Consider the following 288358-nt stretch of genomic DNA (forward strand, 5'->3'; position numbering starts at 1 on the left):
TAAGTCACGACACCATAAAAGTCCTAGAGGAGAAATAGGCAGGAAACTTGCAATATCCCACACAGCAATATTTTCACCGATATGTCACCTAGAGCAAGGGACATAAAGGAAAGAATAAACAAATGGGACTTCATCAAAATAAGAAGTTTCTGCATGGCTAAAGAAAACATCAGCAGAATGATAAGGGAACCAGCTGCATGGGACAATATATTTGCCAATGATACCTTGGACAGGAGTTTGACCTCCAAAATATATAAAGAACTCACCCAACTCCACTCCAGGAAGACAAACAACCCAATTAAAAAATGGGCAAAGGACCTGAACAGACACTTCTCCAAGGAGGACATACACAGGGCCCAGAGCCATATGAAAGGATGCTCAGCATCACCAGCCATCAGAGAAATGCAGATTAAAACCACAATGAGACACTACTTCACATTGATCAGAATGGTCATCATAAACAAATCAACAAACAACAAGTGCTGGCGAGGTTGTGGAGAAATGGGAACCCTAGTACATTGCTGATGGGAATGCAGACTGGTGCAGCCACTGTTGGAAAGTTTGGAATTTCCTCGAAAAGCTAAAAATGGAACTGCCTTTTGACCCAGCAATTTCAATGCTGGGATTATACCCTAAGAATCTCAAGACACCAATTCAAAAGAACCTATGCACCCCAATGTTCATAGCAACACAATTTACAATAGCCAAGTGCTGGAAGTAACCTAAGTGCCCATCAGTAAATGAGTGGATCAAAAAACTATGGTACATTTACGCAGTGGAATACAACACAGCAGAAAGAACTACCACCCTTCGCAACAGCATGGATGGAACTGGAGAACATTATGCTAAATGAAATAAACCGGGTGGTGAAAGACAAATACCATATGATCTCACCTATAAGTGGAACCTAATCAACAAAACAAACATGCAAGGAAAATATAACCAGCAACTACATTGAAAGAAAAAAGAACTGACAGTAATGAGAGGGAAGAGAGAGGGGCAAAGGGGAAAAGAAGGGGAAGGATTGAGGGTGGGAGGTGGGGGTGGGTGGAGCAGGGGAAAGTGGTGGCTAGAAAATGAAGACAAATGTATTTGAACAATAAAAAAAAATTTTTTTAATTAAAAAATAATAAATATGCTAATCAAACACAGACTAATGCTAAGAACAGTGGGGGAACAAGAGTGAATTTTAAAATCTTAGCAAAATTTGGTTTCTCAGAAGATACAATAAAAAATATATCACTTGAATACATTCAGAATGCCTTTGTTATAGAACAAATTATATAAAAAGTTACAAACATGTATTTAGGAATAATTCTTATGAGAAATAAACTATAGCTGCCTTGGAGACAGAGCCTCCTGCACAGAAGAGCCACCAACACTCCAGACCCAAAGGAGGTGTCCGCAACGTTTGCAGAAAGAATTCCAAGACTCCGTGAGGTCGCCATTAGTCATGAGTGATGAGGAAGCTTCAAGGTGACTATGTATGCTGCAAACTCAGTCTCGGCATCCCTGGGAAAAGAGCCCCAAAGAAATTCCTGCTGTAGAAAATCACACCACAGCAAAGTACTGAATTCATCAGTATGATAAAAACTTGAGGAACACACTCCTTCTCAGGACTGTTCATATATTCAGCACACTGTAGATAGCGGAGGAAATGGGTTTTGCTTGCTAACAACTAGCTTCTGATGCTGATGCGATATATAGCCTTTAATGTGACCCTGTGGGAGAAAAACAGAGGGTTGGCTTATGTTTGAGTCACATCACTGATGCTGAATGAGCTGAATACTTAGTCCTATGGCATAAGCATCCTGACACAATCATAGATTCAAGTCACTGGAAGGACAATGAATAAATATACATGGAAAATATAGAAATATACATTATATCTAGCCACCCTAACCCCCTATAAAGCCCCTTGATAATCATGGTATTTCCTGGGGTAAAATTAGTTCTATCAGAAAATTCCTTCACAAAAGCAAAGGGCCGGATAACAACTGTAACGACACTACACCCACGCTTCACATTCTAGACCAGGTCCTTGGCTGAACCACGGGGCTCACACACCATATATATCAGGTTGGCCAGAATACACTGGACTTCATCAATGTCCACGTCTTCCACCTGCATGAACTTCAAGGCAACTAGAAAAGCATCCAAAGATAACTGGTGTGTTTTGAGTAACAAGTACCTGCAAGAGGGAAACAAAGGTCCACAGTAGTTACCAACAGGGTGCAAATACTTCAAAGGTTGAGAAAAGGCACATTGACTGAGTCAGTGGAACACACACCTTTCAATAAACTACTGTTCAAAAGGAATGGGAAAAACTTCCACCTATTAAATACAAAAAAACTTCCACCTATTAAATCCACCTATTAAATAAGAGCTATTAAATATAGTTTTGACTTCTCAATTTTAAATAGCCACTGATACAAATACAATTTTTTATATTTACTGAATATTTCATTGCACCTAAGAATCAGGTATTTTCACATTTTAACATCTCTGAAATCTACCCAGAGCAATATAAAGCCTGCCTTTGTTTGAAGTTTAATTAACTGAGATCCTGTTGGGACTAGGCCTTGGAGAAGAGTCAACTTCCAGTGTTACATGCAAGAAAAACACAACTGCGGAAGAATTCAACTTTCCGACAGATAGGAATGGCAGAGGGAGGCTTGGTTAATTATGAATAAAGGAAATGAACAATTAGTCCTACACACTCTGATAAAATGTGAAATATCTTATTCTTAGGGCTGGCGTTTTAAAATACTTATTACAAAGTTCTCTCACCACTCATCACCTGAGTAATTCCTCCCACAGGTGAGCCTCTGCTCAGCACTCACCTGTGCAGCACCAAGGCCTGTGAGGCAATGGGTGGGCCAGGGAAGTCTGATTTTATTCCACACAATTAAAGGGACAGTGATGGGACCTGTCCACAGAGACTGACATCCCCATCTCAGAAAACACAGCACCTGTTACTGTAACAGTTTTCATAACCTGACAACTCTACTGCATGAGTCATACTAAGAGTTTAAACTTATTTTAAGAAATACTTCGCTTACACTTTCTTAAAAAGATTCCTGTAGGTGATGATCTTCAGCTTCTCCAGAATAAGGAAGATACCACAGCGAATAAAAAAGGTCTCGTGCTTCGTCAGAGCCTCGTTCAGGAGAAGGAGGTTGCCCTCACTGGGGTGGGGAGAGAAGCGCAGGCATGGTCACAGAGCGAACCCCAGGCCCAGGCCCCGGCCCCTCGAAGAGCAGTTGGTGCTCCCACCACATGTGTGAAATTTTTAGTGATTTTATATTGTAAAAGATCCCAATATGGAAAATGCTAAATACTCTACCTTACAGCTTTGGTTACTTCAGCAAACTGCATGAGATGATATTTTTTCAATAGCTCAATGGTTGGCATATGACCCTAAGAAAAAGAGTTAATTTTCCAGAATAAGGGCCCTTTCATTTTTAACAGAATTGGTTTTGATAACATTCTTATCAAGGAATTAAGTTTTAAAAACTTGCAACCCTGTGCTTCTTAGAATTTCTTCTTAAGTAGCTAAACAAGGATTAAAAACATCATAGTATGCTAGGAAAAAAAATAAAAGCTTGTCTAGATCAGAAAACCTGATTTCTGATAAAATACAGTTTTGTCATTCAGTTACATATGACCTCGTTCTTGACCTTCTTATGTTTCTTCTTCTTTATATCATAGTGATAACCGAAAAAATCCTACTATTTCTTCCTAAGATTTAGAAATACGGGAAAAACTTCTAGAAGAATCAGCTAAAAAAAAAATTACACTGGTTGTTTTTGGGAAGTAGAGTTAGAAGTAGGGAAGGGCATGCACGACACTGTTCCTTTTCCATTACAAGCTACCCTGAGCGGTAAGTTTTAATCAAATGTGTGTATTACTTTGATAATTTTTTAAAAAAATGTTTAAATGGAAGGAAAGAAAGCTCTACTGATCACTTTGAAAATATTTTAGTCATTAACATATTAGTTATTTGTCACTGCTTTTTAAGTAACAAAAATAACTTTTGGTGACCAAATAAGACAACCATAGAAAGGGTGGAATGACATTTTTCTTTCTTGGCTAATCCATTTCTATTCATGTAGATTTTGAGGGGGAAATAATATGAACTTATTTTCTTTGTCCTACATTATGATAAATTTTTGAAGGTACCTTAAAGACAAAGGAAACACAAACACAGCCTTTCTAGAAGGATCTGAAAGTGTCAATTATAAAGTGACATGGTTCAGGTTACACATAAAGCTATTCCTCTATGTTGGGGTATGCTCATATGCAGCTGAGATTGTATTCAACTATACACCATCTGTTGTATTTTAAAAAGTCCATAAACTTCTTCAAAGCAATAGGATCTATAAGAACTAAGTAACAATTACTCACCAATAGCATTTTTACTGGAAGTAAATATATCAGAATCATCCTTTTGTTCTTCTGACTTAAACGGTGACAGTGCTCAAAGGCAAAGGACAGGTATTCCTCAGCTACAGAGACAAGGGCGAGAGTCAGACCACAGCATCTCACAGGGCTTTGTGTGCTCACAACACAGTTACTGAAGTTCCCTCCTTGCTCTATAAGGGTAAATTCTACCATTTACCCTTATAGAAAGGCTCTAAAATTTTCAGAAACTATAAATACCTACCATTTATACTATAATCTATTTCTTGCTGTGTTAGGTATTCAAAAATACTAATCAAAGAACCTTCAGAGGAAAAACGTATCAATGCCTTAACAGATGTCAATAGAATAAAATTTAGAAGTTTCTATTCTTATGCTTCATATGTTAAGGGGAAAAAAAAACAATGATGAGGAATAACCAAAGAAAGCTCATCTTCAAAAGCCCTAGATTTATGAAAATTTTTGTGAAAGAGAATTTGAAGTTGGCCTGTATATGCTCATAGAATAAAAAACTAGAGTAATTACTAAGAAAGAGGTGTTATTTTTGTTATCAGAGAATCCATGACTATAAGACATGGAGAGAAAAGTAATTTTTGTATTTTGTATTGCTTCGTATGCAAATAGCTGTTGAAGAAGTGAGTTTAAAAAGCCTGATCTGCCCTGAGTGGTGTGGCTCAGGGGGTTGGACACTGTCTGGCAAACCAAAAGTTGCTGGTTCAATTCCCTGTCAGGGCACATGCCTGGGTTGCAGGCCAGGTCCCCAGTTGGGGGTGTGTGAGGGGCAGCCAATCGATGTTTCTCTCTCACACAGATGTTTTTCTCCCCCTCTCCTTCTCCCTCCTTTCCATTCTCTCTAAAAAATAAATAAAATCTTTTTTAAAAAAAGTCTGGTCCGAGTACAATAAAAGAGGTCATAAAGAACCACCTCATGCCTGCTAATCAAAAAGTTTAAAAAGAAAAAAACTGGCATCATGTTCTTGGGAAAGTTAATGATATAAACTACATAATAATGTAATTTCATGAAAGCGCCACTCTGATGTGCTAAAGACACCATCACCCCTGGACACAAACATCAAAAAGGACAAGAGTCCAAGGACACATTCCCACTGCTCACTTGGTGGTATTTCTGAACACCAGGCTGGCAGCCAAGCTAAGTGCCACCCCAATCTCCACGTCCTGTACCAACATGATCAGCACAAGTAAAAGGAGAAAACAATTACTTATATTAAAGGCCAAGATACTGCTGCTTAATTACCTCACCAAAAAAGATGTCCAGGATAACTGCAATTCTGCATGTATTTCAGGGACCCAGTATAAATTAAGAAACTTCAGTACAACTTTCCTTTTATTTAACCAACTTTAGTGTCAAAAATAAACAAAAAAAAAGTAACTTGAACTTGGTTCTCACCTATATTCTACCCTAAGTAATAATAAAATGCAATAATTGTGTTCTCTGAAACTATACCACAGAGTTGTTCAGAATGCAATGGCTTTAAAATACTGGCAAAAAAAGATTAACAACATACCTTGCTTAAAGTCGCTATCGAACATGGCCTTTCGCCCAACATAGTACCTGTATGTTACTCTCTGCGCTGTGCTATAATCATCTTTCAGGTTTGAGCTGTCAATGGCTCTGATGAGAGGTTTACACAAATGAAGTTTGTTGATCTACGACAAGTAACAACCCACTTAAAATATTATTTAAAAAAACAGGCAGGACAAACTTTTGCTTTACTAAGCACATCTCCCTTCAACTGGAAATGACAAAACCCATCATATCATCACAATTGTTTATTGAATACTAAAATTGAAAACACAATCTGTATGGCATAGATCACACCTGCTTTAGAAAAAACCCTATGAAGTGCTTCAGACGGAGTTCGTTCCAGGGCAGATGTTCCCCCTGAATGGAAGGCCCGCCCAGAAGGGCCAGGTCCCAGCCGCTGCTTTGTGACATAGCTGCTCTTCACCTGGCCAACTTCATGTGGCAAAGAATGATTTCCTCACCCATCCACACACCCATTCAACATTATTATTTGTCTCCTTTCCAGTAGAAAAAAACAGAGAATCAAAAAAAAAAAAAAAGAAAATTTTTATTGGTGCCCAGCCCATTTTTTTAAAAATATTCTTTTTTTGTTGTTTTTTTTTTTTTTTTTTTTTTTTTTTTTTTTTTTTTTTTTTTTTTAATATTATTAGCAGTTAACTATTACCAGAGCAGGCAGAAGGCTGTGGAGTGAAACGTCTCACTTAAAGCCCAGTTCAACACACCGGGCACATTGCTTAACATGCGGGCACCAGTTTTCCCTGGAGCTAACAGCATGAACCTCACAGGCTTCGGGTTTAAATAACACAATGCTATTTACAACAGTGTCCTGCACTGAGCAGACACTCAACAAACGTTAGCTCTTAGGATTATAAATATGCCTGGGCGATGACCAATTCCCAAGCAATGCCAGGAAGGGAAGGTGATAGTTAATAGAAATGGTATCTGGGAAGATAGAGAAAAAGAAAATTTATAAAGATACATTATAAAGTACTGAAACAGGAGCATACCTTAAAGTAAATCTTGAATAACTGATTCACCAGAAACAGCATCCCCCACTTCTTGGAATCCTCTATACCAGCACGACTGTGGGAAAATAATGTTTGTAAAGTTACATAGGAAATGAAAATTTTATTTATCAATCACAAAATAAGCTGCCTAAACAAATTAATATCTTGAGTTAAAACCTCAGTTTGTCATATTCATGAAATAAAATAACACTATGAAAGATGTTTTATCTAAAAGGTAAAATTGAAGAGTCCAAGCCAGGAATTCTAACCCCAGTTAATTATTTGGGCAATACACTCCCCCTATCGCAGCAGCTGAAAACTGCTTAGTTTGCAGCAATATTATGTAAAAGCTCACTGTTATCAAACATTTTTGAAAAATTACAAAGCACTTTCTCTTACCAAGAAAATGAACTACTAAAATACACAACAGTGTGGATGAATCTCAAAAAGAGTAGGACACAGAGCACATACTGAGTGGGTCAATTTATATGAAGTTACCAAATAGGGAGAACTAATCTACAGTGGAAAAAACTCAGAGCTGTGGGGAGGGACTGGCCTGAGCAAAGGGTGTGAGGGAACTTTCCGTGGCAGGAACAATGTCCTCTATCACAATAGGGGTTTGGGTTATATATATGGATGTACTTGTCAAAACTCAGTAAATATACAGTTAAGATTTGTGTGGTTCATTAGATGTAAATTCTGTCTCAAAACACAAAAGAGAAACAAGTATACAGGGGAAAGTTTACTGATGCACACTGCATTGTTTAGGGGAAATTGCACTGATGTATGCAATTAACTTTGAAATGCATCAGAAAAAAAGATAAACTGTTAAATGGATAGAGGGAAGACACATGAACAGATGATAAAGCAAGTGCAGTAAAATATTAATGATTAGCCCTGGCTGGTGTGGCTCAGTGGATTGAGCGCCGGACTGCAAAGCAAAACATTAATGATAGAAGTGGTGGGTATATGGATATTCACCATAAAACTCTTTCAACTTTGTTGAACATTTGAAATTTTTCATGATAAAACATTGAAAAACAATTCAGAACTGAGTCTGCAATGTGTTCGCACCATGAGTGGTTCTTCTTTGGCAGAGCGTGCAGACTCTCACAGGCAGGGCGCTAGAAAGACAGGGACAATGGCACGTTGCCTGGAAACACTGAATCCTGCAGCATGACGTCAAAGCACGTAAAATAAAAATTCCCAAAATATGGAAACAAGCAAGGCTGTTCACAAACCAAGGTAAAAGAAATTGCTCCTTAAGACAAAGATGTGCCCACATGAAAGTACTTAAAACAATATAAAAATATTATTCAGTATTAAAATGTCACTATCTGCTTTGGGATAATAGCCAGGCCTTAACATGATTCCTGTCACCACCCAGTGGTATGATCTCAAACAAGAAACCTTGTCTCTCTAGGTTTCATTCTCCTCAGCTGGAAAATGGAGACAAATAATAATGTTGTTCTAAATACCTCAAATGGTATGATTTAAAAAAAAATTACAAAATCCAAGTACTTTATAACTTACATAAAATACAGTCTTACGGACTGTCCTCACCAACCTGGCATCAGGGACAATGACCTCTTCTGGAGACATGTGACAAAGCAAACCCCAAGGGGAAGGTTTGTCAAGTGAGATTGGCTTTTGTTCCTTGGGTCTATGCCTAGGAGCAGAACTGCCGGGACAGAGAGTCACTCTGCGCTTTACTATTTGAAACACTGCAGGCTGTTCTGCAACGTGCCCGCACCGCTGACACCCTCGCCGGCTACGTACGAGGGCTCTCACCGCCTCACATCTTCGCCCGCACTGGCACTGTCTGTCTGTTTTGAGCCGAGCCATGCTGCAGAAGTAGCAACTCGCTCTGATTTTGATTTGTATTCCCTTGGTGACTAATGACGTTGAGCACCTTTCTGTGGACTTAATGGTCATTTGTATATCTTCTTTGCACAAATATCTATTCAAAACCTTTGCCCATTTTTAGCCGGATTATTTGTCTTTTTATTGTTGAGTTGTAACAGTCTTTATGTGTTCTGGATACTGACGCTTTACCAGCTAAATTATTTGTAAATATTTTTTCCCCATTCTATGGTTGTTTTTCATTTTTTGATAGCATCCTCTAAAGCACAAAGGTTTTTAATTTTGATTAAGTCCAATTTATCTATTTTTCCTTTGGCTGCTTACGCTTCCAGTTTCACAGTTAAGAAAACCATTGCCAAATCCAAGGTCATGAAGATCACTGCTGTGCAGGAATATATAATCAAACAGAATTCCAAGTACCCATATAATAAATATTTACTGAATGCTATTGAGTGTCAGAGACACTATGTAAAAGCAATATACATGCCCTCATGGATTTTGCAATCGAACAAGCATCATCCAAATAATTACTTTTGGTAAGTGCAGAGAACACAAAGTACGGTCTGCTATGAAAATTTATGACAGGACAATCTCATCGACTCTGAGGTTTGGTGGTGAGAAGGGTTGGAGAGGCTAAGAGCTGTGAAATGAGCAGAGACAACCAGGTGAAAAGTTGGGGAGACACGCATGCCAGGCAAAGGAAATGGCATGCGTGGAAAGCCTCAGTGGGGAAGTATCCTGAGGAACTGTTTTTAATTTTGCCCTCGGTGGAGTGTTTTGCGGTGTGGCTGGTGGGGACAGAGTGGTGAGAAATGAGAAGCTGCAACACTTTTCTGGGAACAAGAGGTTTTGCTTGTTTATTTACACATAGAAAGCTTTTTTTTTTTCCTTAGCTTTACAATATCCTAAAACTCTCACTCCAATGGACATGATTTTATAATGCATGAAGAGCTGGAGTTTCAGGAGAAAAACAGAAACTCTGAAGTTGAATCAAATGGAAAGTCTAGAATCAAAAAAATAAATAGTGGCCAATAAGAACAGTCAGCTTGCGACAAGGTCAACATCAATTACCCAAACTGAAATAGAAGCAGGGGCAAAGGCTGAAAAATAAATAAACAGAGCATCAGTGTCCTGTAAAATATTATGATGTAGTCTAACATACATGTAATTGGAGTCCCAGAAAGAAAAGGGAAATAAAGGGGCCAAAAAGTAGTTGAAGAATATAAAAAATTTAGATTAAAAAAAAATCTAATAAGAAACATCTATTTACAGAGCCAAGAAGCCCAATGAACAATGAACAGGAGAGATACAAAAACACATGAGTGCATTGGGGTCAAATTACTGAAAAGCAAAAGTGGAAAGAAAAAACAGAGGAAAAAGAATCAATACATACCAAGACACAATAATAAGAATGACAACTGACTTTTCATCAGAAACATAGGTAAGCTGATAGAAAGACATTTTAAAGTTTTAAAAGTTCAATCTAGAATTCACCTAGCAAAAAGATCTTCAAAAATGAAGACAAAATAAAAGAGTTTCAGAAAAATGAAAGTTTCGCATAATCATCGTCAGCAGACATACACTAAAAGCAAAATGCTAAACCAAGTTCTCAGAGTAAAGGGAAATGGTACCAGATAGAAACTCAGATCTATAGGAAGGATTGAAGAGCTCAAATGGTAAATATGTAAGTAAGCCTAAAAGACTATTTTTCTCTTTTCTTATTTCCTTACAAAACAATCGACTGTTTAAAGCAAAAAATAAACTGCCTGCATGATTGCAAAATACGTCCAAGTAAAACAAATGTTAACAACAGACAAAGGTCAGGGAAGGGACAATGTGTGATGATAGGAGACTGGTAACATCTCAAGTCTCCAAAACCTTACTCACGTGTCACTGGCACAGACGCGGAAACAGCTCATCAACAATTCAGCTGCTTTTTCCAACATGTCCCCAACTTTGCCTTTTCCTTTCTTAACCAATTGCTGATCTGCCTAATAGAATATAAAGACATTTATTTTCTTTTTCTGCTAGATTCCTTAATTAAAAAAGAAAATCACAGTGCAGCTAGAAGAAAATAAAATGGCTACAACTAAAAGTTGAAGTCCCAAAAGGTTCTGGTGAAGTCATCTGTTCTGTACTATTGTATTTTTAAAAATTTAGAAATTATAGCTTAGTCCAACTCTTCCACAAATCAAATCTCTCTTCAACCAATTCAAGTTGATAAGTCGATCACCAATGTTTAAAGCTTCCACTGCATGTCACTCTGCACTGCTTTTGTTTCCTCAGTCACCGATCTTCCCTTCTCCTATGCACTGCTAGTCCTTGAAACACACACTTTCGATAGATATCAAAGTCATTACGAAGTCTGGCTCTTCCTTTATTTTTCAGTTTTCTCCCACTCATATTCTCCCTATCACAGGTTCTCAGTGTAAAGTCTTATGAACTCTTGAGAGGATTCAAGATACCTGCAGAGAGCCCACATAGTAAAAACTATTTTCATGATAACACTAAACCATTATTTCTTTTTATTGTATTGCATTTGTTCTGCTTGCACTGTTGGTGCAAAAAAACAGTAGAAGGTGAAACTACTAGAGCCTTCCCAGAAGCACCAAACTGAACTAGTCATCGTTTGCTTAACATAGTGCATTTACAACCCATCAATTAATCAAACAACTAATAAAGTTAATTTCACTTTAAAAGTCCCTAATGATACAGTAAATATTAATTTTATTGTCTTGGTCCTTGAATACAGAAATTTTTAATGTTCTTTGTGATGAAACGGAAAGCACACACAAAGCACGTCTGTCACACGCTGAAGTATGATGGCTGTGTTAAGGAGAAGTACTAGGACACTGTTGGAGTTGCCAGCTGCACCATGGAACAAATGACAGACAAGCAAGGCAATTCAGGCATGCTTGAAAGAGAATGAAAGAAGCCTGTCCCTTCCAGGCAAACAACTGACAGTATTTGTTGCCAATGACAATATTTGTGCTTTCAGGAAAAAAACAAGAGTTTCGGAAAAACTTGTATGGACCACCATGAACTTGCCAGATTTCCATTACTTTCAGGCTTTTTTGATGAGGTCACTGTAGATATTAACAAATGCAGAATTTTTCTGGGGTTTTTTTTTTTTCACATAATGAAATATATCAACATTGGGAATATGTGCATAATTCAGTGAAATAAAAATTTCCAAATGTTCGATGTATGTTACAAAACCATACAAGGGTGAAAAACATCCATTCAGTGTGCATGACTCACCAGTGGATTTTGAGGTAACAGTAGAAAAAGTTCACTACTAAGCTTCAGAGGCCCCATTATAACTAACCTTTAAAAATTAGCTTTTAGAGTTTGGGTATAGCTTGAAGATTATCTAGAATTATCTGAAAAGGCTACTAAAATACTCCTCCCTTTTCTATTTACATCTGTGTGAGGCCAGGCTGTCTTCATATATTCAACCAAAACAACATACTGCAGCTTAGCAAACACAGAAGCAGAAATGAGAATCTGGGTGGCTTCTGTTAAGCCAGACATTAAAAAGTTTAAATTGTAAAAGAATGCCACCATTAGTACTTTTCGTTCATTTAAAAATAGTCATTTTTTATTTAAAAGTTAATTATGTTACCATGTAAAAGCTTCATTATTACTTTAAGTGAACAGATATTTTCCCTGTTAAAATTTCTAATACAGTAAACATAAATAACTTTAACACATATAAACAAAAGTTTTTTGGGGACCTCAATAATTTTAAGTGACTATAATTTCAGTTCTAGTGTTTCCATTTGACCTTCTTTATATCTTCTATTTCTCTACTGAGACTATCCACATTTCCACGTGTTTCAAGTATGTTCCTATTTGCTTCTTTAGGCTTTTTTAGGATGGCTGATGTAACATCCTCATCAGGGAATTCCAACACTGTGTCATCTCCATGTTGGTGTTTGTTGATCGTCTCTCGTCATTCAGCATCTCAAAAGGCTAAGATTTTCTTGATTCTTGGTATGTTAAGTAATTTTCAATTATATCCTGGATATTTGGGGTACTATAACCTTACGAGTCTGTGGACCTTATTTATCTTGTTTCAGCAGGCCTCTGCTGATACCATGAGAGTGGGTCAATGAGGGCTCTACCTCTTTGGCACTGGGTGAGATTGGGGTCTGGCTCCCCACAGGCCTTGCTGACAGGGACTGGAGACCTACAGACTTTGTGTGAAGTGCCACAGAGATTGTCAAAGAGGTCTGTCCTGACGGGCTGCCTCGCCCCTTCCTGCTCTCCTTGGGGCTTCCTCATTTCTGCCTGTTAGTGTCCCTGAGTTTTACACTTTTCTGAGACCCAGGCTAGGACAGACAGGAGGCAAAAAAGAAATGCAGGACACTCACTGCTCTTGCTGTTTTACAAGTCCCTGTCCCTCCTTCTCTCCACCTCTCAGAGACATATTGGCTTTAAAATTCCCAGCAGGAGGAACAGGAAAAATAGGTGAGGTGTGCCTACCTCCCCTTGTCCAGAGTCGTAAGTCATTAATAATTTTTAAAACTGCAATGGGGTCTTAGAACCAAAATGTTGAGAAATGCTTCTCCAAAACTGGCTTATGTAGACTCCCAAGGAGAAACCAACTTCATAAAATCCAGGATCTTTACCTCCTCATACCAGAGAAACCCTTAGCTATTGCCTCAATCTACACTAAGTTGGAATTCTTTAAGACAGGGGATAGGCCACATCTTAACAGTAGGAGAGACAGCAGAACTGCTCATCTATTATTGCTCCATCCCCTTTAAAAAATACCATAAATGATAAACCATATACAGAAACAACTCTATCTCTACAGTGTGAAAACTGATGTTTACTTGTGTTTACATCAATCCAAACAGAACAATTAGTTAAAACCTCCCCTGTTCTTTTGCCCTCTATACCAGATACACACCAACCCCCACTCATGCCTCAAAACTTATGTAAAGAATGACATGAAAATAAGCAACAGATACCAAATCTAGGTTATAAAACAACAGTGATACAAAATGAACTTACATTATTGGCAAATACTCGAAGGTCAAGTGCTACTGCATACATGACAGGCAGAGCCCTACAGGGGTAAAAAAGCAGGTATGTTTGAAGAGGCTATGAGGTCAAAGAGGCCACTACCAGAAGTGGGAATAACACAAACACACAGGGTTATTAGCCAGAATGGGAGTCAGCACCCCTCCAAGAATTCAATAGCTACTGTCACCTTCCTCATCTTTCATCAGGATAGCTTGCAGCTCTCGGGCTTCCTGATCAACAAAGAGACCAGACACTGAAGTGCTCCATACCTACTACCTGGGACCCTCCTCAGAGGCCTAGATCCTGGTCCACCTAGGGGTCCTCAGTCTGAGGCAGCACCTCCTTACACAGTTCCCAGGACATTCTCCTTCCCCACAATTACGCAAATAGCTCCATTAAAAAAAGATATGGTTTAGTAAGGTTTCCTAACAGCAACCAGAGTATGCAATAGACAAAATGTCATAAAACAATTTTTTAATAATCTAGTTAGCAGTATTGGGCTTCTTTCCATGGATAAGATAAGCCTTCACTTAAAAAGGGTGTTTTTTTCTGTGTTTTCCAATGTAAACGAAATTTCATTATTTACCTAGTTTATTAATAAATCATAAATCATAAAATTAAGAATTAGCTTGGTAAACAACTTAAAGTAACCCAACTATTATGTATTATATCACACCAAATGAACTGAAGTTGATCTATTCCTTTTATCTGAGTTTAAAACCAAAAGTAAATTCAAAATTGACAACTGGAAAGGAAAAAAGTGTTTAATAAGTATTTTAGAGCACTGAAGGGCTGAAAGAAAAATAAAACACTTCATGTTAATATAAACACACTGCAAATAACTTGGCTGATCTGTCATTTAAGTTTACACTGACTATTAAAATTCTGTTATTCATGTTGGTATTATTATATCAAACCATGATAAATGTCCACATAGAAAACATATTTTTACCTAGAAAAATTTTTAAAAAGCCTCTGCTAAAAAATACTGCTAATTCCTCTAGTTGTTCTGTCCGTACTTACCAGTTTTCTTCTTTGTGGGCCTGAAATGCCCGCAGGAATGACGTGCTATGTTAAGGAAGGTATATCATATAAAAGCCAAACAATGTTACAAATGATGAGAATAAAAAATAAGGACCCTAACCTTTAACGGGGATAGCTCACCATATAAAAAATTATGTGAAATCACAGCAATAAGTTCTTGAGGAAAAAAATGTATAAATCCACCTACAAATATCTGAGTATCATAAGGTACAAGAATACTAAATATATTTATTTCATACATACGTTCTCCAAAGTAAGAAAAAGACTACTGTTCCAAGATTTTTTAAAATTGGCAATCTCAAACACTTTATTTGGTTTCTCAAAGCCAAGATGGTCACAAGTTATACGTAATAGGCTGTGGAATCTGTAGCATGAAGTTTAATTCATCGATTATAGAGTTCCTAAATTCAAAAGAGACTTACTAGTTAGCAACCAACCCTCTTCTGTGTATATTTAAATAATATGGTTTAAAAAAATAAGCAAATAGACTCTAAAGATACATATAAATACTAGGACACTCACTGACAAGGGCCTTAGCTATCAGATACCACTTAAATGATTTAAATCAGATTTTAGGTTTGATTAAGGTCTTTATTGACCACAATTAAGTGACAGTGTGTGTTGAGTCCACTCTTGTCCATCTGTATCTGGGTTTTGGAGTTTGATATTCCACCAAGGGGACTTAACCAGTCCCTGTAACTACACCAAAATATTAATCTTTACAACAGATTTAAATAAAATCCTTAATTATAACCAAATCCTTACTATATAAAGTTAACTAAATGACTGGTTTAAGGTCTATGCTGAATTTAAGTACCCAAGAGAAATAGGGAAATGAATTTATCTTCCAACAGGTTTTAATTCCTTCCTAATTACAGGGATAAATAAAATTAGCTCAAGGTCTCAAAACCTTAAATTCCAAATAATCCACTGTACCTGTTATAAATTGAATAGTTAACACAAATGACAAAAGATATTGGACGATGACAGTCTGGCATTTGTATGCCTCTATGAAGTCATGGTTTCCCACTGCGTAAGTGCACCTGGAAAAGAAACACTGGAGACTCAGGGCAGAGGCAGCAGAAAGTGCATTTATAGGGTACAAACCTAGAAGTGAACTAGGCAGCTCACACATCTTTCACCAAAAACATCCTAATTCTCAACTGATCCTGGAGTGAAATGGACCTCCTGCTTGGCAGGCTACAAAACTTGAAGAAACACATAAATAGCTATTTGAAGTGAAATGAGTTGGTATATTATGAAATTCCACATTGTTTTGAGACTATTCTTTTAAGTCCCAGAAGGAGAACCTAGTTGCCAGTAGGTTCTATTAGAAACATGCACTGATAGTACAGTATGCCACTTAAATAAGTGATGACCGTCTAACTAGATGTCCAGCTGGGTAGAGTCAGTATTAGTTCATCAACAAATCTGGAATCCCATAGCATACTGCACAGAGCGAGGAAACTGAAGGGTATCTTACATTACAAGGAACACAGAAGCACCCCAACTTTACCAAAGACCTCACAGAGCTACCCCACCTTGCCCCCTCCACCCAGCCTGTTCTAAAACATTGGAAGCATTGCAGGCAGAAAGGCAATTAAACACCACATGCTTCAAGGACATAAAGCTTTGCTTGAATTGATGGTTTAGTGATAAACATGGAAGAAAAGAAATGTAAATAAAAAGCAATATTTCATTTGCTTTGCTTAGCTGCAGTTTCTTTCCCAATAAGGCAAAGAGGTCAAAAACCGGCCATGCAAGTATTTCCCTGAAAAACACAAGCCAACAGTGGGCTCTATAACCTACTAAATGAAAGACCAGGACACAGTCAGTATGATGAGTATCAACTGATTTTTTTAATAGTATCACACAATAAACATATAAAGATATATGATCACAATACAATTTTTTTTAAATCCCGAGGATGTAGTCAGAGCATGAAAGGGAAAGGGGGAGAGAGAGAGGGAAAGAGAGTTGGGGGGAGAAAGCGGGGAGAGAGAGAGAAGGAAACATTGATCAGTTGCATTCTGTATGCAACTAAAACAGGGATCGAACCCACAACCTAGCTATGTGCCCTGACAAGGGATCAAACCCACAGCCTTTTGGTGTGCTAGATGACACTCCAACCACCTGAGCCACCCAGCCAGGCCACAATATAATTTTAACTTTTAAAAACATACATGATCCTTGAAATGAGAAAAAAGTTTAAGTAAAATGACAAACATACTTTTCTACTTTTTCAAAGTAATTACTCACTGCTTCAAGCATTAGATGATGTTAAATAAAATCCCTAGTCAATTCAGCAATTTCAAGATTTGCTTGTTTTACTTCCTTACCTTAAATGAGCTGCAAACATTTCATCATAAGGGGGTTCCAAAACTTGTTGACACTTTTCCTCTGGAGAAGCCAACTAATACATTAAATGATAAGAAGAAAAATGGCAAAAATATAATTATCAGGCACAGAAAGAATGCAATATGTAGAGACTTAGACAAATCTGTTTCAAAAGAATTTACACTTTATAGTTAACAGTAACATCATACACTTTAGCACTTCTAAGTAAAGGGGTAACTACTTTAACAAGTATTTATCAAGCTTGAGCCACATAGAGCACAGATGAATACAATGTTTTGTCTACCACAGGCTTGGAAATAGTCTAGGCTGTTAAATACATATCTTAATTTTTCATACATATCTTAATATTTCTTGTCAGTTAGTCAAGAACTATTTAGAAAGCAGCTACTGTCTGCTTAATAAATAAGGCATAATAAGTAAGGCCTATCATACCTCACATAAATAAAGTTTAATGAGTTAAGAGAAGTTGCCATGTTAGGAATCACTCCTTCTCAGCTTTCTTGGTAATAGAACCACCCTCTCTCTGTCCTGGGCTAGATTAGATGATATTTATTTCTAACTCTTCCTTTCTTCTCAATGGCCAAATTTTAGATCACATGAACGATGGATTATATAGCATATGGAATTTAAAGAGGAATCAGTCTACTTTAATACTGATCCAATCTATATATAAATGTGGAAGGGGGAAATGACAACATCAGAAAAATCATCATTCTGCAGTCCCTGATGAAATAATTGATTTGGACAATGGCCACCAGGGAATGGAACCATCAGATGGAAGGTTAACGGGGAATTTTATAATGAAGAAATCAGCCTCAGATTACAAATGGGCAAACAGACGTGTGCCCCTGAAGTGCAATAGGAAGCACACAGCACCAACTGCGGAGGATCTACCCAGCAAGTTGAACCTGAATCTTACCGAGTCTGCCACTAATTTCTATTTACAGCAATAGTGTTCAATGTGTTCTGCACATTAGAACCACCTAGGGAACATTAAATTAAGTAAGTAAGTAAGTAAGTAAGTAAATAAATAAATAAATAAAGGCCTGTTTCTACTCCAGAAACTGGTTTGCATGGTCTAAGGTGTAGCCTATATGCTGCCAAATATAATCATTAAAAGATAAGCTTGACCTCTAAACTTGTCTTAGGAAGCCAGCTAGGCTGTAACCCTCTCTCTGTGCACAGCCCTTCCACCTACCTGAAGCCGTGGGTTGGCAACATGGGGATGCTTGAAAGACACCAGCTCTGCACAGGATTCCCCATCTCTGGTGTCGATTGCTTCATAGACCTGAAGCATTTGAGAAGAGAAAAGCTAAGTAGAAAATCAAACACTATTCAAAGGGAACCTAAACAACACATTGTATAGCACTAAAATTCACTTTCCCTACTTTGAAATCAATCAGAATAATCAAAATATAACAAGTCAGTATTCTGTTTAGCCAGCAAACAGTAACTACTTTTCACAATGAAATCTTCTGAGGGCAAATAACCAGGTGACTTACTGTTAAAAACTGTGAAAAAGCAGAATAAGTCAGTTTATTATTTCATTATTCGTGAAGCTGAATTATTCTAGTTTTACTCAGTCATATGAGCAGACATCTGAAAATTCACTTTCACAACTTATGGGGGAAAAAAAGAAGTTATAAACCACCTATTTCCAAAATTCAAAAGGCTTCCATTCAACCTCACTATAAAATAAAAATTGCAATGCAATGGCTAAATGAATGGTGTCAAGAGTCACACAACAGATACCTGTGTGCTGTAAGAAAGAATGAAATAAACCTACATATAATAACATGGGAAAGTGTCTGCAACATGCTTAATGTTATGCAAAAGAAAAAAGAAAAAAAATAGTCCCAGGAAAAGTGCATAACTTGATCTGGCAGAAAAAGGAAAAGTACGTATGACATGTAAGCACAGGGAGAAACGCAGGGCCTCATGCCATACCAGCTGACCCCTTAGACAGTGGACTGATGGCTGAGAAGGCTTTTATTTTGTGTACTTCCATGCTGGGAGACTGTTCCAGCAGACATTTGTAATTAGAAAAGCAAATGATATTTTTAAATTATATTCACAAAAAATGACATAAAAATAAGTGAGAAGAAAGTCAAGCATGGAGCTGCATATACTATATATCTATAATAAAATTAAATATATAAATTTTATGCCCACAAGACTTCAGCCAGAGACATCATAAAGAGAATATCCAAATAGTATTCACCCAAAAGAGCTCACATCCTACCCAGCAGTGAAATGCAACAAGATACCTCTATATGCCCACAGAAGAGTGGAAATTGAAAAGTCTGACCATACTAAGTGCTCCAAGAGTAAAAAAGCAACTGAAACTCTCACACTTTGCACGGGGAAAGTGAAGTGGCATCCACTTTAGGACATTGTTTGGTATGCAAGTTAGGAGAGCATACACTTAACTTGCATAGGCTCCCCCACCCAGTATTCCTATGCCCAGGCACCCACCGCCAGAAAAATATGGAGGCATAACCAGAACACCATGGTGATCCAAATCCTCATCTACTATACTGCTCAGAGCACTGACAGGGGATATTTACACCACCTCATCTAATAAAGAATTTGCTACTTGACTATTCAACAAAACTATACCAGCGTTTACATTTTGAGACAACAATTCCACTTCTAAGGATTTACTTTACAACAAAAAACAAAAGACTTTCACGTAGTTACTTGTTGATGTCCTCTGAGTAATGACAAAATACAAGTCCCATCAATATTTTGGAAGGAAGCTGATAAAGGTGGCCAAAGTTCCCGTCATGGGGGGTATGGGTAGGTGTGTACATGTGTGAAGGAAAGCAGAGGGATGGCAACAGGCTCTCTTAATGAACTAATCCATCCTTCAGTGGACACTAAGATCATGGGCAACCTGTTACCTGCTTTACTCACTGTTATTATGTCATGTCCCAGAAGCTTTGGCCTCCCACTTGACCATAGAGCTGGACTCCAGTTAAGCCCATTTTAGCAGGACCACCGTTGGGCCTGGTACATGAACTGCAGAGCTCACCAGGTAAAGTTCTGTGGCCCTGGACACTTGTAGGAATAAGTTCTCTTTCTTGGCTGCTGCTGGTCCCTTCAAAAACTCCAGGTTCCAAGCTGGTCTATGGAATCATCTTCTCTGGGAACACACGGTTCCCCAAGAATATACTTACTAGCTATGTTCCCTAGAAAGACCTAGAAGTAATGACTCCCAGTAGCAAAAGCACACTTAGCACTCAGGTTGGTTTTCTAAATTCCATTCCCCACTAAAAGGAATCAGAAATCCCTGGAGAAGTAGCTGATCCAGTGCCAGGACAAGGAAAGAACTAGGTGAGCATGGAATAAATGTTACTGTGCCAGAAAGCAAAGCAGGGATTGAAGAAGGATGAAGACATATCAAAAAACCATGGAAACCAGTTTCAAGGTGCTCCCAGAGGCCAGTATTAATAATAGGCTTAATGTTGGTACTGGATTATGACTTAGCATTAAAAATAATCCACAATGATACTTTTAAAAAGAAGGGCACAGGGGAAAGCATTTTTTAACTGATGAAATACTAATACATGTAGAAAGAATGACAGAACACCATCACTGGGCAAACATTAATTAATAACATGACTTAGAAAAGGGTTACAAATGAAAACTAAAACCATTTTGTCAAAGAGTCTTGAGGAATAGGATACTCTTAGGTTCTCCTAGTGCATCCAACAGATTACAAACAGACTAGTGACAAGGGAAAAGGTACCTTGACATTGGAGCAATCTGATGGACATCAGATGAATCAGTGTCACCAATTTGTGACATCTGAGGTGAGGCTATGGGAAATCCACACTACCAAATTCAACCGAATCTAATCACCAAGAAAACTCTCAAAGGCAGATTGTGAGGCCTCTACATGTCAACTGGCCAAGACATTTAAAAAAAGGTTAAATGTCGTAAATGACACCGCCCCCGCAAAAAAAAAACCCCAAAAAGTAAGAGACAATTAATTGAGATTAAAGAATTAAAGAGCAAACAAACCAAAATAAGTATATGATCTGCCTGGATCCTGGATTTTTTAAAAAAGAAGTTCTACAGGACACTTCAGAAGACATGGAAAATTAAAGTACAGGTTTTATATTAGGAAATATTGATGTTAAATTTCTTGGATGTAATAAAGAAAGACGCCACAGTTATACAGTGGATCAGCCGTGATCCTAGGTGAGTGCATGCGGAAGGGCCCTGGTGTCATCAACATCCTTTCAAATGGTTCTGAATACAGAAGTGCACATGCCCAGAGGGAAGGATGAAGCAAAAGTGGGCCAGGTGAAGGGTATACGTGTCTTCATTGTATTTCTTTTAGGTTTTCTGTAAGTTTGAAAATTTTCAGAATAAAAAGTTGGAGGAACAATAAAAATTTTATATGTAAACACTGTTTTTAAAAAGTAATTTGCCATTTGAAATAAGAGTTTGCACAATGTACAAAAGAAATGAAGGACACTAAAAAAATAATACCAGATCTCAAAGAGATACTAGAAATGTCAAGATCCACCTCTGGGGAAAGGTATGTGCAAACTGATCTTTTTCTAAATAGAACAATTTCAAAAAGTAGACTACATGGGAAAATATAAGATAAATTCATTCAACCTGTTCTCTCCAAACAGAAACTAAATTGAATGAATGCCTATTGAAACTCCCAGCACTAAAAAACCAGCCTCAATAGATGAGGGGACATCTTAGTCACAGATAACTGTCCTTGGGCCTCTTGAGATGGATGTGCTAGCACCCCAAGGCCTTGATTGCTGGCTCTTCTATTCAGGTCGCTACTTAGACCTATTTAAGTGGCTGGTGACCTTGAGAAATAAAGGGGTTTCCCTCCCATCCCCAATCCTGGACAAAAGCAAACTAGCTTTCTGCCTGCTATAAAATGGGTAGATTTCCCCAGTACAATGTTTTTCTCTTGACACATCTGCAGGTACCCTCCTGGGACCATCATATAATCTGGTGTCCAGGGGAACCAATACCAACATGCTGATGCCATGCTGCTTGCTATGCTGAGTAATAAGGTCCTTGTCTCTAACCCAGGAATCACATGTGTTCTGCCAGCATCCACAAAAATGACAGGGGAATTCATTAGCTTATGAAGAGGGTAACATCAAACCCCAGATCCAATAGCTATTAGGAAGTGATCGCAGAGAACATGGGAAACGAGACATACCACTTGTCCAAAGATACCTGCTGGCTGAGAATGTTGTGACAAGTGTCAAATAAGGAATGTCGATATATCCAGGTTGACAAGGTCTCTGAGATTCAAGAAATAATATACTTCAGAAACTAAGTAACAGCCAGGCTCAGACAAGGACAGGAAAAGTTGGCTGAAATCTCAACCAACAAAGGCAGTGAGCTTTGTGTTAACAGCAAGAACTTAACTCTGAACTGAACTCTGGAGCCAGAACTCCTGGTTTTAATGTGCCACTTACTTGCCAGTGACCTTGGAAAACCAGTTACCCTCCTCGGTAAAATGGGGTGTGCAATACCTCCTATAAAAATAGTGTTAACAACTGTGTCTGGTTCTTAGTAACCATTCAACAAGCACTCTTCTAATCATTCTTCTTATCACCCCAAACTATTTCATCAAATAAGATAGACAATTAAAGGAGATTCTCATAGTGCTCCTCTGAGAATGCAGAGAGCAAGACTGAGAGGTTGTTTGGTGAAACAGGGGAGTCTGAAGCTTAAAGTTAGACAGGCCAGCACAAATCCTAACTATACTCCTCACTACAATGAATAGGTCTGAGCACTGGCAAATCACTCAGCTCTACCATTCAACCTATGGGCAAGCTTCAACCCCTTCTATCTGCCTCCATTTATCCAGTCAACAAATTGTACTGTGCATCCCCATGAGTCAGACACCATTCAGTGCACCCAGAATGGAAAAAACTAAAAAAATGAAACAGCTATATGTGAGCAATAAAAATGTAAAAGGTTAAGAAAAACATAAAATTCTAAAGAGATTTTATATTCATTTTGGTTCTCCAATGTCTAAGTCCTTGCTCAACTTCAATACATTGATTTTGGAAAATGTTAACTCTGCAAAGACAAGACACAGCACACTTATTCTTAAGAAAAGGTCTTAGGTCTCAATTATGACTGGCGAATGAACGCATATTTGTATGTTTTAAATTAAAATAAAAGCATGTAACTGTTTCATGATTCCTGTTTTAACAAACCTTCTCAATTAAACAACTAATGATCCTAATCATCTCTGACTATATCCAACTAGAAATCTTCACCTGGTGTCAACAGACGCCTGCAATTCAACATGTCCAAAACTAAATTTATTTTTCCCTCCAAATCTGATCTGCTTATCTGTTGCCTAAACTGGGCTAGAAACTTGGGAATCTGTCTTGACTCCTCCCTATCCCTCACCAGGCATTATCCCCCAGGCTTGGTAACTGTTTCCTTCAGATACTTTTAAAATCCACTTCCTCTTTCCTTTACCGTTATTACCACAGTTCTAGTTATGCGAATTAGCAAAATCTAATGGGAAGAACAAAAGCTTTGAATACATAGACACCTATGTTTGAAATATGCTACTGCCGTTTACTGGCTTTAAAGAGAAAACCCCTGTGAGAGACATTTCCCACAGGTTGTAAAGCATGCAAATGCTAACACAGAGTGTGCACTGAGTGTCAGCTACGACTAGAAGTTCGCAGCCGGGAATACGTGCTATCTCCACCTCCTGCTTGCACCCCTGTCTGTCCGAGAAAAACTCGAAGTCAGGCCCTTCTGTCGGGCCTTCAATGACTACACAAGAGCCAACCTCCACTCCTTGGCACGGCTAACGGGCCTGCAGCATCCGCTAGGACTAGGGACGCGCCCCCTTTCTCTTTCTCCCTCACCCCCCCTAAACTGAGGGCAGCGACCATCTGCGCACCCCTGGGTCCCGAGGAAACACAGCGGTGCGCCTGATGCAATCATCCTTGCTTCCCGACTGGCAGCAAACGCCCAGGTGCAGTCAGGGAGCAGACTCAGCAGGACGGGCAGTGTCCCACCTGACCCCAGCCAGACACGACGCGGCTGCCCACCGCATCCCAAGGTCGGGCAGGCCAAAGCGAAAAGGAGAAGACTCAGCAGACCGCGCGCGAGGCGGCGGGACTTGCGTTACCTGCTGCAGATACTGGTTGATAGTGATGTGCGCCATGACAGCGCCCACGGCTGGGACCGGGCGGAGCATGCGCGAAGGGCCGCACGTCACTTCCGGCCCGCGGTCCGTTTCGGGCCTCACTCCCGGGGCCCAATTTGTCCCGCACGTTGGTTCCGCACGGTGTGTTCGTGAGAACTCGAGCCCGGGACCGGCATGGCGACGTGCCCGGGCTGAGAGAGGCTGAGGGTCTCTATACTGCGATTCCCCCAAATCCCCTCGGCTAGGACTCGTGGTCCGCGCTCCCTGGGTGCTTCTGCCAGACCGGGGAGCGCCGAGCCCCCTGAGCTGACAGGGCTTGTGCTCTGTCGCGCCCTCGACTTTTGCAAGTTCCACACGGACCACGGCTGACGCGGGCTGGCCGCGCTCGCGAGCATAGGGTCGGGGGCCAGGGCCGGGGCCAGATCGGGGTCAGAGCGGAGAGGGGGCTTGGCGGAGGCCGTGCGGCAGTTGGCGAGAGCCGGGGCGGCGCTGACGAGGCCAGGAGTTGCTGAAGGGAGTGGAGGGGAGAGGCCCCACCGCGCGGCTCGGGGAGGAGGCGGAGAAGGCAGCCGGACGGGGCGGGGCGCCCACTGCTTCCCGGCCGCAGCCATGGCCGACGAGACCCCCAGGAAGGGCAACTTCTCGGCGCTCGTCGGGCACACCAACGGCCTTACCAAGCCCGCGTCCCTCGCCGCGGCTGCCGTTAGCTCCAAGCCAGGGGGCAGCGGCGGCTCCAAAAAACTAGTGATCAAGAATTTCCGAGGTGGGTAGTCGGGGCGGCCTAAGGAGGGGGGAACCTTGTGAGCCGGGGGAGAGGGATGGGGGCGGCCACAGAGAGTAGTCTTAGGGGCTGGGGAGGCAGTCGGGGGCAGTCCGGGATGGAGTGGGTTTGGGGGACCCACGGGGCTGCAGGCGTTAGGCCGGGTGGCCGTAAGGCTTCAGTGGCGGCGAGGTGGGTGGGGGTGGGGGTGGGGGTGTCGTCCGCTGGAACCCCGGCTGTTCGGAAGTTGGCTCCCCAAACAGCGGTCATTGGGCCCTTCCCCGGGGCTCTTGGAGTAAGGTGGGGTCCCCCGGGTTAGGGTGCTGGTCTTTCCGACTGCCGATTTAAGCTGCGGTGAGGGCTGTGGGTTGAGCTTACTGGTAGCAGCTTTCCAATTGGAATAAATTAGGCCAAATAATTCGGATATCTTAATTCGCACAGACGAGCAAGAATAAGTAGCAGCTACTGAAGCTCTTCGTGATGTGATTTCTGTTACTTCCTTCACTTTTCACGAGTTCTATCACTGTTACTATCTCAAAGTAAGCATCTTTATGCAGATACAAAAATGATAAGCTATTCTTCACCTTCCGACGTTGAATAAGTCAATATTAAATGCTGTGTAGTTTTACATCTTACACGTTTATGAAGTCAACCGAAGTAAAAGGAAGATTTGTATACAGGGGTGGGCAAAAGTAGGTTTCCACTTGTGATACAAATAAATGATACAATAATTAATAAATAGTAATACAAGAATAAAGTGTTTCACATACCCACAACTTTAATCCTACTTTTGCCCACCTTGCGTTTTCTATGTATTTGTCCTAAGTATTAATACAAAATGTATTTAGCAAATACGTTATGGTTGCATAGTCTGTAATGTAGCAAATTTACAAATACAGTACTTTGTATGGGAATAATCTAATTTCTGTGTTCCTTATTTATGTGTCTATTGAAGTACTTTTTTGTAGGCCATTATTTGAAAGATGTAGGATTGTTAGAGTGGATTTCATTCACCACTGACTCTATCTGGATTTACAGACAGACCTAAATTGCCTGATAACTACACTCAGGACACCTGGCAGAAGCTTCATGAGGCAGTGAAAGCCATACAAAGTAGTACCTCCATCAGATACAACCTGGAAGAGCTCTACCAGGTAAGACGCCACATATAACAAAAAGTAGAGCTTGTTAAGAGTCCTCCTGGGGATAAAAATGCAGAATTTTCTCAGACTAGGTGAACTGTAAGATTAGGTCAGCATCCTGTCTTTCATTTAACATGTTTTGTTTTTGTTTTTTAGTTGCCTAAAAAACACAGTTATCCAACTTCAGTGGAATGTGATATAGACAGGGATTGTGTTGTCCCCGGTATTGTTTCCGAGTCAATAATAAAGGAAATAATAGAAACCCAGTATTTGTGCCCAACAAGAACAGTAGGAGGTGCTTGTGGGACTTTTATTTTATTTTCAGGCTTTACCTCCTAGAAAGATACTTAAAATTAATCTCATTACAAGAGAGAGATCTGTTTCTAAGGACCACATGACTTAACATTTTTCAAATAATGCAGTGAATTAATGTTATGATCCTGTAACGTTATATGGAAAACTTTTACCAGAGTTTCACTTGTTAATAGATTGTTTTTTACTGCTTCTTTGTGTTTTGTGATTACTTGTTGCAATTAAAACAAGCAAAGAAATTTTGTTACATTTATTTATTTAATTATAGAGGGAAGGGAAGGAGAAAGAGGAAGAGAAACAGCAATGTGTGGTTGCTTCTTGCAGGCCTCCTCCTGGGGACCTGGCCTGCAACCCAGGCATGTGCCCTGACTGGGAATCGAACTTGTGACCCTTTGGTTTACAGGCGGGCACTCAGTCCACTGAGCTATACCAGGAAGAGTGAAATTTCGTTACATTTAAAGTAATGATGTTTCATTTCTAACATAAGAAAAAAAGGTCAAAAGTACATTTTACTATTTGGATATTCTGTTTACAAGCAGGCTGGTTTTTCTAATATCTTGGTTTTTAAGAATAACATTTGTTACCTAGTCTAATATTCCCCACATTTTAAGTAGTTATACAATGTCCCAATTCCTATTAAGAGACAAGAATTTAAAATTTTTTTGTGTGTACATAAGTGATTACATTATAAAATTGTGGAAACTACAAAAAAATACAAAAAAAGAAAAGTAAAACTACCTACGTTCCCACCATCTATATAGAACACTACTTTTGACATTTTGCTGGACATGTCCCTTCTTTGTGTTACGTTTATATGAGTTTATTATGTTTTAGTCAACTTTATTAAGGTATAATTTTATATACTTTGTTTTTAAATAAGTTTCAACAAATGTATACAGTTGTGTAACCACCACCACAATCATGCTGTACATTATTTGCATCACTCCCAAAAAGTGTCCTGAGGCCCCTTTTCATTCAGTCCTCTTCCCTGACTCCCAGTCCTTGGGCAAGCACTGATTTGCTTTCTGTGGTATATTTTCCTATTTCTAGAATCTCATCTAAATGGAACCATGACTTTTGCAATCTTTTATACCTGGCTTCTTTCACTTAAGAATAGAGCGTGTGAGATTCACACATACTGTGTGGCAGTAATTTGTTTCCTTGATGCTGTGCAGTATGGGTACCACAATTGATTACCCTTTTACCAGCTAATGGTTATTTGGGTTTTCAGTTTTTGGTTATTATGACTAAAGCTGCTGTGAACATTAATAAGCTGTTATGTAGACATATATTTTCATTCCTTTTGGGTAAATATCTGGAAGTAGGTTCTCAGAGTTACATAGAAAGTGTATATTTAACTTTACGAGACATTTCCTGTTTTCCAAAATGGCTGCACCATTTTGCACATGTACCAGCAGTGTATGAGAGTTCAAGTTGTTCCACTTCCTTGCCAACATTTGGTATTGTCAGTTTTTTCAATTTTAGCCGTTCTAGTGGGTATGTAGTGGAATTTGTGGTTTAAATTTATATTTCCCTAATGATATTAAGCATCTTTTTAGGTGCCTGTTCCTATTACATCCAACTTCTTTAATGAAGTATGCGTTCACATCTTTTGCTCGTTATTTTTATGGGGTTTATTTTGTATGAGTTTATTATGTATTCTGTATGAGCTTATTATGTATTCTGGATGCAAGTCCTATAGCAGATATTTGCCTTGCAAATACTATTTTCTCCCAGTCTGCATCTTGTCTTTTTTTTGTACAGTTCTGTAATACGTCATCTATATATTGCATTGTGTGTTTACCACTCAAAGTCAAATCTTCTGTCACCATGTATTTGACCCCTTTTACCCTTTACTCTCTCCCCCACAGCTTGTCTTTTGATTTTCTTAATTTTGTCTTTTGGAGAGCAGAAGTTTTAAATTTTTATGAAGTCTGTGTATGGTTTGGTTTTTTATGGGTTGTACTTTTACCATCTGAGAAATCTTTGCCTAATCTAAGAGCATAAAGATTTACTCTTGCATTTCCTTCTAGACATTTGAGGGTTTTGGGTTTTACATTTAGGTCTGTACTCTTTTTCTGGGTGAATTTTTTGTATGTGTTGTGAGGTATAAATCTAAGTTCAGTGTCTTCCCTGTAGATGTTCAGTTGTTTCCATGCCATTCGTTCACAAGTCTGTCCTGTCCTCCATTGAACTGCCTTTGCTCCTTTGTCAAAAATCATTGTCCTTATATGTATGGGCGTAATGAGTCTTGAAATCCAGGAGCATTGGCTCTCCAACTTTATTTTTCTTCAGAGTTGTTTTAGCTGTTATAGGTCTTCCGTGTGAATTTTAGAATCTGTTTGTCAATTAAAGCCTACTAGAATTTTGATTGGAATTATGTCAGTTTATAGATAAGTGTGGGGAGAATTGTTTCTGATGTCTTGACAGAAGGAAGGCTGCCAGTTGATCACAAGGAACAGCTCTCTATTTATGTCTTAATTTTTCTCAGCAGTGTTTTTTAGTTCCAATGTACAGGTCTTGAACATCTTTTGTGAAATTTACCCCTAAGCATTTATATATTTGATGTATTATAAATGGTAGGTTGATTTCAATTTCTGATTGTTGCCAGTATGTAAAAATACAAATGATTTTTATATATTGATCTTGGGTATTGCCATCTTGCTAACCTCATTTATTTCTAGTAGCTTTTTGTAGATGCCGTCCAATTTTTTTAACAGACAATTGTGTCTTCTGTGAATAGAGATAGTTTTACTTCTTCTAAATCTGTACACCTTTTATTTCCTTTTTTTGCCTAACTTCACCATTTAGAACCTCCAGTATAGTTAAAAGAATTGCAAAAACCAGACATCCCTGTCTTGTTTCTGATCTTAGGGGGAAAGTATTCAGTTTTTCATCATTGAGTATGTTAGCTATGGGTTTTTCAAAAAATAGCCATTATCAGGTTGAAGTTCCTTTCTGTTCCTGTTTGCTGAGAGTTTTTATCAGAAATACATGTTGGATATTAACAAATACTGCAACTATTGAGGTGACCATATAATTTTTGTTTTTTAGTTCATTACATTGAATTTTCAAATGTTAAACCAGTCTTGTGTTCCTGGTCCCACTGGTCATGAGGTATTATCTTTTTCACATATTTTTTGATTCAATTTACTAACCTTTTGTTGATTTTTGCACCTGGGATAACAAAGGATATTGGTGTGTTTTCTATTCTTACAATGCCTTTGTCTGGTTTTTGTATCAGAGTAATGCTGGCCTCATAAATGAGTTGGAAATAGTTACCCCTTTTCATTTTCTGGAGGAATTTTATAGAATTGGTATTATTTCTTCCTTAAATGTTTGAGAGAATTCCCTTGTGAAGCCATCTTGGCTTTTTTTTTTTTATAGAAAGATCTTTAAACTACAAATTTCTTTAGTAGATATAGAACTATTTAGATTGTCCATTTCTTCAAGTTCACTAAGCTTCTGCAATATCTAATCTGCCATTAATACCATCTGATGTAATTTTTATCTCATGAGGTGTTTTCCTCTTTAGGTGTTCAACCTGAATCTTTATTGCATCTTTTTTGTTGCTTCTTTTGAACAAATGGAGTACAGTTATAATAGCTGTTGTGTAGTCCTTGCCTGCCAATCCTGTAATCTCTCTCACTTCTGGTTACTTTTGACAGACTAATTTTTCTCACCATTAAGGATTGTATTTTCCTTGTAAAGTCTTGCTGTTAAGATTTGTTAGGCAAAACTAGAGCAGTGTTTCTCAAGGGAGAATTACCCCTACTGCTGAGGCAAAATCTTCCTGAATGTACCCAGCATCCTGTGGTTTTCTAATCTGGCTGGTGGGAAGACACTATTTGAAACTCTGTGTGAACACCAGACACTGCTGTCTAAACTTTTTTGGTGGTTCTTTCCCTGACCTCAGTTGTTTTCTCACACATTTGTCCTGGTCAGTGCTCTGCTGAATACTGTAGGGAGACCCTTGAGGTCTCCTTGCACATTCCAGACTCCAGTCTGGCTGCATCTCTCCTCTCTGGGCCTTGGTCTAGCAGACTCCAGCCTCAGCTCAGAGCACCTGCTCCACAGCCTGGAAGCTCTGGATGCAGGAAGCCAGAGCAGTTGGGGCTTGTTTGTTTCCCATCTGCCAAAGACTACTGTCTTTCATCGCCCAGTGTGCACTGCTCTGAAAACTGTTGTTTCATATATTTTGCAAGGGTTTTTTTTTGTTAGTTATTTCATGCAGAAGAGTTAGTTCAGATTTTGTTTTGTTTTTTCTTTACTTCACCTTTACCAAAAGTCTAAGTTCTACCAGTGTGTAAATTTTCATAAGTTTTTAATTTAATAAATTATTGTATCTTAGAGCTAGGGCTTATTATTTCTCCTTTCCTGGAGATTTGATTATTTGGTATCTCTTGCACATCATCTTTCCTAGTAAATTGACTCTGCTATGCCTTTTACCCAGTGATATAGTTCATAATGGTCCCCATAGATACTGTCATAAATAGTGTCTTCCAGGTGCCCTGGATGTTTTTATGTGTGTGTCTGGAGACTCCAAGGGCTGGGGATGCTTACCCCAAGGGGGCCTCACACATTCCAGGGAGGATCACAGGAGGACCATGTGGGGATCAGTTGATCAGCTTGCAGAGGAGTATGTGCACAGGCTGGCTCCTGGTCATTCAGAGAGAAGTACCAGGGGGTCAGAGTCCATTTCTATAGAGTGAGCTGATTAGATCTTATGGAAGCAAATGGGATAGAAATAGTCAGTGATGTCGTTGTGAGATTATTGTACACTCACATTATCCTGGTCTCTGATAAAGTGGTCAGACAGTGCATTTGCCCTAGTGTTACAAAATAGAGTCTCAAGTTTTTACTGAGGTGGTGTGCTATATACTCTGTCAAAGACTCTTATGTGAAAGTAACAATTCTCACCGAAGTTTGAAATTTTTTAAAGGAAGTTTTGGGGATGATTTAATGGAGAACGTTTTATTCTTTTAAAGGAAGTTTTTGGGGATGATTTAATGGAGAACGTTTTATTTTTTTTAAAGGAAGTTTGGGGGATGATTTGCAACAAAGGAGAGGAGAATGAAACAGAGTTAGTTATTGAATGTATTGATAAAGATTGCTGAAACTGATTAGAAAAAGGGAAAAAGCCCAGAAAATGGTTGACAAATACATACTTTATTTGATGGACAAGTTGAGAAAGTAATAGGTTGAGAATGAATCCAATACATAAGTTACACAAAAATAGGAAAATATTCAGACTCAAAAATGTCAGGCCTAATAGAAAGAATTCATAATTCAACAACTTTCATCACTCAGTAAAATTAGTTATTTATATTAGGTAATTTACTTTTAACATTTGGAGCTGAGAATCTGTTGTGCAGTCAGTATTGGTAAATACAGCCAATAGACTGTCACTCGTTTCCCTCAAAGCTCTCATCCTAGAAAACTTCCCTCTCACAATTTATCCCCTTGCTCAGATTTGAGTCCTAATTTAGTTTTTACATTGTTTACTCATTTCCTAGCAGTAGGGACCTAATGGCGTAGAGCCCTCTAACAACCTTCTTGTGTGGTGATCTGGTCACTATTTAAAGAGGCCTGCTTTTGAGTAGGATCCATCTTCACAATTATTTTTGCTTAACAAGAACCATTGCTGTGGAGAGAAATCGTTCAGTTCTCAACTACTTGTGCCTCTAAGAACACTGTGCTGGCCTTTCAACTGTGAAATGAAGTGTGGGTTTTGCCTTGTGCCCCAGCCAGTATATCTTTCTTCATGATGGTCGACCAGGGGTGTGGTTTTCTCGCAAGTGCTTTTCATTTTTCCCCTTCCTCTACATAACTAACTCTTAGGACTTGCCTGCATTTTCTCTTGATGATTTGTTTCTCTTTATCTATATGTTTCACTCCTTTTTCTCTTGTCTCAACTTTATAATCCTAAAAATCTTTGCCTAAAACAATCTTTCAGAACTGATACACCCTATTTTATAAATGTTTTATATTTTTTCCCCCAGAGCTCACTTTGATTTTTTGTTTCGGCATTCCGTACTTGAGAGGCCGCATTTCGTTTTAGCAATGATGAGTACACTTGGGGGTCCGGGTTTGGCACTACCAATAGGCAAGCAGTCGATACTGATGTACTTGTCTCTTTGCTTTAATACATTTGTCTGTCCTAAAACATTCCACCCTCCGAAGAACTCGGGGGCAGTGGCACGACAGACCTACTGATTACAGAGCAGCCACGATGGGAAAATTCAGACCCAAGCACAGTTTTTCCTCTTGGCTAAGTTGATACAAGAAAAACATCTTTCTCTTAATACTACAAGTAGAACCCAAGTGCTGCTCCTTTCCTACCTCTAGTTATTGGATTGAATTTCTTTTCTGTTCTGTAACTCTTAAAAATGTGAACACCACCACCCTAATAACAAGCACACAGTCCAGGTCAGATTTCAGTACTCTATATACCTAGAGAAAGCAGTTCTAAATCTTAAAATATGACTAAATCTTCAAAACTTATTTTTGGAAGGGGGACTCCTATGTTTTGCTGCTCCTGTAACAGTACAGAAAAGTCTGCCAGGATCCCTGCCAGTGTGGGCAGAGAGCAGGGCCGCCCTCTGTCTTCTAAGGTAATGAGGTGCCTGTAACATGAAGATGCCAGCGGTGACTCAGCAAAAGACATGGAGAAATGACGGCACCCACAGCAAACCTGGGTCACCTCAGGGTTTGGCTAGTTGTTTTAAGAGGCCCTCAAAGTCTCAATTTTAAAAACAAAAATAAATGTCAGGGGCTTCACATTAAGTAGTCAGTATGTGCAAAGTAGGACAACATATGAAAAAGAGTTCATTGTAAAATTCAACAATGACAATGTGTCACAACTGGAAAGGACATTGATTCCTAATTCAGGAATTAGAGCGTTCAGAAACTGGTTCTAATAAGATGTTTTTCTCTGAAGACCAGGTACCACTAAGCTTATCCTAATTTTTACCAAGGCAAATACATTTTCGTCATGTATAATACTAAAAACTTACTTTGTAATAATTAAGTTTGTGGAATTCTCTAATGATTAACTACTGTAGTAACAGCATTTGTCATGAGGTTATCCTGTGTGTTTTTGTTTGTTTGTTTTTTGGTGTTACATCTAGTTATTGAGGATTAAATCCAAACAGGGAGAAATTAATATCTCTTAAGTCTATCATTTTTATTTCATAAGTATAATGTGTTAATAAGGTTTATAAAATTATGAAAGGCTTTCATTAGTGCTGACAAGTTAATATACTTGGAAAAAGACTTAGAATATATTTAATTAGAAACTTTTAACCAAAATTCACAATATTTATGTAGGATTCAAGTAAGATGCAAGCAGGTAGAAATTTATGTGTAAAGAATTTAAATGACTTTTCCAAGTTGATATAGTCTTTCCTTTGGCTTACACAGCTTCAAACGTATGCCTCCCCTCTACCCCACTCATATACATATTGTAGTGATTAAAGATACAGTTGTTTTCCCTTTTTTTAAAAATTTTTATTCTAGAATATCAAGCTCTTTTTAATTAAAGTATACCTGACATACAATATTATATTAGTTTCAGATGTACAATATAGTGATTTGACATCTGTTACCATACAAAGTTATTTTGGTATTATTGACTGTATTCCCTGAGCTGTACTGTACATTTCTGTGACTTGTAAGTTTGTACCTCTTAATCCCCTTCAGCCTTTTGCCCATTCTCCTGCCCCTCTAGCAACTGTCAGTTTGTTCTTCATATTTATATGTCTGTTTTGTTTCTTCATTTGTTTAGTTCTTTAGATTCCACATATTAGTGAAATGATACAATATTTTGCCTTTGACTTATTTCACTTAGTTTAATATTCTCTAAAGCCATCCATCTTGTTGCAAATGGCAAGATTTCATTATTTTTCATGGCTGAATATTCCTGTTTGTGAGTGTCTGTGTATCTCACTTCTTTATCAATAGACACCTAGGTTGCTTCCATATCATGGCTGTTATAAATAATGCTGCATTGAACATAGGGATACAAATATCTTTGCAAATTAGTGTTTCGTTTTCTTCAGATAAGTGCCCAGAAGTGGAATTGCTGGGTCCTACTTTGTCTCTTCTTATAGTCTTTGTTTTAAAATCTGTTTTGTCTGCCATAAAACAATTTTTTCAGTTTTGCTATTTCAGGGTGGGTTTTTTTTTTCCTGTTTCCATTTGTATTAAATATCGTTTCCATCCCTTTTCTTTAGCCTGTGTGTGTCTTTCAATCTGAAGTGAATCTCATGAAGGCAGCATAAGTAAGGGTCTTGTTTTTTAACCCATTTTTCTGCCCTGTGCCTTTTGAATGGAGCACTTAGTCCACTTACATTTAAAGTAATCATTGATACTCTACTATTATACTAGTACTAAGTCTGTACTATTGCTATTTTAATTGTTTTCATACTAGCTTTTAAGTGGTTCGTCTACTATCTTTACTATATATTTCCCTCTAGTAGTGAGATTTTTTTTTCTTTCTAGTTTTTACCTTTTCTTTTCCACTTAAAGATTTCCCTTTAACATTTCTTGTAATGCTGGTTTAGTGGTGAGGAACTCATGTAGCTTTTGCTTGTCTGGGAAATTCTACCTCCTTCAATTCTAAATGATCACCTTGGCAGGAAGAATATTCTTAGTTGTAGGTTTTTCCCTTTCGTCATGCTGAATATATTGTGTCACTCCCTTCTGGCCTGCAGAAGTTTCTCTTGAAAGGTTAGCTTTTGGTGTGTGGGCATTCCCTTGTATGTAACTAGTTGTTTTTCTCTTGCTACTTTTATGATTCTGTATGTTTAACTTTTAACATTTTAATTTTGATGTGTCTTGTTGTGGGTCTCTTTGGGTTCATTTTGCTTGGAATTCTCTGTGTTTGGATGGATTTGTAATTTTGTTTCCTTTGCCAAGTTAGGGAAGTGTGCAGCATTATTTCTTCAAATAGGTTTTCTGTCCCTCTCTCTCTCTCTTTTCTTTCTGATGCAAATATTAGCATGCTTGATGTTGTCCCAGGCTCCCTTATGCTATCCTCATTCTTTTTATTCTTTTTAACTCTTCTTTTTGATCTTTCCTTTGGATGGGTGATTTCCACTATCCTGTCTCCCTGACCACTGATCTGTTTTTATTTCCTCTAGTGTATTTTTCATTTCCATTGTTACATTCTTCAGTTTTGATAGGTTCTTTTTTACAATTTTTATCTCTTTGTTGAAGTTCTCACCAAGTTTATCTGCTTGTCTGCAGATGAGCATCTTTATGACTTTCACTTTGAACCCTTTAATCGAGTAGACAGCTTACCTGTTTTGTTTAGTTCTTTTTCTGGGACTTTGTCTTGTTTTCTTCTTTTTTTTTTGGTTTTTGGTGTTTTTCTTTTTTAACATAATCTTTTGTCTCCTCATTTTGACTGTTTCTATGTATTAGGTAAACCAGCTATGTCTCCTGATCTTGAAAATGGGGTCCTATTTAGAAGATGTCCTGTGTGGGGCTCAGTGGTAGAATCCCCCCTTGTCACCAGAGCCAGGTGTTCCAGAGGTGTTCTCTGTATGGGCTAGAGTGGCCTCCTGTCATGGGTGGGCCACAGCTGCTCTGGACACTGGCAGGTGAGGCTGGTCTCTGGCCCAGCTGGATGTGAAGCCTGCCTGCAAATGTTGTAGGAGCATTGGTGTGCAGGGCAAGCCTTCAGTGTGGCTGGCTGCAAGCTGCAGACTCAACTGCTGCAGGCACACTACTGTGTGCTGGAGCCACTGGAGGCTTCCCACAGGGTGTGCCAGGACAGGAGCCACTTTGGACGGATACCACCTTGGGTGGGTCCTTGGGGATATGCCAGGGTGGGTGAGCAGTGTTAGCAAGGTTGATTAATGGAGAGGATCAAAAACGGCACCTGCCAGTGTCAGACCAGCTAGGTGGAAGGTGAGTAAAGGAAGAGGGGGATGTGGGAGAAAAGATGACCACCTCTTTCTGCCATTTCTGACCCTGGCAAAAGTTCCAACAGATCTGTCCAGCACATGCCCTAAATTGAGGCAGTGTATCACCTTCATGTGTGACCCATGTGCTTTTCAAACTGCTGCCTCTGCACTGGGACTCGAGAAGAGCGCAGCCTCTGTTTCCTACAGCCCTTTGTGTAAGCCCCACTGGTTTTCAAAACCAGATGTAATGGGGGTTCTTTTTTTCTTGTAGTTCCCCCAGGCTGGTGCTTGAACCCCTTACTCTTTACGGGGGGACTGTACAGTTGTGATATCCCTTCCACTTGCAGGTCACTGCACGGGGACTGGGGGATAGGATAGGTACTGATTAGACAGAGTCCTGCCCTTCCTGCCTGTCTTAATGTGGCTTTTTCTTTTTATCTGTAGTTGTAGAAAAATCTGTTGTTTAGTCTTCAGGTCATTCTCAGATATAGCTGTTCTATATGTATTGCAGTTTTGGTGTCAATTAGAGGAGGTGAGCCCAGGATCTTCCTACTGCACCATCTTGAACCCAAAGTCAGGAGTCAGTCTTCCTCTAGAGCGCTAATTTAGCTTGTCCACAAAATGTCATTGTTTGTGGTTGGCTCGTTGGCTCTGCAACAAACATGCCTCTGGATCTCCGTCCCTTAAAACAGGTTAGATCTAGGCTAACCAGGCAAGGAAATTCATGGAAAAATTTGGGCTGGCTTGCTGCAAAGTGCTTCTGTAAGAATGCTTTACTAGTGGCAATATGCCATAAGCCAGCTTTAACCAGAGGATAGTTGTCCTAGAGTTTTTAAGAGACAAAATGATAGTAGACCTTTGACTAAAATATAAAGACAACTACAAAGTGATGGAATTGGAGACTTTGAGAAGAGATTTGAAGGATGTAAAAACAAAATGTAGATAGAAATCTCTTTTGCCTATGGTAAGAAAATGTAGGAGAAAGGTTGCGGTTTTTTGTTATTATACTTAAACTTGCTAGAATTTATAATCTTTAAATTATTGTCATCATTTCACATTCTCTTTTGACCCTTGTAAATATGCATGTGTTTTGTATGGTGGTAATTACTGTATTTACTTAAGTTAATATGTAGCTGTTGTAATATTAAGTATTGTGATTATTAATACTGTAAGTATCACTACAGTGACTATCTTTAAAATTTTAAGTTATCTTTTTTCCCCTTTGGGAATATATTATTGAATTAAATTCAGATTCTATTTCTTTTGTTTCTATGCTATATCCTCCATATTTTTTTAAATGCTTCAAAACTAGTTAGAAAAACTACATTTCTGTTGATAGTATTTCATATTTGGATTGACTGAGATGCTGGTTTTGTACATGAGAGTTGAAAGGAAACTATTAGAACTGATAATATACAAACATGTCTTTGATGTGGATGAAACTATTTCAAGAAAATGCTTCTGTTTTAAAAACTTGTTTCCTCATTAATTTAAGACAAACTTAGATAAATTGCATATGTCACCTGCAGAAAAATAAAGAGGAAACAATTCAACCTGGCCTTGTGTCACTCAGATATTTTGGACTTGTTTTCCTTCTGCTCATTATAAACAGAATCATTTCACTAGTAAAAGTGAAAGTAACTGAAATTCCTGTTGTTTTCCCACCTGTTTGGAAGATGGTCACTGGGAGTCTGGAGCAGTGATTTCTTACCCTAGTTTCACATTATAATCATCACAGTAAACTCACACACATTCCTGTGGCCCCCACGTCGGACTAATAAATTAGAACATCTAGAAACAGAGTTGTAGGGATCAAAGTTGTTTTAAAGTCCCTGGGTTACTGGTACGCAGCAAGGTTTAAAGACTATTGCAGTAGGGGAAAAAATGGAGTTTTGTAAGATGCTCAAATATAGTATAGGCATACCAGCTGGAATGCTAGGTATCACAGGACTGTCATAGATGTGCCATTGAATCTGTGTTTGATATTAACTATTGTGAAATACCATTTTTACTAAGCTTTTACTGGATTCCAGTGTTTCAACAGTAATTGCCCAAAACTTAAATTTCTATAATAGCTTATTTGTAGATTACGTAAGTATGGGCGGCTGCTTCATATAAATGATTATAAGTACATGTAATTACGTAAGTGCTCCTGTTATGATTTTAGCTGTATGTACAAATAGGTTTTTTTCATAACTAATTTGTTATTCATAGTGAATAATTCTTGTTTGTTTGTTTTTGTTTATAGGCTGTTGAAAATCTCTGTTCTCATAAAGTTTCCCCAACACTTTACAAGCAGCTCCGCCAGGTCTGTGAAGATCATGTCCAAGCGCAAATTCTTCAGTTTAGAGAATATCCTTTTGTTGTCTCATGAAGTTTCTATTCATTACCTAAATATTTTGAAACTGCACATTACTAGGATAAAGAACTAATCAGTATCCTTAATATTAAAACAACTGCTTTTAAAATTCCCTTTTATTTACAGAGCAAAAACCTTAAGTTTGCTTCATATGACCCAATATATAGATTTTCTTTAAGTAAAATTTGTGTCACTTTACTGATCTGATTAAGGCAAAACAGTGTCCTTTCAATGAGTCCAGTTACGTATTTAGGAAAAGTTCTGAGAAATGTCTTAACATTTGAGTTGTGCTATCCTTTATTCTTACAAAAACCCACTTGTATTAGTTTTCTGTGATGTGTAACAAATTACCACAAACTTGACTATGTAAACCAACACCCATTTGTCAGCCCACAGTTGTGTAGGTCAAGAGTAGTGGCTTAGCTCAGTGGGCTGTCTGCTCAGGGTCTCACAATCTGAAATCAAGGTGTTCGCAGATCCATTCAGGTGTTGGCAGAATTCACTTCCTCAGTGACAGGACTAAGCTTTCTCAGTGCCTAGGCTACCCTTGGTTTCTTGCCAATAGGTTCCTTCTCTGACAGCATGGTTATTTTCTTCTGAGTCAACAGGAAAATCTGCCTCTTTGGTCTGCTAAGACAGTGTCTTATATCATGTATCCTATTGTATTCACAGCCCCACTCACAATCAAGGGGAGGAAGTTATAGTCAGGGGCATCTTAGAATTTTGCCACTCATTTTGCCGTTTGCGATCAGATGACTGCCGGGGATGCTCAGAGCTTCTTAGCATCTTGTCAACAGTCCTTTACAATTTGGCCTCCATCTAGTTTCCCAGGCCCCTCCCATTACTGTAGCCACCCACATATCACAGAAAGTAGATTTGTAATGAAAAACAATCTGCTTGTGGCTGTACTTTTCTGGGCCTTTGTTTCTTCACTTGTGAAGTTAGGTAGTTGGAGTGTACTCGTTTCAAAGTTTTCTTCTTGCTGCAGGGATTTTTTTCCCTCCCATTGAGAAACTGAAGCTCTTAAAGGTCACTGAGATCTCCCTTGGCAGTTCCAGCAGCTTTCTTGCCTGACAGTGAGGCTCTTAATTATTCATGATGATGAATTCCAAGTCCAGAATGAGATGTTACAATTTAGGATAATATTTATAGTTCTCCCCATAAATAGGTCAGTGACGTCAAGTCCGGTTCTGTTGTATTGACATCTGTAAATACACCTCCACAGTATTATCTGGCAAAGCTCTATACTAATGATGACCACACTGTTGGCCTTTTGGCACCTGGCCAGTGTGTACCACATCTCAGAGGCATCCTGTGAAGACTCAGTGTCTAAGGAATCCCAGGGGGTGGGTCCAGGATACCTACATTCAGGATGTTGGAATCTGAAAAGTAGCCTGAGTCCCAGGCTTGCCTGAAGTCATCAGAAGATTCCCAAGCCTTCTGTCCAAGACACGAACTTCTAAGACTGAGCTGGTGTGATAATCCAGTTGTCCTTGCTTACTTGAAGACTGCTTTTTGATTATCTAATCAAATTATCCTCCTGCCAGTTAATCCTATCCTGTGGATTACAGGAATATGTTCTTTAACTCCGTTCAGCAAGTACTGACGGCCTGTCTACTAGAAAATAGAAAAAGTATTACCATATCTGATTTCTACCCTCCAAGAAGTAACAATGCTAGAGTAGATGCAAGGAAATTACCATATTCCCTTGTTGCTGTGACAAAGCCATGATGATAAAAACCACCATTTATTTCATAAAAGGAAAAAAAAAAGACACTCTACCAGATTAAATGTGTGCCTTACTAGTGTGAGGCATCTGTAATTCAGAATGTTAAATTGTTAGAGTCAAGGACAAGAACTTCAATACATGACGCATTTGGGGCAGATCTTCCCAGAGGCAGTAACACTTGAATTGCATCGTAAAGGATGAGTAGATTCTAGCCAGCTACAGAGTAAGGAGACATCAGAAAGCAGAATGTGAAAGGTTTTTAATGAAAACATGGAGCATTGTGCTGTGCCTGGGAGAATTGGTGAAATTTGAGGCTGTAATACTAAATTGCAACTTGATTTGAATCTATGTACACAGTAAGTATTTGGACTTAAATCTGTGTGCATCTGAGTGTCCTTACAGGTTATTAAAGGAGAATCCATTGTATTTAGACTCAGTTTTGGGAAAGTCATTATGATGCAATAGATTAGTAAATGGAGCAGGGACAGTACACATTTACTAAGGAATTACCTTGTGTTAGGTCCTGGAAAAAGTAATCATGAATGAAAGGGATTCTGGCCCTTTAGAGCTTAAAATTCCAATGGGACAGAAACATAAAGATACACATTTATGAAATGATGTGGTAAGAGTTTTAAAAGCTCCTGGGATGTAAGGAAAGAAGAGCCAGCCTGCGTAGGCAGGAGTTGGGCAGTGCAGGGGTAGTGTGGTGCACTAGGAGTAGAGGTGGGTGATGAGTGATGCAGTCCTGCCGTCAGAGCTCAGTCCTGCTAGGAGAGGTGTGTGGCCTGTCTTAGCCTCGCAGTGGCCGAGTGGTAGTGCTATTGCAGGTGCCCAAATTCCCACTGAGCTAGCAATATTCTGAGTTAAGCACGTTCATGTTTCTCTTGCTCTGGGATATTCCCGCATTTCATGTAACTCTGCTTTCTAAAATTCAAGGACCGCTACCTACTATATATTGGTTGCATGCTGCTGTTGAAGACAAATTAAGAATTCAGGGCGACTTCAGGAAAGCCCTTCATAAGTTAAACAGATCAGATATACAGGACTCCTGTGGAATGCATCATCTGCTGTTATTTTCTTAGGTTACCGTATCCATTCCTTTGTTCATATGTTTGATATGCCCCTTTAAAAATAAGTTAACTTCTATTGGTGATATGCCTTTCCCGAAAACAAAGGAGAATCTAAACCCATAAATAATTATGGACAGAGGTCACATTTTCCTTCCCTTGATTCAACTTAATAGCTATACAGATTCATTTATCACAAAAATGCAGATGAGCATAGGGTACCAATGATCGATCATACACAAAAATTGTAGTTCTCAAAACAGAAGAATGCATAAAGAAACAAAGTTTTTGCTATTAAGAAACTCATGAAGCTGCACTGTTTCCTCTAAGCATGTCTTAATAATCTGTGCTGATGATAGCAGGCTTTGGGCTTCTTTATAAAGACTCTGCCTGTGCTCACCTGACTGGTGTGCAGTTAGCGCGCATGGAGCACTTGGTGGCAGTAGGCTAAGCTTTGCACATTTGTACAGCACTCCAAATTACAGGTACTCTCTTTAGCCAGAAGGCCCAAGACTACTTAGCAAGAGAGTGGCCCTGCGTTAGTGCTAGGGTTCAGAAGGGACCATGACAGTTGCTGCTGCCATGGGCTTTGTAGACTGAGGGAGGCAGTAATTAAATACTGTAAACTGTGGACTTTGACAAGTATTCTGAAAGATAATGTTCTTAGCAGTTATAACAAGGGGACCTAATTTAGACTAGGGGTGTCAGATGGTAAGTAATCATTACTAGTGTGTGATCCAGGACGATTGTTACCTCCTGCTGTCCATTACTGCAAGGAAAGCTCGGTGTCAGTCTTTTTGCTGGGATTAGAAAAGCAGGAAAGCCTGGGTTAGAAAATGTGGGCAAAGATAGGACCTGTTTTCCACTCCAGTGTAAGTACTATTTTGTTTTTGTTTTGTTTAAATCACCATTAATCACAGATACATGTAGTTTTTCCATGGTATATTATGAGCATTTTGCCACTGGATTTTGTTATTTGAAGACTTGGCTAACTCACCATAATCGACTGTATAAGTTCTTTAACGAGGATGGGCTCTTCTTTGAAAAGATAAAAAGGATGGTTGTTGGAAAGCCTATCTAAAGACTAAGCTGTTGACAAGCTCTCAGCATGCCCATACGTCTTACATCCTGAAAGTACTCATATGCGACTTTGTGGCTACTATTACAGCTTTGGATCTGGAATTGGTTTACTTAGAAGGCTGGAGCTCAATAGATGCCTCACTGTGTGGTATTAGCCTACCATTTCACACTTTTTTCCCCCACAGGAAATGCAAAAAATTATTAAAGATGTATATTGGTTTTATCTAGCTCTTTAAAGAAAAGTATCTTTTGTTTACTGAACGCTTCACGTTGGACTTGTCTGTCCTAACGAAACCCTGTACTGGGTAGAGCTCTGCCTTGCTTAGTTGCCTCACCCAAGCCAACCAGTGGTGTCAGTTTGGCTGGTGTGGGTTTAACCCTGTGCAGCCTTGTAAACTGCAGCTGCCCATGGAGACCGGCTAGGGTGTCCACCACAGGCAAGTGCCTCGTGTTCAGCACTGACTGGATGCCAGAGCTGCTGGGTCGCTGCCATGGTGGCACCTGTCTAACTGTGCTTGTGACTGGTTCTTTGTTTTTTCAGACTGTCCATATCAGGTTCTAATACAGTGGGCTATTATAATTTTGAGCAATTATAACAGAGTTCTTCCAGAATAATCTGTTAAGCATTGAACTATTAGGTCTTTGCTGTGACTGGCTACTTTTAATACATTGGCAAAGCCTCAAGAAAATAAAACGTTTGGCTAGGACTGCTGTGGTTGTGGTCAGCTACCCTTACTGGTGTGACTAGGATACAGATGTGCCCGTCAGTCCATCCACTGCTCTCTTGAATTTCTGTCCCCTTCCTAAAGTCCTGGCTGCTGTCCTCTGCTGGCTGCCCCTCCTTCTGTCAGACCTCTCACTGACTAAAGACTCCCCACGACTGTATGATTTTACACGTCACACCCTGGCACTGTAGTGAGGAGAAAAAACACACCCTTTTTTTCTGCTCACTACATGCTAAAAATTTTATATATAACTTCACAACAGCTCTGAGGAGTGTGTTCTGCTACACATGGAGAGACTGAGGCCCAGGAAAGGTCATCATTTTTCCAGTGTCATACAGCTAAGAAGTGGTAGAACAGGACTGAAGCCTAAGGACACCCGTGTCTTTTCACTTCAACAAGCTGTTTTGTCCATAGATGAGCACAGTCATGAAAACTGCTTTGTAAACCATCAAGCAGTATACAGACATTTGTGACTGTTCAACTTTGTAAAACCCTGTGAAGGCAGTGCTTAAGGCACTTAGCCGAGGTTTGCTCTAGGAGGTTGCATTCAGGTGCTTTGTTTTGTTTTGTTTCCTATAAACAGCATTTTGAGTGTTTCTTTAAAAACATATTCCAAGAGTCAAGCCGAGAGTGTTCCTAATTTGGTGCGTGAATGAGACTACTTATAGTTTTCATTGAGGCTAGAAGTTAAAGTTAAACCTCAGCCATTTTTCAATGGCTGCCAGTCCCTCAGTGCTATTAATAATCAACCTGCTTCATCACCCCTGGGACAGTGTCATTAGGAGCTCAGGTACAGGACTGAATCAGGATCTGCCCTTGGCGGGATAGGGCCTTTCGTTCAGTCACCCAGGTCCATGAAGCCTGTGCCCTGGTTGTTAGGTTTCAGCTGGCAGGGTTCTGAAAGTAATCCATCAGTGAAGTGCTACCAGGAGGAAAGGAAACTGGAAAGGGGATAGTGAGAGATGAAAAACATGAGTGCAGGCAGGGATAATTATAAATAAGTTATGAGATGTGGAATAAGAAAAACTACGTATATGGTTTTTGAACTTCTGGTCTTGTAGTAGTCTGTGGTGAAGAGAGCTGAAATTAAGAAGTTAAAATTGCAATAAATTGCCCAACATTTCTAAAGTTTTCCTTAGCAGGTCTGCACAGACTCACTAGATAGTGTTTTATTTTTAAAGAAGATTAACAAATGCTGGCAAGATCATTGCAGACAAATGGTAAGCATATTGACTTTTAATACTGATTTTATATATGGTACACCCTCCTTAAATCTTCTCAGTACTGCTTTTTTATGTCTGATCTCACTTCCTCTTTGGTGTTATTCAGCCTCTTGTTTAGTTAGAAAGAGATTTGAGTAGCTGGGAGTATGTGCCCTCTTTTAATCCAGCTATCTTTTTTTGTTTCTTTTTTACCAAAGCATGGCCTCATCCATCTCCCCTCACCCACCTAAGGTAGGTGTGGGCCAGGTTGTGAGCTCAGATAGGGAAGTTCTGCTTGGGGGAGTCTCTTTGCCTTCAAATGCTGTTATCCAACTCCAGTGTTATTTGGACAGCAGAGTAGAGAAAATTGGGGAAGGGGAACTGTGCTCTTCCAGAATGGGGCTGGCTGCCAACTTGGCCTTCAAACTGACCAGACAGATAATAGAAAGCTCACAGTACTCATAATTCCTGAATTGAGTCTCTCTTAAATTTTTCCTTAATCCCAGTTTATGACTGGTAATCAATCCTAAATCCCAGAACTTTACTATAACTAGACAACCAAAGTTTTAGGCTTTTGTAAATGTATTGATTCTTTTTGATTTTATGTATTCTGAGTTTTTAGAGTGACCTGGCTGTTCATTATGTAAGTCAGAGGAAATAGTATCAATAGCTTTCCTAAGTAGGTTGAATACTTTTGTTTCCTAAATGAAGTAGGTAGGGGACAATGAATGTGTCTCTGTTCTGGGCCAGGCACCTGGTAGATGGTAGAAGTAGATAAATGTCTGTTGGTAAGGTTTTGCTTACAGGTGTAAGCAAACCTCTACAACAGAGTCTGTTAAATTCCATGATAGGAGGATTACAGAGTTACAGTGTGCATGTTAGCACGGCTGAGGGAGCAGCTGATTAACCTGTGTCTTCGCTCTGCTTTCGGAGTTCAAGTAGAGCCTCATGCTAATGTAACAAGAATTGTTTCAAAAGCTTAGAGCATCTCCCCAGTCTAATGAGATTTACCACATCAGTCAGGAAATGACCAAATTTCAAAGGTATCTTTTAAGCTAAGTGTTTTAAAATCCCTACAGTTAGATTTCTGGATAAAAGAGATGAAAAATAAACATCAAGGGTGAACAATTAAATTTAGAGAGGAAAAATAAATCCTGGGGGTCTTAGTGGGAAACATCTTTCATCAAGAAACAGCTGTTGTTAGATTTGAGACATCTAGCACAATGATAGTTCAAATGGCCTAATCTTGAATATTTTGTTAGTAAGATACATAAATAAATTCTTTTCTGATTTCCAGATCATGATCAGAAGTATTTTCCTATTTTTGGATCGCACTTATGTACTTCAGAATTCCATGCTTCCTTCTATCTGGTGAGTGTCCTAGTAGAGCTGCATCTACTGCTGTGACTAAAATCACACGTTTGACTTGTGTCTTCTCCTGGTTTATTTGGTAGCATATGTGGCCATTTGTCTGTGGTTCTTTATGTCAGCTAAAATCACTAGCCCAGGTAGATCTTAGCTTTGGTGTGTCTCCATTACCAGTGAGGGTGACAGGGTGGAGCTGGGGCAGACTGACTTAGGGGGAGCAAGTTCTAGCTTGTTCTCTGCTTACAGTGAGTATTCCAGCGGAGGCAGCGGGCAAGCACAAAAGTACTATGTGAAGCCACGTTTCTGGAATTGGGCTCTGGGCTTCAAGATCATCTGGAATCATGATGGCAAACTGCTCACCTCTGCTCTAAGGGAAAGATCAGGGGACTCAGTTTCTTCAGTGGCAGGAGTTTGACCTGAAATGGTTTGATCCAGTGGTCTGATGAAACTCTAAGACTCCGACTGCTGGTGAGGTTATGACCCCCGAGGCCCTAACTCCCCCCAGCCACCCCTCATGCCTTTGTCCTGCTGGCTGTCCGAGGGCACCGGGACCTCGTTTTATTCAGGATATGGAGACCTGTCATTTCAGTCTGTTCATCACACATTATTCTCTAGGGACAGTATAAAGTAGGAACTCCTCCGCCAGTATTGCCCCTAGACACCGACTTCCACAGGCTTTGCTAATACTCTTTACCGCTTTGCCCACCTGCCCCAAGTCTCCTCACGGCTGCCTCCTAGAAGCCCTAGCTGACAGGAACAAAAGGTTGTCCTTAATCTCATCCTTGGAGTTTTTCCTTTATTGATGTAGAAGTTCATTCTCCTATTCAGAAGTGATGTTGTATGCTCTCATTACCTTGAAACCTGAAATCTTTAAAAAGTTGTTTTCCAACTTCCTCACCAACTTTTCACCCTACCCCTAAGCAGTGTGATTTCTTCTTTGAATACATGGAAACTGTCCATGCCTTAGACATCAGTGATCTCCTGGTTACCAGACCCAATAATCACTTTTATTTTTTGTCTTTATGTAACCTAACATCTTTGCAGTTTTGGACACTCTCTTTATTGAAATTCTCCCCTTCCTTAATACCACTTGGACCTCGTAACCTCTCTGACCTCCTCTGACTCCTACACATCTCATGCCAGACACCCATGCATGTCTGCAATAAGGCAGGCACTGCACAGAAAAGATAGCCTTTCTTCAGAGAAATGATAAGGGTGGTAAAACTGGGTACAGAATTATCACATAGCTTCTACTCTGTGCAAAACCCTTTTCAAAGTGCTTCAACACCTACTTTACTTAATTCTGAGAATGGCTCTATAAGGGGTGACTGTTACTGTCTCTATTTTATAGATGGAGAAACTGAGGTATAGAGTTCAAGTAAGTTGCTGTACCTGGGTTGTTGGGGTATCTAACTTGAACTCTTAATTTATAAACATTGTTTATAACATAACTATGATGTAAACCGTAAATGTTTCTTAGAGCATAAACTATACCACACTCAGTCCAGTGAAACTGGCAGAAAAACTGAGCGTGATAGTACAGTACAGAATCACAGTGAAGGGGTGTGAGAAACACATAGGGAAGGATGGGGAAGGATGAGGAAGGATGAGCAAGTCTTGGCCCAGTAGCTAAGATAGAAAGGAAGTCCACTCTGGAAACAAGACAGCAGCATGCCCCGAATGTGCCGATTGTGGGAGAATTGGAGAGATGAAGCTGATGAAATACCCTGATGGCTGTTGGTGGGCTGCTTCTGAAGCCTTAAACTGAAATTTACATTTTAGTAAGAAGATTCTAGCAGACAGAACCTCTTACGCATTGGGTACCTGCCTGGCCCAGCGTGCACTGTTTTACAGATATAAAATAATACATGTGAATTAGTGTTATGGAAGGACAGGCACACAGAGGTTAAGTTACTTGCCTCGGAGTCACAGCAAGCATGTGAGTGGTGGGGGTGCCAGGATCCAAACCCAGGTGACTGACTTGAACCCACACACTGCCCCCAGGCTTTACTGCTCTGTCTTTGAAATTCACGGAAGGCTGTGATGGACAGCTCCTCCAGGGAACAGGAAAGGGCCTTTGCGGTTGTCGGCACAGTGTAGGAGGACAAGGTGCTCCAACACAGATAGTGTTCCCCAGAACCTCTGCTCACTAGTGTGGGTAGTGTTTGCCGCTACTGCCACCCACTGTTAGTACCACTTACCATTAGTACTCCTATTGCCGCCGCCGCCGCTGCTCACTACCCACCATCGCTACCACTGTCACCCACCACCACCATCACCAGTTCTACTCACCGTTACTACTACCCACCACCACCACTGGCCCTGAGCTGCCCATTCAGGAGATCTGGCTAGGCCCAGGGATCTGAATTTTGGCCCCCTCAGTGTTTGGCACCTACGGGATCTGAGGAGGTATTTTGGCAAAGGATAGTCTGTTATCACGTGGTTTTTGTGAATAGTATTTGACAGCTTTATTTCCTCCTAAATTCTTCAGGCAATGTGCTGAGGAATTGAGAAGGACTCAAAGTCACATTTTAATATCAGTTCTCTGATTGAAAGGGCCAGATAGAGGAGAGAACCAAGTGCCGGGGGAACAGTTGGATGACAAACTCTGTAGAAGGACCAGAGATGGAAAAGGGAAGGACACAGAGGGGCTGCTGAGGGCAGTGGAGCAGGGTGGGTTCCTCAGGCCTTGAGCATCTCTGATCATGCCCCCAGGAAGAATGGTGTGAACTGTGGGCTGGAGATAGCAGGTTTTTGCAAGATTCATATATTTTTCAGTGACATACCAGACCTAGTAATGCCTCAACGCTCCTCATGTAACGGTTGCCTACCCACTCCAAGAAAACATAACAGCCTTGATAAGGAAGGAAATACAAGGCACACTAGACTGGCCAAAAATGGAAATTAAAAATTCCTGACACCTGGATTTAGAGAATTAGCAAATCAACAGATTTGGGATGATATTCATAATGTAGCTAGAGCTTCACCTAAAACTTCTAAAAAGTGAAACTAAAATATAGTTTTGTTTTTTATTGTTTGTACAGGGATATGGGATTAGAACTATTTAGAAACCATATTATTAGTGATAAAATGGTTCAGAGTAAAACTATCGATGGAATTCTGCTATTGATTGAAAAAGAAAGAAATGGTGAAGCTGTTGACCGAAGCTTATTGCGAAGTCTCCTGAGTATGCTCTCTGATCTTCAGGTAAGTATCTCCAATACTTACTAAATGTACTAAATGTACTGCCAGTAGCTTTTAATAGTGTATAAGGAAAAAAAATTGGGCCCCTGCCTAACTCCTTACACCGAAATAAATGAATGTATCAAAGATATAAGTGCAAAAAAAAAATGAAATCATAAAAGCATTTGTTGAAAATATGGGAGATTTTTTTTTAAACCCCTAGAAAGCAAGTGACCCTTAGACTAACACCACACCTGGAGCCACAAGAGAAAGACCGTTTACAGCATGGGCCCAGTGCTGTGTGGCAAAAGGACAAGGGGGTGGCAGCACTCTCAGAAGAGAGCAGTGAAGTGGGCTGAGCTGCCCCAGTCAGCTGAGTAGAAGTCAGCCAGCCAGGAATCAGCTGACCCAAGGTCAGCTACACAGGAGGCAGCTGAGCTGGCCTGCAAGGCCTCAGCAAACGAATGACAGGTACAGACGGCTTATTAGGACAGGTCACTGCAGCTGTGCTCCCTTGAAATTTGGGGTACACCAACACTTCAAAGAGTAGTTTATTGTAATTGGTTAATAACTCTGCTCATTTCTTAGGTATATAAAGATTCATTTGAACTCAAATTTTTGGAAGAAACTAATTGTTTATATGCTGCAGAAGGCCAAAGGTTAATGCAAGAAAGAGAGGTGAGATGAAATGTTTGTTTCTGAATTGCCTTATTTCATTTTTATAGATGGGCATCTAAGTGTAATTTCTAAATGTTTGTCTTTTTTTTCCTTTTTTAAAATGTATGTCTTTTCACACATGCAGACATTTTATTGAAAATCTTTTGAAAGGTACAATCTAGCTGACTTATTGTAAGGATTTAATTTCTTTCCCTTAGAAACTTTTTTTTTTTCTCTCCCTCCAAATAAAAAAAGGCCAGTAAGGTAGCTTCTGAAAAAAGGGATATAAAGAAACTTAACTTGAAGCAAGAGGTAAATCTTAAATATGAAAGACGACTCTTAACACATTAAAAAATTGTTACATATGCGACTCATTAAAAAAATTACCCAAAAAGCCATGTGAAAGACATAGTGATACAAATCCAAAAAATGTGACAGCCAGTTTTGCAGGTGTTAGAGCACAGTCCAAAAGGAAGCCTCTGGGGACCGTCACTCACATGTTAACTTGTTACTGTGCAGGATGAGCCCGACCATTGTTTCCTTTATCCGGTTGGGTTGGCCAAAAAGTCTGTTTGTTTATTCCATAAAATAAAGACACATTTTTCATTTTCACCAATAAATTTATTCATTTGGATATTTTGAGTATGTTGGCTGTCTCCTATGTGGTATAACATTGATTGTTCCCAATTAATGTCTCAGTTTGATTGCTATCAATGTCAACTGTTCTACCCGGCCGTGGAGCATTGTGCAGCAAGAAATCTCCAACACAAAACTTCACACACCACTTCTGACATGTTCAATCAGTCACAGCACCTTCTCCATACATTGCACAAATTTTTTTTTGCATTTCAGTTGTGTTTTTACCCGTCTTGAAATAATAAAGCATAATATACTGAAAATGTTGAATATTTTCTTCCATCTTCAATGTTAAAATGGCTGCACAAAAATTCACCAATTTTGGTGAGTTTTTTAATGCACACTGATACAACAGCTGTCACAAGACAGTCTCAACAAAATTGTTCTGAATGAAGTTAAAGACAACTAAGTGCTAGTAGAGCCATCTTATGGAAAAGAGCAACTTTTTGGCCAACACAGTACATTTGAAGAGGGAGTTCTATGCCACGTACCAGGCCTGGCTGCTGCCACTAGATCAGAACCTCAAAGACCTGTGTTATGGGGCTTTTCCTGTGTTACCAGGTGACAACAGGGATATCCTTTGCCCCTCGAAACATGAAGCACATTTTGAGAACTTCTGCAACTACACTGTTTGGCATCCCTAAATGAACAGCCAATCTGTTGAGTTTTTGCTGGCCCCTTTGTGTGTGGGCCCATGGGGTGCCATTAGGCTCTGTAACCTCTGACCCAGTTGTTGCCGTTTACCTGTTCTTGGGGCCTCAGTGATGGGCGGTATGCATGATAACAGTCCCTGGGTGCTCCTGTTCACCTGTCCATGGTACCTCAGTGATGGAGGGCCCTGTAGCATCGTCCCTGGGACTTCATTGTTAACAGGGCATGACAGTGCAGTGCTGCCTTGGCCCTAGTTCTAGAGGTTAATTTTAATCTCCAGAATTGAGTTTAAGGAAGTGTCTCTATATTTCACCCTACCCTGAATACACTTTCCACTTTACCACCCCTCTTCCCCATTAATCTGTGTTAATATTTGGCCTGAACACATGTTATGCTTTTTAAAAAAGATGTATAAGGAAAACAGTATTTCAGCTTCTTGGGTAGACTCAAGAATCTTTTTGTTACTGACATGTTCAAATGTTTTGTTTGGAAGGTTCCAGAATATCTTAACCATGTAAGTAAACGTTTAGAGGAAGAAGGAGACCGAGTAATCACATATTTAGACCACAGCACACAGTAAGTACTGTTCATTTATTTAGTTTTTGCAATTCAATCATAGGTGAAACCTTTTCCTGGATGGTGTTTAAATTACTGGTAAACGGTATCTTTGTAGGCTCATTCAGTACTATCTGAGAGTATTTTTGCTCTTAGCACATTTTACTTATATCATTTGTGATTTATTCAGCACCTGTAAGATAAACAGTGCTTTTTCATGAATTATCATCCAAAGGGAGTAATTCAGGCTGAGTTACTGGTTTTGAGACAAGGTGTTCTATTTATGTTAATGGGGTGTAATTGAATGTTAGGCAATTTTGATAGTAATTTCTTTTTTTAAGTATATTTTCTTGACTATGCTATTACAGTTTTCCCACTCTTTTTTTTTTTTTCCTTTATCCCCCTGGAACCCCCCCTCTCCCTCCAGGACTGACCTTGCCCCCCGCCTTAGTTCGTGTCCCTGGGTCATACATATAAGTTCTTTGGCTCTTCCATTTCCTGCATTATTCTTAACCTCCCTCTGTCTATTTTGTGCCTACTGTTTATGATTCTTATTCCCTGTACCTTCCTCACCCCCCTTCTCTTCCTTCCCCTTCCCCTCTGATAACCCGCCATGTGATCTCCTTTTCTGCGATTCTGTTCCTGGTCTAGCTGTTTGTTCAGTTTATTTTTGTTTTTTAGGTTCAGTTGTTGATAGCTGAGTTTGTTGTCATTTTACTGTTCATAGTTTTGATCTCCTTTTTCTTAGTAAGTCCTTTTAATATTTCATATAATAAGGGTTTAATGATAATGAATTCCTTTAACTTTACCTTTTCTGGAAAGCACTTTATCTGCCCTTCTATTCTACATGATAGCTTTGGTGAGTAGAGTAATCTTGGATGTAGGTCCTAGATTTTCATGATTTTGAATACTTCTTCCCAGCCCCTCCTTGCCTGCAAGGTTTCTTTTGAGATATCAGCTGATAGTCTTATGGGAACTCCTTTGTAGGTAAGTGTCTCCTTTTCTCTTGCTGCTTTTAAAATTCTCTCTTTATCTTTAATCTTGGATAATTTAATTATGATGTGTCTTGGTGTGTTCCTCTTTGGATCCAACTTATTTGGTATTCTCTGAGCTTCCTGGACTTGATTGTCTATTTCCGTCGACAGACTGGAGAAGTTTTCTTTCATTCTTTTTTTCCAGTAAGTTTTCAATTTCTTGCTCTTCCTCTTCTCCTTCTGGCACCCTAGACTCTGATGTTGGAACATTTAAGTTGTCCCAGAGGTTCCTAAACCTTTCCTCGTTTTTTTTAATTAATGTTTCTTCATCCAGTGCTGGTTGAATGTTTATTCCTTCCTTCTGTTCAAAGTTGTTAAGTCTCAATTTCCTTCCCTTCACTATTGTCTCCCTGTATATTTTCCTTTATTTCACTTTGTATAGCCTTCACTTCTTCCTTTATTTTGCAGCTGTACACAATCATTTCTGTGAGCATCCTGATTAGCAGTGTTTTGAACTCTGCATCTGATAGATTAGCTATCTCCTCGTTGCTTAGTTCTTTTTCTGGAGTTTTGATCTGTTCTTTCATTGGGCCATATTTCTTTGTCTTGGCACACCTGTTACATTTTAAGGAACAGAGCCTTAGGTATTTGCCAGGGCAGGGCAACCCACGTCACTGTATGTTGGGGAGGGGTCAGAGAAGGAACAATTCCAGTTGCTCAGCTCTAGCCCAGCTTTCAAGAGACTGGCAGTTTCTCCCACCACCACAACCCCCACAGGTTTTTACAGCCAAAGGTTCTGAGGCTTTATTTTTGCCTGTGCCGGAACTCTAGGCTGTGTGATCTGTCTCATTCCCAGTTATTCCTCCCAGTTTATCCACATACAAATATGTAACCACCTGGTCTGCCAGCCACTGCCTCGCCCACCGGTCCACCAGCTACCACCTTGGCATGCTCTGACTGCCCATCTCCGCCCCTCCAACCAGTCTGGATGAATGTTCTTCTTTAACTCCTTCGTTGTCAGACTTCCATACACTTCAATGTTCTGGCAGTTGTGGTCGTTTTTTTGGTTTTTAATGGGTTGTTTCCTTGTTTTGGTTGTGGGACGAGGGGAAGCATACTTACCTACTCCTCCATCTTGTCAGGAACTCTGATTGTAATCTTTTTGTTAGACATCTAATATAGCTGTAATTTTTATTTATGGTACTCTCATTATTTTCTCCATTCATCTAATTCCTTTTTCTCTAAACCTGAGGCCCAATTGGTAGCTAGGAAAAGATAAATGGGAAAATTTTTGTAAATGTCTACATCAGCAGTGTTTATTCAAGTGAGTACAAATAAGAATAGAAATCTGTTTCTATAGATGGAAGATAGAGAAGAACTGGGAGCTAGATAAGAAATAGAAAAGAAATGGATGTTTTTAAGAGAGACTAAAGGGATAAAATGTGCAAAACTAATTGACTCATTGATGGGGAAGAGGCACGCAGGATGAAAAAAGGGACAGGATGATCACAATTTGAGAATACAGAAAATACGAAGGGTCATGAGAGAAAAGGTGAAGTCACCCTTAGACACATTGCATTTGAGATGCCTTTAGGAAATCCTAGATCTGCAGAGAAGTGACAGGTGAGCTGAAGCCAGGACCGGGTTGATCAGGGGGTGCTCACCCTCAACTCAGGAGTGGGAGAAACGCCACGGGCTGGAAGCAGGCAGCATCAGAAAAGCCAAGCGGGAAGTGATGAGTGGTATCAGGTCTTGCCCATTACATCAAGTCTAGGAAAAATAAAAGTTTCTGTTGAGTGTCTTGCAGCATTTTTTCTATTAATGACACTTTCCATATACCGTCATTCTATTTAGATGTATAAAGTTCAAGAACAGGCCAAGCTAGACAGTGTACTGATCGTGTGTGTCTGTGTGTATGTAGATCATGTAGGAAAGCCAGGGAGCTGCAAACATAGGCAATTGGAGGTGGGTCCAGGTTTGTGGGAGCTGCTAGAACAGTGAACCCAGTGGTCCTTTCTTTACTCTCATATATGCTTTTACACTATTTAGTATGTATGCTATATTTTAAACCCCTTCCTCCAACATTTAAAAATACATTTCTTAGAAGTGTATGGAGATTATTTAAGCAAAGGAATCATAGAGAAGGGTGGTTCGCATCTGTGCTCAGGTAGAGAGGTGGGAGGACTGTGAGAAGCTCTGACTGAGGTGGCTTCTACAGGACTGGATGATTCAGAATTCACAGAATAAAAAATAATTTTTTTATTTAAAAAATCTATATAGTTTTATTAAGACAAAAACTGACAGTGTGGTATTAAGTTGACATTTAAACAGAGTTTTCTTAGAAACCTAACACATGCTTAAAAAATTTTTACAGTGAAGTTCTAGATGCAGGTCTGGATGATGTCAAGAACTGATGGATCTCATGAGTCAAGACAGCATTTTGGGTATTAGTTAATTCTTATGATTAAAAGAGAATTTTGAATGTTTTAAAGTGAACCACTGCCCTAGTATTAAAGTTTAGTCTTCTCCTGAAACCAGGGCTGTTGAAATTATCCAACTCTTGAAGTGATTTGATGAACTTGTGCTGTCAGTGACTGAACCCTGCCACCAAATATTTCAGAATCTAAAGTTCAAAAAACAGAGAGGCTCCCATGGTTTTCCACCCTAAGAGCATGGGCCCTTCTCTTTACTCTCACACCTTGATACCACCCTCTTCCCCTCCCCCAAATACCTCAGCCAGTAGCTTGGACAAGCTAATGTTTATAGCATTGTAATTGGAAAAGAAAGGGTCTTCTTGTCAGTTTCAAGAATTAGCACCTCTAAGACAGAATGGTCTGCCTGTGTATATACTCCAGTAAACGACTTTCCCTTCTCAACCAGTTTCCATCCCCAAAATGGCAGCTTTGGTAACTTACCAACTGGCTTAGTCCTTTGTCAGGAACAGCATTAAGCTCAGGCAGGGAACACCTTGGCTCCTAAGTTTCAGATATTCACAGCTTTTAAACAGTCTCTCACAGTCCTCAATTAGGTTAGCAATGACATTTTTTAAAAAATAAAATACTCTGGACACAGAACTGAATCATTAGTTGTTTGTTCTATCCATTATTTCACCATTTCCCCAATAAGGCCCCCAATTTTAACAAAAACTATTCTACTCAACTCCCTTCCTTCCTACCCTACCCCACCCTTTCTACCCCCAAATAGCATACCAGTAATAGTCAAAAGATACACATATGCTGTAAAAATAAAATGCAGTTAACACTATTGGGAAGAAGAAGACTGGGTTGTGGAGATGCTCTTTGAAGATCTGCAGTAACTTTTTGCTCTCCCACACACCCATTCTGCAAGTTTTGTCCTTCATAGACGGCCCTTTGCTTTTCTCAGCAGAATGGAGAATAAGTTACCTTGAAATAGTTATGTTTCTTCCCCTCCACTTGGATGGGTGTGCGAACTATACAGCTTGGAAAGGCTTTAAAGTACTTGAGCTGCTTTGGGCACAGAGACTATACTGGCTCTTCAAAGGACATCTTCTCAAGCCATCACTATGGTGTCAAGAGGAATAGAACTCCTTCCCCTCCCGACTTGAAACCCACAGTCAGATGTGACAGAGGCTGGTACTTAGGAGAGTTAATTCTTGTCATCTTTTTTGTCATCATCCTCTGAGGAGTAGGAATGCCCTGTCAGCCTATCCTCATAGAAGGATATGACAACACGGGGGCACTTGATGTTGGCGTCGTTGGCTGGGACCAGGTCAACCTCATCCGATTTTTTCCGTTTCATCAGGAACATGAGTTCTGCCCTGAAGTCTGTAGCTCCAATAATCTGCCCCGGCTCCAGACCTCTGGCAAAGCCTTGTGGCTTTTCTGACTCATCTTTCTTCTTTGGTTTGCTCTCCTCTCCTTTGCCTTCAGAATCAGAGACAGCTTTGCACTTGCCTCCTTCTGATTTATCTGTCTCATGCTGTTTTCTGTGACTGTAGAAACTGGCCAACGAGGTTGGGACAATCCAGGTTCTCTTCTGGTGCCCACATGTCCTCATCTGAGAACCCCTTTCATTTGAGGACATACTTCACCTTGCCATTTACTACTCAGTGGTCAAAAACTTTTTCCACCACATATTCCTTTTCCTCCTCTTCTGGCACCTCTTCCACTTTCTTCTTGTTTTGTTTATTCCCCACTTTGCCTACCAGCTTTCTGGTATAAAGGGTGACGCTGCTCAAAGCAGCGCCCAAGAGCACAAAAGGAACCATGCTGTGCTACTGGCCCATCGCGTCAGGCGGGCCGGAGGAGTGCTGCCCAGGGAAGCAGCAGGCCAGGTGTCCACAACTAAGTTCCTCACTGAAGTGGCATCCCACCGGCCCCAGCCAACGGCCTTCCCTTGTGCCAAACCAAAAAATAATTTTCAAAGAACAGAGAGGGAGACCAAGGAGAAACAGGATACACCAGTCTTAGAGACTGGCCTCTGAGCACCCCTTCCAGACTCAAAACCCATACGTCCCACCTGCCTTCATTCAGAGCACAGCAGGTAGCAGTACAGATGAAAAGTATGCTTGAGAGCTGCAATGTATCTGTGCTATACTCACCTACCTCCTTATTGATCCACATGGAACCTCATGCTAAAGAACACAGCCATGTCACTGTGCAGGCTCTGCCCTAGGGACCTTTGCCTTTCAGCACGAGTCTCCTGAAAGGACCCATAGACGTTGTGGCAAGAGTTCTCTTACTGCAAATCAGTGAACTGTCACTGTAGTTTATGAAATCAGTCTTTAAAAGGAACTCAGATGCTACAGTTAATTCCCCACAACTGCTCCTGAGCTCTGTTCACCTCTAAGTATTTATTTTCTTTCCCTTGGCTCACAACCTATCCTGCATTCTAGTCTATGGTAGGCACTCCATGAACTGTTGAAATGAAAATCATGGGTTAAGTTTCTTTACCCTGCTGAACTGAAGCCTAGGCCATACACTGTCAAGAAGACATGATTCGCTCTGGCTTGTGTGGCTCGGTTTCTGGTCAGGGCACATGCCTGGGTTGTGGGCCATATCCCCAACTTGGGACGTGCAAGAAGCAACCCATCGATCTTTCTCTTGCATGTTGATGTTTCTCTCTGTCCCTCGCTCTCTTTCTCCCTCCCTTCCCCTTTCTCTAAAAATAAATAAATAAAATCTTTTTTAAAAAAGAAGTGATCTGTAATCACATGAAAAGGTGTTTGATATTGTTAGTCATCCTAGAAATTCAAATCAAAACCACAATGCAATACCACTTAGCACCCACCGGGATGTCTATAATAAAAAAGGCAAGCAACAGTCAGAAGCATTATTGAGGATGTGGAGAGATTAGATCCCTCCTGCATTGTTGGTGGGAATGTAAAATAGGTCTGCTATTGTGGAAAACAATTTGGTATTTTCTGAAAATGTAAAACAGTTACCATTTGATTCTCTAGTATACCAGTTCTGCTCCCATATACATAGAGAAATGAAAGCATACATTCATACAGAACTTGTACACAGATGTCCATACAGCATTATTTGTAATAATCAAAAAGTAGAAGCAACCCATTGTCTGCTGGTGATGGATAAACATAAAATGGAATATTATTCAGCAATACAAAAGATGGAGTGCTGGCACATGCTACAACTTTAGAACTTTAGATGAACTTTAAAAACACTATGCTAAGTGAAAGAAGCCAAACACAGACGTCATGTTAATGATGTGATTTATAGACAAGGTTTAGAATAGGAAAATCTGTAGAAATTACTGTCTGTCTCTGACTAGGAGGCAGGACGGGTGGATGGAGAGAATGGAAGTGTTGATGGGTATGAAGTTTCTGTTAGGATGGTGAAAATGTTCTAAATTAGATCATGGTGGTGGTTATACATCTTTGTAAATATGCTAAAAACCTTGGAATTGTACATTTTATATGGGTGAATTTTATGCCATAATAATTTTAACTCAGTAAAGCTGTTTAGACAGAAAGCAGCAGCAGTGACTGGCCCTTTTTACTGTTCTCTGTGACACTTTCCCCTCTGCCCTCCCCTGCCCCTCACCTGGGTCACTGCTGCTTCTGGAGGCAGACTGGAAAAGGTGCCGATGACTCACTGAACTCCACTGTCAGCTCACCACTCACTAGCCATACGACCTGGGGAGGTCACACCATCTCCAAACTCTTGTTTTCTCATCTGTGGGATGGAGACCAGAATGTCTGTTGTGCCTTTCTCTAGGGTTGCTCTGAGGTTTAACTATGATGATACATTGAAAATTTCCTTATAAAATGAAGGCTTGAGAAGATGGTCAGAATTAATAATCCTCGGCATGAAGGAGATACTCTGATCTTTAAAAAGAAAAAAGAATTGTGGATAATGAACCCAGGAAGAATAATTGTTTGTGTCCCGATGATTATGGCAGTCACACTTGCTGAATTTCCCAGTTTTCAAATATTGTGTGTGTGACATGCAACTTGGATTTCATGAAGGCACTTTGATGAGATGGATTTTGATAAATGACAAATGCTAGAAAGCAGACGGAAGTGAGGACAGAAAAGCTTAGCTGTAATAGTAAAAGACAGTTTTATGAGACCTGGAGAAGTGATTGGGTGGAAGAGAAGAGGGCAGAAATGCAGTAGCAGCAACCCAAGAAGTAAAGTACATAGATTGTCCTTGTGTGAGGGAAATGCTTGTTCTGTAACCCTTTGGTTTCTGATTGACTCCGTGAAGTATCTGTGTAAACAGTAAACTCCCCACCTTTTACAGTTAACCAAAGTCTCCCTTTTAACCTTATTTCTGACATGTTCTCTTTTAACCTTCTCTAGGAAACCACTGATTGCTTGTGTGGAAAAACAGCTATTAGGAGAACATTTAACAGCAATTCTGCAGAAAGGTAGATTTTTCTAACTCTTGTGGCAATTAAACTGAATGGTAGTCCTTAATTCATTAAGTAAGTGAAACATTACAAATAACAATGTAAGGGCATTTATTATTTGTTGGAGGCAATCTCTAAAAATCATTACAAATAATGAACATAGTAATTAGCCTTTGAGAAATCAGTTTAAAAAAATGTTGAAAGGCATGTGGTAAAACTACAATTTATGCTGAAGTCAAATACTGTCCAGACTAAAAGATTCTAAGTGACCCTCTAGACAACAAATAGCTTGCAGCTGGGTACTTACACAGTACTGTCTTCCTTCATTGTGTCATTGTTCATGTGCACTGACACGGGCGATGCTCATAATGCGTCTGCAGATGTAGGTGTGTTTCATTGGACAGGCTTCCTCCCCGTGCCCTTTGGGCAGCTAAATGTCAAATGAATGGCCAGATACATGGTCTGCTTAAGCCAGAGTACTGCACACTTTCCTACCCTGACTACCCTGGAAAACAGGCAGACACAAAACAGAACATGTTACATTGCTAATTTTATATTCCCCTTGTGATCCTAAAGCTTTAATGAGTAATTCAAATGTTGATGCTTTGCAGCAACAGTGAGACTATTTATAACACTCTAGTACTTAATGTTACCTTTTATAACTCTTAAATATTTAATGTTAACATTTGAAAGTCATTTTGGAACTACAGAATCTGTTTCAAGGTATTGGAAACCTTAAAGTTTAACTTTGGTAAGGCCCTGAATAGTACCCAAATATATTCCAGTTTATATTCTACTTCCCCAGATAGTCAAAGTGGAACTTCCAGGTGAAACCACAATAATGCCAAAAGGGGGAAGAATTACATTATTGAGCATCTACTGTATTTCATGTAAATATCTTCTACTCCTTGAACAACCCATTGAAATCCTTACCCCCGTTTTACAAGTAAGAAAACTGAGGCTCACAACAGCTTAACATGGGTGCCTCAAGTCACATCTCCTAAGCTGAGAGCCAGGGTGCAAGTCTGGTTGTCTTTCTACTTGCATCTCACTGAAACCTATACAGCTATACAGCTGTGTATTCGCACATGAATGAGGTCCTAACTCATGGACCACCTAAAACAAATGCACTCAGAATTCATAGTAGGTGTTTTTGTTTTTTTTTCTAATGAGTCATTCTATAGGAAAAGAAGGACTTCAAGTATATTGAACTTTGTGTAAATTGTTTCAAGAAAATGGTGACATATATATAGGAGCTTAATCTAAATTTTATTAGAGGCATTTAAAAATAGCTGTAATTTTTGAATTCTTAAAACATTTAGAGATTCAGTAATGTGAATTATAAAATAATTTGCATCAGTAGATGAAAATATAATTTAGAGAAATAGCATACATTGGAGTCCTTATTAAGGATCTGTAAATACAACCCATAGTGCATTGTGTACCACCTTCAGTGTGTAGATATTATGCCCATTTACAGAAGAATCTGAGACTTCATGAAGTAACATGACTAGCTCACAGCTTCTCTAACTTAGCTGCCTCTCCATTCTTATCATAAAGCAACATTTGGAAAATCTCCAAAAGTTCTTCTGATGGTGGTATGGTTTTAGAAGATCTTCGTAAATTTTAAATACGTAAAAATGGGAAAGACTTTCAAAATGCTATGTTAAATACTTCAGAATATATGATACACAATAAATGTTTTTCTCTCACAGTTTATTATGTATGTGGATAAAATTAATCATCTAAAAGATTAGATTTGATAGCTTATCCTTTGACAGGTACACTTTTGGACTGATGGACTAAATCAGAAGGAACTTGGAATCATGAACCTCCAGGGTCAAAGAGTTAGTGTGAGCATTTTTCAGATCATTGCTACTTTAGCAAATTAAAAAGGCTGTAGTGACATGAAGAAATAAAGTATACATCTCCCAGCATGGTCAAAAAGATGAGATTCCCCTAATAAGATGTATCTCAGATACTGCACAGGACCAACTGCCCTGTGTAGATAAGCAACATTCCCTAAATTTCTACATTAAGTATTAACTTCTGCAGGGCATGCTATATTCTAGTTTAGTTGTTATTCGTGTTGACTTACTGATGTGGTATGCTAACGTTTACTGTGTGATCTCAGGACTTGATCACTTACTTGATGAGAACAGAGTGCCTGACCTCACTCAGATGTACCAGCTGTTTAGCCGAGTGAAGGGCGGGCAGCAGATCCTGCTGCAGCACTGGAGCGAGTACATCAAGGTGTGTGGGGTTTGTCTTGACAGTGATACCATCTGTGTTTTGTGCAAGGGGTGGGTGGCCCATCTTGAGGATGCTGCAGTCCTGGCAGAGTGAACTGGACTGTTTGGAGGTACCTTTGTTTTTTCATTGCAGGTGATCAGGTAGGTGGTAGTCTTCCATTTTCTTCCGGATCACTTAATCAAATTTTTTAATACAAAGACTACTTTCAGGGATCATTTCTGTAATTTGTTAAGATAACACCAACAGTGATGAACACCATCCAAGTATAAACATGACTTAAAAGGCTGTTTGGCTATTTATCATCAGCATAAGCATATAAGTTTAATTCTACAGTCATGTTTTCAAAAAGTAGTCATTTTTGTGAATCTGCTTTTTATGCATGATCTCATGCCTTTGCACAGTGAGAACTACTAACACACTTTGGTATGTCAAGCTAGTGTGTGTGCTACTTTATTTCCTAGCAATCTAGGATTTATTAACTTAAACATATACTTTCATGTTTCTGTAGCATGCGTGTGTGTACTGTATGATTATTAAAAAGGCAACAGGGGGATCCTTGCAGTGTCTTGACTATGGTGTAGGTACACAAACCTGCACAGGTGATTAAGTTTAAAGAACTTAATCCATACACAAATGAGCTACTGTTAAAACAAAGTTGGGTAGATTTTATCAATACCAATAATCCTGGTGGTAATGCTGCTCTATAGTTTTGCCAGATGTTACCAACAGGAGAAAAGAGGCAGTTTATAAGGGATCACTTTCCTATTTCTACTACATGTGAATCTCTTTAATTATCACCAAAAAAAAAAATGTTAATTAAATAAAAAAGATAAAGTTGCCCTGGCTGGTGTGGCTCAATGGGTTGAGCACTGGCTTGTGAACCAAAAGGTTGCCAGTTTGATTCCCAGTCAGGGGTGACTGGGTTGTGGGCCAGGTACCCAGTTGAGGGCGTGCAGGAGGCAACTAATTGATGTTTCTCTCGCACATCAATGTTTCTCTTCTTCTCCTTCTCCCTCCTTTCCCCTCTCTCTAAAAAATAAATAAAATCTTTTTTAAAAATTTGTTTAAAAAGATAAAGCTTTCATGCCACTTTCTAGAATGTCAGGCCTGAGGTTGCGTATCATTCTTCATGTTGAAAGCTTATACATACACGCACACCATCACCCCAAGATTCCATACATCACTAGTGAGCTGGAAGTCATGACTGAAGAGCTAGGTCCTCAGTAGAGCTTTCCATTAAGGAAGGGCTAATGGGAATTGAGAGCTGTGCCAACGAGCAGTCCTGAGGGAACAGCAACAGGTGCTGAACACAAAAAGTTCTCCTTTGCAATTTTTGATTTGGGTAGTAAAAGTCAGTGATGTAATTGTAGTTCTTGAGTGTTCATTAATGATAAGGAGTTACACTGTGACAAAATGAGAGCTTACATTCAGCAGCGTATCATTATCAAAATAAAGTTGATCCTTGCGGTGAGTGTACATTATTTTTAAATGCAGTCAGTACAAACAGTAGAGTGAAAAGTAAATCCCTCCTACCCCTGGCAGTCAATAGTGTCCCTCTCCAGAAGGTATTTATGTTAATTTATTTGTACTTTTTCACCAGTCGTCTGCCTCCATGTACATAAATGATGTGTAAGTATAACTGTATACTTAAGACCAGTTTTTCAAAAAAAAATGTTGATTAATTTCAACACCTCTTCAGCTGGTAGTTTCTATCTTCAAACAGCTAACTCTGGTTGTCACACAGACTTCAAGTAATGTTTAATGTAGCATTTTTTAATTAGAAATACAGGCTAAACCCTCTAGCCAATGTGGCTCAGCTGATTGGAGTGTCTTCCCATACACCAAAAGGTTGAAAGTTTGATTCCCGATCAGGGCATATACTTATGTTGTGGATTCATTCTCCAGTCAGAGTACATATCGGGGGTAGTCAATCAATGTTTCTCTCTCCCTCACTTCCTCCCTCCCTTCCCCTCTCTCTAAAATCAATAAACATGAAAAAAAAAATTATAGGCTAAAAGCCATGCTGTTCATAGCTAGAAATGAGGGAGGGGGGAAAAAACTATAGTCAATAAGTCCAAATAGATGTATTGAGTTAATGAAAATTAATACCTGTTTGAGGAATTTACAAGTAAAAGTTCTTCAAAAAGCAACAGAAAATTGCCAGTAATGTATAAATTCTTCCAGAGGTAGAATCGTAACAGTAAAGCATTATTTACAGAGGTTCCCCTCTTAGCTTCATTTTCACTTGCTGCTGTCTCAGTTTCTTGCAGTCAACTGCATTCTAAAAGCATTAAGTGGAAAATTTCAGAAATAAGCAATTCATAAGTTTCAAATTGGGAGCTATTCTGAGTAGCGTGGTGAAATCTCAAGCAGTCCCTCTTGGGATATGAATCATCCCTTTGTCCAGCATATCCGCTACCTGCCCATTGGTCACTTAATGTCATGGTATCATAGTGCTTGTGTGTAGATAACCCTTTTTTACTTAATAATCGCCCAAAGTGCAAAAGTAATGATGTTGACAATCAGATAATGGCAAAGAGAAGCCTTAGGTTGTATGTATGTATGTATAGGAAAAAATATAGTGTGTATATATACATAGTTCAGTACTCTCCACAGTTTCAAGCATCCACTTGGGATCTTGGAATGTATTCCCTGGGGATAAAGAGGAAATATAGTATTCACTTAATTTTTAGAATACAGACTGAATTTATGAAACCTCTACACTATCATGATTGTTTGATAGCAGGAGAAAATAAATGTGTGGTATCATAGGCCTATTGATGACTTGGTATGTGTTTGTTTTTGTAGACTTTTGGAACAACAATTGTTATCAATCCTGAAAAAGATAAAGATATGGTGCAGGACCTGCTGGATTTTAAGGACAGAGTGGACCATGTGATAGAAGTGTGCTTTCAGAGGAATGAGAAGTTCATCAACTTGATGAAGGAGTCCTTTGAAACGTTTATTAACAAGAGGCCAAATAAACCCGCAGAACTGATCGGTAGAAAAACATATTTCTATACTTTTTTTTTAAATATGGGAAAGTAAGGCATAACTCAAGCACTTTTTTTTTTTTTCAAAATATTCTGGCTCCTCACATGGAGGGAGGGAAGGATTTGTATCACACCTTATTAGGGGACACATTTTTCAAAAAATCATATACATACATACGTGTGTGCTTGTATATATACTTTTTTCCCTCTTTTCGAATTTATTGGGGTGACCCTGGTTAACAAAATTATACAGGTTTCAGGTGCAAATTCCACAACACATCATCTGTACACTGTCTTACATGTTCACTCCCCCAAGTCAAGTCTCCGTCCATCACCATTTATCCCTGCTATACATTCCTTCGCTCCTCCCTCCAGTTCCCAGCATTCACCACACTGTTGCCCATATTCTTTAAGTTTTTTTTTTCTTTTTTGTTCAATCACTCCACCCATATGTACTTCGTATATACATACGTGTATGTGTGGGGAGGGGGGGTGGTATTTCCATAAGGGAGAGAATGTAATAGTAATTCTGTAAAAAATGAGGTTTTTAAAAAACTTCACAAAAGATAAAGGAGACAATAAAGATTTAGTCTAGTTTTCATTTCCTGTTCTAACAGCCCCAGAGCTATGTTTTTTTGTAAAGATGGACCTTGATTACTTATAATTTCTGCTCAGAAATTGGATTGAAAAGGTTTATTGTATATGATGCCTCTATGAGTTAAGATGATTACTTCATTAGTCTCCAGATGTTTAACATGAGATACTATTTAGTCACTATCTTTGCATTCTCTAATCAGTATTAAAATAGGATAAAATTGTGTGGGATCACAAAAGAGCATATTTTAAGATGAAACTTTGTATTTTTTTGTTTTTTAATATAAATGCACACTCTATATGAGTCCTCCCTTATCAGACATAATATTGGCAAACATTTTCCCCAGTTTGTAGCTTGTGCTTTAATTCCTTAAAAGTGTATTTAAAAGTAAATTTTTTTATTTAGTCAATTTTATGTATTTTTTAATACTTCGTACTCTTTCCTGTTCTGTTTAAGAAATCTTTACCTAACTTTTTTTAGTTTTAGGTCTTAAAACGATAAAAGTTAAGTTTGTGATCCATTTGGAGTTAATTTTAGAATATAGTATGAGGTAGCAAGCAGTTCAGCTTCAGTCTTTGCCATGTGGATATCCAGTTGACCCAGCACCATTTGCTGAAAATTATTCTTTCCTAATTAGATTGTTTTGACACTTCTGTTGAAAATCAGCAAGGCTCATTTGTGAACTTTCTATTCTGTTCTAATGATCTATATCTGTTTTTATGCCAATACCACGATGTCTTGATTGCTATACTTTATAATAAATTTTTTGTGTAAGTTTCAGGTATACAACTCTACAAAGTGATTATCCCCTAAAGTCTAATAACCAGAAATCACCATGCAACTGACCCCCTTCATCAGTTAACGTTAATGTGCTCAAGGTCCATCCATGTTGTCATAAATGGAGAGGTTTCATTCTTTTTTATGTCTGAGTTGTAATCTATTGTACATATTGGGTTGACCAAAAAGTGTGTTTAGTTTTTTCCATATGATGGCTGTAGTAGGGCTAAGTCCGTTTTTTTGTTTTTTTGGCAGAGCCGGCTGAGGCTTTATTTTAGGAGAAAAAAAAACACTTGATTTGGCTTTTAATCAGGGGAATGGGTAAGAGGTGGTCGCCCAGGCAGTGAACTCCCCCACCCCAAGGGTGAGCTGAGGACGGGGGCTGAGCCTCAGATGGGTCTCCTGTGCTCTCCACTCCCCTACACAGCTCCTTTCCCGCAGGCTCAGAGGACAGGAGGGACCGCAGTAGTCATTCACTTGGGCAGGGCATCAGATGACTCAGATACCAGCTTCCCATCATGGATCTCAGTGTTCACAACCACTGTGTTGGAGGAGCTGATGCTGGTGCGGCTGAAGGAGCCAGAGCTCCCGCCTGGAAGCCCAGGCCGTAGTTGAGGTTCCTGTAAACTGGGCTCAGCGCACCTGAGTAGCCGCTGGTAACCTTGGTATGGACACTTATGTTCTGCATCCCAGACTCCAGCTGGCTCTCTTCATGCACTAGTAGCTTGGGGTAGGTGGTGATTTCCATGTCCAGGGTCACCTTGATGTTCATAAGCTCCTGGTAGTCACGTAGCTGCTGGGCCATGTCCTGCTTGGCGGTTATCAGAGTGGCTTCCAGCTCAGCCACCTTGGCCTGAGCATCCTTGATGGCCAGCTCGCCACGCTGCTTGGCATCCTTGATGGTGGCCTCCAGGGAAGCCCTCTGGCCTTTGAGGCCATCAGTCTCAGCCTGGATTCTGATGATGCTCTGGTTCATCTCAGAAATCTCCATCTTCATGCAACGCAGGTCATCCCCGTACTTCCCAGCCAATACCTGCAGCTCTGCATACCTGATCTTGTAGATGTCCTCAGCCTGAGCCCGGCTGCAGTTAGCAATCTCATACTGGGCCCTGACCGCAGCGATCATGCCGTCCAGGTCCAGGGAGCGGCTTTGTCCATGGACAGCACTACGGACGTTTTGGAGATCTGGGCCTGCAGCTCATGAATCTCTTAATACAGCTGCCTGTAGAAGTTGATCTCATTGGTCAGGCCTTCCAGGTGGGACTCCAGGTCTACCTTGTTCATGTAAGCTTCATCCACATCCTTCTTGATGAGGACAAATTCATTCTCCGTCTCTATGCGCTTGTTGATCTTGTCCTCGTACTTCAAGTCTTCCACCAACCCCTGCCTGTTGCCAAACTTCTCCGGTCTCACTTTCTCCTGGGCCCGTGTTTCCAGCTGCCACCGAAGGTGGTTGATGTAGTTCTCGAACATACTGTCTATGTTACTGCAAGTCATCTTCTGCTGTTGCAGGAGGGTCCACTTGGTCTCTAGAATCTTATTCTGCTGCTCCAGGCTCCTCACCTTATTGATGAAGGAAGCAAACTTGTTGTTGAGGCTCTTGATCTGCTCCTTCTCCTGGGTGCACATGGCCTTGATGGTGGGGTCCACCTCCCTTTTCACAGGGCTCAGCAGGCTCTGGTTCACTTGGACAGCTTTAATGGTCCCCATACTCCCAACTCCAACGAAACCCCTGACCAGATTAATGCTGCCCAGGCCAAGCCGGGAGCTGCTGCCCACCTGGGAAAAGGTTGAGGAGCTGATGCTGGGCCCACTCGAGTACAAGCGGCTACTGAAGGTCTCAGGGCCAGAGGTAACACCTTGAAGGACTTCTGGGCCACCCTTATGAACGTGATGGAGGCAAGGAGGCCAAACCAGACAAAGGTTCAAGGAGCCAAATAGCTGCTGCTAGGGCTTAGTTGTCTTTACCTTCATTTGAAACAGTTCCATTGGATTGTATTATGACAGCTGTCATATCAGTGTGCATTAAAACAAAATCAAAACTAGTGAATTTTTGTGCAGCCATTTTAATATTGAAGATGAAGATATGCAACATTTTGGTGTATTTTGCTTTTTTAATTCAAGAAAGGTAAAAACGTAACTCAAATGCAAAAAAGGATTTGTGCAGTGTATGGAGAAGGTGTTGTGACTGATCGAACTGTCAAAAATGTTTTGCGAAGTCTTTTGGTACTATTGACAGTTTGGCCAAATAATTCTTTGCTGTGGGACTGTCTTATGCATTGGAAGATGTGTAGCAGCACCCTTAGCCTCTACCCATTAGGAGCCAACAGTGGGAGATAATCGACACACTCAAAATATTCAAATCAATAAAGTTATTGGTGAAAATTAAAAGTGTGTCTTTTACAGAAAAAACTAAACAGACATTTTGACCAACCCAATATATACCACACCTTCTTTATCTGCTTATCGACTCATCTATCATTGAACACTTAAGTTGTTTCCATATCTTGACTATTGTAAATAATACTGCAGTAAACATAGGGATGCTTCTGTCTTTTCAAATTAGTGTTTTTTAATTCTTTGGGCAAACACCCAAAAGTGGAATAGCTGGGTAGAAGTGGAATACCCAGAAGTAGAAGTGGTAGTTCTATTCTTGATTTTTTTGAGGAATCTCCATACTGTTTTCCATAGTGCTGCACCGATGTACAGTTCCACCAACAGTGTATGTTGGTTCCCTTTTCTTCATATATTCTCCTGCACTTGTTATTTCTTGTCTTTCTGATAATAGCCATTCTAACAGGTGTGAGGTGATATCTCATTGTGTTTTTGATTTGTGTTTCCCTAATTAATGATTTTAAACATCTTTTTATGTGTGTTGATCATCTTTATGTCTTTTTTGGAAAAATGTCTGTTCATATCCTCTGCCCATTGTTGTTGTTTAGTTGTATGAGTTCTTTGTATATGTTGATATTAACACCTTTTCAGATGAATGATTTGTAAATATTTTCTCCCCCTCAGTAGATTGCCTCGTCATTTTGATGATAGTTTGCTGTGCAGAAGTTTTTGTTTGATGCTGTCCTATTTATGTATCTTTGCTTTTGTTTGCCTTACCTTTAGAACCAGATTCAGAAAAACATCACTAGGCTTTCCTCTTACTTTTTTTCTAGGAATTTTATGGTTTGGGTCGTACATTCAAGTCTTTAATCCAGTTTGAGTTAATTTTTGTGTATGTTGTAATCTTCTAATTTTATTCTTCCATGTGTGGCTGTCCAGTTTTCCCAGCACCATTTATTGAAAATTCTATCCTTTCTCCGGTATTGCATGTTCATGGCTCCTTTGTCATAAATCATCTGTATATGTGTGGGTTTATTTCTAGGCTTTTAGTTCTGTTCCATTGATTGTCCTGTGTGTGTGTGTGTGTGTGTGTGTGTGTGTGTGTGTGTGTGTGTGTTCCAATACCACTGGTTTGGGTTTTTTTTTTAGATTTTATTTATATATTTTTAGAGGAAAAGGGATGGAGAAAGAGAGGTAGAGAGACATCAGTTGGTTGCCTCTTGCACGCCACCAACTGGGGACCTCGCCTGCAACCCAGGCATGTTCCCTGACTGGGAGTTGAACCAGTGACCTTTCAGGTCACAGGTTGGCGCTCAGTCCACTGGGCCAAACCAGCCAGGGCACCATATTGTTTCGATTAGCATAACTTTGTAGTGTAGTTTGAAATCAGGGACCATGATACCCCCTGCTTTGTTGTTCTTTCTCCACATTGCCTTGGCTATTTGGGGTCTTTTGTGGTTCCATACAAATTTTAGGATTATTCTAGGTCTGTGAATATGCCATTAGAATTTTGATAGGGATTCCAGTGAACCTGTAGATTGCTTTAAGTAGTATTGATGTTTTAAAAGTATTAATTCTTCCAGTCCATAAGCATGGAATATCTTTGCATTATTTGTGTCTTCCTTCATTTCTTTCATCAATGTCTGATAGTTTTCTGTGTACAGATCTTTCACTGCCTTGTTAAATTTATTCCTACCTTTTCTTTTTTTTTTAAAGATTTTGTTTATCTGTATTTAGAGAGAGAGGAAAAGAGAGAGAAAAGGGGAGAAACATCCATTGGTTGCCTAATTGCATGTGCCCCAACCAGGAGTCAGGCCCACAACCTAGGCATGTACTTTGACCCGGAACCGAACCAGCGGCCTTTCACTTTGCAGGACAGTGCTCAACCAACTGAACCACGCTGGTCAGGGCTCATATTCTTTTTGATTTAATTGTAAAAGGGGTTGTTTTCTTAATTTCTCTTTCTGATAGTTTGTTACTAGGATATAGGCACAGATTTCTATGTATTAATTTTGTGTTCTGTGACTTTATTGAATTCAATTTATTCTAATAAGTTTTTGGTGAAATGTTTAGAGTTTTTATAGGGTATCATATCTGCAAATAGTGACAGTTTTACTTCTTCCTTTTCTATTGGAATGCCTTTTTTTCTTGCTTAATTGCTGTGGCCGAGACTTCAATACTATGTTATACAAAAGTGGCTAGAGTGGGCATCCTTGTCTGTTCCTGAGCTTTGAGGGAAAGCTTATAGCTTTCCATCATTGAGCATAGTTTTAGACGGGTTTATGTTGAGATAGGTCCCTCTGTGCCCACTTTGTTGAGAGTTTTTATCATAAATGGAAGTAAATTTTACCAAATTCTTTTTCTGCATCTACTGAAATGACCATATAATTTTTGTCCTTGTTATGTTAATGTGCTGTATCATGTTGATTGATGTACAGAACCATCCTTTCATACCCAGAGTAATCCCACTTGGTCATGGTCTGTGATCCTTTTAATGTGTTGTTGAATTCAGTTTGGTAATATTTTGTTGAGGATTTTTACATCTGTGTTCATCAGTGATAGTGACCTGTTAATATCTTTATTTGTGGTATCCTTATCTGATTTTGGTATCATTCCCTCCTCTTCAATTTTTTGGAAGAGTTTAAGAAAGGCAAGGTTGTTTGTTTGTTTGTTTGTTTTTAATGTTTGGAAGAATTCACCACTGAAGGCATCTGATCCTGGACTTTTGTTTGTTGGGAGGTTTTTGATTACTGGTTCAGTCTCCGGCCTAGTAATCAGTCTATTTAGGTTTTGTGTTCCCAAGATGAAGCAATTTTTAAATTACCATATTATACAATTATTTCATGATAACATCAAAATATATTTCAGGATTCATAGAATTTCACTAGTCATTAAAAGTGTCTTAAAATTTACAGGTGGCAAAGGGCAAAGAAAGGTGTATAGAGTGATACAAAATTGGGGTTGTATTGATTATTGTTGAAGGTGTATGATGGGAAGATGGAGTTCATGATACAATTTACTTTTGTGTATGTTTAGGATATTTTATAATAAAAATTATTTTAAAAATACTAATAAAAGAGACAGCAGAGGAAATTCACAAGGCAATTTAACTTGGCCTTTGTACTACTTAATGGATTATCATTTTTCTAAAGATGAATGTTTAACTCTTAGGACCTAAGTTTAGGCTTCTTAGAAGTTTTGGGTTCTCCCTTCCTTAAGCCACGTCGTGGTTGATTTGTATTAAACAGGAAGCCAGTAGAATTGCTCTAATCCCTGAAAGGATTTCTTATACCACATCTTGAAAATGGGACTCTCCAGTTGCTGAAACTAAAGCATGCAATTAAAGTATTTATTCTCACATGACTTGAAAGGACATATCTTAGACAATTAGATATTTGCCTTTTTATCATATAATGATGTCATTTTGGAAAGACTCCAGAATGTTATTGTCCAATTTTTGCATGTAGAAATTAAAGATGTTCCTTTTTTCTACTTGGAAAATATATAACAAATACTTATTTTTCAAATAATTTAAACTCTTGATTTCACAGCAAAGCATGTTGATTCAAAATTGAGAGCGGGTAATAAAGAAGCAACAGATGAAGAGCTGGAGAGGATCCTTGACAAAATCATGATAATATTCAGGTTTATTCATGGTGAGAAATACTCTGTTATTTTTATTAACATTGGGCAGATAGAAAATGCTACATAATCAAAATATAGATATATTTGGGCCCTATCTTTTCTTGAGAAAAATTGACTGAAACATTTCTATTTTAATACTAATACAGGAACCAGAGGGATGGCCACCCCCTGATTAAATTGAAAGTCTGTCTTTGTGGAAAGTTAACACAAAGATTCGGTGAAATTAGAGCTGGCTTGCGTCAGAATGAGTACTTTTTAGGGTCTTTCAGCAGTTAAAGTGAACATTTGTATATTAACTGTCTAATGTCTTGTTATTTTCATTTGGTTATAAATAGGTAAAGATGTCTTTGAAGCATTTTACAAAAAAGATTTGGCAAAAAGACTCCTTGTTGGAAAAAGTGCCTCAGTTGATGCAGAAAAATCTATGTTGTCAAAACTAAAGCATGGTAAGCATGTGGAACCTGGAGTTCTGTCCTACCTCTGTGCGGGGAATTTATTGCACTAACGGCATGTTGCTCCTGGTGTTTTTCACTGACACTTTGCTTGTATCCCAGAGTGTGGCGCTGCTTTCACCAGCAAACTGGAAGGCATGTTCAAGGACATGGAGCTCTCCAAGGACATCATGGTTCATTTCAAGCAGGCAAGTTCTGTTTTTTTTTTTTCAAGTAAAACAGCTTTTTAAAAACTATCCCACCTTAATATGAAATTATTGTGTAAAGTATGTAAATAATTATATAAATTATGTAAAATCCTCACCCTCAAAAATTGCACTGTAGATGTCTCATATTCAAATAACCTAAATTAAAAATGAAAAAGAAAAATAATCCCTAAAAATGTATAGTAAAAGTTTGAATTAAATGAGTTTAATGGTATCTTGTGTTGGTGACATAACCAAAGAAGAAAAAATACTTCCAGTGACCCCAGAGCAAATTATGTGGCTTCAGTGGAATATGTTCTAAGGACTAAAATAAATGCAAACAATGTTAAAATGTGTTTAGAAAATTATACCACTTACCTCTTTATAATTATTTTTATGATATCCTAAAATAATTATTTTATCTTGATTTTCTGTGCTTTTAGTATATGCAGAATCAAAGCGACCCGGGCTCTATAGATCTAACAGTAAATATACTTACAATGGGATACTGGCCAACATACACACCTATGGAAGTACATTTAACTCCAGAAGTAAGTGCTTTAAAGACTATTTGTCCTTTATCCGTAGTATATTAGTGCTGCCAAAACATTAAAGACTTCTTCCTTTGTTCTACCCATACCATGCACAGGCATGTTATCTTTCAAAAATCATTTAATGAGAGATTTTTTTTGAAATCGCACGCTCAATCAAAAATCATAGTGATTGCTTGTGTCCGTCCCACTGCTCCTTGCTCACCTGAGTCCACTGACCGACCATCAAAAAGGCATCAATACAGGCACTAGTTTTAATAGATACTGCTTGTCGAGTTGTGGGTGCCGCTTGTCTAGTTGTTATCTCCTTCCATTATAGACAATACCAAAGTCTTGTGAATGGTACTCTGGGGATTTGCAGATATAAGGGAGGAGTCAGGGCTCAGGAACTTAAAATCCAGTGGGTGAAACCGCACAAGCACTATTAATTACAGTATCAGGTGACATGGAAAAGGGCTGCTTGCAGCGGAGCATGGGAATTAAAGATGAGCAGGGTTGAGGACCTTCTAGCTGAGGGATCTTCCAGAAAGGTCTGGGAGCCTGGGTCAGAAATTATCCCTTTTGAAGCAGTTTTTTCCATTTCCAAGACAGTATCTTTTCTTAATTTTTTGTTTGTTTCTGAACTCACTGGTCAGTTGCCTTTTTGTTTTCTTTTGGCTTTTCTCCCCCCTCCACCAAATCCTAAGTGCTAACGTTCTCTAGAATCACCCCTCAGCTCCCTTCTCATTCTACACCCTCTCTGTGAACTTGGCCCACACTGGCTCTCAGACTCAACATCCCGGATTTCTCTCATCACCCTTCTCCCTGCCTCCTTCCCTGAATCTCTCCAGCCTGTGGGGAATGGTGATAGCACCTTAATCAGTTTTTCTGTAAGATGTGAAGCCTCTATGGCCCAGCTCAGCCACATGGATGGCATGTTCCCTCTATTCTAAACTAGTTGTAGGCCCCAAACCCACTCAGTTCTCTCATCTTCTCAGGCCTCAGTATATAACCCTGTACATGGAACCTCCTTCTCCAGAAAAACTCCACACCCTATCTCTCCCAACCCTTGAAGCTTGTTAAGACTTATCTCCCCAGTCACCTTTACCAGAAAACCCTGCCTCACCTCCTCACCCCGCTTTCCCTCTGCTGGATGCAGGCTCCACCCTGGGCATGCCTCTCATGGCATTGCAAGTTTACGTGCTTCTTATTTTATTTTAAAATAGTTCAGACTTAGAGGAAATTAACAAGAATAGTTCAAAGAATTTCCAGCATGCGTCACCCATTTTTTTTTTTCTTTTAGCATTGCCACATATGCTTCATTATTCTGTTTCTCCCCCTATATGTGCCATTTTTTCCCCTGGTCCATTTGAGAGTAGATTGCATTTTACCCTTAATACTTTAGGGGAAATTTCCCGAAAACTTAACCAGAACATGTTGTCAAATTCAAATAGTTAACATTAATATAATATGTTCATCCAATATACAGCCATCATGTTTTTGTCAATTGTCCAAACTATGTCTTTTAGCATTTTTTTTTCTTGGTACTAGATCTAGTCCAGGACCCCACGTCTCATTTAGTCCTGTCCTTTCATCTGTAACAACTACACTTTCCTTTCATGACACTGAAATGTTCTTAAAGTACCAGTTTTCATAGATTGTCTCTCATTTTGGGTTGGTTTGATTAGATTCAGGTCATGTGTATCTAACCAGAATTCCACTTGGGGGGTGTCATTTCCTCTTAGTATCATGCCCAGCATACCCTATATTCATTTGCCCCCGCTGGTGATGTTACATGGTTTCTCCACTCTACTTTTGGTATTTTTTCTTTAGCAATTATTAAGGAATTTGTGGGGAGGTAATTTAAGATTATATAAGCCTCGTTTCCCCAGTCAGATTCTCACCTGCTTGATTCCTGCCTGGGTCCATTTTTACCTTAATGAACACTGATTCTTTTTTTTTCCCTAGCTTCATCATTTCTCTGTATTTAGGAAATTGGCATTTTACTCTTAAGAGCCTTCCCTAATACCCCACTAATTTATTTATTTCTCTGTCTTTATGAGTATGAATTCATGGAATCTTAGTTACTTATTTGATGCTCAAAACGTTTTCATCATCCCAAACAGAAACTCTGGACCCATTAAGCAATCACTCCCATTCCACCCCCACCGCACACACATTGCCCCAGCCCGCTGATCCACTCTGTCTGATCCACTCTCTGTCTGTGGATTCGCCTATGCTAACCATTACATATAAATGAAATCATATAATATGTAGCCTTTTATATCTGACTTCTTTAATTTAGTGTGTCTTCAGAGTTCATCCGCATTCTAGTACGTGTCAGTGCTCCCTTTTTAAGGCTTCATTTTTAAGGCTGAATAATTTTCCATTGTTTGGATATACCACACTTTGTTTATCCATTTATCCATTGATGGACACTCAGGTTATTTCCACTTTTGGCTGTTGTGAATAATGCAATGTGCAGTTTTTGTTTGAATAGCTATTGTCAGCTCTTCAGGTATCTCCCTAGAAGTGGAATTTCTGGGTCATGTGATAATTCTGTTTAACTTCTGGAGCAACTACAGCAGTAGCTGCACCATTATACATTACCATCAGCAACACAAGGGTTCCATTTTCTCTATATCTTCACCAATATTTGTTATTTTTATTCATCAACTATAGCCATCTTAGTGAGTGTGAGCCCATTTTGATTTGATATGCTTTTCCTTAGTAACTACTGATGTTGAGCATCTTTTCATATGCTTGCTGGCCATTTTGCAGATCTTTAAAGAAGTCTATATAAACCTTTTGCCTGTTTGTTAATTTTGTTGTCTTTCTGTTGAAATGTAAGAGTTCTTTATATATTCTGTATACTAGGTCCTTATCAGTTATGTGATATGCAGATAATCTCCCATTCTGAGAGTTGTCTTGTTACTTGCTTGATAGTGTCCTTTGCATAAAAGTTTTTAATTTTGCTAAAGTCCAACTAATCTGTTGTTTCTGTTGTTACTTATACTTTTGGCATCATATTTTTAAAAACTATTGCCAAATCCAAAGTCATGAAAATTTACTCCTATGTTTTCTTCTCAGAGTTTTATAGTTTTAGCTCTTACATTGAGGTATTTGATCCATTTTGAGCCTGGAATGGTAACTAGCACATAGTAAGTACCCACTGTTAGTTGCTACTACCTTATAATAATAATTACTATTATTAATATTGCCACATTAGGAATTAATGTCAAAGAAATAATTTTCAGAGAATGTGTTCATTAAGAGTTTTATTTACATTTTTGACTTAATTTTTAGGTGTGATATGGTACAGTAGATAATGTTTTCTAAAAACAGTTCTTACCTTTTAGATATATACTAAAATACTTAGAAAATAAATGATTCCATGCCTGGGACTTGACGTTGTACTATCCAATATACCTGGATAATGGTCCATTGTGAGTTTTGAAGCATGAAGAGGAGTTTGCTACGTAGATGTGAGGCTGACAGGCATTTCTGACAGAGGGCACCACTCTGAGAGAAGCACAGAGGCACTGCACTCACCAGAAGGGCACATCAGCCCAGGAACAGCAGGAATTACTTACTCACGCAGCACCTGCTAGTGCTGTGCAGAGAACAAAAATGAAAATCCCAGACCTGGTCCTGCCCTCTCTCAGCTCTCTGCCCAGAGAGGATATTCACAAATTGCTACTAATGCTATCAGAGCTGAGAGTGGTTGGAGAAGGCTTCTCTGAGGAAACAGTTCTGAAAAATGAGGAGATATTTTTAGGGAAGTGAGTTCCCAGATCTGGTAGAGGAAAAGTGTGTGAAAGCCTGGGGGAGGATGAGACGGTTGTGCTCACTGAAGTGGAGAAAGGAACTACGGAGAGTCAGGAGAGGGAGGCACAGGACGGGCCGGTGAGGTCATAAGTTTCAAAGGAAAGCATTGGAAAAATTTCACTCTTAGGAAGAACCTGGAAGTGGCCAAGGACACTGATGAGGGAATGACCAGAGTTGTAAAACGGGAGGGGTACAGGATCCTAGAAACGCTGGCATGTGTGGAGTGGGTGGGAAGACAAACCACTGAAGACTCAGAAGACATGAACTCAAAACATAGAGACAGGAAGTCCAGGCGATGAGGGCAGAAGGGTAGGAGGCTGCTGGATGGGAAACTGTTGAGAGGGATCAGTCATCTCACAAGATGAAGCCCAAGGAGAACCATTAGATTTGGCAGCACAGACCACTGGTGATCCTGGGTGCAGAGTGAAGCAGATATGAAAGGCGCTAAAGAAAATAATTAGCAAAGGAAGTTAGAGGAACAGATGTGGTGCATATGAACATGTATACAGAAATCAGTCAGAGAAGCAAGAGAGTCCGTCCATAAATAAGATACAGGAGTGGGAAAAGAGGGGGACCCCTGGATAAGAAGAGCTCGGGAACATAAAAATGAGATGACAACAGTAAATTGGCAGAGCCCTGACCGGTGTGGCTCAGTGGGTTGGGCATCATCCCATGAACCAAAAGATCACTGATTCCTGGTCAGGGCACATGCCTAGCCTAGGTTGTGGGTTCAGTCTCCGGTTGGGGGTGTGCAAGAAGCAACTGATCAGTGTTTCTCTTGCACATCGATGTTTCCCTCTCTTTCTCCCTCCCTTCCCCTGTCTCAAAATAAATAAATAAAATCTTAAAAATGGCAGAAAGTTTGGAAGGTATAAGAAATCTTAAGAAAGTAACAATGAAAATAATGGCTATCTTATGTCATGCTTCCTATGCATGACAAGAGTCAGTGAGAGCTTGAGCTAAGACCGGACAAGGTACACCTGTGCCTTCAGACAGCATCTGTAACAAGATGGCTGCTCTGGTCTTAATTACATATGCCACAGGCCAGGGAAGCCTAGGTGCGGGGTGTGGGGTGTTTGTACATTAAACACCAGTGAAAGTATTTATTGCATTGTGTGAGGGGAAACCCCAGTGTCCTATAGCAGTGGACATCTTCACAAGTAATAGAATCCAGAAAAATAAGTGTCAAAACAATACGGACCTTTTGTTCAGGTGTGAAAAATTATAAAAATACTATAAATTGAATGACTAATGGTGTTTAACATAATTAAACCGTTGTCCTATGCTTTACAGATGATTAAACTTCAGGAAGTATTTAAAACATTTTATCTCGGAAAGCACAGTGGTCGAAAACTTCAATGGCAAACTACATTGGGACATGCTGTTTTAAAAGCAGAGTTTAAGGAAGTAAGTGCATTATCTATTAAGTTTATTTTTTATTTTTGTAAGTATGTTAATAGAATTTTTTAAATCATGATTGAACGTGGTAGCAAAGAAAGGAAAAGATTATTCAGTATAACTCAACACTGGCTTTTCTAGGTCAGTAAAATTAAACAGTTGAAGGATTAATATCCCAATCAATGAGAAATCACCATGAATAGAAAAGCATTTACCTAACTGAAAAAAGAGCAAAGGGTGTGGAGAGGCAACTCATAAAAGCAAGATTAAGAAATCAATAACCATGAAAATGTGTTCCACTTCTTTGTCAATCAAAGGTTTACAACTTACAATACAGTAAAATGCCACTTGTTGACTATGAAATTGATAAAAATTAAAACTAAAGAGCAACTCTTACCTACTGCTGGAGGGAGAGCAGGAGTTTTATGAAGGGCAGCTTGGCAGTGCATATCTCAAAACTTCTCAAATCACGTGCTTTGTTGCAGCAGTTCCAGTTCTGGGAATTCATATTAATAAGACCTTTTCTCAGGTTAATGAATGAAAATATCTGTTGCAGTGCTATTAAAAGTGATCATTTAAGAGGGGAAATGCATATAATGTATTATTGAATGAAATAAGCATGTCATAAAACAGTCCCTTCGTATTCGAATCTAACTTTAATTCTATAAATAAAATTATGTACACTAAGAAAAAAATTACAAAATTCCTATTTTGGTAGCTATTATAATACATATTCTATACACTCTAATTTATAGAGTTGACCCTTGAAAAACTTGGATTTTAACCGTGCAAGTCCACTTATATGTGGATATTATTTTTTAAAAAGTATTGCCCTGCCCTGGCTGGTGTGGCTCAGTGGACTGAGTGCTGGCCTGCAACCCACAGTGTTGCTCATTTGGTTCCCAGTCAGGGCACATGCCTGGGTTGCAGGCCAGGTCCCCGGTAGGGGGCATGCAAGAGGCAACCGATTGATGTTTCTCTCCCTTTCTTTCTCCCTTTCTTCTCCTCTCTCTAAAAATAAACTTTTTTTTTTTTTTTTTTTTTTTTTAAGTATTGCCCTGAGTGCAATACTTAAGTTGGCTCAGTGGGTTGAGCATCGTCCCACAAATCGAAAGGCTGCCGTTTGATTCCCTGTCAGGGCACGTGCCTGAGTTACACACCAGGCACTGGGGGTGTGCAAGAAGCAACCAACCAATGTTTCTCTCACACATCGCTGTTCCTCCCTCTCTTTCTCTCTCCCTTCCTCTCTAAAAAATAAGTAAATAAAATCTTTTTTTACAAAAGTATAATGGCAGATGACTTGATATTATATAGGGAGATTCCAAAAGATTCTACAAAAAAACCTACTAAGAACTGATAAATGAATTCAATAAAGTAATAGGATATAAAATAAGTATCCAGAAATCAGTTGCATTTATATACATCGAAAATGAACTATCAGAAAAAGAAACTAAGAAAACAATCCCATTTAAAAGTGCATCAAAAAGATAAAATAAAATACCTAGGAATAAATTTAACCAAGGAGTAAAAGACCTGTACTCAGAAAATTATAAGGCACTGAAGAAAGAAACTGAAGAAGATAGAAATAAGTGGAAGCATATACTGTGTTTGTGGACAGGAAGAATTAACATCATTAAAATGTCCATAGATTCAACACAATTCCTATCAAGATATCAATGATATATTTCAAAAAACTAGAATCAGTATTCCATAGATTTTATGGAACCACAAAAGAAAGACCCAGAATTGCCACAGAAATTTTTAGAAAGAACAGAGAGGAATCACGCTACCTGATATAAAACTATACTAGAAGGCCATAGTAATCAAAACAGCATGGTACTGGCATAAAAGCGGACACAAAGGTCAGTGGAACAGAATAGAGAGCCCAAAAATGAACTCATGCCTTTATGGTCAATTAATATTTGACAAAGACAGGCAAGAACATACAATGGGGTAAAGATAGTCATTGAACAAATGATAGTGGGAAAATTGGACAGATTTGTACAAAAAAAAAAAATGAAACTAGGCCATTTTCGTATACCATATACAAGAGTAAACTCAAAATGGATTAAAGACTTAAATGTAAGACTCGAAACCATAAAAATCCTAGAAGAAAACATAGGCAGTAAAATCTCAGACATTTCTCATAGCAACTCTTTTTTCTGACATATATGTTCAGACAAGGAAGACAAAAGAAAAAATTAAACAAGTGGGACTGCGTCAAACTAAAAAGCTTTTGCACAGCAAAGGAAACCATCAACAAAAATAAAGACAACCCACTGAATGGAGGAATGCATTAGCCAATAGTACATCTGATAAGGAGTTAATATCCAAAATTTATAAAGAACTTATAAAACCTAACACCAAAAAAGCAGTCCAATTAAAAAATGTCCACTTCTCCAAAGAGGACATACTGATGGCCGACAGATGAAAAGATGCTCAATGTCACTCATTATTGGAAAAATGAAAATTATTGATAAAACCATAAGGAGATACACTTCACACCGGTCTGAATGGCTGTCATCAATAAATCAACAAACAGCAAGTGTTGGCGAGGCTGTGGAGAAAAGGGAACCCTCATGCACTGTTGGTGGGAGTGCAGGTTGGTGCAGCCACTGTGGAAAGCAGTGTGGAAGTACCTCAGAAGCTTAAAAATGGAGCTGCCTGCCGTAGGAGCCAGTGATCCCACTGCTGGGGAATATATCCGAAGAAACCCAAAACACTAATTCAAAAGAATATATGCACCCCTATGTTCATTCCAGTGTTATTTACAATAGTCAAGATTTGGAAGCAGCCCAGGTATCCATCAGAAGATTAGTAGATTAAAAAAAGCTGTGGTACATTTACACCATGGACTACCGCTTGGCCATAAAAAAGAAGGAAATCTTACCTTTTGAGTCAACATGGATGGACCTGGAGAGCATTACGCTAAGCAAAGTAAGCCAGGCAGAGAAAGACAAACACCATTATGATTTCATGCATATGTGGAATCTAATAGACAAAATAAACACGCAAAATAGAAACAGATTCATAGATACAGAGAACAGACTGACAACTCTCAGAGGGGAGGGAGTTTGGGAGGCTGGGTGAAAAAGGTGAAAGGATTAAGCAAACAGAAAACTCAAACACAGCAGTATGGTGATTACTGGAGGGAAAAGCGGGTGTGGGGAGAGGTAAAAAAAGGCTAAACAGGGATAAATAGGGATAGAAGATTAGACTTGGGGCAGTAAACATGCAATACAGTATACAGATGATGTGATACAGAATTGTACACCTGAAACCGATAGAATTTTATTAACCAATGTCACCCCAGTAAATTCAGTCAAGTGTAAGTGGACGTACACAGTTCAAACCTATGTTGATCAAGGGTCATTATATATACATATATGTGTAATTCTATATAGATTATGCATACATATTGCATTGTGTGTTATTGTGCAGGGTTATATACATAAAATCACACCTATTAGTCTTTATAGTTAAGATATGTTCCCCTTACTGGCAGCTTTGGAACTGCGCCTCTGCAGCGTGATCACATGATTGCAGTCCTCGCCTTCCATGGCGAGGCCTGAGGATGAAGCACCTCAAACAGGATGCTCTGTCATCTACACAGAACTAATTGCGTGTTGAAAATCTCTGAAGTGGGGACTTTGTGAATAGAGGTGGGGAATTGTGTGAGGTGCAAAGCTGGATTACATTAATCACATACATCACAGGCACATATAAAGGGAAGCTGGGCCAACAGCTCATGCTCATTTATGTGCTTATTCCATTACTCATCCTTTAATGACGACATTGGCTAGATCTTTTGCTAGCTTCTCTGTCCATACAGGTTTTGTCACTGGGCCTTCTCATGCTCTGGCCACTCACTCCAGTGGCATCCCCCCACCATTAGAGGACCTCAGCAGGCTAAAAGTGGGACACAGGGGTGTTGTTAGATTTGTGTCAGCACCGTCTGACTTCAAGTACTCATTATCCCCTTCCTGTTCAACACAATTTACTAGAGAACTTTTTTACTACTTTAAAAAATAATTTCAAGAGAAGAATTTTTAACTGCAATAACAAAGTCATTTTATTATTGTATAGTCAGTAACATAATTTCTTCTTATTTGGTGGCTAATTAATAATTTCTTAGACCCCCTTCCCCAAAGTTTGAGAGCAAAAAGAAGCCTCTTAAAAATTTTTAAGATTTTGCAAAAATAGCCTCACACATGATGTCTGTTTTCTTTAAGGGAAAGAAAGAGTTCCAGGTGTCCCTCTTCCAGACTCTGGTGCTTCTCATGTTCAACGAAGGGGACGAATTCAGCTTTGAAGAAATAAAAATGGCCACTGGGATAGGTATGAAAACCCTCTTGAAGAATGTGTGGTTTCTGTGTGTCCTTGTCTTTCAAACATTTATTCATTTAAGAGAAGAGGTAGACTCTGTCTCTGTTCCTGGCACTTGACAGTGTGGTTTCTTTGGTTTTTGTTGAGTGTCTTTATTCATTTCAATGCTAATCTGTGCCTGCATTTTCTCCCCATTCAGAGGACAGTGAATTGCGAAGAACATTACAGTCTCTGGCCTGTGGCAAAGCACGAGTTTTGATTAAAAGTCCCAAAGGAAAGGAGGTAGAAGATGGAGATAAATTCATTTTTAACGGAGAGTTCAAGCACAAGTTGTTTCGAATAAAGATCAATCAAATTCAGATGAAGGAAACTGTATGTATAAACTTTCTCTTTTTACTTATAGGGAGGTCATTCATCAAGGAATCATTAGTTTTTATAATGCCTTGACTGTAAGAGTTCTGAAGCATAGTTTTGAAGTATCTAATTTGGATACGATATTTATAAGAGTACTCATTTTAATGTAGCTTTCATTAACTTTATATTCAAAATTGGAACAAAAATCAGAAAGAAATGTATATAACAGAATTATTCATATTCACAAAAATGGTGTGATAAATCAGAGATTCCTATATCAAATTCTGTTAGTGGAGAGAACATGTCATTTCCAAAAACCAATGATTTGTCTTTTTATTTTTGCACAGCACATTTCAGCCATTCTCTCAGCCTCGGCCTTAGTCAGGGTCCTGGGGTGGAAGGGGTAAGAGTTGCGGGTGTCATGGACCTACTGACATGTATCTGTGATCTGTAGCTTTTACCAGCTTCTTAAGGATTGTGTCCAGAGCAGGCTCTAGCCTACTGCCTTCCGGCCCTTCCTAATGCCAAAGCCTTGCACTCCTGGGCTGTTGTCAGATATATAGGCCAGGTGGGCAGGTGCACGCCTGGCACCCACTTACATAATAGGGTGTCCAGTTGGCCCCCTTGTACATGAAGATGAGTGAGGAGAGGCAGTTTGAAGGGGGTCAGTTCAGACAACACAAGGACAGCTTTAATTGAGCTAATCACAAATACTTTCTTCAGTTCCAGCAGTAGACAGTGATTGCTTCACTTACATAGAGGTGTTCAAAGTAGCTCAGTCAGAATATATAGTCAAATTACACAAAAAGAAATACAGAAGACCAATAAATATATTAAAGATGTTCACTCTGGTCAGTATTTCTCATACAATTCAAATTAAAATAACATTCCATTTTTCATCTATCAATTTGGGAAATGTTTAAAAGTTTGTCATATTCAGGGTTAGTAATATATGGGAAAATAGGTGTTTTTTAAGTTTTTTGAGACGTTTGGATTGGTACACCTTTTTTAGTGGGTAATTTGACGTATTGTTAAAGATTTAAATGGATGTATCCTTTGACCCATGTTTTCTACTATTAGGAATTTATAATTGATTAAAGAGTGTAAAATTTGGGAGTTATGATTCCAAAGTGGGATTGTCATCTCTTTCTCCCAAATAAAACCACTTTCATTTACACTCATGCAGGGTTTTTTGTTTTTGTTTGTTTTCTCTCCAGTACAGGGGGCAATAACTTTTTGGGGGTTATGATCCCTTTGCAAATATGTTGAAAGCTTTGATTCTCCCTTCCTGAAACATCCCTGACACACACACAGACTTGCCTCTCCCCCACCCACTTTGATCTGCAGATCCCCATTAGGTGGCTATTTAACGTAAATTTGTTAATCAGTGTTTGCTCTTTGCTTCTGATAACAGCTCTTTATCTGTTCAGGTTCTTCTTTTCTTTTTTTAAAATTATTCCTTATATGCTCAAGTTTGTTTTAAATCAAAAATAGATTTTCAATTTTGTCATGCCCTATCAAGATGATTATACTCTAACCTTGGGATTATTTTAATGATCTCAGTTACATTAGTAGGACCCCAGTGTTGAGCAAAGCTTACATTTCTGGAATAAATTCTGGTGGCTAGTATGCTTTGTTTCTGTTACTGTGCTGTTGGATTTAACCCAGGATTACATAGGATTTACAGTCTCTTTATAACTTCTTAAATTATTTTTCAAGATTTGGTACTGAAGTTGCACTGTTTTTGGGAAACTAGGTTTTATTAGAACAGATAAAAATGCATAGCAGGACAGGATTCATCCGAAGTGTGACCATTCTTTGCATCAAAAGTTTCTAGTAAAACTCAACAGTATGAAATAGTTAATACTAAAATATATCTTTATATTTGACTTTTTGTCTCTTTTGTGCAGGTTGAAGAACAAGTCAGCACCACTGAGAGAGTGTTTCAGGACAGACAGTATCAAATTGATGCTGCTATCGTCAGAATAATGAAAATGAGAAAGACTCTCGGTCATAATCTTCTAGTTTCTGAATTGTATAATCAGCTGAAATTTCCAGTAAAGGTAAATGTATATTAGTTTAATTAAACCTGTAGTATTGTGCTAACCATTGACAAAGCATTTGAGAATGTTCTTCACCATTGTAGGAATGATAAATACCTAAATTCCTACTTACAGGGAAGTACTCATATTTTCAAGAAGGGAAAGGAGGGTACTACATAGAAATAGGCACTTTCTTTCTCAGTAGTTGTAACAGTTCAGGTTATATCACAGGATTTTAAAATCATACTAACAACTAATTTACCCAGCATTTTACAAGCTACAAAGCATTCTCTACCTCTGTAATATGCCCCCTTGCTGTTGAGTGAAAAGCCTACCTTAAAAACCTCTCTGTGAGTATCTCCAGAACTGACATTTGTCCTGGCTGTATGTGGAGTACAGGATAAGGGGAGCATTATGAAGAGCTCTTCAAAATGTATATATCCACCTACAAAGTATGGGACTCTCATGACACCTGGCCTTTCAGTGTCTAAACCTGCCACATAGGCTTTTGAAGTAGACATACCCTGATTGTGTGTGATAAAAGAGCAGCTGACCTGACCCTCCTTTCTCACCAAGGGAGTCGAGCAGAGGTGGTCCAAGGAGGCCCAGCACTGAAATGATGGGTGGTACTGCCATCCTACCTCAGCAGATTGGGTCCTTGTTCTCTCTGGAGTCATCGTGTGCTCGCAGTGCTCTGCAGTCACGGACACTGCCTCATACACCAGTTGTCCCGGCATGAGCCAGGGAGAGTGTTGATTTCCCCCTTTGCAAATGGGAGACCCAGTGATTAAAAGACTAAATAGCAAGGAAGGTGTGCATACAGCCATAGCACCTAGTTCTCCTCGATAGATAATTAATTGGGTTTCAGCCACATATTGTCAAATGTATGATTATCACTGAATAGAAAGTTACGCTGTTTGGAAGATAGAACATACTGGGAAAAGCTTGCTCGTAATTGTGATCATAGTCATGCTTCCTAACAGCACAGGCAGAGGGCGCCCTTCCCGGGCAGACATGTCATGGTGTGGACATGTCCTTTCAGTTGTCTATTTTCAGCAGAGGAATACTCAGAATTTATTATATTATATAAATATAGCATCTACAGTAAATATGATAAAATGTCGTACTTAGAAATGCCCTTAACAGGTGAGAATGCCCTATTATCGGATTTCCCTTTCAAACAAACAAAAATGTGTTAATAGGATCTGCCATGCATATGTACTTACTAGTGATCATAAATAATGTATTTATATTTCACAAGTTTCACACTTCCCACAGGAAGCCCTGCTCTGACAATAAATTCCTATGGAAGCAGCTTGATCAAAAGATAATGTTAACATTTACAGTGTCTTTGAAGTAGGGAGTTTTAGTCGATTCATTGTATAAATTAGTTTATAATTACAAATATGTATATTTATATAATTATATGTGTAATACATGTACATCATTATAATCACATACTTTGTGCATGATGTTATATTCCCCCGTTTATAAATTTAATGCCACTGTAACTGCAGGTTTTGTTTTTCTTTTTTAGCCTGGAGATTTGAAAAAGAGAATTGAATCTCTTATAGACAGAGACTATATGGAGAGAGACAAAGACAATCCAAATCAGTACCACTATGTGGCCTGATGTGTCGACCAGCTGTTGTCTTTCGGTGAGACACTGGAATGTATCTTCAGAGCAGTGAAACACTTCTGTGCTGTTTTCAGGGCTTTCTGGGATTAAGCCAGCACGGATACTTTGGATTAGAAGGAAAGGATGGATAACCCTTCACAAGGCTTAAGAATTTGCAAATAGCATATGTACCTTTTCACCCTCTGGTTCTTCCTCTTGTTCTTTTAGGCGTTAAAATTGTTTCCATTGCTCTGTGCAGAATGACATTGGGATCGGACAAGAAGATTTTAGTTAAATGAGGTTCCTTTGTAAGATGCTATTCTTGTGGCAAAAAACCTGAAAGTTTGGTTTGTTTTTGTGTGTGAGATCATGAATGCACAATTAAAAAGACCCTCTATGCTGCATTCTTTAGCTACAGAGATTACTTAGATATTCCTAAAGATAAGCTATCTTAGTTGATGAACATTTAGATTAAAAACAAGAACCCTTAATTGGTGAACATTAGGAAGAAAGTCAGTGTTAAAAACTGGCTTATTGATTATGCAAACTAAAAACTGGGATCTGTTTGTTCCATTTATTTTCAAAAAGTTTTAAACTTTGATGACTGATTTTTCTATAATGAGGTTTCTCGGTGAGATCTCTGATGTGCCAAGAGGACATCGGGTCTGATGTGTTTGATGCAGTGAACCCATCAGCGTCTTTATTTCCACTGAATTATTTGTGAATTTCTGTTTAAGGGTTTTGGGGGGATAGTTTGTGTTTACTATTCTAAGATTGAGTCTAGCAGTCCCTCTTTTTTTATGTGGGTAACTGCTGTTTGATTTTTTTTTTAATTGCAGTATTTGTATGATTGCTATAATAAAGTTTGGTTTTGTTTTTACAGTCAAAAGCAGGGACGGTCATTGTTCTCTCTGCTATAACCACTGTAAAAAGTTTTATAGGAGACTCAAAGTCTTTATTGTGAAGCAGAGGTTATTTTGTCAAAAGATTAAAAGGATTTCTTTGGCACCTGGTTTCATGTTGTGTATGTGTAGGTGAGGTTGAACTGCAGATGATGTTAGTATGGTAACTATAACAAAGATACTTTTCTGATAACATTTAAAATACTTTATATTTTACATAACAGCATGTTTCATTTTGATTAAAAACTACCAAAGGAATTTTGATCATGGTATAAGTGTTTAAAGCAATATTTTCTGGAATATACCAAGTTTATATAATTTGATTTTGTGCTAAATTATTCAAAGATTCTGCCTTTTTGAAACATGCGTGTTTAAAATATGACATCTTATGGGTTTCCATATGAAAATCCTCTTTAAGTATCATTTCTATATTTGTACATTTTTCTTTGCGTTCTATAATATGTGGTCTATAAGAGACCAAATAGATTTCTACTTCTTATATTTTAAGTTCATTGTCTCTAGAGATTAATATTGTAATTTAATGTAGACTTACTCTGAATAAAATTAGTTTAATTGGCCTTAAAATTACATTAATAAAATTTTGTGGTATGCAAACAACATTCCTCTCGGTAGCAACTTAAAATTCATTACTGGCGCAACAGACAGAACCAGAAGCAGGGCAAACACCCATCACCTTCAGGTAAGAATCCTTTCCTGTCCTCTTTCACAAACCGCTACTCAGTGGAACATCAGCAAGACCGGTCTGACTTCAGGGTGATTGAGAGCAACATACTGCACCTCCTAGTCTGTGCGTTTCCATCCATTCTGTTATCAGTTATCACTTAAAGTTTTTTCATAGTTAAAAGTTAATGTGGCAAAACAAATAGTGTAGATGAAATGACTGGAAAGGAAAGGCACTTCAAGTTGGTGGAGTCTCAGACATGGCACCAGCCTGCCAGCTCCGTGGCTCTGCAGGGAGAGGGCTCAGAAAACAGACAATGTCCGCGGCTTGCCCTGATGCCAGCCTCTTCGGCCTCCCTGTATGCCACCGGTGCCCTTCAAGCTGCCTCCCCGGCGCTGGAGCTCAGAGGGAGAGTCTGAGTGGGAGGACAGCTCAGGTGATATCCCACAGGCTCCAGCTCCACTCAAATCCAAGCGTCTCCCCTGGCGTGAGCAGTCCTTTCTCAGGTCAAGCAGAGGCTCTAAAGAAGCCGACAGACCGAGAAATGCCTCTTATTGCTTACATCCTAGGCTTAACTTTGGGAGCCCACCTGCATCACCGCTGCCCAAAATGAGAGACAGCTTTTACCTGAACTGAACTTTTCTCAAGTCTGAAACTGGTTTAATGACATATAGCACAATCTATCACCCCAACTTCTCTGACTCTCTTATGTATGTAGGATTCCCATATATATGCATGTATCAAATTTGATTATTTTCTCTTGCTTAAAAAAAAAAGCACTTAAATGAGAAAAAGGCTATAAAATTGGAAAGGAGGTAAAATTTATTTACATATAAATGATTCCCAGAAAAATCTTAAGAGAAAAGCAACAGAAAAGCTATGACTGAAAAAAATTCACTAAGTTTTTATTGAATACAAAACTAACAGAAAACTCAAAATATAATGGAAGGGCATTTTTTCAGTAGCAACAAAAAATGATAAAATACAAAGTAACAAAAATATGAAAAGCATATTTTTAGGAATATTCCTAAACCGTTTCAAAATGCTTTTGCATACACTTATATGTGGTACATTTATAAAATGTATACATTTATCTATGCAGTATATCTTAAGATGTCAAATGTCCCTTACTTTAAAATGCAAATAGACAAGATGATCCTAAAGTTAAAACAAAAAAACAAATGGGCAAGAATAGTCAGATATCGTTTAAAAACGTTTTAACATGATGTACCTGAAACACTGCTGCTGGCACATAAATGGATCTCTGGAACCAAATAGGATCTATAAACAAACTGAATACAAAGGAATGTATGTAGCACAAAGGAGCATGTTGTCAGGGAAAGGGAGACTTTTCAACAAGTAATGCTGGGGAAATCTGGGTGGAAAAAAGCAACATTAGATTACAGTCATTTTTTATACTAAAATAAGTTGCAAGTGGTAAAAGATTTAAACATTTAAAAAAGTGAAACTAAATTTAAGAGAAGATACATTTTTATCCTCAGTTTAAGAATGAAAGTTTAGTCACAAAATAAGATCCAGTTTAAAAATAATAACATTCTTAAAAGTCTACATGTGGAAAAGCTGAAAAGCCTGGGAAACATTTGGATACAAAGACAAATTAGTGTACACAGACCTACGAGTTAGGAGGAGTGAGACATGAGGTGAGTATGGATGTATTCTGGATGAGTTTTTCAGAGAATGGGAGCCAAAGAGTTAACAGTGAGTACAGGCTGTGATTTCAAGAAAGAAGAAATGTAGCCGCTGGAGGAAGAATGGAGTCCAAGGGGTCTTTTTGAGACAAACTTTTTCAGCAACTTTGCCAGTATTGGAGTGTTATCCTGAAGAGAGGCATGGTGACCCAGGAGGAAGGACTGGACAGGAGAGCCACCCCACCCCACCCCCAGGTCTGGCATTTGGATGTAGCAGGGGGTTAGGCAAGGGGCAGGCAAAGGTCAAAGCCAGGTCTGTCTGGTGGTGAGGTAGGGGTGAGGCAGCTGAGTGCAATGGTGGGGATGGGGGAGTTTTATGACAGCGAGCTCTGGAGTCAGACCCTGTGAGGGGAACCGGCAGGTAAACAGGTCTATGCTCACTGAAGGGCTGAAGAACTGGGCTTGCAGGGAGCTCGAATAGCAATTACAGGATCTAGGGAAATAAGAGAAGGGCTGCAGTGAGATCAAAGCTGGGAGGTCAGGGGCAAGGTGGATCAAGAGTGATGACAAGCAGCACAGAGAACTGCCAGTGAGTGATGGGCACTGACCAAGGGCCTGGAGGTGACTGCAAATGGGAGGGAACCTCGGTCCTGGCCCCTTGGTACATGCTTCAGAGAAGCAGGGAAGAAGGGATCAAGGAGTAGGCAAACAATGGCCTGCAGGCAGCAAGGAACGGAAGACAAGCCCCCTGCCCTACCCCCAGGCCCACGGTTGGTGGGACAGAAGATGAGGCAGTTATGTGCTGAGCTGCAAGGAAAGCAGGTTCCTCAGGACAGGCTTCTGCAGGAGCTGCTAGGACAGGGACGTTGCTTCACTCTCAGTCCTGTGGCAGGAACTCTGCTGGCCAACACCCTGGTCTCTGCCCCTTTCCGTTCACTGCCTCCAGAGGAGAAGAAAGAACTGATTAGTCTGAAATGAGAAGCAAGACACGCACAGCTGCACCCCCAACTGCTTCCTGCACAGGCTCTTCTCCCTGTGAGAACTGAAGAGGCCCTGGGCCCCAGGCAGGAAACCGGGGCTCTCCTTCATGGAATTAGAACTCTCCAGGGAAGAGGAGTGCTGTTCATCAAACGCCTGGGGCAAACGTTTAGGAGATGGGGGTTTTATTGACAAGAGATTGATTTTGGAGAGGTCAGTAGAAAGGGCTGGGGGTGGGAGAGGTGGGAAATGATGTCTGGCGGGAGACATGGCGAGCTGGACTCCTGACGTAGATAGCCGAGTGCCTAGTGAGGTCAGCCCCAGCAGGCTCTCCGGGGAAGCTGACCCTCAGCTGTGCTGTGGGATGATGGTCTCTTAGGTAAACTTACAAGTATATTTTAAATTAGAAAATGCCTATCCCTTTGGCCCAACAAATTCCATGACTCGGCAATTATCCTCTGGTATACTGCCACTCATGGGGTCTAGACACTGATAGATGTCTAGACGTCGTGTGATGTCAGAAAAGTACCGTTAAAAAGGAGACAACAAGCACAAAATGGAATCACTCACGCTAAGCCCCACATCACCAAGATGAGAATACCTAATTTACAGTTTCACCTCTCCCAGGAATGGAATCTTCAGCCGGTCATCAGGAATGACCTGGCTAGTAGCGTGAGGCAATCTGCTTGACAGGCCCCTGCGACCTTGCCACAAACAATGTGCTTTTTGCTAGTTTAACTTCCTTGACCCACTGCCTTCTACTTATAAGTCTTGGATTTTGTACAGCTCCTCAAAGCTGCTTTCTATCTGTGAGAGATGGGATGCTGCCCAGTTAGTGAGTCATTGAATAAAGCAATCTTTAAAATTCACTCAAATTTTGTTTTTAACAGTGTAGAATAAGAGTATAATAATAGTGCTACGGTATGTATATATGTGAATGTGGATATACATACCTATGCTTATGCACATATGAATAATGACAGGAAAGAATAGAATAATTATAGCTGCCCCTGCAAAATGTGTTCTGGAAGGCTAGGAACAGGGAAGAGGGAAACTTTTCATTGCAGACCCTTCCGTACTTTTTGAATTTTGGTCAAAACAATGCAAGATTAATCAAACACAAATTGTTAAGAAAAATAAAATCGCTCCATCTACCCTACCGTTCGGCATCCTATGCCTACCATATAAGAAGGAATCGGCCAACCCAAAGGAACTGCACTTCCTCCTCCCCTTCTCCCAGTCTAGTCAATTGCATTACTTAGTTCTTTTTTTTTTTTACCTTTATTGTAAATATATTGAAACCTCTATTTTCTTGATCCATAAATTTACTGTTTTTCAGGAATATCTAGTCCTGCCTAGTGTGGCTCAGCGGATTGAGTCCCGACCTGTGAACCAAAGGGTCACTGGTTAGATTCCCAGTCAGGGCACATGCCTGGGCTATGGGCCAGGTCCCTGGTGGGAAGCATATGAGAGGCAACCACACATTGATGTTTCCCTCTCTCCTTCCCTCCCCCTCTGTCTAAAAATAAATAAAATCTTTTAAAAACCTATTGTGAAAATAAGGAAATGAGGGCCCGTATTTTCCCCCACTTCTTTCCCCAACTCAGACAACCCATCAGATTATTTTTGCGTTTATATATTTAATAATTAAACGGTATGTTTTAGCTACAAGTTGAAAACTCGTAAGTGGCATTTATGACATGATACTCCACCCCATAGGCAAGGAGTGTGCCTAGCCCAGCAGAGAATGGAATGGAATGCCACACCAGTGCAATTCTGTCTTATCACTACAATAAACTTTATTATATGATTTGCACGAATCCAGTTTCCTAAAGACATTTTCCATAGAATTCCGATACTGTTTTCAATTTGGACCATATGCACAGCTGTGGTCTGGAATTTCCTTTGTTTCCATCCCTGTTTAGGTCCACTGCTCTGATCCCCCGTCTCTCTTTTACTTATTTCCCTGACTTGTTCTTCTCAGGGAGAACGCTTCGAGACAAACTGTTTACCTGCTTCTCTGATTTACTTTGCATTTATGTTTAATAGTTTGGCTATTTATAAAACTGTAAGTTCAAAATCATTTTACTCAGAACTTTGAAGGCATTGTTCCACAGTCTTCTAATTTAAAGCCCTAACGTCTGATCCCATTTTGTAACTAGCCTGTTTTTTTCTCCCACAAAGCTTTTGAAATCTATTCCCATGCTTTTCTATTTCACAAGAACGTATCGAGATGGGAGCCCATTTTTGGTTTTCCTGCCAGGGCTCAGCAAACCTTCTTCCTCAGAAGACTTGTGATGTCCTTCTGTTCTGGGAACTGTTCCTCACTTACTTCCTACACCGTATTTTCCCCAGAACTTTTTTGCTCTCACTTTCTCTAAGAGGAATTTTTGTTAAGGAAATAAGCCAGATGATCTTATAATGAAACCCAACAGTCCCTGCCCACAGTGCACTGTTCCATTTTTGTTTCTGGTTAGTGTTTCTGGCAGTGGCCTGTGTATCAGAGTATCATTTGTTTTCTGATTACTCAATTTTAATAGCAGAGTTTTTAAATGACTACATCTTGAAACTCTGAGGACACTGATTCAAATTTTTAAAGTTCTTTGTTCTTCATGTCTAGGGTATAGGTGGTAAACTTTTTTTGTAAAGGGTCATTTATATATTCCTAATGGGTGAAACAAATCAAGGAAGAAGTGAGTTTTTAAAAAGAAGTAAGTGTAATGAGAGTTGAAATATGTCCAGTCTGTGTGGCAACTAGAGGCATTAGAGTTTAAGTGTGGGACAGAAGCAGGTTCAATGGGGTGTGGCTTGTGGTAGCTTGAATCAGAGGCAGAGACGGAGACGTTCTTTTGGATGATGAAACAAGCGAGTTCACAGAGAAAGGAAGAATTTGAATATAGGGAAAAGGAGGAATAACATGGGTTAAGTTTCTACAAAGATAGGATAGTGTGGATTCAAAGCACAGGGTGTGTGTGTGCATGTGCTTGTATATGTGAATATGTGTGTGTGCATGTGTATACTTGTGTGTATATATGTATTTGTGCATTTGTATGTGTGCATTTGAGTGTTCTTGCTAAAACAAGAGTTCATTACATAAAGGTAGGCTCAGATGTAGATAAATGTGAAGTAACAGGACAAAAAGCTGAGGATATTTTTAAGTTTCCATTATCAGTGATCTGGGAATCAAGGTCAACTGCTAAGTAAATGGACACACTGTTCTTAGTTGGCTTCTCAGTGACAGAACTAGCAAGTTTTGAGGCACTGAGTCAGCAAAGAGAAAAGGTTATAGGCCAGAGCTCTGGAGTCAGATGACCCAGGGGTCAAAGACTGGATCTGTCACTATCTTGATGCCCTTAAGAAAATTACTTAAATTCTCTAAACTTGGTTTCCTTATCGTTTATAGGAGACAATAATGCTAGTTAGCTCATGAGGTTGTTCTGAATTAATACATACTAAGGTACTTTTAACATGTGCCACATGACACTAAAGATGAACAGCTGTTAATGCATATTATCACTATATAGTGCAAATCTTGGTTAGGAAAAACAATTTTGGTATAAATCTGAAATCTGCCCAAAGAACAACAGGAAAGTATGGGAAAAGGGAATACAAAAATAGAAATAAAATGATCTAAGACTCCAACTAAAAGGCAAAGATTTTCAGACTGGATGAAAAATTAAGACCAAAGTATACATCATCTATAATAACGGCATTTAAATATAAAAATGCAGATGGGTTAAAGTAAAAGATGAAAAAAGATCTACCATGAAACCTAATCATAAAAAAGCTGGAGTGACCATATCACTATCAAGTAGATTTCAGGACACGGAGTATTTCCAGAGATAAAGAGGATATTTCATAAAGATAAAAGAGGCATTCATCAGACTTAACCGTAAATGTAGAGCCTCCAGTTACAAAGCTTGAAATACATGAACCTAAAAATGACAGAACTAAAAAGAACAATAGGAGAAGCAGGAAAATCTGTAACTGCGTTTGGATATTTCAACACTCTTCTTTCAGTATTTTATAGACAGGAAATCGGGAAGGGCATGAACATTATCAACCAAACTGACCTCCTCGATAATTAAAGTATTCTAAACCCAACAACAGCATCACATTCTTTCTCAGTGCATGGGAACACTGACTAATGTAGACAGATGGTGGCATAAAAGAAGTCTCAATATATTTAAAAGGACTGAAATTATAAAGAAGAGTACTGTGACTACAATGACAGTAAGTTAGAAATCTAAGAGAAATTTTTCTGTTAACTGGTAAATAACTAAATGCTTGAAAATTAAGCAATTCACTCCTAAATAAATAATCTAATAATTCTAATATAGGTAATATAACACATTTTTTAAAAAATATTTTATTTATATATATTTAGACACAGGAAGGGAGGGACAAAGAGATGGCAAGAAACACTGATCAGTTGCCTCTTGCACATCCCAAATGGGGACCTGGCCTGCAACCCAGGTATGCGCCCTGACTGGGAATCGAACCTTTTGGTTCACAGGCTGACAATCAACTGAGCCATACCAGCCAGAGCATAAATAACACATTTTTAAGTAAATAACCCATGAGTAAAAGAAAAATCACAAGGAAAGTTAGAAAATATTTTGAATTCAATGAATAGGAGAATGCAACATACTAAAAATTTGTGAGATAAAGCTCAAGTGCTTAGAAGAAAATTTACAGCTTCAGATGCTTACATTAAAAAAGATGAAGGTTTAAGTACAATGACCTAAGTATCCACCTTAAAAAGCTAGAAAAATAAGAACATTTTAAATCCAAAGTAAATAGATGGAAGAAATAATGAAGATAAAAGTAGAAATAAAAGAAATAGAACATGGACAAATAGATAGAGACATCAATGAAACCAAAGCTGTAGTGACAGAAAGCAGAAAAGTGGCTCCCTGGTGTAGGGACGGGGTTAACTACAGAGACTCCAGGGGACGCTGCGGAATGAAGCAAATGTTCTCTGTCTTGATGGATAAAATTGATTTGACAAGGTTACAAGAAGAAAGAAACAGGAACAGGGCACTTCTATCTGGCTCCACCTGGAGAAACAAAAGACAAGATAACATTGGCTCCTTAAAGGAGGCTTTTGATGTAGGTTGGAATCATGGTGACTGTGATCTTTTTTAACCTTTCTTGGTCCTAAACTTTTCTTTTCTTTTTTTAATAACAGACAACAGCCAAAGTAAATGATGTTAATGCCACCATGTAACCATCATCACAAATATTAATACCATCTATGTCTGAATTTAAGCCCTTGTCTGAAGATGTTTTGTCCCACCCTAAATTTGTTACAGTCTGCTCAGCCATAAGAACAAGGTTTTGATACACCTGCCTATTGCTAACTTCTGTGTTGACAGCATAGAAACATTGTGAAATCCACCCTGAGTTCTATTCATAGGTTACAAATGTTGAAGTGGCTTCATGTTGATTTCACTTCCCACTCTGTGCTTTCTTCCACTGGTTAACCACTTTTCATTTTCAAACAGACAGAGACCCTAGTTAACACCACCTCAGACCCCAGGCATCACAGACAGCAATCAGGTGTGTTAATCGGAAACATGAACATAATTAAAATTACCAAACCTCTTGCTCTGTAAAAGACTCAGAATTATTTATTTAATCTGCTCTCTAAGAAAGTAAGTTTTGGTTCTTTTTTCGTAACATCCTAAAAGGAAGATGACTTTGGTTCATTTCCAAATGAATTGAGTAGTTCAAAGAATTATCAGAGATGTGCACAAGATGTGTATAAAAGATGTTCTCAATGGCATAAAATAGGAAAAGTGTAAGAAATCGAAATATCCTAAAGAAGAGGGCTGATTTTTTTTTTTAATTTTTGTATGATGGGAGTCCTTTTTATTTTTTTACTTCATTTTTCAATTACTGTTGGCATACAATATTATCAGTTTCAGGTGTCCAACACAGTAATTAGTCATTCAGATACCCTATGACATGATCATCCTGATTAAGTCTAATACCCATCTGACACCATACAGTTATTACAATATTATTGACTGTATTTCCTATGCTGTACTTTACATCCCCATGATTTTTATTACTGGCAATTTGTACTTCTCGATTGTATGATGGGAGTCTTGCTTCTTTTTCCCACTTGTTAGCATATATTTCACTTGAAAGCTGTTTTCTATTTTTCTGATGTTATTAACACTTTTCTTACACCAATCAGCCATGATTTACTTGCCTTTTGTATCATTAATGGGCCAGTTTGGCCATTGGGAACATTCTCAGGTTAGCTCCTGTGTCCCTATGACAACCTCATCCTTGTTTTCTAGGCCTGACCTTGCTTTCTGCTCCAGGCTCATCTTGTATTTTCCCTGCCCAGCCTGGGAATCAAGTTATCTGAGAAGACTGGTTCCTCTTATAGGAGAGCGGTATTTAGAATCCATGATCTGGATCATTGCCGCTTCTTGACCTTCCCACTGGACAGTTAGGAGACAAGTGTGTGTCTAACCCAGATACACAGGTACATACACACACACTCACACACAGAGCTCCATTTATTTCTATCTATGTATCTATAAACATACACACACACAGTCTCCCAGGATTCATTCACACCTTCCCTTTTTCTTTACTTGTAACTTCTTCTGCAGTGAGAAATCTGCAAAATATCTACTTATTGGTAGAACACTGGTAGGCATAATTCCAGAATGGCTATCCATACCACCATGAAAACAAATTTACTAACTAGAGTACAGTGTCCATACAGCTTCTCTTTATTTTGGCCTCAGAGTACCCAGTCAAAACACAAAGTGACTATGGGCTGCTCCCTTCTTTCCATATCTTTCAATATGTTCATGTGGCCCATTCCTTATCTTTGTCACAAACTACATTCTATCTGGTGTTGGAGGAGGGCTCTATGGATACCCTGGACTGCCAGAAAAGCAAACAAGTGAGTCCTAGAGCAAACTAAGCCTCAGACAAAGCCGACGGCAAAAATGACAGAACTAAAGCTGTCCTACTTTGGACACATCATGAGAAAGTAGGGTTCTTTAGAAAAGACAATAGTCCTGGCTGGTGTGGCTCAGTAGAGTAAGCATTGACCTGTGGACTGAAAGGTTGCTGGTTCGATTCCCAGTCAGGGCACATGCCTGGGTTGCAGGTCAGACCCCCAGTTTGGGGTGTGTGAGAGGCAATTGATTGATGTTTCTCTCCCTCTTTTTCTCCCTCCTTTCCTCTCTCTCTAAATAAATAAAATATTTTTTTAAAGAAAGAAAAGGAAATAATGCTGGGAAAACCAGCAGGAAAAGAGTAAGACCAAATATGAAATGGATCAACTCCATAAAAAGAAGCCATAGGCATGAGTCTCCAGGAGCTAAGCAGGGCAGCTGAGGACAGGACATTGTGGACATCACTCGTTCACAGAGTCGCCAGAACTCAGAGCCGATTCAACAGCATGTAAGAACAACATCCTATCTTAGGTCCACCCCGAACCCCTACATCCTGGCTGAATGTTTTTCTAAGAATTAACATACAATAAAATTTAGTCTTTGCAGTATACGTTTCTCTAAGTTTGACAAATATTCAGAATCCCATATCCAACACCATAAGTCCTTACATCTCATTCACCCCAAAAACTTTCTTGTTGACCCTTGTAGCTAGGAATCTTGCTGACTCCTCACCCCAGCAAGCCCTGTAGTTTTGCCTTTTTTCAAAATGCCATATGCATGAAATTACACATGTACCTTTTGGGAGCTGGTTTTCCTTCACAAAATGCATTTAGGATTCATCCATATTGTTGCATAAATTAGTGCATTCTATTTTATTGTTGAGTATATTTCATTGTTTGGATATAACAGTTTATTTAGCCATTCACTAATCTACAGGTTTTTATATGAACATAAATTTTCATTTCTCTTGATTGAACATCAATTTTATTTTTAAAGTTGATTACAAAGATCATGTAAAAATATAAGCAAGAATAGTTAGAAAAACACTTAAAGAGAAAAGTGAGGGAGTTAGCCCTGCAGATAAAACATCTACAACTTTAAAAATGTAGTACTGGAACTCAATAGAAAGTCATACAATAAAGTCGAGTATGTCTCAAATTCAGTACAGGGTAAGGATAGAATCTCAAATCAGTGGGCAAAAGGTGAGCTTTCTAGCAAATAGTATTACGATAACCGGAGTACTATGTGGGAAACTACAATCCATTCTTTGGATTACTCAGAATAATGAATCACAGATACTATAAATGTAAAGAATAAAATTATAAATGTACTAGCAGAAAAAAACAGATGTACTTTTTATAATCTTAAACTAGGAAGAACTGTCCTACCTATGACTCAAAATCCAGAAGCCATCAGGGCAGAGTGATAAATTCAATCATGTTTAAAAAAAAATAAACTTTTGCGAAACAGTAACATACCATAAGCAAGTAAAATGACAAAATGATTTTAAAAATGATACTTACTTTAAAAATATTACAAGTATCTCTATAATCCAATAGAAAATTGAGCACAAAATGCAGGTTATTTGTTGAAAAAGTAATGCAAATAGCCCTCAAACACATGAAAAGAAGTTCACCCTCACTCATAAGGAAAATGAAAATGAAAACTACAGAGGTCTAATTTCTTACCTATCAGATTGGCGACAATCTGAAAATGTGACAACACTCAGGCCAAGGGAAAACACTGCACTCTGGTACGTGCATTGTTGGTGGAAGTGCAAGGGGGGACAACTCACATAGACAGAAATATCATGAGGTTCCATATACGTAAAAGGTCTGCACTGCCAAAGACAATACAATTTTCACTTCAAAATTATAATAACCACAAAGAATTTCACACATATAAACTACATAAAAATCCATAATACGTTTAAAAATACATTTTAAAAATGTTATGGTTCATTTTTTAAAAATATACTTCCTTTTTTTAGAGCAGTTTTAGGTTCACAGCAAAATTGAGATGGAAGTACAGAGTTCCCTATGCCCCCTGCCCCCACACACGCACAGCCAAGTTCACTATCAGCTTCTCCCACCAGAGTGGGACATTTGATGAACCTACATTGACACATCATCATCACTCAGAGTCCATAGTTTACATTAGGGTTCACTCTAGATGTTGTGGTTCACTTTTAGAAGTTGCTTGAGCACCATCAAATCATTCTCCTGAAAACATAAATAAAAGAATCATAATCAGATACTTAACCTGCCTTTCTAATGGATGGGGCCAGCGACATCATCTCTAAAGCGAGCCAACCAGATAATAAATACCCCCTGATGCAATGCAGTCAGAAATACACAGCACAGCCTTGAAGGCACCTATACATAACCCAAAAATCTTGCTGAAATACGGGTTCTGATTCAGTAGGGCCCGAGACTGAATTTCTAACAAGCCCCCAGGCAAAGCCATGCCCATGCTGCTGTCCCACACCTCACACTGAGCGGTGACAGGCTAGCACTACTAATGAAGTGAGCTACCTGAGGGAAGTGAGACTGATCTAATCCAGCCTCTTGATCAAACTACCAGTGTACCGGAGCCAAGAAAATGATAACCATTCAAGGGATCAATCAGGTTAGCCCAAAATGTAGGGTATCCTTTTGCACATGACTCAGTTTCCCCCCAAAATAAGTGGTATACAAAAGGTAGGAGGCGACTTGAGATGTATTATAAAAGGCAACGTACCAAACTTGCTGGATCTGACTTGAGTCAACTAACTATAAAAAGATGTTTTTGAGACAAGTGGGGAAATGTGAACATAGAGTAGAAACTAGTTACTAAAGAATTACTAAGTTTTGTTTTTATATTACATGAGATAATGGCATTGTTGTTATGTACAAAGAGTACATGAGCCCTGGCTGGTGTGGCTCGGTGGATTGTGTGTGACCTGGGAACTGAAAGGTCACCGGCTCGGTTCCCAGTCAGGGCACATGCCTGGGTTGCAGGCCAGGTCCCTAGAAAGGGGCCTGCGAGAGGTGACAAATTAATGTTTCCTCCCTCTCTTAAACAAAAAAGAAAGGAAGAGAGAAAAAAAGAGTACATGAAAAAACATGATGTCTGAGGTTTGTTTTATAGTATTCGAGCAAAACTATAAAACAAGTGAGGGAGAATAAATCATAATAAACAATGGGATTAATTTTATTATTCTACTTTATTTGCAATTTCCTTTAAAATATTTTTTTTACAAAAAAATACAGCTCTATTCAAAATCACTATTTTTGCCCAATTCTCAAGAAAAATTGTAACTCAGAGCAAAAAGGATGAAAAAAGGCACAAACTGCTTACTACCCTGCTCATCTCAATTTTACCTTGTATCAACCATTACTTTATTCAATTCAAATACTGGTCTTACACATAAGTTACCACACCGTTGTAGCGGTACAAGCCTTCAGCTTTGGAGCTTAACAGTTATTTCAGACACAAAAAGGCCCTTGCTTTTAAATTGTAAACTTGTTACTGTTCGTATTACCAAAGCAATGTCTAAGTTTTAGTACTCAACTCTGAGTAACTCCAAAACAAATCTCTCCATTGCATGCTGCCCTCATTGATTAACAGGCAAAAAAATAAAAATTTAAAAGAAAGGTCTTTGCTCTCCAAAAGAAGTCAGAAGATATGGAGTCATTCCTTTTGTTTGGTTTTCCATGTCTTCTGTTCATTCAATGAGCAATAGATCAGACTTGGCCCCTAACAAGGATTCAAGAACAAAAAAACCACAAACAAACAATAAAAATCCACCATATTACTTTATCACACTCTATAAAAACGTTGTATCACTGAATGTGTGCTTTTATTTTCAGTCTTTCATTTTCCATTTTTATACCCTGTTCTACTGCTGACACAAACTACTTTTAGTCTTTAATGAGGTTATATTAAAAGAAGATGATTACAAAGCATGTCCTGGGCAAGGAGTCTAGGTTGTACGAAATAGATGTGGACATTGACTGATCTAAGCAGAATAAAGTGCTGAAAAGATTTTAAGTAGCTCACAGAACTTCCAAAAAGGATGTAGAACAATGTCAGGGGAACAGCAAGTAAAAGTGAGCAGCAAGCACCACAGACAGACACGCACTGCAAACCCAAACCGCTGCTGACCCAGGGAGCTCCAGCACTTTCCCACGGCTTCCCGAGGGTCCACTTCGCCAAGGCTGCAGCTGCTCTCACCACCAGCAGATTCTCGAGGGCACACCAGTAGCCTCTTGGCAATCACTGGCTCCTGATTCTGTCTCACAGGCTGAACTCTGGCCAAGTTGAGATCTTAGCTGCTAGGAAGACTGGGAAAGTGATCATCTGGGTTGGGCTTGGGTTTTTTTTCAGTTTCTACCAGGGGCTCTGCCTACCACCCATATTCACAAAGGGAGGAATTCTCCCAACAAAGGAAGAACTTCAGGCAGAAACACAATTAAGAGATCTTTTTGTTCCTATACTCAAGATTACTTGGTAGTTTGTCCTAAGACTACTTAGGATTTCTTCAATTACGCCTGAACTTAAAACTCTACTTCATAGGAACTACCCAGGCTCAAATAACATTTTCACGTATTGGACCAATACCATATGCTAACAAATTATTGTCTGTAAATTATTTAACAGTGAAAGTATAAACAGACCCCACATTCAATTATTTTCTCTTTTCCACAGTGTTCCTCTATTGGTTAGCACTTCACCTAAGCGAAAGTCTTGCTGTTTAAACTCTTGCCCCATCTGGAACAAACAAAAAAATCCAAAAAGTCCTTGAAAAGCCTAAATCAGATCACCAAATCGACTCCTCTAAGAGTAGATTTCTGCCCAACAACAGAACAAAACCCAACAAGTCTTGGGTCTCTCTCAGAACCCATTTGCTCCCATTTTCCTTGCAGTACTATTCAACTTCATGACCTTTTCCAGCTGATTATATGTTAGAAGCTGGAGGGGAAAAGAAGGGAAACTGGATAGAAGAAATGACAACAGGAAGAAGACAAAGTCTACAAAAGGCAAATAAATGTAAGGACTAAGAAAAAAGCGATAACATTCAGTAGAGTATAGTAGAGACAGATAGTAATCAACAAGTCTGAATGAAGTGGCTCAAGGCACACTTCCCAGAAAGAGGGATTTGAAGTCTCAGTGAAGCAGAAAAACAGCAGGGCAGGATCAGGAAGGAGGAGGCGAGAGGTAGGCATCTCTCTAAAGGATGGCAGCGAACAAGGTAAAGGGCGACTGGGACCAGAGCGCCAGCCAGCAGTGGGAGAAGAGAGAAAAAAACAAAGCGCCTCAAGGCAAACCAAAGAAAGTGACCTTGCTCTCGGGAAACGGGGAGTAAGAGGGGTACTTTAGGAAGGTTCTAGAAACAGAGAGAGCGATTTCCGTTTCTGTGGATCGTATGGATTATATGAAACGGACGAGTGTTTCTTAACTTTCTTGATAAATGCCACCCCCATCCCTACGGAACCTTTAGAATGGTGCGACAGCTGGGAATCACTGTAACCTCTCAGTGTCGTCCAACTAGGATTTGTTTAGCTTTAAATTCTGTACTTAGTGTTGTTTTTAAAAATATTTGTTTTGAAACACGAATTGTAATATTCAATAGCGTGTTCAAACATCTCACCTCCTAATTAAGCTTCACTTCCATCCTCCTTTAGAATAGTGGCGTAGAGGCGCCCCAAAATTAAAAAGGCCAGGATTTCAATTACTATCTAATCCCACAAAAAAAGGTTCCCGTGGAAATACTCCTCTCGGGTGGGACTAGTCATCTCCCGACCGTCAAGGATGCCCCATGACATTCACGTATTACTAAGAGTGAGTTATCTCCACCGCGCCGCCGCCTCAGTCCGCGGTCCTCCGACGACAAGCCGCACTTCTGTGGGTTCAAACTCTTCTTAACCTTTGGAGGCAGCCCAACTGGCTGCTAAGAGACCCCATCGCTCATGTACCCGGAAGGACGAATCCCATTCGCCTGAGCACCGGCCGCACGGCCCCGCCTCCTGATTCCTCAGCGGTAGGCTTCTCCGGTTCCACCTCCCCTACCCCGAGCCACCGCCCACTTTCCGCCTCTGGCCGCGATTTACAAGGTCAGGCTTGTTGGAGCCGGGTCGGAGTCACGTGGCACCACGGTCACATGCCTGGTGAGGTCACGCGCCCGATCCTAGATCCAGCACGAAGCGAGCGCTGGGCGCGGGGAGGACACCGCATTTGAGAGAGGAAGGCCGACTGCAACGCGCACTCTCGCGAGATCTGTGAGATCACGTGACGGCGTGGGTGCGGCGCGGCTTCACGTGACGGGCGCAGCGGGCCGCTGGGGTCTCTTTCCTGCAGCGGGCGCCACAGTGACTGGGCCTCTTGACCGCGGGACCTGCTGCCCTCCCACCGGCCCCCAGCCCGGCCCCCAGTCCGTCCCCCAGCGCACGCCGTCCGGCAGGCCAACCACCCGATCTCGCCCGGTCCCCGCTCCGGTGGCCCTGGTGCCCATGGCGGCCCTCGGTGGCGCCTGGCGGCAGCCGCTGCTCCTACTGTTATTCGGTGAGCGTCAGGCTTGGAGCAGGGGTCTGCAGGGAGGGGAGGGGCTTCAAGTGGTCTAGGGGCTGCGCTGCGGGCCTCGGTAGTTTGGGAGATCTGCGGGGCGGTTGTTTTCGGGGAGTGGAGAGGACTGCTTGAGGTCCGGGGGATACAGGGTCCGAGAGGTGCGGGCTGGGCTTGGGGACGGCAGGTCTGCGAGTTGTCCCCGCACACGCCAAGGTCCGCGTGGGGTATGATTGGAGCCCGCTGGCCGCTGATTGGGGTATCGAACCCAGTTGCCCAGAAAGGGGGGAGAGAGGATTGAGATTCCCAGCCGAGGGTCCCGTTCTGTCCTCGGGCCACTAAAAGGGCCAGTAAACACGTTTTCTGGTGTGTTAAGTTGAAAATGACTTGGGTGACTTGGTGGTTTCTGGAAGATGTGCTTTGTTTCTTTAACTTACGGGCAAGTTTAGCCACGGACGTCCAGGTGAGGCTGTGCAGCCTGAGACGCCAGGGCCTTCGCGGTCCTGCGGTGCTCCCAGCGGACGACCCACCTGGTGCTTCTTTCTGCGTGGATCTTTACCAGGAGGGAATAGGCCGGCGTGGTGATCCTAGCCTTTTAGAGTTCGTCCTTGGTACTTTAACCTTCGTCTGTTTCTCAGTTTGACCTACAGTGTTTGTTTGTGTGTGTCTGTCACTGTCAATTTAAATTTGTGTTGGAATGACCTAAAGTTATCTTTAGGAGTTTAGGAGGGCCTACAATGGACAAAATGAGAGGTGGGAGTGCCCTAGTGGACAAAATGAGATGTAAGACCAGGCCTGGTCTCTCAATGGCAGTGTGCGTTCCTAGTGAATCCTTGGGAAGAGCTGCTGCCACTGTTCTGTTTGTACTGGTTCCTGTGAGTCAAAATGAGGGACTCCATTAACACGTTGGGAAGCGTCTGGCACTCCACCAGTCCGTCGAATTCATAGAAGCTGTCAGTGAGTGTTCAGTATTTTATTGAATGAGGGATTTTGTTTCACTTGACTCTCTTAATAAGAAAGCGGAATATGGGCTGTCTCTTAAACGGGAATCACTACATAGTTTGACTGTAAGTCTATTTGGAGGCATTCTGTAAGTCTCATCCTACTCCAGAGTTCTTTTTTTGTGACTGAATGGGTTTTGGTTTCACAGTTTTGTTTTGCCTGTTGTGTAAATTAGTTCTTTGAGTTGCAAGAGTAGCCACAAGGGATGACCTTATTCTCGCAGTAAACCTGAAGCCTTGCCCTTTACTGGCTGGTGTAATTAGTTGCAAGAGGAGTTGCTGGAACAAGTTTTGTCCTGTCGGATCGGCTGCATGTTCTTCATTAAAACAGCTCACAAGCATTAGGACTTGAATATTTTGTTTCATGTTCTAAAAACTCACCTTAAAAATGATGAGAAAACTTCCTAACTTCCCTACATTATAATAGTTTGCAGTATTGGACATGTAATTATCTGTTTAGTGCCCATTGCATCATATCTTTTAAGTTTTATAGTCAATTAAAATACAACTTTTAGAAAAGATCTGTTACCTTGAATTTGGGTCCATTTAAAATGTTTATTTTAGTCCACAATTTCACAAAAAACAGCTTTTCTAAAAAATACAACAAACTTATAAATTACTAATTTCTCCTACATTAATGATTAGAAACTACTTACACCTTCTTATGTGTTTGAATACTTGGTAGAAAGCATAGATAAGCATGATCTGAAACTTTTTGATCTTGGTATATAAGATCAAATGTGATAACAGAATGGTGACTCTTTAAAACCAACGAAGTCAACTAGATAGCTTCCTGTTTCCAAAGGAAGAACTCTCACTTAGGAAGTTTTATGCTAATACTAATCTTAGGATTGCTTGTGGGAGTTTGTCAGTTACCCCAGGTTTGCAACCAAATTCTTCTGTAGATTTGAGGTCAAAATGTTTTGGGTCCATAATTTTGAATTTATATTGTTATTTTTATCTCAGACATTATTTCTCCCTCTGGGTCCACAGAACTTGATTACATACTATAGTAGCATATGCTTATACTAGAGCATCAATTCAGCTGAGTTGGGATAATTTTTGCACATTTATTTCCTTTCCCCATATTACAGCCTATGTCGTGCCTCATGCCTAGTAAGTGCCCGATACATGCATGCAGAGATGTCCAGCTTTACAGTAGTGATCCCTGACTAAACGTGCATTAGGTCAGCATTTTGGGAATGTACCTACTTATATCCTGCCTCTAGAGGTTGTGGTTCATTTCAGAAGCGAATGTTTCAAAATTTGAAGCATATCTGCTCGCTCACCAAGTGCTGGAGAGAAGGCAGGGTTTTGCCGTGCCACTCACCCTGCTGCCAGCCCATGCGAGCATGGGAGGGACACGCTCTGAGTCAGCAAACCCGGCTCTATACCGCTCACTAGCTGTGTGACCTTGCGCGAGTAAGTTAACATCTCTTGGCCTTAGTGTGTCTCTGTATCTGTAAAGGAGAATCATAATAGTGTCTACCAGTTAAGATTGTCAGGATAATTTAATTAACTGCAGAGTGCTTGGAGCTGTACCTGGCACATAGCAAGATCATTACAGGTGCTTGCTAAATAAAATACTTACTTGACATTTTGTGTTAGATACTGAGGATTCAGTGATGAACTTGATAGGTGAGGTCAGTGTGGCACTGAATGTTTAAATAATAACAGTTAAAATTATAATCAACACTAATGCCCTGTACTGAATTTCCCACACACAATTGGCTTGTCTGATGCTCTAATGACACTGAAGTGTCAGCGCTCTTTCTTCCATTTCACAGGTGCCTAAACTGAGGGTTTGGTAGTTGCTACTGGCCCAAACTCATGCACCTAGTAAGTAGTAGGGGAGTATGTCATAGAACCAAGATCTCTCATTTTTATGGCAGTCATGTTTCCCATAGCTGCACTTATTTTAGAGAATGGAATTTCTGCAAGTAGGAGTATTTTAAAGGAATAAGTCAAAGTTACTCCTTTTTATGACTGCTGGAGAAGTAGGGGTCGCATCTGAGTGAAGAGCTGCTAGAGATTAGCAGTTGCCAGCAGGTCAGGAAGCCAGCTTTGAGAGGGACACCCTGCAAACAACTGCAGACATTTAAACTAACTTGAGATTGGTCTCCCCCCCCCCCCCGACACACACACCAACTGCCACTATTACAGATTTTTAAAAAAAAATAAATTTCTGATCATTAACATATAGAATCTCTCAGAATTTTATGTTTTAATGCTCTTATAGACATTTTTCTCTTGACCAAAATTGGCTTGTGGGGTAAGTTTCTTGTTTTAATAACTGAACATTTCTTGGTCTGTCTAGAATAAATGTGGGCATCTAATGCTGCTAAAGCTTATTTTGTTTTAGTAATACTTTTGTTTTTCTTTGAAAGCTCAGACCCTCAACATATGTTACTAAATGAAAAAAATTATATGAAAGTTACTTAATGTGGAATGTTTCCTAATGAAGGGCTTTCAGTCAGTAGAAAGTTTTTTAATGATTCAAAGAACTGTTTCGTCAAAGGGAAGCTTGGTAAGAACTGACCCATGTGTGCTCCCGTGGGAGGCAGTGACCTGCTGTACCCGTGTGACTGACCCTCCAGCTGAGGTGCCATGGCCAGGTGAGGGCATCTCAGGCCTGAGGGAGCCTGTTCCCAGGGCAGGCAGTGGCCCACGTACCCAGAGAGTTGGGTCAGTGTCCAGTGTCTCTGGCCTCGGGGCCTGTGCTTTGACACATGCTTTTGCCTTCTGCCTGCCTGCCCCGCTTTTCCCTCTGGTACACTGAGCCATCCTTTCAGACAGCATGCATTTTAAAAACCTTTACTGTGTCAGAAACAAGTTACAGAATAATTTTCTCTAGGTGTTTTTAGTGAAATATTTAGTTTATAGAAAATGCTTTTAGTGTAATCTTGCCCAAGTATTCCAAGAGTGGGTTAAATTTTTTACAAATCAAAACAGACAAAAAATAGCTTAGATTCTCTTGTTTGCCGTAATTGGCTTCATTTTAGTGTAGCAACTTTTCCTTATACACATAAATTTTGATACTACCTTTACCAGAGGCTTATGGGACGGTATGTGAGGTTTCTGGCTGTACTCTTTGCTTTAGGCTTGAGTTGTTGGCTGTAAAGATTTTCTTCTGTGAAAGTCCCAAGGAGACTAAATGTCTCCTTAGTAGACATTTATTAAAATGTCTCTTAGTAGTTTTGACATAATAGTGGTAGACACTGTTATGATTCTCCTTTACAGATACAGAGACAGACTAAGGCAGAGCGATGTTAACTTACTCGCGCAAGGTCACACAGCTAAAAATGAATTGGTTTCATTGGAGACATTTACTTTGCCAGGGACAAGGGTTTTAGAATGAAAAGTTAATTGAGTCTTCTCTGAGTATGCTGTCTTCAGAGTGTGCCCGGGTCTTATTTACACTTAGAGTGATCAGAGCCAGATGTGGAAATGCTTGCTTGGTCAAGGGCGTGCAGGAGCTTGTAGCAGCAGGGAAGCTGGGGAAGGACACATCACTTCTGAACATATGCTGTACACTTCTCTACCGTAGAGATCAGCTTACATTGGCTCCCAAACTGCTTCATATCAGGGTGGTGGGATATGAAGAAGCCAGAGATGGCACGGGCCCTGAGACCTTAAAGAGGAAATACTTAGCAGTGGCAACTCTCAAACTAAAAGGACCTGTGAGGGTTTCACTCTGTCCTGTGCCCCTGGCCTATGGAGGCCCTACCTGGACAGATTGACTGACGTGCTGAGGTCACACAGCCAAATCCAGGTTTAACTGAATTACTGTTTTTTGAGGACCTTTTTGAAGTTGGACAAAAAATCTTAGGTCTTTGAACCCATGACTTCTTGCCACACCAGCAGTCCATGAGTGGTAGAAACAAATCTAACTTGAAATTGCAGTTTAGGTCTACAGTGAAAGATACGATGAATTTCTGGAGGTCAATGTTGAGGTTGAGTTGTGCCTCTAGGACCCCATGGAATCCCCTGAGGAAGGAGTGTGGAGCACCTATGCCCTAGGGTGACCCAGAAATTAATATGTGACTTCCTGATAAGTATTCTGAAGTAAAATCCATTATTGCTATAGTTGAAGACAACAGAAATACCCAAAGTATTTTCAAAAAGCTATTTGGTAATTTTTGTCTTTTCTGGAGTTAGCAGGCCTCGCGCATGGTGCATCAGCAGTGTTTGTGGTGAGAGATGACAGCGGGACAGCTTGTATAATGGCCAACTTCTCTGCTGACTTCTTGACTAATTATGACACCAAGAGTGGTCCTAAGGTAGGAAACCTTCCAGTGAGCATGTGTGTGCAGATGTCTGTGTTCACACACATGAGAGAGAGGATTGTTTAAAATTTTCAAGTAAATGTTTGAAAAATTATCCGACCTTAACGCAATTCTCTTTATATGCATAGCACCTTCTCGGTTCATTAGTATTCTGTGCTGTTTTATATACTGAAGTTGCAGTCATAATTTACAAACCATTTTGTGCTCTGCCTTCACTTTTACTATGATCATTTTTTTCAGTTTTCTTTATGATTATTTTTTGTAATACTTCATTATGTTAATCTTCCTAATTTGTTAAACCATCCCTCTATTAGTAAAGTGTTTTTATATTCTTTTTCATGCTCAGTGTATAGCTCTGTGAATACAGTTTTGTTGATCTGTTAAATTTGCTTTACACAAACTGTTACGCTCCAAGAATTGTGTATAAATAGTTGGTGTGCAATGCTGTAAGCACTGTACTAGTTTGATTAAAATGTCTCTTAGTGGTTTTGTTAAAACAGCTCTGTACTTTTATGGGATGAATAAGGCTTTTGCAGTTCCTAGATTTTTTTTTTTTTTTTAAGATTGTATTTATATTTAGAGAGTGGGGAAGGAAAAGAAAGGAAGATTGATGTGAGGGAAACATCGATCAGTTGCCTCTTACACATTCCCAACCGTGGACCTGGCACGCAACTCAAGCATGCGCCCTGACTAGGAATCGAACTGGCAGCCTTTCAGTTCGCAGGCCAGCATTCAGCCCACTGAGCCACACCCACCAGGGCATGTTTCCTAGATTTTTAACAAATAAGCAGCATTTGTTTGTATTTGGCTTTTTTTTCCATCAGTTAGCTATTTTATTTAACATGTATTCTTTTAACTGTATCTCTAATTCAAGTTTTATTTTCATTTTCTTTTGGAAACCAGCATTTTTCTTTATCTGTATTTCGATAGCACCATATCTTTTTACTCCCACTCAGAGGGCAATAGTGGGGCCCAGGATTGCTGGGAAGATCAGCAGTTTTTTAGAGCACTCTGGACTTTGTGCCAGCTGCTTGGCCTCGTTAATTCATTTGTACTGGTTTGGGTACAAATGTGGTCTCTGTCAAAATAGAAGAAAACTGGGAAGGTTTTGTTTTCTAGAAATGTCTCAAATTCTAAAGGCTTGTTCAGACACCTTTTATTTTCATTTCTATTCACTTTTTTTGTGCTTGGATTTTTAAAATATTGATTTGTTATATCTTGTTACACAAATGGGATCATCCGTGTGCCGTTATGTGTCTTAATATTTCACAGAGCATGTCTTTCTCACCTCACGTAGTGTTGTCTTTTTCTTAGGACAACATTAGTACACTGCTTAACCATCGTTCTTTAGTCAGTCCTGTTAATTTTGATGGACATTAGGTTGTTTTCTAGTTGTTTCTTTTGCATGTAATAGTAAATTTAAACAGTTTTGTGTAAACACCTTTTCTTTGTTTGATGAGACATTCTTTAGCCCTGGCTGGTGTGGCTCAGTTGATTGAGTGCCAAGCTGTGGACCAAACGATAGCTGGCTGATTCCCAGCCAGGGCCCCTGCCTGGGTTGCGGGCCAGGTCCCTATTTGGGGGCGTGCGAGAGACAGCCAATCGATGTTTCAAACGCTCCCTCTCTTTTCTCCCTCCTTTCCCCTCTCTCTAAAAATAAATAAATGAAATCTTAGAGACGTAAGTCTTTGAACAAATAGTTCTATAGCAAACAAGTTGTAATAGCCTTTTCAAATAAAAATACGCACATTATCCTAATTCCAGTATGAATTATTTGAGTTTACCAAGATAACTGCAGTTTTAATTGTTCTGTTGCAAATTAAAATTATATTAATGAAGAAGAATTTGTAATTATATGAAAAATTCAGTTAATTTTGTTTTACACTTGAATTACTCTTCTATTACTGACATGTAATGCTCACTTTCTTTGTGTTTTTTGTTTGTATTAAAAGTACCTTAACAGTGACATCTGAGATGGAACTGAGGAACTAAGTTTATGTCAGGCTTACAAAAGATCTTTAGTGTTTCTGAATTCCTTTACAACCTACATTCTAATTGGGTTCTATTGCCATTGTGTTTGTTCTAGAATGCGACCTTCAGCCTGCCACTTAATGCAAAAGTATTAAATAGCAGCTCCTGTGGTAAAGAGAATGCTTCTAACCCCAGTCTCATGATTGCTTTTGGAAAAGGACATAAACTGACCCTCAGTTTCACAAGAAATGCAACACGTTACAGTGTCCAAATGATGAGTTTTGTTTATAACTTGTCAGACACAGAAATTTTCCCCAATGCAAGCTCTAAGGGTAAGAACAAAAATTGACCAGTTATGAAGAAAATTGGGTTGGGGTTGTCTGGAATTACTTTTAACTAAGTACTTCTGGGTATTTAAATTTCAATTCTTTTTAAATATAGACATCAAGACGGCAGACTCCATGACTGACATCATGGCAGACATAAATAAAAAATACATATGTGTGAGCAGCAACCAGATCCACATGAATAATGTTACTGTCACGTTCAGTAACACCATTATCCAGGCATACCTTTCAAACGACAGCTTCAGCAAAGAAGGTAAGACACTGCCCTTGGTCCTGATGCCGTTAGTCTGACTCTGCTGAATGCAGAAGCAGCTTTGTGCCCTCGTGCCTGAGGGAGTTGTGTATGGACGAGCATCTGTATAGCCGGGGACAGAGCAGGCGAGCATCTGTGTTAGGAAAGCTGTCCACCAAATCATTTCTTTTCTCTTTAAAGATGACCTCTTTAAATTAGGATGGGAAAATAATTGATCAAAAAAAGGTAAAAAAGGAAAGCAATTGAAACTTTCTCTGGGTCTTCCTTTGTTAGAGCTAACAGTGTCCAGGTTCACAGGATCTCTTCCGATTCAAGCCAGTGTCTTTCCAAAGAGACCGAGTCTTACTTCGGTCCAGCTCAGGTAGACCCAGGGGCAGGTGGTGGAAGGACCAGGAGTGCCTTTCTGGCGATCATGGCACCACCCTCCCACCCCGCAGGCGCACTTGCCTGTGCAGGTCCATGGTTTTGACTAAGGCAGTCAACCTCCCATTTCCTTCATTTGTAAAATAAGGATAATAACCTGTCTTAGAAGGGTGTTAGGATTAAAAAGGAAATTTATGCAAAGTGCTTATTTCAGTGCCTGGTACAGAGTAACTGATAAATAGGGCTGTCATTTTACTATGACATTAGCAAATTCTGTTCCCCAAATTCCCTCAGTCAACTCACACTATTTGTCATTTTCCTGAGGGTTAAGGAGTTGATTGCCTTGGGGAAGTTGTCTCCACCTGCTGGAGGGTATATTAAGGACAGCATCTTCTAGTCTTTCTATTGAATTTATTGGGGTGACACTGGGTAATAAAATTACATAGGTTTCAGGTGTAAATTCTACAGTACATCGTGTGTATTGTATCGTGTGTTCACCACCCGAGTCAAGTCTCCTGCCATCACCATTTATTCCCCTGTACCCTCTTCTCCCTCCCCACCACCTCCCCTTTCCTGCTGGTAATAATCATACTGTTGTCTGTGAGGTTTGTTTTGTTTTTTGCTTAGTCCCTTACCTTTTTTACCCCACCCCCCCCAACCTCCTAGTCTTTACACTTGCCGCTACCAATGGGCTTTTGATGAGCATTGTTCCCGGGCGGTCTTGCCTGAAGGCTCAGAGTGACTGCTGGAAAGTCGCTCATGCGGCCATCCCCAGAGCCAGTCCCAGAGCCAGTCGGCAGGACGAACCTGTCAGCCCTCTGTGCCGCCTGTGACAGCCCTCAGAGATGTGGGTGCTCCAGCAGGGCTGGCAGAGTGGCCTGGTCCATCCTGCCTCTGGTTTCTGTGCAGCCAGTAGACTAAGAATGGCTTTTTATGCTTATAAATTGAAGGTTTAAAAAAACGCAGGGAGCATTTCATGACATGTGCAAATTCTCTGGAATTCAGGTTTCAGTGCCCATAACTAAAGTGTTATTGGAACACAGCCATCCGTGGTCATTCACTCACCTATTTCTGTGGCTGCTTTCATATTCTGGTGGCAGATCTGAGTTGGGAGAGACACCCAACAGCCACAGAGTCTAAAATGTTTAGTTTCTGGCCCTTTATAAAGAAAATTAGATGACTCCTGATGTAATGGGAAGAGTGTGTGACAGAGCTAGGACTAAAAGTAACCACGTGTAACTGGGAGAAATACAACTAGTAGCAAATGTGTGGAGCTTAAAGGTGGAGGTCAGCTTGAGCCAGAGGAGCAGGGGATTCTGGAGGAAAAGGGCTCAAGTTTTCCACGGTGCAGCCTCTTCTCAAACTGACTCTGGAGGGCTGGGGAGTGTGCATCTTCCCCGGGAAGGGTTGGTGGAACGGAAAGACTTTCTCTCTCAGGCTGGTGGGACCAGTATTTGAGGGCAGCAGGTCCAGGTATGCACATACTCTAACATACACCTGCACCAGCATATAAAAGGTGACTTGTTTAATTGGCTAACCTAGAGGGGGTTGTTTAGATCAACGGGCTAAATACTTCAAGTTGTTTGTATTCACAATTACAAATCTCCTGACTACCTGGGTTTCATGACTTAGCCGAATGCATCTGGGATTGCATCAATCTTCTGGCTCAGGTCTTAAAAGCAGAGGGATAAAGCAAAAACTGTCAAAAGGTCTTAGGAAATGATAGCATCTCTGGGTTGCCGGCTCAGTGCACTGACCTCACCGTAACTGGGCCTGAATGTGGTCGTTTGTAAGTACAGCTCCTCACCTTTACAACTTGTTCTCTTTTGTTTTGAAGGCATCTGAACACAGATAACCAGGCATCCCCTGTCTGGCTCCCCAGTGCGGTGCTTTGGAAGTGAGGTGCCATGCCGTTGGCTTCATGAGGGCGCTGGAGCCCTGTAACAGGGCTCCCACCTCTAGTCTAAAAACAGGTGTGACAGTAGGGAGACTAATTTTGTTTTTAGGTTAATTAGTTTTTTTAAAAAGCCTTTATTTTTAAATAGGCAGTTTCAGGCTCAGAGTGACTGTTGGAGAATCACTAATGTGCGCCATCCCCAGAGCCAGTCGGCAGGATGAACCTGTCAGCCCTCTGTGCCGCCCTCAGAGAGTTAGATTCCCCACGGATCCCCTGTCCCCGCACATGCACATTCTCCCTGCTGGCAACATCCTGCATTTTAATGACTTTTCTAATGGAGGACACATGCACGTGATTCCAAGTAGAGAAGGTAGAGATGTGAAGCTGTCCAGAGACCTGAACCCCAGCCAATGGCCCCTTCCCCAGAGGCATGCTTATGTCCTGCATAGGGTTAACCTCGGGCTTTGACCTTCCAGCCTGGGAGTCCTTGGAGGTTTGGAGCTCATGGGCACCGGCGACTGTTCCATCAAGTTGCTGGTCAGAAGTTTGGTCGCTGAGCTCACCCCAACTTGTGGGATGGCTCTAAGACACCGTACCGAACTCCGCATGTTTCGTGGTTGTCCCACGTCATCAAGGTGTAGTTCAGTTTGTTAAGTCCACCTGTGCCAATATGGAGATACTTTAGAAAGGTTATCTTGATTCTGTTTCAAAGACACTGGAGCATTCCCTTAGTAAATTCTGGGAAGAGGAGGGTTAAGAAGCATCCTAACGTTACACGGAATAGCCTGTAGAAGTTGACGTTTCCTTCTCTCGTAGACTGGGAATGCTGGGTGAAGTCACAAGCATATCCATACTCTTCACTGAAAAGGAAGGTGTCCGTGTGGGGCTTGTGGAAGTCATCTCACCATCAAGTCACATTAATCTAGTGCTAAGAAACAAAGTCAGAAAGAAAGAAAGAAAGCGAAACACCCCTACCTGGCAGGGGCCTTTTTAAGACTGTTGCACACACTTACGCCTCTTTCGTTGAGAACTCCTCACGCAGCTGTGGTTTCGTGATTGACACGCTGTTTTGTGGGGTTTGGTCCACCAGTGGCTTGGGTCCTAGGGCCTGGCAGGCGGCTGCTCGGGGGGAGGTGCTGCGGAGAGGTAGAGGCCTCTGGATCTCAAATACGGGTTAACTCTCCATAAGGAAGGACTTTGACTATATAACAATATAGTGATTGATGACATGATGAGTCCTTTTTTAAAAAGTTTTCCAGTTGATGTACAATACTGTATTTTAGGTGCGCACCATAGTGATTAGACATTTAATATCCTTATGAAGTTGATCTGAATTGTTTTTAAAGATCAACTGCTAGCATGTTCCATAGTTACTCATCTTGTCCTGAATCTGCCCCAGAGTCTGTCCCTTGGGGAGCCTAGCCAGGTGGCACGTCACCACATCGCTTTTTGTCTGTTCTTGGTGTCTTATTGGGTATTTTTTGTTTGTTTGCAGTGATTAGTATTTCACAATGAAAAGAACCAGTATTTTCCCTAGAAGTGGGAGATTTCACATAACTGATCCTATATACTATCATGACAGCATAAATCACTTAAAAATACTTGATTTCTATTAAAATTGAACCATTTCTTTTTTTTTTTTAATCTCCTTATGTGCCAGTTTCATTTCTTTGATTCTTAAGTACTTTATAAATATTTTTCTTATCAACTAAATTGAAAGCTGCTTCAGGGAAAAGATCCCATATCGAATATATGAAGTATATTTTTATATCCCTCTACCCTGTTCTACTCATGAATCCTTAATAAGTTGTTGAATTGATATATTTGCAATAAGTCAGTAAATTTTTGGCCATAAAAACCTGTTCAAAGTGTTTGATGAACTGCAGGTCCAGGATATTAGAGTAGGCGTCTGTGGTCTTACCTCACAGAAGTATAATTGCCTCCACCAGAAAGCCCTTCTTCATTTTGCCTTTTACGTGTGTATCGTCTTACCTAAGAAAACTCAGGGATTTACAGATTGTATTTTAAAAGGAAATCAATAACCAAGGCTGCGCTGACTGACTTAATCAATTTTGTCGATGAGGGTAAGTTCTGAAAAAAACAGATATCTTCTTTCCTGAAGGTCTGTGAAAGTAGGGTAGATGATTATCATTCTGGAATGGTCTGAGTGTAGCTCTGCCTGGAGGAACCAGGCGAGCGAGCCTCACCGTTCATTAGAATTGGATTTCAGGACCCAGGCCCATGCTGGGTTAGTAGGTTTGGGGTGAGGCCCCTCCAGGCATCTGATTTTAATGGCTCACTAGAGGATTTGGATTTATTCATCTTTTTATCTTTTAGATTTGATATATGGGTACTTGTCAACTCTTTTGTGACCCATTAGAAGTTATATATAGAAATAACTTTTAAACAGTTCATAAATTTCACTTCCTACCCAATTTGTCAGTATTTCTTTTTCATTCCTTAGGAACCAGGGTTTTGCTCCTAGTCTAAATTGAAGAAATTGATGCCAAAGCATCTCTTTCTATTTGAGACTCCTTAATTGCAACATTTCAGGTTTATTTGAATATCTGCTGCTGCCTAGAGATCATTTGGGGCCTTCAGGGAATATAAGCTTTAGAAAATTTTAAGAAGAGCAACTGGGAGGACACAGAGCCCTGCACCCTCCTCTCCCATTATTTCCTTTGTGGGAAAACCGAGGGTGGCCCTGGAGAACCTTTGGGTCTCCTTCTGGTCTTTCCACAGGCCTTCCCACAGGCGGCACTGAATATACTTCAGGGCATTTTATTCATGATTGCCTCCTTGTGGATTATGAGCGTTCTACAGGAGGAACTGTGGTATTTGATTTAGAGAGTTGACTTTGCATTCATAAATCAGATAGAAAGAAGAGGACATTTTATTCAAACAGATTTCTAAAGTCCTGAATTTCTCTGACTAGATAGTAGACCTAACCTTATTCATGTTTCCAAGTTGATATTTTGTAGCCCACTCTATGGAAACAATGACTGTCAAATTAGTATAGGTAACCGCCCTCCCCCACCCCCCGCCGTGTGTGTTGTATGGCCACCTAGTTCAGAATTTGGAGACTGGCCTGCCCTCTTTTGTTTTGATGTGGTTTTAATTATATTGTGTTCTGCAGCAGTTTTTAAAGTAATGATGAAGCTGTTTTTAAAAGTGCAACCAAAAATGTTAGCCTGTAGCTTAGCTCAGGGTAAGAGGCTGGCAGTGCTGGCCAGCACACCCCACGTTGGAACATCTCCCTGCCATGACTAGCCCTGGTTTAAATCTATTTCTGAGGGTGTTTTACCCTGTATTTATCCTCCATCTAGAAAAGCATTTTTCTCTACAAGATAAAATCATGAGAAGGCATCCTGGGTGAATCAAACTTTCCAGAGAGATTGTTTAATTTTCCCTGTGTTAGTTTTGTGAGTTGAAGTTTCTCATCTCTTCTCCTCTTAAGTTGTGGGACGTGGAGGTAGAATGGGCAACTGAAAAAATTACATGGAGGTTTCGTTTTAGCTTAGAGTAAATGGAAATAGGTGGGGGGTAAAGTTACACAAACCTCTGCCCGGCTCCCCACACTGAATATTTGAGCCAGCTTCTCTTGGCTCAGCCTAGCAAAATTGTGGAAAGGGTTGGAATTGGATGGAGATTATATGAATAGTATTTTAAACTTCTTGATAGTCCACAGAAACAAGGTGGTCAAAAGAACCTAATTTTGGAGTTGGTGGTATTTTAGAAGCACTTCATATCTCGGTTTTTTAAAATGTTAAGTAATCTGTAACCTCCATAGAAGGCACTTACTCCTGTAGAAAAATTTTTTTCTACTTCAGGTTCCATCTGCCTTGATTTTGGATATAAGTTTTTGTTATAAACAGTCATTGTGGGTCACATTCTGAGGGATGGAATCACATTCAAAATCCTCAGCGAGGCCTCTCCCCACAGACACCACCCCCCAAAATCTGACCTCTCCTGGTCAGCCCTGAGTCCGCCTGCTGTGGCCTGTCTGCACTCCAGCCTCCCTCACATCCTGGATTGTTGTCTCCTGTTTTGGGGGTTTTGCTCTCACACTTAATGGGCCTTCTGCCTACCTGTAAATGCCTGCTGGTCCCCTCACCAGCCAGCCCCAAATAAAAACGTACAGCAGCTGACCAGCCCTGCGCACCCGAGTCCCAGCTCTGATCTCAGGTCTTGGCCTGCAGGGGCCGCCCAACACCCACCCTTCCAAGGGCCCCCTCTGACACTCTCCCACGGGCCCTGTGCTGATGGCACTAGGTTTGTGGCGGGGCGTGTGTCTGGTGTCAGTCTATCCCTGAGCCTGTGAGCGCCGGTCCTCTCTGCTGTTGTTACTGTGACCATATCTAGCACCACGCAATTAATTGCTCAGAGAGCATTTATGTGAATTGTCGACATTTCAGTAGTGTGTGGCTGACTGTCCCAGTAGCATGTGACAGTTACGGTTTTCTTCTTGACCTCACAGTAGAAAGGGAAGGTTTGTCGTGCAGGAGAGGGTAGATCTGGGAACATGGGGTTGCCCCGAGGTGAAATGGAAGTGTTCAGTGAGAATGGTCATGCAACAGCAGGTGTGAAGACAGGTGGACTGGACACTGCCATCCTCCTCAGCCAGCTCTTGGGACATTAGTGTCTGCCTGCCTGTACTAATTTACTACTATTCTGCAGGGTGGGCCTGTTTGAGAACGTGTGCTGGGGTCTTCCGTGAGCTCAGGGAGACAGCTGGAGCTCAGGGTTGCTGTGGCTCCTGTTGGCTCTACGGAACCAGAACTTTGCCTTTCTTTTTGTGAACAGTATAATCAGTTCTTCCTTGTCCTTCTAGAGACACGCTGTAAGCAAGATGAAACTCCCAAGACAACTCCTCACCCCTCACCACCCCCTACCCACACGTCACCACCTCACCCCTCGCCACCCCCTACCCACCCATCACCTCCTCACCCTTCGCCTTCCCCCGTGCCTGAGAGCCCTTCTGTACACAACTACAACGTGAGCGGCACCAACGGAACCTGTCTGCTGGCCAGGATGGGGCTGCAGCTGAACGTCACCTATGAGAAGGACAACATGGTAGGCTTAGTTCTGAGGAGCCCCCTTTCTCTTTGTGCACTGGTGTGTTGGTGCACTTGGACTATTGGTGCATGAGTGTCAGAATTCAGTGTTTGAACGGCTTTTAGAATATAAATCCGAGAGAGCAAGTCAGTGTGCCTGTGTCTCTAGTCAGCTTATTGACACACGGCCGTACACACCTTTACACACTGGCTGCTTTCTTCTGTAACAGCAGAATTGAGTCTTCATGGCGGAGACTGCTGTGTGGTCCACAAAAGCCTGAAATGTGTGGTGTTTGGCTCTGCAGAACAAGTTTGTTGTCCCCTGAGAGAATGTTAAATTTTGCTTAAACTCTTAACTACTCAAAAATTTAAATTTTTTTTTATCCTTTACCTTTGAAATATTATTTCTCCCTAATGATGGCAAAGTCTGTGGGGCTGTGACAAGTAACTTGCTTGTGATGAAGGTAAAGTGTGTCACCTTTAGGAGACATGGCGAGAGAGAGAAGGGTGCTGAGATCTACTGCACCTTTCCCTCGGATACATGCCATTCTGAAAACAATCAGAAGTAGCACTGAAATCTCCACTAGTGTAAACTTCCGGTGTTTAGGTTTTGGTTAAAATGACTATAGTCTTGAGGTTAGTGTTTTGAAGATCACTTGTATTTTTTTCAGGAACAGAGGACCCAGGGCATGAGATGGAATGGTAACTTGTTTGTTTTTCTTACATAGACTGTGACAGGACTATTCAATGTCAACCCAAACAAGACCCATGTCAGTGGGAGCTGCACACCCCAGCTGGTGACCCTGGAGCTCCACAGTGAGGGCATTAAGTCCCTGCTCTTCCACTTTGGAATGGTGAGGGTCCATGTTCCTTTGTCACTGGGGGGGCTTTGTTGTTAGACTTGCCTGGCACCTTAGCATGCAGTTTGCTGTGGTTTTCTTTATCCTGTGTTTTCTCACACACTTGGTGCCTCATACCTACGCTGAGCACACCACGTCCAAGCCAGAATGAAAATCGAACATAGGCCCTGGAGCCCAGAGCTCTGCCTTTGGAAGGAGGAGCCTTTTCTCTGCCTTCCCTTCTTTGTCAGTCTTTTTGGATCCTCAGATCCCCCTTCCCTTTTTTTGTTTACAAAGGGGCCTTCAGTTACTTGTTCATCAGATTGTAGGGAGTGCCTGCTGTGTGCCCAAGAGCTACTGTTAATACCAGTGCAGAGAGTCTCTTTGGCTGCAGAGAGGGATGGAGCAGCTTGAGGGTACTCAGTTCGGCCTCCCCTGCTCCTTTTCTGAGAAGCAGCATTGCAACGTTCTGTACCTTTTTTTCTTTATACCTGCCTGGGAAGAGCTGTACATAAATTAAAATAATAAGGGAAAAATAAAAATGAACCTCATAAGTATTTGTAATACACTATGCTGGTGAACTATTTAACAGTTGGGTTTCTCATAATAAAGCTTAATTTTCCTGAAGTTTAATATTTTAAAAAAGTTCAGTAAACTTTTGGGGAAAGTTTACCTTTTTGGAATAAGGCTCCTTCAAATTTTTAGAGAAAAAACTGATTCTGTAAAAAGACCTGGAAGGAACTAATCGAAAATAGTGTTCTTGAGATTCATACGATGGCTTTTACAGACAAGATACATTCAAAAGCTAGAAATAATGGGAAATAGAATTTATTACCCAAGTTTGCAGTGAACATGTCAATCTACTGACTGGTTAAGGATTATCATCTTCTCTTTAAGAATGCAAGTTCTAGCCGGTATTTCCTGCAAGGAATTGAGTTGGACATGAACCTTCCCGATACCAAAGGTAAGATCCACACAATTCACCTGCCCGTCCAGGTGTCTCGGAGCGCTAATTCTCACATGCCTTTTCAGGCCTCACCTTTAAGGCCAGCAACAACTCACTGAGAGAGCTTCAGGCCACGATGGGGAATTCCTACAAGTGTAACGCGGAGGAGCACATTTGGGTCACAAAGGCCTTTTCTGTCAACGTCTTTGAAGTGTGGGTCCAGGCTTTCCAGGTAGAAGGCAATAAGTTTGGATCTGGTGAGTACCATTGAAGGCAGCATTTCAGAGCCTGAGTGGGCTTCAACAGGCCTTGATTCTGTTTAGATAATTAAGAGCTTCGTTAACAGCTTGTGTTGCAGGGGGAGGTTGGGGACGAGGGTTCCCTTTTCCTGTCTAAGAGTTTTAGAGCAAATTCCTCTTCCTGTATTACCTTGCTTTCAAAATGCCCAGCACGTCTTAGGTGTAAGCACATCACCATTTGAGCAAACAAAGGATGTTGTTTTAAGAAATAGTGTGGCTCTTCCCCTGGTGAAATTGGGATATAAAAATGCTATCTGTCTGGTGACTTCAGTGTCCATCAGAGCCCAGGCGCCTTGGACTGCACACTGACCATGATCTCCATGGTCACGCAGAATGTCCCGCCCTTGTAGAAGCTTCCCCAAGTGATAGTTGATTGGAAGTGGAGCCACCCTCCCTGGTACAATCTTCCCCCACTGGGCAGTGGGGTGGGCAGAGGTGGCAAGGAGGGAGAGGCCTCTTTGTAAGGTACGCATGCCCACTCGTGCATGGTCTGTACCTGTTTGTCTCCTCAGTGGAAGAGTGTCAGCTGGATGAGAATAACATGCTGATCCCCATCGCCGTGGGTGGTGCCCTGGCAGGACTGGTCCTCGTCGTCCTCATCGCCTACCTCATCGGCAGGAAGAGGAGCCATGCCGGCTACCAGACGATTTAGCACAGCCACAGACCAGCGGGAGCTGCAGGGCCGCGGTTCATTTCCCTGAGCTTAGATTGATGTTGAGAGAGGCACACTTTATTGCAAACTGATTTTCAGATCTGCTTTATCCAATGTGAAGTTCATCTTGCAACATTTACTATGCACAAAAGAGTAACTATTGCAATGACGGTGTTAATTTTGCTAATGGGGTTAAATATTTTGCTAACTGGTTAAATGTTAATATTTACCAAAGTAGAACTTGGAGGCGGGGGGGAGGGTAAGAGTGCTTTTCTGAACGGGCACTGGCTCCACTATCATTTGGCTTTTTAAGGTTCTGGTGTTTGGTCTCTTTATTCTTGACTCAGATGTAAGTCTTACAAAGGGAGGTTCTCTGGTCTTAACACTTAAAACTGATGAAGGCTGGCTAACTGTTAGACTGACAGCATTAATGCATTAGTAGAGAAACTTTTAAAACAGGAGTACTTCTAAAGATGAAACTCTGGCAGGCTTAAATTAAGCTTTAGAAGCTGGGACAGGCCTGGCCGCACAGGCCGCAGAGCTGCACACACGTGAGCAAGTGTTGAAGCGGTTGGTCTTTCCATGCTCTGCCACTCAAGAGCTGGCACTTTTTTAAATAGAAAAAGGGGTGTTGTTTTTATTTACTTTTTTTTTTTTTTTTTTTTGTAAAGTGATTTTCAGTCTTCTGTTTGAGGTTCAGGGTGATCCTGTGTCTGGACTTGTGTACAATAATCAGTTTCACTCTCTGATTTATCCGCTTGCAGCTCAGGTGGGCTGTGCACTGAGGATCCCTTCATGTAACGCATTGCTGTAACAATGCTAATAAAATGTCTCTTTCTTTCTCTGTCTGGACCCTGTGCTTTTGTCAGCTCTTGGAACAAACAGTGGACAGTAGTGTGTAAGCTGGGGTGGTGTGGGTGCTGATAACAACTGCAAGCGGGGAAGCCCCCCAAGACACCCTGCTTCTAGGAGAGCAGATGTGTAGCCAGTCTGCTGGGTGGCGGAGTGAGAACAGGTTGTACCTTAAGGTCAGTCTTCAGTTGTGACAACACAGCCATGAGAATGAGGAGGGGTGGCCGGGCAGTCCGTGGGCTCCCTCGCCGCACTGTTCGGAGCCCTGTGGCCCTGGAGACAAGATTGCCCCTTTGAAGATGGACCCTTGTCTGGTCTTCCAGGACGGTGGCAGCAGGAGACGCTGCCGGCTGTGCTAGGAGCTTCCAGAGCAGGAGCTCGAGCCTGCAGTTGATTTGGTCTTGACTTTTTAAGCAAAGACATGCACCTTGATGGCTAAGGCTGAGGGCAGCTTCCCTGCCGGGTGACAGACTGGGGTATCCCTGGCGGCCACCTGCAGGCCTGCACCTCAGAATCAGCTGTCCACGTGGATAGGGGATTGGCTTCTGTAGAGCTTGAATCCCTGTGTGGTTCCTGACTCTGAAGCAGCCCGTTTTGAACCAAGCAGAGCAGAGTGGTGCTCAGGGTTCTCAGGCGGCAGCATGACTGTGAGCGCTAGTGCATGACAAGGTTCTTGGATTCTAGGTCACCCAGTCTGGACAGAGCAGACACTGGATGCCTGATAGAGCACTGAAAGAAACCAACGGTTGGCGGGGGTCAGGTCATCGTGGGTGTTTCAGGATTTAGAGAGCATTAAAAATAGCCAATGTAGGAGTGGCATGTGTCTGGAGGGGCAAAGGTTTCTGAGGACCCAGACAGCCCCATGGCTCCCTGAGGCTCCAGTGCCTGGGCAGGTGACGGGGTCGTGCTTCTATTTCAAGAAGGGGAGCCCGCGTCTCTGGGCGCTTTCCAGGGAGAGCCCCGCTGCTACGGCCCCAGCCATCCTGCCCAGGCTGGGCGTCTCGCAGTTCCAGGAGTGAAGGGCTTGGGACCGCACAGCTGGTGGTGAAGTGTCAGGCAGAACTAGGGACCCCGAGGCCCCTCTGGGCAGCTGTGCCGGCCCCAGGCTGGTGACCCACATGCTCGGTTCTTGGGGTGGCTCCCCAAGCTTTGGCAACTCACCCAAGCCATCGTTTCCTTCCAGTGACAAGGTCTAAAGTGTGTGTGGGTCCTGGTCCAGTTTTCATCAGTGGCCATGGGGGACGGGAGGGGCTCCGTGCTGGCCGCAGCTGGAGACAAGGACGGCCCAGGCTGCTGCGCTCGGACAAGGCTGCTGCCACCCAGGCCCCTTAACGGTGCCTCCCCATGGGGGTGAACCCCCGCACTGACAGGTGAGTGCAGTGTAAACATGGGGTGAGAATGGAGATGTAAGAAATCCAGGGGTGTTTTCAGGTCACACTGCTCAGACAAGCTGGGGGCCACCGGAGGACTGGGGCAGCAGGCCGGCCGTCCTGAACTGTCCCCGAGTGCCTCCCGTCTGCCCTGCTCCCGTAGGACTCCTGCCTGTTTCCGCCCTCTCCCATTGCCCCGCCCTGTCTCGCCCGTGTCCATGGCGGCCCCCTGCCTGTCAGTAAAGCTCCGCCTGCCCAGGCAGCGGGGCTTCTCAGAGGACTTGGGGGGTGGGGGTGGAGGTTCGCATCTGTCCTCAAGCCCGGAGAGGAACAGGCCCTCACTGGGGGCATCTTCTCCCTCCGGGGGTCCAGGAAGGGGCGGCTGCATCAAGTACTCATGGGCCCAAATCAGACTCCTCCATCTAACAACGTCAATTTTTTAAACATTTTAAAAAACTACTAAAGATTAGTCACCTGGTACATAGACAAACCACACGTGAACAGTAAATGCTCTACCACAGAAAGGAATAGACTAATAGTTGTTATTACTAACACTAACGAGTTTTCTGGTTCTAATTTCCAATCAGCTGGCAAGCTAAGCACAAACTTGTGTCGACATAGTTTATTAAATACAAACACATTTCACATTTTATATATTATTGTCTCAGGTAAAAATATCTTCAGAAATTCGACTTCATCAGTTGGAGAAAATGTGATTTTAAATTGCTCTTTTAAAAAATTCACGACTAAAGTGTAGAGACATCAAGTATTTACAGCACTAAAAAGGACAGTAGTAAAAATTGGTCAACTCCAGGAATGCGGCGTCGTGGTCAGCGCGGAGGGGAGGAGGTCCGCGTCAGCCCTGCGCCAGCAGCTTGGCCCTGCAGCTCTCGCGAAGCCTGGCGATGGTGGTCATGGACAAGCTGCCGGGCTCGGAGAATATTTTCTGGAAGAGAAATGGAATTGGTTTAAAAACCAAAACGTAAGTTTTTTACCATAACTGCCCCCTGTTAAAGGCGAGGCTGTGGCAGGTGGATATACGAAAAACCACAGGCCTGCTGCAGGTGGAAGGAGGAGAGCCCCCAGTCCAGAGGGGTACTTGATAAATTTCAGATATTAATCCTTACCAGAGGCATCGTTTGCAAATATATTTTCTGGCCATTCTGTTCACTTCCTTAGCTGCTCAGAACTTTTTGGAAGTTTGATGTAAACCCGTTTGTGTAGTTTTGCTTCTGTTGGGCCTGTGTTGTTTTTGTTTAGACCCGTTGTTGTATCCTGTGGCAGCTCAGGCTATTCATGAGCAGACGAGGTAAAGCATAAGAAGTCAGATTTGAGATGTGGAAGCAGGAAGAGACTCAGATTCACGTCTAGTAAGAGAGAAAACTACTCCCCAGTGAAGAGAAAAGACGGTGTCTCGGAGACAGAGGGAGAGGACAGAGCCCACAGGCAGGCAGACACAGCTCTGGGGCCCATGACGTGAGAACAAACATTTCAGGCTGGCAGATGCGGTATCACATCTTTTATGCGTAATGTAATAATCAGTTGTGCAGCTACTGCTGAGAAATTCGTGGTTATAAAATAGGCCAAGTGTAAAGGCTAGTCATTAAAAACTTTTTTAAAGAAACTGCATTTCAGAAATTTTTCCATAGTTTTGCAATACACAGCACTTAAGGTCAGGGTAGTGTTTACATAATAACTGTCCACATTCTTGGAAAGTGGAAAGTAGATCAAATCCACTGAAATGTGCCAGGATGTTAGAGTTAACTGTCCTCTTCGCACTAATGGTGCCCTGAGTTCCAATATGAGGTCACTGTTTGTATTCTCCAGGAACTTCTAGAGGTTCTTGCATAGGATTTCAGACGTAGGGATGCCAATTGCTGTGCTGATGTGCTCTTACCACAGAAATATACAACTTTGTAGAGATCACTGAGAAAAGACTCACTGTACGAGGGCTGTTTCCTTGCCCACTTCCCTTGAATGGCTACAGCTATCTGTGCAGACACACAGCATTTTTATTTTGATGTGAGTAGATTGGCGAATCCTGCCCAGTATCCTCATGATCCTCTGTGCTTCTCTCAAGCCCACCAAGCTCACGGGGCCTGGAGCCCCATTGGGCCATAACAGGCAAAGTCCCACCATGGACAGCCTGCCCACCGGCTATAGGCTCCTGGGAAGACAGTCACCTCGCTGCCTCTTGCACTGTGTAAATACTAGCACTTACTGAGCACTTCACCATACACAAGGTGCTCTGCTATGCACTGACATAAATTATATCAGAGCTAAACAACCTGGAAAGCATGTTGCTGAGTCAAAGAAGTCAACAGAAAGGTACACACGCATTCTTTGATTCCACTTACCATGAAATGTCCAGAAGAGGTAACTCCTTAGAGACAGAAAGTATATGATGGTTGCCTGGGGATGGGAAGGAGGTGGGTAAGGGCTTCCCCTTTCGGGGTGACAAAAATGTTCTGAAGCTAGATCATGGAACTAGACCTCTGATCTGTACATGTTAAAAGGGCAAATTTTGCCCTGACTGGTGTGGCTCAGTGGATTGGGCATTGTCCTACAAACTGAAAGGTCACCAGTTCAATTCCCAGTCAGGGCACATGCCTGGGTTGTGGGCCGGGTCTCCGGTCGGGGGCCTGAGAGAGGGAACTGATCGATGTCTCTCTCATACTCATATTTCTTTCTCCTTCCCTCCCCCCCTCTCTAAAAGCAAATCTTTTTTAAAAATGGGTGAATTTTATGGTCCGGGAATTCTATCTCATTAAAACAAACAAACAAAATGCCCTAAACAACCCTAGCATGGAGGACCTATTGTCATCTTCCTTTATAAATGAGGAACCTGAGTCTGAAAGGAATCAAAACCTAACAGCAGTCGTACCCGTAAGGGCGAGCTTTGATTCTGTCTGAGTTTAGTGTCTGGCTCCTACAGACTCCTCCACATACAATCGCAGACTCTGCTATATGGGGCCTGGAAGAAGCACAACCCTGCCATCTGCTGCTTGAATCCCCCTACAAAGTTCTCCCCGAGAGGCCACCAGCCAGCTTGCAGACTCCCCGGGCAGAGCAGTGGCCCCTCGGGAGGAGGCACTCTGTCATCATGGTGACCAGCTCCAGCTCTACCTGACAAGCCCCAAAAGAAGCAGTTACAGGTTTCTGACGTTTCTCATCCGTCACCACTTTCTCTTTATTGAGGCTGCTGGCAGGTGACCAGGGCTTGATACAAGCTGAAATGTCAGCGCCCACACCTTCCCACATGCCTGCCATTTAAAAGATGCATGTGGCCCTCGTGACCACTAGTCCCCACCATAGCGCCTAAACTGGAGGCTGTTTTCTGAGGCCAGGTGGAAGCAGAAGCCCCTTCCAGCTGGGGCCCCAGGAGGGAGGCCCCAGTTTTCTCTCCTCCCAGGAGCTGTCCAGCACCCAGCATCCACACGTCACCTCCAGAGCGGTGTAGGGAAAGCCCAAGGCAGGCATTCACTGGCTCAGAGCCCTGGATGTCTTCTAAGTCAGTCCCAGCCACTGGAAGGCTGTCCCTTAGTTGCTCTCAGGCACAGCAGCCCAGCAAGGTGCTTGCTATCACCCAGGAAGGTTCAGAGAAGCACCCAGCCTTCCAGGCATCTAAACGCTGTGCCACGTGGATGGAGCCAGCAAGCCCTCTGCCACCTCCTTTGAATTTGTAATCGTATAAAACGGAAAAGTGAAGAGCCAGTGGGCTAGGCTCTCTAGATGAAGGCTGTGTGGACGCTAGCACCCAACATCTCCCACAAGGGCCATTCAAGCTTTGGGCCCTGCTCCTCGCTGTCCCCTCTTCCCACTAGCCCACCTAAAGCCTGCCTGGCCAGCCTAAGCCTGTCCCAGCTCTGGGGCCGCCTCAGAAGGCCTGTCGAATGCAGCTCCCACTTCATTCCTTCAGCTGGTCTGAGTCACCTTCATAGCCTGCAGCCCTACTAGAACCAGGAGAAACAGGAGACCTGCTGTAGATGGGGTCATCAGGAAAGCCCTCTGAGATCAGGTACACAGGCAGCCGGCTTGGGAAGGGCTTCAGACCTTGCAGAACTCTGCCACCTCCCAGGCTCCCAGACCCAGAGAAACTGAAGTTCGAATTAGAGAAGTTGTGTACTTATACCCTTGATGAGTACACCTTCCATCCCAGTGAACTTGGACTGGCCCTATGGGGCGTCCCATTGGCACTGGACCCTGCCCCCCTTGGGGCAAGCCACTCCAAGGTCGGTGGCACAGGAGGAGGGGCGGCAGCCACTGGATTCCAGGTAGGTGGCCCCCACGCGTCTGCCTGCAGGCCCTAGGCTCCAGGAGAAGGTGGGCCCAGAAGGGGCTTGGAGTCCCTCTTCAGGGCTGCTTGAGATGGGAGGGGTGAAAGGACCCAGCTGAGGCAGAGGGCCAACGGGAGCACAGGGACAGACGCTTTGCCGGAGAGACTACTGTGCAAAGCCAGGACACCCACTTCACAGGCCAGGCAAGTGGACCAGCAGAGCAAAACACAGGCTGAGCACATCCAGACTCTCACCTGCATGAAGGTGTGGCATTCAGTCACAAAACTCCCTTTGGTGATCTCCTTGAACTTTTCACAAATGTCTGCAAAACTGGTGGCTTCCAAAATAAAAGCCTGATGTTGTTTAATCAGGGTCAGAGCCACCCGGAAGATAATCTTCGAGCCTTCATTGAACAAACAATCCCAGATTCGCAGTACTGTCTGCAGAAAAACAGAGAAATGGCGCATCACTGCATGGTCACCTGAGCCAACCCTGATCCCGACGAGGAGCACAACACGCTCACCTCCACGGGCAGGATGTCCACAAACAGGCAGATAAACCAGCGTGACACAACCAGAGTCCACAGGACGCCGTGCCCGTCCATCAGGGCCGCCACTGCGGGCAGCTTGGTCCTCACCAGCTCCCCCAGGACCTCCTGGTCTGTCTTCAGGCCCAGCATCTCGGGGCTGTAGTAATCTGCCACACGGATAAGGAAAAACACCCAAAAACATGCGTCATGTGTTCTACCAAACACAGCCCCTGGCAGCCTCGTCCCTCCTCCCCGAGCCAGGGAAAGAAAACAGGTCTGTCCATGTAGGAGCCTTTCTAGAAGAGAGGAGGGCTGAGTTAGAGGGAGGACCCACGGTGAGATGCCACACCATGTAGTTGAAGGGACTCCCGGGAGTGAGCCCCAAAGCAAGGGCCCCCGAGGTCCTTGGGGGCCCTGCTGGGCCTCAGTTCAAATTTGCTGGCAGAAAGGAGGGACAGTTGCGCTCCCCTGTTCGTAGCCATATTATTCACAACAGCCAAAAGGTGGACATAACCAAGTGTCCACCTATGGATGATTAGATGGATAAACAAAATGTGATATATATACGCACAATGGAATATTATTCAGCCTTAAAGAAGGGGGAAGCTGACATGTGCTACAATATGGATGAACCGTGAGGACATTCATGCTAAGTGAAGTTAGCCACAAAAGAACAAACGGTGTACGGAGCGCCTCAAGCAGTCTAAACCAGAGGCAGAAAGGAGAATGGTGGGTGTCAGGGGCTGGAGGAGAGGAATGGGGAGCAGTTACTTAATGGGAACAGTTTCAGTTTGGGAAGATGAGAAAATTCTGGAGGCAGACGGTGGGGATGGTTACACAACACTGTGAATGTGCTTCCTGTCACTGAGCTGTACACTTAAAAATAATAAAGACTCTAAATTTGATGTGTTGTGTATTTTTTCACAGTAAAAACAAAACTTTAAAATCTGCAGGTGGCAGCTGCCTTGCCCTGTGACCCAGACTGAGGGAGGGCCCAGCAGCCACAGACCTGCTGCCCTGTCTCGGTGGCTCCGCCCAACCTGGCTAAGGGAGGCTTTGGGAGCTGGAGGAGCAGGCGCAGGACCACCTGAGCTGCAGGGACAGCACCGTCTGACAGCGAGCTCCTTCCCAGAAGCAAGGGAAGCTGCTGCAGGATGCAGGTGGCCCGTGGCCTGGCCGTGGAGGATGAGGGAGCAGGTGCAGACAAACCTGGCCCCGGTGCCCACAAGGTGCGATTGTGCCACCCACCACATACAGAGTCAGGAAGCGGTGGGGCTCGAGGCAGGTGGTCCCTCTATGTCCTCCCCTTGCACCCACTACCTCCGCAGAGCAGACGGTGCAGGTATGCAAATCAGTGTCATAAAACACAGCTGGGTGGTGAAATGTGTGCCCTTGATGGGATGGACTTGGGGTCAAGGACGGTGGCTGCCTCAGCCACAGTGGCTTCTCCAGCAAAGTGCCAATGCCCCCTGAGCATCCCAGGTTCCTCTGCGCAGAGGACACACTCTCCCTTCTTTACTGGTGTTGTGTTTATTTATTTCTCTTTTATTTTTTTGTTATGAAGATGGTACATGCATCCAATAAATTTGAACATTACAGGAGAGTATCAGGTGAAAAGTCAAAGTCGTCCCCTAGGTAACCAATCATCACTAAGCAGTTTGATGGGCCTCCTCAGTACTTGTAATACCACGTAACACACTGACATCTTGTAAATAGAACCCTGTCAGGCATCCATTTGCAAACTTCCCCAATACTTTTGCACATCCTCACACACATGGCCTGCCCTCTTAAGTGAGGCGCCTTCTCAAAGATAGACCACAACCCACTTCATTGGCTCCTGGTTGACAGTCTCAGATGTTGTCCACCACATGTGTGCTCATATGTGCAGGTAAATGTCTACACATAAAGCTGCTCAGCAAAAGTTCTCTTTACTGAAGTCTCAAGGAATCCTGCATGCTTTCTCCAACTTGAGGGTGGAGGCCACTTCGTTATATTTACCAGAAATTTTAGAAGGAGCCAAACGTCTGCATCTCTCCGAATACAGAAAGACAGAAGTAACATTAAGTCTAAAATTTTTCCCAAAAAGGGCTGATGACTTAATTTGGAGAAATTTCTTTTATTCCAGTTTAGTGGCTTGCGAGCCCCCGGATGTTGAAACATGGAAACATGGGAAACAGGTCGCTCTGCTCGTCCCAGCAGAGGGCCTGGGCACCAGCTGGGAGCCAGCAGTCCCTACAGCTCTGTGACCACACGCTCGACAGCCGGGCAGACCAACGCTTCCAACAGTGTGTCCAACTTTTGAACAGACATCTGCCTTGCCAAAAAACTTCCTAGCTTGTTAATGCAACATATTATAATACATTTTAATGCTTAATTTCTGGCATAAAAATTGAGTTAAGTAATCTATGTAATGAAATAGGAAAATGAGCACCCATTCTGCGTACTGTCAAACACAGCATCTTGTCCTGCTACCCATCTGATGTTTTATTATGGAGCAAAATGGGGCTTGGCCACCTGGCGCCTTTGCACATGACCCAACAATTAGTGTTGAAGGAAACAGGCTTTTGTTAACAGGGTTCCAAAACCCTGGAAGTGCTAAGAGCACTCCTGCTCAGAACCCTCCTCTTTCATGAGACCCAGAACGCCCCTTGCTCCCCAAAAGGCTACAAACCAAAACCATGCCCAGAAGTTCCCCATACTCTTATTTGTCCATTAGCTGGTCAAGCAAACAGATTTCCATCCTTTTTGGAATGTGTACTTTTGAGTTTCAGAGTTGCCATTTTTTCGTGGCAGCTTTTTCTTTAGGGTTTGGGGTACACTGTTTTTAGCCTTCATGGAGTGGTTCAGGAAAGTATGCGCTGTGTTGCTCTGGATCATGGTGGAGTCCAGGGAGGCACACGTCCCAAGAGGGAGACTTCTGTACATCTTTCAGAGAAGCTGAAGTCTGTAACTCAGCACTCCTGGTCACAGTTCAGCTCCAAGCACCTCTCAGGGGTCTAGGAAGCCAGGCAGGTTCCCACTGCTCCACCAGCTCTGCCGCCCTCTTCTCCAGGCAGCCCTCCTCTCCCACTGCAGACCTCACGGCTCTCTCCCCCAGCTCTCTCCCCCACTAACCTTCAGCTCACCCTAATTTAAATACTCGGCCCATAACTTTCCATATAATCTTACATCTGGCCCCTCCTATGATGCGTTAGTGTTCGCCATTTTTGTCAGTCTCCCTGTGTCTTTCACCCTTTTTTGGCTGCCATCTTTAGTCAGGGCAGGAGTTCCCAGTGACACAGTGGCACCTGGAGTGGGCACCTGCACCCCGGCCTCTCACGCAGGCAGGCGCTGTATGAGCTTCACCATTCACTGCATGTTCTCAGAGTCACTACACAATTTTCCCTGGGGGGCAGCCCTCTGCCCTTCAGGAAGGCATGGCTATTAACTTGCCTTTTGTTATGCAATGTATCTTAAAGGTCATACCGTTGCTCTTGTGCCTTTAAACCTGCCTCACGTCCCGCCCAAAGGCAGGATTGTGTGGGGCTGTTCCCCTATTTTCAGAAGACCCATGCTTTGTACGCATTACAGCTTGGTCACTCCCTATGGCAAAGGAACAAGATGGTCTTGTCAATTAAATAGTCATTATGAATATTGACACAATATCACAGTCATGTGGCTAATTTTCAAAGAGTAAGTTACAATAAACTATGTTTAATACTAAAGTACACTGAAAATAATTTAATAGAAGCCAATTCAGTTATAAAACACTAGGGATTAAAACGAATTCTTTCCTTTCACAAATTTATTTTGCATCTGTATCTTGAAACAGCCATTTGCTCTCTTCCTTTTTAAGTCAGCAATATTCTGGTCCACATGGGGAGAAAGAAGCAAAGATTCTCTCCTCTCCTTCCAGGACTGGCTTGAGTGCCAACCCAGTTAGACGAGTGGCATCTCAGGGGGACCAGGTTTAAGTGCAGGAGAGATAAGAGGATTTGCCAAGAAGGATATTTAAGCTGTGAGCACAGAGCGACCTTGTCCTTGACTCTGGAGAGGGCTTACGGCAGCTTCCAAAAATAGATGTCAAAGTCACACCCCAGACTGCCACAGGCCCGAGCCAGTCGCCAGGGGAAGATCACTGAACCCTCCGTGTCTATTTTCCCTCCTCAATGCGTTCTGCCCTTGAATGCTGAAGGCAAGGCGACCACGATTCCTTGCAGGCCCCGCCTGCAGTACTCCCCTAACTACCGTCTGAGCAGAAGAGCCCCATCAGGCTGACACTCCTCTGTGCACAGATCAGAGAAATCCTCGGGAGCCGAGCCAGCCTCGCCTCTCTGGGGCCCCTTGTTATGCTTCTCCTGGGGACATTCACCTCTGCGGACAACCTAATTAATGGCTGTGTCAGAACACTGAAAGGCTAAATGGTCCCGCAGCGGGCAGGGCAGGCGCAGAGGAGCTGTCTCAGGGTGGGTGCTGCTGCTGCTGCTGCTGCTGCTGCTGCTGCTGGGATAGGGTACACAGATTTAAAACGTGATTTCTGCTCCATGAGTAGTAAGCGGTGGAGCTGGGATTCAAGCCTGTGTAGTCCAATTCCAAAACTGATGCTCTTCAGCCCACAGATGAAGTGTCTGCCTTGTGAGAAAGCAAACGCATGTCTCGTAGGCTATGGAATACTATGGGGGAGACCCTACAGGTCAGTTAATCAAGAGAACACTTGAAACATACTCAGGTGCAGCCGAGGTGAATAGAGCCCAGTGGTCACCCTGCCCCAGCCCCGCTCCTCAGGGGCTCTGAATCTTACTACACGGAATGTGCCTTATCAGTCTCCATCTCAGCCACACCTTCTAGCTTGAGCTGGGTCATTTCTATGATGAGCAACAAGCAACCTGTTTCCCTGTGTCTCAGAGGAAAACAAGTCTGACCAGCTTTTCAGGATGCCAGTATATATTAGTTCATTACTGCACTGACTCATTATTTGATGTAATCACCCAAGGGGGCTCTCCCCTCTCCAGATGGGCACCATTAACACCAGGGACTCAGAGCCCGGTCCTTGCCCAGCTTCTCTGCAAGGCTCAGGAATCCTCTTTCATCCAAGAAGTGAATCTGCTTTTCTCTTGCACCCTTTCACTGAATGCCTTGGTCTCAGTGGTGACTCATCAGGAGAGTCACCAGGTTCTCAAGAAGCCACCTGGTGTCGCAGGAGGTCTGAGTGAGACAGACTTCTGGGTGTGGATGTGTGGAGGGTAAGTTTAGCATGCATGGACACTGTTTGCTAGAGTTTTGTTGACTTAGGACTGTGAGAGGTATTTACGTATAAAAGTGAAATCCTTTGAGTAAACCTTATCTGAGTAACTAATAACAACAGAGTGACGCTCCTGGAGCTGGCAGCGCCTGCGGAGAACTCAGGCAGCAAGACAAAACAGGGGCTGGCCAGGCATCCACAAGACCATGCGTTCCGTGACTTCGTACAAGAGACTCACTCTCTGCTTCCGGGACCTCCTTTGCGAAAGGCCTGTCACGATGTTGTCTTCAGTTCTAACGCTGACATTTATCCCATTTCAACTACTCTGAAAGTGGGGAGTCACTTGCCTAGAATGGTGGCCATCAGGCAGCTATGCTGGCTTTGACATCCTACTTCACTGTTGTTTAAATCTGCATTTCCTTGCTCACAGCAGAACTTGGTCATCTCTTCAAACTTTGTTGCCATTCAGGTTTTCTATTTTGTAAAATGCCTATTTGCTTTTTCACAAAAGTCTGACTCCATCTGGAATAGAAATAAGGATCTAATTTCGTCTTCTTTCATATAAACAGTCAATTGTCACCAAACAGTATTTCAAATTATCTTTCTTTCCCCCATTAATCTCACAGAGATCCTAATAGATTAATAGATCAGTAGACCAAATGATGTCTGGCCCCTTTTCTATTTATACATCAGTAAGCTAATACCGCTTACTGATTATAACAATTTTAATTATTATAGCATTGTAATAAATCTCCAGTATTCTCCTTTCAAGCCTTCTTGGCTTACCTTTGCTCTTGAGTCTTCCATATAATTACAGGACGTACAGCTGCCTCTCTGCATTTGGAGAGCTCTGCAGTGACAAGGATAATCCCTTTTTTGCTCACTGTCCTAACATTTTTATGTTGATTTTTTTTTTTGTTTTTGAATGAAGGCTGATGGCACTGCACTTTACTCTGACTGAACCTAATAATGATAGGAAAGACATTTCAGAAGCAGTCGGGAGGCTTGCATTTTTGTTTTTCTAAGTGAGCATTTATCACCTGCTAATAATCTGCTGTGAATATTAAAGGAGTTGAGAAGGCCCGAAGAAAGAGCTATCACACCCCACCCCCTGAGGTCAACTACCCCAAACTCGAAGACCTCAACTGCAGACCTCAACACTTCACTGCTTTAATACCCCAGCAGGAGGAAGGAAGGTTTTCCTCCAGCCCAGCAACAAGTCCAGCCAATGGAAATGTCACAGCTCAGCCAAAGAAAAGCCACAATCACCTGAATGCTTACTTTCCTTTAATGAACTTTCATTTTCCTCTTGCTGATGATTTCTTTGTCCTGCCCTCCTTTCTATAAAAAGCTTCCATCTTGTATGACCCCTCACAGAATCTCTCTGCTTACTGGATGAGACGCTGCTTGATTCATGAATCATTTAATAAAGCTAATTGGAGCTTCAAATTTACTCAGTTAAGTTTTGTTTATTAACGGTGGAGGAGAGACTGTTCCATAACAGGACCGTTCTCTGTCCCTCAAGCGGGACCTGGCCAAAATGGAGGCTGCTTTATGAAAACTTCCTTTAGAGGCCATCTGATTGTAATTGATATAAACTCATTCTGATGTAAATCGGCACCCCTCCCATGCCTCCTACTAAGTGCTGGTCCCTGGAACAGGCTGTTGTCCTTGACTTGTGGTCAAGCCTGTAATTTCCTGTACCTGGTAGCATTCCCGTACTAGGACCTGACACCATTCCCCCTTTTACCCTAGAGAATTCTTTGGCACCTGCCAGGTGGCACAGGGATCCATTCTGTCTTGCAGCTGCCCAAGACATGTCTCAAATGTAAGTTTCCCTTAATAAATTGTATCAACTGCCAGCCTCTTTCTTAGGTCTTTCCTGGCCCTCCGCTTAGGGAGGTAAGTTTTCAGTCATGGGTCTTCTTCCTGGGACTGTGTATATGAACATTAACACTATATATTTCACATATTCATTATGGGTTGTGTTGGGGTTGCTGTTGCTCATTGTTTGACCTCTTGCCGACAATGGGAGTTCCACAAGGGCAGGGCCTTTTATGTTTTGTTCACTGATATTTTCCCACACCCCCAGAACTGAATTGATCATGAATATTAAATACTCATTGTAATCCAACCTGAGGACATCACTGAAGCAAACGGTGAGCATGTTACAAAGCTCTGTCAGTATTTTATGTGGAAAGTCCTGACTCCCTCTTCCTCGTACTTTCCCCATCCCTGCAGTTCGGGCCTTCACGCTGAGGCTGGGACTACTCGAGTCCTCCTCCCCTTTGGGCTCTTCTCAACCTCGGGACCTCTACACCTTCCCTTTCGCCATGGGCAGCTTCGTCCAGCCTGGCCTTTGGCACGCCCACTCTGGAGCCCTTGCTAATTAATGGCCGCACCGGCGCATGAGAAGCACCCCCATTTCCCTCTGTCTTCCCAGGTTCTCCCTTTCTTTAATGGTACCACTCAGGTTCACTCTTTCATGCCAAGGTCTTGAACCTGGGCTCTGCCACAGACAGCTTTGGGATTCAGGCCTTAGGTGTCCTCCTCTGTAAAACTGGTATAGTAGCTGGGTCTACGCGGTAGAGTAGTTCTGAGGCTTAAATGGGAATGCAGGCGCAGTTTAGCTTGGAACCTGAAACGCGCTATGTGCACACCACACTCATGTCTTCAGCATGGAGTTTCTAGAGATGGGAGCCAGCTCTCCAGAGAAGTCCCTGCGTGCTGTCCTGTGGTGGGTCTAGCCTAACCCAAGCATGTGTGAGAGGGCGGAGGAGCACAAAAGCAGCTCAGAGTCAGACACAAAAAACAAGAGCAACCCAGGGCTCACTGCCATGGGAAGCCTGTAACCTCCCCGTCCACCAGTCACGAGGATTTTGCAACTGTGCTTGTTTTTCAGGACAAGCCTTGAGGCTCACTGTGACAGGTCACCGCCATCAGGTCCTCTCCCCCTGATATGGCTCTGGCCACTTCTCTTCCTGAAGTGATCCTACTTTGCAGCTCACAGTCTACGCTGCGCATTACCAAAACCAGTGGATGTTTATTAACAAATTATTTATTAATTAAAACTAATAATCACTAATAGGTAGAAATGCATGAAGAGAATGATCCTCATCTTAATAGCAGTAATAATAGCAGCTGACAATTATTTCACTCTTACAAACCATTCACAAACTCAGTGACAAATGTATGCATGTAACCAAGGGAAGCTCTCACAGATTTCACAATCATAAGACATACTAAGGCCCAACAAGTCTCAACACAAATGGTACAGACTGAGGAACAGATGAGCTAAGCACATGGTCTCAGCTGAATTCAAGCTCTAAGACACAAAAATAACCAGCTGCTCTAGCTGCAGCTGCTCATCTTAAGGATTCTTCTCTTTAACTTCACTGCAGAAAGGTTTTAACTTCAAATCCCAAACAACTGAGTTATATTCTCATTAAATCTTGACTGGTCAGCTGAATCATTTAGATAACACCAGAAACAAGATAGCAAAGGGCATACAACATGGATTTTCAACATACCAGGTAGTATTCTTCCAACAAGAGCATCTAGCAGCCAAAAGGATTCTTCTTCATTCTTTGTAATAAGAATCAGATATCCCGCTATAAAATTCATTCCCTAAAATTAGAAAAATGAGAAACAGAAATTTATGTTGAGTTTTAACACCGTAAGTTTCTGCAATTATTGGGCTGCTAACTACTAACTTTCCGTTTCCCTAAAACTGGCATAATTCTAGAATGACTTTTCAGTACCACTTTGGAGACACTAAGGATTTGACATCTAGTAATGTGTTTAGTCAAGCCTACAAGAGAAGCAAGGAAAATAGTTAAAAGAAACTGTTCTGAATACTGCCTTAGAGTACTAAAATCAAAGACTCTTCAACTAATGGTAACCTTATGATAAAAATATAACTTCCAATGGGTTTTTGATAAATTAATCTAATAGCATGAAACTATCATAAGGGAAGCTACACCAGTAACCATATTTCATAAAATCCATAAAGGAACATGGCCTGACACCCGGGGATGTTGGAAGAGGTTCTTGTGACCGAGACCGTCTTGAGAAATTCACAGCACACACTTGCCAAAGGGCAGATGTTGCTAACATACCTGAGGTACGTGACTGTCTCATCTGAAAAAACAGCCGGACCCAGGGGAAGAGCACGGAAGTGGGCACTTAGCAGCAGTGGGCGAGGGTCATCTCTGAGTGACTAGGCGTCAAACAATTCCTATTTTCTTTTTGGCCTGCCTGTATTTCCTAAAGTATGTATGTATTTCTCTGATAATCAGGGGAAAATCCAAGTCTTGTCAACCAACAAGATAAATTTGGACACAGAAACACCACAAGAGAACACCATGTGGGGAGGAAGGCAGGAGCTGGGTGATGCATCTAAAAGCCAAGGAACGCCAAGGACGGCCACAGACCGCCAGGCGCTGGGGAGGGACCTGGCACAGAGTCGCCCTCACAGCCGAGGAGGAGCCTGCCATGACGACACCTCGATCTCAGGCTTCTGAACGCCAGAGCTGAGAGACTGTTTCTGTTGTCCACGCCTCTCAGCTTATGGTACTTAGTCATGGCAGCCCAGGGGTGCTAATACAACACATATGTGTACATGTGTATAGTCCAAAAGCCAATCGAGTTTTCTTTTTAAGAGACAGAGAGAAACACTGATTTGTTGTTCCATTTGTTTATGCATTCATTGGTTGCCTCTTGTATGCGACCTGACTGGGGACTGAACACGCGACCTTGGTGCATCGGGACGATGTGCTAACCAACTGAGCCACCCGACTAGGCCCCTAAAGCCAGTAGTTTTTGACATCATGCTAATATTGAAAATTGTGGTTTATTTTTTTTAAAGCTATTTTTTAAAATCCACAAGATCAGTAACTAGAATGATCTTAGGACAATTTCTCATCCATTCTGCTTCCCCAAAAGGCGGAGTCCTTGTTTCAGAACACGTAAACCAGAGTCATAAAAGCGAAGAATGACAGGAATTCACAGGAATTCCGTACGGGAAAAATGGGCCCCTCCCAGCTTCAGCTTTCTGAAGGCACCACCTCCTGGTAACAGCAATGTAAAAACACAACTTGATGAATTATTCAGGAGAATATGAGTAGTAACTATGATGTTTCTTCGCTGCTGGTCTTTTGTAAAAGATCTGCCTCACTCCTTCTCCCATTTCTCCCCGGTTCCTCTGTGCCTAGAGCCATGCCACATGCTGACCACACAGGAATGCGAATTCCCAAAGCAATCCCCGCTGCGCAACTGTTTGTCCAAACCTTCTCCAGGACCCAATTGTTCGTGGCTCCCTGGCTTTTAAGACCAACTTCTGGAAGCCGTGACTGTTAGATGTATCCTTCCCACCACTACAGGGTTCGCTCACCTTCTTCTCAGGAAACCTTTAGACAAGCCTTAGGCTTCGGCAGCATGAGAAGCATGCAGCCTCAGGGACAGGACACTTTCTTCGTGACAGCCATGGGTTCCCGCTCGCAGCTATGGCAACAAGCAGCATTCCCAGTAATAGGAAACGGGGCAGCTCCTGCCAACCCCACCTGGCACACCCGGCAGCTTGGGCCTCACCGGCCTCCAGGGATCTCAGAGCCTGAACCAGCCCACCTCAAAGGCGGTGCGGCCGTATCCCACGCTGCACCCACAGAGGGCACGGCCGCGGCTGCTCCGAACTCAGGTTCTTCTTGCGATCCCCGTTATGAATGAGTGTACCTCTGATACACCCCAGGCTGGGGCCGTTTCACGGAGAAACGAGAAATGATTCTTCCCCACATCACGTGTTTTATACAGCGAATCCAAAACAAGGTGACAAGGTGGCAGGTCATGAGGCACACCGTTACCTCTAATTACAGGGAAGACCTGACCTCCAAAAATTACCTCGAAGGAACACCCCCATCCCCACCCTCCTGCACACATGCGCAGGGACAGCGTGCACTGGGGCAATAAGGTGCTCTTTGTTTACTTTGTGTCCGAGAAGGTACAGCCCTGTGTTCATGTAAGTCATTCCTACCTGCTTCCCAACTTTCCACCTTCGCCCCCTCTCACTGCAGTCTGATACCAAAAGAAATCATTAAATAGAGGTTTCACTGCTTTTGTAATTGGGAAATATTTAAAGTTACAGTCCATACAGGTGTTATGACTTAGGGAGTTTATGACCTAGATTGATAAAGAATACTTAATGTACACCTGGAGACTGCCCCTGTTGTAAGTTTGTGGGGTGCCAATGCCTTTCACCTTCCTGGCGGCTTACCTGGCAGTACCCCACACCCCGGTTGTGGTGCCCGTAGGCCAAGAGCACATTGTACAGGGTCTTCTGTAAACAGGGATCTGCATTCTTGCGGAATTTTACATTGTCTGGGAAGGTCCTGTTCATATCTGCAGAGAAATTAATAACACAGAATTATTCCAAAGGTGAGAACAAAAGGCGGTTCGTGATGTATCAAACCTCACCTGGTGAGGCGCTGGGCTCCGTCCCGGGTCTCAGGAATGGTTTCGAGCCTGGTTATGTGTTGGGATCACCCCAGAGAGCCTGGCTGCTCTTCATGGGCAAGGAGCCCCTGCTGCCTTCACCGGCAGGGTCCTGGGTAACTGGAGTCAGGAGGGAAGAAGAGGGTACTTCGAGGACCCCTGTCCTGCTCCAGCCACACCAAAGGGGACACCAGTGGGCCCCAGTAGCAGTTCTCCCAAAATCAGTGACAGAAAAGTGAGCTTCTCCAGCCGAGGCCTGGGCCACTGTGGGACCCCGATTTTTTCCTCACTTTTCTCCACCCCACAAACCTGCCCTCGCACTGCACCCTCTTAGCTAGGAGGAGGCTTCACTCTAGGGCAACAGGTAAGAGATGACCATTTTATACAAAATTCTGGAAATTTTCTCAATTCCGAAGACTGAAAACATAAAGAAGCAGAACGTATAGAGATCTCCTTTCAGAGATAAACAGACAAAACTGAAAACTAGCCCTGGCTGGAGAGGCTCAGTGAATTGAGTGCCAGATGGCGAACCGAAAGGTCTCAGGTTCAATTCCCAGTCAGGGCACGTGCCTGGATTGTGGGCCAGGTCCCCAGGTGGGGGCGTGTGAGAGGAAACTGACTGATGTTTCTCTCCCTCCCTTCCTCCCTCCCTTCCCCTCTGTCTAAAAGTAAATAAACTCTTTAAGAACTAAATAAATTCAGCATTGTCGACCTTTGTCTACAGCAGAGTTCCCCAGCCAGGCTCTTCCTGTGCAACAGGCACCCACTTCCTCAGGCTGGCCCTCTGCGCCTGGGCCAGCCAGCCCACACCAGGGCCTGGTGCAGGGGCACAAGTGCTGGTTGAGGTCACCAAGACAACACCTTTTTTTTTTTTTTTTAATCCTCACCGAAGGATATGCCTATTGATCTTAGAGGGAGGGGAAAGGAGGGAGACAGAGAGGGAGAGAAATGCTGATGTGAGAGAGAAACACAAACTGGTTGCCTCTTGCACACACCCCGACTGGGGACTGAACCCTCAACCTAGGCATGTGCCCAGACCAGGAATGGATCCTGCGACCTTTCAGTCTATGGGATGATGCTCCAACCAACTGAGCCACACTAGCCAGGGCTGACATCTGACTTTTTAAAGCTGAGTTGTATATGTTAACTCTGTAGACAGATGCAAGACCATAGAGGATATATGTCAACTTAAATCTTTACATCTTTTCTAACTCTACTGACCCCACTTAGATTAATGGTGTGTTTGCTACTGTGCTATGTATGATAACCAAAATGAATTGGGACACACACAGCCCATAGCTCTCAATAGGGGACCTGCAATACCGTTAGCTTTCTCCGCCATGGTATAAGGTAAGCAGGCACGGCAGCTCCCCAACATGCCTACAGAAATCTAACCTCCAGCGTAATGTTGTGTCCACTGACCTGACGTGAGAGGCTGCAACAGTCATTCTGTTCCCAACCCCTGGCCCCAGGCCTTGTCTTTGCTCACAAAATACTAGATATGAGCAGAACAGCAAAGTTAGCGTCTCGAAGCACATTATTTTTTATTGTATGTTTTCTACAAAAATAAATTGTTTTGTTTTTCAAATGCCTCCTATAATCTGTCTCGTTCTCTATCCCTTCCCCCTCAGCCTCTGCCTTTTGGAGTTCTGACAGCCGGCAGGTCTGACAGTATCACAGGGGACAGTGAGAAGGAGCTTTGGCGACTGAGTGGTCTCGTCCCCAGGAAGGTGCCGGAGGTGGGCGACACAGGGTTCCTCTGTTGTACTGACCATGATTACATTTCTTTTTTCTTTTTTAAAACATTGCACTTCAATACATTTTATTTTTTTTATGAGTATGGTACATTTGTTACAATTAATGAACTAATTGATATAACACTGTTATTAATGGAAGTCCGTAATTCATTCAAATTTTTTAAAAATTCCTACAACAAATACTTTTTCTGAGATTCTCAGCATTCCAAAAAGTACAACTGATCAGGAAAAAATGAGTGTCTCTTACTAATTCAGACTAGAATGACCAGCTGTGCTCATTCCTATGTAATATTTTTTTTTTATTATTAAAAGTTTTTCCATATGTTTTAAAATCTTTCTACAGGAAATGCTGCCTTTCATTGTGGAAGTAGAGGTGAACAGGGATATTCAGACTATGCTTACATGGCATGAAACATCCAACTCTACCAACTCTGTAAAATGGCTTGTCCAGATTCCTCAGAAAAATACACACAGAATTACCATGTGATCCAGCAATTCCACTTCTGGGAACATACCCAACAGAACTGAAAGTCTCGAAGAGATATTTGTTCACCCATGTTCATAGCAGCATCATTCACAATAGCCAAAAGGTGGAAGCAACCCAAGTGTCTATCAATGGATGAACAGTTAAACAAGACAGTGTACGTATACAATGAAATATCACTTGACCTTAAAAAGGAAATTCAGATACATGCTACAACATGAATGGCCCTTGAGGACATCATGCCCAGTGAACTAAACCAGTTACAAAAAGACAAATACTGTATGATTCCCCTTATATGAGCCACTTCGAGACACCAAATCCCTAGAGATAGAGAGTAGCATGGTGGGTGCCAGGGGCCAGGGGCCAGGGGCCAGGAAGTTAGTGTTTAATGGGGACAGAGTTTCAGTTGGGGAAGAAAAAATGGTAAATTCTTTATTATGTATATTTTACCACAATAAAGAGAATATTTATCTAAAAACACTGGCACTAAACAGAGCCTCTAATTTTATTTTTCAAACAAATACCAACATTCTATTTTATTTAACATGCTCAGCCTCCCTTGGACCTAAAGTCTCCTTCCAACTGGAACAAGCCTGTCCAGCCCTGCCGAGGGACGGCCCCGGGCTGGGCCTGCAAACCCAGCCACGGTTTCTGTTCTGAGGCCTCTGACTCTGCTGTGCTGCAAAGTCAGGACGCAGCCAAAGGGTTCAGCGCCCCAAGCTCTCCCCACGGGTTCCCTGGGCAACCCTAGGCATGTGGGACCCCAAACACTAAAGGATCCCCATTTATTATGTTGGGGACACACCACTCTCTTACTGTTACAAGTCTGTCCAACCTCTCAGCACTTTAAAGTAACTGATTTTTTAAAAATGTTTTAAATATTTCATTTATTTATTTTTTAGAGAGAGAGGAAGGGACGGAGAGGAACATTTACTGGTTGCCTTGCATATGCCTGCAATTGAGGGCCTGGCCCACAATCCAGGCATGTGCATGACCAGGAATCGAACTGGTGACCTTTCTGTCCACAGGATGACACCCAATCCACTAAGCCACACCAGCTGGGGCAAGTTAATTGAATTTTTTAATTAGCTATTTTGCTTAAATTTGTATTCCTCAAAAATGGTTAAAATCAGAAAGGCAGGTATATTTCCTTAAAATCTAATTATTCACTTTAGGTTAAACATTTTTTTTTCTTGAGTAAGTTCTCAAGTTTACTCAAAAAGTTCTTGAGTAAACTTTTAAGAGGCAGGGAGCCTATGTAACACTGGAGAAAAAGGAGATTAGAGGCCAAAAATATCCAAATCCATAGACAATTATCAGAGCTTGACACAAAGAAAGAAAACTCTGGTGTGTGGCTTAAAGATGCACGCGTAGCTGTAGCTGTAAGTCCCCTGCGTTCCTGTCAGGCACATACCCCTCAGGGCAAATAGCCTACAGTATTAGGACTGACCGCTCAACAGCCTTCTCACTTTCCCTGGGGACTTCTTCTTGAAAGAAACCTGGTCTTTCTGATATCATTTTCCTTACTAGCTAGCTAGGTGCTCAAAAATTTGCTGAATAAATTAAAGACATTGTTCTCCCCTCATGAACGCTTAAGTTTTGATTTTCCTTTAAGAAAAATAAAATTTCAAATTGAAATCAGTTGCTGTATCTTTAACAATGTTTATTTCTTGAGCCACATCGTGACTTCCAGAGACTGGATGCCAACCCAGTTTGGAGGATAATTCCCGTTCTTCCCTCTCCTCCCGCCTGAGCCACCCAGCACCCCAGGGGTGGATACCATGTGTCACCTGTCCTGATGGCCTCCTCCAGGCTGTCATTCCTCTCCCCCTGGAGGAGTCGGTGGTAATAGCCAGGGTTCCTCTCCATCTGGGCCTGGGCTCCGCTCACCCCCATCCAGACGCGAGCCCTGTGCTCGAGTGGGACGCCTTTCCGGATGTAGCGTTTCACTGCAACGGAGAGAAGGGGCAGCTTCAGAGGGAAAAAGCAAATGGCACTAATTTCAATGCCTTTACCTCACTAGTTCTCTTCCTAAATCAAATATTAAAAAGATGCAAAGCTTGCCTTGGTGGGGTGGCTGAATTGGTTGGAGCATCATCCTGCACAACAAAAGGTTTTGGGTTTGATCCCGGGCCTGGGAGTGGAAGGGAGACAACCGACTGATGTTTCTCTCTCATCTCTCTCACCTCTGTGTGCACGCGCGCGCATGTGTGTGTGTGTGTGTGTGTGTGTGTCTGTGTGTCTGTGTGTTTCTCTCTCTCCCTCCTCTCTCTCTACCCCTTCCTCTCTCTCTCAAATCAATAAACATATCCACAGATGAGAATTAAAAAAAAAATGCAAAACTCCATACATCTCCACCAAAACTGGTATATATATATATATATATTCATCACAGAATCCTGCTCTTCCAAACTGGGCACAATGAGGCAGGAGGCTAAAATAACCCAACGCCAGGGGCTTCGAGGTCCATCCCCTGGTCCTCCTCTGCCACCCACCACTCAAACTGTGCCAGGCGCTGCGGCTGTGAAGACAGGTTAGCCGCAGGCCCAGCCTCAAGTCCCTGCTCAGGGGCGACTTGGACCAGGAATAGTCACTGTGACCCAGGCACTGAACACAGTTGGAAATGCCAGGAAAACAGCAGGGACAGAAGCCTCATCAAGTGAAGAGACATAAAGCTGGAAGAGACCCTCAGCTGGTCCTGGGAGGTATAAGCAGAGTCGAGAGGGCTGGAGGGACAGCTGAGGGCGGGGACAGACCCAGAGGCCCTAGTGTGTCAGGATCAGATGCGTGGTCCTTCTCCGGAGGTGACCGTGAAACAGCGGGGACTGGCATCACGTGAGTGTTCTGGGAAGCCCGCTGTGGGGCAGAGACCAGTGAGAGGACAAACTGAAAATAGAAGACAGCAAGTGTCCAAGCTGTGAACTTGTGTGCAGCACCTGGCTGGGGCGGTGGCCTACAGCTGCAGATGTCCTTGTTCTGTTTTGCAACTAATCTCTATAAATTTAGACGTACTGCATTTTGGAGGAATATTTTCATTGAATAGAAGTATGTGAAAAGGTAATCAGTAATTTTCTAATGACCATAACAACATATAGGAAAATAAGCCAAAAACCATGTGTGACCTCAATTAATCAATATTCAGTTAATTTTCCAGGCGAATGGAAAATTTTGTAAGATTAACATTCACATTAATTATACTAAGCCCAGGGGTGCTCTGTTATGCTTTTAATAACCTTAATTTAACCCCTCAGACAGTTCATTTCCAAAGCAAATATTCACAACTTTGTTTTCCTTTGATATTATATTATAAATATCATTATTTTAAAAAGAAGCCACACTTTAGGGAAAAAAAAAAGCTAATGTAATTAGTGAAATTCCACAAGCAGCCATGAAAAGAAAAAAATCTGAGGTACCAACTGCATTTAACGGGAAAAAATTATGGGAATAACATCCTTGGTTACAGTCAGGAAAAGCACTGTTGATACAAACTTATTAACTCAAACTCCAGGGCCACCCACAACTGATGAGCACCCACATGAGCACCTTAAATTGGAAGCCTCAGGAGCCCGAGCCTCCTGCGCCTGCCCAGGAGGGCACGCGGGGCAGGGGACGCACACTAAAACCTTGCAGAATGATGCAGGGATGACCAGGGAAGATCCAGAAGAGGGAAAGAACATCCTCTAAAATAATCCACCTAAAGCCACAGAAAATGTAAGAAACCCTCTTTGCCAATTTAAATGCATGTTAGAGGATCATGTCTCGACAAGAATATCTCCATACTTAGTCTATTTATACTGCTACGGAAACATGAAAAGCAGAAGCTTTGTTTTATTTTTAAGTCTATCAAAGACACTAAGAATTCGGTCTGACTTTCCCTCCAACTTAGTGTGATTTATACTGAAGGTTGGCAGTAGGTCTCACGACTCCTTGGAGGGCAATATGACCAGAAGTGCCTGAAAGAGTTGTTAATCATTCTCTGCTGACCAGCAAGGGGAAAGGTCAGTCCCAAAGCAGGTGGGGACTGTTCTAACTTAGACGGTAGCAAAAAGAAAGGACATGCACAAGTCAATGGTAGTTCTATACACTAACAACAAACAACTGAAATAAAAATACTGAAACAGTATCATTTACAATAGCACCAAAAATAAAAAAAGAAATACTTAGGTATAAATCTAACAAAATACCTGTAGGATCTGAGTGCTGAATGCTGCAAAAGAAGTCAGAGAAGACATAAATAAGTGGAGAGATATACCATATATACCACGTTCATAGAATGGAAGACTCAATATTAATAAGATGTCAATTCTCCCCTAATTGATCTATAAATTCAATAAAATCCTTATTAGTGTTCAGGAGAAGTATTTAGTTGATAATAACAAGCTGATTCTAAAATTTATGCGGAGCCCTTGCCAGCATGGCTCAGTGGGTTGAGCGCTGTCCTGCAAAGTCAAAGGTCCCTGGTTTGACCCCCAGTCAGGGCACATGCCTGGGTTATGGGCCAGATCCCCCGTTGGGCACATGAGAGAGGCAACTGATTGATGTTTCTCTCCCTATCCTTCTCCCTCCCTCACCTTCTCTCTAAAAATAAATAAATAAAATCTTTGAAATTTATGTGGAAAGGCAAAAGAACTAGAAAAAACAAAACAATTTTGAAATGAAATTGAAGGAGTCCCACTATTTTAAGGCTTACTATGGCCTTACAATAATCAAGACTGCGGCACTGGTGAAAGGATATACACATCAATGAACAGATTATTAAAAAAAATCAGACACAGACCCACACAAATAGAATCAATTGCTTTTTAACAAAGTTGCAATGAAACGCCAATGCAGATAGAACAATCTTTCCAACAAAGAATGGCCAAAATAAAAAATGCCAACGACATTAAGTGCTGTCAAGGACGTGACCCAGCACAAACTCATGCATCGATGGTAGGATGCAAAACTGTGTAGCTACTTTGGAGAGACAGTTTGCAATTTCTTAAAAGTGAAACATACAGTTACCACATGACCCAGTTTTCTGACTCCTAGGTATTTCCTTAGGAGAATTGAAAGCCTAAGTTCAAGCAAAAACCCATAGGTGAATATCTATACTGTTGGCTTTACACATCCCAAATGTCCTTTGACCGAAAAACAGATAAAAAAAAATAAATTAGAGTACACCATAAATGAAATATTCCTCAGCAATAAAGAATGAACTGATACACCCAAGATCATGAATACATCTCAAATGCATTACATTAATTGAAAAAAGCTAGACTTGGGAGCGAGCTTTAGGGGAGATTAGTGGTAAAGGAGAAAAAATACAATAAAAAATAAATTTTAAAAAAAGAAAGCAGCTATATGCAAAAGGCTCCAAGGCGTACGATCCCATTCATAGGACGTCTTCTGGTGGCCGAACTACAGGAGTGAAGCGATCGGAGGTGGCCTGGGGTGGGGGCAGGGACGGTCCACAAAGGGGCCGTGAAGGAAGTTCTGAAGGCGACGGCCTGCTTGGCATCTTGCTTGTGGTGCGGTTATGTGACTCTGTGGGTTTGTCTACACTCACAGAACTATATACCAATAAAAGTGAACTTCACTATGAATTCCAAAAAAATTAATTTTAACATATAAGGTAAAAGGAGGGAAAATGCGAGGTGGTTAAATCCCTCACTATGGATTTAGACATCAGCTCTACTGTGACTTTCTAGCCCCAAACCTTGAACAGGTCTCAGTCTTCCCATGTATAAAATAGAAATAAAGCACTCAGCCTAGTGGCTGAAACACAGTCAGAGCTCAATAAGTCTTAGCTGTTGTATCCAGAAGTCAAAGAACAAACGCTTCTGCTACTTCTTGATGTTTGTTATCTGAATTTACACTGTTTCTTCAGAAAAGAACAAGAACGGTTTATTTGGCCCCAGAGACTGGCACTCCCAAGGGCGGGGCTCACCCACAGGTCATCCCTGACATTTGCAGAAGAATAAAATGTAAAGGAAAAAGAGTGGGGACATTTTAAAAAAAAAAGAAGCTGGACCCCAGTAAATTAACCTCCAACTGTCTGCCCGAACAAAATTAAGCAAATCTTTGGGGGGTTTTTTGGTATTTGTCTTTGAAAATATGTTTTCATAATTTATTTAGAATTTAGAAGGTGCAGACTTTTTAAGACACGAGGGAGGAAATCTAGAAGAAGCAAATGGCTATGAGGCTTTTTCCCCTGGGAGTCCCTTCGCACTAAGATGGGAAATGAACAGGAACAAGGATAGGAGCTAGGCCAAGATAGGACAGTTTGTTGAACTTGGTCTTCAAGGTTGAGGGAGGAAGAGCAAGCTGCCTTAAGGGCTCCTGTTGGATATTTGCTATGGTCAAAGAAAAATGAAAATATTCATCGTATCCACAAATAGCATAATCAAGCAACGTAAGTTATCTGAACACAAGCCAAATGTCAAGATTTGCAGATACTTGTGTTACTGGAGACATTGAGATGGGCAATACAGATGAAAATCATCCCAAAAGAGAAAAGAACACAGTAGGACCATAAAAAGCAAGATAAGGTGGAAACAACAGGACCAAAAGGAGACTTCAAGAGGTGCTTGCGGATATTCAAGGGCAGGCCTCCGAGACCGAGCTCCCTGGGTTACACATGTCCACACTGCAGGACCAAGGCCCCTCACTGTGTCGTTTCTTCTCGGGATGTCACATACCTGACCCACTACAGTCAGCCCAGAAGACATGGCAGGAAACAACTGGATCCCCATTTCTGGAATAACTTGTCCAGTCGCGTTCACGCCTGACAGCCTGCTCTCTAACTGGTGCCCTGACCGTCACACCCGGAAACTACACCAAGCTCCGGTGGTGACACCCTGGGTCACAGAACCGTGTAAAACAGCAGTACACGCTGTCGCTGAGCCGTTTCCTCATTTCCTGAAACAACATCAGGCTGCTAGGCTCTCCGGTTCACCTGGACACTGAATCTATCCTCCCGCTAAAGGCTCACTAGAAATCAAATATATTTATTTGCTCCTAAACCTGTTATTCAATGATACCTGTTACCATAATCACACAGTTTAACTAACATTCTGTAAATCAAAGAAATATTAAAGGAAAAAAGATAGAATTGTTATTTCAATAAAAACCAAGCTATATTTTTTGAAAGAGTTGAAAGAGACAGGTACTCAAAGCAAAAGCAAAACCAAAACAGAATCTTTGAATCGGGTGTAAGATAACTGCAAGATGAGGGAAAGAATAAACTTAGGGAAGAGTCTGTATTCAGACTGCTTTTATTCCTGCTCTCTACTTGGGGAAAAACTCAATGCTGGAAAACAGAGACAATGAATTGAGAGTGTGGTTTCTGCAGGAAAGATACAAAATTTGGACTAGTCCTCCCACCTATTCAAAGGAAAGGAGATGATAAGATAGAATCGAATGACAAAATCAAAGATGGCAGAATGAGCATGTGTTTGTGCTTTATATAAAAACAAAAAGTTTATGCACGTACGTACATCTTGTAGTGATTCTCTGCTTTTACGGACCTCTGGGCAGTAATGCAGAGTTAACCATTTGGACAGGAGGCCTTCTCCTGCACTAAAAGCTAGCTGAAGCCTTGTGGGTGTAGCTGCTGCACTGGTACATGTGTGTGCATGTATATGCTCATGTGTGTGCACACCCTGTTCCTGTGGGGAAGCGTAAAGACAATCACCAGCGGTCACCTCTATAGGAGACTGGGGGCTGGGGCAGGAGAGAAGCTTAATGTCACTTTACATCTTTTAGTATGATTAAGGCATTTCACCATGCACATAAATTGTTTATTCTGATATACTTGTATATAACTTTTTAAAACAAAAAGATCAGTCAAATTTTAAGAATAAATCAAAAGGAAAAATTAAAGGCAGATATGTTACTGGAAGCACACTAACACTCAGGGGCTATGCGGGGACAGACCTCAGTGTATGATTCATGCAGGATGGCACCTAGGATGTTAGCCTCAAGGGTCTGTAAAGCAACAAAGAACCAACCTTTAAGGTCCCTTCCAGATGACTTTATGAAATGCTAGTTTACCTGGGTTTTCACTAGGCAGCCCCATCAGTAATGCCTTGGAAAGGGAGGGTTGTCCAGCGTCTTAGGGCAGCCTCCGGGCCCCAGCCCTAGCAGACAGCAAGCTCCCAGGTCCGCATGCCTAGGCCCAGCCCTCTCGGTCATCCCCACCAATATTTCTCAAGCACCTCCTGTGTGCTGGGACCACTCTGGGCCCCATTCACTAACAGCTTTAAAAGCAAAAACTGATCTCCTCACCCCCTTGCTCATAAAACTTTGTCCATGGGATGCATGCCTTCACGTGGTCCCAGGCAGGGTCCCCCGGCTCCATCTCCGGCCACTTCTAAGCACAACTCTAATACTCTAGTCACACAGCTCTGTCCCTTGCAGCTGACCCCATCCTCACCCCTTAACTGTCATTAATGTCCTATCTCAGGAAACCCCTCTGTGCCATTTATCTGAGTTCCTTTAACTCCCACCAAGGGGCACACTCAGTGCCCTTCCACCTGCCCAGCAGTTAAGGACTAAACACTTCATTCACTCATTTAACAAACACTGCAACAATTATCATGGCCAGTCCCTGGCAGCAGAGAGGGATCTTTGATTCCAGCAAAGATCTTAAATGATAAAATAAGTAAGATCTGTACTGTTAGGCAGAGAGGAGAAAACAAGCAGGGGAGAGGGAAAAAATGTGTGGAGGTGTAGTGTGACAGGGGAGAGCCATTCCAGACAAGAGCTCAGGAAGGCCTCATGGAAGTGGCAGTCTAGTCAACACCTGGAAGAGATGAGGCACTGGTGGGGATGTTGGGGGGCCGGGGACCGGGAGTCAGGTGCAAGCCAGGGGTGCAGGGGTGTGCTGGAGGAACAGAGGGGAGGCCTGAGGCAGGAGGGGCCAGGCCTGGAGGGAGAGAGGGAAGGGGCTGGGGCAGGAGAACAGGTGAGGAGGGGTCCAGTAAGGGAAGCAGGGAGGGCTTTGCCACAGGCATGAGCAAATGGAGAGCCCTGGGCAATCTCATTTTGAGAAGCAGGAAATCAATTTTCTTCTGGAAAGCAAGCAAGCCCATCTCAAAGAAAAGAAAGGATGTCCCTGTACCTTAAAAGTGCAAATTCTAGCTGAATTCGACGTTTTGAGCTTCAACTTTGAGTCTACGTAGACACGCACCTGCCTTGTAACTTCCCCATCGCCAGATCCCTATGAAGGATGCCATACTCAAGGAAGTCTCCGTGGGTTAGGGGCCTAAGGAATCCTAAACCTTTCTCCTTTCAGGAGCATTTGTTAGCCAGTGACCTGTTTGTTAAGTGTATGATGGACCAAGCTCCAAACTCACCTGTCATGCTTTTCTGGACACTATTACTTCCCTTTAGAAGTTTAGACCATTTTATTGCTCTTCTAGTGAGTATCACCAGATAGGTGGAAAAAAATTCTTCATAAGCTGCATAATCAAAATCTTCAGGCCTTTCAAACCCATACGGATCAATCCTACAATACAAAAAGAAAACCCCTGTAGCCCCAGAATAAAGTTCCACACGCAGGTGCGACCTGTGGCACAGAGTGGCCAGGGGTCTGTCCCTGGGGTCCTGTGGGTACCCGCCTGGAGGGCGGGGGCCCTTAGGGAGCCGCGACTGACCCGAGGGGCGCGCGCCCGGTACCCTCCCCGGACGCAGAAAGGGACTGCGGGCCAAGAGCGGTGGGGCGCGGGCGGGGGGACGCACCCCTGCCCAGGGACGCGCAAGCGCCCACACCCCCACCACCGCACCGTCCTACTTTCCGCACCCCCAAATCTCTTACCGCCCCATCCCTGCATCTCCGAATTCCACACCACCACCCCGCACGCCCAGGCTGGGCGAGGGGCGTCCCTGCCCCTGCGCGCCCACCTGGGGACCCGGTCCCGCGCCGCCTGCGCGCGCTCCGCGGGCTCCATGCGGAGAAGGGGGGTGACCGCCCGAGCTGCCCAGACCTCAGCGGGGTGGCGGTGCCAAGTCTGCCTCCCGGGACTCCGGGCAGCTAAAGCCCTTCCACTGCCGCGGGCTCCAGGAGGCGGTGCTGAGACGTGGGGGTGGAGGAAGGGGGGAGGTGCTGGTGGGGGAGGGGCGGAGCTGGGGGCGGGGCCTTGGCAGAGGGTGGGGGGAGGGGAGGGAGGCAGGGCTTGGGAAGGGGGGGAGGGGAGAGTGTGCGACGTTGGAATCCGGCAGGGGCCGGGGCGGAGGCAGCGAGGGGTGGTTGGGGCCTGCACCTGCTCCCGCGGCTCCAAGCCGAGGGCGTAGTCGGAGACTGCTGGAGCCTGGGAGGGGTGCTAGCCCTGCCCACCACTCCCTCCCCAGGCCTGGAGGGAGGAGGCGCTGGGAGCCGGGGAATGAGGGCGCCTGATGCTGGGTGGGAGGTTGTGGGGTGGGAACGGGGAATGGTTGGGGACGAGGGGGACAGCATTGGGCCGCGGGGGCGGGATGGGATACCCAAGGAATAGGATGAGGGGACCGGGATGCGGGGCCACCTGGGGGACGTGATGGGAGGGAGCGCGGGGTCGGATGGCGGGACCCAGGGGCGGGATGATGGGCGCGGCGGGGAGAGGGCGGACGCCTCCGGGGTACGGGATGAAGGATATGGGGGGATGGGGACCTCGGGGCCCGGGGCGCAGAAGAGCTGCCTGGACGGACAGGCGGCGTGTCCTCTCAGCCTCCAGGCCTCTAGGGCCTCCAGTAAAGGGTATAAGATATAAATCTACTTTGGATTCTTCTGAGATTCCTTCAAACCTCAGTGCCCAGCAGGTCCAAAGGCCAGAGTTCTGACTTGTGACCCTTTTTTTATTTGCTTTATGCAGAAAAAGCAAGACTTACTTTTTATTTGCTCTCCTTCAGCCTATACAGATTAGACCTAAGAGCCTGCCCTGTCCCTTCCTGCCTCCCCAAACCGGGCTCGTGAAGGGGGTGGGGGGTGGGGGCAGTTCCAGACCCTCCTGCCTCGCCTCCCCTTTCAACCCCAACTGCAGGGAGCCGGGCCTAGGAAAATTGCCGCTGCCAAGAGCCAGGGCGTCAGGACAACTGGGTGACTGGGTGGCTGTTACAGCGCAACGGACGGGTGGACGTGCCGCGCCCTGCAGGATTGCCATCTGGGGCGACGGGGATGACAGCTCAGGCATCTGCACCAATCCCCTAACGGCAGAAGTAAGGGCTCCCTGCTCTGACTGCGGCTTCCCTAATGCTTGTGCCCAGAATCGGGAGCGTGAGTCAACTCCCAGGACTGGTCGCAAAAGAACAGCAACGTGACTGCGCAGCTTCATCTGCCCTCACTGCTGAGGGAAGCACCACCGAACAAAAGCAGCGGAGCAGCCATTCTTGCCTTGATCCTTCAGGGCTGCCCTGCTTTTGAATTGTACCTCCTTCGTCCCTGCTCACCAGCACACTGAGATTTCACTATTGTGGCGTGCAAACTGCCTGAACTGCTGCTCCTATCTGAGAGGCCATCAAAGATTTACCTAAACTGCGTGCTTCGAATCTTGCATTGGAAACGTGGTGAGACAAAAAGGGATTTAAGATAGTTTAATGTTTGAGGTACTTTTGTAGCCTCAGTCCTCCCCATCCAAAGGGTCCTTTGAAAATAAAGGTCTCAGAACAGTAAGCAATCAGGCACATCAGAAAGACGCCTCTGCAAACCTCACGTGACCACCTTCCTGTGCCCGGGAACCCAGGCCACCCTGGCCAGCCCACCTTTGAGGAAAATCCTTCTGGAACTCCGAATGCTGTTTCTCTAGAAGAGTACCCATAAGCCACTGCTGTGTGTGGTAGAAATAATGTTTCCAGCATTCCATGACAAATCTTCCAGGGCTTTTGTGAACCCAGCTGGGAGCTTAACGTTGGTTTTTCAGGAATGTTCCATCAGAGAGCTAAACAAGGAACCTGGAAAGTAATTTGTGGAACACACCTGCCCCCTTCACTGGGGATATTGGTCTGTCTATTTTCATGCCTCTCCAAACTCTGAAAGAGTATAGGACATTTAGTGCTTGAGTAAGCACAACCCCTCATGCCACTTCTGCCAGCCTTCCTCGTGTGCTCGTTCTGGGAAAATTCTTCAAGCTTTCAGCTCAGTTCACAACATTTTGCTTTTGAAAGGCAGTGTTGCTTCTTTCAAGGACCCCGAAACCATGCTCTGACCTTCCTGACACATTTCCAACAATGGTCCTTCCTTGTACAGGCCCAAATCCACAGGCAGGGCACCATATTCTTACTCACTGCTTTACCTCTGCTGGGCCTTACCGGACAGAATGAGCACAGAGCGACCTCCCCCGCCCGCCGTCAGACGCCCATCCCCTTGTTTTTGCCCTGTTCCCTCCTTTAGAATGACTCTCTGAATAGCCCTCCCACTCTGACCTCTGTATGGGGCCGGAACCCCATTTCCTACTTCCTGTCGCTATTTCTGCGAGTATGTCCAACGCTTCTCTTGCACTCAGCATCTTATGCCCCCAAACCGCCCAGTGTCCAGCCCTGTTGGCACAGCTCTGCTGCTTCCCTCGTGCCTGGCAGTTCTGGCCAACGCTTCTTGCTTCCTCAAGGCCCCTGTTTTCCATAAAAAGGCCTCCCCTTCTCCTGAAGCGTAGTAGGAATCGGGGTTTCAGCCTCACTCTCCTCCTACCCACTTCTTCACAACGGCCTTGAAGAACAGCCCTGTCCTGTCGCTGCGATGCCCTGTGCCCCAGCAGGAAACACAGACCGTGGGGATACATGCCTTAAATTTGAGCATGATGGCAGTACCGAGACCTAGTGTATTTTGGAGCCAGATAAAACTAGAGTGTGAGCATTTTGTGTCAGAAATAAGTTAGATAACAGCGGGGCTTCCCTCCAGGAAGAGTGGAAGGAAAGATAGAGAGAGAGAAAGGACTAGTGCCCAGGGCAGGCAAGGATGGGCAGTGAAGCTAGAGAGGCCTCCGGGAGGGCGCAGGGCTCCTGGAACCCCACCAGCGTGCCCTCATCCCCTTCCCAACACCTGTCCCAGCTCCCCACTTAGGAGCAGAGACCCCCGTGTCCTTAGTGTGCCTCCACTGCCCCCACATGCCCAGTGCCCTGAGTGTCCCGGGTACCTTCCTGGCCAGGTTCCCTTTCCTCAACGCTGGCAGCTGTGATGATCCGCGATGGCCAGATCACGCTGGAGCGAGGAAACCAAACTGCACACACACCCCAGAAGGGAGTGTGCAGCCTGTGCGGAGGGCAGCAGCTCCTGGTCTCCCCAGCACATCCCTTCCTGGTGTTCGGGTAAAGGTGTGTGGTGAACCCACTTTGCAGCACTGAGTCCTCTAGGCACCGGCTTTGTGTGTTGGGCGAGGAGGGTGCCAGTCAGTCCACAGTATGAGAATTCCTGCACAGGGGACCCGGCTCCTTTGGGGAGGCTGCACTGAGCAGGGCTGGGGGCCTCGGTGGCCACCTGCAGCCCAGTCTGGGGTCACCACTCAACAGACATCCCTCTTTCTGCAGGAATTCCGGTTCTCATGGCTTGATTATGAGAGCTACTGGGGTGCCCTTCCCCCCAAGACTAACAGAATATCTAAGTGACAGTCATGAGACCTTTAGGTGATGGAGGGACAAAGGTAACATCTGAACCTGCTGACCCATTGCAGATCACTGCAGGGGCCCTCCCGACACTGAATGCTTCCCAATGCGAGGCAAAGGGTACCCGGTGCTGCTGCGGGTCTCCTTGTGATATCATTCTACCTGGAGCCCATATAGCTTCTGCACATGCTGCCGGGTTATAGGAGTCACAGGCAACAGGGAAGGGTGTCTCTCCCAAATTAGAGCAGTGCTGCTCAGACACTGACTGAGGGCCCAGCTCACCTGGGGACTCAGGGCGATGTGAAACCCGATGTGGCAGGGCGGGGTGCAGGGGTCAGGGGGCAGTCTGAGAGTGCCTCTCCCACAAGCTCCCAGTGCTGGTCCATGAGCCATAGTCTATACAACAGCGTAACCCGGGCTGGGTGGGGAGACTGTTAGAGGTGAAAAGAGGTTTCAGAGAGGTGACAACGAGATGCAACATGTGCCCAGAAAAACAAGAATGAAGGTACAGACGGCAACTGGGAGGGAATCTAATATGGACTGGATAGCAGGTGAGATTAAGGAACTATATATTAATGACATTGAGTGTGGTGATGATATTAAGATGATATTGGTAAACCCCAATTTGATACACAAGTATATGTTTGAGTGTGTGTATGTATTTTTTAATGGAAACTGTTGAACTTTCCAAACTCCGTGACCTTGGAAAACAGTAAAAGTTAAAAAATAACTCCCCCCACTTCATGTTCTGGAAAATGGCTCACCTCAGAGAACCCTGTCCCACGTGACTTAGATAAGACTTTGGGTGTTCCCTGTTCATCTAGGACAAGCCAGACAAGCCAGACAGCCCCTCTGCGGTCCCTTCTTTACCCCATTGGTGCTGAGCTAGACTGTCGTCCCCACTGATCTGTTGGAACAGCCTCTGTCTGTCCCTGCCACCCTCACCTGAGCCAGCAGAGGTGCCTCCCAAGAACAGGTGGCTTGTGGGGACCCGCTCCATCTGCTGTCTCAGTTCAGTCTCCTCACTGACTCTTTCTCACCTGGTTTATTCCTTTCTAACACACGCACACACGCACACACTCACACAAGACACCTCTTTAGGCACAGCTCTTCAGAAGGTTCCAGACCTAATGGTCAGAGTTCTCACTTTGGCAATAGTGCCCCAGACATTTGCAATCATCCTTTTGTTAAGGTACTAAGTCCAGATTTTGTTTTTGTTTGACAAATAAGAGTATCTATGGGTTAAATGATATGACATCGAGAGATGAATTTAAATATACTCTAGCAAGGGGGAAAAAGGAGAGGGTAGATGGGGAAAAAGAGGCAAAATAATTGAAGATGGGTATTAAGTACATGAAGGGATCTTTGTGTCTATTTGAAAATTCCATAATAATTTATTGAAACAGCAAAGGAGGGATGCCCCCTCCTGGGAGCAGAAGGGGACAGCAGGCAGCTGGAGGTCCTTGGCAGTCACCCTTTTGCCTTGAGTCTGAGCCTTGACTTTGACCCCCAGCCAAAGGAATTGGGGTGGGGGACATAAAATAACCAATGTGGGGAATGAGGTTTCCAATGACCCCACAAAATGCCCACACCTTCAAATGGGAGCTGGACACTTGCCTTGAGCAAGTGCAGGAGACTTTGTTCTGAGGGTGAATTTCCCTTCCATTCTTTCCTGCCCTTTTAACTCTACCCTATAGTAAGGTCCAGGCCGGGTCAACTGAGTGAAATAATGGGCTAGGACCCTAGGCAACAACCAGAACTGTCCGAGGAACACCAGGCCACAGGACCTCTTCAAGGCGGCAGTGAGTAAGAACTTGGGTCCTGGAGACTGTGTAGGTTCAAGTCTCAACTCATCGCTTCTGGGTGTGTGAGCCTGGTTGAGTCATGTTACCTTGTGCATGTAAGGGATTTAGCAGGGTCTGGCGTGTGGAATGTGCTCAGGAAGTGCTTGGTATTTTGTTGTTCCTGTTCCAGATCCTCTAAACTCAGGTGCTTCACATACATATTTATCTGAGAGAAGATTCCTGGCTCAGAAGCCAACATGTGCCCCACGTGGCCTGCAGGAAACTACCTGAGAGTCTTCCATAACGATCTTTAAAGAAGAAAAACAGGTTTAGGGAGATGGCTGGTCCAAAGTCTTCTTCCTCTCTGCTATGCCCAGGTAATTTACCTCTTGTAAACGAGAGGCTTGATTATAAAGCAAGGAGGTGGGTTTTGAGTATAAGTTATAAGCCAGGCTGTTACAGTTTTGCCTCCCTTGCTCTTTCAACACAGGTTCTAATGTGAGGTATTTTGTAGGCTCTAAGCATTACAGGAATCTTATAATTTGGTTCCTGAGACAATTTTATAAGAGTATCACGCAGAAGCAAGATATATTTTTATATAATAATATGATGAAATAAACATTTTAAACATTTCTTTTATTGATTTTTAGAGAGAGGGGAAGAGAGAGAGAGGGAAACATCAATGTGAGAGAAACATTAATCTGCTGTCGCTTGCAGGCGCCCTCACCTGGGACCAAACCCACAGCCCAGACGTGTGCCCTCATTGGGAATTGAACCTGTGACCTTCATTTTGCGGGATGACGCCCAACCAACTGAGCCACGATGGTCAGGGCAATAAAATGAACACTTTAAAGAAAAATACTATGATGCATGATGTTATGCAACAACCCTAATAAAGTTTTGTACAAGATACTACAGTTCTGGAAAGGGAGCAGGTACTTCTCTCAGAGCCGGTGAAGGAAGCCCCACCCAGAAAGTATTGCTTGTCAAGTCTTGATGGACCAAGGGAGTCTGCACTGCAGAGACCTGTGAAGCAGGCCTCTACCGCCACCTGTGCCCCTGACAGACAAGTCCTGGGGAAAGGCAGAGGGACACCAGGCGAGGACAGGGATCGCACTCTGCAGACACCGTGGTGACCCCCACCATCCTTTCATAATGGAACCCCCAGGTTTTAGTGTTGTATTATTCAGCTCAGGCCACTCTAACAAAGTACCACAGCCTGGGGGGCTTGGACAACAGGCATTTATTTTCTCACAATCCTGGGGACTGGAGGTCCGAAATCAAGGTGTTGACAGGGCTGGTGTCTCCTGGGGCCCCTGTCCTCGGCTTACGGATGGCCATCTTCTCGTGTCCTCTCATGGTCTTTCTTCTGTGCATGGCTGTGTCCTAATCACGTTTTCTTAGAAGGACACCAGTCACATGGGATTAAGACCTATCCTAATGGCCTCATTTTAACTTAATCACCCCTTGAAAGACCCTATCTCTAAATGCAGTCGCATTAAAAAATATTTCTACCATGGAGAAATAACAATGCTCTCCTGGCTGGTGTGTCTCAGTGGACTGAGCACCGGCCGGTGAACCAAAAGGTCGTTGGTTTGATTCCCAGGCAAGGCACATGCCTGGGTTGCAGACCAGGTCCCCAGTTGTGGGTGTGAGAGGGACAACTGGTTGATGTATCTCTTGCACATCAACGTTTCTCTCCCTCTCTTTTTCCCTCCCTTTCCATCTCTCTATAAATAAATAAAATCTTTTTAAAAAAGAAAAACAACACTTCTCTTAACTTTGGAACACAAATAATATAAAGGAAAAAATGTCTCAGATTCATGACATGAAAGTTACATACCCACAGAAACCCACTTTATTTATATCTAAGGCTGACAGATTTAACAAATAAAAAATACACATACAGGGCACCCAGTATGGGGCATACTCATACCAGTATTCGTGTACATCTGCACTTCAGATTAGACTGACATTCCATGTGTTAGCTGGTTTTCCTTTCTTAAAGGCATATAAAGCACGATGACCTAGATTTCTTTAAATAAGAATAAGGAGATCTTTTTTCCTTAGAGAATTTTTCTTTAAGAGGCTATTTATCAGAAAACACAATAATGTCCTCTGTTTCTTGGCTTTTTTCTTTCGATGCTTTCTTACAGTCTGAGCACTGACCTGTCTCTGTCACCCTAGAAAAGTTGACAGCACCTTTTTCCCTGGATACAAAGGAAGTCTCACTCTGCTACTTAAGCCTGGATTTCAGGTTAAGAGGCTACGGGACTTACTAGGTTAGGAAACAGTGAGATACAGGGCTCTTTGAGGCCAGTGTGGGGATATTTTGAATACACAAAGATAGTATCAACAATCCAAACTAGGAATCTAATCTTTAGAATATTAATTTTAAAATAAATATTTGAAGCTGGAATTAGGGTCATGCCAAAACTGTATTCAAACTTTGATACAAGAGCACAAACTTCTAAGGGATTTCTGAGTTCAATCAGTCGGTCAAACCGACTGAGTCAAGGCCACTGTGATCACTGTCAGAGTAAATTTAAATCTAAACAATAAATTTTAATTAAAAAATTTCCCCAGCGCCAAGAGGGAGTGATAATGGCCACCTCCTCCTCAACAGTTTCTAGAGAAAACTCAATGCCGCACGTGCTCTCTCTGTCTTTGAGAGGCACACAAAACTGTCTAAAAGCCGAGGCAGCCTTTCGTCAGGTTGGCGTCTCTGGTTGGCTCTCTTGGGCGCACAGCCAGCCCTGTCTTTGAAATGTGAACATGGAAGAGGGTCCCCCTGTCTGCGGAACCTTCACCCAGGAGCTTGTCTGCACGATGAACTTCCTCTTGTTGAAAATACAGGCGTTTCATTTCTCCTTTGAAAGAAGTCAACCGACATGGGTGTTGAAGGTGATATCGGCCTGACTACACAAAAGGGTGGGATTCTCTCTCTCCTCGCCACCTGTTACCACGTCGCCTGGGATGAGCACAGCGTTCCAGCTTCGTGCTCATCCCTTAATACCCTTGTTTCTTTTTCTCCAACATTTGTGGACAGGTTTCCTGGGCCAGAAGGACATTTGGTTGTTTCTTTTGTTGTTAGCTGAGGTGCAGGCTTGGGATTTTTTAGACTTCCCTGAAGTGATTCCCGTGGCCAGCCACACTGGGAAGCACAGACTCGCACCATCCTGGGAGAGCGATGCTTCTGCTTAGATCTTCTGAAAGTGCTGAGTCTACTTTCCTTCCTGAAGAAAGTGCTGACTCCCAGACCTTTACCTCCTGCTCCTACCCCTTTTCTGAGCTCTAGTCCTGTGTTTTCAACAACCAAATGGACATATCCACCAAGAGGGTGCCTCCAACTCAACAGAAAAACTGAGCTCATCTCCCTGCAAACACTGCGTGCCTCTCATGGCTCTTATCTGACTTTTTGGGCAACACCAATGACTCTATCTGCCCAAGCCATAACCCTGGGGGTCACTCCTCAAACATGCATCATTATGAAGTTATAAGTGCTTACTAAAAGGCACTGAAATCACACAGAATTGAGGCAAAAAGAAAAGGTAAACCTCACCACAATCTCTTATTCCCATTTTCCAGAGGCCTCTGGTAGGTAGACTTTTCTGTATGTTTTCTTCCAGACTCTCTATTCTTGCAGGGACTAGAACAGCGCACACATGTAAACACACGCATAAAGGCAGACACACACATGCACGTGCACACGGACATGCACTCTCATTAATGGACTCTCATTCTACATAATGTGGGAGGCTTTCTTGACTCCTCAACCCACATTCACTGAGTAACCAAATCCTATCCTTTCTACCACCTTGAAGACCAAGAACTGATGTTGGATGAGTTCCATTCAATGTACCCAAATTAAAAGTAAAAACTAATTATATCATGCTAAGTAAAAGAGCCCAGCCCAAAAGAGTATACAGGGTATAGTTCATTTGTATGACGTTCAGGAATAAGGAATCTGAACTATAGTGATTGAAATAGGAGCATTGGCTGCCGAGAGGGCTGGAGACTGATGTGAAAGGGAATGGGGGAACATTCTGGTGTTAGGGAAATGTGCTGACTTCGATGCATTATATGTGTCAAAACCCATTAAGTCGTACACTGGAGGTTTGTGCATTTCATTGCATATAAATTTTACCTCAGTTTTTAGAAATGTGAAAATATAAACTGCAGTGCTTTATTAGTAGACCTGCATCGATGTAGAAGAATAACAGGCCAAGCCCTGGCTGGTGTGGCTCAATGGATTGAGCGCCAGCCTGTGAACCAAAAGGTTGCCAGTTCCTTTTCTGGTCAGAGTACATGCCTGGGCTGTGATCCAGGTCCCTGGCTGACTGTGTGCAAGAGGCAACCAATGCATGTTTCCCTCACATATCAATGTTTTTCTCCCTCTCTTTCTCCTGCCCTTTCCATATCTCGAAAGCTAAATAAATAAAAACTTAAAAAAATTAACAGGCCAAGCAGAACTAGCATAATACTGAAGAAGAACCATATAAAAGAGAGCATCCCTGTCAGATATGAAAATCTGTAACAATTAAGTTATAACAATTGAGGCAGTGTGGTATTTCCATTTGGTGGACAGACTGACCAATTGAATTTGTTTCCTGCGGCTGCCCTAACCAAGCATCACACACTCGGTGGCTTAAAAACCAGAAATCCATTTCCTGGAAACTAGAAGTCCAAAATCAAGGTGCTGGCAGTGTAGTGCTCCTTCTGAAACCTGTAGGGGAAGGTTCTCCCTGCCTCTTCCTGCCCCTGATGTCTGTTGGCAGTCCTGGGGATTCCTTGGCTTGTGGATGAGTCACTCCAATCTCTTTGTGGCCACATAGACTTCTTCCCTTTGCATGTCTCTTCTTATAAAGACCCCAGTCCTTGGATTTAGGGCCTACCCTAATCCAGTATGACTTCATCTTAACTAATTAAATCTGCCAAGATTTTATTTCCAAATACTGTCACAGTATGAGGCCCTAGGTGGACATGAATTCCTGGGACTCTATTCAATTCAGTGTTCCAATGGAAGCAAATAGTGATCACAGAAACAGACTCAAGAATATTTGAAAACTTCATTGATGACAAAAAGTGCAGATTGGTGGGGAAAGAAAGAATGTGCTGGGACATCTGGTTATGAGAGAGAGAGAGAGACAGAGGTAGAGAGAGAAATAGAGAGAGAGAGAGAGGGAGAGAGAAGCTGTATTCTGAGTGCTCAGCACCGAGTTGGCCAGTTGATTTCTCTTGATCAAGTTGGTTACACAGGTGTGTATATTTCCAGGCATGGCAGCTTTCTCCGGAGCCTCAAGACAAGAGCTTCTTTGTGAAGAAGAGAAAACAGCACCATCTATCAGGGAAGTAGATCTACCTCAGCCAAGGTTCTTTGGCTGCCGTGAATGGGTCATCAACAAATATTTATGATCAGAAAACCACTGATATAAGTTAGAATCTAGCTTCCATACCAAAGGACCTTCTATGTGATTTCACACAGCAATGGCTGTGTCTTGCTCACATAATAATCCAATGTGAGTGTCTGGTGGGCAGTCTTCCGCTGTGGCTTTGCTGTCCCCTGAGGCTTTTGGGTGGCATATGGAGAAAGCACACACATCTGCCTCCTAACCATGTCATCCCAGCTGTGACATGTGTGACTTCTGCTCATGTCCTGCTTGAGAGCATGTGTTACAAGGCCTGGAAGCAAAGGGGACTAGGAAAGGTGGCCCTGGCCGAGCAGCTGCTTCCAGCAACAAGGTCACACTGTGGGAAGGAGTAGGGCTCCTCGGTGCAGAGTCGCCGTCTTCCCCATAGCATTCAAAACAGCTCAGAGCACAGCCAGGCTCCGAGGACGGCCTGCAGCCAGGAGCGAGCGCCTCACTGCCGTCCTGGCAGGACCCACCTGCTCCACTCTGTAAGAGAGGATTTGTCTTATTGTATGACGTTTTGCTTCCACGTGAGCATCTCTGAGCGTGTCCTATAATGTCAGTGCCAAATGATCGATGTTAAAAACAGGGTCAGCACAGGCTCAACTGTATTGGTACCATATGTGTAATTACTGTAGTTTCCATCTTCCACTATGGTTTTTATAGCAAGAGCATTTGGTGGCAATTTCTTCCTAAAGACCCCATCTCTGCCAATTCCATGGTAACCCGTAGACACATGTATGTCTCATGGGAAGTGGCATCACTCAGAGTCGGAGTATTTTTAGCTTAGGATTTACCAGATTTTTTGCAGCTGATGTTTGGTCTTCATGAACTTCAGCTTCATTACCAATTGGGCATTTCTTTTTTCTTCTCCATTGAGTTTTTTCCTTAGGAAATGAAATAAAATCATCTGCATAATATTTGGAACAAAGAGATCATAAAAAGTTCAGCCAGACAAGATGAGAAACTTGCTTTTTGTTTGTTTGTTTGTTTGTTTTTAAAGACTTTGTACAAAACATTCTAAAGATTCTCTCAGATTCCGTGGAGGGTTTTGCATAGGTTGAAACTGTGGCAAAGGGCCTCAGGAACAAATAAGTATAAAGCTAATTTTGTACACTTCCCATTTCTTCAAGTAAAGAGTCAAGCAAATTGTTCACAATTACCCACCCCCCCAAACAAATCAATAAAAAATAACTGTGCTTATTCTCCCAGGATTTGTTCCCCAGGTACTCCCCAGGAGGCATTGCTTGGAGAAAAAATAATCAAAAGAGCGGTCTAGAGTGGCAGAAATTCTGGAAGATGTTTATTTTTAGAGGCTTGTTGACATTTCCCAACAACCACCTCCAGGCTGGGCAGCGCAACCCCTCATCGTACACATGGGGGCTGCAGGCTCCCAGCTACTCCCACGCATAAGCATAGGAAAGGGACCCAGTGGTGGCCTGCTCTCCTCTCCGCCTGTCAGGTGCTATCCCTTCAGACTTCCAGCCTGGACTCATCCCGTCCTATCCATCCAGGTCCCGCAACATAACATTTACCACTGTGACCGCATTTAAGTGTACAGTTTAACGCCATTAAGCTTATTCACTTTGTTGTGCCACCAGCACCATGATACACTTCCAAAACTCTCTCATCTTCCCGAAAGGAAACTCCACACCCATTTAACATTAACTCCCCCTTTCCCCCTCCCCCAGCCCGTTGCAGCCACCATTCTACTTTCTTTCTCTCCAAATGTGACCACTCCAGAGGCTTCACTTGAGTGGAATCACACAGTATGTACCCTTTGGTGTCTGGCTTATTTCTATCAACAAAACCTTCTCGGAGGGTCATCCTCAATGCAGTGCAGGGAAGTTTCAAAAGGTTTGTAGCCCGCATAACTTTTCTACTACTGGGAGGTACTCAAGGCATCATTTCCGTCGATCCTATTTTCCTCTTTGAGCATACTGGACAGATTTCTGGCTGGGTGGGTCAGTGTAGTTAGAAGAAATCTCTGCGTGGCAAAGGATATAGCGAGGGTCACATCACTCCAAGAGGCCAGTCTTCAATCTCGGTGAAAGTCAGAAAAGAAAGAGCTCTGTCAGAGCATATGCCCAAATGGGACCCTTTTAACCTCCATTTGCCAAAAACCATTGAAAACAAAAGCACATCTTAAAAAAAAGATAACAGCATAAAACCTGTTGAATTTTCCCATAGGAACAAGCCTGAGACTTACAGTGGGTTACCCTCCTACGGGGCCTATTTTTCTCAGAAAAGGTGTGGAAAAGAAATATTAATTGGGTCATAAGCTAGAGAGGGTTAACAGGATTCAGGAAAAGTAACAGCCCCGTGAGGCTAAGGTTTCCATGAGAGCCATCGGAAGAACCCAAGAGCTGCCTTCGCAGGCGGTATACACAACGATTAGGGTTTGTGAGTTTGTCCTCAGCAAAGAGTATTGATGGCAAACTCCTGCAGTCACTCACCTGAAGGACTACTGGTGGAAGGGCACTGTGTGGCTGGCCTGTGTGTCCCTGACCCAGCTATGCCTCCTGCCATGTGACCTCAGTTATGTGAGGCTCAGGGATGCCGACCGAGTAATGTGGTGCCTATGACTGGCTCACAGATAGGAGCACAGGACAAGGGAGGTGGGTATATGTCCTGGTTGGCCTCTCCCTGTAACTGACACCTGTGAAGGGCAGGAGGGAACATGGAGGGTCCAACAGGTCAGTGCAGGTGTGCCAAGCCAGTGCCAGAAGCTTCCATCCCTCTCAGAGACAAAGTGCTGAGCCTGGACTGGCACCTCCCAAATGACAACGACTGGTCAGAGAGTGGGAGGCCCCCCCATACCGGGCTGTAATAATAATAATAATGCAGCCCCACAGTGCCAGGCAATGCTGAGTGCTGAATGCACCCAGCCTAACTTAGTGTTCATATCGTGCCCATGAAGTAGGTGCTGCGATTCTCATCTCAAGAGTACGCGGAACTGAGGAGCACGCATCCACGCATGCACACGAGGCTCTCCATCTCCACCCCCAGATATCCCCCACACACGGAGGCACATAAGCAGGCACAGGGAATTTTCCCGAGGCCTGTAGCCAGCCAGTCTGTGGCAAGGCAGGACTCAAAGCCAGCAGCTCGCTACGCTCCATCCCGGTCCGAAGGCCACAGACGCTCCCCGGAGCCCCAGGGGAAGGAAAGAGTCCCCCGACGCTGGGCTGCTAGGCTGTAGTGCAGGGTCCAGCTGTAGGAAGGCTTGGAGGAGCCTGTGTGCCCGGGACGAGCCACACGTAAGGGCCCTCTCTGTGGTGCACAGTTGAAAGCGGTGATCACCACTGTGGCGTAGGTCCCCAGTGCTCTGACGCCCGCACGCTCACTCGTTTCTGGTCTGGGTCTAGCAAAACCGGCTGGGTCGCAGACCTCAAGGCAGGTCTTACCCGGAGCCCACAGCGCCCTCTGGTGGCTTGGTGATGGTTGTGGCTCTGTCACTTCCAGAACTAGGATTTCTGGGGAGGCCCTGGCTGAGGGGTCTGTGGGCGATGACATCTTTGTGAGTCCTGCCCCTGAGTGGCCCCCACGACTCTCCTGGGAGAGTGGGCACAGAGGCTGGGTGAGGACACAAGACACCCCTCCTCAGTAGCATGGGCCAGGATAGGGCTGGAATGTCAAGCTGGACCTGCCCTTTGTCTAAAGGTCTAAGGTGCCTTCAGGAAATTGTCCTCTGTGACCACAAGTTGACTCCATCACAGACCCCTCCACCACCAGCCCTGGACCCAGTGATGACATGACCATCAGAAACCTGACAGACCGACTGGTTACTGTCCCAGCTATGCCATAGGAAACTGAGACCTGGAAGCTTGCTGAGTTGGGCAAAGTCGCACAGCTGTAACAGAGGGGTTGGATGGGGGTCCTGTGACACATGAAAACATGGGTACTTAATTTCTGGTCATAAAATGTCTTTAAAAAAAGATTTTATTTATTCATTTTTAGAGAGGGAAGGGAAAGAGAAAGAGAAGGAGAGAAACTTCAATGTGTGGTTGCATCTCACGTGCCCCCCAAGTGGGGACCCGGCCTGCAACCCAGGCATGGGCCCTACTCCAGGAATGGAACCGGCAACCCCTTGGTTCACAGGCCGGTGGTCAATCCACTGAACCACACCAGCCAGGGCATGGTCATAAAATCTCTTAATTAATTTAAATTAACTTATTTTTGTTCTTTCTTTCTTAAATGCAGATTGATTTTATTTGTTTTTTAAATGTCAAAGTTAATTATAAAATACTAAAAAAATTTAAAACGATTATAAAGTCTCAGCAATTAAACCAGCATGACACCAGCACAGAAATAATCAAGTAGATCAATGAACTATAATGAGTATTCTAGAGATAAACATGTATATCTGTCTAACAATATATGATTAAGTTGATATTTCAGATCAATGGGTAAAATAAGGCTTATTCAACAAATAAGGTGCATGGACCACTATTACTTGAAATAAAAGAAATATAGAGCCCTGCTTCACACATGATATAAGAAATATTCAGATGAGTTAAAAATCAATATGTAGAATCTAAGGAGTTTTAGAAGAAAATAGGACTAATATTTTTCATGACCTGAAGTAAAATATTCAAACCCAGAAGCTATAAAGTGAATATTGACAATATGACTATATTAAACACTTAACTATATAATAATATACATATTAAAAAAGTTAAAGGACAAGGGATAGAATAGAAAAGCATTTGCAACACATCTAAAACATAGTTAATAGATTTTTTGTTTTGTTTTGTTTTGTTTTTTTAAGGAAAAAAGTTTTACAAAACTTTAATCAATAAATGGATAAAGAATACTAAAAAGTCATTTAAAGCTTTTTTTTAAACAATAATAGAAATAGGCAAGAAATATACTAAAACAGGTTTAGTTTCAACAAATAATAAAGGAACAATTAAAATAACATCGTTGTCACAATCAGATTAAAGAGTATTAAAAATATTGGTAATATCAAGTATTAGCAACTTTGAAAGGAACTGGGTATTCATAGACTCTTTTTCTTCATCTTAAAGCTGTCCCTTTAGCATACTTTGCAGTGCTGGTTTGGTGGAGATGTATTCTTTCAGTCTTCTTTTGTTTGGGCAACTCCTTATATCACCTTCCATTTTAATTGAGAGTCTTGCTGCATAGAGCAGTCTTGGGTGCAGGCCTTTGCTTTTCATAACTTGGAATATTTCTTGCCATTCCCTTCTGGCTTGCAGGGTTTCTGCTGAGAAGTCAGATGCTAGCTGTATTGGGGCTCCTTTATATGTTACTACCTCTTTCTCTCTTGCTTGCTTTAGGATTCTCTTTTTGTCTTTGCTATTTGCCATTTTAATGATGATGTGTCTGTGTGTCTTGGAGTGGGCCTCATGGGTTCCTGTTGAATGGGACCCTCTGTGCTTCCTGGAGCTGTGTGGCTTTTTCTCTCCTCCAGTAAGGGAAGTTTTCCATCATTACTTTTTCAAACACGTTCTCTATCCCTTGTTCCTCTTTTTCTTCTGGCATCCCTATTATATGGATGTTATTACTTGCCAGGTTGCCCTGCATTTCCCTCAATGCCTCTTCATTCTTTTTGAGTCTTTTTTTCATTTTCTTGTTCTTTCTGGGAGATTTTTTCCTACATTTTTTCTCCGGCTTGCTGATTTGATCCTCTGCTTCATCGAGCCTGCTTTGGATTCCTTCTACTGTGTTCTTCAATTCAGAAATTGTCTTCCTCATTTCCTCTTGTCTCTTATTGATAGTTTCTATGTCCTTTTTCATGCTGATATAGTTTGCAGTAAGTTCCTCAGAGTTTCCCTGTAGTTTTTGGTAATTCTCTCTGAGCTCACAGAGCTCATTGAGCTTCCTTAGAACCATTGTTTTGAACTCAGTATCTGATAGTTTACTTGCCTCTATTTCATTTAGTTCTCTTTTTAGGGATTCCTCCTTTCCCTTCTATTGGGGGATGTTTCTTTTTCTTTCTGTTATTTGTGAGGCTCGTCTTTTTTGCTTCTTACTAAACTGATCTGTCTTGATTTCCTGACTATGTGGTGTGAACTTCTCTGGTTGGAGACCACTGTTTTTACTTTTGGATCTGCCTCTGATGATGTCAGATGTTGTCCTTGTCTGACCTTAGGCAGTCTGTTTGAGACTTCCAGGAATCTACTGTTTGTGGCTGTCTCCTTCAGCTGTTAATCTAGTCACTCTGCACTCAACAGTCCACTTTAGACAGCTCAGGGCTGGGCATAATCCCTCCTGGGGGCGGGGTTATTGGGTCCTCTCACACTGCTGCCCTATGGGGGAGGAGTCAGCACTGGGATCCCGCTGGCTACTCTCTCCATTCTCTCCCCAAAACCTCCGTCCCTAGTCTCTCTTCAAGTGTCGCCAGACTTCTCTGTGCCCCCTTTAGCCAGGGATCTACTGTCTGTGGCTGCCACTCTGCACTGAGCTTAGACAGCACAGGGCGGGGTGGAATCCCACCTGGGGGTGGGGCTATTGGGTCCTTTGATGCTGGTGCCGCTCAGGGGGAGTGGTCTCTGCCTGAGCAAGATGGCTGTTGCCACATGGAGGATGAGTCAGCACCAAGACCCCGCCGGCCACTCCCCCAGCTCTCCCCCGAAAGCCTCCCTCCCCAGTCTCTTCTCAGGTGTCTCCAGCCCACTCTGCCCCTGCCTCCGCCAGAGACCAGGATAAGTGGCTGCAAATAAAAATTTATACGTTGGCCCTTTAAACAGTTCTTTGTGTCTCTAGCCGCTTGTCTCTGGCAGAGAGCAACCCTGCCGCTTTCCGCAGCTGGATGTTTTCTGTGTACTTTTTGGGCTCTGGTGCTGTGGGCTAGAGATCCCCGCTTTTGATTTAGACCCCGCTATTCTCAGGGGGATCCCACTGGCCTTTTCAGTATCCTTCTGGTGCTGCCGCCCATGGGCGCCCCGCCCGCCTTCTCAGGTCTGTACCCCACTCCTTACCAGTTAGATTGCGCTAAAGCCGATTCTTCTCTCTCCGAGGTTACAAGACTCCTCTCTCGCTATTGTTCAGTTGTTTGTTCCAGGGGATTTCTCCACAATTTAGTTGTAATTCCAGGTTGGTCCTGGGAGGAGGCCAGTGTGACTTCTACTCACTCTTCTGCCATCTTCCTTCTTCCTAAATTAACTTACAAAACAGCAACAAATATAAAGACAAGAAAAAGAAATTACCTGTAGATTCACCATCCACAGAAAACCACCTGCTTTTCTGTTTTGTTTGTTTTCTTCCCTTTACATGTATTTTACATGTTTTGATTTACTGTTTTTGTATTGCATTTTAAACATTAAATGGTAAACTATTTTCCATTTCACAAAATTTTTAAGCATGATTTTAGAGATGTAATTGTCAATGTTAAGAAACATTCAAACCGGTAGGGAATTTTTGATGAGTTTATAGTTTATCTGAGCCCAAATGATGATAATTGCCAGGAAGCAGTGATCTCAATGGATTGAGAAATGTTCTAGAAAATGGCAGTTTAGTAATTTACTTTATACATTACAATCAAAGGAGGAGACATAAGGGGGTTACGTGAAATCCACTGGTGATTAAGGAGGTGGGAGAAAGCGGAGCAGGGAAACCTCTGGGACTGGATAAAAGGTTAAATGATAGACACATACTTCTTTTACATATGTAAAAAGAGATAGTTAACAGTCAACAATTAACATGATAATATTAAGTAGGATAGATAGTAAACCAAGGCTGGGAGAAGGAGGTGTTAGGGTGTGAAACAAAATAGAAGGAGCAAAGTGTCTATTTTCCCCGAAGAGGGGAAAGGGCTAGGCTCAGAGATATGCACCAGCCCTGAGGGGTAGGAGCTTTGAGTGTTTATTGGATTATAATCGGATTATAAAAGGGTGGGGGGGGTTGCTGTTGTGTGGCCCCTGGGCTGTTGGGGGCATTGTAACACCAGAGGTGGTTTTGCACGAGCTACAGTTTGCTCCTATGTCATCTTTTGCCTGCAGCTGTTGGGGGCAGTATGTCATGTTCTGTTCTTGCTTTTCACTATTTTCCAGTCCTGGGGACATAAGTTCAGAAGAGTAAAATGACAGTCATGTTTAACAAGGTCAAAAGCCTGCTCAGCAAATGGTGCCACGATGGCAAATGGAGCTGGCTTTATCCTTTCAACTACCTTGTTGTTTTGCAAAGGAGGCACCAATTTTGGTCCCGTTAGAAATGCCCATCTCAGCACATTCTCAAAAGCAATGACTCCGCAACCTCAACATCTTTTGTCTTTAGCTGAAGGTGGTATTTAAGGTGATTGCTAATGCCAATTTTGACAAGTTACTGTTTTCCTGAGCCTCTCCCATGGATACAGGACATATGCATGTTTTTCTGCTGATTTGCCTCATGTTAATTTGAGTATTGGTCCAGCCAGAAGAACCTTGAAAGGCAGAGGATCTTTCATCCCCCACATGATTAATGAGATATACGCATTTGGTCTTTACCCCCCCAGTTCCTGGCACAGAGTTCCTAAAACCCTGGGAATTTCCTGAGTGATGGGGTGAGGGGAGCATCTTCTGTTATTCATAAGCCCTTTCTACTGTACCGGAGTTTCTGCTAACCAGGTTACCCTAGGAGGACGGAGGCTGGTTGCCAGGGAGACCGGCCATGTGATTAGAGGGTTGGAATTTATAACCCCACACCAGATCTGGTCAAAGGTAGGGGAGTGGGGGGCCAGAGATTGAATTCATTACCAATGACCACTGACTTAACCAATCAGGCCTATGTAATGGGACCTTCATTAAACCCCTAAACTACATGTATTGGCGAGCCTCTGGAGTGAACACATTCACATGTGGAGGGCGGTGCACCCCAGCTCCATGGAGACAGAAGCCCCAGGACTCATCCCCACTGGCCCTATGGACCTCTTCACTTGTATGTTTGTTTGTAACTTTATTGTATCCTTTATAATAAACTGGTGATAGTAAGTAGAGTGTTCCTTTGAGTTCTGTGAGCTGTTAGAGCAAATTATCAAACCTGAGGAGGGGCTCATGGGAACCCCTGATCTGTAGCCAAGTGGGACAGAAGCGTGGGCACCTGGGGACGCGGCACTGCACTTGGCTTCTCAAGTGGGGGCCGTCCCGGGGAGCTGAGCACTTTGCCTGTGGGGTGTGCACTCACCCCAGGTAGATGGTGTCAGAATCTAATTGACTAGGGGGACACCCGCTGGAGTCTCAGAGAACTGGGGAATCCGCTGGTGTGGAAAAACCAAACGTTTGGTGTCAGAAATGTCTTGAGTATCAAATCAGTTTTCTTTTAGGCCCCTTTGTTCTTTTAGGGGAAATCTCCCAACACTTTCACAGGGTTAGGGTAGATTCACAAAGTGAGCATCTGGTAGCTTCCTAACCTTGGAGTGAATCCTGCAGCACCACCCAGGGGCTGGGGACCCCAGCCTCGCTAGGCCTCCTCCTCTGAGGAATGAATTAGCTGTGGGCTTTCGGAGAGTCCTGCAGATCCTTAAGAGAAATGCCTGCTAGGCAGGAGGAAAGGAGACTCGCCTCTCACAGCCCCCAAAGGAAAGACTCAGGACGAGAGGTGCCTGGGTCTCATCAATCCCTCTTCCAGCAGCAGCGCTCAGCACCCCTTCCTCCTGGGGAGCCACCCCGGGGAGGGCAGGGCCGCAGGCTCACCCCCTTTGACAACCTTTGTGCTGTTCACTGCACACTAAGCAGCTCTCCCTCTCCCACGGTGCTAAGAACTCGCCGGCTTCACTCAGGCACAGCAGCTTTTCCGAATGTCCTGGAGGGAAATGGACATTGAATTGCTGTACGCTGACCCCTGGCCTCTCATGCTCCTGTTCTGTGCAGCCTGTTTTGGGCATCTCCCAGGGGTGCCCTCGCTGGCCAGTACTCGGCCTGCACTTGGCGTGGCCTGGGGAAGAGGCTTATTTATCCTCTCCCCAGGCCTTGGTAGTGTCCTGGAAAGTCCTGCTTGCTTTCCCTAAGCGCACCCTGCGGGATCCTCCTCCCCTGTGCAGGGCCTTCCAGGCTGGAGGATGGAGGAGCGCCCCTCCCCCCACTTTGCTGACAGAGGCTCCCCACCCTGTGGCCTGGGGCTCAGCCACTCGCTGTGCTTGCTCCTGGCCCCACGGCTAATTTCTGACAGGAAATTCCTACCTCCTCCATGCAGCCCCACCTCAAAAAGGCAAGGAAGAGATTTGGAATGGGTGATATATTTTATTTTCTTTCATTGAAATTATTTCTGGCTGGATAAAGTTAGTACAAATTCAAAAGAGAATACAACTAAGCAGTAATTTTTCTTCTAATGAATCATTTTAGAGTTTGTATACAAAGGAGAATAAAACAAGGAGCTTTGAGCTGTAGATCAATACATAATTCAATTATTAAAAAAATCATAAACAGCAAAGATGCCCTCCTTAAAAAAACAAAAGAAGTGGTACTGAATTTGTAAAATTCTAAATACTGACATTCCTGATGGAGCATCTGAAATACAAGTGTGCTCGCTTCTGATTCTTTTTTGTTTTTTAAAAGATTTTATTCATTTATTTCTAGAGAGGGGGGCAGGGAAAGAGAAAGAATAACATTGGAGTACACGCCCTGACCGAGGATCAAATCCACAACCCAGGCATGCGCCCTGACTGGGAATTGAACCAGTGACACTTGGCTTTGCCTATGATGCCCAACCAACTGAGCCACACGGGTCAGGGTGGATTCTTCATTGTAGGTGTTTCCTCCTTGAGCCACCCCTCCCCCTGCAGAGCACCTACCAGACAGTTGACTCAACAGAGAGTCTGTAAACAGTAGAAGGAGCTGTAAAAACCTGAAGAGAAGTGTAGTGGATAAGCTACTCAGATATGCAAAATCAAGTATGTCAACTAAAAAGCTCACAAATGTTTACTGTGGGTTTTATTTAAAATGCCCACAACCTTTCTGCAATAATTATGTCAACACAGAAAGCCTCATGGGTCTTTCTGTTATAGAAATAGCTGCTATTTCTGCAGCGTAAACTCTCACTTCAAGTGTATTGTGAAGGCACAGGCCACTGTTAAGCCCTCATGAAAAATCACTCTCGATTCTTCTCTATGGAGTCGCTCTGGATTCGGCAAGGAGGGCGGTGAAGCCTGCAACCATATTTAGTAAAACCAGAGCAAGGCCCCTCTGGCTGAGCAGGTGGCCCGCTGGCCGGGTGGCCGACTGGCCCTGCCCTGCCAGGTGTCGACGGGAACTCTGTGTACGACTTTTCTGAAGCCGCAATCTGGAGGAGATTCTGATCATTTTTTCCATCACTTAAAATAATACCACTCAGTGAATTCTCCAATGGACTTTCTGGTCTATTTAAAAATAGCAACAAAACCCTACTGCTTCTTATTTTAAAAAGGGAACACCCAGTAAATATAATATTTTTATCTCCCCTGTTGGCCATCAAGTTCTTTGCCAAACCTTGCTTCAAATTGTTTGCGAGACAAAGTATAAATATAAATAAATAAATAAATAAATAAATACATAGATGGATAGATAGATAGATAGATAGATAGATAGATAGGATGGTGCCCCGCCAGGTGTGGTAGTGGGTAGTCACCTTCCCAGCCGTGGCGAAGACACTCCTGGGTGTGAGCAGGTGTGGGCAATGGGACCGGAAGCAGCCCTGCCGTCTGTGGGCCTTTGCTGGGTCCCTGAGCATTTGTTTCCTGAGAGTCCTGGAGTTTGCAGCTCTGAGAAGCCGATCCCAAGTCTAGATGTGGCCTTTGCCTTGGGACAGGGACACCTTGGAGCTCCACGGCCTGTGCTCTCTGAGAGTGGGCACACCAGCCTCCCGGGGGAGGTGAAGTGGAATTGGAGCCAGCAGTGGGCTCGGTCCTGCCCACAACCAGCCCTCAACTCCAACTAAGAGCAAAGGCAGTGAAGGAGGAGCCTCCCCAGCGCTCTGCCAACCCCCCCCAAAAGTTGGGCTCCTCATCCAGATGTCCGGACACTAGACAAGGGGCAGCACCATCCATGCAGGTAACTGCCCCTCACATCGACCTCTCCCAACAACTAGCAAATCAGGCAGACACCCCCATTGGAAAACTGCCTCTACTTTATACAGGAGCACCCCAAGGTGCTTTCTGAGGGGTGACTGAGGGAGGCCCAGCACCTCAGTCCAGGATCAGCACCTTCTGGGACCGCTCTTCAGACTCTCAGACTCACCTGACATTGCAGTTGAGGAGTTCCCAATCTGTCAGAGTTTAAGTTAATTGCCTGGTTGGAGAGTGGAGGATGCCAGGCAATGAACTCTGCCCCTGAGCACAGTGTGGCTGGTGCGCATGGACCTCGTGTTGCCTGCTTCGCTTCGCTCGAAGCTCAGTGCTGCGTTGGTTACCATGTGTGTGTCCCATCTGGCCAACCTGTCCTGAGAAGAGACACCGCAGCAGCCTGGGTCTCACCATGGGTGGGGTGAAAGCTGACAAACACAGCTCTTACTAAGCACCCAATCAAAGCTTAAATTTTAAAAAAACAAACTCTCCTGTAAATGAAAATTCAAATCAGAAAATAAAGGAAATTACAGCATCAAAGAAGCTATTTCAAGATGAATAGAGATTGTCCAGGAAATTGCTCAGCTGAGAAGTTAGCAAACATCAAGAAGTCTTCAAAAACCAGAAACCCGTCTTCTGCAAGAGAATGTCATCGAGAACACAGTGTGCTGGGCAGTGGGGAGTCACATCCGCTTCTTCTGAAAACTCGAAGCCCAGGTGCGTCCACAGGCCGATTGAGACACACACACACACACAATAGGTTTTCAAAGACCATTTCATGGCCCCTGAAAATGCATGCACTGTAACATTAAGATCTTAAAACTGTACACAAGATGTGACTCCAAGTGTGTCTGTGCTGTAGAAAAAATAGCTGAGCAGAAAGTTCGAGAGAAAACAGTCCCAGGTAGTAACAAAATTATCTTGAGGTAATGTGATTATTGGTGATTTTTATTCCCTTATACTGTTTTACAATATTCAAATCTTCTAGACTGAAAAGGCATTACCTTAGTGACTAAAAAAATAAGTTTGAGTAATATAATGTCCCAGGCAGTGGTAGAAAACGCTCCTGTGCTTTTCAGGAACAATAAGAAAGCATCACAGTCATGTCATTAACCCGCAATGCCGTCCAGCGTCTCAACAGGACTCAGAGGCCCCGTGGAGGCTGCCGCGATGACTGTGAAAGACACAGACTGAGTGACACTTTATTAGCCAGAATGTGTCAGGCTGCTGGGGTCCGGTGTCTGCATTCGCACCACGGGCCCTGGCTCAGGCACTCTGTGGGTAACTCACCTGCCCGAGTCACCACAAGGGCGCCGCACTGGCGGTGCCCACAGGGCCCGCAGCCGGGGGCCAGCCACCCTCATGCCTGCCGATGACCCACAAGGAGAGCAGTGCCCACAGAGACGGAAGCCGGCTGAGTCCCCCAAGGGGAGACAGGACAGACGCATGCAAAATTCAGCACCAAACCTTAAAGTGCTCAACGCAACACTGCTCTGTGAAAAGGTAGAAGTTGTGCTTGAATGAACTCCAAGTACTGATGCCTCAAATAGAATAAAGAACCGATCCACGGGAGTCAACGCCTGGTGTGCCCGGCACATCCCTCATCCTCACTGTTCAAATCCCCCAAGGAGAAGCCCATGTGCACTAAGAAAACAACGCAGAGCTCCACAACACGTGTAGGCAAGAGCATGCTTAGTTATGGGACTTCGATCCTCCTGGGTCAGTTACTGCAAGAGTGAAAGGAAAGGACTAGGGGCCGTTCAAAGCTGTGCTCCTTGGGAGGTGGGGAAACAATCTACAACCTGAGTGAGGAGCAGAAATTGAGGCACTGGACATGCCGGTGGTTCGGACGCTGAAGGACTTCCCTTTGGAAGTTTGACCGTGTCATTGATTGGTCCTGATAATTTTCCTTCTAAAGGACAAATCAAAGGACTTCTGGTCTTTGAAGCTTTGGGCTTTGTACTTTGCAAATTGTGCTGATCTTCTTTGACATTCGAGATCCAGTGTGCTCCTCCCTTCCCCAGAGCTGTCTGGGGGTGCCACCTGGGCTGGGGCACCGGGGGTCTGGCAGATCCCAGGCTCGGCTGTGAGCACTTCAGGACCCTGTGCTTGGTCAGGGCGGGAGGATGTCTGGCTCTTGGCCACCTCACGATGGTGTTCTTCCTCCCTCTGTGGCACTCCGGGTGTCCCCTGGGCACCCCTGGGGGCTGGGCTCTGGGACTTCCCACTTGCCACTGCTGTAGAGTTGCCTGTGGGCTGCACCAAGTTGTGAGGTGCCATCCTTCCGGCTTGGGCCTGTGCCAGGTGCTCCAGCCTCTCTGGGAAGGGAGGTGCTTGGTTCTCTTCAGTGTGGACATCGTGTTGCTCTGAGGGGTCCTCTGCAGTCCACACCCACTCCCCTGGGGGATGTTTGGTGCCTTTCTCAGCATGTTGGGAGGGAGTTTCCACTTCAGTGGTCACCGCGTCACTCCCGTGGAGTGTCTGAGCCTCTTCAGAGACACATAGCGAGGTCTTCTGGCTTGAAGAAGGTGCTTCTTTCTGTCCAGGACCCTTTGGCCCCACGGTGCCTGACACCCCCTCCTCTCCACCCCCTAGAACTGCCTGCAGCCGTGACCTCTCCCCAGGCTTGATTTCCTCTGGGTCTGAAGGAGCTACTCCCTTCTGTCCAGGACCTTTTAGCCCCACAGTGCCTGACACCCCCTGCTCTCGACCCCCCAGAACTGCCTGCAGCCGTGACCTCTCCCCAGGCTTGATTTCCTCTGGGTCTGAAGGAGCTACTCCCTTCTGTCCAGGACCTTTTAGCCCCACAGTGCCTGACACCCCCTCCTCTCCACCCCCCAGAACTGCCTGCAGCCGTGACCTCTCCCCAGGCTTGATTTCCTCTGGGTCTGAAGGAGCTACTCCCTTCTGTCCAGGACCTTTTAGCCCCACAGTGCCTGACACCCCCTGCTCTCGACCCCCCAGAACTGCCTGCAGCCGCGACCTCTCCCCAGGCTTGATTTCCTCTGGGTCTGAAGGAGCTACTCCCTTCTGTCCAGGACCTTTTAGCCCCACAGTGCCTGACACCCCCTCCTCTCCACCCCCAGAACTGCCTGCAGCCGTGACCTCTCCCCAGGCTTGATTTCCTCTGGGTCTGAAGGAGCTACTCCCTTCTGTCCAGGACCTTTTAGCCCCACAGTGCCTGACACCCCCTGCTCTCGACCCCCCAGAACTGCCTGCAGCCGTGACCTCTCCCCAGGCTTGATTTCCTCTGGGTCTGAAGGAGCTACTCCCTTCTGTCCAGGACCCTTTGGCCCCACAGTGCCCGACACCCCCTCCTCTCCACGCCCCAGGCCTGCCTGCGGCCACGGCCTCTCCCTGCCCTCTGTTTCCTCCAGGATGCCTGCCTGTGTGCAGGAGGATGCAGGTGGCAGGGGTGCCTGCAGATCAGGACACTTCTGAGGTGCCCTGACTACCTGCTGCTCTTCTTCTACTGTCAATGGCACCGAGGGAAACTGATGGGCAACTCCGGCACCGGCAGGAAGCAGCTTTTCAGACGTGACAAGCTTCTCATCCTCGGCCTGTTTCTTCTCAGAGGATGATGGTGGCTTATCCACGTTGCGGCATGGAAGCTCCTCTCCACCGCTTCCCTGCAGCGTGGGGTGACTTGAGGCTGGAACTGGGGACTTTGTGTTATTCCCCTGAGGACCTGCTTGTGCAGCCACAGTATTTCTGCTTCCTACCACGGCATTCCCTTTGCTTGCTGCCACTTTATTTGAAAGCCCCACTCCAGGTTCACCAGGCATGTGTGGGGGACCAGCGGCTTCCTGTGGGACAGTGGTCAGTGACTCCAAGGTCACAGGCAGGTTCTGTTCCAAGCCTTTGCAGACGTGGTTCTCTGTAGCTCTGCTGCTGGGATGCTTCAAGAACCCATCTGGTGACAAAAAGAGGTAGCCAGTGGGTTCATGACCAAGATCCTCTGCTATAAGACTGCGACCTGTTGGTGAGGAGCTGCATCCTCCCTCGTGCAAAATGTCCCACTTTTCATGAGTATTGTTTTCAGGGTTCAGGGCATTACCTGGGGCTGGTGCTGGGTGACTCTTGGTGACCTCTGTAGCTGTTTCCCGTCTGGGGGCTTTGATTCTTGGTTCTGTGCTTTCATTTAAGGAGACTGGTCTATTCTCGCCAAGACCATGGCTGGCCCTCCCTTCAGCCACAGGTAGGGGCTGGGCGGACTCAGGTAGTGGTGGCCCCCTGCATTCCGCTTGCTCACTCAGGATGTTCTTCTCGATGGTAGTCACATGCTCAGGCCTTGTCCAATCCTGGCTCGGTGCCACCAGCAGTGTTGGGATGCCCGCTGAGTTTCCCCCATTGGGAGGTGGCACTTGCCGACTGCCAGGGGCAGAGTGGCCATCCCCTCTCAGACGATTTTCCGAAGCCATGGAGTGACGGGAGGAGGTGCCTTTGTCGCAGATGGGCATTTCCTCTGCTTCTGGCAGGTTATACTTCTTATAACTGAGCTCAGGAACACCCTCTCCTGAAATGTTCTCATGATTCTTAAGTTCCTTTGAATTCCCAAAGCTGCCTCGGTCTTCCTTTCCTCCAGTGGGACTTGCCTGTGGTTTCAGCGCCGGGGCTGCCTCTGGGATGTCACGATCGATGCTGACGGCACCCCTGGGAGGTGTGAGACTTAGGTCTGCCTGCGAGTCCGGCTGAGGAGGGGTGCTGAGTCCCCTGGGCGCCCCCGCAGACTCGTTCACTCCTATTGTGGACACGCTGGTGCTTTTACTCTCTGTTGTAGTGGGAAATAGTGCTCGTGCGTTTGCAACCACACTCTCTCCTCCCAGCACGCGAGACTGTGGGCCTTCACTATCTGACGTCTTTTGTAGCATGACAGGAAGGAGTGGCAGTTCGTGGACAACCGGAAGCCTGACAGTTACCTGCGGAGGCTCGAAGGCCAACTGTGTGCTCCGGGCAGCCTGGGCAGTGGGCGTGTTGAGCGGTGGGATGTGTTCTGCCACTGTCGGTTCTGGGAAATTCTTCTGGACAGCAAAGAGAAGGTCTTGCTCTGAGTCTGAAATCACCCTTTCCATTTCATCCTCTGAACTGCAAACCATCAGGTCTACTTGAGGGGCCTCCTCTGCTCCCTCACCTGCAGGTCCAGAATGGGGGCCTGCCATTGCCTCCTTCACCCCCTGGTTATCATCTGTGGTGTTCCCTGCCTGGGGGCCCCCCATCCTGTCACCTCCCGAGACCCCGGGGTGCCCTGGGCTGGCTGATCCAAGTGAGGATAACTTGGGTTCCAGGCCAGGAAGGGCTTCACCTCTTTGGGAGGCAGGAGAGGCGGCTGGCTCAGGGGTACACTGAGGCCCTGCACTCAGGGATGCTGTTTTCAGGCTGGGAGGCATGGCCTGCAGTATCAAGGGCTGTGCGGGCTCCTCATGAGGCAGCTCCTTTCCTGGTGTTTTGTTCCCACCGGGTACCATCTCCTCCGCATTGAGGGACCTGCCTGTTTCTTTTGGGGGCATGCGCCTCAGGTCCGAGTGTCTGATTTTGGCGCAGTGGGACAGCCAGCTCCTGGGGCCACAGACGATGGTGGCGATGCTGAAGGCCAGCATGGGCTCCGCGGAGCAGGCCAGAAAGTGGGCCAGGGGCATCCTGATGCAGCTGCTGGCCATGGTGGCCGTGCAGAGCACACGGGCTTCAGGCCGGTGCATCTTCTTCCTCTGCAGGTTCTTTTTCTTTCGCTCTTCCATGTGGATCAGCAGCACGCTGGCCTCTGAGCAAAGACAGCTGCTCTGTTCAAACTTCTCCCGCAGTTTGGATAGGACCGAGCCCTTCTTGCCCACAATCTTTGGCAGTAGGCCCCTGGGGGCTTTGGACCGCTCGGCAGGAGGCATCTCACGAAGCCTCTTCTCCTCAGCCTCCTTCTCCTCTGCAGCCAAGAACTTCTTCAGAATGTTTTTCACGGTGTTTTTCCCAGTGGGGAGGCCCCACCGGGGTTTGTCACCACAGAGGGGCTCCTGGCCCCGTGCCGAGGTGCCGGTCCCTTCCTGGGTCTTCTCCAGGAGCTTGTTGATGGTGGCAGTCACCACACTCTTGCCTGGGCCTTGCTTGTCCTTGAAGATCAGCCTTCCCACCTCCCGAGTCTTCTTGAGGTAGGGCTCCCGGCCAGTACCCATGAACTTGGCCTGCAGGAGCTGAAAACGTGTGGGCCGCCGGCTGGCATCTTGGGGCTCTGGCTTTCGGCTCGCCTGGCTGTCCCCACACTCTTCCCTTTTAGTGGGTGGCGGCCGCTGGGGCCCGTCTTTGTGGCTGGTGATGTAGAGCAGCAGACTGCCGAGGATGGCGCGGACGGCTGGGTCGCAGGTCACCTTGCTGACCTTCTTTTTCAGGGCTTGGGCATCCACGGGTGTCTTTTTGCTGCACACCTTGACTCTCTTGGGGCTGTAAGGAAAAGAAACAACTGTCACAGATAGTTATCATTTTTTCCAAGGTGACTCCATAGAACCTTTCTTATGAAACAATCTCATTTTAAATACCCAAGAAGCCCAGGAGGAAGAACGGAAGCGTGGGAGCCCAGAGGCTTGTACTCTAGAGCATCCCACTGGTAACTTGGAGATGCCAGGGACTCCCCACACCTCTCTGGGTCACTGTTCCTTTTTCTGCTAAGTAGCAATGATTTCTGACCTAATATCCTGCTAATGGCTTTGGATGGTTGACATTAAAATAGCTTTCTGAAAGCAGTTTGGAAAATCACTTTGTGTGTGAAAGGTATTTAATGTTTTTATAATAGACAATATTATACTTGTATAAATAGGGGAAAAACAGACATAAAAAATTTATATTGTCTGTGTGGGCCTGTGCATGTCTCTAAGTTTGAGAAGAGAAGTTAACGTTGCGGTTATATCCTGATTCAATCCTGAATGGGGCCTCTGAGAGTAATCCGTCAGACCGCTGGCCCTGGGCCGGTATGAGGGCGCTCAGCTTTGGGGTGGGGGGTCACCGGGGTAGAACACTTGGGCAGTGAGTGGGTGGTGAACCCCGTAGCAGGAAGGAGTAGCCTTTGCCACGGAATGGATGGGAAGAGACCTGGGCCACCGCTGGGACTTGCCTGCCTAAATCCCTTTGAAAACTCTCCCAGGAACTCCCTGAGCCCGAGGAAGCCTCAAGCCACTCTGTCGCGGTGAGAACCTCATCAGCAAGGCTGCAACAATTCCTTCATCCCAGCCTGGCTACTGACAGGTCATGACCTCGCAGCTGCCTTGGGGGTGGACTTTCTGATATGTGATGGGGACTCTCTGCCCAGCAGCCAAGCTGAGAAGCCCTCTACTGAGGGGCCCGGCACTGCCTCTGTCAACTTCACTGTCAAGGCCAGAATGTCCTTCCTGGTGGGGCAGAACCATCTCCGGCCTCTCCGGGTAGTAGTTTTGTCAAGGTGCACCCAGAATTATAGCCTAGCCGTTGCACGCTCTAATCATTCTTTCCAAGAAGGGGGTCAGGATGTAGAGCAAAGACTATGTACTGAATGGAATGTCTTCACAACATTATTATGATAGTATAACTTTGGAAATATCCTAAATGTCTAAAACCTGCTTAAATAACAGCACATCCATATTTGTGGGAAAATAATCTGGTCCAGGAAAGTATTCGTGAAATAAAGTTAGAAGTGCAAGAAGCTGCAAAACTGTAAGTCGACTTCAGCCCAACTGTGTTTTTAAGAAATTGTGCAGGCTGAATACAGACTGAAAATAGACTGGAAGGAAGTAGAAAAACACATTTTTCTTTTTGTACTTGTATGTACTTAAAAAAAAAAAAAAACCCAACAAAACTTCTACTTTTAAAAGCCACGTACAAATATCCTTCCAAAAAGCTGTTCTGATCACCCGTGCATTAGTGTGATGGGGGGGCTCCAGCAGCCTCCCCGCGATGGCCCGCGCCCCGGACACAGGCCATTCACCCCCTGGCAGTCTGACCTCGCCTGCTGGGTGCGCCCGTACCATCACCCAATGCCTGGGAACAGATCTCAATACAGAGAATTTTGAGAGGATGGCAAAAGTAACCTTGGAGTTCCACCTACGGCTCCCTGAGAACTTCAAATTCACCTCCATGCACTGAATTCACACAGAAAGCGGCTGCTTTCGTTACTCTCATACACTAGGGGACACCAGAACATTGAGGGGACCCACTGAAACCCAGAGTGATGGGCTACGGTTTCTGATGCAGTCTGTCTTCGAGGGGCCAAGAACTTGCATTTCAAACAAGTTCCCTGAGTGGCCAATGCTGCTGCCCAGCCTCAGACAACTGTGGACTTGGAGAATCAAAGCAGTGGATTAGTCTCCTAACCCCAAACCAATTATCTGAGCCCACAGTAAGCTACAGCATGGTACGAGCCAGCACGGCCTGGAAATAACAACTGCAAAGAAATCCCAGAGGGCACGGGCCCCATCCAGCCCCAACAAGGCTGAGAGGCTTGCTGTTCACTGAGAACTGGCAGCAGGGGCAAGCCCACCTGGGAAGGTGCCAGCCTGCGTCCTCAAAACCGGTAAGCCCGCCCAGGACACACACAGGTTCTGGACAGCATCAGGGATTAGGGGCGACAGAGGAGCAGGCGGATTTCCATGTCGTTGTATCAGCCTTTGGTGCTCTGCGATCTATTTGGGAAGGTTGGCATCACACCTCACCCACCTGTGGAACTGGCATCATCGCCAAACTGCCCACTTTCCCTGAACCCCCAGGTGTCCTACAGGGACAGCCTCTCTCCCTTTGGAGTAGGTCCCTCACCAAGGCTGCGTCAGGTTACCAGAGACCTCCTTTTACCAGAGAAGGCAGGTTGTCAGGAGCCAACGCCAGGGACTCAGTAGTCCAGGCCAAAGTCTTTCATGGGGCTTCCTCCAGAGCCCTCAACATATAACTCTCCCAAACTTTCAAAGGCAGCCTGAAAGGGACCTGGCCGCGGACCCCATCGGGACAGTGAGGAGGTGGGGGCTGGTCCCTGTGGTGGGTGCTGGGTTGTCGGGAGAAAGTGCTGCTCAACGCACGTGCTCCACGATTTGAGAGCTGCCGTGTCTGCAGTCGGAAGTAAAATGAGAATTGTGATTGGTGACATCATGGCCTCGTGGATGGCTTGGTTGGCTGGTGGCATTTTTTATTTCCCAGAGGCACATAGACAGTGGCATCTCTGGGTGGCCTCAATAGAATTCATCACGATGTCCCGTTGTAAACTTCTCTGGGCACTTGTCCAGTGCCAGCTGGTGAGCTCCCCTGCTCCTCACACTGGTTTATCTCTTCGTGTCTTGTTATCGCTTAGGTATGGTTATTACCCCTTCCACATCTGAGAACTCTAACCATAGAGACATTCAGTGGCTTGTTGGAGATCATGGGGCTAACTGAGTGCAGAACTGGGGTGTGGTCAGTGCTCAGCTTCCTGGAACATGGTGGGGATCACCCCTGAGAACTGCCCACATCTCAGTGCCTGACCAGACATCTGGGGTCTCACAGGCACATCACACGTGACTGAACTCACCTCCCCGCTCCCCAAATCCCTCCTCCTGTTTTCCCTGCCTTTACAAATGACACCTGCAATCCTATGGCCTGAGGATGGGAGGAATCTGTTTCTGCCACCCTCGCCAGTGATGCAAAACCCTCTTCTACTTGCTCCCACTCTGCTCTTGGCTGTTACTTTCTCTGCATCACACCAGGGAAGGTTGCATCCACTCAGTAGCTTTCACTGTTTTTTAGAATTGAGTGCGAACTCCTGCTAGAGAGACTCTTCGTTTGTTGTGCCTGAGCCGCTCCATCCTGTCCTCTCCCAAGTGCTCTTCTTTTCCCCTTTTTATTGTATTTTTTTCCATTACCATTTATGCCCCTTATAACCCCTCCCCTCCCTGAAATCACCACACTGTTGTCTGTGTCCATGAGTCCTTTTCCCTTTTTGCTCGATCCCTCTGCCCCCTGACCCCACCCTCCCTCCACAGCGGTCAGCCTGCTGTCCATCTATGAGTCTGTCTCTATTTTCCTTGTTAGTTTGTTCACTAGAGTCCACATAGGAGTGAAATCATATGGTATTTGTCCTTCTCTGCCTGGCTTATTTCACTTAGCATAATGTTCTCCAGGGCCATCCATGCTGTTGCAAAGGGTAAAATTTTATTCTTCTTTTATGGCTCATTAGTATTCCATTTGCAAATGTCCCATAGTTGTTTTATCCACTCATCTACTGACGGACACTTGAACTGCTTCCATATCTTGGTGATTGTAAATAACACTGCAATGAACATAGGGATGCTTATGTTCTTTCGAATTAGTGTTTCAGGTTTCTTCGGATAAATTCCCAGAAATTGAATCTCTGGGTCATAAGGCACTTCCATTTTTAATTTTTTGAAGTATCTTCATACTGCTTTCCACAGCAGCTGCACCAGTCTGCATTGCCACCAACAGTGCAAAAATTTTCTCCTTTCTCCACATCCTTGCTTGCACTTGTTGTTTGTTGAATTATTGATGATAGCCATTCTGACAGGTGTGAGATGACATCTCATTGTGGTTTTAATTTGCATTTCTCTGATGATTAGTGACGTTGAGCATCTTTTCATATGTCTATTGACCATCTGCATGTCCTCCTTGGAGAAGTGTCTATTCTGGTCCTTTGCCAATTTTTTAATTGGATTGTTCATTTTTCTTTTTCATGTTGAGTTTTGTTAAGTTCCTTATACATTTTGGATATTAACCCCCTATCGGATGTATTGGTGAATATGTCCTCCCATTCTGGGGGTGGTCTTTTTATTTTGTTGATGGTTTCCTTTGCTACATCAAAACCTTTTTAGTTTGTTGTAGTCCCATTTTTAAATTTTTTTCTTGTGTTTCCCTTGCCTGGGGAGATAAAGCTGATAAGATATTGCTATGAGCGGTGTCTTGGATTTTGCTGCCTATGTTTTCTTCTAGGACTTTTTATGGTTTAGGGTCTAACATTAAGCCTGTAGTCCACTTTGAATTTATTCTTGTGGGTGGCATAAGGTGGTCTAATTTCATTTTTATGCATATGTCTGTCCAATTTTCCCAACACTATTTATTGAGTAAACTATTTTTAGCCCATTATATGTGCTTGCTTTCTCTGTTGAATATTAATTGAATTTAACATTGTGGGCTTATTTTGGGGCTTTCTATTCTGTGTCTGTTTTTATGCCAGTACCAGGCTGTTTTGATTACTATAGCCTTATAGTATAGTTTGATATTAGGTAGTGTGATTCCTCCAATTTTGTTCTTCTTTATCAAGATCTCTGTGGCTATTTGGGGCCTTTGGTGGTTCCATATAAATTTTTGAAATATTTGTTCTAGTCCAGTGAAATACATCATTGTTATCTTGATAGAAATTGTATTGAATCTATAGATTGTTTCAGGGAATATGGACGTTTTAATGATGTAAATTCTTCCTATCTCCCAAGTGTTCTTTTTTCTTTCTGTGACTCTATACCCACCATCCTTCATCCTTCTTGCTTAGGTCTTGGCATAAATGCCACCACTCAAGGGGATCTTTTCTGGCCCCTCCCAAGAGTAGGCCATGCTGCCATCAGAATGCTTCTTTTGCAGCACTGATCACAGTCATACTGGATTCTTGACCTAATTACTTAATATCTATCTCCACTCTATTATGTGAGCCTCTTCACACAGGACCAGAACATGCAGTTCAGTGCCTGGTACACAACGGGTCCTCAGTAATCGTTTGTGGAATGAAGAGCACACCTGTGACTAAGCAATGTGGTCAGGGCCTCCTGCGTCATCATGCACTTTTATTAACGAGCTCTCCTCACATGACTGTTATGTGCAGAAAGCCCCAGCTAAATGGGGAAGGGCTACAGCAGCAGAGACAGTGAGTTCAGCACTGGAGTAGGGTCTGCTGTCTTCATACAACCTGGGAGCCTTTGGGGTCTAGGACTTCAGTTTCCAAGAGGGGCCTGGAAGCAGCCTTGCCTGGTCCAGGGAGGAAAAAGCTTATGGACCTGCCTAGTCTTGTTGCCGGATGGACACCCTGCTTGGAGTCATTTGCTCACTTGGTCATTTCAATCATCTTTATGACTTCGCAGGTTGAGTCATTCAGATGTCTGAAATAGTTACACTGACAACGTGCTTTGGGGACATTCAGATGTCCGAATAAAGGCCACAAGGATCAGCCGTCTATGAGCTCATCCGCCACTTCCTGTACTTTGCCAACAGGCTTCTGAGTTCCACAATCTAAACAGAAAGGTGGAGATGGAGCTGACATCAAATTCCTGTAAGCCTCCTGTCTTGAGAGGAGACAAATTTGGAAGAGTTGGAGACAGTACATGAAGTTAGGTGTTGATTTTATCTGTTACCCTACCATCTGTCTGCAGTACATCTCAGTAACAGGACACCACTTTCCATATGCTCCAAGCCATGGTTTTGATGCTGAGCACCTGTCTGTTCTGGGAAGCTCAGTGGTGCACTTTCATGATGACAGTGACACAAAAGAGGCCACGAGCTTGATTGGACATGCCATGTGTCCCTCGTATGGTACCTTATCAGGGACAAGACTTATCCTACATCAGTTTAGCTGTTCCAGCCAGATCGGCGCCTCCATACCACTTGTAAGTTTGTGAGCCAGTTATGAAGTTGGTTGTGTCATCAGGACACTGGTTAGCATCCCACTAAGCTAACAGCCACCAAAAACTCAGCGTCACAGAGATGCTCCATGCTGCCTAGGAGAGTCCCAGGTACATGTTACAACTGGCTTTTATCTCCCAGCCCATGGGGAGAGTTTCAAAACATTCCAAAATGCTTTCATAATCACCTAAGCGATGTTTGCACCCCCAGAGAAGGTGAGGATGCATTTCTAAGATCTATAGAGAATATATAGAATATAAAGAATAGGAGATTAACCAGGATCATAAATTTCTTTTTTAGGCGAGCCCTGCCTTGCCAAAGTGGCCTTTGAACTGTATGAGATACACAGCGATATCCTGGGACTGTGATAAGAGGAGGGACAGGGCATGACCTCTTTCAATAAGTCATTTGTGTTTAACCGCCATCATGAACTGTACCCTCCTCGAAGTTAGCCTGCCTTGCTCCTGTGACTGCTTCTGCCGTCCTGCTGACCTCCTTGGACCACCCCTGCCTAGGATAGACACTGAATTGTTTGCAGGACAATTGTCCATGTCACGATAACCTTCTGAGCCACGTCCACTGTCACCATTGAGCTGGGCTCCTGCTCTCCCTGTGGGGACACGCTCCCCTGCTGTGCACTCCCACGAGCTCGGCCCATCTGGCCTCTGATCCCACCTTGCACTATGCTCCAGCCGCACTGGCCATCGGATGTTCCCAGCTCACTCCTACCCCAGGGCTTTCACTTGAACTATTTCCTCTGCTTGGTGCAGTTGGCCCTCGGGGTTTCCCATGTCCCCTCCTGAGGTCACCCCCTGAACACACAACCCATGGTGCTCTCAGCACTTCACCTGGGATAACTGTCACTGGAGGGTTTATAACTCTCTGAGATTCAAGTGCAGTTTCAAACACATCATGTATGTCTCTGTCTGGCTCCCTCACTAGAATCTAGGCTCTATGGCGGCAGGAAACTCATTTTGTTCTCCACTCTCCCCCAGGCTGTCAGGAAGGTCTGGCCAGAGTAGGCGGCCAGCAAACGCCTGTGGAAGGGCCTTGTTTGGAGGCCTTGGTTCACCTGGCAGGTCATGGCCAGGGGAGAGGCCTTCCGGTCTGTGTGCCCCAAGCTTCGAGCAGCGCCGCTCTCTGCTGCACGCAGGGGCTGCTTGTCTGCCCCGGACCTCCTTCCCGGCTCTCGCCTCTGCCTTACTCCATTTTCCGGGAGCTCCGGCCTCCTGACCTTCTGTTTGGTGGCCACGTGGGCTCTTTCCCAGTTCTGCGCTTTGCCCAGACTGGGCCCTCCGGCTTGGATAGCCGCACTCTGATGAGTTCTTACTCATCCTTCATATCCTAGTTCAGATGTCACTGCCCAGTGGAGTCCTTCCAGTGGCTCAGCTGTGTCAGCCCCTCCCCACCGGTCCCAGGGAGGCCTCTCAGTGTCCCCCATGGAGGTAACACTATGGACCTCTGTACCCCCAAAGTCACTGAATCAGAGTGTGTGTGTGTTGGGGGGTGAGTTCTCCCACAGACTCTGTGGCCCCTTCCTGGGGCACCCACGTCACTCACCAGGGACCAGAGAGCAGCCTGGGGCAGGCAGCTGCGAGCCAGCCCACACGGCTATTAATGGCAGCGAGCTCATCAGCCCATTCCAATGTCGACTGTAAATCGTAATTTGTAAGTGTCATTTTAACAGTAACTTTTTATAGTAAAGCACATTAACTATATGTCTTTTGACTATTCCATATTTTTTGTTGCTGACTAAGTAGCTAACTGTGCCAATGAATCAATCAGAAAACCTGAACCTCTGCATTTTCCTGGAAACTAATTAGGCTAAAAAATGGCGGGTGGCTGTCTGGGCTGGGACACCCCATGGCCAGGCACCGGAAGCTCCCAGGCATGACTCTGGCGATGGCGGATAAAGGGGTGTCTGCCCATCCCAGGCTGACTGAGGTCCCCTGAACACTGAATACTGTTCCAGGCCCTGAGAGTTAATAAGTAAGTAGAGCATTCCTGAGACACTCCTCTCACACCTAATTCCAACTACTGCTGTGTGTGCGTGTGTGTACCTCTTTGTGTGTGTCTGTGTCCATGTCTGTGTGTGGATCTCTATATGTCTGTGTATGTATCTGTACGTGTATACTCTGTGTACCTGAGTGCATACACCTCTCTTTGTGTGTGTACACCTCTGTGTGTGTGTCTGTGTATGTATCTGTGTGTGTGTGTCCATCTCTGTGTGTGTAGTGAGAGGGAGAGAACATGATAAAGCAAACATAGCCCAGTGTTAACAGTTGGTGAAGCTGGGTGAAGGGAACATGGGAGTTTTTTGAGCATTTTTGTAACCTTTTATGCGTTTGAAGTACTTGAAAACAAACAATTAGGATGGGGCAGGAAGGAAGCAAAGCCATGGAGCGACCAGTGCATTCCAGGATCCTGAAAGCACAGATAAGCCCTGGGTCAGCGGTGACATTTGCGACCCGACAGTGTGCTAACACCCGTAGGCCTGGTGCCACAGGGAGGACACGGGTGCTCTGGGTTTTCTCAGGCGTATGGGATGACAGGAAGCTGTCTACACCAGGGGAGCTTCCGGCTCAGAGGAGGCCCCATGTGCGTTGGGTCACCTTCTTGGTGTGATGCCCCCGTGGCTGAGGGGCGGTGGCTGGGGTGGTTGTTGAGGCAGAGGCGCTGCCCTCGGGCCGTGTGAAGGGCTGTGAGCCCAGCATCATCCTTTTCCCTACGGCGTGGGCACTATCACGGTGCCGCTGTGCCCATTCAGATGGAGTCGTGGCCAGCCACCTGCTGCCAGCGCTGCTGTTCTTCCCGTCGCACGTATTTAAGCCCCCATCTGCTGGCTCGCCGTCTCTGTTCAGTGACCGGGTCCACGGAACTGACCGGGAGCCCCATTTTCCTTCCCACGCTAGTTCTTCCCTGTAACGTTGGGAGGGTGCTTACACTATATTTCTACTTGATAACTGGAAATCAGTCAACACGTGAGGGATTTTAACTTAAGTAGTCACAGTGCCTGCACTGTCACTTAAAAGTTATTCTCATTTAGAGGAGTTTTGGGATGAATTTCAATGATGGAGTTTTTAAAACCCGGATGTTTGGAGGGAATATTAATTTGGGCATTTGCAGTTCCACCAGTTGACATTTGATTAATTTTTCCAGTCCTGTCTGTTTGAGGTGCTGGGGTTTCATAACTCACTGAGGAATCTCCCTGGGAGGTTCCGGGCTGTGGTCCAGTCTTGCTGAATTAGGGGGGCCGACAGGAGGTTAAGAGGCAGAAGGTGGGTTGTCAGCCAGGCTGGGTTTAAATTCCCACTCTTCATTCACTAACGACTCCAACCCCCTGAATCTCTACAGAACAGGGGTAGTAATAGTTCCCATCTCTGTGCCTCCTGCAAGGAACATGGAGGTTTAGGGAATACACATCTAGCAATGGTGGGCGGCACCAGAGAACTGGGCACCCAGGCAGCTCGGCATTGCTCTGTGCTCACCAGACTTTCTGAGTGGGCTCTTTTGACCTTGTCAAGTGACGGAGCTGTCGGTCCCCTAGCTGGGCTCTCCTAGCTGTCGGAAAGGAGTGACAACACCTGCCAAACCTACGTCAGATCTGGCTTCCAGCTACAAAAATGTTGGAAAGAATGATTTGAAATCTAAATGCAAAACCAAAATCAGCCTGAAGTCTGAAAACCTGAACTGTGCAGGGAACCAGTTCCAATAGTGGAGCCATGGGAGCTGTGTGCCTACCCCTGGGGACACAGGTGGCTGCCAGGGTGCGAACTCTCACTGACAGCCATGACATCTCCTAGCCGCGGTCGCTGTCCATCCAGAGCCTCAGATTCAGACCTCACATCCCCATGGCCTGTGCCAGCGATGGGACTGAGGAGAAAGATGGAGGAGGAAAACAGGGTAGGTCACATCCCGGGACCCATGCCTGCCTCTGAGTCGTCCTTACTGGCCACCTGGGAGCAAGAGGTAATAATACCCCCGCACCTAATGTTGTTCCAGGGCATGTGATTTCATGTGGTGTTTAATATTAGTGTTCTTGGGTCTAAAGTGCTATTGATTGTAAGATGCGCCATTACTTTGTAAGTCTCAGGAAAAGAAAAATAAACTCTGCCAATTAAATTATCAAACACAATAAAATATAAGATGCGTCTCAATTTTAGAAATATTAAATGAAAAAAATGCATCCTGGAATGAAAAACTATTGTGCTATTAACTTTAATTTCTTTTCAGAAGAGATGGAGAAGCAACATTTTGAAGTTAGCATAAGGAGCAGCATTTAAAAATGCTACCTAAGAAATAGAAGCAACTTCAGGGCGACATCAATAGGGATCTGACAGATTATTGCACATGTGTAAATGGAATATAAGGTGACAATTAAAAAGACTGAGGTATATATATGTATTGATATTGAAAAATATCCAAAACCTCAGTTAAGTGAAAAATGCCAAAAGGAAACTATTACGAATACTATAATTCTTATTTGTGGAGAGAAATTGTGTGTGTATGTGCATACAACATACAAATGCAAGTATGCAACACACATAAACCCATGATTGTATGTGTAGAGGAAATTTCTGGAAGGAGACATAAGGTATCATGACCTATGGCTTTTTCTGGGACCTGTAATGTGAGTCTGGTTGAGAGTTTGGAAGAATCTTTTTTCCACATGCACTATTTATGGCATTGAAATTTGTGAAAATCTGTTGTGTATTACTTTTATAACAAAAATGAAATTAGCAAGTATTACATTTTTAAAAATTCAAGTAGGTACGGTATTCACTTCATTACTTTTTATGGTTTTGTTTTTCTTTTCAACTTGCGCACTTCCCTATAATGGGAAAATGAAACAGGGAAAGAGTTTCATTCATTTTATGACATTTATGAATTTTTCTTTATGTGTTTTAACTTAAAGTCAATCCGTAAATAGACTCACTCCCTGATTCTTAAGGATGGATTGAATTCTCCTAAATTGTCAATAAGATGGAGACCAAGTAGCTTCTTCTAATCTACTTGCAATTTGCTCACTTGAGACTTACTTTTCTTTTGCTCGACAGAATTGGAAGTACCAGTTTTAGGATAAGCTGGTGAAACAGGATATCACTTCAAAACAGTAAGCTGTTGTGTTATGTATGTCCAAGAAAAGTGTCAGCTTACCTTAACTGGATTCCTTTTCCTGGAAGATAACACTCAGTTAATTTCTCCACCCCCACTGGCCCCAGTTTGGACCCTGGGTGGTAGAGGGGGGTGATGTGAGAACCCTCCACCCACTCTGTCTCTCTTTCTGCCTCTTCTGATGGAAAAGCATCAGTAGCAGCAAATGTTAGTTCAGTTATTCAGAAACCCGAAGTGAAAAACACTTTGGTGCAATATGCTTGGTATACAATGGCCCAGGTTCTTTCATCAACAAAGATGGAAGCCTTCACACTTTCCTAAGAAATAGAAAGTGATGTATTCTATTGAAAATATATCTTGTCCTGTTCCCATAGCCCGTGACACCAGGGGAGATCAGGAAAGGGAGTAAGGGTGCCTTGGGGGGACCAGGTGGTCCCAGGAGGTGTCAACACCTGAGTATTTGCGAGCACGAGCAAGCTTCCCTGAGTACTGGCATCCGGAAGGCTCGAGGACCACGCCTGGCTGTGCTCAGAGGCAAGCTTTCAATGAAGAGAATGCTACCATCAACAAGATAAGCCCGGCCAAGCTGCCAAAGCGCCATGTTAAAGATCAGTCACCAACTGCTGTTTTATTCACACCAGATGCTACTTCGAAAAGATAGTGTCCAAGGTTATTTTTAACAAGAGCAAGTGTTCTCTTTTTCGGGATTCTCAGAGAGAGAAACATTGGCCACAGGGAACAGCTCTGTTTCCTTATCAGCGAATCTAGGTGGAGTGGGCCACAGGCCCTCGCTGCGACGTGCTCCTGACCCGCGCAAGTGGGACAGCTGCAGACCACAGAGAAGAAAGATGCGGTGCTGGCACAAGAACCCTTTATTGCCTGTTTTCCTCACTTAGTTGTTCCAAAAGGTTGGTTTTAAAGATCTAGTGTGATTAAAAACGTAGGCTGGCAGGTTAAACGCAGTGCTTTTGGCTGAATCCTGGAGGCACCAGTACTGACTGTCCTTCGATGGGGACACACAGCAGTGAGAACACGCGAGCAGCCCACGCCCAGGAGGACGGGCGTGGCCGAGGTGGCGGCAGTAGTTGAAATGCATGTCTAAGAGCTAGGAACAGACAGGGATGAAGTTTCTGCGGATGGAGGAGGCCCCTCTGAGCAGAGCCCTGCGGTTAGTTGAAGTGAATGAGCGAACAGTATTAGTTATGCGACAATAAAATACACCAATTGTCCAGGAGACTTTTTGCAACCACTGTATGTGGAGGTTTAGGGTAGCAAATCCAGTGTGACCTCAATAATGCACTAGATTTGGGTCGGGACAGGAAAAATATTCTTCTAGGACAAACAATGTATTTTATAAGCATGGTCAGTTAGGCACGGACTCTCGGCAAGCTGAGAGTCTGGTGAGCTGCATGTGGACTCCCCCGGGGCACCCAGAGCTGGAATGGGCTCCCTGGAAAGGGAAATGGCTTTACTTCTCCTCTGTGGACAGGTGGTGAAGAGCTTCGCCCAGGCGCAGCAGCTCCTCCTTGTGCTCCAGCTCCTGGTACAGGCCCTTGGGAACAGCATCCAGGCCGTAGAGCAGTCCGAACAGGCAGCCTGCGATGGTCCCTGTGGCCCCACTCTCACCTGGAATGGAAACATGGGTCCTCAGAGATCCCAAGGACAGAGTGGGAAATGGTGCATCGCAGTGAACTTGACACTAACCAGGGCATCCTTGCCAAGGGCCTATCTTAGAGACTCTACTGGGCTGATGGCTCTACAGCAGGCAGTGCCAGCGCTTTCTCAGCCTCCTGCCCCTCCCTCGTGCCAAACCCCAGTTTTGCTCTGGGCCGCGCCATATGGGTCCTGGGCAGCTTTTGCTGTCCCCAATTAAGCAGACAGGTGTTTTCCCTTCTTCCCTCCACAAACACTCTGACAACTTACGATGTGTGCAGATGCCTTTGTCGTCCAAGGGGCTGGGTACTCAGGGAGACCACCTTCCATGGGGACAGTCTTCCTCAGAGTCCTCCCCTCCAGGCTCTCCAGGGTGGCCAGAGTCATGCCAGGCTCCCTTGCAAGCACCTCACGAAGATTCCTGTGCGCCCTCCCTCCCGCTCTCTGCTGAGGGAGCTGGGCTGTGCGCATGACCGCGCCCCTCTGAAGGTCCCCTTCTCACACGCTCACGGCCACCCGCTGCCCTTGGCTCCCATCGCTCTCTCCTGGGCTCACCCTCCCCAGTGGGTTCCCCCACGCTCTTGAAGAAGCCTTCCTGTTGGCCTGCAGGAAGCACTAACGTCTCAACCATCACAGCACTGGGAACAGCACTCTCCTCTGAAAATAGTCACTCTAATACTGGTGGAATCCATGCCCACCAGGAGGTAACATACACATGGCATCTTCTTTACACTCTTAGGAGAAAGCGGGCACTGGGAGGGAGGCAAGCCTCCCCAGCCCTGTAGCAAAGGGCACTGTTACCCAACAGCGCAGGGGTGAAGTCCCAGCACCACGTACTGAACGGCTTCAACAGCCCTGTGAGTGGGTTTTACCCTCTTCCTTCACAGAGAGACAGGCCTGGAACTGGATTCGAACCCAGGCCCACCTGGTTCTAAAGTGCAACCTCTCTGACTGCAGGGTCTGCAGAAGTGATGGACGAGGTAACTAGTGCTCTGCACGGCCAGCACCAGCGGAGTCTGCATGCTCGTCAACCAGCAGCCATGGGGAGAGGGGCCCTCCATCCCAGCGACCCTGAACACCACATTCTCTCTGAGCTCAGAGTCACAGGGCCACCCAGGGCCGTGCTGTAACCTGCCTGCAGCCTGGAATATCCACGTGCAAGAATACTGGGGCCAGCGCCCCACCTACAGAAGGACCCACTTTCTGGGGATCCCTCATGCCTGAAGCCTTGGACATCCCGACAGGGCGCTTTGGGATGAGAAGGGGTTGTAGGCCTCCTGGAAGTCCAGAGCCATTAAAGAAGGAAATCCCACCTCCGTGAAACATGGCCCGGCGGCAGAGCTCCGTCCAGTTGTTCCTGGCTCCAAGGAGAGCATCGTAGGCAATCATGGGAGCATCATGGCCCCTTCGGCCCCCTCGACCTTCTGAGCTCCATTTCTTGTAGGTCTGAGGAAAGAGCCATGGGTCAGAGGCATGGGCCAAACGCAGGACCGCGTCAGTTAGTGTTAGAGCACAAGCTCCCGTGTCCTTCCGGGGACTGTTCGCTCACTCGCTGGGCACTGAAGGAATACCACCTGTGTTCAGGCGCTGCCCGGGGCTGGGGTGGGCAGCGAGCGGGAAGGCTCACTCCACATGGCTCTTATATCCCAGCCCTTCGCAGGCAGGCATTCCTTAGACAAACAGGCACATGACAGCGTGTCAGGTACCCAGAAGGTCTACGAGAAGAAATAGAGCTGGCAAAAGGATTGAGAATTCTGTGACAGGGCTGTCATGACACCAGATCCAGGTGACATTCGGTCTGAGTAGGGCTGAGGGACAGTGAGGTCTCCCATGGTCCCTCCCACATGCAGCTGCTCCCTCAGCCCATCTTTACTGCTTGGGGCAGCCCCAGTAGACACAGGGCCTGGGAGGCAATCACAGTGCAGGTGCAGGGTGGCTTCCGGGTGTGGCCCCCCATTGGGAGTGGGACCCCGAAAGCTCCTGGTCCCCTGCTGCCCCAAGAAGGCTTACCTTGTCCCTCTCCTCTGCATCATAATGGTCAGGAAAGGCAGCTTTACTTTCAGTGTCTTCATTAAGTTTTCTCTCCTCCAAGTAGAACTGCCATTTTGCTTCAAAGTAAAACCAGTGCTCCTGGTACTCTAAATGTAGGGAACAGAGCAGGTGGATGGGATGGCCATCAGCTGGCGTGTGGGGCGGGGGGGACAGGGCACAGGGCCGAGGGGCTGGGCTTGAGGACACTGTGGGCAGTGAGCAGGCGGGCACAGCAGAGAGAGGGTGATGCCTTTCACCCAGCACTGAGACCGGAGGAGAGCCTGGTGCCTGGCCTTAGTGATTGCTCTAGAAATTAAAAAATGCTTTTATGTGTAGCTACACTGAAACAATAGCAAGGAAGAAGGAGATGGGGAGGAGGAGCAATTCAGAGAATTGCTTAGCTATAGTCTGAACCAAGATAGCAATTACAATATTTTTAAGTGCATTGTTAGGAAATTCTGAAGCTGTATTTTTATTAATTCAACACTGCCTGCAAGGTAGGAAGAGAGGACGTTTTACTATTCCTAATTACCAGCTGGGCATCCAGAGCTCAGAGGTATTGAAACAAATTTTCTGATGTCATTTAGTAGAGAGGACATTCGCTCAGAGACGACCTGGAGCAGCAGATACATATACTTGCTGGTGGAGGATAGGAGATGGCGCTCTGAGTCTTAGAGCACCCGGGAGGTCACGAGGGCTTCGTCGTTCCTCACCTCGGCGGGGCCCTTGGCTTTGTCTTCCTTGATAGCAAGCAGGACAACCGCTCCATTGGTCAGCCAGGATGCCAGCTGAGTAGGATGGTTAAGCAGCCAGGAAGGCCTGAGGGAACGAGCTGACTCAAGAAGAACCACAGGTTTTGATGCATCTGTTTGTGGTTGGGGAGCTGGGGAACTGAGTGTGACCAGAGAGGGGTTCGATGGTCCCTGGTTGCAGAGGGAAGCCCTTCTAACTACAGGGACAGCAGGAAGTGCAAGCAATGGGTCCTGGGATGACATTCTAGGTTTTTGAGGGAATCACAGTCCCTCTGAAAAAGTGGCATGACCTTTTTTTTTTTAAAAAAGATTTTGCTTATTTATTTTTAGAGAGAGGGAAAGGGAGGGAGACAGAGGGAGAGAAACATCAATCTGTTGTCTCTCAAATGCCTCTATCTGGGGCCCTGGCCCAAAACCCAGAAATCAAACTGGTAAAAATTTGTTTTGCAGGGTGACACCCAATCCACTGAGCCACACCAAGATAAGCAACTTATAAGATGCAGAGTTCAAAACACTGGTTATCAGGATGCTTGAAGAAATCATTGGGTACTGCAGCAGCATAAAAAAGACCCAGGCAGAAATCAATATTGCATCAAGTGAAATGAAGAAAAATCTACAAACACACACAAGTCAGTATCCCTGGGTCTCTCCAGCCCTGAGGACGTTGTCTGTGGTAGAGAGTCATCTAAATCTGAAAGACACAGGTAAATAAACTGTGTATGAAACTATGTACACAGTTACTCACATTATATTAATAAACATATCCCCAGAAGTCTAGTAGGATAATAACAAGGAAGAAAAAAAGCATTTAATCAGAAGAGCAAGAAGAAAAAAGAATGAAAAAACAAGAATAGAATAAGGAGCCTCTGGGATATATTCAAACATGCTAACATCTGAATCATAGGGGTGCCAGAAGGAGAAGAGAAAGAGCAAGAATTTGAAAACATTTAAAAACAAAATAATGAAAGGAAACTTCCCTAATTTGGTGAAGGAAATAGACAAGTCCAGGAAGCACAGAGTCCCAAAGAAGTTGGACGCAAAAAGGACCAGATCAAGACACATCATAATTAAAATGCCAAAGGTTAAAGATAAAGAGAGAATGTTAAAAGTAGCAAGAGGAAAGTAGAGCGTTACTTAAAAAGGAGTTCCCATAAGACTGTCAGCTGATTTCTTCAAAGAAACTCTGCAGGCAAAAAGGGGTTGGCAAGAAGTATTCAAAGTGATAGAAAGTGGACCTACAACGTAGATTACTCTGTCCAGCAAAGCTATCATTTAAAATGGAAGGGAAGATAAAGTGCTTCCCAGAGAAGGTATAGTTAAGGGAGTTCATCAACACCAAGCCATTAATATATGACATGTTAAAGAGAACCATATAAGAAAAAGATGATCAAAACTATGACCATTATAATGACAAAAATTCACAACTATCAACAACTGAATCTAAAAAACAAACTAAGCAAACAAACAGAAAAGGAATAGAATCATAGATATGGAGATCAGTTGGAGGGTTCTTAGCTGGCAGGGGGGAGAATGAGGGAAAATGCGCAGGGATTAAGAAGTACACATTGATAGGTACAAAATAGACAGCGGGCTATTAAGAACAGTATAGGAAATGGAGTAGCCAAAGAACTTGCATGCATGACCTGTGGACATGAACTAAGCCGGGGCACTGCTGGAAGGAGTGTGGGTACTGGGTGGAGGGGAGCAAAGGGAGGAAAATTGGGACAACTGTAATAGCATAATCAATAAAATATATTAAAAGATAAAAATGAAAAATAATAAAAATAAAACTAAAAACAGTTCTGCCATAGAGGTTTACAAAACTCTGGGTTAAACAAACTTAAAATTAAATAGAGAGAATAAAATCTCAAAATTATTTGACCAATGACTCTCCTCCCTGTCTTTTGTTCATGAAACATCTAACTTTTCATTCTTAGAAAACCCTGGGGAAAACCATTTTGATACTAGACTTCTGGGGATATGTTTATTAATATAATGTAACTGTGTACATAGTTTCATACACAGTTTATTTACCTGTGTCTTTCAGATTAAGGTGACCCTACCGGGTGAGGGAGATGACTAACTCAATGACCACAGACCAACGTCCTCAGGGCTGGAGAGAACCCAGGGATAACAATGACTTAAACCAAATGAAAATAGTGTGGTGCTGCCACTGGGGTTCTGTAATTAGGTTTATAGAGGGATGACTGGTTAGGGACACCTGAAGTTTGCTGTGAACATGGAGGTGTCTCATTTCTCACTAGAACAGGGACCTTGTGGAGAAGTGTTATCCAGCACTAGGTCCAGGCAGATATAAGTGCAAAAGTCTCCTTAAAAAGTTATTCTAGAAACTTTGCACAAGGCATTTTAGAATCTAGTACCTGCAGCTTGGAGGCTGACAGTAAAGTGATTTGTTGGTTTTGTGTTTCAAGACTTCAGCCTTAGGCTTTCTGAAAAACCAGCAACCCTGCTCCTACATTCAAATCCTTCAACTCCTTCTCCTCCAGGGCAAATTGGATAATTTATTGTATAATTCTCCTCCACAATTTAAGACCATCAAAGGCCGCATGAAGCCGCCTGCTTTCCTCGTGCAGCCCGTGTCCCTCTGTGGGTCCGCTGCCTGAGGAGAAAGCCCGGGGTTTCCTAGCCTTGCACCCGCTCTCCCTCGGGGATCCCATGGGGACAGGGGAGCAGGCCGAGAGGAGCTCAGACACCCCTCCATGGCCCAGCCGAAAGCACGCTGTGATTCCCTAGGGCCTTGGCTGGGTTGGTTGCTTTTGGCTGGGTTGACCTCCCTCATGGCCAAAAAGAGTGAATCATCTGATGACAAGTTTTGGGTCAAGTGGGACAGATAGAGCTTCCTGGGAGTTAGTGTCATCAGTGGCACAGACCTCTCTGTCTGGCCTTGGTGTGGGAGACTTGTCTCCTGGGTTAGGCACAGCTGTCCATTACGTCGCCACAGCAGTGTCTGCATCCCTTGCTGCTCTCTGAAAAACGGGTCACTTACAGACAATTTGGAAAATTAAATCTAAGTACAGTAAGCCCCTGCTTAACTCTTCAATAGGTTCTGTGACTTTAAGTGAAATGATGTATAAGGAAGCCAATTTTACCCCAGGCTAATTGATATAAAAAAGAGTTAAGTTCCCAACAGCATCTCATCAACGTTTTAACAAAATGACATTGAATGAAACACAAAGTTCAAGGGTCCACTCTTCCTGGCGCCACTGTGGATCTCTGTGCACACCCGGGGCCCTCCTAAGCAGGTATTACGCTCTGGCAAGGCAACACTTCAGCCCTTCTTTGTGGGGTCCTCCTGCTCACACAGATGCTATGGAGATGCTCTTGGTTTCACTGTGGGGCAAATGGCCTCTTTGGGATCGGGGACTGTCCAAATTTGCCCTGAGTGTGAATTGAGACCAAACTCTTTCTAGGTGCCAGTGCGAGCAAGTGTGATAGGAAAGGCTGTGAGGCTCACCTGCCATGTGCCGGATGGTCTTCTTACAATATTCTTCAGCCAGTGGGACCGTCTTCATCATGTCTCTCCCCCACTGCTCCAGCGGCTTCCCTTGTGTGGCATAAGATGCAAACAGGGCTGTGCATAGAGACCCGAGGAAGCCTGGAGGGCGATTAGGGGAGAGGGACAACAATGGCACTTGGGCCACACCCCTGCTCTGTGATGCTGGATGAGTGTTACAGATGTAGGACCATGGGCAATTGCTTCAGCATTTTGACCTTCTTTCCTCTCTGCCCAAAGAGGTACAATACCCATCTTGCAAGGGCTGTTGTGGGGACAGATGATTTTAACCACAGACAAGTGCTGGGCTGGCTGGCTTATAGTACCGGCCACACAAAGACAGTGCCCACCAGAGAAAGGGCGCTGCCATCTCACTGAGACACTCTTGGTGGCTCTTTGGTCACTCCTTAAGGCATCAGATATGGATCATTTCAAGGGTAGGCATCTAGTTCTCAAACCCAGGGTTCAATTACTGTCCTGACCACCTGCCATTGCTCTACCTCCTCATGGAGAGTTTCAGCTCCAGAGTCCAGGATAACGCATGCTGTAATCAAAATTATGACACTCACTATCAAAAGTGGTTCAAAAATTGAAGAGGAGAGTGGACTTAAAATGACTTAAAATGCACATTCTGGTGTTAATTCTCTACAATCAAACCCTTAAAACATTTTCAGTCATCATCCTAGAAATATATACATGCCTTAGCTATTAAACATGTAAAAGAACATTTCTTTGATAAGAGTGGGAAATATATTAGCCAAGCATTTAGAGTTTTAATTCTCAACCCAGATTCTTGTACTCATCAGATTATTTCCAAATGTTTTACATTTTCATGTTTGAAGGTTTTTTTTTAAATGTTTAATTTACCTCTAGTTGAACCAGTTAGTTAGCAGATGTCCAGCATTAATTCCTTTTCAACCATCCAAGATAGTGCCAGCTGGTTGAATTTGATGCCTCCCTGCGTATACTTTAAAGATCTAACACACTTATTTGTGGAAGTCACAGCTTAGGCGGTCACTGCCTTTGGTGAATTTATCAGCATATTTTGCCACATCCACTCATCAGGGTTACATTGCCCACTAGAGTTCACACCCACAGAAGAGTATTTGCCAGGAAGACAGAGGGTAGCCCCCAAAGGCGACCTTGAAGGATCAGAACAATCAGCAGAGAGCAGCTGGCAGCTTCTGGGCCTCTGGCTGGGTGGGGCTGGGGCACATCACCCATAGTGCCATGATTAAGATCAGGTCACAGGTATATGAGTTTCAGGTCATTCTTTTTTAAGCATTATGAGCTGACTGGCTTTCTCACAGTCAGGCTCTGGGGCTGCCCCACTTGCCCACCCTCTGTGTGGTGGACACATGGTGGGGGATCCCAGAATGCAGCTGGCCCCACTGTGCACACCGAGCGGTGAGCATGTGCTTAGAGGTTTTATTATTCTACTTACTTTATCCCCATACACAAAATAAGCGCCTCACTGTAATAATCCTTGTTGCAAGTGAGGCAATGGAAACACAGAGTCATTAAGTGACTCGGCCCAGCTCACGCAGCCAATGAAGGGTCTGTCTGGATCCAAGTATTGGCCTCAGGCACAGCTCCCAGGAGCAGAAGACCCTAGCCACTGGGTTGGCTTCTGTGTTGACAACACAACATAAATGCTAGCTCCCATGACTTCAACCCAGATCTCAGTTTTCTTTGGATAACTCATGCTTTTCCTACCCTCTCCAAAATCACCACACTTATTGCCAGTCCCGATTTTAGCTTGAAAACAGAATTTACGTAGAACTGAAGATTTAAAAACCCAAGCCTGCCAACAAATAGCAAACCAAACAGGGAATGTGATCACATAAGATTCCAGTCTCTGCCTGGCAGAGAATCACACAAGAGCATCTGTTCCAATGACAGTGTTACCTGTGGGGTGGTTGTGAGTCATCCTGCCACACTCGATGCTGACTTCAATAAGGGTCTCCAGCCGCTCGGGCTTCCAGTACCGCATGCCGATGCACATCGCTTTGGTGGCCGCTCCAAATCCTGAACCTGTGTGGAACACGAAATACCTGATTTTAGTCTTTTGCTCCAGTAACTCCACTTCTGGCAATCCTGCTTTTATGAATAATCCAAAAAAATGTATAAAAATTATGTAATAAAATGTTTATTATAGTGTCATTTAAATGAATGAAAAATGGGCAAACTGTCCATATGCTTAACAAAGAAATGAGATTAAATACATTGTAAAGCATCCATATATTGGAATGGTATTTAGCCCTTAAAAACAGAATTTTTGATAACATGAAGAAATGCTCATAATATGCTTCTACTGTGAAAAATGTAGAAGGCATAACTGTGCACACAGTATGCGTTCAATCATATGTATTTTCTCTTTTTAAAACAGCTTCACTGAGTTATAATTGAAATATAATCAACCTGCACATGTTTAAAGTATGCAAGTTGATAAGTTTTGACACATGATATATCCATGAAACCAGCACCTAAAAATAGTGAACATATCCATTACCCCTAAAAGTTTTCCCAGGCCTCTCCAGCAGTCTCCACTAACCACTGATCTGGCAGTATAAATTAGTTTGCCTTTTCTATAAATTTATATAAATGGAATCATTTTTTCCTGACTTCTTTTACTCAGCATAACTATTTTGAGATATGCTATTGTTGTGTATCAATAGCTGACTCTTTGTTTTTTGCTTTTTGCTGAATAGGACTCCAATATATGGATACACCACACCTGATTTATCCACTTACCTGCTGATGAACACTTGGCTTATTTCCAATTTGGAGCAGTTACAAATAAGATGTATGAACATTCATAACCAAATCTTTGTGTGGGCATATGCTTTCTGTTCTCTTGGGTAATTACCTCAGAGTGGAACCTCTAGTGTATACGGTGGAGGAAAGCTAAACTTTTTAAAAACTGACAAACAGGTTTCCAAAATAGATGTGCCATTCTACATCCCATCAGCAGCTCCTCCACATCCTTGACCACATTTGCTATGGTCAATCTTTTTAATTTCAGCCATTCTCTTAGGCATGTATGGTATCTCATCGCAGTTTTAATTTACGTTATTGTAATGACTAAGGATGTTGAGCATGTTTTCAGGCACTTACTTGTCATCCATATACCTTCTTTGGTGGAGTGTTCATTTAAATAGTTCTCCTGTTTTTGTATTAGATTGCTGGTTTTCTTCTTATTAAATTTTAATTGTTCTTTATACACTCTGGATTCAAATCCTTTATCAGATTTATGTTTTGCAAATATTTTCTCCCAATATGTGGCTTGCCTTTTCAGTTTTTTTTACCACAGTATTTTGGAGAGCAGAAGAATGAATTTAGGGAGCATTTGTCCTCTTCAGTTTCCTGGAAAAGTTGTGTATAGTTGGTATTTTTTTTTTTTAAGCTGTTTGGTAGAATTCCTCAGTGAGGCCACCTGGATCTGGAGCTTTCCTTGTAATTTATTTCATAGATAGAATGCTATTTAGGTGATCCAGTTACTCTTGAGTGCCTTTTGGTAGCTTGCATTTTTCAAGGAATCTGTCTATTTCATCTAAGTTGTTAAATTTTTTGCATAAAAATGTTAATATTCCTTTTTTCCTTTACTTTCTGTAGAACCTGTAGTGATGTCACTTCTTTATTGTTGATACTGATAATTTGTGTCTTTCTCTTTATTTCTGATCATCTGGCTAGAGGATTATACTTTTTTTTTTTTTAATCTTAAAGAACCAGCTTTTGGGTACTTCTGGCCAAGATGGAGGCATAGGTAAATATGCTTTGCTTCCTCACACAACCAATAGAAGGACAACAACCATTTTAAAAACAAAAAAACAACCAGAACTGCCATAAAATCAAACTGTATGTAAGTCCAGCAATCAAGGAGTTAAAGAAGAAACATTCATCTAGACTGGTAGGAGGGGCAGAGATGGGCAGATGGGGCAGAGAGGACTCGTGGCAAGGAGGCAGACTGGGTGGGCAAGGTGGCAGCTGGTGGTCCCACATTTGCATGCAGATAATCCTGGAGGAACAACTGGAGAGCGAGACAGACTGCACTACCCAGGATTCCAGTGTGGGGAAGTAAAGCCTCAAAACCTCTCGTTGTAAAGACCTGTGGGGGTTGCAGCAGTGGGAGAAATGACCAGTCTCACAGGAGAGTTTGTTGGAGAGATCCACAGGGTCCAAGAAGGCACACAAACCCATGCACCTGGGAATCAGCACCAGGATGACCCAATTTTCTTGTGGGTAGTGGGGGAAGTGACTGATAGTGGGGTGAGAGCAGGGCAAATGGCGTTGTTCCCTCTCTGACCCATTCCGCACATACAGTGCCACACTCAGCGCCACACTCAGCAACCTGGGTTGCCCCGCCCTGGTGAATACCTAAGGTTCTGCCCCTTCCAATGTAACAGGCGTGCTGAGACAAAGAAATATGGCCCAAATGAAAGAACAGATCAAAACTCCAGAAAAAGGACTAAGCAATGAGGAGATAGCCGACCTATCAAATGCAGAGTTCAAAACACTGGTAATCAGGATGCTCACAGAAATGATTAGTGTGGACACAAAATGGAAGAAGTGAAGGCCATGCAAAGTGAAATAAAGAAAAACATACAGGGAGCCAACAGTGAAGGGAAGGAAATCAGGACTCAAATCAATGAATTGGAACAGAAGAAAGAAATAAACATTCAACCAGAATAGAATGAAGAAACAAGAATTCAAAAAAAATTAGAAGAGGCTTAGGAACCTCTGGGATGAGTTTAAATGTTCCAACAGCTGAATCTTAGGGGTGCCAGAGGAGAAGAGGAAGAGCAAGAAATCAAAAACTTATTTGAAAAACTAATGAACGAAAATTTCCCCATTCTGGTGAGGGAAATAGACATGTAAGTCTGGGAAACTCAGAGAGTCCCAAAGAAGTTAGACCCAAGGAGGAATACACCAAGACACATGATAATTAAATTAAAGATTAAAGATAAGGAGAGAATCTTAAAAGCAGCAAGAGAAAAGGAGAGAGTTACCTACAAAGGATTCCCATAAGACTGTCAGTTGATTTCTCAAAAGAAACCTTGCAGGAAAGAAGGGGCTGGAAAGAAGTATTCAAAGTCATGAAAGGCAAGGACCTGCATTCAAGGTTATTCTATCCAGCAAAACTATCATTTAGAATGGAAAGGCAGATAAAGTGCTTTCTAGATAAGGTCAAGTTAAAGGAGTTCATCATCACCAAGCCCTTATTATACGAAGTGTTCAAGGGATTCATGTAAGAAAAAGAAGATCAAAACTATGACCATTAAAATGACAACAAACTCACAACTATCAACAACTGCACCTAAAAAACAAAAACTAACTAAGCAAACAACTAGTACAGGAATAGAATCACAGAAATGGAGATCACATGGAGGTTTATCAGCAGGGATGGGGAGGAGAATGAGTGAAAAGGTACAGGGGATAAGGAGCATAATTGGTAAGTACAAAATAGACAGAGGGAAATTAAGAATAGTATAGGAAATGGAGAAGCCAAAGAACTTATAAATACAACCCATGGACATGAACTAAGGGGCTAGGGAGTGCTGGTTGGGGGGAAAAGAAAAAAGAAAAAGAAATAAATAAAATTGCCAGCTTTTTGGTATTATTACTAAAAAAGTCCCAGCTTTTGGTTTTTTGAGTTTCTCTATTGTTTTTCTATGTTTTCTTTTTGTTGTTGTTTTTCTGTTTTCTATGTCATTGATTTTCACCCTAATCTTCATTATTTCCTTTCTTCTGTTTTCTTTGGGTTTATGCCATTCTTCTTTTTCTAGTTTCTTAAGGTGAAAATGGAAGTCATTGGTTTGGAACCTTAATATTAAAATCTCTGCCTGTAATTGTGGGTTTGTCTGTTTCTCCATAAAACTCTATCAGCTTTTGCTTTGTATTATTTTGACAGTTTATTATTAGATACATAGATATTTAGGTGTGTTATGTCTTCCTGATGAACAGATGTATTTGTTATGATGAAATTGCCTTCATTTTCCCTCCAAAATTTACTTTATTAATAGAGTCACTCCAGCTTTCCTTTGGTTAATGTTACGTGGTATATCTTTTTCCATGTAACCTCTTTGTGTCTTTATATTTAAAGTGAAGTTCTTAAAAGTATCATGTAGTTGGGACATGCTTCTTTATCCCCTCCAAGTCTTTGTCTTTTATTTGGAATCTTTAGACCATTTACATTTGATGTCATTAGTGATTTGGTTGGGTTTAAGCCTATCATTTTCTTTTTTATTTTCTCTTTGTTCTGATATTCGTAGCCTTTCTCTCTTTTCTGTATTTTTTGTATTGAACATTATTATCAAGCAAGACACTCAGCTACAAATCTCAGCAAAGATTCCCACTGTGTGGAGGATGACATACACCCTAACAGACCACAACAAGGGTCTTACTGACCTCCTCCCACTGTGCCTTGTACAGGTTCAGAGTCACCAAGGATGACTCTGGACACATGGGTTGGAACAAAACTTCCCTCACAGAAAGGAGAAGACACAGCAAGGTCTTGTTGATAGTATGCTCTGGTCTTCGAGGGCTGGTGGGCCCCTCCTGCAGTGAAGGCCGGGCGGTGGACTGCATGTCCCTCCTACTGCAGGTGAAGACCTTCTTCTCTCCCCATGGGGCAGATGTGTGCCATAGGACGCTCACATTTGAGCAGCATGGGAGGTTCACTGAGAACCCAGAACAGGGAAGGCTTCTCTCATTCAGGAGAGGGCTCTGGGGCCGAGTGATAGCTCTACACCTGGTCTCCACAGAGGGAGATGTTCCAGCTCAGGGGCACTGACTGGGCGAGGCGAGGGATGGGCCCAGCTCTCACAATGGCTGCTTCCCCAGCAAATGTTAAAATGATTCCATTTCAAGTCTTTTGTTGGCTTACGAGTTATAACTATGTTGCTATTTTAATGGTTGCTTTGGGTTTGTAGTATAGATTGTTAACCTAGCACAGTCTGTCTTCATGTGAGTTTTGTACCGCTTCACAGCTCATTTAAGCACCTTACAATTGCACACCTCCGTCATTCCCCTCCCAGCTTTTGTGCTGCTGTGTCATACATTTGCTTATATGTCATCTATAAATTTTGTAGTACCTTGTCATGATTTGTTAAAACCAATTTTCTTTTAAAGACATTTCAATAACAAGTCAAATAGTCTCAAGTAGTTACCATTTCCATCTGTCTCCATGCCTTTGGGTAGGTCCCTATTTCCATTCGCTGTTTTCCCCTTCTGCCCGAGACAGCCTCTGAACTTCCATTGGCGTTCCTGGTGGCGTGACTCTGCTGGTGATGAATTCTTCAGTTGTTGTTCACCTGAAAAAGGCTACTAGGCCTCGGTTCTGAAAGATTTTTTCTGGGTGTAGGATTCTAGGTTGAAGTTCTTTCTTTCCTCACTGGAATAACGTTGCTTGCTATGTACACTTTATGTTGCTTCTGACAAGAAATCTGCTATTGTCCTCACCTTGACTGTCTATATCGGATGTGAGTTTTAGTTTTGGGTGATTTGACTGCTATATGCCTTGGTATAGTTTTCTTCTTCTTCTTCTTCTTCTTTTTTTTTTTTTTTTTGCTTGGAATTTATTGGGTTTCTTGGATCTGGAAGCTAATAGTTTTCATCATATTTGGAAATATTTGGCTCCTATTTCTTGAAATCTTTTTCTTTCTTTTTTCCCCTTCTCTCTGTTAAGGACTACAATTACAGGTATACTAGGTTGCGTTAAGTTGTCCCATGGCTCACTAGTGTTCTTTTCATTTCTTTTTATTCTTTTTTCTCTGTGTGTTCCATTTTGGATAGTTTTTTTGCTGTGCCTTCAAACACACTAATCTTTCCTTCTGAAATATCTGAACTGTTCATCTCAGCCAATGTATTTTTAAACTCAGACATCATAGTGTTTCTCTCTAGAAATGTAATGTGGGTCTTTTTTATACCTCCATGTCTCTACCTAACTTTCTGAAATTTAGAATACATACTATTTGTTAAAATTTTATTGTTATTCTACTACAGTTGCCCAAATTTCCCCCCACTGCTCACTCCTGTCCCTCACCACACTCCACCCCCACCCTGTCGTCCATGTCCACGGGTAATCCATACATGTTCCTTTTCTGGGCCCTTCCCCGTCCTTCCCCTTTTTCCCTCTCCCTCTTAGAATACATACTATTTCTTTTTTTTGCAGTGTGGTGGGGTGGTGGGTGGTGGTGGAGAATACATACTATTTTCTATCCTTGTCTAATAATTCTAATCATGGTCAGGTTTCATCAATTTTGATTTATTGACTTTTCTTTTTATTATTGACTTTGTTTGATAGGATGTCATCCTTCAGTATAAACCCAGAGGGGGCGGGTCCAGAACCCAAGAGCCGAGACCCTGGAGGCAGAGGCTGGTTATCTAAATACATCACCCATACACTCATGAAATTATTGTGGAGACCAGCATGTATGCCGGTGGTGTATGTTTTCCTTGATATTTTGGCAAAAACTTTTTTACAAACTTAAAGGGAATGCAGAGGAAAATATTTCTTAAAATACACCAGGAATCAGTAACAAACTGCCGGGGAAACTGACATCCTCTCAGTAGACTCCCGAGCTGCGAGCTGGCTCTCCAGGCAGCACAGGGCCCTACAAATCCAGGCAAATCCCTCTCAGCTCATGCACATCTGCGAGGCGGCCCGTCAGTGGAAGACAAGTGGGTTAATGCCCTGTGGTGGTTCCCTAGCATGCAGCTTTAGAGGGAAAAGCAAGCCTTCCCTCACCTTTCTCGTTGAAAGGTGTGTGCCAGGCGAGGAGATAGTTATCCGGCTTCAGCTGTGAGCAGCCTTCAATGGTAGCTGGGTCTGCTCGATGTTCTGGAAGCTTCTCGAGGACTTCCACGTAGCGCTTCACCATCTCCCGGTACAGGTCATCCAGGCACCAGTAGTCTAGGGAAGTAAGGGGAAGCAGGGTCAGTGGGAGCAGCAGGGGCGTCTGCCTCCTAAACACCAACACAGCAGTGGCGAGAGACATGAAAGCAAGCATTACGTTTCCAAGTCAGTGAGAGAGGAGGAAGATTTTAGTGATCCATCTCACACTGCCTGGGCTACCTAGAGAAATGTAACATGCGGCCAAATGATTTGCTTCAGATTGCACCTAAATATCACGCGTTGTAGTTTGTCATTGTGCTCCCTATTCTAGTTACATACAAGAACCTAGGAAAAAACGCACAATGGTCATATGCTGCTAGCTCCTCTGTCTGTGTGAGGACAAACTGGGCTGAAATCTGCCTGTTCCTTGGGCTTTTAAGGACCCACATCTAAGGCACGGGAAGCCAAGTCTCTCCCACCTGCTATTCCCTTCTCACACCGATGAAGCCGCCAATGCTTTCCAGGCTTTGTCCCAAAGCAAACTGCATTCCCCACTCTGTGAAGGTGTTCTGGGCACAAGCGTGGCCTCAAGTCCCTTGAAGATCACAGGGCATGGAGGACAGAGGGGCCAATGCACACAGGCCGCCTGCTGTCTGCCCGGTCCTACGCCTTGGATGATCTCATGAAATCCTCTCACGACATTGTCAGGCTCATATTTGTCATACTGTTATTTTTCCAGGTAAAGTGCAGTGAGGTTATATGATTCACCTAAGGCCAGAGCTGGTAGATGGATTTTGATTGCAGAGCCTGAGTATTTTTGCAACTGAACTGACCCACAGCATGGTCGGTAGAGGCCACCCACCCTCCAAAATTGGCATCCAAGGTGCTTGGTCACATGCAGGGAGAGTGGGTGTGGGATGGTGGAGGGGCTGCGGTGCTGGACAGGGCAGGAGGGCACGGCCGACACAGCTTACAGCCCCCGACAACTCCTCCGGGCTAAACACTGCATTGCAGGCATTTGGGCTGACATTAGGAGCCAGCTACTGGCCCTCCTCTCTTTGGTGGTGCATTTCCCGTCTTTGGGGAGGTGTGGGGGAGGGGGTGAGAGACCACCTGTTGGCCACCCTGGGCTCAGAGCAGGCCGTGGAGCACTGTTGGCATCGAAACCCACCTACCTTCCCATGGCCTGACCACAGCCTTAGTTACGCGACCTCAGAGCTGGGGTCCCCACACAGAGGGGCGAGAAAGAGCAGAAATGAACTTGGCACCCCTCCCTGCTCCGGGATGAAAGGCTCAGTCCTGGCAGTGGTTACAGCAGGTGCCACCCTCACATCCTAGAGTTGTGAACCTTTGGAGAAGGGACCTAGTGAAAGGGTGGCTCTAAGTCCTTTTGTCCCGTTATTTGCTCGCGTAACAGCAAGGGGAGTCCCGCAGGGCCCAGCCCACAGCTCCTACCTGGACACACTCTGCATTGCCCCAGTTCCAAGGGCGACAGAGAGGATGTGGCAAGACTTTGGTTGGGGAGGAATTAGTTCTTCTGGTCACATGAAGGGGTGTCCCATGGGTGACCCTGCTGGAATACGATTAACCTCAGCTAGGAGGTGTGAGCCACTGGGATCTCTCCAGGCCCTGTCATCAGCAATATCCGTTACAAACAGCCTTTCGTGACTCAATCCAAGGTTAATAAGCCTGGCCCTTCCAGAGTCTCCAAAAATAATTCCTTTTATTCTGGAATCATATCTCTTTATAAAGAAAAAATACTCCTTAAAAACAAAATGGCAACTATAAGCCTTGTACTGGTTTCAGTTTAGAATTTAAAGAAGAAAGAGATTTTTCAAAGCTGCAGAGCCTTGGGGTCTCTCACTTGAATTTCTCTACATTGTGTAACATGGTTAATTTCTTCGCCGACTTACCAACCCAGGCTTCTAAATACCAATCAGCTTACAAATCACCTGTAAGTCTCCCAACGAATCTCATGATGAAGAAAAGTCACAATACCAATATCGAGCTACTTTGTGAGAAAATTGTCCACTTTCCAAAATATTGTTAACAGGGAGACATTGATGGAGAAAGAGAAATAAAGAGCTGAGTCAGGACGGGCCTCGTCTGCTCGTACTTGGACCAGGCCCCTCGTTCTCCTGCACGTCCTAGACACACGGGTGGCATTCGCAGCTGTCCCTGGTGGGCTAAAGCTCCCTCTCCTTCATTCCTTTGTCACAGCAACAGCAACAGGGCTACTTTGTTTGGTCACGACAGTTGGAGCTGCTGGCCCTCAGATGCAAAAGGCATTGTAGAAAGACCAACATTCACTATTTTGCCATGAGCTACCTGCCCCTAATAACTTACGCTGTCCCAGGTAATCTTCACACAGCCCTATGATGGAGGAATTATCCCAAAGCGAGGCTCAGAGAGGGAAAGTGGTTTTCTGGTGAGCAGTGGTAGAGAACCAAGAATGTCACGCTCTGGAGCCCCTAAAGGGAAGCCCGCCGTCTCTGGGTGGAGGGCACAGGACCGCACATACAAGGGAGCCTTTGGTAAATGCTTGTCGAGTGAGCTCTTTGCTCATAAGCTGTGTACACTGGATTACTCACCTACCTTGTGGGGCATTAGCTACTTTCTATATCTAGTCAACATCTGCTTTCATTTAACACTGCCCTTTTCAGAGACACACCCAAAAGTAGGACGTCACACAGGCTGCACCTGACCTTGCTCATCACGCTCACTCTATAGCAGGACGGTGGTTCACCAGACCACACGGCTACATGGTTCATTGGCTTAAGGCACTTGTTAGCGAAACTTGCTTAAGTATGCCAAGATGTAGTTCCACTTTGTCTTGTTGAAAAACCACTATTCATAGGATCCTTGAAATATTTTCATGTCCAGTGACCTCAGGTGGTGGGGACAGCGTGTAAGAACATGGGCATTGAGGACAGTTTGTTTGTGTCCCAATCCCTAATCTGACACTCACTCAGCTGTGTAGTGTTGGGAAAGTTATTTACCATATCTGTGTATCGGTTCCCTTATGTGTAAAACTAGTACCGCAGTCAACATTTGGGGTGATGTGAAGATTAGATGACGGTAACGTGAAGTTAGAACAATGCCTGGCATGTGATCGGTGCCACATCAGAGTTAGCTCAGAGGCCCCTTCTTCAGACTACAATTTGTTACTTAAAGAAAAAAAAAATGGATTGTTTGAAAACTAAACGTAAATTAAATTTTAACTTAGATTTTTATGAATTGAAAAAAATATGCTTGCTTGAGTTTTTGGAGGAGTACATTTTAAAGCACCAAGCTTCTTCTTCTTCTTCTTCTTCTTCTTTTTAATTTATTGATTTGAGAGAGAGAGAGGGGAAAATGAGCAACATCAATTTGTTGTTCCACTTATTTATGCATTCACTGGCTGATTCTTGTATGTGTCCTGACCAGGGATCAAAGCCACAACCTTGCCTCATGGGGACGACACTCTAACTGAGCTACAGGGCAAGGCGGCAGGCTTCTTGAGTTCCCTCTCATGACCCACAGGCCAGAGGGTGCTGCCAGGTGTAGCAATTACATGCTTCCCACAGCTGGTGGTTGTGGTCACGTAGAAGCAACACATCTTCCTCCTTAAAAACAATGCCCCCCAAATTCACAATCCTCTTAAATGCGTACATTTCATGTTGAGGGTAGATTGGGTTCTATTTCTCCCCAGAGGACTTGACTCCATCTAACCTCAGAGAGCACATTACGGTCAGGAGTGCCCCACCGTGTGCTGGGGTAACCACACAGGACAGAGACATGGTGTGGATTCTGCCATTCTCAAAAACTTGCTGAGGTGCTAAGTAGAGGAGGGCAAACACAGAGAGGATGTGTGGACTGTGACTGGGTGCATCAATCAGACGGAAGTAAGGGAAGGAAAGGTTAAGCGTAACGACCAGCTGCGCACCGCTAAAACAAGCCATGGTTTTGTTTTGAAAGCCATGCTCCCCAGCAGGATTCTGGGGCACGGGGTGCGGGGGATGGGGGCAGGGTAGGCATTACTGCTTTGGGCTGCTGGAATGCTATTTAGTGCTGTGGAACACAAAACCCAGGAGAATCTTCCTGAAAGCATCAGACAGGAAATATTTGGATGTCGAAGCTGTGTAGACTCAGGAAGACACTTCACCATTTTCAACACACTGTTTCAACTTTATCTTATCTATGGTGCTTTAGCTCTGTCCCTAGCTATTTAGGAACAGGTCACAAAGTAGATGACATTCTTGGACAATGACCACAGAACTAAACTGAGCGTGCTCATAGGAGACACTTGGAATAGCGAGGTAAGCTCACAAGTAGGATTTCATTGATTTAAGAGTCACTCTCTGATTTTAATTTTTCAGTGACACACTATTAACACAGATTTTTAAAAAGCAAATAACTTGTACAAAAATTGTGCTACATATTTATAAATCTGTTTCTCTGAAGTCTATGTAAAAACTTGTTGATCCGAAAATCAACTTGCTATTTAAAGACTATTTCAAGAAACTTTGTTTCCCTATTCCCCAACTAAACTATTTTATAGCATTTTCTTAGGACATATTCAGGTATAAGCAACTATCCAAGCTAAATCACATTTTGGTAGCTAGCGTTTTAACCTTAATTCATTGGAATTTAGAAGTAATTCCCAAACAATATTATCTTGATTTGTCCAAATTTTAAAACTGGCTTACTACTTTATGTTCTTTTGAAATAAATTCAGACGAAGGCTTACTACCTGCAGTGAAAAATTGAGCCCTAACCCAAACAGCCCCAAAGTGAGAGACTTAATTGAATTTAAATCTAGAGGCAGACGGCTCAGCTTAGTGAACATATTACAGGCAAGTGAAAAGTCACTGTTTAAGAAACTGACTCTACACATAAGTAGAGTAAAATAATATTGTCATCCAGAAAGACTACATGAGAAACATGATCTGTGGCATGTCTGATTTGCTGAGGGACACTGGTGTATATTAAATTGCGACTTTTAGCATTGGCATTTGGTGACACCATGGCTGAAAGGCCGCATGACCCTCAAAACTCCAGTGCTTACGGCAAGAACTCAGGGTTCACCTGACAGCCCAAGGGGCGCAGCGGCCAAGCCTTACCTGTGGTGAGAGCCCCAGCCGTCGTCATGTGCATGATGGTGTTGTCACTCACAGGCCATTTCTCCGGGGAGAGTACGAGGTGGTCCAGCCCCCCGAGCTTTTGCAGCTCCTCCTGGATCTTCGTGCCTGAAGCACTGTTCTCCTTGCGGGCATTTCTGTAACCCAGAGCATCTCCAATGCTCCCTAGCAACATCGCAGCCTGAAACTTCTCCATTGCAAAGGTGGCTCTTCAGCCCTCACAGCCGCTGAGCACGCCTCGCCTTTGTTGCTTCACGGCAGTGGCAGCTTTCAGTCCACCCCGCTGACCTCTGTTCTGGTCATTGTGTCGCTGTTAAGAGCCTCCTCAAATGGCCAGGCACTACTTTTCGGTCTGCAGGTGGCACCAATGAGAAAAACTTTCTGGACCCCGCAGCTCACACCGCCTTCTGAAGAGCCGCGTGGAAGTGTCAGCTTCCTTCAGCCTCTGAACAGACACTAGATCTTCAACAGGGGAGCCTGCAGGCTTTTGCAGAACATCTGGGCAGCATCCAGAACAACCCCAGACGCTCTCTCACAAAGCGACAACTTTTAAGCAGTGAATCTTTTCACAGTATTCTTGAAGAAATGTGCACATTTCTAAAGCTTTAAGGTGTAATTTAAACACCATGAAATTCACGAGCGTTCAGTGCATAGTCTGATGAGTTTGTGTGAAGGTGCCCTGCTGTGCAACTTTTGCCATAGACCTGCTTTAGAACACTTCTGTCACCTCAGAGTCCCTGTGCCCATCTGCTCCCTGATCCCCTCTTTGCAGTCCCGGGTAACTACTCATCTGCTTTCTGTCCCTACGCGTCTGCATTTCCTAAGATTTTAAATAAATGGAATTATGCATTATGTGGCCTTTGATGCATGGCTTCTTTTATTTAGCATAATGTGGAGATTCATCCATCATAGTTTTATTTTTTGGAAGCTTTTTTTTTGGACTATAAAGATGTGTTTATGATAGAAAACTGAGGAAATGCAAAGTGTAAAGTAACAGAACACATCCAGCTCTAGTGTAAAAGATTATGAAGTGTTCTCACAGTGTAGTGTTCAACGAAAGGCTGTCCAAATAACCAGACTTCAGACTGCAAAGTGTGTGAGCAGAGCACGAAGCCTCGCAGTGGAGCCCTGATGGAGCCATCCACTTCCTGCGTTTAAACACCCCGTTGATGCACAATGAGAACTTTCAAAGACATGGGAAGAGGTGGAATGTGTAAACCAGGGATCTCGATGTGAAACAAGGAGTTACGGAAGCAGTCCATCTCACTGTCCCCCGGACCTGGAGAGTGACAGTGTCCCCATGCTTCCCCCTTGTTCCCCAGGACCTGGCCACACATCACGCAGAAGTGGGAGAGCATCACACCTGGGTTTAAGAAATGCATCTAACAAAAATAGAATTTTTTTTCAATAATAACATGATGCTAAGATGAATGTAAATGAACATAGAGTATTATAACAGCTCTTGTTAAAAATGGGGTTCTGGAATGTTATTCTGGCCAGCATGGTTCTGGGAGGTTTTGAAGCAAAAAGTCCTTCCAAATCAATACAGATGGTTCTGGATTGCTGGCTATGTGGGTTCCTTATCCAACAGGACAAGACAGACAACAGCAGCCCCATATTCAGACAACCCTACCGCAGGTAGAACAGCATCATTTGGCAGAAATATTTATTGTTGGGGGCAGAGGTACAGTCGAGGGCTAGTTTCACTTGCTAATTCTGAGACAGTAGAAACCTTTAGTGAAGATGCTAGAGGCAATTCCATACTATCTGCTCTATGTCAGCAAATAGGAAGAGGTGAGATGTGTTCACTAATTTGTTCATTTATCATTTACTCAGCCCCGTCTGTGTGCTACCAACTGTGAATATAGCAACTAACAGAAAAAATCTCCCCTGCCTCCATGGAGCCTGAAGTCTGAGACATGTACATAGTATTATGCTTAAACTTCTACTAAGTTAAAGTGACACAGTAAAATGTATTGTTACCAGTTAAAAAGCAGTAACATCTATTCCAGAAATTCTTGGCAGGCACTCTATGAAGGCACAAGTAACATAGATTTATTAAACCTATAATGTTTGGTTAATTTGTATATTTTCAATATATTTATATCTTGCATTTTATTCTCGTTATATAATCCCTATCAAGGACTAATGAGCTATGTAATTTTTCATATAAAACCAACCACATTTAGCACACTATGTGACACCTAAAAAGAAAAATAAATGACTGAAGTTGTCAATTTTGGGACATGATCATTTAAGCAGGGCAGCAGGCTGGACACAGGTGGGAATGTCCCATGTGTCACTGTGCTATAGGGGTGGCTTTCCTGTCAGTCCCACGACAAGATCAAAACGCAGACATCTAGTGGTGAGTATAGGAACAACCAAGAATACAATTGAAAGTATACCACAACACCAGAGAAAATAATTTATTTTAATATTTCCAAGGTTCTTAGCACTTTCATAGCATGCATGAATTTAAATGTATATAATAGAAGAAAAAGAAATGCACAATTTTTTAAGACCCTTTGTCCAATTACTAATGTTTTGATATCTATTGATAAACAAGTCCATAGGACATTTTTTTCCCTCATATAACTTTAAATCTTAAGAATAAAAGTGTTGCAGACCTCTATAATTTATACAGGATTATCCAAGTTCTATAATCTTCTCTGAACAGAACACTTACATGTCAAGAACACGTGAAGCCTTGAAGGATGCTTTAAATTTGTTGAGGTTTTTTTATTAAAGCTAGCTTTTATTATATAAAATAAATGCTCTCCTTAGAATCACAGACTTACAGATAGAGATGGCCTTGTTATTTTTGTTTGTTTGTTTTTGTTTTTTTTAAAGGCAAGGAAGTGGAGGACTGGGAGAGGTTAAGTGACTTACCTGGGTCTGACACCTAGTGAGGGGCCGATGGCCCAGCCTGGCCGGTGGTCTCTGGGCCTCCGCCCCCTTTCCAGTCCTCCACGGCCCGCTGCCCTCTTTGAAAGATTTCTATTCAAAAGTATAAATAGTTCACATACAGCAAGTACACACAAACTTCAGGTTGTGCATGGGTGCTTCCTAAAACACTGAGTGAATCACATTTTTGGAAGTCAAATCAAAACGACACATTTTAGGCACACTTTCTGCTTGCAGGAGATCTGAAGTGAACTTCCTCTGTCCCAGAATAACCCAGCTTATTTGCCTCATAAACTGGGTTACAGGCAGTACAGCAGGCACACTTGTGACGGGAAGATCTTTTCAAATATGAGGTAGGGTCCACACAGTGATTTTTCAAAACTCTACACAGAGCTTTTCCAAAAGTAGAGCAGGTACGTCGCCTTTGGACAAGCAATCCACCTATCCCTGTGCCACCCTGGACGGTCCTCCTTGCCAAGGCCAACGTGCGGCAAAGACAGGCTTCAGCTTGCAAATGAGATGAAGGTTTCTGATTTGGCTTTTTTTTTTTTTTTTTGTGGACAATGATGTGTGTTTTAGTTTTAGCTTCCAAATGTATACAACCACACAAAGGGCTGGAAAGTGGACACTGTGGATATTACAGATAGTTGAAAGGAACCAACTCAATTTTTAACTCTATAATTCATCGTTCATAAAAGAAATATTTTTCATGGAAAATGTCTTTTTAAGCGTAATAAAATACATTTTTTTAAAAAAACATACTTTACAAAACTTCTTAGGAAGTTCAAATGACAATATTAGAAGTAAAATAGACCTGCTGACTTGTAAACAGTTTAAAATAAAACTTTCCCGGAATTACCACATACTACACGTGCCATCGCTGTGGAAACTGTAATGGCTATTAAAAACTATAGAATGATTTTCAGATGAACATCTAGAGAAAATTAAAACAAAAATAGATCTGGTAAATCTAGATATTCGATAATTCAAAAAATATAAATCTTGAATTCCTGGCACCAAGTTTAAAAAAATGTTAGAATCCGTGACAAGATCATTTTCTTTTGGGCACATTTTAAACAGCTTTGACTTTTATAAAAATACAACATCCTACCAAGGGCACAAATATTTTCTTTTAAGTGTAATTACAATATAATTTAGTGGAGTGTGGTAACTGCTGGTGTTCACCTGAAATCATGAATTAACAGCATGCTCTGCAGTCCTGCAAACAAGCTCTAGGTACTTTTTCATAAATGTAAAAATCATGCAGAAATCTCCTAAAGCAACAGGTATGTGACCCATCTCCAGACATCCCCAAGCAGCTATCTTCTGAGACCTTACGGTGTCCAAATTCAGCCACCATTTTCTTTAAGCAGAGATGACTGGTCAAGGATGACTTCTGAAATCAGTGACATGTGTGCACAGAAATTGACCAAAATGTCTCCTTGCAGGGTGCAGTTCATTTCAGAATCCTAATCCATTTTCATTTTCTGCCTAGAAAGGGCTGTGTTTACTGCCTGTGACTACTGGCCGTGCATATTCCACGAAATCATCTATAAGAACAGGCCATGCTCCTAAAGAAAAACAAAAATTTTTTTTTAAAATTTACATTTTAAAGCAGTATTTTAATTTAAAGCACTTTTTTTCCATAATCCAACATTAAGAGTTCAAAAATTTGAATGATTTTTAGTTTCTGTAGCCTGTGCTTCACTTAACTGCTGAAGTTTCCCATTTCTTCTGGCTGGACCGGGTGCAGATACTGGTGCGCATGTGTGGGCACGGCCCTCTCTGAGGACAATGGCACACGGGGCTAGCTGGCCCTCAAGTTCCCACTGCGGCCTCAGGACCCTGGCGCTGCACCAGGCTGTCAGGACCCAGATAGAGGACTCTTTGCTCTCAGGTGACACAGCCACTTTCCTCCACTAGGGGTGCTGTTTGCTCCCTGAGCTGAGCCCCTCCCCCAAGCCGGCCCACCCTCACCCAGTCCAAGTGGGCCCCTAAATGCCCATGATACTCAGACACCACTCATGAGCCAGCCATACACTCACTCCTTTACATTTTGGCTCCTTTTTATGTAACTGTGTCTTGTCTCACCCACTGTAGCTAAAGCTCCTGACAGCTGGGCTTCTGTCTGGAGTCAGCTATTCACCCGCTCATTCAGCACACTGACCGCTGCCTCCTCTGTGCTGGGGAGGGTGCAGTGCTGAGGACAGAGAGACACAGGTACTTACACGGCCGGCTACCGCCAGGGTGCTCAGTGCTGTTGCTAAAGAGCCTTGACTTTCTAGAACAAAGAGGAGTGCTGAGGAGGATGTCCCAGAGGAAGCCACCTCCCTCCTAACCGGGCACCAAGAAGCAGGCAGTGGGAGGGTGGGGGATCTGGAGAGTGAGCGTTCCTTTCCAAATGTAGCAAAGCGCCCACTGCATAGCAGGCGCTCAAACGTTCCCTGAAGGAGTGTCCTGAAATATTCGGCAGGAGGGGCGGCTAAATGTGTGATAATGCCCATGTAAGTAAAGGCAAGCTAGAATCATCCAATAAGCTTCAACAGCCTAACAGCCTGAGACACCAAGCGGGATTAGGCACTTGCAGAAGCCTTTTCCAAACTCCTCTCTAGTTCTTTGGTTTTGCTATGAGGCTCTCTGCATGCCCATTTTTTAAATGCTTTAGTGTAGAGAATTGTCTTCTTGAGTTAAATAGATAAGAAGCACTATGTTTTGTGTGATTTATAAGACATAAGGAAGTGAATACTATTACTATCATCATCACCTCCGTTTCACCAGTGGGGTAGGGCCGGGAGTGAACTGCGTCCCATCTGACCCCAGCACTGTGTCTATCATCGCTGTCCTGCGCTCTAGGCCCGTTTGACCCAGTGTCTGTGTCATCATCACTGTCCTGCGCTCCGGGGGCAGGGAAAGTTAGCACACGAATCGGCATTTCCGGTGCTCATCGGGAGTACTACAACTTCCACTTCTCGTACCTTCTTCGTCATAGTTAGACATATCATCTGCAATCATATTTCCAAAATCTAGCAGAAGGTTCCAAGTGTCCCTTGGGATTGATCTTTTGTGATGTTCCTAATACATAAGAGGGAAAAAAACCACCAGATTTAAGATAGCGATGTAACTCTCAGGTGTTCTAGAAATCTAATTATCTCAGTACATAATTTGATGAGGAATAAATATAAGAAAATTGTTAAAAGTTAAAAACAGTGCTTTGGATAAATGTTAAGAGCTACATAATGCCAATGGATAAATATAGAAACGAAATTTATTTAAAAACAAAACATGTAAAATAAAAAGATGATAAACTTCTGTTTTAGTCAAATACAAGGGCAGCATTTTTAATCTCTTTACTGAATCCCAAACCAGTTTAAGAAACAATTCAGGGCAATAGGCAAGTTGTCTTTCGATATATTAATTTTTCTATATACCAGGTAGTTTTTGCAGTATATTGGGACAATTTTCTATATATATCTTCATTATTCAATATTTAAGATAAACCTAAAAGAATTTAACACCTCTGTTCTACTGTCCACCATCCAGCTGCAGAAGCAAACCTGCAGCACCCGCTCGTCTCTCCCTTCTTCTTACAGAGGTACTCATCTTCCTGATTAGCAGGTATGCCTTTGTGCATAGTGTACATGTATTTATATTCACAAACAACCTACAAGCTTGTCTTACATTTAAAAATACTTATGTAACTACTATCAAATCTTATGTAGTCTTCTGCAACTTGTTTTTGTTCCATTCAACACATTTGAAATGTATGCAGCCTGGTGAGTGCAAATCTAAATTGCTTCATTTTCATTTTCTTCGGCTGGCTGTACGCTGCTGCAGTTATACTCTGAGTTTCTCTCCACTCTGCTGTTGATGGACACAGGTTGTTCCCAGTGTTGCTGTTACAACGATGTGAGAACACTGTCACTGTGCACTTGTGCGCAGGTTCCCTGGGGAATGTCTGCAGTGGAGGTTACTGACCACAAAACTACTCAGTGGTGAAACAGTAAACGTGACCTGTTGTGACTAAACTGAGTGTAGGCGTTACCACGCTTCTTCAAGGGTGGTCTTAAAACACAGCTGCCCTCAGTGAAGGGGCTTGTCCTCAGTCAGGTCAGGGTTCCCTTCTCATTCATGGACTGAACTGACAAGGGAGATCTGGCACAGCTCATATCACAACGGTCTAATTTGGAGTCAGGATGTATCCTTGTACTCCATGCACTTCAGATAGACCATAACTACTCCGGCTTCCTTTATTTCATGCTGCAAGGAGCCGTCTCATGAAGAAGGCCCAGCATGACTGGAGTGTATGCCTCCAGCACAAGTGAACTCTCTCTTAAAGGGGCCAGCTATGACCTCCTTTCCTTCTAGACATCATAAAATACATTTTAAAATGGTATCAGACTATGCACCCACACGCAGCGGCAGGGTTCCACTGGACAACGTTCCAATCCGTCGTCTGAAGCCCCAGCCTAGGAGGAGCCACTTTGGAAGTCAGCCTTGGAGCAGCCCTGCCTGCAACTACCTGAAGTCTGCGGCGCTCTAGGTGGCAAAGCTGCATGGCAGCTTGCCGACTCCTTCGGTTGGATAAAATGTCCAGCCACATAACCTGCTGACCCCCCTTCACCCCGGGTACACATGGCGAGAAGCAGGAGGACACTTACCAATAAAAAGGTGTTCCACAGATCTAAAAACTTAAACCTTCCAGATAATACTAAATTCCAATATGCAACAGCCATTTCTAAATCTGGCAAAAAGAGAGAAAGAGCAGTTAATAAATCCCAATTTCTGCACAAGATTACTTCTTAGCACACTGGTATTCACTTAATAAAATTCAGCATTCTCACCCAAGAGCATTATGAAGCTTAATCCTTACAGAAGTGTTCCTAAAATTATGTGTAACCTAAATTTATAACTCTGGGCAAATGTCTTCAAAAAGGGATTTGGGTATTATGCTATTCAAACATGTAAATAATCATCCCCTAATCAATAATTTTTGAAGACTCCCATTTTCATCTATATCAGGCTTTCTTTAAACCTGAACCAACCTGTATACTATTAATACACATAATTTATTTTTTGAAAAGTAGCCCAATGTGCTTTCTAAGTGAGGAACTACAAATTAAATGACTCGTTTAGAAAGGGAGTGACATAGTGTTTTCCAAATAGACTTGCCTCGTCATTGTAAAACAGACTCCGATTCCAGAGTAAATCATACAAGCTGTATAAGGACTTTGGATTTCTGAAGGTATAGTCAAGACACAAGCACTGACGTAATGATAGTTAAACATCTAGATGGTTATTAATCAAACTCAATGTCCTCTTTTTTCCCTTGACTGGAAATAGTGATTATTTCACTACTTCTATACAAACCTATGTTGTAGGGCTCAGTCTTAAGGTGGTGTCTTAATGTAATATGAATGCTGAGTGATAGGGCTGTGTTAGAACATTATCCCCAATCCATAATTTTTGGAATACTGAGATTCATCCTCTGCTCACCAGAAGTTTAATATCTATTTCTTTTCATGTGAGACCTAAAAAGTATATAAAGAGGCCGAGAAATTAACTTTTTAAAATTGACAACTTTTAATGTTGAATAGTGCTCACCACTCTTCGACAATTAAATAAGTTATAATGAAATAATTTCTGAATTATGCTTATGTATGTCCGATAAACTAATGTGAAAAACACATGAAAAAATATTAAGTTAACAGATTAGTTTAAATGCAAAATACTAAAAGATTTTTATCTAAATCTTGTTTAGTCCCACTTGGACAAAAATTATTAAAGTTATAGCTCTAACCTGAGATTTCCAGGGTTGATCGTTATTAAAATTGGATAATCAAAAGAGATGTATGAATAGCAACCAAGTTTAAATAAAATGCCTACATTCCCTGTGTGCTTAAAGTCCATTATACACTCTCTCAGCCAGAAATACCCTGGAGTCTTAATCAGCAGAAAGAAATGGTCAAAAAGTTTCAAAGAACCAACAGTATGGAAAGGCTCGCTGAACCTTACCTATGGGACCCGCAGTATAATGCTAAGATGATTAGTCTTGTCCTGCTAAGTCTACATCCTTATCACTTAGGAAGAACGTTAATTGAAATCTATACTCAACTCATCTTAATGATGAAAAGTCTCACACTGAGAAATGGAGGTAAACCTGGGAAGGAAAGAAAAATAGTTTTATGGCAGACATTTAATCTAGTTACTTTTGGATTAGTTTGGTCCTAGAAATCTCTCTTATAAAGTTCCTGATTTGTATGCTTTTTTGATTGTATTTTTTCCATTACCATTTACCCCCTTATACCCTCTGCTACCTCCACCCACCCCCTCTCCCCTGCAATCCCCACAATGCTGTCCATGTTCATGCCTTTTTCTTTTTTGCTCCATTTCTCCACACCCTCCAAAGCCGTCTATCCCTAAAGCTGGCATCCTGCTCTCTCTGAGTCTCTCTGTTTTGCCTGTTAGTTCAGTTTGTTCATTAGATTCCACATATGAGTGAAATCATTTGGCATTTGTCTTTCTTTGACTGGCTTATTTCACTTAGCATAATGTTCTCCAGGGCCACCCATATTGTTGCAATGAGTAAAATTTTCTTCTGTTTTACAGCCAAGTAGAATTCCGTTGTGTAAATGTACCACAGCTGTTTTATCCACTCATCTACTGATGGACACTTGGGCTGTTTCCAAATCTTGGCGGTTGTATATAACGTTGCAGTGAATATAGGGATGCTTGTATTCTTTTGAATTAGTGTTTCAGGTTTCTTCAGATAAATTCCCAGAAGTGGAATCACTGGGTCATAAGTCAGTTCTTTTTAATTTTTTGGAGGTATCTCCATACTGCTTTCCACACTGGTTGCACCAATCTGCATTCCTAGCAACAGTGCATGAGGGTTCCCCTTCCTCCACATCCTTGCTGGCACTTGTTTGTTGATTTACTGATGACAGCCATTCTGACAAGTGTGAGGTGATATCTCATTGCAGTTTTAGTTTGCATTTCTCTGATGATTAGTGATGTTGAGCATCTTTTCATTGGCTTATTAGCGATTTGTATGTCTTCTTTGGAGAAGTTTCTATTCAGGACCTTTGCACTTTTTTAAATTGGATTTTTTTTTGATGCTGAGTTGTATTATTTCTTTATAAAATTTGGTTATTAACTCCTTATCAGATATATTGGTGAATATGTTCTCCCATTCCGTGGGTTGTCTTTTAATTTTGTTGATGGTCTCCTTTGCTGTGCAAAAACTTTTGTTTGATATAGTCCCATTTGTTTATTTTTTCATTTCCCTTGCTTGAGGGGACATATTAGAAAAAAACATTACTACAAGCAAAGTCTGAGATTTTATTGCTTATGTTTTCTTCTAGGATTTTTATGTGTCAAGTCTAACATTTACACCTTTAATCCATTTTTAATTTATCCTTGTGTGTGGTGTAAGAAGGCGGTCTAGCTTCATTTTTCTGCACATATCCATTTAATCTTCCCAAAATCATTAATTGAATAAATTATTTTTAGCCCATTGTATGTGCTTGCTTCTTCTGTCAAATATTAATTGACTATAAAGGCATGGGTTTATTTCTGGGCTCTCTATTTGTTCCATTGATCTATGTGTTTGTTTTTGTGCCAGTACCATGTTGTTTTGATTACTGTGGCCTGATAGTATAGTTTGATATTAGCATGATTCCTTCAACTTAGTTCTTTCTCAAGATTGCTGTTGCTATTAGAGAGATCTTTTGTGGTTCCATACAAATTTTTGAAATATTTGTTTTAGTTATGTGAAATGTGTTATTGGACTCTTGATAGGAATTGTACTGAATCTATAGATTACTTGGGTAGTAAGGACATTTTAATGATGTTAATTGTTCTTATCCATGAACACAGTTATGTGCTTCCACTTAGTTGTATCTTCTCCAGTTTCTTTCTTCAGTGTCTTCTAATTTTCTGAGTACAGGTCTTTTACATCCTTGATTAATTTATTCCTAGGTATTTTATCTTTTTGAAGCAGTTGTAAATGGGGAGTTTCCCTAATTTCCCTTTCTGATAGTTCATTATTGGCATATAAAAATGCAACTAATTTCTGGATATTAATTTTTTATCTTGCTACTTTATTGAATTCATTTATCAGTTCTAGTAGTTTCAGGGTGGATACTTTAGAGTTCTCTATGTACAGTACCATGTTATCTGCAAATAATGACACATTTACTTCTTCCTTTCCAATGTGGATGTCTTTTTCTTCTTCTTCATGTCTGATTGCTGTGTTTAAAACTTTCAGTATTACATTGAATAAGAGAGGTGAAAGTGTACATTCCTGCCTTGGCCTCCATCTTAAGAGAAACACTTGTAGTTTTTGCCCACTGAGTATGATGCTGCCAGTGGGTCTGTCGTAAATGGCTTTTATCATGTTGAGGTATGTTCCCACTATGCTGAGAGTTTTTATTATAAATGGGTGCTGAATTTTGTCTATTTCTTGCTTTTTCTGTGTCTATTGATATGATTATATGGTTTCTATACTTCATTTTGTTTATGTGGTGTATCACATTTATTGATTGCGAATGTTGTACCAATCTTGCATCCCAGAATAAATCCCACTTGATCATGGAGTATGATCTTTTTGATGTATTGCTGTTTTGCTAATATTTTGTTGAGGATTTTAGCATCTATGTTCATTAGGCATATTGGCCTAAATTTTCTTTTTATTGTAGTGTCTTTATCTGGTTTTGGAATTAGGATAATGCTAGCATCACAGAATGAGCTTGAGAGTCTTCCCTCCTTTTCAACTTTTTGGAGTTGTTTGAGGATAGGTGTTAGTGCTTCTCAAATGTTTGGTAAAATTCATCTCTGAAGCCATCCAGCCCAGGGCTTTTTTGTTGTTGTTGTTGGGAGTTTTTTGATTACTGCCTCAATTTCACTAGGTATAATCTGTCTATTCAAAGTCTCTGATTCTTCTTGACTTAGTTTCTAGGACTTTATCCATTTCGTCCAGGTTGTCCAATTTGTTGGCAAATAGTTGTTCTTTTTCCTCTTCCATTTCAGATTTTATTTATTTGAGCCCTCTCTCTTTTTTCCTTGGTTAGTCAGTTAAATGTTTATCAATCTTGTTTATCTTTTCAAAGAACCAGCTCTTGGATTCATCGATCTTTTGCATTTTTTTTTTTTTTTACTAAATTTCATTTATTTCTGCTCTGATCTTTATTATTCCCTTCCTTTTATTCACTTTAGGCTTTGTTTCTTGTTCTTTTTCAAGTTCCTTTAAGTATAAAGTTAAATTGTTTATTTGAGCTTTTCTTGTTTCTTAAAGTAAGCCTGTAATGCTATGTATTTCCCTCATAGGACTGCTTTCCCTGTATGTCAGATTTGGGTTTCATTGTGTTCTTATTTTCATTTGTTTCAAGTTATCTTTTGATATCTTCCTTGATCTCACTGTTGATCCATTCATTGTTTAATTGCATGTTATGTAGCTTCCATGCCTTTCTGTATATTTCAGTTTTCTTCTTGTGATTGATTTCTATTTTCATAGCATTATGCTCAGAGAAGATGCTTGATATGATTTAAATCTTCATAAATTTATTGAGACTTGTTTGTGTCCTAACATGTGGTCTTTCCTAGAAAATATTCCATGTGCACTTGGAAAGAAGGTATATTCTGCTGCTTTGAGGTGAAATGCTCTGATGATATCAATTAAACCCATTTGATCTAGTGTCATTTAAGGTTCCTGTCTCCTTGTTGGATTTTCTGTCTGGAAGACCTATCCATTGAAGTCAATGGGGTGTCAAAATATCCCACTATAACTCTATTTCTGTTGATCTCTCCTTTTATGTCCATCAAGATTTGCTTTGCATATTTAGGTGCTCCTATGTTGGGTATGTAAATGTTTATTAGGGTTATATATTCTTCTTTGTCTCTAACAATAGCCTTGGTTTTAAAGTCTATTTTGTCGGATATAAGTACCGCTACCCCAGCTTTTTTTCTTTCCATTTGCATGAAACATTTTTTTCCATCCCTTTACTTTTAGTCTGTGTATATCTTTTTTCTCAGGTTGGTCTCTTGGAGGCAGCATATATATATGTCTTGTTTCCTTATCTATTCAGCTGCCCTATGTCTTTTTATTGGAGCATTTAAGCCATTCACATTAAAGTGATTATTGACAGGTATGTATTTATTACCATTTTATTTTTAAACTATTTTCCTCTGTTCTCCTTCTTAAAGCCCTTTAACATCTGTTGTAATTCTGGTTTGGTGCTAACAAACTCCTTTAGCTTTTATTATCTGGAAAGCTGTTTGTTTCTCCTTCAATTTTAAATGATAGTCTTGTTGCATAAAGTAGCCTTGGTTGCGGGTCCTTGCTTTTCATACCTTGAATATTTCATGCCACTTCCTTCTGGCTTAAAATGTTTCTGTTGAGAAATCATAAGACAGTCTTATGGGAACTCTCTGGTAGGTAACTAACTGCTTGTCTCTTGCAGCTTTTAAGATTTTCTCTTTGCCTTTAAGCTTTGGCATTTTAATTATGATGTGTTTTGTTGTGGGCCTCTTTGGGTCCATCTTGTTTGGGACTTTTTGCACTTCCTGGACTTGTCTTTTTCTTTCAGCAGTTTAGGAAAGTTTTGGTTATTATTTCTTCAAATAGGTTTTCAATCCCTTACTCACTCTCTTCTCCTGGTATTCCCATGATGCGGATGTTATGCTTCCTGTTGTCTCAAAGGTCCCTTAAACTCTCCTCAGTTTTTAAAATTCTTTTTTCTTTTTGCTGCTCTGCTTGGGTGTTTTTTTCTACCTTGTCCTCAAAATCACTGATTTGATCCTTTGCTTCATCTAACCTACTGTTTATTTCTTACAGGGTATTGTTTATTTCAGATATTGCATTCTTAATTTCTTACTGGCCCTTTTTTATGGTTTCTGTGTCTTTTTTCATGCTGTTGAACATCCTTAGAGTTATTACTTTAATCTCTGTATCTGATAAATTGCTTTCTTCCATTTCATTTAGATTTTCTTCTGAGTAATTCTCTTGTTCTTTCACTTGGGGCCTGTTTCTTTGTCTTCCCTTTTTGGTTACCTCTTTGTGTTTGCTTCTATATATTAGGTAGATCTGCAAAGACTCTGGTACAGACCTATGTCAGATGCTGAATGTGACTGGCCCTGGGCAACCTATTTAGAGCTGTTAGTGTTCCACAGCTTGTGGCTCCCTCTGCTGGGCCAGTCTCGTTGTGGTGATGTGGTTTCTTCTGTAAGTCCTTGGTTATAAGGCTGCTTTCCAGCTAATGTTCAGTTTGTTATTCAGGATGATTTTCCTATATATTAGTTGTAATTCCAGTTTGGTCCTGGGGGGAGGCTAGTGTAGCTACCATCTACTCCACCGCCATCTTGGATCTGGTTTGTATGTTTGTAAACCACATGACCAAAAGTAAATGTATGCATTTTCAATAGTTAGTATTACCTATATAAAAATGTTTAATATTATCCTAATGGACTTAGCAATGTGCAAAATAACAACAAAACTCAAAATGACAAAACTTGAGAGCCAAAATCAAGAATAATAGCTATTCTAGTGGCTATAAAAAGAATCTTTATAGCAGCTATTTTCTCTCCAATAACCTCTGAAAAGTCTTATCTCCTGAGTAAGAAAATGTTTAGAAGAAGGTATAACTATTTAAAATCTATGTTTGTGATGCTCCATTTAGAATTAGAAAATGAAAATATCCCTTCTCTCAAAAAAGATCTTTGAGAAGTTATAAAAATTAGCTAATCATGAGACTATTTCTTCAAAAAAATCAAGATTTCTCATAGCCAACTAATTCCAGACTCTAGCCAGTATGAAACTATGCTAAGCTTCTTACATTAAAACAAAGAGTCAAATAGCTTTAATTATCTTCTTTATTTGGTTGATCATCAGTTGAGTACAGGCTAAATAATAATCATACATATAAAATAATACAGTACACATAATCTAGACACACACATAAACAGATGCACAAGCATGAAGGAAAATGAAGAATAAACTCTCTTCCACTGATATCCATGCTTTTTCTAGGAACTACAGGAAGACTTATATACATCTCCTTAATTTATACTTAATCTTTCAGAATACAGATTGTGTAACATACTTTAGAAATCATAAAATAATTGTTCTATTTTAGATGTGTAGTCATAAAATTATGTCTTGCTTTATTTCTTTAAAAAAATCCCTCAAAAACCTTCTAAAACAGAAAATGTAATGTATTTTAAGTGTTTAAATAATTCAATCATTTCTTGAAGAGATTATTTCTTTAATACAATTTCATATTATTTATGAAATACAATATGAAATTTAATACAATACGAAATTCTTTTAGTCTCATAAAGCAAAGAAACAATCAGTAACTGTTCTAATTCTCTAGTGGGTGATTTTGTTAAATCTTATTTAAGTGCCTATAGACTTAAAATAAATACAAAGATAAAGGAATTACAGGATATATTTCACCTCTTTTTTTCGCTGCCTGATGCTAAGGAAAATCTACTTAAACAGAGGCTAAACATATTAGACTCCATACCGTAAAAATGTTTCAAAATACTCTTTGCTGTCTTACTGAATTTCTTTGAAATATTCATGGAGAAAGAAAATACATTTTTAAATTTTAAATAAAGTAATTCATTTAGACTCTAATTTACAACCTCTTATAAATTACGATGGAATTCATAATGTATGTTGAATGTGGTAACTTCAAACAGAACCAATAGTATAGAATCTCCAGGGCTGGGTCTTAAGAGAGATGCAGCTCCTGCCTAGCCTACCCATGAAATTTGCAGTCTCCACATCAGCAGCCCTTCCAGCCTGAGGCCACCGTGCTGCAAGGAAGCCCCAGGAAGCCATGTGGAGGGGCGCTGAGGCATCAGACCCTCTCCTGAGGCCCCTGATGGGCATTTCAACCTCATCCAGCTGACAGCTGGAAAACCACTGAGTGCCTGAGTTGACACTGTGGGAACAGAAGAGCTACCCTACTGAGCCCTGCCTGAAACCCCTGACCCAAAAAATCATGAGCTATAAAACAATGGTTGTTGTTTGAGGCTATTAAGCTTTCAGGCATTTTGTTATGCAGCAGCTACTAACCAAAACAGTGGATCTGGGGCATGACCTGAGAATCTTCCCAGGTGATGACGATGGGGTTTGCAGACCTCACTTTGCAAGGACCTATGGTAAATCATAACTTAAAAAAAAGTTCTTTTATGCTTTTCCAGTTTTGGCAAGTTAGCTTAGCATTGCAAGATAAAAATTCTTAAAAACAGTACCTACCCATGAAAGTTAAATGAAATGCTAACACTTTCTGAACATTTTTATTTCAATATTAAAGGGAAGGAATCCCACAGACTGCAAAATATATCAATAAGTATAAAAATAACTTCTAACAGAAGCTTAATCATCCTACATTATATTGAAGATATTAAAGTACAGAATAAACAGTCAGAAAAAATATTGTATTCTCATTTACTGACATTTCAAGGTACCCTTTCCTGGTAACCATTTAACAACAATAGAGAATAACTACTGTTATTTTAAAATTTGGATCAGATTAATTATCCCTTTGCAAAATGAAGCTAAATAAGGCTCTGAGAATTAAACTGCTCAAAAGTAAAGCATTACCTAAATTTTCCTTTTGAAGCATAATAATTACACTCAGACCTGACTTAGCCAAATTTTAGAAAAGCATGGAACATGATATTTCTTGTTCAGGTGGCTATTACTTAGAAAAAAGCAGGAAATGGAGAGAATTATTTTTTTGTTAAGGCAGCACAAGAAGAAATAATATCCATTGCAGAAAGGACCACCTGTTGGAAACATGGCACTTGTCTTCACCAAGTGGGCATGTCTTATTACAGATATCCCAAGAATGCTGAATGAGCCCTGCCCAAACCTTCCTCAGTACTGTTTTTCTGTTGTCTGTTTGTTTGTCAGTTCCTAGAACACTGTTGTTACTGGGTAAACAAGGTCCAAACTAAAATAGGCTTTTCAAATGACTATTTTGCTTCAGCCTCTTAGAAAGGAATAGAATGGATGAGAGAAGGTAAGAAGCATGAGCTTTAGTTTCAAAAGTTAAAAATCAGCTGATAAATGAAGTTTTTGGCACACCTATTAGGATGGCTATTATTAAACACACACACACACACACCCACCCCCACCCCCCGAAAATAACAAGTGTTGGCAATATTGTGGAGAAATTGGAACCCTGTGCAATTTACATTCTCTGTTGGTGGGAATGTAAAACGACATTGCTACTGTAGAAAGTAATATGGTGGTTTCTCAAAAACAAATAAACAAACGAACACAGAATTACCATACGACGCAGCAGTCCCACTTCTGGGTGTTTACCCAAAAGAACCAAAAAGCTGGGACTCAAGCAGATACTTGTACACCCATGTTCACAGCAGCATTATTCGCCATAGATTAAAGGTGGAAACAGCCCAACTACCCATTGACAGATGGATGGATAAGCGAAGTATGGAAACACAAACAGTAGAATATTATTCAGTCTTAATAAGGAAGACGATTCTGACACATCTACAACATGAATGAAGCTTGAGGACATTAGGCTAAATGATATAATAAGTAACAAAAGGACAAATACTGTAGGATTTCATTGATAGGAGTTACCTAGAGTAGTCAAATTCAGTGAGACAGGAAGTAAAATGGTAGTTGTCACGGGCTGGCGGGAGGACAACGGGGAGTCATTATTTAATGGGGGCAAAGATTGAGTCTGGCAAGATGGCAAAGCTCTAGAGGTGGATGGTCGATGGTGGTTGGTGCCGGTGGGACAACAATGTGCCGCTGAGCTGTACACTTACAAACAGTTAAAATGGTAAAAAGAAAGAAGAAAAAAGAACTAACGGATAACAGTCTTGGGGGAAAAAAACGAAAGGACCCCCGAACTTGATGATTTAAGAACAAGCAGTTACACGCCACAGCCCTTCCTTTTTATCCTTTGACAAGCAGTTAAGGAAAACTTAACACTCAAAGGCATATGGAAGGGTCCTGGAAAGGTGGTAGGTTAGTTTTTAAATTTCTCTGAATCTTCACATAAAAACAAACAAAGCAAATAGATAGCAAGTCCAAAACTCGAAGGCATAGTAACAATAAAATAAGGTGAGAAAGTGTCATCATGAACTGAAAATATGGGTAGGAGAGAAGGGACCACTAGCAGCCACAAGACCTACGCAATGGAGGGGGGCAGTCTCTGCTGGGTACCAGCACAGGGCACCGCAGAGTGGCCCGCAGGCGTTCCCTGCAAAGCCTGGCCAGGATGAGGTGAGGACAGAAACTGCAACGGGCCATTGCTGTGACCAGCCGGAGGGGGGTGCAGGGACCTGCCATGAGGGCTGCAGAGGCTGAGGCAACCTGGCTCCCATGAACCTCGGAACTGACTTACCGTGGCACCTTCTAGACAGGGCATCACTGCAGAGAGGGGTGCAAGTGAAACAGGAGAGAACGGCAGAGACAAGAAAAGAGATAAACGCAGGTGGGAGGGATAGAGCCAGAAGATCTCAGAAAGCAAACTTTACATTATTGTACATGACAGGCACACCATACACACATGCATTTACACAGGCACACATACATGTGGACACACATACATGCAGCACTTCATGCATACCTGTGCATGCACACACGCGTCACACAGGAGGTAGTTCTAGGAAGTTAGCATGCTGCCCTGAACCATCCTCCTTCTAAAAGTCCAGGAAAGCTACTTTCACATGAATGGGAGCAAGAAGAAAGCACTGAGATCAAATCCCTTATAATACCATCCTAAGGAAAAAGATAATATGAACAGAACATCATCCCTAGAGAACGTATGCATCCCAGGAAACATTCCAATACAGATCAAAATTGTGACCTCCCATTTCAAAACAAGCGAAAAGACATTAAGAAATGACACAAAACATGAAAGAACATATATCAGAATTAGAAAAACTCAGAAACAAGGTGACAAAACCCAAGAATGAGAAATGAAAAATTATTATTTCAGAAATACTTAAACTACAAATAATGCAAGAGCAAATAAACTCAACAAGAGAAAGAGAAAGGTGAAAAATGAGGACAGTTTTTAATCAGAAACAAAGTAGAGATGAAAAGGGTTTGGGAGAAAGTGACTGGCTGGACTCAGGCCGCTGGACTCAATGCCGACCGCCACCCCCACGTAACACAGCATGATGCGAGCTCTTCACCTCCACGTGAACAACCACTCTGTCCGTCAGCACAGAGCTAATAACATTTTATACATTTTTTGTAGTTTTCCCAACATAATTAAAAGAGAAAACACTCTTACACCATTATATAAACCAGGGGCTGGTAACCTAAGAGCTGCTAACCCAAGATGGAAGGCACCACAGCGCAGCCTAGGACAAGGCTAAGTTTCCGGCACTCCCTACGCCTCCCACGTGTCCTGATCCCCCTTTCAGGGAGGCCCCTCCCTCAGAGGTTCACTGCACATCTTGAATGCCAATCTGCTTCAATGGCAGCGACTAAATCCTTGCTGTAGTGGAAATGACAGTTAAGGTATGCTTCCTCCAGGCATTTGTAAGATTCCTGAAGAGAAAATAAGCTTTGCAGTTGAAAAGAATGGAGCTACAATAGATCGAATTTAAAAAAATAAATAAATAAAGCTGAGGTTGGAAGTGTCATCGGGGAGCAAGGCCTAGAGAATGTAAAGGGAGTCATTTTCAGTTGGGGTGAGGCAGGGAAGTCAGGGGTTGAACTTGGTAACTGGTCTCCTGATCATCTATTTTATCACTGTGAGAACAAAGTTCATAGGCTGATGTCTTCATAATAGCACCACATACAAGGCAAGACAATGCTCTTAACAACTGATTGCCATAGCTACTCTGACCAAAGTCACAACATCTCCTAGTGAGAATGACACTCAAGCCTTCAAATCTGGCAAACCGCGGGGCCGGACCGCCAGGCAACGCTTGCTTGTCAGGACACGCAGCAGCTCACACACCAGGCGACGTGTCTTCAGTCAGGACACACAGCAGCTCACACACCAGGCGACGTGTCCTCAGTCAGGACACGCTGCAGCTCACACACCAGGTGACGTGTCCTCAGTCAGGACACGCTGCAGCTCACACACCAGATGACGTGTCTTCAGTCAGGACACGCTGCAGCTCACACACCAGATGACGTGTCCTCAGTCAGGACACACTGCAGCTCACACACCAGGTCATATGTCCTCAGTCAGGACACGCTTCAGCAGCTTTCAGAGAGTGAGAAAGCTTTTTCTGCCCACATGCCAGAGTGAATGACCCAACCCATCACGTCTACATGGCTCCAACCTGGATATAACCAGATGAAGCAACACTACAGGAGGAGATCACTATGCTTTTTTGGTTTGCAGGTCTGTGCTCGATCCACTGAGCCACCCCAGCCAGGACTCACTATGTTTTTTGGCAATGTTTGTTGCTCTAAAAATTGAGGTGAAGTCATTTGTGCTAAAACAGAACTGTGAACATTTTAGGAGTTTTAAAATTGTAATATATTTTGCTCATGTAATATATATGCATAGTACAAAACAAGTAAATTGAAACCAAGTAATATGAAATGCAAATGTAGGTAGAATGGGAAATACGTTGGCACAGAGATGGTTAAAGGTGAATCCTGGAGTGATCTGAGAATATGAGGGCTCTGGGGGACGAGGGCCCTGGGGGACAAGGGCCAGCCAGGCTCGGAGGAGAAAGCCCTAGAAGGAAGGCAGTGCCAAGGCAAGCAGAGCGACCAGCAGGCAGACCTGACCCTAGTTCGATCATCCAACATCCCCTGCAGGGCCTGACAGCGGGACGGCGGGGCTGGGCGCCACGTCATTGCCCCCCGCCCCCGCAGACTCCTAGCGCACCCGGGCCCTGGTTCTCGCCCTCGGCCCACGTCAGGCAGCCCATCAGGGAGGTGTGAACACACGGGACAGGCGAGCGTGGGCTCCAAACCCCGCTGCCACAGCCTGTGCTCATTGCTCCAACAAGTCCTTCTGTGTCTTAGCCACAGCTTCCCAGTTCATAAAATGGGTGTAAGGCCACATGTTAATTAGATGAAGGTACCTGCCTGCCACATCATATGTGCTTCATAAATGCTAGTTCCTGCCTCTCTTTCTGGGAATAAGGGAAAAAATGAAAGCCACCACCTACAAACGAAAACCACACTGACTGTCAGTCTTGGGTTTGGACATCTGAGTGGCAGAGAAGATACAGAGAGAGACCAGTGTGTCCAGGGCTGAGGCAGCACCGCTGGCGTGACGTGCTATCATTCCACTTCAATTTTATCCTCACTGTACGATTATTTCTTTTTAAAGTATGCCAAATATTTTAATTTTCCCAAGACTATAAGACCACGAGTCCAACTCTCCACTCTGCACTAATAAACTGGAATTATCTGGAATTCTACTTTAACCAGGTCCCTGCTACCAATGCCTCAGAACCTTGCCTCCCTGTGGTCCTTCTGGAAGCATCTGGCAAGCTCTTCTCCAGGCGACGCCCTGCTGAGCCACAGAGAGGCCAGGGGCAAGTCAGGGCTCATGCCTGCAGCGGTCTCGAGGCCCCCTTATCGCAGCCGGTGGACCATGCGTTGGTCTCTAGGACGGGGTGAGAACAGACGGAACCCAGCTCCTGCTGCTTCTCACTGCTCACGTTCAGCCATCATCCCGGTGCTGCTGTGGACGCTTTCCTTTCACTCTGTGCACTTGGTTACGAAAACAGATCCCTCACTGACATCAGGCCAAACAGGAAATCAATACTTTTCTTCACAAACAGATGTGTCAGAACCATCTCTTCCCATGGGTCCCAGAAATATCTTCCATGACATCGGCCCTCTGACTCATGACAAAGTGGGGAATGTACAAAGCCCTGTGATGTCAGAAACACCTCGCTGCTGTGGCTTCATGCAACTGACAGCCTCTTTTTGCTTACCTGCTTCCTTGAGTAGGAAAAACTACCTTCCTATTTTCCCAGTGATTCTCCCATTCCCACCTTCTGAGGTTCCAAGTTCCTGAATAGGACCCTAGCGGTAGAGGCCCTTTTCAGGTCCTGAGGGGGCAGGTGCATGACCTGTGAGGTGGCATGCAGGGCGAGAAACCCATTCACATGGTGGCCAGCTTAGAGAGACGGATACTGACGGAAGACTCATCACAGTGCAATGCACCGACAGTAAAATGGACCCCACAACCCCGGAGAAAAGAAAGAGAAGAAAACATTCCCTGCCATGGGAAGTAGGAAATGGTGCTTAGGAAAAGACAGCTGCCTGTCTTCCTGATCTGAGACAGAAAAGCCTCCTGCCACCTCCCTGGGCTGCGGCAGAAGTGCCTACTGCCCACCTCCCTGATGGAAGGACCGAAGTGCCTGCTGCCTCAGTCTGTACCTGCATTTGATCTTTTGCTAGGAGAAGGAACGAAAGGAAGTCAGAAAGACAGAGACCATCTAGTGCACACACACACCTGCAAACATGCATGAGTGAAGTCAGGATCTGAAACCAAATGCTTGCTGTGGATTTTTCTATCTACAAATTTTCAAGCCCCTTTCATGTTTCCTACCTAATTTTGGTCATCTTATAATAATTGCTTTTATTTATAAGAACTTTTCTTCAAAATGTACTTTCTAATATACCTGTTTAATCCCTGTAAAAAGAATATGTAACCCCCTCAAACTTGTAAGAAGGCAGATTTTAATGAATTAAACATAAATAAATCTGTTACATTAGCCAGCAAAATATAGGTCAATACTGATTTATTTTTACAAAGAGATAAAATAAAAATAAACTGTATAGTACTTAGGCGCAAACCAAATGAAAATAAGCAATATAAAACCCTCATATAAACCAAAAATTCAAACAAAAATTTTAGGTTAAAAATCTTCCAAATGTAACATACACAGTAAGACCGAAGTCATATTATAACAAAATCATACAACTCTGAAGGATGTGCAGGCGCACATCGGAGACACCGTGGGCTCCGTTCCAGGCTACCGCAGTCAGGTAGCTATCACAACGAAATCAGTCACACAAATGTTTCGTTTTCCGGTGCCTATAAAATTTATATTCACACCTATACTATAGTCTATTAAATGTGCAATAGCATTATGTCTAAAAAAACAACATACATACTTTAAAAATACTTTATTGCTAAAAAATGCTAACTATCATCTGAACCTTCAGAGAGCTGTAATCTTTTTTGCTGGTGGAGGGTCGTGCCTCAATGTTGATGAAAACACAGTATCTGTGAAGCACAGTGAACGAGGTATGCCTGCACTAAAGTAATCCAACACACATCAGAATTGGTTTCAAGTACGTTAACTTTAAACCTCCAGATCGGACAAGATTGGCGTCACCTGGTAACTCAGCAACACCATCGGCAGGGTCGCACACCTAGCCAGGACAAGCATGCTGACTGTCAACGTTAACTGCCGACCTCTCTAACTCATTAGTCAATTACACATCAATATGAGAGCACATGGAGCATTTGCAAATTCATTTACACTTTAAACTTTAAATATTTAAACCCAGAATCTGAGAGTGATATTGGTTGAGGTGTTCAAGTATATGGTACTATGAACTGGCCTACCTGCACGTGGAGTTAAGTCAGTGGAAAGAAAAAGAGCGCAAAGAGGGATAATAACAGTAGGCAGGACTGAAATCTTGTTGATCATGCCTCCTTACAGTGTCATAAGATGTGGCTCCTTGCAAATTTGGGTTTTATACTCACCTAGACCTTTTTGCCCAGGGTTCTTAGCAAAGGTAAAAGTAAACTGATAGAAATCCTTAAACTTCGCGGTGTCCTTAAGCTCCTGTTCCAGTCTTGGCAGAAGAGCTTTCAGCTTTTCTGTGCTGTCACACCTGTGACAAGAGACAGAGACAATGCTTTGTTAATGGCAGCAGACAGGCCTCCCCAGGCCTGGGCAGTTCTCAGCTTCGCAGTGATTTGGTGCGGCCTAAGGCGTGGGTCTAAGGGGGATGGGTAGGTGGAATTCTCGTGGGCCCCTTTCTCTAGCTAAAAAGCCTTGAAATGCTCTCAAACTGACTGTGGTGATGGCTGCACAGCTCTGCGAATACACTGCCACCGCTAATTTGCACACTGTAAATCAGTGAATTGTGTGGCATGTGCATTATATTTTAATAAAGCTGTCATTCAAAGTAAAAAATCAAAAGCCAAAATTGTTTGCTCTCCTCTGTGTGAACTGGAATATGAGCACATGGAGCACATGGAATATAAACATGGTTTAACGCTATAGCTTTGATACCACAGAGGCCAATGACCTGAGATGAGAGAGTGACAAGACTCCACTGCCTCAGTGACCTTGGAGAACTGTGTTACTCTGCCAGCCATGCCACTGCTACCCCTGTACTGTCTTACAACAGCAAGATGAACCTGGAGCCCTGAGCTACTGTATCTAGGGGTTTCTTCATTACAGCAGGTTAGATGTAAAATATCCAAGTGTAATAAGACACAACTCTATTGTTTTAAAATTGAGTTGTCCTCCAAAATCAGTAACATTTAAAACTATAAAAAGCCTTTAAAGCAGAATCTAGCCCTGGCTGGTGTGGCTCAGTGGATTGAGTGCCAGTCTGCGAACCAAAAAGTCACATGCCTGGGATGCTGGCCATGTACCTGGCACATGCCTGGGTTGCCAGCCAGGTTCACTATTAAGGGTGTACGAGAGGCAACTCATTGATGTATCTTTCACACATCAATGTTTCTCTCCCTCTTTCTCCATCCCTTCCCCTCTCTCTAAAAATAAGTAAAATCTTTTTTTAAAAAAGGAGCATCTAGAAGAGCAAAACATAAAATTTGTCATTTTTATTTTGACTGCACAGCAAAGAAGAGAACAAAAGCAACACTTCAGTTATCCAGGCACCCGAGGAGGGCAGGGCTGAGGAAAGACAATGGAGAGAGTCCTGGAGTGGCCAGAGCCAACCACAGACCAACAAGTCCACGAGCACATGCAGAAACACAAATGCAGAGCTTCAAGGACTGCCATGGGTGCTCCTGAGTGCAGCCGCCCACATCAAGAACCGGCAGACAGCAGCACCTTGGGAGTGGCCGCATGCCCTGCCCTGTCACAACGTCTTTCCTCCATGTGGTCACGTCCCTGCTTTTCTTTATGCCTCCCTCACTCCAACAGGCACTATTTGACAGCACGAGTTAGTTATTCCTGTTTCTGAACTTTTTAAGTGGGAACTTACCATGTGTGTTATTTGGTCTGGCTTTCTGTGTCAACATTACGTCTGTGAGGTTTATTTATGTTGGTATGTGTGGCTGTGGTTGGTTCATGTTCAATGCCATATAGCATTCCATTATATTCGGGGTTTTTTGTAATTTATATATTCTATTGATGAGAAATATTTTGGCTGTTTCTAGTTTTCTGGTTACAAAGAACGTTGTCAGAAATGTTTCTGTACATGTATCTTGGCACACGCATCCATGTGTTATGTTGGGAACACCCAAGAGCAGAACAGCTGGGTCAGAGGGGCTGAGCACCTTCGATCTGGTAAGGAATATCAGTCACCCAATGTGATCGCCCCACTTCACACTCCCACCAGCAGTACACTGGAGTTCCAGGTGCCTCACACTTTCACCAGCATTTGTGACTGTGTCTTATTTAGCCCTTCTAGAGAGTGGGTTGTGAGGTTCTATTTCACTGCAGTTTTTCTTTTAACGATTTTACTTATTTATTTTCAGAAAGAGGAGAAGGGAGGGCGAAAGAGAGTGAGAGAAACCTCGATGTGTGAGAGAAACATCAATCCATTAGACCTCTTGCACGCCCCCAACTGGGGACCTGGCCCACAACCCAGGAATGTGCACTGACAGGGAATCAAACTGTCAACCTTTTGGTTTGCAGGCCAGTGCTCAATCCACTGAGCCACACCATCCAGGGCTCACTGTAGTTTTTATTTGCACTTCCCCAATGAAGGAAATTAAACATATTCTTTTATTTTCATTGGCCATTTAGAAATTCTCTTTTGTGAAATGCCTGCTCAAGTCTCCTGCCCATTTTCAATTAGACTATCTTTTTCTTATTGTTATATAGGAATTTTTTTATATCTTAGGGATACAAGCCTTTGTCAGTTAAGTACTTTTCAAGTACTTCAGAATATGAGCTGCCTTTTCACTTCCTTGATGGTGTTTCTTAATGATGTTATTTTTAGTATAGTACATTCTATCAATCTTCTTCATAGTGTTTTCTTGGTGATACTTTAAAACTTTTCCTACTGCATGATCATAAAGATATTCCCCTTCACTATTTTCTAGGGGCTTCTGTCTTACCCTTTCACATAGAGATCTACAATCCACTTAGAACTGATTTTTATGTACGGTGTGAGGTAGGGGTCAAGATGAGTTTTTTCCCCATATGCCAGTTCTCCAGGATCATTTACTGAAAAGATGTCCTTCTTCCACTTTCCTAAAGTGCTGCCTCTGCCATAAATCAAATGCACCTGTATACACGGGGTGTTTCTGGGCCCTCCATTCTGTTCCACGGGTCTCTTTACCTATTCTGATACTCAATATAGTCTTAGTTACTATTATTTGAAAAGTCCTGAGTATCTGGTAGAACAAATCTTCTTCATTCTTTTTTTCTTTAAGAATTGTTAGCTATTCTTGACTGTGCATATTCATATAAATTTAAAATCAGCTTGTCAAATTACACATACATAAACCTACTACTTATTAGGGTTTCAGTTGAGATCAGATTAAATGTACAGAAAAATGTGGGATCAAACACTAAAAATTCCAACCTAAAAATGAGGTATATTTCTCCATTTCTCCAGGTTTTCTGTCTCTCAGTGAGTTGTTTTCTCTATGGAGGTAGCACACATATTTAATTAGATTTATCCTAGGTGTTTTGTATTTTTGATGCTACTGGAAATGACATATATTTAGAATTCACTTTGTTTTGTTGCACTGTTGCATTCAGCATTTTGAAATAACATCACGTTTTGTTTGCTGACCTTGTGTCCTGCAATCTGGTTAAACTCAAAGCGTGAGGACAGATAAACAGACCCATGAACTACAATAGAGAGCCCAGAAATAGAGCCACACATACAGTCAATTTTTTGTTTTTACAAAGATGTCAAAGTATTTCATAAAGTCTACTCAGCCTACGTAAGGATCCTCAAGCGCCCAATGAAAGGATGTAAGATTAACTGCTAATGGCAGGTAGTCTAGCCAAAGTGAGTAATTAACAGCTAGGAAAAAAGTGTAACAAAAAATAAATAGAGCAGACACAAAAGCCAAAGTATATTTTAAAGCTTAGTGCTATTTAGACTATAAGGCAACAGTTCTTTGCATCCCTAAAAGCACTGAGGTCATCTTTACAATATACTTTACTAACACATGAATAGTACTTTCACTTAGTATATAGCACTTTAATATTTATAAAGCGCTTTAACCTTTAACTGCCCTGTGAGATGTGGAGAGCAGTACCATTAACAATCATTAACTTAATCCAAATTTTCAATTACTTTCTGTACACTCCATATGAAAGGGCATGAAACTGGCTAACACATTTCACAGGAGCTCACACTCAAAATCTTTAAAGTATGGTTTTTGAGTTATGACACGTAATAAGATAATAGTCAGGAATTTTAAATTTTTACTTCTACAACATATCTGAATACAGTGCCTTGGAATGGCCAGTACATGTTTCTACAAGAAGCACTTATTTCCAAATCTCTCGTTTTGGGGAGATTTTAACAGATGGGATAGTGTTTAGTATTGTGTGCATGGAATACTTCATTTATTTTTTATTTTTTTAAGATTTCATTTATCTATTTTTAGAGGGAGGGGAAGAGAGGGAGAAAGAGAGGAAGACAAACATCAATGTGGGGTTGCCTCTTATACGCCCCTAAATGGGGACCTGGCCTGCAACCCAGGCATGTGCCCTGACAGGGAATCAAACCAGTGACCTTTTGGTTCTCAGGCTGACACTCAATCCATTGAGTGACACCAGCCAGGGCTTGGAATACTTCTTCTAATAGGTTGTTCCCCATTCTAAAACTACTGGGCTTTCCTAGTACAAAGAACATTAAATTTGCTATTACACCATTGTCATAATGTTCCCTTTTGTTTAGTTGGTTTTATAAAACCACAAGGAAATGGTAAGATGACACTAGAAACGAAAGTCTTCTCGAGTTTATCCTCTACCAGGAGTATCCAATCTGCGGCCCAGGGGCCACATGCATCCCATGATGGTTATGAATATGGCCCAACAGAAATTGTAAATTTACTGAAAACATTATATGATGTTTTTGTGATTATGTCAGAATATATTTAATGTGTGCCCCAAGACAACTCTTCTTCCAATGTGGCCCAGAGACACCAGAAGGTTGAACACCCCTGCCACAAGGCTGACAGATAGAACAGATTTATCAGTTTAATGGAAACAACAAATGCCCTATCCTCCCTGCCCCCCAACCTGAATGCTGTAAGCACATGCCTTAAGAGCATGTTTACCTTAGGCTTTCAAGCTCATTTAAGAACTAAAAAAAAAAAAGCTAGTTTAAGTTGTCAACATTGGAATATTAGAATATCAGTAAGTCAAGTAAGTTGGCTTTTATATAACCTCATGAAATAGTTCAATAGGCTTAATGATTAAAAGACATTTATGTTATATGCTTTCGTTTACTTTGACTTATCTGACAAGTGAGAAACATTTTAAATTATTAATGAAGCTTTTATTCCAACCTACTAGGTAGAACAGAGAAAATATTACAAGCAAAAATGAAAATGACATTTTATTAATGTTTAATATAGCAACATACTAAATGACACATTTAGTATACAGTATTATGATATAAACTAAATAGCTGAAAACAAACAAAAACATCCTGATGTTTACTGTCATTTTAAAACAAAAAAAAATTTTTAAGGAGAAAATAAGGTACATATGGGATTATCTGAATAAGATTATTAAATAAAGCTTAAATAGGAATTTAAAGGGAAATCAAAGTCTTAATATAGTGCAGATGCATAAGAAACTCATAAGATACACGAAAAATAAATTGATACAAAATTAATATTTACAGGCTGAAAAAGAATTAATGTCGACGGTATCTTTATTTCTGAAAATAATTTAAACTGAGACCGATTTACTTACCCCAGCTCTGTCATGCCATCTACAAATTCTTTTTTGCTAAATTCACATTGGGTCGCTGCCCTGAATTTCCATGCTATAACCAAAACGCTGATACTGGCAGGGTCTAGGCTTAAATCATCACAAAACTGTTGAATCCCATCAATTCCAATTTTATTTTCATCTTGTGGGTCTATAGTTAAAATTAAGGAAAAAAGAATTATACTATTTTGAAAAGTATGACTAAAATTGGTTGTTAGAATCATACGTCTGCTACATAGTTCTAACAAGATTGTTACAAGTATATCAATAGACAGAATGCAATTATCTACTACATGTGAAAGATAGCAACAAATAATTTATCCAGAAAATACTCTTATTTTTAAAGTCTAGGTTTCTGGGATGTAGTGGGAAAAAAAATCATTGAGACTTCTTTAAGAAGACTTCATCAAGAAAAATTTAATGTCCCTAAAGTAAAATAAAATTCAAGTTCCCAAAATTTTAGTTTGCCCAAAGGCAGATTGTTACAAAAATACTGCATTGGTAAAGCATTTATAATATTTTAAGTTTTTATCACAACCCCACCAAAAGATTCATGTTTTTCTTTCGAAAGTGATTTCATTTGCTACAGCTCTAATGCTACTGTACAATACTTATTTTCAAATCACTCAGTTTATGCATCCATGTTTAATAGCTTAGAAATTCAGGCTTCTCCTGCCCTTCATATCTGGTTTATAAATAAAATTAAGAAACTTAGCATTTCCTCATTAGAAAATCAAATAGTAAAATCTATTAAAAGAAGAATCCCAGCAAGGCCTCCCCAAACTACATCTAGTAATTTCAGACACATTGTGTGCATCATAATATATGATCATAACATATGTGTTAATTCTGTCAGTTTAGAAGGTTCAAACAGAATACTTATAGCTCCTTTGCTTAAATAAGATAGTGATAAACTTCTGTCATACAAATTTTAATTTTGGTCATTTAAGTTATATATAATGCATTTTTATATCTATAAATAAAAATGTTATATATAAAAATATATTCTGTAAATATAGATATAAAATATATAAATTAAAGAAAGATTGATGATTAAATGAATGAAACCACAGTTATCTTTTCAACTCTATTTTATTTATATTATTTCAAAAGTATTAGTGAGAGAACAACCGCAGTCGTGGGCACACAGGACAGAGGTTCTGTAAAACATTCTCACTTGCCTTTCTATTCAATTCCATGCCCTTAACATTACAGATTTTTAGGATAATAAAAAAATTGGTCTACAATGCTCTCATCTAATAAGCGATCTTGATGAATTTCATATACAATATTATTTTAAAGTAATGTTGGAAGCATTCATTTGTATATATTAAATGCAATAAGCAACATTATATTTGTGACTAGTCTTTGAACAATATATTTATTTTTAGAACCCAAAATGATTTTACCATGTATCTACTTTAAGAGACTAGAATTTCATGGATAATATTAAATAATGAAGGGATGGAGCTTAAACTAAAAAAAAATGACAATTTTCACTTATATAAAAGTATTTTTTCAAAGGCAGCTGCACATATTTGAATAATTTTTAAAATCTGCATAGCATGACTTACAAAATTAGCTCAACAATTGGCTTAGCCAAAAAAATTTAAAGCACACTAAAGCTTAATTATAAATAATGTTCACTTTTTCGAGAACTACCAGTACAAATCTTTTTTTAACCGTAGAATATGTTTCTGAACCAAGATTTTTTTTTAAAAAAAGGATGCAATTTTCAATCTATGCTTCAGATCTAAAAAGACAGATTAAAAAAGTAAAACATGAAAATAATAAACAAGACTTTAAAGCCAAGGGAGTTATTCTGTTTGAGTTAATACTTGTTTAAATAAGTTTTTTTTTTTTTTAAAGTTTTGGAAATATAAAGATTAGCCTTAGAAACTTTTAGAAAAAAATAAATCAACTCAGGCAACTCTAAATCTTGCTGCCTCTCCCATTACAGCGTAGACTTGGCGTCCGATATGAAATGTGAAAGCCTGGTGAGTGATTTGAACCTGTACCCCTTCATCATGCAGACTGATTTTTGCAGTATGACCCTATTTTGATATGGAAAGCTCCCTTCCAGGTGCTGATTTCAGTAAAAATAACAATCGTCCCCAATGTCCAACACAAAGTTTTCTTTAGTGAGAGGTTGTCCCAAAGCTCATGCAAGAACTGAAGCTGTTTCAGAGTTCCAACACCACTACACTGTCATAAGAGAGGGCTGGCTTTTACTGGTGTGTCAGAAGTATTTTTTATGATTTGGTACTGTTCTTAAACAACTTTCTCACTACCAATATCACAGCCTCGATGGAACTGCTTGGAGCAAAAACACTGTATTCACAGGTGTAGCCACCTGGCCACGACACTATGCCACTGAGGGCTCCCCTGCCACTGGCAATCCCAGTGACAAGAACTGACTGCCAATCAGACTTTAGACCCCTCTCTTCTCATCCCACCCCTCCTCTATATTGATTAATAGTCACGGTTCCATTTAACTGTTGGATTTTGCAGCTGCATATCAGGAAGAGTAGGAACAGCATTTTGGAGGTCTTTTGAACACACCATCAGGAATTCAAGAAATGGAACACTGATTCTGTTACATTCCCTAGAGATGGAAGCAAGTTCTCCACCACCTGCCCTTGTCGTCACTGTCACCCTTACCTTTGTACCTGTTATACAGCTGCTCCAGCTTCTTCTTGTCCACTGTGTTTCTCATGGATTCCTTGTGGAAGGAGTCTGGGTTTTGGAAGAAGTTGTCGGTGGCCACGTCTAGTTTCCACTCATTCTGTGTTAAGCAGTAGATGGCAGTTCTTTCGCCAGCCTGAGTAAATGCCATAAACTGGCGGACCTTGTCCTTCTGAGATGACTTAAGCTTATGCTTTGGGATGCAAAAGAAGCAGGAAAGCCAATGAAGCCAATCCAGAGGTTTGTTTCAGCATTCTATTACTAATGCCTATATTTTAACTGGACTTAGTTTTTTTCTTGTTGGGTGACTCAACTTCACTTCAGAATTACAGGAAGACAAAGGCTTGTTCTTCATCAGTTAAAAAGACTGCACAGTCTTCTGAAAATTGAAACGACAGCATCTATATAGCAACAAATATGCAAAGGCTAATCTTCAAAAAATTATGAGACTCAATATTTTACACAAAACACATTTTGATCTCTACCCAGTTCAATTTGCATGAAGTACATTTTTTCCTAAGTCTCCGTAAAATCCCTCTTTAGACACACATGTAGCCCCCTGATGAAGTAAGGCTGGGTGTGTGACCCAAGGTCTGAGCATATCATTGCCGCCCACCTATAAGGTTCTCTTTGGCTTCAATTAATTTCAGGCTTTAATGAACAGGAGGAAGGTTTCCCAGTTTGGAAACATCTTTTAAAGTTTTTCCCAGTTTAAAATCAGCAGAAGCACACAGATGAAAACATACACATATAATTAAGCATAGTGTTAAAAATAATTTACAGAAGTTCCAAAAGCAGGTACAAAAAGCCTGTCACAACTAAATGAATATGATACTAATAGCAAGAATGTCTGTGCACATGAGACAGAAATAAAATAGAAAAATAGGGCAGAGGCTGTCGGTAGGTAGCAAATAACAAAACTGCCAAGTAACTGTACTATATATAGTATATAATGAAACAAAATACATCTTAACTTCCAGATATAGGATAGTAAAGTTTCTATTTATCTAGGGTAACTTGATGAAAATGACACCAGAAATAAAAGTGATTTACTAATTTCTATACATCAAAATGGACTCAATCTACTAGATACTAAGGCTTCACATATAATGTAAGGGGGAAATTTTACTTACAAGAATTTATATTCAATCTTGTTTAACAAAAAAAAGATGAGACAATTTAGAGAAACCCAAAATAAAATATAATTTACAAAACTATGTAAATGGAGAACAGGATATAGATGAAGAAATTGAGAGGAGGGAAAAGGAAAATTAGCCAGCCAAGGATAAGATACAGACACGCATACCACAAACAAGAGCTGAAAGTTAGCTGAAAATTAGGCTCCGAGCTTCCCAGTTGCCAAAGCAGGGAAAAAACAGGCCTAGTTTGGAAAATCTGCTTTTATAAGACTTTAAAACCTACCAGTGGCCCCGAAGTGGCACAGCTCCTCCTGGCACTGAAACCCGAAGGAAGCGTCTCCTCCGGCCGCTCATGGAAGGGCAATGTGCAACGTCCCCTTCGTACTAGACTGACTGCTCTCGCAGATGCCAGCAATAAGCAGCAGAGCAAGGCTCCCAGAGCTTTTCTTTAAGGTATCCCTCCATGCACGCTGATACCAAAATAGCATAGTATAATTCAGCAGGAACATAGACAATGCAGTCCAAATACACTGCTCTCCAAGCATGGTCTGGGGACCCCAGGGTCCTGAGACCTTTCAGGGGCTCCATCATGACCAAACAATCTCCATAATGATTCCAAGCCACTCTCTGCCTTTCTCATTCTCATTGGTGTACCGGAGAGGCTGCCAGAGGCTATACAACTTGTGAGATCACAGCAGAGTGAACACAGAACATCTGAGAACCTACCTTTTATTAAGCTAGACATTAAAGATATCTGCAAAAATGTAATGTAATGTAAATATGCAATGGGTTTATTATTATAAGTATATAAATATTTTTAAACTTTCCATTTTAATTTCTTTGTTTTAAAAAAGATTTTATTTTTAGAGAGAGGGGAAGGAAGGGAGAGAGGGAGAGAAATATCAATGTGTGGCTGCCTCTCGAGCACCCCCTACTGGGGACCTGGCCCGCAACCCAGACATGTGCCCTCACTGGGAATCCAACCAGTGACCCTTTGGTTCGTAGGCCAGCACTCAAGCCACTGAGCCACACCTGCTAGGGTCCATTTTAATGTCTAATATGGTACATACCGATGGCTACTATCCACATAAACAAAAGATATTTGGAGTCCCAATAATTTTTTAAAGTGCATAGAGGAACTGGGACTAAAAAGTCTGAGACCTGCTGATCTAGAGTAACACAGAAAATTAGCATTTTGGCTACTTAGAACAAAGTTGATCATTTGGGGGCTTGGGTCCCTTTGTCATCTTATAAAAGTCACAGATCCTCCCTCCAGGAAAACACATGGTACACAGATGTACATGTAGTTCTGCATAAAATTTCAGGCTTTTCACAGAATGTTTAAGCCCATCTACTGGTTCCTCAGAGGACAGGGGAAGGTGGAACTATGATTAAGAACTGACAAGCTAGCTGAGGAGCCACTGGTCTCTGTGGTGGCTACTAAACGCTGCCATTGCAATGAAAGCAGCCATAGACGACATGCAAGCGAGTGGGCATGCTGTGTATCAATAAAACTTTATTCAAAAACACAGGCAGCTAGCCTGTAATTTACAATCCTGATCTATATTCTAGGGGAATACATGGAATACTCATAAATATTCTATACATTATTTCCTGAAATTGAGCCTTTGAAAAGAACTAGAGAAAGAGTTTAAGGAATATTCTCCACTAAGATCAAATTTAGCTAAATTAGGGCAGATCCCATAAGTTTTGATAGTAAGCAGACAAAAATAAAGCTAGTATATTTTTATGAAGTTGATAGCCTCCCCAAGGGAGGATGGGCAAAGCCAAGGGTTACCTCAGCAAACTTAAGATAGAAACAGATGTTCAACCTCAAAATGGTACACCATTAAAAATAACCATGGTATATTTATTATGGAAATTGCCATCAATGCTAGGTTTCAAAATTTTGTCATGTTGTAAAACAATATTTGGTATATATATATATACACAATGAAATTCAGTCATAAAAGGGAATAAAGTACTGATGCTATGATGTGGGTGAACTTTGCAAACATGATGAGTGAAAGTCAGTCATAAAAAATCATGCATTGTATGATTCTATAAGGCAAGTCCATAGGGACTGAAGCAGCTTGGTGGTTGTCGGGAGCTGGGCTGAGGGGAGTGGATGCTAATGGGTGTGGGGTTTTCTTCGGGATGGTGAAAATATTTGGATAGAGGTGGTGGTAGCACAATGTTGTGGATGCACTAAATGCAATTGAACTGCACGATTTTTAATAGTTAATTTTATGTTTCATAGATTCCACCTCAAAAGAAATCCAAGGTAGCACACCCTTGGAAGCTCCAAGATTAATCAACAGAGTAACTAACTGTCAGGTAACCTAAGTGTTTAACCAGCTTTATACAACTGATAGATCCACAAGGAGTATATGTTGACAGACAGCTGGAAGATATGATGATGCCTAATCTTGAGGTACTTTTCTTGTTAATGACCTCTTGAAGCCCTTCCTTGTATGTGACAAAAAGTTATAGCAACAGTCTGAAGGGGACTGTTTTGCGAAAACTCTAGAAAAGGAGGTGCAGGAGTATATCCACACAGGCCGCACAATGTGGTCTGAATTGTTACTGTGCTAGGTGACAAAATGGGTGGACCTGCAGTTAGAGAAATAAATAAATCCCTTTTCTATCTATTCCAAGTGCCTGATATGTCATAAGACAGATCTTACAACCTTGAACCTGTAAGTGGTATAAAGGTGCTGGTTCTGAAGGAAAAAGAGGCGCCATGGGCCTAGGCTTAGCCCATAACATGTCTCTGACGAGAATGAAAAGGAAGGGAACTATCATTAAAGTTGCACCAATTTGACGTCACCCATTACAAGTTTCTCCATAAAACAATAGTGATTAAAACAATCATCATTAATCTAAGTCTAAAGACTGTAGGTTATATTTGCAAACTGCAAGTTGCAATTAGTAGGAAAGGGAACTGGCATAAAGCTGTCTAGAAGAAAAAGCCTTAGAAATGAAAAAAAATTAGAGAGAAAAGAAGTAAGCTCTGGCCTATTTAGACAAGATGAAATCCATGTAAAATTAATAAAGGTCCATAAATTGGCAGGACCAGGGCCTACGCTTCAAGCTCTGATGGCCTTCACTGAGACTTACCATGCCAAGACAATTAAATTATTAATGGTAGCTTTTAAAGGGGAGGGGGGATGGCATTGTCTATGTTTCATTGTTTTATTCTGGTAAAATGTACAGAATTACTGAAATAAAAATCTAGACAATCCAGGAGAAGGATAAAATAAAATCTCCAACTTATAGAAAAAGTCTCAAATACTTTAACTGTGACCTTGTTAAAATTGCTTACATAATCTGGGCACCAAGACTGACCATGCATAAAATGAAAAAAGAAAAAGTTATTCTTACAATGCCCTTCCACTTGATACAGGAAATCTTCTCTTAGGATCAACTTACTAGGGGCTGCCAGGGCAACAATAGTTACCACATTTATTATATAAACTTGGTCACTTTGACTCTATTTCAGGTGGGGGGAGGGGGAGCATTGGTGTTAAAATTCAAGTGTTTCCTTTCATACTCATGGGTCTCCAACCTCTGCAGTGGTTGCACAGTCCTCTTCTGCAAGTTAAGGTCCTGCCCACCTAGTCGCTTTTCCTTAAGAGCTGGAGAGAGTGGTCTCTGCCTGCTGAGGTGGGCACACCCCGCCTGGGCAGTGCAGCTGCTCCACTAAGCCACCAAGTGCCTTCTGGCTGCACTGCTGGTTCCTAAGACCACTCTGTCTAATCTTGTTTCTCTGACATGCCCTTCTTCATCTCCTTCTTGGCCAATCTGCCCACCCTCAAGCTCTGTCCTCAGGCCTCTACTCTTTCCCCTCTGGGCCCCTCCCACTGGCCTTCCCATACCATTAGGACAAAGACTAACATTTTCTTCCTGTGCCCTGGAAGACTGAACAACCTGGTTCCAGCTCCCTTTCAAGCTTCCTGCTGTGTCACGTTTCCGTGGCTCTCTGTGGTTAGACAGGCAGATTTTCCAATTCCTGGAGGATGCGATCCCCTACCACCTATTCTGTTCTTTCCTCCTGGAGTACTGCACACACCTGGCTGCCCCTCCCACCCCACTCATTCTTGAGAGTTCAGCTCACATGTATTACTTTGGCTAAACCTTCACTGCCTCAGCATCTGACACCACTCACCTACCCCACCACCTGGGTTCCTGGAACCTGTGCCACTCCCTGGCACTTATCACAACTGTAATAAAATGGTTGTGCTTTTAGTGCTTGTCTCTCCTGCTAGGACATCAGCTCCATGAATATCCCAGCATCCTGCATACTACCTTCCTTGCACAGAGAAACGTGAATTTACTGAATGAGTGATGAAACCCATCGACTACCATGGTTTCCACTACATTTAAAGTAATTGTACACTTACAAAGTAATTGTGCATTTACAAAGTAATTTCCCAAAAGGTCTTTTCTGAGCTCCATATCTCTATCTCCTACCAGCTATATGATCCCTCTATTTCCTCCTTATTACTATATTGTCTTCCCACACAAATCTGCACTTCCCTCTATATTCCCCATTTTGGTCAATAACATCACCATCTGCTCAGCTGTCCCAGCCAGAAACTGCTGAGTCCTTTCTTTCCTTTAGTCTCCCCTTCTGAACAGCTCTGTAAAAGTCCTCACCTCTCCCTCCTCTCATCTCCCTTATTCCTACAGACAATCTTTGGCTCAAGTCTTCAACTCTTATTCCCTAAATTATTACTATAGTTTCCTAGCTGGTCTCCTTGCAGTCCTGACCCCTTCTGATCCAATTCCTATTCTCTTTGCAAACGGCCTTTTATAAATAAAATACAAACATGATCAACTCACACACAACCCTACTTCCTAAAAACCTTCTATGGTTCCCGTTATATCCTAGATAAACTCAATACTCAGCATCTAATACAAGGCCCTGCTTGTGTAGTCCTGCCATTGTGGACCCTGAACTCCACATTCCAGCCACACTGAATTACTGGCAATGCTCAAAGGCACTGTCTTGTCCATTTCACCTCTGACAGGATGCTGCGTCTGCTCGGAACGTCCCTCCCTTCTAGTTCACCCCGCTGCTCGAGCTTAGGTGGAGCACTGGTCGGAGTCCCCATGCTTGCTTGCCCTGTGCCCCCATCCCGTCAAACCAAAGCGCTGCACTGAGGTCACCGCGCAGATCTCGCCCTGGGCCGTGCAGGTTCCCACCTGCGTGCCTCCCCAGCTCCAGCAGCGCCCACGGCAAAGGAGGGCGGGCCGCGACCCCGCCGCTCCGGTGACCTTCGCGCCCAGCGCTCCCCGGCTCCGGCCCCCCGACCCGGGAGCTCCCCCAGCCCCGGGTGCGCAGGAGGGGCCGGGCGGAAGGCGAAACTGCGGGCCACCTACCATTCTCCCCGGCGCTCCCCGCTTCTCAGCGGCCCAGCCGTCTGCGCAGGAGCCCCAGCCGCCTCCCGCTCCGCTACAGCCGCAGGGTCCTAGTCCTCGGCTCCCGGGACACCCGCCCGGGGAGGGGCCCAAGGGACGGGCCGAGGGGAGGGGCCGAGGGGAGGGGCCGAGGGGGGGGCGGGAGACGCACAGGGGAGGCGAGGACAGGTTCCCGACGGAACTCCAACTCCCGGCGTGCGCCGATGCTCCCAGGGGCGTACCAGGCCCAGGCCCCGCCCCCTCTCAGCGCCAACGCTCTAGCGCGTAGTGGGCCCGCTGGACCCGGGCGCCCCGCCCCGTCCCCGCCTCCAACTCCGACGTGCACTGCGCAGCCCAGGGGCCATGGTGCCCGGGTCCCAGCTCTCTCCTACAAATCCCAAGGAGCACCGCGCCACCCGGGAGCCGACTGAATCCTTGCCCACCCTTTTAAGGGGGCAGCTACCTGCTCTTGGTCGCGTCTGCAGAGACGGCGTTCGGGAGACGGGGGGTCGGGTGGCTCGGGGAGACTCCGTACCCGACCCGGTCCCTGTTCCTGCCCCAAGGGCGGTCCCGCCGCTTGCGAAGGGATGCGGTACAGCCGATTACTTGTCCGCCCTTGGCCTCCCGGAGCCAGAGAGCCGGACCCAGGACGCGCGGCGTCCGGAACATCCCGGTGAGCGCTGTGCAGGATCCTGCCCGAAGTTCGGACCCTCGGGGCTTCCTCCTTGGGTCTTTCCTCCCTGGGTCTTCCCTCCCTGGAGTATTCCCTTCCTCGGGTTTCCTTCTGGGCAGGGTCTCCCCCTCCCGGAGGTTTCCCGTTCTCTCCTCTCAGACTCGGGCCTTTCGGATCCCAGAGCCCCGCTCTTCATCTCTCTTTCTGCGCGCCTGGCTCTGCGGTATGTGAGGTTGATGGTTCAGCCTTTTTCACAACCTCTCGTACAGACGGGTGGACCTGGCAGTGGACCCCAGGATCGTGGTTAGGAGAGTGTGATGCGGCAGGGTTGCGAAGTGCAGTCTTTATTGGTAAAGCCGGGGAAGCCGCCGGAGTCAGCGGTTTAACAGCTGGCTGGGTTTACAGACCTTCTGCCAGGGTGCATTCTAACTTAGGTGTCAAGGTCTTATTGCTGTAAGCAAATAAACGGGGTCCCGCAGAAGACCTAACGCCGTTTGCCGACTGTCCTAGACCATCTCCCAGGAAAAACAGGGAGATCTCTCTCATCTTCACGCACCATAAACCGGGAGGGGATCCGCTGTGGATCCCTTACTCCTTCCCCAGAAGGGCTGTTCTTTGCTCTTCCTTTCTTATTCCCCCACGTCCGCAAGAACAAATGCGGGTCACTGAGCTCCAACCTTCCTCGTAGGCCCCGTGTCTCAGCTCTTTTTGGATCTCACCTGATAGCGCCTGAATAAATGTAATGGCTATTTTAAATACCCATTGGGGACACAAGCTCTGACATTCAGATATTATTAGATCGTATATTGATCTAGGTATAAGATAGCTCAGCCTTTTCATATTTACACATTTTCCTGATTATTCTTTGGATCAGAGCATCTTACTGGTTCCAAATTTCTCTTGTAATACTAACTTTTTAGAAAGTAGTGTCTCCGTGATTGGATTCCTCAATGGAATATTTGTGGGGTTTTGTTTTTTTTTGTAGAATTTAATTAACAATTATATGCCTTAAACATTTTTAATGTCCATAAGAATTTTCTTTCATTCCTCTCTCCCTTTCTTTCATTCTCCAATTCTTTTACTAATTAGATATGAATAAGCACAAATTGTATTTACAAGATAGTAAGTGCTTTATTTTTAATATACTTTACATCATTCAACTTGTTAAAATTTAAAATATGCTTATTAAATCTTCCACAGATTAGATTAAGATTATTTGTGTTGGGGAATTTCCTCACTAGACCATTCCACAAGCTCCTCCTTTGTTGCCTGTTAAATTACTGTTTTTTGCTGAACCTGAGAGTGTTGGTATCATGAAGGAATTCTTTTACATATATATTAACTTTAGCTTTTTTGTTTTATTTAATATTTTATTTATTTATTTTTAGAGAGAGGGGAAGGGAGGGAGAAGGAGAGGGAGAGAAACATCAATGTGTGGTTGCCTCTCATGCACCCCCACCTGGGGACCTGGCCCTCAACCCAGGCATGTGCCCCAACCGGGAATCAAACGGGGCAACCCCTTGGTTTGCCAAAGGCTGGCACTCAGTCCACTGAGCCACACCAGCCAGGGCAAATTCTAATTTTAAACAATTAAATAGAAATAATCCTTATATTTTCATTTTTCAGAGGAAGCAAAGTAACTGGTACTGGACTCCCCTGTTCTTGCCACACCCACACTGCTTGTTCCGGAATTTCCTACACACAGCCCAAGCACCAGGTCAGTACCCCCCACACCTGGGGCTCAGGTTCAGCTGGGTGAATGGGGCTAACATCCTGGCTTGGGCTGTCTGGTGGCAGAAGGCGTTAGGATTTGTGGGACCCTGTTTATTTGATTGGCTACAACAACAAGACCCTGACACCTAAGTTAGAATGCAGCCTGGCTGAAGGTCTGTAAACTCCCTCCCTGCTGTTTTACTGCTGATTTGGGTGGCTTCCCCAGCTTTACCAATAAAGTCAGAGCCCAGCCCAGGGGGACTCTGCCAGGCACACAGTGGCTGCTGAACTAGTGCAGTGAATAAACTACTGTAGGTGCGTTCTCAGCAGTTTCATCTGGTGAATACGCAGCAGTGGGTCTGGAAGGCCCTGAGGAAGAGAGATGAAGGAGCCTCCTGTGGCTGCATGAGGAGCAGGAGGCTGGGCAGCAGAGCCGCAAGGTTTTCTGATTTTAGCCCATTACAAAAAACTGATAAAAGAGTAGCTGCTTCAGTTCTCCTCCATTGACTTTCCCTTTCCCTGAAGGACTCCTTAACCCTAAGGCTCTGGGCTCTGGGCTCTGGGGGCCTAACAGCAGGTGCCTAAAGAGATAGTTTTCTCAACCCTGTCGTCATGATGGAGCCCCCAGTCAGAGGTGTACGGGAGAAATCTTTCACTTTAGTGACTTTGCTCTGAAAGAGCCTAGTCTGAGACTACATTATTATGCTCTGTTTTTGAGCTTTTTATCCAATAAATGATATGTGACATTTCTGAATTGCTAAAAATTCTCTGTAGAATAAGACTGATGAGATTTGTGTGTGTGTGTGTGTGTGTGTGTGTGTATGTAAAATGACAATGAATTAGAAGTATGGGAAGTTTTTTTTGAATAGGCTTAATGGTGAACCCATTTGCCCTTTTATTTTAAATCATGTAAGACATTTATTACAAATACTTTTTTTCTGCATCAAATAATCTCATCAATTTAAAAATAAGTGTTGAGATTCCTATTCTGCATTTATAAAAACCCATTTGAATTTGATAAGTTGGGGAGATATATTTTAATTAATGTTGGGATAGAAACGTTTTCAAGTAGAAACTTTCGGGGAGGGGTGGTGCTCAAAGTATTTGATTTTGCTATTGTGCTAAGTGAAAAGTAACCTTAGGTTTTACTGTAGCTGAGCCAGCCTGAAAACCTTTGGCTCTGTTTTAGGGCATTTTCTAGTTTTTTTAAAATATGAAAATATATCACCCCTCTGCAATGCATATGGTGATCATTATATGCAGTAAGGATGTAGTGGGAAACAGTAAACATTTATACATAATTTTTGAGGTGATTAAATTCACATACAGTTGTGAGAAATAATGCAGAGAAATCCTGTACACTCTTTGCCTAGTTTTCCCCGGTGGTCGTCCTTACAAAACTACAGTATAAGCAGGACATTACAGTGATGCATCCCATCCGGCTTATTCGGATTGCACCGGTATGGCCTGCATTTGTATATGTGCACATGTCACAGTCTGTACAATTCTATTGTACGCATAAGTTTGTGTGGCCCTACCACAGTCAAGACACAGAACATTTCTGTCCCACAGGGTCCCTCCTGCTATCTTGTTATAGCCACAACCACCTCCTCACCCTTCCCTGACCCCTGACAACTGCGATCTGTTCTCCAACTCTACAGTTTGTCATTTCAAGAACAGTGTGTAAATGGAGTCATACAGTGTGCATGATAGGCTCTCCTCACTGAACCTGGAGACTGACTCCAGGTTCTATGTATCAGTAGTTCAAGAAATAGAAACTTTAAGAATTCATTATAAAAACACAACAAATCCAAAATATTTCTTAATGATGATATATAACAATAATAAAATAACACTGAAACTTAAAATGTTTACCATTTACTCAAGAAAAAGCATGTTAGTAATCCATAGGATTTGATAGCCAAGTATGAAGGAAAAATAAATAATTTCAGTTTAGGTTGATGATATAAGCTTATTTCAATGGAAATATTAGTTTGTCTACAACTACAATTCTCAAAGATTTCTCATAAAAATTAATAGCTCCCTTGGGTATTATGGTTTAGAAGGATAGCTATTTAATTTCAGGGACTTGCTGGAGGAAGGAACCAGAAATGAACAAAGGGGTGCTATTCACACACAGACTGTGCAGTGGATTATTTTTCTGAAGTCTGAAATCCATAAAAGAATCACTTTGGGACAGGGGCGGGGAATGGAATGCATTAATGAAGCATTTGGAATTTCTGTCTTGGTTCTGAAAGGTACTGAAAGTGTACTTCTGAAGTGACAATTCAATTCTTTCTCTCTTGGAACAATAGAAGCTTAGCAATTAAGTGAGTCATTAAAATAACAACTACATTGCTAGGTGTGACTGTGATTGGTTAATCGGTTATTTATTTTTAAGGTGGGAACATTTACTTTAAGTTGTATTAAAACTATAACAAACAGCAAGTTCTCATTTATCCAACCTTATTAAGAATTGAACTGTTCTAGGTAAGTGAATTCTTGTAACATTAGGAGCCAAAGTATCTAAAAATGTATTGAAATCGAGCAGTTTTCTGATTTTTTAACCAGAATATAGTCTTTTCTTCGTGACTTTTTTTATTGTCATTTTCAACATTGGTGGCTCTTCTGGTCTCCAAAGAGGTATTTTTAGGATCTGCAGAAGTGCTCGGAATGGTTCAGCCCTACCCCAGGTCACCTGGGCTGCTGGTCTTTGGTCACTTCTTGTATTTCTTTTTCCTAAGCTCTGTTTTGTCTCCACTATCTATTGGCTGCCATTTCTTGGTTTGGTCAGAATTCTATCTCTAGAAATGCCCCACTTTTATTTTTGCTGCATCTAATCTGCTTTGTTTGGGAAACCAGATTAAAGTGATTACAACTGGGATTATCAATGAAATTAAAGTATAGATTAATATTTTAGTAAACAGATCCCCAGGTAGGGGAAATATTGGTATTTTTGACAGTTGAATAAGAATTCTTGACATGATAATCCATTGCATACGGCTCTTAAGAATGATTAGATGGTGTATATGAATGTTTTGTTTCCTATAAACTGTAAGTCCTGTGGAAAATTGTGTTTTCTTTTTTGGTCTAACTGCTTGGGCCCAGTGAGCTCCTAGATGCCAGGTTCAGTGCATATTTTTTAAGGTGTATCTCACTGGCTTCTCTTGCATTTGTTACTTCTTCTTTCTGTAGTCTATTTTACTGCCCCTCAGGTCATTCTTTCCTAGTGACATCACAGCTGCCTCCTGCTCCTTGATAACACTTCCCCCTGGGGGAACAGCCCTGTGCTCTGCTTGTAACAGTCCGGACACCACAGCGGCAGCTCCCACTGCTGCCTGTACCGAACCCTCCAGCTCGTCCAGTCCAGGGCTGCGTCTGTGCTCAGGTGCCGGGATAAGTTCGTACATGCTGCTTGAGGCCTCCCTAAAGAGAGAAGGAGAGGAAGCTTGAGTTCGGACGATTGAAATGTTTGAATGTTTTTAAAGCCCTAGAGATCCAGATGTGATTATATTTGGAGATTTTTTTTTTCTGCCCTTGCTATCTTATTGGCACTTAACTATAGAATTAACTATAGACTGACTTTGGAAATTTAGCAAAATTCCAAGTGATTTTGGAAAGCAAATGATATGGCCAACAAGCTAATAGTACCTCAAAAGATGTCATTTCTGGAATGATTTAGAGCATGTTTCCCACAGGTGGTTAACTGATCTATGAATTTTCTGGTCGTTGATACATGGAACCTCTCAAATAGAAGTGATTTTGTCTTTTGTCCTTGATAAATTTAGTAAATACATGAGGCTGAGTTTTTCTTTAAAACTATTTCCTTTAAATTCAGACACAGCCTTTAGTCTCAAGTCTTACCAGGCACATACTTTCACATTCAGTATTTGATTTTAACCTAGGTGCAAAAAATAGTTCAGATGTTAATATAGAAAAAAAAAACAAACCATTTTCTTCAGAACAGTGATAGTTTTCTGGATGTAACTATTTAATACTTTAACTTTGATTTCAGTAATAATGAATCATCATTCAACTATATGTGACAATAAACCTTTCTTTCCAGCTGAAAATGTTTATCTAAAATGCAAGCTCAGCTTAGCGGAAATCTTTGGACTGCCTTGCTCTGTCCTCTAAAACTGGATCATGAAGGTATTGGAAAAACATTACTTTTGGATGTTGCTTCCATTGCTTCATTTGATAGCAAATGCTGCGGAACATGAAGAGGTAGCAAAACATGCCATCAAGCTGCACCGAGGCAAAGGGGCAGCTATCACGCAGAGGAAGCAGTGGGTCCTAGATGGCTGCAGAAAGCTCTCCGGCCTTCTTCGCCAAAAGGCTGTAGTTCTTAACAAACTGAAAAATGCAATCAGAGCAGTGGAAAAAGATGTTGGCCTTTCGGATGAAGAGAAGCTCTTTCAGGTGCACACATTTGAAATTTTCCAAAAAGAGCTCAACGAAAGTGAAAATTCAGTCTTCCAGGCTATCTATGGACTCCAAAGAGCCCTGCAGGGAGATTACAAAGACGTGGTGAACATGAAAGAGAGCAGCAGGCAGCGCCTGGAGGCCTTGAGAGAGGCTGCCATAAAGGTTAGTCATCTCCCACTCTGAGCTAGAAGGTGGGGGGGAGGAAAAACGCAGATGATGCTGATGCTTCAGCAGATGTGGTCCGTTAAGGGCTTTTGTTCGTAATGATTAAACACAGAGAAAATCTCTAGTGCCTACGAGCAGCCTTTGCTTTGCATGGTATCTTAGAGTAGTTACGTTTTATCACTTCCAGAAGTCATTCTCGAATGCCTTTCTGTATTGTGAAATACCTGGGTTATTAAAATAATTACCGAAGTTATCCCAATAAACTGATGCAGAAATAAATATATTTGTAACAGCAATGAACATTTTCCGTTTGTAACAGAACACCTTTCTGTGTGAATGTTGATTTGCTTCAACAAAAATATTAAAATTGGTTTTAAACAAGTGTATGTATACATTTGAATTAAGGATTTTGATGAAGTATACTTTTAAAATGAGAAGAAACTACTGCTGTATCAGATGTGATATTATTTATATGATTTTTTAAAGCCATCATTTAAGCCATGTATTAGGTGCCAGGTACTTTAAATATATAAAATATAACTCCATCTTCATAGAAAGCCTATGGTATTATTACATAGCTTAAAAAGTAGAGAAGATACAGACTTATTAAACTTTCTTTACCAAAGTATGGCATTTTGGGTACAAATACAGTCATACACCACATAACAGCGTTCTAGTCAACGATGGACTATATGGTGGTGATCCTTGACTTTTCCTAATTGCCTAGAGCTTGAATTATTCATTTATGAGCAGGAACATTTAACAGAGAGAGAGTATGGTGGTTGGTGTGGTTGGGCCAGATACCTAAATGGAAGTGATATTTGATTTATTTTTTAATAAACCCCACTCTTTATTTCTTACAAATGAATAGGAAGAGACAGAATATGTGGAACTTCTGGCAGCAGAAAAACATCAAGTTGAAGCCCTTAAAAATATGCAACATCAAAACAAAAGTTTATCCATGCTTGATGAAATTCTTGAAGATGTAAGAAAGGCAGCCGATCGTTTAGAGGAGGAAATAGAGGAGCATGCTTTTGATGACAATAAATCAGTAAGTAGCCTTCCAGAACAAGTTCATCTTTACCTGTGGAGCTACTTATTGAAAGGATGTGTTGTTGAGATTGTTTGCATGTGTATTTTTAGTGTAGTTTGAAAACAAGGACAAAACTAAAACACTTCTGTGTCAAAAATAGTTTGGCTTGGTCTTGCAGAAGAAGCACTCTAGTTTTCCTTCGTTTTCTTCTCTCCTTCCATCAGTCGCCCATTAGAGGCCCAGCTTTCCTTCCCAGCTGTGCCCTCAGGAGGACTGGGACTCTGGGTTCAGGGAGCCTTGCCTTGGACGGTTGGGTTTCCATGCTGATCGTCCAGGGGAGCCAAAAACTCCTTATAGGAAATTATTTTCACATCTGAAGCAGAATTTCAGACTGCTGACTGTTCCATGATCAGGATTCTTTGGGGAAAAAATGAGATGAATGCTGAAAATTGTGAGTCTTGGAATGGACTCAGAAATGGGTTAGGTAATAAAAGCAGATTAGAGCAAGATCAGATAAGAAAGGAGGAAGAATGAAAAATGAGTGAAAAGTGTGGGGTGTTTTTAAAATTTTCTAATTATCAGATGGAGTATTTTAAGGGCTATGACTTTTTTTAAGGGATCATGAGTATTTTAAGGGCTATGACTTTTTGAAAGAATATGCCCGTGAAAGTAAAACAGTCATGCCCTTCATTCCCTGCTCCGCAAACGCCTCAGTACTCCCAGGGCACCGGGGCTTTCCCCTGCCAATCAGTCTCCAGCTCTTGGTGGCACTAGCAGGGTGTCTGACAGTTCCGTGCAGTTCTCACTCTAGCTGGGGTTAGCGCAGGCCCTGCAGGTCAGGGCTCAGTCCAAGACTCCTCTCCACGGAAGTCACCAATCCCGAGTACCAGGTTGTTACCCTGGAGGATCCATGTTCCTCCTTCTTGAGCTCCATAATTTGCTAGAGCAGGTCACAGAACTCAGGAAAGCAGTTTACTTTCTAGATTACTACGTATAGGATAGAGCTCAGAAAGAGCCAGGTGAAGATGCGCATGTGGCAAGTTGTGCGGAAAAGCTGCGGAGCCCCCTGTGAACCCCATACCTGAGGGATTTCCATGGAGGCTTCATTATGTAGGCTTGTGATTAACTCTGTCTCCAGCCCCTTCCCCCTCATGGAGGCCTGGGTCGGGCTGAAAGGTCAGCCCCCTCATCACATGCTTAGTTCCTGTGGTGACCAGTCCAGTCCTGTGGTTATATCTAAGGCCTTTCCAAAAATCACCTCACAAATATCCACTCAGGCAAGGTGGCTAAGGGCTTCTCAATAACAAGATACTTCTTTCACCTCTATCGTTCTGGAGCTATTTCAGGAACCAAGGATGAAAGACCAAATATAGCAAAAGATGTTCCCATTGCTCATTGTTACTTAGGAAATTACATGGGTTTTGGCAGTTGTGAGCCAGGACAGGTGGTGAATACCAAATATATATTTATTATTATACCTCACAGGTCCACAACGTGAATTAGGTAAACTAGGTATTTAGAAGTAATAGAAATTTTCAATACTTCCTTTTTTCATTGAAATTTTTTTCAAATTCATACTAACAAATATTTGTTGATCTTTCCTCACATCTGACAGAATACCAAAAACATTCCTATCATTCTTCTCTATGAATTTACTCTCTAAAAATTGAACTTGAAAAATGCTAATTACATAATATTGGTTATTGTTACAGGTCAAGGGGGTCAATTTTGAGGCAGTTCTGAGGGTGGAGGAAGAAGAGGCCAATTCAAAGCAAAATCTCACAAAACGGGAAGTGGAAGATGACTTAGGTCTTAGCATGCTGATTGACTCCCAGAACAACCAGTATATTTTGACGAAGCCCAGAGATGCAACAATCCCGCGTGCAGATCACCACTTCATAAAGGTAGTCTGTCCGTCTGCTCGCTCTCCTCTCAAAACCGGGCTCTGGGGTTAATTCCCACTAAATCCCCTTCCCATCTTCTGGTATACATGTCAAGTGAGATCGAGCTTTATTTTCTGAATATTATATTAGAGTATGTATCCTTCCTCCTAACAGAGAGATTTTACTAGAATTCCCTACGCTTTCTGTGACTTAAAACATTTTCTCTTACTTTTTACTCTTTTCCCTGTAAGAATAAAGCATTTTAATGTTTAAAATGAAAATTAATTTTGTTTTGAGAGTTTTGAAGACTTTTTGTGTTATACGATGGGATTAAAGCTTCAGCTATCTAAAACTGTTTTCACTAAAATAAAACATTCTTCTGAGGCAGAGAGTTTTGGCTAAGGTATCACACATGGCTTTGTTTGACCTGGGGGAGGGGAGGTGGTGCAGTGTGAGAACTGTCTCCCTCAGCGGGGACTGGCGTTCCAGACTGAGGGACTGAGCTGGATGCAGCTCTGTGGACTCTAAGGAAACCATTCAAGTAAGAGGATATAAAATCATTTAAAGACTTGAAAGTTGATGGTTATATGGTTCAAGGTCACTGTTTGGATTTGGACAGAAATAAGGAATAGATTAGATGTGACGGGACCCAGCCTGCTCAGGGAAGGCAGGTGGGTTCCATATAAATTGTCAGGTCTCTAACAGAGCTCCCCGACACTGGAATTTGTACAGGAAAAGAAACTCAGGCAAATAACCTACTCTTAGAGATGGTGCCAACACAGACAGGCTGAGAGGAAGGTAAATGATCTCCAAGGGCTCTGTGAGGGGCTGGTCCCCATATCAGTATTCTTGAGTCAATAGATAAAACTTAGCAGATGAATTGCCTTCCTTAGTTATGGCTGGAATGGCAACTGGGAGGGGCTGAGTCTGCAAAATGAACACATTAGTGCCCTCTAAATGGGTGGGGTCTCCACTATGAGTTTCTCTCTCTTTTTTTTAACCTTTGTAATTAATATATCATTTCTGGAGAAATATTTTGAGGCTATATGAATATCCTGCTTCTTGCCAAACTTTCACCAGGAGTTTTAACACCCATTGATGATTCTTGCCAGAATCAATTATGACTGTGATGGTTATATTGACTTTGTGTGGCAGGAAAACCAATGTAGAAGGTAAGTTATATTAGGACACCAGCTCTAAAGATTTCCCAGACTAAAAGACTAAATGGAGTCCTAGTGTTCAGAATTCTTAGGCTACTGTAAAGATTTTGCTAAAATCGTTAGACCCTTAGGAACTAACTTCATCTACTCCCAGAATACATTCTGTTTTCAACTTCTCTGTTGTACACAGTAGTAGTAAGAATTTTCTCCTTTCGTTTCATTGTTTGTTCTTTATTTCCATTCAGTGAAATCAGGATACTATCCTGTCGTGCTTTTTCCATCAACCAGACCTTTCTTGCCAACTATTATCTTAAATTTTTGTGTTTCTTGTTTTCTCTTGTATTAGGACATTGTTACCATAGGAATGTTGTCTTTACCTTGTGGCTGGCTCTGCACAACAATAGGGTTGCCTACAATGTTTGGTTATATTATTTGTGGTGTACTTCTGGGACCTTCAGGACTAAATAGTATTAAGGTAAGAACAAAACTTAACTGTTTTAGTATCTGTTTAACAGAATACAAAAGGAACATTCATGAAGACAATAAAGTTTTGAACTTGAATTAATGAAGATAACAGTTTCTTATAAACCATATTAAAGATGATGCCCTTTAAAGTTTCATAAAAAATTTCTAAGCAGTAAGAAAGTCAGTTTATTCATTAATGAGTGGGTGACTTGACTAGATAAAATAACCCTTATCATGTCTTTCAGTTGTATTAGCTTTAAAGATTCTATTTCCAGTAAAATGATGGACCAAATTATTCAGAGACCGGAAGGAACCAAAAATGCTGGATTCAGTGTATTTTTAAAAAAATTCTTAATACAGCCCTGGCTTGTGTGGCTCAGTGGATTGAACACTGGCCTGCAAACCGAAAGGTCACTGGTTCGATTCCCAGTCAGGGTACATGCCTGGGTTGGGGACCAGGTCCCTGATTGGGGGTGCCTGAGAGGCAGCTGATCAATGTTTCTCTCACACATCAATGTTTCTCTCTCTCTCTTTTTCCCTCTCTTACCCTCTCTCTGAAAATAAACAAATAAAATCTTTTTTTAAAGATTTGAACAAAATTCTTAATACATTGAAAAATTTATAAAGTCGTGAGGGCTTATCAAGCCTTAAATGTAGGGTATTATGAGAACCCCAAGAGACAGTGGGGCACTGAGGCTGCATTGGCTGGAGGCTGCTTGCCAAACAGATGAAGTGAGCTTCATTTTACATTGACAGCACTTTTTGACAGGAAGGATTCCCAGCATTTTTTGGGCTTTGGAATTTCTCATTTAAATCTACACAATTTGGACAAAATAGAAAAAGAATGCTGAGAGTAAGTAAGTGTCATGAGTCCACACAGAAGGAACAATGTAGGATGATGGAAAAAAAGCAACAGAATTTGCAAACCTCACTGATGGTTTGCAGTTGGATGGAATAGGAGAAGACAAATGAGGGAAGGTTGTGGAATGCACCACTTGCAGCCTCGTTTCCTTACTGCTGATTAACACACCTGTACCAGGTCAGGACCTCTGTGATTTACCCAGGCTGGGAAACAGCAGAAGAGGGTGTGAAGAAATCATCACACCAGACTACTCTTAACAGCGGGTAAGATAAGCCGGATGAGAAGTTGGGCTCAGCTACTCCAGGCTAAAAGCCCAGCACCTTAGTGAGTGGTAGGGTAGCTAACCAATGTGGGAGTGCCCTCACGGGCTGGGCCCAGCTGGCTGGGGTCAGCAGGGTGCCTCTGGGGAGAACGGTTTTAATTTAACTTTTGAACAGGTAATGTTCACATGATTGAAAACAGTAAAAAGCTGTAAGTGAAAAATCTCTTCCTGCTCATGTCCCATCCCTCCCTTTCCAGAGTATTTGTAAGTAATAGCAAATACAGATGTTTCCTCTTTTTTTTTTTCTTAACAGCAAAAATGGCTCACAAGCTAGGAATTAAGTCTAAATAGCTAGGTGATAGATACAACTGGATACTATAAATATTATAATTCTTTTTTTCTAATTCTCACCCAAGGACAAGCCTATTGATTTTAGAGAGAGGGGAAGGGAGGGAGAGAGAAAGGGAGGAAGAGAAACATCAATCAGTTGCCTCTTGCATGCACCAAACCTGCAACCCAGGCATGTGCCTTACCTGGGAATTGAACCTGCAACCTTTCAGTTTGCAGGATGGCACTCCAACCAACTGAGCCACACTGGCCAGGGCTAAATATTATAATTCATAATAAATCAGCTATACCATGGAAAAATAATGTAATTACAGTAGATCAAGATAAAAATGCAAGAGCACACTAGCCAAAAATGAGAGGTGGGTAATGGAGAAAGTATAAGTGTACCAAATATTTACCTTTTCCTAGGAGGAAGTTGATAGGTTTTCATTTATTAAGTTGACAAGTACAGATTTAAGTATGTTACTTTGAAGTCATAGGTTACAGACTGATTTTTAAAATGGAAGGAAAATAAAATAAAAGTAGCAGTATGGAAGCATAAAACCCAGAGGATATAAAAGAAGAACAAGTATCTCTTACAATAATAGATGTAAATGGAATAAACTTTTCTATTAAAAAATACAGGTTTACAGGTGGTGTGGAGAGGAGTATAATAAAGATGAAGTAAAAGTAAAGCAACTAAGAAAGGCTGGAAGTGGAAGGAGAAAAGATGCCAGTAAAAAGGGGCAGGATTCATAATGTCACCCGCTCACAGACCGAGTCACTGCTCGGGGCGGGGATGGCACAGACACATGAGAGCCTGTATTTTATCTCCAAATGTTCGGGGAACATTTGAAAAAATGAACAGTCAGTAGCCACAATGAAAACCTCAAATGTAAATAATATAAATTATACCAAATATAATAGAAACAAAATTCTCTACTATAGGGTAATAACACTAAAAATAAATAGCAAATGCCACATTGAGATATCACCTCACACTTGTCAGAATGGTTATCATCAATAAATCAGCAAACAGCAAGTGTTGGTGAGAATGTGGGGAGAAAAGGGACCCCCCCCCCCCCTGCACTGCTGGTGGGAGTGACTGGTGCAGCCACTGTGGAAAGCAGTGTGGTGTTTCCTCAGCAAATTAAAAACGGAGCTGCCTTAGGATCCAGTGATTCCACCTCTGGGAATTTATCTGAAGAAACCCGAAACACTAATTCAAAAGAATATATGCACCCTACATTCATTGCAGCATTATTTATGATAGTCAAGATTTGGAAGCAGCCCAAGTGCTGAGCAGATGAGTGGATAAAAAAGCTGCAAAGGCATGGATGGACCTATGAAGTATTACGTATGCCAAGTGAAATGAGCCCGTCAGGGAAAGGCAAATGCCATATGATTTCACTCGTATGTGGAATCTCACGAACTAACAAACAAAAATAAATAGCAAATGAAGGACCAAAGCAAGTATAGAACATAAGGACATTGTATATTTCAAAACCTGTGGAGTGTGACCAAGTGTGGTACTCGGGGGAAAGTTCATACACTTAGTCACACTGAAGTCCAAACGACAGTGACCTACTCTGAATTAGTTCATCATTAAACGCGGGTTTAATGCCTCCCCGTCCTCCAAAGAAAGCCAAAAAAAGGAACTAATGAAGATAACAGAGTGGCATCAGTGAACTTGAAAACAGGTGAATTCGTGAGCTTGTTCTTAGAAAATAAAACTTTTTTCAGTTAAGCAAGAAAAAAGGAAATAAAAAACCACTATAATCAGAAAGTCCAGATTATCTTGGTTATAGAGGAAATTTAAAGAATTAGTTTTTTAAAAAATATATCCTGTGCTTTTTCAGGGATAATCCCACTGAGTATTGATCCCACTTAGTACAAGATTGTTCTGTTAAGTACACTTAATATGTTAAATATATTATATAGTTTTAAAATTTTCTTGTTTTTCAGTCTATTGTACAAGTGGAGACATTAGGAGAATTTGGTGTGTTCTTTACTCTTTTTCTTGTTGGCTTAGAATTTTCCCCAGAAAAGCTGAGAAAGGTAAGGACATCTATCTGTGTTATTGCCCCCAAGGTAACATAATGTGGTTTTGGTTTATTTACTTTTAACCCTTGTTCATGACTTGGCTATCAAATTAAATAGTTTTAGAATAGAATATGATGCTTTAGTTTGATACTACTTTTGGAACATAAATTTTAAAAGATTAAACATGTTAGAAAAAGTGTAAATTCAGTGAATAAATGGAATTAGCTTTCAAAGGGCTAATTCCAGAAAAGGTCTGAGAAGTAATACGCTTGAAATTTTTTTTTCAAGAGTTCATTTATTTATTTAATTTTAGAAAGAGTGGACAGGAGGAGGAGAGGGAAACATCAGTGTGTGGTTGGCCTCTTGCGCGCCCCCCGCCCCACCCCTGGGGACCCAGCCCTCAACCCAGGCGGGTGCCCTGACTGGGAATCAAAGTGGCAGCCCTTTGGTTTACAGGCTGCTATTCAACCCACTGAGCCACACCAGCCAGGGCAATATGCTTGAACTTTAATTCATTGGTCCCTCTACGAAGGTCCAAAATTGCTAGAGGCTGAAATATCGTGGGGGTTGAATATTCAGTGTGTTACACTAGAAAAAATTTACTAACCCTAATTCCTAAATAAGTGGCAAATTTTTATTTTATTCTGTCACCATTAAATGAAATTTTTTGAAAGATTAATACTAGTCAGAACCATAAGTATGAATAGATGTTAAAATAATGGCAGCAACAGTTGCCTTCTAAATTTGTTGGCTTTTAGAATTATTACTTTGAATGCTGAAGTATTCCAGAATGGAAATTGAGTTGAGTTGGAACAAACATATTACAGAAAAGCAAAATAGCTGATTAACAAGCTGGTGGGGAGGAGAGGGAAATAAAAGGAACACCCCAATTACAAAAAATGTCAGTTAAAACCAGGTACCATTTGCCTACCAGCATTAGCTAGAATGCTAACATCAAGTGAGCAAAGCGTTTTTAACTTACCATGAGGGGTAATAAAATATGCATTCTTTAACCAGGTTAATGAAAGTTACAACTGGAACACTGTTTTTGGAGAGCAATCTAGCCGTTTGATTTAAGAGCCTTAATCTGTTCATATCCTTTAACTTAGTAGTTCTACTTCTGGGTTTCTAGCCAAAGGAAAGAATCAAAGATAAGTTTTAAAAAAAAAAAATTAACCAACAAAAGGTTTTCAGCTCCTCATTGTGACATTTTTATTAAAGATTAGAAGCAACCTGAGTATCTAATGGTTAAACTATAAGATAACTACTTGATGGAATATTATGTAGCCATTAAAAATATAAGAACATGTAGTAACAAAGAATAATGTATTAAAATGCTAAACTTGAAAATATGAGCATATAGACTGACTACGACAGTCCCAAAGGAGCCTAAAAGCATTGTAAAAAGCAGCAGGAAACAGTGTGCCAGACAACTGTGGAGGGCTTCCTTTTTCCTTCCCTGTATTTTGCAAATTTCCTGTAATAGCCAATATGTACTGTTTATAATAAGGAAAAATAAGCTTTTCATGTAAAGTCTTGTGTTTCCTTTCAAGGAGTAACTACTATAATTTTGCTGACCTCTTTTTCCAATTGTCTCCTTAGTTCATCCTGTTATTCTTTGACCTTATTCTGTTTGGCCTCATTTTTTTCTATTGAAAGCTCCATTTGTCCCTCTACTGGTTACTCTCACTTCCTTTAAATACTTCTCAAGGCATGCCTTTTCATAAAGCATTCTGAATTAGTTTAGCATTTTCTCTGGGTACTTTTGTATCTTTTTTACATGGTTCTGGCATGATGACCTCCACATACTAATTTCTGAATCCAAAGTCTAAAGAAAATGGGCCACTTTCCTGGGTCCTAAAAGAAGATGGCTGCATTCTTCCTGTTAGTTCTATCGAGGTGTATGGTGGGTGGGGCAGAAGAAAACCAGCTTGGGTGACGAGGACCTCCAAGGTCTGCAAAAGAGCTGAGGGCCTGAGCAGGAAAATCATCTTGTGGCTCCGTGAAAGTCCAGGGCCTCTGTTTTGTAGCACAGCATGGGCTCCTCTGGGTTTTCACGTGTGTTTAGTGTAGAGAAGTTCACAGCAAACAGCAACGGCTACCTTGTGGTATGGAGCAAAGCAGGGCAGAGTTTGGGTTCTCCTTCGACTGGCATCTCAGCAAGGTGCCTCACGTCTTAGACATCAGTGAGGGTTTTAGAAAATTAAAGTTTCTTCCAGCTCTAAGTTTTTATAATTTATGTTTTCACTACTGTAGTATTCAATATTGAATAGGAAGACCATGCTATACAACATAACGTTAACGTAATTTTCAGTATAGAAGCCATGTACTTTATCAGTTTGCACTTGGTGATGCTGCGGTCAGGATGGCTCAGGAAGGAAGGTTTGCGTTGTGTGAGGAAGCCTGGTGAGTGCCATGCTGTCTGATAAATGGCAAGGGCACGTATTCAGTGACGTTGGGCAGTGCTCTTTGCTTTGTGTGGGGTGAGCTGAGGTCTGTGGTGTCTCCTCAGCCTGACTTGGATCCTCACTGGCCAGTTCCCAGGTGCCAGGGAGCCTTGGCTGCTGCCCCCATGTGGCGGCCCTGAACCTTGACAGGCACTAAGAAGGCATCCTGTCCCTCTCTAGGCCCATGGGCTCGGATTGCACAAGATTTGTATCTTCTTAATCAACTACGTTACTAACATATTTAAAAAAATGTCTCAGATATAAGTAACTGGCAAAACTACAGAGCCCTTGAAGTGACTGGTGCAATCGTCCCCCTGCTCTGTGGGTTGGTTACCCATGTGTTCCTATCATGGTAGAAAATTACTGAATAGGGGTTTTGAAATATTAATACTGCTGGAAGGCCCCTCTTAGGTCTTCTCTGAAATATCCTAAAGATTTGACTAGAACTATTAAAAAACACTAAACTTGATGCTGAGGAAGGTTGTGGTCTCTCTGTTCTGCCCACTGGTACCATTGACTGTCTAAGTCGTTTATCAGTAAGTCATCGTCTACTGCCTTCATTCTTCTAGCCTCACTTAAACTGTTCCTTAATTTTATATCATAATAGTTCATCAGGTTTTGTCTCTCTAAATAGATTATAAAATAATTGGAGGCAAGAGTTGTGTTTTCTTCTCTTTTATGCCTTATTTGTTCTCTCAACAAACACTTGTTGAGTATGATGTTCCAAACACCCTGGTAGCTTCTGAGTGTAAGGCAGTGTATACAGTCAACATGGTCCCTGCCCTTTTGGAGCTTATATTTGGGGCTGTGGAAGGATGTGTGGGAGTTGTGAACAGAAGTCCTAGGAAAGGAAAGAGGAAAATAGAACTCGAGAGGGTATGCAAGTGTTCGTGTGTGCATCTGAGAATGTGGTCCTGATACTCGGGGCGCGGGGCCTTGGCTGAGGGGATTCTCCCGTCAGTGCGTCCTAGACTCTGATGTCTGAGGAATTGCCTGGGGCTCCTGCTGAACTGAAGCTACTAATGTCGGCAGCCCGAGGGCCTGCCTTTCTATGATGGCAGGTGGTGCAGCTGCTCTGGCCCAGGGTCCCACATCGAACAGGAAGTTTCTAAAGGATGCGCCTGGGGGTCTTTTCTGTCATCCCTTCCACACCTTGTTTCTCAAGTTCAACAGATTCCAATCCTTCAGACCAAGGTGTAGCAAGACACCAGATAGTAAAGTCAAAGGTGTGCTCTCATAATGACTTCAAAAATCATTTTAGTCTCACGTTTCTCTACAGATGTGGAAACTAAAGAAGAGAAATTGTTACTTACCCACGGTGCACAGCCCCTGAACTCCAGGTGTTCCTTGTAGGCAGAAATACTCTGTGTGAGAGCTAACACTACTTACAGAAGGGACTACCTAGTAGCCATGAACCCTAAAATCTCACATGCCCAGCCTCAGTTGCTGCATCTGTCTGTGTGGGTCTGCTCTGGTCCTTCATTACTTGTTAGCTCATATATACAGGAAGAGGAAGAATGATTAGGAAGAGATTCACTTTATGATAACATCACTGCCAAATATATGAAGTTGAGGCATGAAGTTTGAATTTTTGAGGAGCAGCCATTAGGGGCTAACCTTTGCCCTTCTGGAAGGAGAGAGTGGGGCCTGCTTTGGCCAGAGTCACATGGCAGAAGACAGATTTGTCTCTGCATTGAGGGCCAAGCACTCAGGTCAGTTACCTCTTTTAGTCTCCCACCAGTTGGGACTTTATGGCATTGGGAGGCTCCTGTAATTCATTTCCTGAAGTTAGAAGATTCTGTGGTAGACCGGCAGGCTGGCAGCCGGTCATGGCTCTAAGGAGGGCCAGGGTGTGCCTCTGTTTGCCACAGTAGGAAACCAATACCAGTCTTAGGAAGAGCCTCCCAGCTGTCCTGATTTCAAAGAAAATGTCTTTGGTTTTGCAAGAAGTATTGCTTTTTACCAAAAACCAGAGCAGGGGAGGGGAAAGCTCGCATCTTTTAGAGCACCCAAAGGAGAGCAGGTGTGTTGAGACACAGATGCCGCTGGCCAGCTGGTGGGGCCGCTGAACGCTTGCCTTTGACTTACTGTCCCAGAGCTGTGCTGAGTTCTACGTCTCCGGCCTCCTTCTTCTGGGCCCCCATGAGCTTTTTCTGTGGGGGGCCTGGATGAGGGAATCAGTTTTGATTGGGAGGGTGCAGTGAGGAAAAGAAAATGAACAAGTTCTTCAATGTAGACTAGCATGAGTTTGAGGTTAATTTCTTTTGTTAATATGTAATACCCATAATTGTGTAAGTATCAGATAGTTTTTATTATATTGCCTCATCAAGTAGATTGAAAACCCCAGAATGTTAGTATCAAACCTGGTTTCTTTCACATTTTCCATCATGTTTAGTGCAGTGCTTAGTGCATACCATGGTGTCTAATCAATATTTGATGGATTATCAAGCCACGCTGCCTGGGTTTATGTCCTGACATTGACTTGCATGGGACCCCAGTCAAGTCCCCCAACCTCTGACGGGTCTTCAGTGTTTTCATCTAGAAATGGGGGAGACAGTGATATATACCTCGAAGATGTGTTCTGAGGATTAAATTATAAGCACACAGATGTTAGTGTTTACTGTTTCTGTTGTGTTAAGATGACAACTTTGGATGTTGTGCTGCTATGTCCACTGAGGAATTTCTTCCTGAATATACACAATGTGTTGTGTATGTCCCTCAAAGATTCAGGCCTGCTCCATTACCAGACAGTATGTATGTATGTGCTCTGCGTGATGCTCGTCAAGGGATGTTCTGTCATCACTAAGATGTGTGTAAATAAATGTGTTCTCTTTAAGGTGTGGAAGATCTCCTTACAAGGACCATGTTATATGACACTACTAATGATTGCCTTTGGCTTATTATGGGGACACCTTTTACAGATCAGACCCACTCAGAGCGTTTTTATTTCCACTTGCTTGTCCTTATCCAGCACACCCTTAGTGTCCAGATTCCTCGTGGGCAGTGCCCGGGGTGAAAAAGAAGGTAAGTGATGACATCTTCTAAATATGTGTTGAAGTATTACATATTTAATTGACTAGAAAAAATTGCAACTCTACTTCCTCCTTGGGGCTTTTCTAACAATTGTGGGTATTTCCTTAGGAACTGATGTCTCTGTAAGTTCAGCTTCTCCAAAACTACACTTGATTAAGAAAAATACTTTTTATATGCTTATAAATTTAAAACAGTTTGAGGACCATGTTTAAAAGAAATGAATCTACATTGAAAAATATACTATGGAACCCTCGCCAGTGTGGCTCAGTTGGTTGGAGCGTAGTCCAATGACTGAAAGATTGCGTGTTTGATTCCTGGTCAGAGCATATACCTAGGTTGCAGGTTCAATCCCTGATCCAGACGTGTGTGATCTCTAGTCTGGGTGTGTGTGAGAGGCAACCAATCGATTCTTCTCTCTCACATCAATATTTTTTCTCTCTCACTTCCTCTCTAGAAGCAGTGAAAAAAATGTCCTTGGGTAAGGATAAAAAAAAAAGAGAAAAATGTGCTATGGAATTGGTGGGTTTAAGAGATTAATGTGCTGCACCAAACCTGAAACTTCCCAGTTCCAGAATTCTAGTTATGGAAGCTTTATTGCCTGTACTACTATCAACTGGTGGTGTTACATGCAGCTGCAAAAAAAAAAAAAAAAGAAAGAAAGAAAGAAGGAAAAGAAAAAGCTTAATGTACACTGCTTTGATTCTGGCAAGGATAGGGAATTGACATACTTTTGACATATTCTTCTATAAAATACACGCAGTGCTTTGGTAATTAAAGTACCAAAGTACCACCTCTTAAACTTTGATGATAGTTTCATCTGTGTAAGTAAAAGACTGGTGTCTCTAAGTCTTTACTGTATGTAGTGAAATCAGGGTTGATCAGAAGCTTAGGAATTAACTTTTTTAAAAAAGATTTTATTTATTTTAGAGAAGGGAAGGGAGGGAGAAAGAGAGGGAGAGAAACATCAATGTGTGGTTGCATCTCATGTACCACCTTCTGGGGACCTAGCCTGCAACCCAGGCATGTACCCTACACTGGCAATCGAACCGGTGACCCTTTGGTTCACAGACCGGTGCTCAATCCACTGAGCCACACCAGCCAAGGCAGGAATGAACATTTTTAAATGTCACTTGGTGGCACTGTCTTATACACAGTTAAACTTTGAGAGCATTGCCATTTTTTTTGCTCTTATTTTGTAAAAGTCAGTAAAAAACAGGGTTAGAATATCATAGCACCTTTACACTGATTTTTGCCCTGCACCAACACAGTAATGAAAGGGAACCTGGGGAGAGCACCCCAGCTGTGTGGCTCACTTCTCTAGTAACACCGACCTGGAGACAAGCAGGACTGGCCGAGGGCCTGTGGGTTCCCTGAGTCATGGGGGACCACAAGGACCACCCTCGCTGCTCGACATCATGGGCTTTCCACTGGTGTAAGGAGGCTGGAAAAATTAAAACATCTGGTCCCTTCTGTTGATCTGTGGGCATGGGCGCAGCCTTTCTGCCAGTGACGGCACTAGCTGCCGCCAGCCTGGTGGTCTTGTTCATTCCCATTGTCCCTGTGGCCTGGAGCTTAGGACCTTCCTTCACAAAACCAGGTGACAGAGGAAGATGAAGGAGGGCACCAGGAATGACGTAGGAAAATAAGAACAACTCCTAACATAAACTATGCACTGTAATACCCGTACCTATGAAAAAAATCAGTGGCTTGACAAGACAGCTAACAAATGCAGTTGCCAGAACATGAACTCTCCTTATCTGTGGAAAAGCCTAATAAAGACTTTAAAATAATTGTGTTTGAAACACTGAAACATAAATGAAGGAATCACGTCTGATTAGATTAGACACTAAGAACACAGTGTAGATAGAAGATATTGGGAAGAACATTGAGAAACATGGAGAATCAGTAAGAGGCTCAGTATACATATCATAGAAGTCCTGGGAGGAGAGTAGAGGAAAGAGCTGGTAATTTTCCAGAATTAGAGAAAGACGTGAGCTCTTAGATTGAATGTACATCTCCAAAACTGAGTAGGAAAAGGGAAAGTAAATGCACTCCAGACATTTCCCGGTAGAACAGCAGTACTTCATAGACAAAGGGAACATCTAGACAACTATCAAGAGAGGACAGATGATCCAAAAAGGAGTAGCATGCGTCTTCGCAGCAGCACTACGTGATATAGGAGAGTGGAGTCATGTCTTCTACATGCTGATTTAAGGCATCCATGCTCAGCAAAGTTATTATTGAAGAGTGCAGATGAAATAAAAGCATTTTCAGATGTATGCAGACTTTAGAGCACTGATTGCCTATCCAGCCCCACACCAACGCACCACAGGAGGATCAGCTGAGCAGGAAGAGACGGAAGCAAAAGGAGAACATGGCATGTGAAAACAAAGGCACATGGAGAGGGAGATTTTTTAAGTTGGTAAATTTAATTAACTACGGACTGTTGAAAAGGAGGGTTTTTTTGCATTTTTTAAAAAAGACCAGCTAAAACTCTAGACTGTAACAAGATAGGAGGAGTTGTTTAAAGGATTACATGTTCGGGAGGTAAGTAGACACACTGAAGGACTTACACTCTAATAAGGAAATTTATAATTAAATGTATGTTAAAATGTAACAGACCTGCAGCACAGTTAGAAAACACAATTAAAAAAAAACTTCAGTTCATAATAAACACAAAAAAATACAAGGTACTAAGGGATAAATCTCTGAGAAGATATGTGTGATCATAAGGATAAATTACAAAACGTTATTGAAGAGAGCCCAGGGATGAAAAGACAGTACATAAAGATGTTGTTTCTCCCCAAATTTATAAACTCACAGCTATCCCAATAAAAAATCTGGCAAGATTTTTTCATGAAACTTGCAAACTAATCTTAAAGTTTATTTAAGAACAAAGGCCAGGAGTAGCCCACAGTGACTTGAGGTAAGATATTAAGACGAACTGCAGCGTCACCGTACCCGAGGCAGCGCCGCATTGCCCCCATGAAACACCCTCGCCTCTGGAGTAGCAGCTCAGACGCTGCACATGAGCGGGAGAAAGCAAGCTGGTCAGGGAATGGGAACTATGACCCACATGGAAAAAAATGTAGAGCTCCACTTTGATCTATACACAAAAATCAATTCTACATGGGTTACACACCTAAATGTGAAGAGTGAAACTTTAGAGCTGTTAGAGGAAAATATGGGAAAATATCCTTATGACCTTAGGGTAAAGAGAATTACTTAAAACATAAAACACAGAATCCAAAAGAGAAAATACACAAACTTTGTTACTGTTATTAGAAAGGTATTTTTATAAGTCACAGACTGGGAGAACACATTTGAAATACAGATACAAACACACACAAATATATAAAACATGTGAAGGGGTAATACTTAGAACACATCAAGAACTTCAGTAAATCAAAACAAAAGGAAACTCATTTGGAAAGTAGGCAAAACACACTAATGGAAACTTACAGAAGAGGAAACCTGAATGACCAATAAATGTGAAAAGATGCTGAATCTCACTTGTAGTTAGGAAAGTACAGGCAAAGACCACTAAGATGTCATTTCATGTTAGTGAGCTGGCAGAAATTCTTAAACTGATATGCTGTAATTAGTTAGAATGTAGAGTCCCTGAACTCTTAAACACTGTCAATGGGAATGTGAATTGGTTTAGCTACACTGGAGAATAATCTCACAAACAGAAATTTCCATTTCTAGAGCCATATCCTAGATATCTTGCAAATGTGAAAGAATATTCAAACAATAATTTTTAGTAGCAAAAATTAGAAGTAATCTGAGTATTCAGTAATACAACCAGTAATGAAATTATGGTGTGTTCATATACTGAAATGCTACAGAAGTAAAAATGAATTAATCTTGCAGTATTGAGGGGGAAAGTACAAGATACAGAAGACATCTGATCTGATATATATACATAAAGTTTGAAATCATGCAAACCTATATACCCACAGACTTGTACACTGAATCATGAAGAGATGCCAGAGAATAATGCCTTCATAACTCTTCATGTTTGGGTTTTTATTAGTTGTTCATGCTGCCCAAATTCTGTTCCTTTTCTGTTTTTCAAGATTTCCAGCCAGTATTTCAACTATCAGGGGTCCAAACCCACAACGGTGGCCAATAAATAACTTCACACTTCTAAGCCTGTACTCAGAACCCTTAAGATGATGAACGAAGGGGTCAAGCAGCTAAAGGTTACAAGTGGCAGGTTGATTGTGATAAAAGGCAGTGAAGATATGGCAACCACCAGCTTCTGATACCTAAGCCCAGAATGAGACTTGCCACCAGCTCCATGCAGCATGGCCCCCCAGAGACTTGCCCTGGGGAAGTCAGGCATGCAAGAGACCTCACCCCGTAACCTCAAATGGACCCCGGCTTACCAGCGGGAGGGGGCTACTATCCAAGCCCCGGTGGAGCAGCCTGACCTCTGTGGGTGCTGGGTAGGCAGGGCAGGGCATAAGGCCAGGAGTAGTTAGGAGAAATCTTATGAAAACATGAACGGGGGAAGGGGTTGTTCTAGTCAATGTACTAGAATATTCATTACAGCCTGTTTGTGATAGCGGGAAACTTGAAGACCCAAGTAAGGACCCATCCACTGGGGCGTGGGTAAATTGTGGTATATTCTACAGCATTTCAAAAATACGAATTGTAGCTTTGTGTATCAACATAATTCAGACATAATGGGGAGCAGGAAAAGCAAGTTGCAGAAATATTGATTATATAAAGTTTAAAATTACAAAATAATAAGCTCAGTATTTTTCCCAAACACATAGATGTTCTATTGGAATAGAAAAACTTTGAAGGGGATAATAAACATTGAAAATAAGGCAGCAATTGGAGGTGTGGCAGGAGAGAGTGGATGCAGCAGTGGATGGCTGAAGGCTCAGCAGTAGAACCTGCAATATCATCTTTTAAAAAATCTGAAGTCAATGTGTCAAAGGTTTAAGATTTTGCAAAATTCAGTAATGGACATGTGGGTATTATATTCTTTGTTTTCTATACATTTAAAGTATTTAATAAAAGAAATGGAAAACAAAAAATGCTTATAGCAGTAATAAGCACAAAAATTAAACAGTACAAAATGCACATAGGTGAAAAATACTAAAAGTATCTCTAATTTTAATAATACAATATAAATAATTATTTTCACCTTTGTCTTGACTGCACTGTTTACATTTTATGCTTATGACAACTGTAGACGTTTGTCTTTCTCCTCCAACGCCAGTGGCTTTGCTCATGAGCAGACAGATGCTTCCTGAGAACAGCGCGGGTTCTGCATCAGGGCCCGCAGTGAGGACACCGTGGCCTGCTCCGTGGGGCCTGCAGTCTGGTGGTGGATAATTGAATGCCTGCTGAAGTAAAACTGTTGACTATGACAGGTGCAAAGGAACAGAGCAAAAGTTTTAAAGCATTTACAAAATGCTGACAGTATATCAAATGCTATTGCTCTTTCTAAAAAGTGAGATGTAATTAGAGATTTTCTATTTCCTCTAACTCAAGAAGAGGTACAGTAATGGTACAGTCTGAAAAATACTAATTTGGTGTAAGGAGTGGGGGAGGATGGCCATGGTGTAATTGCGCGCTCACTGCCTAGCTCGTGCCCCAAGATCAAAGGAGTCACAGCTGCCATGAGCCCATCGAGGTGTGTGTTGACAATAGTAGATTTTTGTAGTGTCTAAAATCTTTACTATTTCTTATTAGGAAATTATTCTTTACTCTCCATTAAATTGTATAACCCTCAAGATACAAAGCTCTAATGACAATCGAACGTGATGATCCATTTAGAATGTTTTAAAGTCCTAAGCCAAGATGTTTTATTCAGCAAAAATTTAACTCTGTACAGTAAAACAAGACATCTAAAAGGATCATGCTAACTTCTAATCAAAGTGTGATTTTTTTTTTTTTTTTTTTGCTGGTGATGAGGGATTTTGATTTTGTTTGGTTTTGTTATTCTGCTTTTATATAAATAAGATTATCAGATTGGTCTTTAAATATATGTGACTGTCAATAATAGCTTTTTTAAAGGAAAAAAAAGATTATTTAGGTATGTGGTGTGAGGGTGGGGAGAGGCTATAACAATTTATTGTTTAGAAGCACATTTAAAAATTCCAAAGCCAAGAGCTGTTGGTTGAAAATGGAGACATTTGGAGGCCTATGTGAAGCATTGAGTTCACAAAAAATGTCTCGTTTTCTCTTCAAAGAAGCCGTGTAGTCCCTTCAGTCAGTGCTGGTTACTGCTTTTCTGTTCTGCCCATATGAGTCAGTGTTTCTACGTCAAATCCACTTTTGTCTCAAAGGGAAGGGACCTTCTGTGTGGTGGTGATGCAGCCAGGCTCTGCCGAGCAGATGTGACCAGAAAGGGCTGCGGCCAGGTCTCGCTTGAATAGCTTAGAGAAGGGATGGAGCCTGATGGCGAAGGTTGCCGCGTCATGTGTTTTGGGGGCACATGGAATTGGTATGATTATCCAGGCCTATCATACTGTTTGCTATGCCATCTTGTCATAATGTCATTTTTCTGTAATTATACAAGTAACGAATAACTAGTAGAAATATTCGGGATATTTTCTTTACAAAAACTTTTTTCACCTTTAAACTTTTACAGTGTTTCAAAGAAATTTTAAAGTCTGTATTCTCATTTAAAGTATCAAAATTATTTGAATTGTTTTAGAAATATGCACGATGACATTATTTTGTCTTGGGACACTTTAAAATACTGTAAATGTTTGTTTTCAATAATTTTTTTTCTTAAGCAGGTGACCTTGACTACAGTGCTGTGTTGCTCGGAATGCTGGTGATGCAGGATGTGCAGCTGGGGTTGTTCATAGCCGTCATGCCAACTCTTATCCAAGCAGGAGCCAGTACCTATGCTAGGTACATTTTTTATTTTATTTTATTTTATTTTATTTTATTAGTTTTTCTAGTTTGAAATCACTTGTTTGTAAAAATACTATTTAATACCTTTTTCCAAAGATATGTTCAGAACCTGTAGAGCACAGGCTTCAGAGCGTGGGTTCTGGAGTAATACCGCCCAGGCTCAAACTCTAGCTCTGTGGATCTTGGCTGAGCAGTTACTTAGTCCCACTCTTCCTGAGTTTTGTCATCTGTAAAGTGGGGGTAATATCAGTACGCATCTGATAGAGTTGTTAGAATTAAATGAGTTAAGATGAAATGCCTGTAACGTAGTGAGAGAGAGAGAGAGAGAGAGAGAGAGTGTGTGTATGTGTGTGTGTGTGTATGTGTATGCGTACACTATTTTTGGTGATTATCGTGGTCAATGTCATCATCATCACCATTTTTCCTGATTTCTTTTTTCCATTCTCCTAACAAAATAATACCGGAACTTAAACTGCACTTGCTTAGGTTCGTATGGTAAGAAAAGCCAAATGGGTAAAATAAATTTACCCAGAAAGCTGTAGGTTGGGTTGCATATACGATATATTACAGGAATACCCACCAGAAAATAAATACACTTGCCAAAATATAAGGTGCCATTGCATGTGTGAGAGGATTATAAACTTGACTTTCTTAAGCTAATACACTATGTGCATATAAATAGAGTGCTTTAAATATTTCCAGAAGGTACATTTCATTTTATCTCTTACAGTAATGACAGCATTTGTCAAAAATGAGTAGACTTTGAAATTTCTTTTGGAACCACTTTGAAATGTTAAGATCTCTCTCATTTGCTTATTTCTTCTGTTCTAATCTGTATCAGCTCTCAAAGGCCCACCTCCAAATACTGTCTCATTGGATATGAATTAGGAGGGATACAAACATTCTGTCCATAATACTCCTTGGGTTTATCACATTTGGTGTTTTCTAAGCTACTTGAATCTGTAGACTTTACGCTTCTTGCCCAATCTCAGAATTCCAGCCATTATTTCTTCATAATTTTTCAGTCCCATTTACTTTCTCCTTCTGAGACTCCAGTGATACAAATATCTTCTGTTATTGTCCCACAGCTCTCTGAGGCTTTCCTTTCTTTTTCTTTAATTTTTCAGTCTATTTTTTCTCTGTTTGGACTGAGTACATTTTTTAAAAGATCTTATTTATTTTTAGAGAGAAGGGGAGGGAGAAAGAAAGAGAGGGAGAGAACATGTAAGACAGAAACATCAATCGGTTGCCTGTTTTGTACCCGCCCCTGACTGGGGACTGAACCAGCAACTCAGGCACGTGCTCTGACCAGGAATCCAACCAGCAGTCTTCTGTTCTGTCTGGTGATGCCCAACCAACTGAGCCAAACTGGTCAGCGCATAAATTTTTTTGATTTGTCCTCAAGTTCACTAATTCTGTCCTCTGTCACCTTCACTCTACTATCTAGCTTACAACAAGCGAGATTTTTATTTGGGTTATAATATTGTTGAGTTGTATAATTTCCATTTGGCTTTTCTTTTTATGACTTCTATTTCTTTTCTGAGATTTTTCTGTTTTTTTCATTTGTTTCAAGAGACTTTTTAATTACTGTGAATCGGCTTTGCGATGGCTGCCTTAAACTCTTTGTCAGATAATTCTAATGATTCATCTTCATGTTGGAGTCTGTTTATTGTCTTTTCTCATTCAAGTTGTGGGTTTCCTTGACTATTGGTAAAAGTGATTTTCAGTAGTATCCTGGACATTTCCTATATTATGAGTATCTAGATTCTATTAATCATATGTTTTTAAAAAACAAGCAGTCCCCTATTAAAGTGTGTGTGACTGTGTATACGTGTGTGTGTTCATCGCCCTGCTGGGCCCCACCCACGTCAAGCATGGACAGACCTACCTTGTTGCAGTCGGGTGGGGTGGAAGTATTCTGTATATTTCAGTGTTTACCTTTGCCAGGTGTTATATTAAGTTTCAGCAATCCCAGAATGATTAAGATCTTTCTGCTCTCAGATAACTCAGCTATGTTAAAAATGGATGCCTTCTTAACTGAGATTTTCAGAGGTTAAGGCTCAGGTCCTGGAGCTCCAGCTTGGCCATTTGCCAGCTTTGGCAACTTACTGAACCTTTCTGGGCTTCCATTTTCTCACCTGTAAAATGGGGACAATGTGGAAATAGGACCTACCTTATGCACTGTGTAAGGCTTCCCGGAGAAGGTCACATAAAGCAGTTAGGCCAGTCTCTGGTATGTGTAACTATTAAAGGTAATTTATCGAGGTCATTTTCCCTTGATCCAAATTTTTTTTAACTATCAGGAGAGCAAAACTTGTAGTCATAGTCTTAATCAGAGTCAGTTCTGTTTTTGTCTGGCTATAGATTTCCTTCCTTCCTTCCTTCCCAGATTGTATTTATTTATTTATTTATTTTTAGAGAGGGGAAAGGAGGGAGAAAGAGAGGGAGAGAAACATTGATGTGTGAGAGGAACATCTGTTGGCTGCCTGTTGCACACTGCCCTGGCTGGGAAGTGAACCAGTGAAACATTGATGTGTGAGAGGAACATCTGTTGGCTGCCTGTTGCACACTGCCCTGGCTGGGAAGTGAACCAGTGAAACATTGATGTGTGAGAGGAACATCTGTTGGCTGCCTGTTGCACACTGCCCTGGCTGGGAAGTGAACCAGTGAAACATTGATGTGTGAGAAGAACATCTGTTGGCTGCCTGTTGCACACTGCCCTGGCTGGGAAGTGAACCGGTGAAACATTGATGTGTGAGAGGAACATCTGTTGGCTGCCTGTTGCACACTGCCCTGGCTGGGAAGTGAACCGGTGTTCAGGATGTTGCTCCACCCACTGAGCCACACCATTCAGAGCGCTACAGATTTTCAAGATAAATAATTGAACAAATATTTGGACAGCAAAAGGAAGATTTGTAAGTTTAGCTGAAAATAATTTGAGTTCTCAAGAAGTGTACAACAAATTATTACCTGTAAAGCTCAGAATCTCCTTACCAAACAGGAAGTAGAACCTCAGCAAAGAATCACAGAGCACTTAAAAGCACAAACATGACATTCATATTACCAAACTTCCTGTCAGTTACAGATAGAGAAAACTGTTGCTATATGACATTGTCTCAATCAGAAAATCTTGAAGGCTTTTTTAAAATTTTCCCTATTAAAAATATTTATTCAGCATAGTTGTTAGTCCCATTGATATTGTTCCAATTGAGTCATGAAATGTCATGTTTACCAAGATTTTAATGACATGGAAGAATGCTCTATATTTTGTTAAGCTGTAAAAAAGAGTCAAAATCATAAACAGTATTTCTCAAAAGGTTAAACAGAGTTACCATATGACCCAGTTATTCAACATAAAAACCTGTGCATGGGGCGATGGTTAGCACATCAGTGTGCATGTCCTTAATGCCATGAATTATACACTTAAAAAATGGTAAATTTTATGTTATGAATATTTTACTGCAATAAAAACTTATGCATGACTGTTCATGGCCGCATTAGTCATAATAGCTAAAAAGTGGAAACAACTCAAATGTCCCTCAGCTAAATGAATGGATAAATAAAATATGCTATGACCATACAATTGCATAGTATTCAGCCCTAAAAAGAAATGATGTACCGGCACATGCCACAACGTGGATAAATCTTGAAGACATTATTCTAAGTGGAAGAAGCCTGTCATAAAATGCCATATATTGTATGATTTCATTTATATGAAACGTCCAGAAGAGGCAAGTCCATAGGGACCGAAAGGACATCCATGGTTGCCAAGTGCTGGGAGAGAGAGGCATGGGGAGTGAGTGCTAATGGATACAGTTTCTTTTTGAGGTGGTAAATATGTTGTAAAATTGATTGTGGTGGTGGTTGCACAACTCTGAATATGATAGAAAACTATTGAATTGTACTTTAAATGGCTGAATTGTATGGAATGAGAATTATATCTCAGAGCTGTTAAAATCATATACAATATTGTTTCAACTACATAAAGAAGAAAAAGAATGGAGAAACTGGAAATATATGTATACAGGGGTGGAAAAAAGTAGGTTAACATTCGTTCATATGGAAAAAGACATGCAGGTTATGATTATTACTAATAAATAATCCAAGAATTAACTCACAACTATAAACCTACTTTTGCCCGCATCTATATATATGTATAACAAGTATATTTTTTTAATTCTTTTTTTTAACAAAGATTTCATTTATTTATTTTTAGACAGAGGGGAAGGAAGGGAGAAAGGGAGGGAAACATCAGTGTGTGGTTGCCTCTCACACGCCCCTTACTGGGGACCTGGCCAGCAACCCAGGCACATGCCCTGACAGGGAATCTAACAAGCGACTCTTTGGTTCTCAGGCCAGCACTCAAGCCACTGAGCCACACCAGGCAGGGCAAATTATAACAAGTGTGTTACAAGGTATTAATGATTTTCTATGAGTAGGGTAACAGATTATGGTAGTTTTATTTTCTACTATACATACGTTTTTGTATAATTTGGGAAAGCCTCTTTTCTAATCTTAATAACCAGAGAAAATTTACAGTGAAAATATTAAATGAAATTAGTTGTAATGTTAATATAAACCTTGTCTTTTTGGTAAGCCTTATTCAGAATTAATCTTGATATTTCTTAAAAGAAAGAATTAATTTCTTTCCCCCCAATGTTTCACAGGTAATGAGCAGAACAAGAGACTATGATAAAGAATATTTTTCAAAAAAAAAAAGTGATTTGAATGATTAGAATTAAAATCTTCCAAACCCAGGAAAGTTCTAGGAAAAAGTATGGATGAATTTGTAATATCGAGGGTGGGGGGACCTTTCTGCTTTAAGCAGAACACAAATTCTAGAAGCCATATAAAGGACAAGAAAAGTGATAAGTATTACTGCATTAAAGTTTCATACTTTGAATGTTTAAATACATGCACATACAGCTCTGACTGGTGTGGATCAGTGAATTGGACTTTGTTGCTGGTTCAATTCCTGGTCAGGGCACATGCCTGGGTTGCGGGTCAGGCCCCCCAGTTGGGAGCATGCTAGAGGCAACTGATCGATGTTTCTCTCGCACATCGATGTTTGTCTCCTTCTCTCCCTCCTTTCTCTAAAAAAATAAATAAAATCTTTATTAAAAAAAGAAAGAAAATGAAGAATTCTACTTTTAAAAATAAATAAACAACACACATATATATACATGTACACAGAAATATATACAAACATACGTACCTGCACTCATTTGGTGAGCAGGTCAAAAACAAAGGGAAAAATATGTTTGTACACATATTAAAGAAAGAGGAGTTTCTTATTTCATCAAAATCTCCTACAAATTAATATTTGAATAACCCAATTAAAAAATAGGTGAGCAATATAGCAGCTAATGTAGAAATGAGTAAATGGAAGATGCTCCCCCCTTACAATGGAAGAACCAGTGGCTCTTTTACCAGTCAGACTGCAAACCCTTAGAAGTGGGAGGTTGGGCCAGGGTTGGGGAGTGGCACTCTGGGATCTTGGTTGGGAGTGGGAATTGGAGCAGCCTTCCCAGCAGCCCATTTGGCAGCGCTTGTCAAGTGTAGACTGTTGCACATGGATACGCCACAGAGGCTCATCATCCAGCGCATCAAGCACCTGGAACAGTGCAAATGTCTGGCTGAGAAATGATGGCACAGACACATGAGGGAATACTTACTCAGCCGTTGGAATGAATGACATAGATACTTTGCCAAAACATGGTAAATGGGGAAGTAAAGATGCAGAATAATACCGTTCTGAGCTGTTTGACAATTTTATCCTCACTACAGTGCATTTAATAGACTATTGGGAGGTAGACCTGAATGCAAGCCTTGGGCATGGTGATTACAAACCGTGTGCAGCACCCAGGAGCACAGGCCCAGGAGCCCGACGCCTGGCACATTACCTGGATTGATGGGTTGGCCTTTGCCTCCACATTCGTGTCCGTAAGATGGGGATGGTGACAGTACTTGTCTGGTAGGGCTGCTCTGTCAGGATTGTCATGAGAAATGCAGGTCTTAAGTGGCAGGAATCTCTTCATCAGCTGGATAAAACTGGACTGAGACTAGAACCCTTGTAGCATGCCGTACGAAGGGGAGGATGTCCCATTCTCAGGGAGTTGCCATGGTGTCTGGGAAAGATGATGGTGACGGATGATGAATAAGTCAATGAACAAGAAAATGCCTAGTATAGGTAAGTGCTGTGCGGAGAATTACAATGGGGTGATGAGTCAGCAAACAACGGATGACCACTTGAGATCTGCAGGGTTTCTGAGTAGTTGACTTTGAGGCTGAACTGTGAGGGACGCAGCTGAGCCAGTGAGCTGTGGGCGTGAGGTGCACTGGCCCTGTAGCTGGAGAGAGAGTATGGCCGGTCAGGGTGCAAAGTGTCCCGACCGGCCATACTCTCTTTTGCTTACTTTGCAGGTGAGGGAGAGTGGAAGGTGCAGCTGGGTGAAGAAGTCTGGGCTGACCTGAATGTCCAGGAGCTTTGGACATCTGATTGATGTTCCCAGCATGTTGTTTTGGCCTCTGTGGAGCATAAATGAGATAAATTGGGAGGTTATCACAGTTTTGCAGGAAGATGGTGGCACCTAAGGAAGGGGTGCCCTGGAGCTGGATTGGGCCAGGTTGGGTGGTCAGGCACTTGATTGTGATGCACTGATTGATGTGTGGGGTGAGCAGTTAGTCCAGCGGTCTGCTACTGGTCAGGAATTTGAGGTAGACCCAACCTACTTTATTTTGTTGCAGTGAGCACATTTCAACCCTTGTCAGGGCTGCAGACCCTGATTTTTCACACTGGAAACCCAACTTCATTAACTGATGTGGAGTCATTCACAATGACTTTGCTTCTTTGCTGCAAGCCCAGCTCTGTTCTAATTCCCTTAGTAATCATGTGCAACTTG

General features: G+C 42.5%; 8 protein-coding genes, 1 long non-coding RNA gene and 2 pseudogenes across 16 annotated transcripts in view; 3 read left to right on the plus strand and 8 right to left on the minus strand.

The window, feature by feature from the left end:
* Positions 1 to 1078: 1078 nt before the first annotated feature.
* Positions 1079 to 24520, minus strand: PCID2 (PCI domain containing 2). The gene is made up of 14 exons (XM_054565883.1): positions 24428 to 24520; positions 18473 to 18562; positions 17256 to 17329; positions 15894 to 15959; positions 14896 to 14937; positions 13861 to 13915; positions 10726 to 10829; positions 6976 to 7051; positions 5949 to 6090; positions 4408 to 4508; positions 3347 to 3420; positions 3063 to 3188; positions 2068 to 2191; positions 1079 to 1721 (listed from the first exon to the last, which is right to left on the minus strand). Exons 1-14 carry the CDS (start codon positions 24494 to 24496, stop codon positions 1632 to 1634), a joined length of 1233 nt encoding a protein of 410 aa, XP_054421858.1. The 5' UTR covers positions 24497 to 24520; the 3' UTR covers positions 1079 to 1631.
* Positions 24521 to 24581: 61 nt separating this feature from the next.
* CUL4A (cullin 4A) lies at positions 24582 to 88461 on the plus strand. 2 transcript variants are annotated; one of them, XM_054565881.1, is made up of 20 exons: positions 24582 to 25208; positions 26244 to 26359; positions 38819 to 38922; positions 44681 to 44750; positions 46030 to 46103; positions 49145 to 49307; positions 49872 to 49961; positions 51721 to 51803; positions 59562 to 59629; positions 61746 to 61864; positions 64673 to 64865; positions 72115 to 72219; positions 72544 to 72654; positions 72763 to 72848; positions 73289 to 73396; positions 78497 to 78610; positions 82834 to 82939; positions 83127 to 83299; positions 85192 to 85344; positions 86861 to 88461. In XM_054565881.1, the coding sequence occupies exons 1-20, from the start codon at positions 25055 to 25057 to the stop codon at positions 86954 to 86956; spliced, it is 2286 nt and encodes a 761-aa protein (XP_054421856.1). In that variant the 5' UTR covers positions 24582 to 25054; the 3' UTR covers positions 86957 to 88461. The 2 variants fall into 2 exon arrangements, with proteins under 2 accessions (XP_054421856.1, XP_054421857.1); XM_054565882.1 differs by lacking the exons at positions 24582 to 25208; positions 26244 to 26359; positions 38819 to 38922 and adding an exon at positions 38975 to 39005 and having other exon boundaries at positions 44683 to 44750.
* On the minus strand, positions 56351 to 57005 carry LOC129064628 (chromobox protein homolog 1-like; annotated as a pseudogene).
* Positions 66652 to 71040, minus strand: LOC129064629 (keratin, type II cytoskeletal 8-like; annotated as a pseudogene).
* An 11572-nt stretch (positions 88462 to 100033) lies between the features above and the next one.
* LOC129064757 (uncharacterized) lies at positions 100034 to 104313 on the minus strand. Of its 2 annotated transcripts, none has more exons than XR_008528517.1 (3): positions 104174 to 104313; positions 102228 to 102406; positions 100034 to 100303 (listed from the first exon to the last, which is right to left on the minus strand). It is a non-coding gene; the product is annotated as an uncharacterized LOC129064757 (long non-coding RNA). The 2 variants fall into 2 exon arrangements; XR_008528516.1 differs by having other exon boundaries at positions 103714 to 104313.
* An 83-nt stretch (positions 104314 to 104396) lies between these two features.
* On the plus strand, positions 104397 to 123176 carry LAMP1 (lysosomal associated membrane protein 1). Of its 2 annotated transcripts, none has more exons than XM_054565884.1 (9): positions 104397 to 104624; positions 109784 to 109905; positions 111998 to 112214; positions 112324 to 112482; positions 119574 to 119815; positions 120525 to 120650; positions 121533 to 121599; positions 121668 to 121838; positions 122393 to 123176. In XM_054565884.1, exons 1-9 carry the CDS (start codon positions 104573 to 104575, stop codon positions 122530 to 122532), a joined length of 1296 nt encoding a protein of 431 aa, XP_054421859.1. In that variant the 5' UTR covers positions 104397 to 104572; the 3' UTR covers positions 122533 to 123176. The 2 variants fall into 2 exon arrangements, with proteins under 2 accessions (XP_054421859.1, XP_054421860.1); XM_054565885.1 differs by having other exon boundaries at positions 109787 to 109905.
* Positions 123177 to 125374: 2198 nt separating this feature from the next.
* On the minus strand, positions 125375 to 153536 carry GRTP1 (growth hormone regulated TBC protein 1). Its single transcript, XM_054565887.1, has 8 exons — positions 153394 to 153536; positions 152847 to 152998; positions 145299 to 145457; positions 141050 to 141174; positions 138312 to 138408; positions 129555 to 129727; positions 129286 to 129471; positions 125375 to 125700 (listed from the first exon to the last, which is right to left on the minus strand). The coding sequence occupies exons 1-8, from the start codon at positions 153438 to 153440 to the stop codon at positions 125611 to 125613; spliced, it is 1029 nt and encodes a 342-aa protein (XP_054421862.1). The 5' UTR covers positions 153441 to 153536; the 3' UTR covers positions 125375 to 125610.
* Positions 153537 to 178109: 24573 nt separating this feature from the next.
* On the minus strand, positions 178110 to 183610 carry LOC129064636 (collagen alpha-1(I) chain-like). Its single transcript, XM_054565761.1, has 3 exons — positions 183448 to 183610; positions 179306 to 182670; positions 178110 to 179255 (listed from the first exon to the last, which is right to left on the minus strand). The coding sequence occupies exons 1-3, from the start codon at positions 183608 to 183610 to the stop codon at positions 178110 to 178112; spliced, it is 4674 nt and encodes a 1557-aa protein (XP_054421736.1).
* Positions 183611 to 195401: 11791 nt separating this feature from the next.
* On the minus strand, positions 195402 to 216204 carry LOC129064759 (inactive ADP-ribosyltransferase ARH2). Its single transcript, XM_054565888.1, has 7 exons — positions 215823 to 216204; positions 210634 to 210798; positions 203793 to 203918; positions 201846 to 201986; positions 197598 to 197725; positions 196901 to 197033; positions 195402 to 195560 (listed from the first exon to the last, which is right to left on the minus strand). Exons 1-7 carry the CDS (start codon positions 216034 to 216036, stop codon positions 195403 to 195405), a joined length of 1065 nt encoding a protein of 354 aa, XP_054421863.1. The 5' UTR covers positions 216037 to 216204; the 3' UTR covers position 195402.
* Positions 216205 to 218262: 2058 nt separating this feature from the next.
* On the minus strand, positions 218263 to 254201 carry DCUN1D2 (defective in cullin neddylation 1 domain containing 2). Its single transcript, XM_054565889.1, is given in 9 exon segments — positions 218263 to 220315; positions 221720 to 221816; positions 223403 to 223485; positions 239444 to 239574; positions 244833 to 245001; positions 247512 to 247728; positions 248958 to 249041; positions 249043 to 249144; positions 254060 to 254201. Coding segments are annotated over 9 exon segments (966 nt in total). The 5' UTR covers positions 254063 to 254201; the 3' UTR covers positions 218263 to 220235.
* Positions 254202 to 254512: 311 nt separating this feature from the next.
* Positions 254513 to 288358, plus strand: part of TMCO3 (transmembrane and coiled-coil domains 3) — a 45040-nt gene continuing 11194 nt past the window's right edge. For 2 of the 5 annotated variants that reach the window (XM_054565890.1, XM_054565894.1), the window contains exons 1-9: positions 254513 to 254750; positions 256377 to 256467; positions 260530 to 261053; positions 261928 to 262107; positions 263802 to 263993; positions 265479 to 265607; positions 269014 to 269106; positions 274376 to 274562; positions 281333 to 281453. In XM_054565890.1, the coding sequence (XP_054421865.1) occupies positions 260610 to 261053; positions 261928 to 262107; positions 263802 to 263993; positions 265479 to 265607; positions 269014 to 269106; positions 274376 to 274562; positions 281333 to 281453 (1346 nt within the window). In that variant the 5' untranslated portion in view covers positions 254513 to 254750; positions 256377 to 256467; positions 260530 to 260609. The remainder of the gene's footprint in view (positions 254751 to 256376; positions 256468 to 260529; positions 261054 to 261927; positions 262108 to 263801; positions 263994 to 265478; positions 265608 to 269013; positions 269107 to 274375; positions 274563 to 281332; positions 281454 to 288358) is intronic. The other 3 variants (XM_054565892.1, XM_054565893.1, XM_054565891.1) reach the window with 3 other exon arrangements.

Source organism: Pteronotus mesoamericanus, unplaced genomic scaffold (genome assembly GCF_021234165.1).
Source record: "Pteronotus mesoamericanus isolate MK-2021 breed Mesoamerican mustached bat unplaced genomic scaffold, CSHL_Meso_final contig_169, whole genome shotgun sequence".
Classification (NCBI taxonomy): Eukaryota; Metazoa; Chordata; class Mammalia; order Chiroptera; family Mormoopidae; genus Pteronotus; species Pteronotus mesoamericanus.

Coding starts and splice junctions, on each gene's coding strand:
- PCID2 (XM_054565883.1), bottom strand. CDS start 24,496: ATGCTCCGCCCGGTCCCAGCCGTGGGCGCTGTCATGGCGCACATCACT. Junction 10,830..13,860: donor TTCGAGTATTTGCCAATAAT/GTAAGTTCATTT, acceptor ATATTCTATTAG/GCAGATCAGCAATTGGTTAA. Junction 1,722..2,067: donor TGGCCAACCTGATATATATG/GTGTGTGAGCCC, acceptor TTTCTCCCACAG/GGTCACATTAAAGGCTATAT.
- CUL4A (XM_054565881.1), top strand. CDS start 25,055: ATGGCCGACGAGACCCCCAGGAAGGGCAACTTCTCGGCGCTCGTCGGG. Junction 73,397..78,496: donor AAGTACATTTAACTCCAGAA/GTAAGTGCTTTA, acceptor TATGCTTTACAG/ATGATTAAACTTCAGGAAGT. Junction 82,940..83,126: donor AAAAATGGCCACTGGGATAG/GTATGAAAACCC, acceptor CTCCCCATTCAG/AGGACAGTGAATTGCGAAGA.
- LAMP1 (XM_054565884.1), top strand. CDS start 104,573: ATGGCGGCCCTCGGTGGCGCCTGGCGGCAGCCGCTGCTCCTACTGTTA. Junction 104,625..109,783: donor GCTGCTCCTACTGTTATTCG/GTGAGCGTCAGG, acceptor TTCTGGAGTTAG/CAGGCCTCGCGCATGGTGCA. Junction 121,600..121,667: donor GAACCTTCCCGATACCAAAG/GTAAGATCCACA, acceptor ATGCCTTTTCAG/GCCTCACCTTTAAGGCCAGC.
- GRTP1 (XM_054565887.1), bottom strand. CDS start 153,440: ATGGAGCCCGCGGAGCGCGCGCAGGCGGCGCGGGACCGGGTCCCCAG. Junction 152,999..153,393: donor GCGCGGGACCGGGTCCCCAG/GTGGGCGCGCAG, acceptor TTTGTATTGTAG/GATTGATCCGTATGGGTTTG. Junction 138,409..141,049: donor GGGGTGTGGGGTACTGCCAG/GTAAGCCGCCAG, acceptor TTCTAATTTTAG/GGAATGAATTTTATAGCGGG.
- LOC129064636 (XM_054565761.1), bottom strand. CDS start 183,610: ATGGTTCTGCCCCACCAGGAAGGACATTCTGGCCTTGACAGTGAAGTT. Junction 182,671..183,447: donor CAGCTGCGAGGTCATGACCT/GTCAGTAGCCAG, acceptor TATCTGTGACAG/TTGTTTCTTTTCCTTACAGC. Junction 179,256..179,305: donor GGCTGCAGGCAGTTCTGGGG/GTGGAGAGGAGG, acceptor GGTCCTGGACAG/AAGGGAGTAGCTCCTTCAGA.
- LOC129064759 (XM_054565888.1), bottom strand. CDS start 216,036: ATGGAGAAGTTTCAGGCTGCGATGTTGCTAGGGAGCATTGGAGATGCT. Junction 197,034..197,597: donor ATGCAGAGGAGAGGGACAAG/GTAAGCCTTCTT, acceptor CTCTTTCCTCAG/ACCTACAAGAAATGGAGCTC. Junction 195,561..196,900: donor CCGGGCCATGTTTCACGGAG/GTGGGATTTCCT, acceptor TTTCCATTCCAG/GTGAGAGTGGGGCCACAGGG.